At 39.8% G+C, this 288,358-nt stretch overlaps 4 protein-coding genes and 1 long non-coding RNA gene across 27 annotated transcripts in view; 3 read left to right on the top strand and 2 right to left on the bottom strand.

The window, feature by feature from the left end:
* The window catches only part of R3HDM1 (R3H domain containing 1), a 114,600-nt gene extending 14,555 nt beyond the window's left edge, over positions 1 to 100,045 (top strand). The window contains exons 1-25 of one of the 15 annotated variants that reach the window (XM_019925500.3): positions 4,413 to 4,457; positions 4,924 to 5,013; positions 5,783 to 5,858; positions 8,808 to 8,922; positions 9,988 to 10,066; positions 16,993 to 17,052; positions 17,136 to 17,276; positions 21,404 to 21,512; positions 21,602 to 21,697; positions 24,214 to 24,251; positions 24,355 to 24,405; positions 24,519 to 24,745; positions 28,531 to 28,785; positions 31,504 to 31,655; positions 35,492 to 35,593; positions 37,824 to 38,108; positions 44,365 to 44,488; positions 57,555 to 57,709; positions 61,921 to 62,072; positions 84,661 to 84,764; positions 86,832 to 87,004; positions 92,940 to 93,084; positions 97,293 to 97,375; positions 97,847 to 97,931; positions 98,667 to 100,045. In XM_019925500.3, the coding sequence (XP_019781059.1) occupies positions 8,910 to 8,922; positions 9,988 to 10,066; positions 16,993 to 17,052; positions 17,136 to 17,276; positions 21,404 to 21,512; positions 21,602 to 21,697; positions 24,214 to 24,251; positions 24,355 to 24,405; positions 24,519 to 24,745; positions 28,531 to 28,785; positions 31,504 to 31,655; positions 35,492 to 35,593; positions 37,824 to 38,108; positions 44,365 to 44,488; positions 57,555 to 57,709; positions 61,921 to 62,072; positions 84,661 to 84,764; positions 86,832 to 87,004; positions 92,940 to 93,084; positions 97,293 to 97,375; positions 97,847 to 97,931; positions 98,667 to 99,028 (2,991 nt within the window). In that variant the 5' untranslated portion in view covers positions 4,413 to 4,457; positions 4,924 to 5,013; positions 5,783 to 5,858; positions 8,808 to 8,909 and the 3' untranslated portion in view covers positions 99,029 to 100,045. Of the gene's footprint in view, positions 1 to 4,412; positions 4,458 to 4,923; positions 5,014 to 5,782; positions 5,859 to 8,807; positions 8,923 to 9,987; positions 10,067 to 16,992; positions 17,053 to 17,135; positions 17,277 to 21,403; positions 21,513 to 21,601; positions 21,698 to 24,213; positions 24,252 to 24,354; positions 24,406 to 24,518; positions 24,746 to 28,530; positions 28,786 to 31,503; positions 31,656 to 35,491; positions 35,594 to 37,823; positions 38,109 to 44,364; positions 44,489 to 57,554; positions 57,710 to 61,920; positions 62,073 to 84,660; positions 84,765 to 86,831; positions 87,005 to 92,939; positions 93,085 to 97,292; positions 97,376 to 97,846; positions 97,932 to 98,666 lie in introns of those variants that run through there. The other 14 variants (XM_073807749.1, XM_073807748.1, XM_019925496.3 and 11 more) reach the window with 14 other exon arrangements.
* Positions 100,046 to 117,833: 17,788 nt separating this feature from the next.
* Positions 117,834 to 151,991, top strand: UBXN4 (UBX domain protein 4). Of its 2 annotated transcripts, none has more exons than XM_073807752.1 (13): positions 117,834 to 118,155; positions 126,007 to 126,109; positions 128,639 to 128,667; positions 129,341 to 129,459; positions 130,105 to 130,279; positions 134,464 to 134,557; positions 137,647 to 137,701; positions 138,464 to 138,628; positions 139,666 to 139,793; positions 143,998 to 144,097; positions 146,295 to 146,426; positions 147,869 to 148,071; positions 149,761 to 151,991. In XM_073807752.1, exons 1-13 carry the CDS (start codon positions 118,074 to 118,076, stop codon positions 149,897 to 149,899), a joined length of 1,524 nt encoding a protein of 507 aa, XP_073663853.1. In that variant the 5' UTR covers positions 117,834 to 118,073; the 3' UTR covers positions 149,900 to 151,991. The 2 variants fall into 2 exon arrangements, with proteins under 2 accessions (XP_073663853.1, XP_004325950.1); XM_004325902.4 differs by having other exon boundaries at positions 117,836 to 118,155; positions 143,995 to 144,097.
* Positions 151,992 to 153,773: 1,782 nt separating this feature from the next.
* LCT (lactase) lies at positions 153,774 to 214,366 on the bottom strand. Of its 5 annotated transcripts, XM_019925503.3 has the most exons (17): positions 204,371 to 214,366; positions 196,073 to 196,152; positions 193,317 to 193,400; positions 191,507 to 191,609; positions 190,006 to 190,084; positions 185,672 to 186,398; positions 174,311 to 174,956; positions 170,496 to 172,046; positions 169,581 to 169,849; positions 166,544 to 166,834; positions 164,187 to 164,385; positions 162,538 to 162,740; positions 160,579 to 160,688; positions 157,962 to 158,096; positions 156,214 to 156,437; positions 155,113 to 155,337; positions 153,774 to 154,481 (listed from the first exon to the last, which is right to left on the bottom strand). In XM_019925503.3, the coding sequence occupies exons 1-17, from the start codon at positions 205,008 to 205,010 to the stop codon at positions 154,261 to 154,263; spliced, it is 5,787 nt and encodes a 1,928-aa protein (XP_019781062.1). In that variant the 5' UTR covers positions 205,011 to 214,366; the 3' UTR covers positions 153,774 to 154,260. The 5 variants fall into 5 exon arrangements, with proteins under 5 accessions (XP_019781062.1, XP_073663846.1, XP_073663848.1 ...); XM_073807745.1 differs by lacking the exon at positions 153,774 to 154,481 and having other exon boundaries at positions 155,231 to 155,329; XM_073807747.1 differs by lacking the exons at positions 153,774 to 154,481; positions 155,113 to 155,337; positions 156,214 to 156,437; positions 157,962 to 158,096 and adding an exon at positions 161,212 to 161,369 and having other exon boundaries at positions 160,599 to 160,688.
* A 130-nt stretch (positions 214,367 to 214,496) lies between these two features.
* On the bottom strand, positions 214,497 to 260,592 carry MCM6 (minichromosome maintenance complex component 6). The gene is made up of 17 exons (XM_019925505.3): positions 260,425 to 260,592; positions 250,321 to 250,467; positions 248,886 to 248,996; positions 247,747 to 247,996; positions 246,016 to 246,181; positions 245,584 to 245,729; positions 244,669 to 244,819; positions 240,034 to 240,175; positions 237,535 to 237,676; positions 236,712 to 236,819; positions 235,688 to 235,843; positions 233,034 to 233,162; positions 231,153 to 231,314; positions 222,444 to 222,579; positions 220,744 to 220,899; positions 218,382 to 218,521; positions 214,497 to 215,031 (listed from the first exon to the last, which is right to left on the bottom strand). The coding sequence occupies exons 1-17, from the start codon at positions 260,529 to 260,531 to the stop codon at positions 214,915 to 214,917; spliced, it is 2,466 nt and encodes an 821-aa protein (XP_019781064.1). The 5' UTR covers positions 260,532 to 260,592; the 3' UTR covers positions 214,497 to 214,914.
* A 198-nt stretch (positions 260,593 to 260,790) lies between these two features.
* On the top strand, positions 260,791 to 271,686 carry LOC109548368 (uncharacterized). Of its 4 annotated transcripts, none has more exons than XR_012333139.1 (5): positions 260,791 to 260,841; positions 262,673 to 262,759; positions 263,130 to 263,239; positions 264,486 to 264,593; positions 265,128 to 271,686. It is a non-coding gene; the product is annotated as an uncharacterized lncRNA (long non-coding RNA). The 4 variants fall into 4 exon arrangements; XR_012333137.1 differs by having other exon boundaries at positions 264,481 to 264,593; XR_012333140.1 differs by lacking the exon at positions 263,130 to 263,239 and having other exon boundaries at positions 260,799 to 260,841; positions 264,481 to 264,593.
* The last annotated feature ends 16,672 nt before the right edge of the window (positions 271,687 to 288,358 follow it).

The following is a 288,358-nucleotide window of genomic DNA, read 5'->3' as shown; positions in this document are numbered from 1 at the left end:
AACATTGAGGGAAAGCTTTATGACTTTGGTTTTGGAGATGATTTCTTAGTTAGGACACCAAAGGGGCCAGCCAAGGGAGCTTTCTCATCCCCAGCCCAACCTCCAGGACACCCCATTGCCCGGGGATGCCTGCTATGAACTGCACACCCAAGAGGGAAGGGGCCACAGAGCCAGAGATGCCAGATCCATTTAAAGTCAACACCTTTAAGGAGGCAAAGGATGAAGACTGTAAAACCACAAAAGAGATTGAAGAAGGTGTGGGGTGAGACTGCCAAGATTCTGCACCTCAGCAAGCTCCCAGGTGTTGCCTGTTGACAGGTCTGTGGGCAGAACTTTGAACAACACTGAAAACAGCTGTTAAGCTGTGGAAGCTACTCTAATCAAATGATTAGTGCCCCTTGGCATCTTCCAGGATCACAGGCCCCCAGTGATGTATACAACAGAAACATAAATCCGAGAGCAGTGACATGCTGATCTTGTCCTCGCAGACAGCGGGAAGAAAGTTACTGGAACAGTTCACTTTTTCCAGAGAGAGAATGTGGTATTTCCAAGAAAAGAGTCAATACTGAGGCCTTCCCTGGTGGCGCAGTGGTTGAGAGTCTGCCTGCCAATGCAGCGGACACGGGTTCGAGCCCTGGTCTGGGAAGATCCCACATGCCATGGAGTAACTGGGCCCGTGAGCCACAACTACTGAGCCTGCGCATCTGGAGCCTGTGCTCCGCAGCAAGAGAGACCGCGACAGTGAGAGGACCACGCACCGCGATGAAGAGTGGCCCCCGCTTGCCACAACTAGAGAAAGCCCTCGCACAGAAACGAAGACCCAACACAGCCAAAAATAAATTAATTAATTAATTTAAAAAAAATCATAGAGACAGACAGTAGCATGGTAGTTGCCAGAGCTTGGAATGAGAGGAGATGGGGAGTTAATGTTTAATGGGTACAGAGTTTCAGTTTTATGAGATGAAAAGAGTTACGGCTATGGATTGTGCTGATGGTGACACAACATTATGAATGTATTTAATACTACTGAACTGCACACTTAAAAATGGTTAAGATGGTAAATTTCCTGTGTATTTTTCCACAGTAAAAAAAAAAATTGAGAAGGAGACTTGGCTTGGGCTAGGGTAAAATCTAAATATATGTAACCTGTTTAATCTAAATATATGTAACCTGCTTAATCTAAATATATGTAACCTGCTTAATCCAGGGTCAAAAATTAAAGAAAAAAAATGGGGCTAGAAAAGTGAAAGGCATGCTTTAAATAACTAAATTCATTTAAAAAATAATTTATTCTTATTTAATGCCAAACTTGTTTTCTCTGCTTTGTTGTTGTGTGTGCATGTGTGTATGGTAGATTTTCTGGTATTTATTATGTAATTTCGGCTCTTTGCTGTTTGAAATGAAATAATAAGTGATTTTTGTTGAATAATGCCACTTTGGCAGTTTATAGTTTACTTATATAGCAGTGTATTCGTTTCCTGTTGCTGCGTCGTCGCATATTACCGCAAACTTAGAGGCTTAAAACAATGCCCATTTATCAGCTCACGGTTACGTAGACTAGAAGTTAGTTGAGCTCAGCTGAGTTCTGTTTAGGGTTTCTCAAGGCTGAAATCCAAGGGGTTGGCCAGGCTGGGCCCTTATCTGAAGACTCTGGGGAAGAATTTGTCTTTACACTCATTCCGACAACAATGGCACCTCAGTGTTTTGCAGCTGGAGGTCTGAGGTCCATGTTTCCTGGCTGACTGTCGGCCAAGGGCCACTCTGTGCCCCTGGAGGCTGCCTGTAGGCCTCTTCATCTGTCCCCTCCATCTTCAAAGCCAGCTGTGCAGTGTCAGGTCCTTCTCACCCTTTGAATCTGATCTGCCGCCCCACTCCCAACAGAAGAATGCTCTCAGCTTTTAAAGGGCTCACTTGATTGGGTCAGACCCAGCTGAATTATCTGTATGTTAAGATCAACTGATTTGGGACTTTAATTACATCTGCAGAATCCCTTCACAACATTCTTTAGATTGGAGTTCGATTAAATTACCAGAGGAGGGGCCTGTTAGGAGGCCATCTTTAGAATTCTCCCTCTCACAAGTAGTATTTGACTCACAGCAAGATTTTTTATAGGTGTGTGATATTAAGTACACAGGACTAAGATTCTAAACATCTTGGGTTCTGTTTTACTATTTAGTAACTCTGATACTGGACTATAAGGCTCTTGAGACCAACAATTGTGTCTTATTCATCTTTATAGGCCTAGTGCCTGGCACAGAGTGGCTTACAGCAGGAGCTTAGAACATATTAAGTCACAGTGAGATAATTTTACCCCTCTTCGATTTTTCTTTTCTTTTTTCTTTTTTTTTTTTTTCCTTCGGTACGTGGGCCTCTCACCGCTGTGGCCTCTCCTGTTGCGGAGCACAGGCTCCGGACACGCAGGCTCAGCGGCCATGGCTCACAGGCCCAGCCGCTCCGCGGCACGTGGGATCCTCCTGGACCGGGGTACGAACCCGCGTCCCCTGCATCAGCAGGCGGACTCCCAACCACTGCGCCACCAGGGAAGCCCGATTTTTCTTTTTTTAATCTTCCTTCATCAAAGTTTTCTTATGAATTAAAACTGAGACGGTTAATGCATGTGTAAGTCATTGAAAATTCTAAAACATTACTGTAGGGACAATATACAGCCTCCCCCAACCCCCCCTCCTTTTTTTTTTAATCTACCCTTTCCCTGAACCTTTTCAAGAACCTTGAGAATTAATACAAACAATATTAACTTTTATACCGGTAAAAGTAAACTGAAATAACTTGACCAGGGTCACCTATTCGTAAGAAGCAAAGCCAGAAATTGAAATCCAGTCCTACATGTGAATGCAGCTTTTACTTGTCAGTTAATCATCTCTCTTATTTTTAAAAAAAACTTTTAAGAGAAAGTGCTATGCCTTTGATACGTAGAATTACAAGGGATTAAAGCAGAGGACCGGAGTAAATCGTAAATTCTTTTCTGCTGCCTTAGAACTCATTTAGTCATGTGCATTTTGCTCGTATTCATCTATTGACTTTTCTCGGATTTTTTTTTCCTGTAAACCCTTACTCTATGTAACATAACTTCTTTTAATTCTGTTTTTAGTTGCGAGTAACAGAAATCCTCTTGATTAAAGAAGTGAGTAAATAGAGAAGACAGAACCAACATGTAAAAGCTCTCTTAGGCAGTAATGCCGTGTGCATTTGTTCATGCATCTGTACCATTTTCTTCTCTGTAAGAAACAGAAGATCATTTTTCTTTTTTTTTAATTTTCATTTTGTTGTTGTTACTGCTGATTTTTAATGTTGGATAATCCAGGGTCAAAATTCCCAAGAATATAGTGCTTCTTATCTCAAGAACTTTGGCCTCAAAATGGGAGACAACACCCTGGTACTGTAGATTCTCATTTCTGTTGGTCTACAAGGAAGTTTTTTTCGGATGTTAGAATGAAATGGTGGCTTTTTTTCATATGTGAAGCATACTCATCTAGGTATTAAGGACTTTGTTTTATGTTTGATACCAAACTGGCTCCCTGGCATTGAGTATAAATGATAGATACCTGGACCTTGTACTGTTTGGGGTTGGTGTTAAACAAGTAGATTAGAAGGAGGTGGAAGGAAAGAAAACCTATCTGGCTTCGGTTCACAGGGACTTCAGCTGCTTTCCCAAGCCAAAGCCTGGTATCACAGACTAGAGCTACTCACCCCAGTGAGTTCCCTATTCGCGTGATTGATGATCTGGTGGTCCAGCTGAACATACATATTAGAACCTTGCCCACTTTTCTTCATTTCTGCTTCATTGCCTTACCCTAGATTAGGCAAGTAGGATACATATTAGAACCTTGCCCACTTTTCTTCATTTCTGCTTCATTGCCTTACCCTAGATTAGGCAAGTAGGAGTCTGTGCTAGTAAACTGGGGGTGTACTATGAAGTACAGTGCTGAAAAGACTCAGTAGAGAGGTGGTTGTACTCTGACTCAATGGGCATTTGAAACATTCTCCTTAGTAAGTTTGGAACTTTGCTGAGCACAGCCACTTAAAATTCCTCAGGACTTTGTGGGGGTTTTTTCCCCCTAACCTTGGCTAAAGTGTAATATGTTATCGAATACCAAAGAAGTATATTTTATTTTGCTACTAAGAATTTACCTTATAAATTCAATTTAGCTCAATTAACACAGAAATTGTGGCTATTTGCTCACTTAAAGGACATGCCAACCCACAGAAGGATTTTAGAGAATCTTCTGCAAGTGTGCTTTTGGGAGGAATCAGTACTTCTTTACTTGAAACCAACTTTGATTTCCTCGTTTTCCATTCTTTGTGCAGTTAGTTTCTCTGTGGTTTAGGATTATGAACTAAGAAGCAATCTTTTGTTTCAGTATGAAATTTAATACAAATCTTTCTTGTGTATTCAGCGGCCACTGCAGTCATTTGGACAGACAGGAAAAAGGTCTAAGGTATAGTAAATATTTTGTGCTGGCATGCCAAGGGCCTTCATGCTTGATGAATCTTTGTTTTCATAGAGCACTGCATTCAGTTTAGTTTTGTCATATTTTCTTTGGGGCAGAAAGCTTATTTTGTTTTATTTGGGTTTTTTGTCTTGCCTAGTCGCTTTTGTGCACTGCTTTTATATCTTTAATGGTTCTTCATCTGTAGAGAAAATGGCTTTCTCATCATTCTTTGGGTTTTGAGATTGGAGTTATTCCCATTCTTGCTATTGCTATTATTTTCAAAACTGCAGTTATTGTTTTCCCTCATAACAAAAGGTTTTAATGGTATTTAATGATATATTTAATTTGCACATTTCACCTACGTCTGTACATGGCAGAAACTATTATAAAGAAACTTAAGAAACTCTAGGGGGCTTTTGGATATGCCCTAGATTTATGGAATGTAGTGTTAATTTTAAATACTTTTCTTTAGTCAAGCTCAAAGTTAAAGCTAGTTCGGAGCCTTGCAGTGTGTGAAGAATCTCCACCACCCCCTACAGCAGAGATATCACAGGAGAACCAGGTAAAAAAAAAAAAAAAGCAATAAGCAAAATAAAAAAGGAAAAAAATTAATTATTTAAAGTTGTGGAAAAACCTACTTCCTGGAGAAAATTTTTTCATAATGTTAAATAAAATTTGGATGTGCATGTACGTGTGTTATATATGTTTTTACTAAGTGAAACTACTAAGTCTAAGGCTTAGTGCAATGATTTCTCACTGGAAAAACTTAGAGATCATATAATTAACTGAGAATATGGCTTTAAGGGAAATTATAAGTTGTTATGGAAAAGTTATATTAAAGTACTACTTCCAGTTAATGTGATTGTGATGAAATTTGCCCTTGAATTTGCCCAAATTTGATTTTGGCTTTTAGAAATTTGTCAAACACCTCTTGAGTGTGAAGAGGAGACTACCTAAGACTTCTGCTTACATATGATTTTACTTAACCTGAATGCATGGTGAAGTCTGTTTTCATATTAGCATGGCTCTAATAGTTGTCTAATATTTCTAATTCCTCTTCTGTCTATGTTTGCCAAGTATAGAACTACCAAGGCTCAAGCAAATAGTTTGGTTTTTTGCTTTTTATATTCTTTTTAATTCTATGACTTTACTTTTCTGTTAATCTCAGTTATGGATTGATCTTTGTCTTATTCTACATTTGGACATTTACATATAATTATTTTTGGACTCTCTACCAGTGTTTATCAATGTGATAACTTTGGCTCTTTGTGGCTTGTTCTACTTTTTAAGAGTTTGAATAACCTAAAATCCCTCTGTATTCCAACAATTAGTTTCCAAAGAATTGAGGCAATTTTGTGGTTAAGACACATGACTGAATAAAGGAAAAGAGAAAAAAAGCCATGACAGGTTGTATGTCTTTTTTTTTTTTAATGCTAATTGTACGTTTGTTAATTCAAGCAAAGACAGTTATGCTTTGCCTTGATTTAGAAGATGATGACGTCAAAAGCCTACTATAGATACTGAAGATAGTTGTCACATATTTAGAATGTGTTCTGTTTTTAAAAGCACTACAACTGTCTCTGAATTATAACAAAAGGACTTTTTTGATAGATTATTTATTGTCAATGCACTTAATATCAGTTTCCTTTGAAATTCGTTCAAGTGTCAAGCAACATAGGGTTCAAAATTTACTTTTGATTTTTAAAAGTTCTTTTGTACATTCAGAGTAAAGAATGCACCTGTTCGGGGTGGAGCAGTTGGCAATGTAATGTTTTTTGAAAATTAATTTCTTTGTTTTGTTGACCAAAATGTTACACCATCTTAGCCTCTTGGAATAATTAGTCCAAGGAGATAGAGGAAATGAGAAGGGTCAGGCATTCATAAGACTGTTAGTCCAGAAAAGGTGCCTTTTTTGAGAAAAACTGTAACAGACATGATCTTTGGTTTTATTTGGTACATTTCACCTATCTGAAAAATTATTGTGGGAGGCAGAAGGGGGGAGAGGGTTCTTATAGTACTGCATAGATTTGTCTAGTGAAAATTTATGAGAAAAAATTAATATAAGGAGTATATGTTGTATATTAACGTATATATTGTTCAAAACAGCTGAGTTACAGCATTTGGATAATGAATAAGATGGTTATGCCAGAGTTCAGTTATTCCACGTAATATAGTCTTTCTCAATTTCTCTTGGATACAGTTAACTTTTTCTTTTGGGATAATAACCTATTATTACCCTCTCTGAACAAAAGATATTCTTTTTAATAGAAAGTCTTTTTCCCAGTCTTGAGTTAACTAAATTGCATCTGACTGGGAATTGGAAAATAAGTTATTTCTTGTAAAATGTACTAGTACCAAATCCTTGACGGCAGAGATACTTTCCAACTAATAATGCTTGCTTCAGAATGTGATTTTTGAGGAATTAATCTGGAATAAAACTCATTGTTCCAAAGGTTGAGAGGCAATTAAAAGAGAGATGTCATTTGTGTCAGATGACAGCTAATGAGAGGGAAGTGACCTCAATAAATGATGTCAATTACAAAGTGAAGAGTAAAGGAATTACAGCTACCTATGGAGATATTGCTCTCATTTGAGTTATTTATAGTCAGGAGAGTTCGTGTATAAGGACTTCGGCATTTAAAATATGTCTTGTTTATTTGCTACTGAAAACAAGGGCTCAGTACCAACTGAAGACAAGCCTCAGTACATTATGCATACTGGATTTTTAAATACAATTCATCTTGATAAATAGTTTAATATCTGTAATTAAAATATGTGACTTTAGAAAGAGAATTTGGAAATGAAATCTGATAGTCATTATAAGTGCCTTTTAGTGAAGTTGTAAATGTGAAATCTTTTCTTCCAACCTGGATTTTATGGATTATCCTTGAGTAACAGCAATAGAGAAGCTGTAAGTCAGGAGAACTTCTAAATATTCTACTTCTGAAGCATAGTTCTGGGATTCATTTTTAAATATCTATTTTACAGTTAAAAAAGAATGAGGAAAGTGGATTAGAAAATGAGTCATAATGAGAAAAATGACTGGTTGATGAACGTATGACATTGATTAACGTATGAGATTTGGTAAACAAGACAAAGGAGGGCTTAAAGCAGGTGTTCATCGTTTTAGTGGAAATTGCCAGTGCATAGCTTTTGTTCTATATCCTGAGCACAACTTTGAACTGGGATGGAATGGGAAGCAGAGTTGAAAAAAGATGAAAATAGCAGTCAGCAACACCATAGGAAAAAATATGTATGTATTTGATCTGAAATTCTTCTGCCAAATACTATTTTGAAAAAAATTATGTGGGGAGAAAATGGGTAATAGAAATCCTGGTGGCTGCAAGTTTAAGATTCCTGAAATTTATATCTTCTTCAATACTGACTTATTGCGCCTACCGTCACCACCAACCCTCATCTAGAAAAGCAAAGTAATTGATTAATATTTTTCATCTCTAAAGAACAACTGTATACAGTAATTTAGCTTGCATATAGGCTGTACCTTTATCTTTAGTAGAAATGGTCTGGAAGTTAGTCTGCCTTTCTTTATAAGTTTGCCTGAATAAACAGAGCTATGTGATTTTTATCTATTTGAGCTATATGAATTAATTTCCAGTAATTCCTTTGGGTTCTGAAATTGCATGTAATGACATTGTTTCAAAAATAAAATGTAGACGTAGTTCTCCTTTTCAGTCTTAGAGAATATGGTTACTTTACAAGTAAATATTACATATCACTAAGGAAAACAATCTTGTTTGAAATCTTTCTAAAACAACTTTGTGGTGATTGAAGGAGGAACAGTGATAGTAGGCTCAAATAGGAAATAAGCAAAGTGGGGGATTTGGTTTTGGAAAGTTTTTATTTACAGTTTTATATGGCAAGAAAATGAAGAAATATGATTATAATGGACACTCAAAGTATTTTTTGATAAGTGTTGACCTGACTCATATGTTCCTATTGTCATGATTGATGATAATTGTCATACTTTGCTTGACTGTGGCATCTCCACTGCAAAAAAAAAATAGGTTAAAAAGACCTGTTCTGTCCTCCAAGGGTTTTACAAGTAGATTCATTTAAACTATTCTTAAAAAAACATTTATTTTCTCTAAGATAATTTTCAGGATATGTTTCAATTGATAAATTCAACTCAAAGCCTTAATTTTAACATTTTTTTATCAAGAGTTGATTAAAACGGTAAAAATATTTTAAGTTGTATTCTAGTTTGAAGAATCTAATTGGATAAAATAAAAATCTTTTTCTCCATACAATTTTGTATTACTCAAAAAAATACAAATGTGAGGTATTAACTGAATCACTTTATATTTTCACTTAATAACTGATTTTACCTTCCAACAGGAGAAAATTCAGATCCAGTTAACACAATCATTTGAAAAAGAGGAGAAGCCCTCAAAAGATGAAGCAGAAAAAGAAAAAGCCAGTGATAAGTTGCCCAGAAAAATGTTATCAAGAGGTTTGCAATTTATTTCTGTGTTTTTTTAAACAAAATTTTAGTTTTACTGTCGATAATTCCATCCTTTACCCCTTGAATAATTTTACATAGTGTATTTCTATTAAAAATGATCTCGAACAGACCGAAGGGATGATACTGTTCTGTGCAAAATGGCATAAGGCAGTTCTGCTGAACATCAGTAAGATGCTTTAGCCAAAAAACTGCAACACATGCAAAAGTCACCAAGGAAGATAACTGTCATGATCACTTATTGGTCTGTCTCTTGTATTGAAATAATGGAATCACTATAATTTGAATACTGATTCCACTAAAAATATTATTTTTTTTTAATTCCTTATGATACAGAGAGCTGATGCCAAAATGTTCAGTATCCAGTAAGAATATTCTTGGAAACCTAGAATGTTTATCTTTTATAATAAATTTTAAGGGACTTCATCATATATCATTACAAGTCTATAAAAATGCTTTTTTAATTTATAGACCCAGTTATGTTGACCAGTTTTATAAACAGCATAAGGCTATTACATTTAAGGGGAAGAAATAAACATGAATGTTTGTAAAGAAACATTTTGAAAGCGAGCTTTTTGTGATAGACCCGATCAAATCTAATTAAATATTCTTTCAGAGCTACAGTTCCTGCCTATCTCCAAATTATTGCCTGCACTTATATTTGTAACTGAACTAAACAGACTCAATTTGCTTCAAACGTAGTTAATTGTCTAAATCATTCTGATTTTTTGCTTGAGACATTTTTGAATATGAGGACTGTGGTGAGTATATAAAAGGATCTTTAAGAATTCAGAACAAATTAAACTGGCACATTTGAGAGATAAATTTTTTTAAGAATGTACATAGACATACAGTTACGTAAATCCATGTCATGCTCATTATATGGGAGTAGCAAAATTGTGGTCATCTGAATTCATCATAAATTCCATTTTCCTACTTTGTCAGTTTTTTTTCAATGTGGGGCATCTCATTTTATTTTAATATACATCATGTGTAAAGGGAAAGGGATTTGTTTCAAACAACTTTATACTGGGTTTTTGTGTTGTTGTTTTTTAGATTCCAGTCAAGAATACACTGATTCAACTGGCATAGATCTACATGAATTTTTAGTAAATACATTAAAAAACAATCCCAGGTAAAAATTAAATTTATAAGGTTTACATTGCTTCTAGAGTACCATAATTTTGTTATATATGTTTTCATTACTGAGTTAGAATAAGATTAAAATATTTAAAGTACACCAGAAACATTTTAGTTTCTTAGGGCTAAGATGTTGTTGGCCTCTATATGCACATGTATAAATATCTTTTGGCATTATGTATATCACCATGATATAAAGATAATTCATACTCTTTAGGAATTTGGGAAAATACAGAATCACCAAGCTATTTTGACTCTTAATTGAGATGAAGAGTTATCATTAATCATGAAATAGGAGAGAGAGAAATATACCTCATGATAAAGCACTCAACCAGATAACTTAGTGTATTCACTTATAACAAGTTTTTGGACTTAATTGAATGCAGAATTTTTGTTTCTTCTTGCTTAGTTTATAAACCTCCAACCCAAAGATTTTTAAGGTGCTTATTTGAGTCACAAATTTAACTAATTGTGAAGTCCTTTGTTTTGCCGAGGTACTAGATAAATAGATTTAGCTTTTTGACAGGTCATCGACCCCAGTGAGACAGTCTCCCCACAGAGAGGTTTATCCACAAAATATCTGACCAACATGTTCATGGGGTAGAAGACTTGAAGGTTAAGAATGTTAGCTTCCCAGAGTGGTAGTAAAAATTTGTGAAATCTTCAGTTCATTGGATAGGTGCACATGAAAGAAAACAAACAACTCTCTTTAGTATCATTGAGCCTTATCTCATGTCTTGCTTCAAGATACACCTTTAATTTCATTCAGGATTTATTGTTTCAGTACCATCTTGATTTCCTATTTTACATTTAACATAAACCCCAAAAGGGGACCCACCAAATTGAAAAGTGGTCTCCCTGTAATATGGGCTGAAGATGTATAAGTGTGAGGTGAGGAAGAAGTCAGCCAACTCCGCAAACTTATTCCTCAGCGGTCCCAACTGAAAGGTGAATTCATTAGTCCATTGAACAGGCATTTCTTGGGTATATATCACGTGCTAAGCATTGTGCTAAACATTGTAGATATAAAGATGAACAAAACATAATCTCTGACCCTAAAATATTCACTGTCTGTGTGCTAGAAAAAAAAAACCCATGATATGTAATTAAAATAGAATAGATGTTGTAAAAGAAGTTTTTCAGTGTGCTTTAAAAGCACAGGGAGGGGATCCCAACCTCTGAAAGGATATGGGAAGGCTTCACTGAAAAGATAATGCCTGAGCTGAGTCTTGAATTCAGAGTGCTTTAAACTGGAACATGAGCGGCACAAGGGAGACAAGAGCATCGCCAGGGCACGGTCGTACGAGAGAGAGGTGGCATATCCAAGCAAAGACGAGATTGTACACTCTGGCTCTATCAGGGAGGCATGTGGCAAGTGATTGTAGAAAATGAGGCGGAGGGCGTTGTTGAGGAATGAAAGCAGGTTATGCAGTTGTCCTCAACCTAGGATAGTACCAACACACTGGGGTGGTGAATGAGTAAGGAATGCTACTGGTAAGCTAGGGATGCAATGATCGACGAAAAATAGCCTTACTTGAGATGCCAGTAGTTCATCGTTTGAGAAATACTGAGTATGGCATGCTACGTTGAGGAGTCATGACAGAATTTTCAAAAGGGTGAATTTTCAAAAGGGTGATGCTATAATGAGATTTATGTTTTAGAAAGATTACTTTGTCAGTGAGGGGCCAAGATCATAAGCAAGGACTGTGGGTTGACGAACACAGAGAAGAATAGAGAGGAAGGGACACATTCGAAAGACATCTAAGAAGTACCGTGGCAGGACTTGGTAATTATTTGGATATGGAAGAGTAGTGGCACGTTGGAGCAGAACAGAACAGCTGCTAGATTTCTGGCTGGACTGACAGCTAGTTCCATTAACAGGGGAAGTAAATAAGGGCAAGCCTGAATGGAGTAAGGTATGTTCTGTTATAAATAAGTATAGTTTGAGGTGCCTGATGGAAAGCCACAGTGAGATGAAGTGTGTCAGCAGTTAAAAGGCTCTGGTTTTCAGGTAAATGAGCCTGGCTGCTGTTATCGGCAGCCATCAGTCTTCAGTAGAAGTGACTCTTGCTTTGTTCTGTGGAAAGGCAACGTGTTAAGGGTAGATGTGAAGGAAGAGACCATGGGTGTTAAAGATTGCAAAAGAATCATGAGAACGCTTGTCTTAGAAGTCAGCCAATCAGCAACAGTATCATGAAAGGTAAAATGAAACAATCCATTAGATTGAGGAACTAGGAAGTCGTTGGCTATTTTAACAAACCATTTCATTTGCGGTAGGATGGTGGAAACTAGAACTCAATAGATTAAGGAATAGGAGCATGGTAGAAAATACATAGCTAGTTTGTGTAAAATAAGATGGGATCTTAAACAGGCAGAATTTTTCTTTCTTCTGAACCTGTAGGAGAAACATCAATAAGGACAAATATAGAAATCTATATTTATACATTACAAAATATTTTTCTTTTGTGCAATTCTCTTGTTTTCCTCTATAAATGAAAAAGTTTTAAAGTTATCTGCATATGTGGTTTTTTTTTTTTTTTTTTTTTTTTTTTTGCGGTACACGGGCCTCGCACTGCTGTGGCCTACTCCCGTTGCGGAGCACAGGCTCCGGATGCGCAGGCCCAGCGGCCATGGCCCACGGGCCCAGCCGCCCTGCGGCACATGGGATCCTCCCGGACCAGGGCACGAACCCACGTCGCCTGCATCGGCAGGCGGACTCTCAACCACTGTGCCACCAGGGAAGCCCCATATGTGTTTTTAAAGTGTACAATTTAATGGTTTTTAGTATATTCACAGATACGTGCAACCATCACTACAATCAATTTTAGGACTTTTTCATCACCCCAGAAAGAAACCCTGAACGCTTTTGCTATCACCTCTCTATGCCCTGAACCCTAATCTAGTTTGTCTCTACAGACTTCCTTGTTTTGGATATCTCATGTGAATGAAATCATATGTATGTGGTCTTTTGTGATTGGCTTCATTCACTTAGCATAATATTTTCAAGGTTCATCCATGTTGTGTAGCATGTATTACAACTTTAATCCTTCTGTGTATGCATTTTTATTTGAATAAATATATAGGTGAATCATTCATGTAATGGCTAATGAATAAGTTATTAGTAATGTCAGTGTGGATTAGAAAGTTGTAGCTAATGTTAAATTTTGTGAGAAACAAAATTTGCCTAAGTGATAGCTCAGTGTTCTCTCAATGAAACACACAATTAATTGCCAGATATACGTGGCACAAAATTAGTAATAAGTCTGGCAAATTTCCATTAGAGCTTTCAAGATTGTTCCTCAGAGATTTCTAAATGTTAAGCAGATTTACTTTTAGTGATACTAAAATTTAGCTAATGTTTTATTTCAAATTTTTTCTTCAGATCATTAATCTTTTATCTTGTTCTCATCCCGATGAATAAACTTAACCTCAGGTGTTAAATAACAGTTTATCTGGAATTCCTGTTTCAAGAAATATTATCGGAAACTATAATAATACTCATTACTAGTTTAGAACCCGGGAACCTGAAGTTGTCCAAGATAGAGTTTACACTCACTCACATGGTTTTTATACCTGTTTTTGTATTGATTTTATACCCGTTTTGTGTAAATTCCACAGTGTACTAAAGAAACATGGACAATATAGGCAACTATATTACATCGCTAATGGAGGGGAGCAGCCCCATGGATAAATCCTGAGAATGGATATTGTAAAAGTAAACTGTATTGTTCTGGGGAATATCGTACAATTGTTCTGTGTTTGAAATATTTCCTAAAATTACTTTTACTGGAGGTAATGTCTGAATCATCTTATTTCTTGCCTGTTGCAGATATTTGACCCAGGTCATGTGGAACATTGGGAAGGGTGTGGTCAGATGGAAGCATTGTTGTTTTCTTCTTTTTTATTTGCCACTTGTATACCAGCTGCACACACTTTCTCTAAAGTCAGTTCTGGTATAATGACTAGAGCACTGGTAACTAAAAGATTCTTGCCCCTTCATTTTCACTTTAGATAGTAGTTTATTGGTCAGTTTGATTGAGATCTTTGTTTTTATTATTTCTTTAATAAATAGACAGCATTTATTGGTCTATTTTTAAACGTTATATGATAAGTTCAATGCATGCCTACTTTTAGGTTCATGCGCTAATAAACCTTATGCCTTAAGAAAAGGAATTTGTGGATCTGTTAGTTTGATGTATGTAATGCTTCTATAAAGGATTATTAATTTTCAACTTATGGCCATTACCAAAATATCTAACCTTGATTACAGATTTGAAAAACTTAGACCAAGCTATAGATATATCATATACATATACATACATAGTATCATATACATACATACATGTATCATATACATACATAGCTATATGATACAGGCAGGAAGTGTAAATCTTGAGAACTTAGGAAAGCTATTTTCCTAACAAGTTCTACTTTTTACTAACTGAAAATTTCGTAAACTAAGTACGGGAACTTATTTAAATAAATGGCCCAGGTAATAATAGAAAATCCTCTGCAATCCATAGATCTACATGCGAAAGGAAAAAAAAATAAAAACCTGAATTTGTATCAATAGCTAGTAAAATCGTTAGATTTTGTTTACTTTCATGGAGACAACAGAAATTTGTTTTCAATGCCAGTTCATTCACTGAAGAACATTTCACATATCTTAGGCCTGCTGTTGAGCTCAAACAGAGGAAACAAATTTAAATGCACTGTTTCATGAATGCTGAATAAGTTGCCTGCCTCAGATTCCTTTTTTTTCCCCTGCAACAAGTATATAAAATACATTAGGAAAGTTACTGAAAATTATATCATCTCAAGACAAATTGACCCCCAAAAAATTAGAAGAAAAGAGGGTCTTATAGTTAAGTAAATAAGTCCTTTTTGGGGGGAAACCTTATGAAGTAAAAATTTCCCATCCTCCCCCAACATTTTAAGGAAAAAAATATTAAAAGACATGGATGAAATAATCTGAATAATTTATTCCACACAATTACATTTGTTGAGCTCCTCTCTATAGTCCAAATAACTATATAATGGTAATTGTGATAAACGCTATTAAAGGTATGAAAGAAACAGGTTCTAAGAAAGAATATAAGAAGCTGTCCTAGGCAAAGGAAACAGCTTGTTCAAGGAACCAGCTTGGCAATTACAGGGGTAAGCTAAAATGATAAGAGTTTTGTGAGTAAGGGGCAGGAAAAGAAGCTAAAGAGGTAGATGAAGACCAGATCATGCCCACCTTGTAGGCCACATTACAGGTGTTCAGTTATAACCTATGAGCAGTGAGAAACCTGTGATAAATATTTAACCAAGGCCATGACTTGTGTTCACATGTGTGTTTCTAAAAGATTGTTATGGATGCTCCAGGTAGAACACATTAGGAGGGAACAAGGGAGGATACAGAGAGATAATACACTACTATTACAGTAGTCAAGTCAGAGATCCTGATTGCTTGGATCCAGGGTAGTGGCAGTAGAAATAGAAGAAAAATAGATTGAAGATAGATAAATTTTGCAATAGTAATTAACTGCATAGGAGGATTTTTAAAAGCACAGTAATGGGCCAAAAATGCTTCTAGTACAATATGCCAAGTGAAAGGTAGTGCCACGCTGATAATGCAGAATACTGAAGGAGAAACAGGTTTAGGGGCAGAATTGAATGTTGCTAGAATTTGAGTTAAAATGTAATCGTGTTTTCAGCTTTGGGTTTGAAATCACCACATAGGCATGTTATTCTCTTGATTTTTTTCAACTGATATAAAAATATGTATGGTTAATATTACTCAGTTTTTTATAAGACTTCTTCCACAATATAGAGAAAAGATCAAACTCAGAGCTGATGTATAGACTTTCGGGCAACTTAAGCAAGGGCACTGTTTCCTTTTAAAATTTGAGAGGGATCTACTATATAGTGTTTATCTGGGAGGGAAACATTAACCTCTTGGCCTAGTTTTCTTGATCTATAAAATTTTAGGAACAGAACTGAATGATTTGTAAAGCTATTTCTAGCTTTAAGGTTCTTTGAGGGGTTTTTTTTGTTTCTGTTTTGTTTTGTTTTTCCCACATGCGCATGACATTTACAGTGAGCACAGGAATACTCTCTTGAGCCATGTTCTTGGTGTGTGGGCAGGGAGGTCCTTTGAAAGGGAGTGGTACCAGTAACTTATTTTGTAAGTGTGCTAAATAGGACCCTAGTGGTCTAAAGGAGCACGTGCAGGTGTTCCCTAGCGTCCCTATTTATTTTACATGTTGGAGGTCTTTGGTTCATTTTGATTCTTTGTGGGAAAAATTCCCAAAGTCTTAGAAATATATAATAGTGATTTTCAGAATGATTTGAAAAGTCCTCTCCTTCTGAATTAGAGTTAGTAATATAGTTCATACTTCTCTGCTATAGTTCCATTTATAAACTAGCATTGGATTCCCATAGGAGTATTCCTGTTGTTACTGGCATTGCATGTTCTTTAGAGTACTGTTTCTATGGAGTTCAGAATAACAAAGTCATGAGCCTGACTAAAGATGTCTGTTTTCCTGCTACCTCTTAGCTTTATTGAGTAGGGAAGTAAGGACTAATATGCTGTTATAATCCATACATTTGCAGAACAGAATCTAATATAGTAATATTTAGCAGATCAAGATATATCTGTTTTAAGAATGGCCACATGATGGTAATTGTTGAAATTGGATGATAGTCTCTCTACAATTGTGTATGTGTGAAATTTTCCATAAAATTTTTAAAAGTCATCTTTTAAAATATTACTTTTTTTTAGAAAGCATGTAAACATTCTAGCATCAAGCTTGTGATGTTCTTCAGTATACAGGTTTTACCCCCCCCCCAAAAAAATAGCCCTGTAAATTCAACATTTATGGTATGATGAGGTCAGTGTTAAATTTTATATATAAGAGTTTTCATATTTTGTTTCAGGGACAGAATGATGCTGTTGAAATTGGAACAAGAAATTTTAGATTTCATTGGTAATAATGAGTAAGTCCTAACCTTTAACAAGAAAATAAATTGTCATCACAGTTCTTTAAGATTTACTAAATTAGTTTTTCTTCTACTTTTAGGTCTCCACGTAAAAAATTCCCCCCAATGACATCTTACCATAGGATGCTATTACACAGAGTCGCTGCTTACTTTGGATTAGACCACAATGTTGATCAGAGTGGGAAGTCTGTCATAGTAAACAAAACTAGCAATACAAGAATGTAAGTATCAAGAAATGTAGTTATATATTATCTATGTGTTTGATACTACTTTATCTTTCTGTAGCACCTTTTATCTCAGGTTTTCCACATGTTTTAGCAGCCTAATTCAGCTTCGTGACAACCGTATGTGACGGGACCAAAAAGTAGATTTAACTCACAAGGTGTAAAATGCACCAGTCTGGACTGAAATAAGACAGATGAATGAGGATGGGTTTTAAAAAACCCTCAAAGGTCATAATATCAGTAATGTTTAATAATCATTCTCTTGCGGATTTTTGAATTAATATAATTTAGTTACCTGTGGCCAACCTCAGGCAAATTTTAAAAAAAGAGAGCAAACTTTAACACCCTTACATTTAATTAATTTTCTATCAGTTTACTGTCTTTTCCACCTTTGTTTTTGCTCCGTTTCTTCCACAAATCTCAGGACGGTGAGACTTACTGGTTAATCCAGTATCATCCATAATGTTTTGTACCCTTCTGGGCTATGTGTAATTGACTGAGGAAGAAATTTTAAGGAGTTAAGAGGAATCATTTGCTTTAAAAAGTGATACCTGTACAGTATGGTGAAATAGATAATCAGTGCTGATATGTGGGAGCAAAAGGCCCAATGCAGAGGCCTATTTGTGAAGCTAACGCAGTTGAGTTCAGCTAACATTATACTTCGCGGTGGTTTCCTATCAAAAGAATTTTCTATATTAATTTCATATGTGGCGGCAGTGGATCTGTGATAATGAGCAGCAGACAGCTTCAGATGCCATAAATAATGCTTTTCAGTTCATTGTTTTTCTTCCTTCCTTGAAGCTAGACTTCTCAGGGTTCTGTCTATTATGAACCCTTCAGTTTGCACGGTTTATAAATAAATGAATAAATAAATTCATTAATTTCCTTTTTGTTATAATGGCCTTTACCCTTGTAGCTGTCATATTGTTTGCTTGACTAAGTTGGTTTTCTTCCATTTCAAATAGTATTTTGTCAACTAAATAGGTATATTGGTGGAAGCTAGTATTTTTAAATGATTGTTACTACAACTAAAATTAAATTAATGAAGACAAATGTCTTTGAAAAGGATCCCATATTTTCAGGGGCATTAAATTTTACCTGCAAATGGGAATCTGATTTAATTTTCCTATGCCTGTCTTTCAGTCTTTTGAAAATATCCTCATCTTTCAGCTTTTTCCTAGTTAGTTGTATCATGGCTAAAGTTGGATAGTAACCATAACCTACGAGCTGGACTTAAGGTGAACAGAACTCTACTTCATTTAACCAGTACCTTTCAACATTACTCAGAGCTGCTGGATGCCCAAGCATGTGTACATTAGCAGGCATTTTGACTAACATTTCGACTGGTGACTCTCTAAGGTTTTCAATACAGTGTAACCTCAGTTATTTGAATGCTGCGAGTGATGTCAAGGTTCTCTTTATCCAGATCATGAAAAGTTTAGCTAAACGCAGATGTTTATGATGTACTTAAAGAAGAATGGATCAATAGCGTAATTATTACTAAACATTTCAGATCATTGACGTTACACTGTATTCTTATTTTATTTCTTCTGGAATATGAAGAAGGATGTAAATCAGAAAACCTTAGAGATCTGCTCCACAATGAATAAAAACAAACTTGCCTTTTCCTCATAGGCAGATTACCCGCTCCAGCCTTGAACCAGTGGTGTTGTGGATGTCAACAACCCGGTGTCCACTGGGCTGTCTCATTGGAGCGGGAAGTTGGCGATTGCAGGGCAGTAAATTCAGGCATCTATAAAAGACAGAGGTAAGACAGTCTTAAGGTTAGCTGAAATGCCTGCTAATGCTGTTTGGTGTGGGGATCCAGCTGCTCTTAGAAAAGTTGCCAGGCTCTTGGTTAAATCTTATAGTTCATATTGGTATAACCATCTCTTTTTTCACCCAAGTACAAATTCCTTCAATAAGAAAATGTGATTTTGAACAGCTACAGAAATAGTTGATATAAGTAAATGGGGCAATCATGGACAAATAAATAACAACATACTGCCATTGTCAGAACTAAATAGATAATCCTTCAAATTCCTAAAGAAAGCAATCTTTTTCTTATCAGTTTGGTCATGAAATCTTTTTACTCTTTTATTTTTCTCTTTAGTTCTCTGTATCGCTTTATGTGGAGATGTGCTCTGTTTCACTTATCTAAGTATATTTTAAAATAGAGATTTCTTCAGCTTACTTACATAATTCTCATTTTATTTATTTTATTTTATTTTTATTTTTTTCGGTACACGGGCCTCTCACTGTTGTGGCCTCTCCTGTTGCGGAGCACAGGCTCCGGATGCGCAGGCTCAGCAGCCATGGCTCACGGGCCCAGCCGCTCCACGACATGTGGGATCTTCCCGGACCGGGGCACGAACCCGTGTCCCCTGCATCGGCAGGCGGACTCTCAACCACTGTGCCACCTGGGAAGCCCCATAATTCTCATTTTAAAATCTTTTGCATCGGGCTTCCCTGGTGACGCGGTGGTTAAGAATCCACCTGCCGATGCAGGAGACATGAGTTCGAGCCCCGGTCCGGGAAGATCCCACATTGCCGCGGAGCAACTAAGTCCATGCGCCACAACTGGTGAGCCTGCGCTCTAGAGCCCGCGAGCCGCAACTACTGAAGCCCATTCGCCTAGAGCCCGTGCTCCACAACAAGAGAAGCCACCACACCACAGCTAAGAGTAGGCCCCGTTCACCACAACTAGAGAAAACCCGCACGCAGCAACGAAGACCCAATGCAGCCAAAAAATAAACAAAATAAATAAATTTATTTTTTTAAAAAATCTTTTGCATCATTTGACAGGAGGTAGATATAGTACTTTACTAAAAATTCACTAGGTTAAAACAAATATTCAGAAGTGTTAACTTGATTACTACATATTGAAATATCTGGTCAAGTTTGCCGAAAATGTCATTACTGAGGTTTAGTTGGTTTAGAAATTTATTTAGGGTTTTCATAATATATTATGTGACTACATAATATATATTTAAAGTATATGTAAAAAATTGCTTAGGGGTTCAGTTAGCCTTTATTTCCTCTAAATATATTTTTTGTATATCACATATTTCAGTTTTATAATAGGATGGTATTACATCTCAAGAGTGTTGAATGGATTAATTTGTTGAAGCTGAGAATACATTTCAGAAAGTGAAGTTTTATATAATTGTAATTTTCCAAGGGCAACAACCTTGTCTGTCTTCTGGATCTCAGCAGAACTTGCAACATTTCCATAGAGGAAAGACCGGCCAATCAGCCATAAAATATGTTGTTAAGAGTTCATAATCATTTCTTTAGGTTGTAACATTAACCTTCAAAAAGGAACTTCTCTTTTTAACCTATTTCAATTAATATAAAACAAAGATGTACCCTGCTGTAATTATGAATTCTTGGTAACTTGGTTGCATTTTGAAGTAGTCTCTTAAGCTTTATTAAATTCAGCCACAAAATATTTGATTAACACCAAACCAGGTACTATAGGAATGTAACATAAAATACTGTGCTATACTTTTTTCTTTGTCCCAGAATTGTTTCTTAGATTTAGAGGAGGCAATGCAAAGATGATATACAGGCTTTGAGTCTTACATACCAGGGCTCCAAGTATGGCTCAGTCATGTACTTGCCCTTTGACCTTGGACCCTTGCTTTAGCCATTTGAACCTCAGTTTTCTCAGTAATATAATAATAACAAACTTCTACTGAGTGTTTACTGTTTTAAATGCTGGTCACCTATTAATTCATTTCATCTTCACAACAGCCATATGAAGTAGGTACACTGTAATTCCTATTTACAAGTGAGGAAACTAGGGGAAATAAAGGTTAATAAGTAACTTGTGTAAGTCCTAAAGCACAACTAAGTGTTAAAGCTGAGTATCTGAACCTTAGCAGTCAAATTCCAGAGCCCACAATGTATTTCATACAGCCTTTCAGTCATGACATGGGGTAGTTAATATTTTCTCATAAGATTGTTTTGAGGAGTAATTGAGATAACGTAAGTATCTATTAATGGCACTAGTGAGTGGTAACTTATATTTATCACCTTCTATAAAGCGTTATATTTAACTTTTCTGTAAATATTTTGTATTATCTCTTTTGTTCCCTTGGTTTTTGCTTTTTTTTTTTTAGACCTGATCAGAAATTTAATGAACATATTAAGGATGATAAAGGTGAAGACTTTCAGAAACGATATATCCTCAAGAGAGATAACTCTAGCTTTGACAAAGATGATAACCAGGTAACCTAGCATGACTAGAGCATTTTTATAGGTGCTGGACTTATACCAGCAGACCATTTTCCCAAGATTAATTGTTCTCTTTTCTTCAGATGAGAATACGTTTGAAAGATGACAGAAGAAGCAAATCTATAGAAGAAAGAGAAGAAGAGTACCAGAGAGCTAGAGACCGAATATTTTCCCAAGATGTATGTTCTAACTTATATTTAGCTCTTCATGTGTAAATATATGCTAATTGCATTATAGGGGTCACTCCTCCCTCAATCTATTGATCACATATACTTCTAACTACATTTGTTACATATAAAGTCACCCCTTTAGAAATACTGCAGTCTGTCTTGTTCATGTTAATGATTTAGTAGTTTATAAAATACTACTTTGCACCAGTTGTATAAACTTTTCAAAAGTTGAAAGCAGATCGACTAAGGAGTAGTATATTAGACTGAGTATATAGTTTATGTAATATTTTTTTCTTCCAGACTTCTCACAGAGTTGAGATTTTTAGAACATTGGTCACTGTCTACAAAATCATGTACTCTAAATCCTACTTGTTAGTGGACTTTTCTTGATAAATAACTTGTTTCTTCTTTTAAAATACAGCTAATTGATTTTTCAGTTTAATATTTGTTTTCTACTTTATAAGTGATTATATGGAAGAGATCTTTGTTGTTGTTGTTGTTGTTGTTGTTGTTGTTTTTTGGCTGCTCTGTGCGGTGTGTGGGATCTTAGTTTCCTGACCCAGGATCCAACCCACACCCACCGCTTTGGGAGCTTAGAGTCTTAACCATTGGACCACCAGGGAAGTCCTGGAAGAGATCTTTTAAGTGGCTGATTACTTTACACATATATTTAAGGGAGAATCAGTTTGATTTTACCAATATCTGTTAAGCACCTGCTCTGTGCAGTACAGGGTACTAGTCAAGGATATAAGAATATATGTAGGGCTTCCCTGGTGGCGCAGTGGTTGAGAGTCCGCCTTCCAATGCAGGGGACGTGGGTTCGTGCCCCGGTCCGGGAAGATCCCACATGCCGCGGAGCAGCTGGGCCCGTGAGCCATGGCCCCGGAGCCTGTGCTCCACAACGGGAGAGGCCACAACAGTGAGAGGCCTGTGTACCACAAAAAAAAAAAAAGAATATATGTAATTTGTTTTAATACCACCAGAGATAGAAGTTAGCTCTGTATTAAAAAAAAAAAAAAACGTAAATGACATTAAAATCTAGACTGTCAGTTAAAACTTTATAATATTCAACAAATCTTATTGATCATGTATAGTAGGTGCTGTGCTGGGCACTGGAGAACATATCCATGGACATTTACATTAATTTATCTCCCAAACAACCCTATATATGGTAGATACTATCACTGTTTTTATTTTATAGATAAGTAAACTGAGGCTCCAGGAAACTAAGGAAAATAGACAAGGATCATCCAGCTAGAAAATGCCAGAGTTGGGATTTCAGCCCATGTCTTCTGAACTCAGAGCCTAACCTAGATCTATTTCCTCTCTCTAGTTTGTAAGATGGATGAGGTCTTTACCCATGATGAGTATTCAGATAATGACAACATGGTGTGTGATTTGTATAGAAACGTGAAGGTAAAATAAGGAACACAGCAGAGAAGCACCACAAACCAGAATTGAGGAGTGAGAGGGAGAGTTAGCTTCCAAGAGAAGAACTGAAGGAGTGAAGTATTCCGTGTCCAGGGTCAACATCTGCAGCGAGCCAGAGATAAAGGAGAACTTGACACATGAGGAATTGAGAGATTCAGAGTACCTGGATTGTAGCCTAGGTGACAAGAATTGAGGGACGTTTCAATTGGAGAAATAAGCAGGAAGCAGGTGACTTGCTCCTGAAAGCTAGTTAAGGAGGTTGGGGCTTTTAGCTAGAGCAGGGGTCAGCAAACTTTTTCTATAATGGGACAGATAATGAGTATTTTAGGCTTTTCAAGCTATATAGTCTTTATTGCAACAACTCAAATCTGCCATTTTAATATGAAAGCATCCATAGACAAAACACAAATGAATGGGCATGGCTGTGTTCTGATGAATGTATATTTACAAAAACAGGTAGCTGACTGTAGTTTGTGGACCCCTGTGCTAGAACGAAGGGGGCTATTAAGGAGGGAACAGGCGTGATCAGATTGATATTTTAGAGAGATAGCTATGGCTTCTGCTGTTTAAATTGGATGAAAAGAGCAAAACTGGTAGCTGGAAAACTAGAAGACTGTTGTAATAATACAAGATGCAAAACAGATGGTTGCCTGAGTTAGGTTAATAGCACTGGAGGATTTTAGCTGTAAGCTACATTGAGGCGTAGCTGCTAGTTCACTGCTACAGCTACTGCCAAAGCACAGGTGATCAAAATATTTGTTGAGTGAAGGAGGTGGAATCTACAGACAGGTGTATACTTCGAATATGTAATAGTGAAAATGGGTTCACTTGTTAGATATTTGAATTTCAAGCTACTTTGTACAACAAAAATGAATGGCTTCAAAAATGTGTATCTGTTAAAAATAAGCATAGTATCTCCAAGCCAAAATAATTTTTCATTGTCACTTATTTTGCAACTTATCACCATGTTTGATTTGAGGGGTGAGGGTAACTACTTTTTTAAAATTGTTACACGATTTTTGTTGTCATCGTTAGTTTCCAGATGGCGTTATCCGACAAATGCTCAACTTTTTATATCTGTTCTTTCTTTCTAGTCCCTGTGTTCCCAAGAGAATTATATTATTGACAAAAGGTGAGGGGCTTTTTAACATTTGTTTTGCTAAGTGTCTCACTGATGCTAATAAAAATAAAAATGTTTTAAAAAAAATAAAAATGTTTTATGAAAATGCCAACAGAATCCAAGACGAGGATGCTAGTAGCACCCAGCAGAGGCGCCAGATATTTAGGTATTGGAAGCATGTTTTCGTGCAGTACACAGTATTGAATATTTAAAGCATTTTTTAAATAATTTTCCTTTTTGTCTCTATTAGCTTCTCAAAGTTTTATTTCTAAATTACAGAGTTAATAAAGATTCTTCAGGGAGATCAACAAATAGCCATCAGAGCAGCACTGAGAACGAGTTGAAGTACTCTGAACCACGACCCTGGAGCAGCACGGATTCAGATAGCTCTCTCCGAAACTTCAAGCCCGCTGTAACCAAAGCCAGCAGCTTCAGTGGAATTTCAGTTCTGACAAGAGGTGATAGTTCTGGAAGCAGCAAAAGCATAGGCAGGCTTTCAAAAACAGGTATAAATATCTGTCTAGAACTGTGCAGTCAAAACATTAGTTTCCCTAATGCTGTCTTAGGTCTTTATTCATCATGTGGCTTCTGTAATTATCCTAAAATATAGGATTCCTACCAGCAGTACATTGAGCACCTCCAAAGTACTTAAGAGGTAACACGTTTACTGACATTAGGATTTATTCTCTGTGTGAGAGAGATTTACAGAAGGCATCTTTCCTTACCTAGGATTAGTTAACATTGATTGCATTTTCAGCTAATACTGTCATTAGCTGAAATTCAGCTAATACTATCATATTATTGAGTGCATTTCATGATAAAGTTCATTTGCCATTCTAAAAAAACATATAAAATTGCTGAGAAGTTTTTGAGGAATTTAAAAACTAAAGAAATATAATACAATGTAATTATTATGGATAAGTAGAAATTTCAATAACATTCTCATTCTACTAGCTTCTTTGCTTTTAGATTACATAACTTTTAGGCTCCTAGCATTTTTCTCTTTTCACTTTCACTGGCTTCGATACTAAAGTTCATGTCTCTTTTAGGATCCTCACGGATCTTTATTTGTATCCCAAAATAAGCATGAAAATCAGCAGAAATGGCTCTTTATCCTTTCGGGTAAAGCCTAGATATATGGTTTTACACAGATAACAATTGAAGGGAGAGGTGTAAATTTGAAGGTGACAGAGTAAATTTTTCTCATCTCTGACTGTAATTCAGTACTTTAAATTCTTAAGGTTTGTGAATTGCACTTGTCATCTTTTTAACTTATAATGTGGATATTTAAAATGTCTTAGTGTATATGATAGACTCTTGCTAAAGATAGGTAAATTTTATGAATATAAGAAATATGCATATGTACCAAATATGCATTTATTTGATAAACGGTCAGTCATCATGTCATCATAACAGGAAAAAAAACTACTCATGTGTTGTGAGGAAGTCATTTAGACACACAGCCAAATGAAAACATTTTTTTAAATTTATTTATTTATATTTTTTTGCTTCATTGAGTCTTAGTTATGGCACGTGGGATCTTTCGTTGCGGTGCGCAGGCTCCAGACTGCACAGGCTCTGCACAGGCTCAGTAGTTGCAGCGCACGGACCCAGTTGCCCAGCAGCATGTGGGATCTTAGTTCCCTGACCAGGGATCAAACCAGTGACCCTGCATTGCAAGACATATTCTCAACCACTAGACCACCAGGGAAGTCCCTAAAACATTTTTAGAACATGTACTATTTATAATCTATATTATCTTCAGAGATGAAAATAAATATTTAATTCTTTTATTAGGAAAAAACTTTTTTTCATATAGTTCTTGGAGATAGTCATTTTTGGCACAACTTAAAATAGAAGTTATCCTTCTGAGGCAGTCGCTGTAGTGTATCATATTTGTTTATGTCATTCATTAAAAATTAATTCTCCATCCCAGAGTCAATTCTGTTATTCAAAACCTAATTAACTATTTACATCATCAAAATCTTTTCTTTTCTTTCATTGTCTCATTGTCTACCTTAAGCCATTATACTGAAAGTCGGTGACTTCTTCAGTCTCTGTATAATAGAAAATTAAGTAGATTGGAGGCAGGAAAGCAGTTAAAAATAAATTATCAAATTAGCTTATTAAGTACAGTGAGAAATAAATTTTAAGCTGATGCTAATGTAAGTACTTGGAATATTTTTATTCTACCTTTGTCCCTTGCTGTGATAAAAAATTGAAAGTTGACTTTACGTTACAGGAAGATGCTATGATTACGAGCTGAAAATGAAAGTCTGCAGTGAAACCTGACAGTTGTTTCTCTTGATAGAGAGTTATCATTTTTGTTATTTCCTACACTGCTCTTAATCTTTCTGTGTTCTTATAGATAAGGGGTTTCTGATATAAGAGGTTTTGGGCATTTGGCTGTGCTAAGTTCTTTGTCCTGGGGGAAAAATTATAATCTGTATATTCCTAGGTGTTAATCTAAAAGGTAAAAATATACGTAACTTTGTCCTTTTGGGAATGTGGGTAATGTGTTTTTTGTGGCTGTCTGTGGCTGCTGTTACTGGGTTGGCCAAATAGTGCCTTCGGTTTTTAAGTAAAAATAAAAGACACATTTTTCATTTTCACCAAGAACTTTATTGAACAACATATTCACCGTTCCATTGCTTTCTGCCATTTTTCAGGCAACTTCATAATTCCATCTTCCCAAAACTTTTTATCTTTTTGAGCAAAGAACTGTTCCAGGTGCCTTTTACAGTCTTCAAGAGAATTGAAATTTTTTTCCATTAAGAGAATTTTGTAAAGACTGAAATAAATGGAAATCCAAAGGTGCAATGTCTGGTGAATAAGGCAGATGAATCAGAACTTCCCAGCCAAGCTGTAACAGTTTTTGCCTGGTCATCAAAGAAACATGCCATCTTGCGTTACCTCGATGGAAGATTATGTGTTTTCTGTTGACTAATTCTGGACGCTTTTCTTCGAGTGCTGCTTTCATTTGGTCTAACTGGGAGCAGTACTTCTTGGAGTGAATCGTTTGGTTTTCCGGAAGGAGCTTATAATAGAGGACCCCCTTCCAATCCCACCATTTACACAATCATCTTCTTTGGATGAAGAGTGGCCTTTGGTGTGGTTGGTGGTTCATGTCACTTGCCCCATGATCTCTTCCATTCCACGTTATCTTATAGTATCCACTTTTCATCGCCCGTCACAATGTGTTTTAAAAACGGAACGATTTCGGGGCTTCCTTGGTGGCGCAGTGGTTGAGAGTCCGCCTGCCAATGCAGTGGACGCAGGTTCATGCCCCGGTCCGGGAAGATCCCACATGCCGCAGAGCGGCTGGGCCCGTGAGCCATGGCCGCTGAGCCTGCGCGTCCGGAGCCTGTGCTCCGCAACGGGAGAGAGGCCACAGCAGTGAGAGGCCCCCATACCGCAAAAAAAAAAAAAAAACCCGATTTCATTACATTTCAGTAGAGAATTTCATGTAGAAATACAGTCGAGAATTTCATGTAGAAATACAGTCACTTAACTTACGTGGAACCCAAACATCAAAGCGATTCACATAACCAGGCTAGTGCAAATGATTTTCAATGCTTGATTTGGATATTTTGAGTATGTCACCTATCTCCTATGTAGTATAACATTGATTGTTCTCAATTAACGTCTCAGTTTGATCGCTGTCAACTTCAACTAGTCTACTCAGCTCTGGAGTATCGTCCAGCAGGAAATATCCATCACGAAACTTCACAAACCACTTTTGACGTATTCGATCAGTCGCAGCACCTTCTCCATACACGGCACAAATCTCTTTTTGCGTTTCAGTTGCATTTTTACCTTTTTTCAAATAATCAAGCATAATATGCCGAAAATGTTGCTATTTTCTTCCATCTTCAATATTAAAATGGCTTTACAAAAATTCACCAATTTTGGTAAGTTTTTTTTTAACTGCAGCTGTCACATAACAGTCTAACAAACTTGTTTCAAATGAAGTTAAAGAGAACTAAGTGCTACTAGAGCCATCTTACGGAAAAAAACCGAACGAATCTTTTGGCCAACCCAGTATTATAGACTTGCTTTAGTTGCATGCTTTGGCTATGACTTCTCTTGCAACTTATGTGATCAGTTTTGCTGTATTAAACATGTTCTTGGTGGAGAGGGGAAGCAAAATTGTACAGTAAGTCAAAAATAGTTCATGCTTTCATGTGGTAACTGCATGTTATGCAATGTGAATTTTATTGTTACTTATTTAAAACCTGCGTTTTTATATGAGGTTTAAAAAATTCCCTCTTTTTCATTACTCCTCCCCTAGGTTCTGAGTCTTCTGGTAGTGTAGGGTCATCTACGGGCTCTCTCTCTCACATCCAGCAGCCTCTTCCAGGTACAGCTCTCAGCCAGTCTTCTCATGGCGCACCTGTCGTCTATCCAACTGTCAGCACTCATAGTTCTCTTTCCTTTGATGGTGGCCTAAATGGGCAAGTCGCATCTCCTAGCACTAGCTTCTTTTTGCTTCCCTTGGAAGCGACAGGCATACCACCTGGCAGTATTCTGATCAACCCACAAACAGGTTGGTATCCAGAAAAAGGTTTATTTCAGTTGAGATATCAGGAGTTATCTGAAAACTAAAGAATATGTATTAAATGTATTATCTGTATATGCATTGTCAGCTTTTTATATTTCATGTGTGATTAGCATTTTCCCTAGAACTTTAATAAAAACACTTTATGCTAGAGAATGTTAAAAGACATTTATATCAGAAAGTATTTTTCTCCTTGTGACATCCATGACATCATCTTTTAGGCCAAATAATTAAGAAACAATTCATTTCCTAGAAATGGGACAACCACCTTTGAAAGAACTTTATTTGATAGAACAGTTTTACCGTGGGAAAAATAGTATGCATTTCATGAAGAAGGAGAACGTTAGCAGCTCTTACTTCTTACGTAATGCGGTGGAAAGAACCCATAAGTAATTGCTCTTCTGAATATGGTAACTGTTTTCTACTTAGGAAAAGCTAAAGAACATCTTATTAGTAGTGAAAGAAAATAGATAGTCGTTATGAATTAATATTGACAACACATTCTTTGCAATTAGATAGTACTTTGTATTTATTGAGTGTTTATCATGTGTCATGTACTGTATTATGTGCTTTAAATACATTACTTATAGCAACCCTGTTAGGTAGGTGAAATCTACATTTACAGATAAGGAAACTGAACTTCAGAGAGATTAAGAAACTGCAGTCATAATACATTTCATTATGTATATTGGCAAAAATGACTTATATTGAGAAAATAAAATTTTTTTTTAATGGCAAGAAGTTTTGGTTTCAAAATAACATAGCCCAATCATATGGTAAGATAATGAAAATCACCTTAAGTCATTCAATAACCTTAAAGATTCAGATTTAGCTAATGTGATCATATCAGCATGGCAGTAGTTGGGCAAGGTGTGTCAGAGTCTCTGAGTGTTCTGAAACCTGCCTTTTGTTTGTTGTAGAAAAAACCATGGCTGGGAACTTGTTACCTTCAGATTTCATTTGCATCTCTTTTTTAAGATAAAGTATTCAAACTTTTGTTTCTGTTGTAAAAATGGAATTAGCGTAAATAACTGACTCTTCAGAAACTCAGTTTTTGCTTTATAACCGTTATCTTCTGATCCTTCAAGTCTATTATATTACTAAACTTCTTGTTTTCCTGGGGCAGAATATAAGATGATTTAATATTTTACTATTTTCTATTATTTTTAATTCAGAATATTAGTTAACATGGTTTTGGTAACGTGGAAGCTTCATTTGAGTAGAAATGAGAAACTAAGCAACCTGAAATTAAATTGTATACTTAATTTTAAATTAGCCCAAAAGTGATCTCTTTGTTTTTGAGAACAGCATCACCACACATCCAGCTTTTTTCACACAATCCTTAAGTTACTTTTAAACATGCTTTCACTCAAGTCTTCTCTACCATTTTTTTTTTCAAAATTATTTATAACAATCAACAAATATCCAGCATGGCTTGCTTTTAGTTATCTATAACCATCACATAAATTATCAGGAAATTAACTGATGAAAATAATTTGACTTTGGAGAACTTTTTCCACTTGACAGCAATGGAACAGTGTATTCTGCTTTCCCAAATATTATTTTATTATATGTCACAAGTTTATTTTAAAAAAAGAGAGGATGTTTTGAAGGCAGTTTAAGACACATAGATATTCTTCCCATCCTAAAAGGGTATGTAGTCAATGATCTCTTTATTTCACATAGTCCTTTCATTTTTCTTTCTTTCTTTTTTTAATAATCTAGTGTGTTTTTTTAAATCATTCAGTGTATAGCAAGGAAAAATACTACTCTTTGAATCTGTTTATGTGTACATTGAAAAAGTCTGGAAGGAAGGTATCCAAATTGTTGATGATAAGATTATGGGGAATTTATTTACTTTCTGATCTGTATTTGTTAGTTATTCTGTATTTGTTAGTTATTTCTAAGAATATTACTTTGCATAATAAGAAAAACTTGTTTAGAATGTATGTGTAGAGAGTTACTTAAAAGTATTCCTCCCGTAATTGGTAACCAATAAGAATAAGCCTCAAGATCAGTACTAAAGTTCTCTCTCGTTTTATTTTTTACCTATGAGTAAAGCTCATTGGAAGTGAAAGGAAATTTTTTTAGAAAATTATTTAGAATTTTTAAATTATTTTCTACTTTTAACAAGTTAGAAGTTATAAAATAAGGACACTGCCATCAACTCCACAATTTGAAATTTGAAGTTATCAACCATTTTAATTTTCATCAGCTTTTAATCTTACTAGTTAAATATATGCAGTGTGACCTGTAAATTAGATATTTCTTACCATCTAACAGGCTAATTAATAAATTTCCAGTATCCCAAAGTCAAGTATTTTTTTTTCCCCTTGAAACTGAAATGTTACACAATCCTGTAACTCAATCCCTTGAGCAAGATGTGTTTCAGAATTGAGTTTCTTGGAAAATACTGTGTAGTATAAAACAACTCAAGTGGTTTCTGGCACGGCACCCCCATAGTAAAACACCGCAGCAAAAATTTTGAATATTTACTCTAAGTGGGAAATATAAAGACTATTAATAGGCTCGTGTAAGATCAGGCTTTGCTTTCCAAGGTAAGAAAAGCTTTTGGTTTCCAGAACCTTGACGCTTTTGGAATTATGAATCAGGACTGCAGACATGTGCTGTAAGTTGTCTGTAGAGCGACCTATATTCGGTCTCCATCGTAAATGATCTTTTGTTCTTCCTTTTTAAAATTTTCAGGTCAGCCCTTCCTAAACCCAGATGGGAGTCCAGTTGTGTGTAGCCCTCCTGTGACTCAACAGCCAGTTAGAGCCCAAGTGCCTGGACCTCCACAGCCGCCTCTGCCAGCACTGCCACCTCAGCAGCAAGCAGCCCATCACATCTTCTCACAGGTGCACACGTCCACGATTACACAATGCTAAGTTCACCTGCCTTTGCATATTTGGGACTAAAGTCACTAATTATAATCGAGAGAGCCCAAGTAAGTGTCTCTTAGAACTTTAGTATTCTCCACCAGTGATGTCCTACTCATCGCTCGTAGGAAGAGAGGTTAACTTCAAGGGCTTTTCTGCTAATGAAAACAGAATATATATTGGAAGGAAGGGAAATATTTATCTCACGACCCTGTATGGTGAGTATTTTATACCTTGCATTTCACAACAGCAGGCAAGGGACCAGAGGAATAAAAAATAAAACTAAGATAGTTCATTACCCCAGTGAGCAAAGTGAGTTGTTCTAAGATTCAACAGATCAAGCACTTAGAAGAAACTGAGTTGACTCTCCTCGCTACAAGGTACTCTCCACCCCACCTGCTCTGTGAAAGATAAAGACAGAAACATTGATATAGAATTCTCAGTAGTGCTCTTAATAATATCTTGAATTTGTATAAATGTTTAGAGTTTACACATGCATTTTCACATTCAAGCTTTTCCCCTGTAGATGTGTTACTCATTCTTGCTGAACTTGACTATACTAGTGTAAATTCTTACTTTCATTCTATCTTTTAAAGGTTGTGTAGCATATCAAAGGCAGTTTGTACAGTTATTTGCACCTCTTTTTCCCTGGAAGACGATCTAAATATTCCACTGGTGAGAACATGCAGAGTAATGTTTTGAGAAAGAAGTATAGTGATAAACTTGAACTGGAGAAATTTCATTAGTTTTATTCACAAGTTATATTTGTACTGCAGGGGTGAAAAATGTATGAGCAGTTTGATAAAGTTATCAAATATTTTTAAACTAATGCAAATAATTATTGCTCTGGCAATTAAGACTTGTAATACTGGGCAAGGCAGTTTCTCTGAAGTAGGACTTCAAGGTGTTTGATGCACTTCCAAGACCATACAAATGAATTCATATATGTAGAGGAAACTGTCTAAAACTACTTCCAAAGACTCCCATACCTACTTCCCAACCCCGTTTGATTACATACACTCAGGTACATATTAAACTACATAAAACTCCCTCCCTGGCCTTCTCTGCCTTGGTTTCATTCAACTTGGTCTTGAAGTGTTTCCCTTTCATTTGCTATTGTGTGGTCATGTTTGCAGTGCTGTGAATTTCACCAAGAGCTTTATAGGGCTGATTTTCATTTGATTTAATTCAATGGAAATAATGTTAGTCAGGCACCTTCAAAAAATCCTAAGGGTTTAATCTGTGGTTATATGTTTCAGATTATTATCTCTTAGAAATAGCTTTGCCTGATTTAGCTTTAAAAGACAGTCCTAAGTGAAGATGTAGGCAGCTTAGTTTAGAAATGCTGTCTTAGGGCTTTCCTGGTGGCGCAGTGGTTGAGAGTCCGCCTGCTGATGCAGGGGACATGGGTTCGCGCCCTGGTCCGGGAAGATCCCACACGCCGCGGAGAGGCTGGGCCCGTGAGCCGTGGCCGCTGAGCCTGCGCGTCCAGAGCCTGTGCTCCGCAACGGGAGAGGCCACAACAGTGAGAGGTCCGCATACCGCAAAAAAAAAAAGAAATGCTGTCTTAATAGACTATAACTTGAAATATTGGGGTATGCCTCAAACTCCATGGCTGTTTTTCCTGGCATTGCTTCAGGTGTTTCTGGTAATTCTTCGTCAAATACAAGAATAGAGAATTGATGAACAAATGATACTCAGTAGCGATCTCTTGCACACTGAGATAATCCATCCATGAAATTTCAAATAACCAAACACAGTAATGCTGTGATTTCCAAAGCCTTCAAATGGGCTGCGTTCTTGAAACCAGTCACTTTAAGTGGATGTTATTTTACAGCCAGTTGCAATTTAAGTAGAAAAAAGGAAGTGCTAGCGCTTTTTCTTTTCTACGTAGTGTCAGAATTTCACTTTGATCAGCCAGTCTTCTAGCCCACATTTTTCTCATTACCACTTGACACTCTAGCAGACATTAAGTCCTACCTTTAGTGCTCACAGTGTTCTTGTTTCTTTTACGCCCCAGCAGACTAAGGCTTTTGTTTCATCTGACACTGACCTAGTAGGTCACGTTTTCTGGAAGAAAGTTGTGTCTTAATGGTTGTCTGACTTAATAACACATTATATAGCTTGTACTTGGTAGTTTTAAAGCCACAACACCTCATTTAGTGTGATATGTGCTGTCATCCATTAGGAAGCTTGCTAATTTCTAGTCAAGAGGTTAGTGAGGAACCAGTGGCTACTCTGTAGATTTTCAGCTTATACTTTTTTTAGTATGTTAGCTCTAGAATTTTTTGTGGAATTCTAAACTAATCTAAGCCTTTCATTTTTTCCAGAAACTGTTGTGTTGATTTTGTGGTGGAAGGGCAAACTCATCATTATACGTCTTAGTCCTAAGAATTTCTCCTTATCTAGATTATTCCCTGTTAATTTAGTTAATTTTAGTTCCCAAAATTAACTAAATCTTATTTAGTTAATTTTGCGTTTCTAAAGTATACTGTTTGGAGTTATTGTCCAGGGAGATTCATGTATGTATATTGTAACCAAAACTAAGAGTTTTCATTAGATAAAATGACTTGGGTTCCTCCAGTGCTTGTTTAAATGGTTGTATACAGGTCACTTAATTTCCTTTAACCTGATTGCCACCTGAATGGTAGATTATGATAGTCATTAAACCAATATATATATTGTCCTTTGTAATAAACTATATAAATGTAAGACTGGGAAACTAAATGCCATTATTAGCCTATAGATGGCCAGCTGTATTCCCTAAAATTTAGAAAGGATTGAAACCTCTTTCATGTTTCAGAACACCTGTGTTTTGAGTGCCCTTGGGAAACATAAAACTTAAAATTTTTTTTCTCTGAAATGCAGGAGTATTTCGTTAGTAAAAAGAATTTCAAATAATTACAGTGGATTGTCGAACCACATGGGTTTGAACTGCGAGGGTCCACTTATACATAGATTTTTTTCACTAAATACATAACTACAGTATACATGATCTGTGATTGGTTGAATCTGTGGAGTAGAATCTGCAGGCACAGGACCAACCATAAGTTATACACAGATTTTTGACCGTGCAGAGGGTCAGTGCCCCTAATCCCTGAGTTGTTCAAAGACCAAGTGTAGTTTCTCAGCTCCTAATATTCTCTCAATAAAAATTTTTAGTTAGAAGAAAACTGTGTTTATCTTCCTTATGTAAAAAGATCTGTTTGTGTGTGTGTGCACGTGCTTATATGTATGTGTGTGTTTTCTTTAGGCTATTAATGGTACTCACAGTACATTTTTGTTTAAAAATTGCTAAAATTTAGGCAGTTTGGTCCCAAAAGAGTTATCTAATCATACCTTATCAAATAGAGAGGATACTTGGCCATAGGTATTATGTAAGATATGCTGTCTGATAATAAGAGTGAGTGAAGTTTTTCTTTTATTACTTAGTATTACATAGCTAAGTAGAACAGCCCCGTCATCAAACCAGGAAGTAAGGATAAATGGTTTTGCTTTTACTGACTTAACCCAGGGGTCTTGTTAGATAATAGGATTTGAAATGTCTAAATTACCTGTTGCAGTGAATCTAATAAATACTTTTATGAAAAAAATTATCTTTCTAATTATGTTTTAAATTTAAATGTATGTTCTCAAAATTTTTCTATGTAGAGTTTCTTCGCTTAGTATTGTTTTTGTTGTTTCCTATAATGTTGTATTTTAGGTGACTTTGTAGTTTTAAGTTATTGCCAAAAAAAGTTAACTTTCCATTTTATGCAATTCTTCTAACATTTTATTCCGACATTAACATTGTTTGCCAACCTGTTATTCCTTAGCCTATTCGTCCTCTGCAGCCCTCTTCACAGCCTGTTCAGTACTCTACAGCCCCTTACCCATCCCCGTTCCTGCCAGTCTCACCCACCCAGCAATACTCCGTGGTACTATATCTCTATTCACCTCCTGCGTTGTTTCTGTGGATGGATGTGTGATGAATCCTTGTGAATGTGATTGATGTGATATGTTCTTTTATGATTTTCTAAAGTCAGGGTTACATACATTTTGAAAAAGCATTTCTAACCTGTATTAGAAATAATTTATTCTCTTCCATAAAATATTTGTTATATTGGCTTATCACAGTGATTGTATAAAGCCTAATCTTTTCCTCCCTTTTCAAGTCCTAAGATGTTTTAGCTAATTTTCTCATTGAGGCCAGTGCAGGTCTGTGCGGTCCTGGGGTGGCAGCTTTCATCTGGGTTTAGGCTTTCTGTTCTTTCCCCAGTGCCCCAGGTCCAGTAGACTTAGTATCAGTCATTAGGGTGAATTGGAGCTTCCAATTACATAAGACATCCTCCTTAGTATATTTCCAAAGAAGATCTCTAGATATGTAATCTGTGACTAAAAGTGATGGTACTTCATTTAATCCAAAGTATGCCCCAAGTTATACATCTCAGTAAGAACTCAGATACACCATTGCCATGTGTTCTCTGTGTGACCTTCTCTAGTTACTGAGCATATGAGGGCACCATATAAAGTACCTCCTGCATAGTGCCTAACATGAAATAGATATTCAATAAGTGTTAATGTCCTTCCCTTTAAATGAATCTGCCTAACCACCAGTATACTTTTCCCAGTGATGCTCTTATTTTTCAGACTATCTGGCCATCACATTTTGAAATCACATCCAGGTTAAATTATAAGCTATATCTTAAAATCACTTGCCACTTTTTAGAAATGTTTTGTTTTGTTGGGGATGTTTTTGTTTTAAGCTTGAGGCAACCTTATTTACCAGCCTTGGCTCTGAATGATTTTCGAAAATCACTTTCAGTCTAAAAAAAATGAAATTTTGCCAGCATTGAGAAGATTGACAACATTTTTAGAAATACCATAAAAACCTCAAAAATGTTTTGGAAAAATGGCAGATCATTGGATTAAGAAAATGACTTTTTTTACCAAGATGACTCTGATGGTGGTATATAGTTATGGTATCTCTTTTTAAAATATTTGGCCATATTACGTTGTAATTACAGCTAGTAGGTATTTGTAAGTATATTTTCCTCTTCTGAAACTATTCATTGAATTCTATGAATAGTGCTAGACTCTGTCAGAGCAACCATTTGAGAAGAGTAAAGCCATATACTTTCAGTCACTAAGTCACGTTCCCTTTTTTTTCAGTCCCTTTATCATCTCCATAGCCTTGATTTACTTTGCAGAAACCAGCAGATTATAGAAATTGCAGACATGTCAACAGCTTTGATCTAACAACTCAATTACCACAATATTTTAAGTAACTTTTTTTCAAATTTTCCCTCTTAACAAAATATGGTACATATTGTCGCCAGTCTGTGGCTCCTTGGGAGCAAGGGAACGCCTTTTTAACCCCATTATCGTCATATCAGTGATATTATGTAGACTAGTCAGAATTGATCCTTATGCTGTTGAGTCAGAGAAACATTTGTCAGATGGCATATAAATCGTAACTCTTTCTTGGCTGGGCACCATTGCCGGCTCTCTTAAGTAGCAAAAGCAGTAGGAAACTGTCATTTGGATTATATTTGTCTAACATCTGACTTAAGGATAAACACTATGGAAGAGTTTATGACCAAATTATTGTTGAGAGATTAGAGTGTACATCAGGGAGGGTAGATTTTATATATTTTATTTCATTTCTGCTAGTATATTTGATTGTTGGGTATGGGAGGAGATACAGAAATGCATAGAACCTGAATCTTGCCTTCTGGGAAGAAGGGCACCGATTTAAAGTAAAGAGTAATTAGTACCATGTGCTGCTAGACTCCTGGTCTTCGAAGTCCTTTCAGAAAATGTTAATTGTATAATATAAAAGTGTGCCTTTAGTCTTCATTTAGATAGTGTCTTTTCATTTTTTTATTGTGTAATGTTACACCCTACTCTTTTCTGCATGCTATACATTTCCGTTAGATATATTTTATGAGCAGTTTGCAATGATAGCATTGTAATAGTCCTACCTTGCTGCCTTAGAGTTCTAATTTTCTTGTAGCTGTTCTTCTATTAAGTCATGTCTGTTGTAGATACATGATTTCCGTAATATATACTACTGCAACTCTTCTTAAAATATGTGAAGTATTTTTCTTTGATAAGTTTGGTCTATGTATGGAAAGCTTACTGATTTCTGACTTCTCCCTTTGTTAGCAGGACAACCTTGGGTCTCAGTTTAGCCACATGAGTCTTGCCCGCCAGCCATCTGCAGATGGTTCTGATCCTCACGCCACCATGTTCCAGTCCACTGTTGTTCTTCAGTCCCCACAGCAGTCTGGTTATATCATGACAGCAGCCCCTCCACCACCGCCGCCACCGCCTCCTCCTCCGCTACCACCTGGGCAGCCAGTCCCTACTGCTGGCTATTCTGCCTCTGGTCATCCTGTCAGCCAGCCTGTGCTCCAGCAGCAAGGATATATTCAACAGCCCTCTCCACAGGTACATTGCTTTTTCATCTTTTCTCTCCTGTGGAAGCCTCTCATTTAAGATCACTTTTAACTTTAGAGAGATTTTTTTTTTAATTTTCTTTTTTAATTAATTTATTTTTGTCTGTGTTGGGTCTTCATTTCTGCACAAGGGCTTTCTCTAGTTGCGGCGAGCGGGGGCCACTCTTCATCGCGGTGCGCGGGCCTCTCACTGTCGCGGCCTCTCTTGTTGCGGAGCACAGGCTCCAGACGCGCAGGCTCAGTAGTTGTGGCTCACGGGCCCAGTTGCTCCGAGGCATGTGGGATCTTCCCAGACCAGGGCTCAAACCCGTGTTCCCTGCATTGGCAGGCAGATTCTCAACCCCAGCGCCATCAGGGAAGCCCCTAGAGAGCTTATTTTTAATTTCGCATGGATAGGATTTGTGAGAACCTGTAAGCAAAGCTTGTAGTCATCTTCCCTTTTGGAGATTTTCAAGTGCATGCTAGACAACCACATGACATGTAGACACTTCAGTTGGAGGGTTACACTATGTGATCTTTGAGTTTCCTTCTGACTCTGAGAAGTTTTTTTTGTTCTGATTAGCTTAAGAGAAACACAGTAAAGTAAATGCACTATAAAAATAAAATGATACATTTTAAGAAGAGGTAGATCATTTTGGGGAGAATTAACATCTTAACACCATTGAATCGTCCAATGCACGAACATGGTATCTCTCTCCATTTATTTAGATCTTCCTTAATTTTTTGTCAACAGTATTTTGTAGTTTTCATCACACAAGTGTTACACGTATTTTTTTAATATATCCCTAAATATTGAATGTTTTAAGGTGACATTCTAAAGGAGATTATTTTAAAATTTTATTTTCTATTTGTTCATTGCTAGTATGTAGAAATATAATTGTTTTTTATATACTGATCTTTTATCCTGTGGACTTTCTAAATTTGATTATTCTACATACATTATCCTTTCCAATCTATACACCTTTTGATTCTTTTGCTTGCCTTATTACATTAGCTAGGAGCCCTTATGTTGAATACTTTCAACACAACAGAGGGAAGTAAAAATCTCTAGAATCCATGTATTAACTTAAATATAAGTTTTGAAAGTATATATGCTTTCCTTGTTTCCAGCCGTAAGGGTAAGCGTTCAGTCTTTCATCATTAACTGTGATACTATATGTGGGGTTTTTTGTACAATTTTCTAATATTCCTAGTTTGCTAAGAGTCTTTACCATGAATGGATATTAATCTTGTAAAAAAATTTTTTTGGCATCTATTGAGGTGATCATGTGGGGTTTTTTCCCCTTTAGTCTACTTATACAGTAAATTACTTTGACTTTTGAATGTTAAACTAACCTTTTGTTTCTGGAACATACCTCACGATATGTAGTGATATATATATCATGATATAGTTATCTTTTTTATATATCACTGCGTTCAATTTGCTAGTATTTTCTTATGGATTTTTGCATGTATGTTCATGAAGGATATCAGTCTGTAGTTTGCTTGTAATGTCTTTTTCAGGTTGTAGTACCCAGGGTGGTACTGACTTCAAAATGAGTTGGATAGTGTTCCCTCATTTATTTTCTAAAGGATTTTATGTAGAATTGGTGTTATTTCTTCTTGAATATTTGCTAGAATTGCACTAATGAATCCATCTGGACCTGGATTTCTTTTGCAGGGAAGGTTTTTAAATTATGAATTCTTATTTTTTAGTATTAGATATAGGGCCGTTACAATTTCCTTTTCATTTTGGATGGTAGTTTGTATCAATTTCATTTATGTTGTGAAACTTTTTGGCATAAAGTTGCTCATATGTAATATCCCCTTTTTATACTTTTAGTATCTTCAGTATCTAAAGATATTAGTAATTTCAGTCTTCTTTTTCCTTTATTAGTTTAACTAGAGGTTTATCAATTCTCTTGATGATGTTAAAAGAAAAACAGCTTAGAAGGGCTTCCCTGGTGGTGCAGTGGTTGGGAGTCCGCCTGTCAATGCAGGGGACACGGCTTCGTGCCCCGGTCCGGGAAGATCCCGCATGCCGCAGAGCGGCTGGGCCCGTGAGCCATGGCTGCTGTGCCTGCACGTCCGGAGCCTGTGCTCCGCAGCGGGAGAGGCCCACGTACCACAAAAAAAAAAAAAAAGAAAAGAAAAGAAAAACAACTTAGGGCTTCATTAGTTTTGTTTATTCATTTTCTATTTGAACTATTACTAATATAAGGTTTTTTTGTTTTGTTTTTTATAAATTTATTTATTTATTTATTTTTGGCTGCATTGGGTCTTCGTTGCTGCACACGGGCTTTCTTTAGTTGCAGCGTGCAGGGGCTACTCTTTGTTGCGGAGTGCGGGCTTCTCATTGCGGTGGCTTCTCTTGTTACGGAGCATGGGCTCTAGGTGCACGGGCTTCAGTTGTTGTGTCTCGCGGGCTGTAGAGTGCAGGCTCAGTAGTTGTGGCGCACAGGCTTAGTTGCTCTGCAGCATGTGGGATCTTCTTGGACCAGGGCTCAAACCTGTGTCCCCTGCACTGGCAGGTGGATTCTTAACCACTGTGCCACCAAGGAAGTCCCCCTATGACTTTTTAGACCCATGATTTACGTTAGAAGCATGTTAATTTCCAAACGTTTGGGGCTTATGGTTACCAATTTCTATTTTAGTCGCATATGGTCAGGGAATCTACTCTAAGCTTTCAGTGTTTCGGAACCTGTTGAGTCTTATTTCATGTCCCAGCATGTAGTCTCTTGGGGAATGATTTGTCTGTACTTGAAAAGAATTTGTACTCTATTATTTCAGTGTTTTGTGGGGGGTTTTTTGTTTGTTTTTTTGGTTTTTGGTTTTTTTTTGCGGTACGCGGGCCTCTCACTGTTGTGGCCTCTCCCGTTGCGGAGCACAGGCTCCGGACGCGCAGGCTCAGTGGCCATGGCCCACGGGCCCAGCCACTCCACGGCATGTGGGATCTTCCTGGACTGGGGCACGAACCCGTGTCCCCTGCATCAGCAGGCGGACTCTCAACCACTGTGCCAACAGGGAAGCCCTGTGGTTTTGTTTTTTTAGATCAAGTTCACATAACGTAAAATTAAACAGTTTGAAGTGAACAATTCAGTGGCATTTAGTACATTCACAATGTTTTGCAACCATCACCTATGTCTAGTTCCAAAACATTTTTATCACCCCAAAAGAAAAGTTCATACCCATTCCCCTCACCCCACAGCCCCTGGCAACCATCAGTCTTTATTCTCTATAAAGAATGGATTTACCATTCTGGATACTTCATATTAATGGAGTCATGCAATACGTTATATTCTGTGTCTGGCTTCTTTAGCTTAACATAATGTTTCAGGGTTAATCCATGTTGTAGCATGTATGAGTACTTCATGCCTTTTTATGGCTGCATAATATGCCATTTTATATATATACCACAATTTGTTCATCTTCAACCATTATTGAATTTGGGATGTTTCCACCTTTTGCCTATTGTACATAGTGCTCTATGAGCATGTAGGTTCATGGATTTGTTCAAGTATCTGTTTTCATTTCTTTGGGTACATACCTAGGAAAAAATTACTGGATGATATGATAATTCTATGTTTAACTTTTTGAGGAACTGCCAGGTTGTTTTCCATGGTGTCTGAACCATTTTATATTCCTACTTGCAGTGTATAAAGGTTCCAGTTTCTCCACATCCTTGCCAACATTTGTTATTTACCATTATTATTATTATTATTATTATTGCCATCCTGGCGTGAAGTGGTTATCTCATGGTTTTGACTTGCATGTCTATAATGATTAGTGATATTGATCATCTTTTCATGTGCTTGTTGGCCATTGTTGATCTTGGGAGAAATGTGTAAGTCCTTTGCCTGTCTTTAAATCAGATTGTCATTTAGTTGAGCTGTAAGAATTCCTTGTATATTCTGGATTCTAGACCCTTATCAGATGTGTGTTTTACAAATATGTTCACCCATTCTGTAGGTTGTCTTTTCACATTTTTGATAATGTCTTTAATGTATAAAAGTTTTTTTTTTATTTGGTGAAGTTCACTTTATCCATCTTTTCATTTTGTTGCTCATGCTTTTGGTGTCATATGTAAGAATCCATTTCCAGACCGAAGGTCATAAAAACATATCCCTGATTTCTGCTAAGAGTTTTATGGGTTTAGCTCCTATATTTAGGGCATGTATCTCTTTTGAGTTAATTTTTATATATGGTATGAGGTAAGGGTCCAACTTCATTCTTTTGCATGTGTATGTCTACTTATTTCAGCATCCTTTGTTGAAGATACTTTTCTTTTCCCGCTGAATAATCTTGGTACCCTTGTCGAATATCAGTTGACCATAAGTGTAAGAGTTTATTTCTCAACTCTCATTTTTACACTATTTATATCTTTAGCCAGTACTACACTGTTTTATTACTGTACCTTTCTAGTAAGGTCTAAAATCAGAAAGTGTGAGTCTTCCAAAGCAATTATACCCCAATAAAGATGTTAAAAAAAAAAAAAGTGTGAGTCCTCCAACTTCGATCTTGAAACCTGTTTTATCTGACTTTAATATTAGTGGCTTCTTTTGATTAGCACTTAAATGATATGTCTTTTTCCATCCTCTTATTTGCAGCCTTTAAAGTATGTTGTTCACATACAGTATATAGTTGGTATTTGCTGATTTATTCAGTCTGATTGGAGTGTTTAGTCCTTTTATCTTTAATATATCACCTGACATGGTTAGATGTAGGTATGCCGCATTGCTATTTGTTTTCCATTTGTCATATCTATATTTTACTCCTGTCTTCTTGCTTTCCTTCCTTTATATTATTTGAATTCTTCCAGGGTTCTGTTTTATCTCTTCTGTTGCCTTTTTGTCTACAGCCCTTTGAATCTTGTGCTTATGTGGTTTCCTTAGGGACTATGATAGGTATCTTTAGCTTATCAAAATCTACTTTGAGTTCATATAAAACTCCAAGAAAAATGTACTAGTCATGTTAAAAGTATAATTCCATTTACCCTCTCTCCATTGTTTGTGCTATTGTTGTCATATATATTGCATGTGTATACATTATAAAGAAAAATTTGATGTTATAATTTTTGCCTTAGTAGTATCTTTTTTTTTTAATTAGGAGAAAAGGAAGAATGTATTATTTATACACATCACACATACTGAAAAGTATAATAATGGATTAGATCCGAAATCAGGATATATCTATTGCTTGCTGATACCTCCAGGAAAAATTAAGGGATCACATGTATATTGTGTCTTATGTTTCAAAAACAGAAGAATATTACAGAAAATTTAGGCGGCTCTTGGCTTACAACTGATCCAGGAATTCTGTGCTTGGCTGGTTTCCAGATGAAATGGGCACTCTTTAAGATTTCCACAGATCTCTGGTCTTTTAGAAGTAACCCAGTCAGATAAGCAGAACCTAAGAGAACCCGTGAACCTAATAAAGTTAACACATACTTCCATATCACTAGATTAATTGTTTGTTCTTCATCCCAAACCAGATCAGATAACTTTTAGAGAAATTCACAGCTGATACAGATAGCTCTGGAGGGAAAACTAAATCAAGATAGCCTTATTGGCATTTTTCCAGCTTTATTAAGTATAATTGACAAATAAAATTTGTATTGGCATTTTAATTTGCATTAGAAATATGAGAAAATTAAAGAATGGAACCAGTGCAAGTGTGCATTAGTGTAGGAATGGATAAACTGGCTTATTTATGTGGTGATTGCTGTTCAGCAGTTAAATTGAATGAGCTAGCGATTTGTGCTCAAAAACAATGTTAATTGCAAAATAAGTTGCATGAAGTTATATAGAGTACCATAAATGTACACTTTTAAAATTCTCAACAATTGTATGTATGGATAACATTACACACACACTAGAAGCTTAAAAACATTTATGGGAATGATATATACCAACTTCAGGATAATGCTTTTTCTATGGGATATAGAGCAAAGGAATGTTGGAGTGAGCCTTAGCTATTTCAGTAGTACTTGGTAAAAGAGAGAAAAATCTGAAACAGATATGGCCCCAAAATTTAAATCTACTAAATCTGATCGGTGGGCAAATTGGTAGGTGTGTTTTGTTATGTATACTATGTTTGAAATTTAAAAAAATTTTTTTCAGGTAAATTTAAAGCTAAGAAAACCCGTTTTCAGATGATTACTATTTGGGAGAATTATTACTCATTACACTCCAATGTTCCTGGCAGGAAAAAAAAAATTCTGCTGCAAAAGTAAAATTGATTTTTTCTTTTTTCCTTAATGCTTATCCTAGATGCCAGCCTGTTATTGTGCTCCAGGCCACTACCACTCCAGTCAACCTCAGTATCGCCCAGTCCCTTCTGTCCATTACAGTTCACATCTAAACCAACCACTGCCACAGCCTGCACAACAGGCAGGTGAGTATGTGAGGTTAGGAATTCTTAGCGTTCGGTATTGCTGTTTTTTCATCCTGCTTTTGTTTCAGTCTTACTGTTAAGATACTGCCACACTCAGTCTGTCAAAGGTTTCAGATAGGTGTATATACCTATGAATATGCAAACCAGTGAGATGAAAAGAGTGGGCCGATCTTAGCACCCTCCAGGGAATACCACAGTGTCAGGTTTCTATACTAAAGAGTTGGAAGCCATAATGAGAAGATTGTACCAGGTGAGCAGCTTCCAGGTACTCACTGCCATTGTAGCTGAAGCCTCCTCTACAGCCTGGTAATCCACCTGTGGTAAACAGCAGAAGGCAGACAAGGCAAGTTAAGATGTCTGCTGAACAGCTAACCAAAAACAAGGACCAGAATGACCTAAGTTTGGTTGAGAACTCTAGCCTAGTGAAGATATTTTGATGTCTTAGTCTCCGCAGGAGTGCCTTGAAAGGAATGAAGTTCTTACACATCTTTTTTGTGTTTTGTTTTTGTGGTTGTATAGTGAAAGGTATTTTTAAACCAAATGCAGTCTAATCCTAAGCATATCAAACATATTAGAACTGAAAAGATAGTTTTTCTTTTGCCCCTTTCAAATTTTCTTTAAGCATTCCGTGGAAACAACTGTGATCTCAGTATAAAAGCTACCTTACTAATTTGACTGAACTCATTCCTCTCTATGCTTCCCACCTACATGTGTACTTCTGCCCCAGATGTTTAATAAGGTATTCTTTTCAGCCTTTTATAACTCTAGGTGTTGAAGGAGAATTTTTATTGGTTTCTTTGAATCCTTTTTAGCTGCTTGTCGCCGTTTGAAGGTGCTCAGACTATGTCAGCATGATTAGCTGAGGCCACATAACCCTCCACCGCTACTTACGCAGTTTCTTGCTCTTGATAATGTGTGGAACTCTTGAGGGGTTCCACAGTTTCAGGAGAAAGACATCTGCACTGGGCGGTCTGATGAGAAGTGTTCTTGCCTCTCCTCACTTGTGCAGTCTTCACTCATCATTGTGAGTCATCAACTTCCTTTACCAGATATTACTCTTATTTATATCTCCCCAGCAGGGGAACCTCCAGGTCCTCAGTCTTGCTCTCAGGAGTTGTCTTGTCCTTAATGTGTAGGTTTTTCCCTTTTTCATGTTACTGGCCTTGTATTGTATGTGTGACAAATGTTCTTCCAAAGGATGTTGAGTGTATACAGTGGTCATTTTGGCCAACTTAGAATTTGTCCTCTGTTCCTAAACTTTAATAATACATTCCACTTCAAATAACCTAAACTAGTATATTCTCTAATTTTGAAAGGCATCAGAAGCTGTCCTTTATACCTGGGCACATTGGTGATGACACTGCTCACTAACTTTAAATACATTGTTGTTTTATTCTAATAGAAATTATTTCCTAAGTTTTCCTGGGCCTCCATGACTGACTTTTCACACCATAATTGTCATGATTTTTTTCTTCCAAAATTACAATACAGATTACAGCTAATGTTATGATAATAAAAAAAAAATTTGTCTTAACTTTCCCCATTCAAATATCTTGCATGTGACTAATTAACTTATTAGTTCATTAGTACACCCTATTAATGAGGCAGGCAAAGAAACTTTGTTCCGTATTTGTGTGGGCTTCTTAGTTCTGTTCTTTTTCATGGCAAAATTTTTATTCCTCTCCATTGTCAAACTGCCTACAAAATTAAAACTTTTAATCACAGGTAGGACCAGTGTGCTCATACAATTGCCTCTCTTTCAAAAATATTCCCACTTAATGGACAGCAACTGTAAATGCTACGCCTCCTAATTCAGGGCCAAAATATCTACATGACAGATGGCATATGTTTGTCATTGGTGATGTTTCAATTGTGGGGTTTTTCCTAATGCTGGTTATGGTGAGAAGGAAGGAAACAGTAAGTCAGATTGCATCTAGACAGTACAGGCACAGAAAAGTGCGTGTGTCTGAATGACTTTTGACATTGTGTTTGACTCTTAAGAGTCAGTCATGGGCTTCCCTGGTGGCTCAGTGGTTGAGAGTCCGCCTGCCGATGCAGGGGGACATGGGTTCGTGCCCTGGTCCGGGAAGATCCCACATGCCGCGGAGCGGCTGGGCCCGTGAGCCATGGCCACTGAGCCTGCGCGTCTGGAGCCTGTGCTCCGCAACGGGAGAGGCCCGTGTACCGCAAAAAAAAAAAAGAGTCAGTCATAATATAACACTTTATAACTAGAGTTGGTTTCATGTCATTCAGTTTGAAGAATAGAAGAGAAATAAATCCTCAGAGCACCCTTACATGAAAGCGAAAGAAATGCTGTTATGCTAATAAGTAGAAGAGAAAATTTCCCTTTAAAGAAAAAGTTCAGTTGTGCCAGTGCCACGTATTGTGTTGGTAATTATACTGAACCTTTTTGTAGAATTAGTAGGAGTTGGATGATTATATAATCTAAAGATTTTTTTATTGTTAGCCAATGGTTATTTTTTATGTCAAACTTGACAGAAAAAAATGTGCGTTTATGTTTGTGTGTCTCCTAACAGAAAAGTGAAATGCACTGGGAAATGGACACAGGAACTTTTTGTTCTGATTTTCTGTACAGATTTATAGCAATTTCTCAGTAATTTACATTTTTATATGCAAACATCATACTTTTTGGATTTCATTTTTTATTTTTTTTCCTTGTAATATTTCTCTACATTCCACCATCCCCATCTGATTAAAATTAGAAATAATTTGTTACATCCCTTACTTTTCTTTTTCTTGTCAAATAACATTTAGTCAAGAAGCATATTGTTTTATTACATAAAAGGGTGAAACTAATAATTCAGCCAAATGATGAAAGCATTGATAAACTTGGAACAATTTTTTTTCACTGAGGTACATACAAAAAAATAATTCTTAAATGTTTGTATATGACTCTAAAGAAATTTCGCCCTAAATTAACGAACCCAATTGAATCAAATATTCTTAGATCAGGTAGGGTATGGGCAATAGAAATATAGGATTTTTTGTTATTTTCCCTTTTGGGGGCAGGAAGGAGGTTGGGGAAATATCTCAAGGATAAAATGCCTTTGGTCTTCCATGCAAGTGTGTACCAGAGAACTGCAGTAGTTGTTGATCTCCTTGACAATAAACCCATGTATTATGGGGACTGAATTGAAATCAGTACTAACATTACTGCTGGGGAATAAATGTACAAATCCTTTGTTATGAATGTGAAACTACTATGGTCATTAAAACAAGGTTGAGTCAGCCCCTGTCAACAGAAGCAGAAGAAATTCTGGCTACATAAGGCCTTTTGGACAATGTATTATATAACATGAAAGAAAACAAAATAGGAGTCAAATCCTGACAACCCTTATTTGTATTTAAGTGGTATTAGGTGTATCACTTAAAGCCTCCGGGTTTCCATTTACTCACTTGCAAAGTAAAGGAGTTTTACTGTATCGTCTATTGAAGCCTCTGTGTACTCTAAAATTCCATGATTCTGTGTGTCTGTCTTATGTGAGTCATTTCTAGTTCAGAAAGGTGGAACATTGGAGAACTGGTGTGCAGTAGCTTAGTGACATACTGTCAAAACTGGAGCCATACAAGCAAAGATCTCAAAAGATCTGGTTACTTGCCAGCTGCAGTAATATGGATTTGTTATCTTAACCCTTTATCATAAAATTTACAGCTTGAATACTATGAAGTATACTACATATAAGAAGCTTGGTATACTATAAAGAAACTTTTCCTGCAGGTAGTAATTGTAGCAAAGATTTTAGGTTTATGAGGCCTGGCTGTTTTCTATGCAGCTGCTTTCATTCTTATGACTCTTTTGAAAAGTTTGCAGCTTCACCATATATGTTGAATATTTTGCAATAATTGGCCTTGTTCCTGAGCTGTTGGATTCGGGGCCGTAGCACTGTCTGAGAGGTTTACATTTCTCACAGTGAACCGGTCTCTTTTTCAGCTGCTTCCTGGCTTCTTTTTACTCAGGTTTCCACTGCCCTTTTTTTTTTTTCTTTTTTCTTTTTAATGCTGTATTAAAGTATATTAACATTTGCTTATATTTTCCATTAATTGTAATGCCTTTTAATCATGCATCATACTCAGAAATAGGGATTTGAATTTAAGTGACAACCTTGGCTTAATATATTTATCTTTTAAAAATTCATGAAAGCTATTGCTTTAATTTCTTTTCCAAAGCAGATTTGAATGGCAGATTAATTTTGATTGGAGCTTTTCTTAAAAGTTTAATGTCTTAAGCATGCCAGACTCATTAGCGAAAGTCAAATACATCTCTTTCCCTGTTGCTAAATAACTTTTTAGGAATATTATTATGCATGCCATTAAATGGACCTAAGACATGTAAACGCATTTGAAGCTATTTGAAGGGATATAATTTAATTTTTTTCCAAACTGTGATATTGTATGCATGTGGGAAGCAAAATGACTTCATAGAACTAAATATCATTTTAGTTTTGCAACCTCTGTTAAATTCGAAGATTATCAATGCATTTATACCTTTAATCTTAGCTTTCCAACCAGCAGACTACAGTAGGGTCCTGATGAACCACAACCACAGGAGGAACACTTCAGGTTAAATAGTCTGTAAGGTGCACAGAATACTGGCAGCATTGCAGGGCACAAATTTAAAAGTAACCAGGGTGTAAAAGGCAAGCAAGGAAGAAAGGGCCCTATTGGATAAGTGGAGGAGGGGTGATATTGATAAGAGATTTACTTATGTCAAATAGGGACTCTATCTACACAGTCAATTTCTTTACTGACAACTTTTGACTTGAGTAATAGGAATTTTGTATTTATATTGCTGGGTAGTAGCGCTGACTATCCTTGTTTTTTCATTGTTTCTGTAAACATTTCTTAGCACTGCCTGACCAGCTCAGACTTAAACATTGTATATTACCTACAAATCCACCTATTTCCCTTTTCCCTTCTCCATTAACCTGCCGCAACTGGAGCCAAATGTATCTGGTAAGTACCCACAGATTTCCTTGAGTCGTATGCCCTCTTCCACAGGACTGTCATTTAAATAGCTGTGAGCTATAACCTCTGTGTGGCTGTTTTTATTAGATTTGTTTTTATGTTTGTATTTATGTTTATTTCCGGCACAGAAGTAGGAGAGCAGAGGGTGATAGAGGAGAAGAATAGCAAAGATGTGCTGGCAGCTGTGTGTTCTTCCACATTCACCTAACAGACTATCCCTAGTTGAACTTGCCTGCTCACTAGAATAGTGCCGCAAACATAAGACAAACCAGATTACAAACTTGAGATTTTGGTGATTTGGAAACAGTTCTCACAAACTGCCTTGTAGATACCTAGTTACAATTAAATTTAAAGTTGGCAAAATGGCTCATCCAAAAAACGAAGAATCTACCCTGACAGTGCTTCTGCTGTACAGATTCAATCTTGAAAAAATTTAATAATACTGTTAAATGAAATAACCTTAGATTTATTAAATGGCTGTTCTGACTAAGCACTTCTTCAATTTCTTTTATTATCTTTCTAATTATGTCTAATCCATATTATTAAGAATGCTTTCCTTTAACACAAATGCTATTTGAGATCACCTGTATAAAATAAAACTAGCCTGTTAAAGCCGGTGCAATACTTTTCTGCTGAGCACTGTGTTCCCTTCTTGCTCTCTTCTCTGTTGAAGTGAAAGAGAGTTAAAAATAGAATATTCTTTGGAGCCCTCCGGGGAAGAGCCTGAGCCATCAATTTATATTGTCCTAGTTCTCTCAGCTTGCAAAATTGATTGTGGTTTCCTCTGAAAGTGCTGGAAGAAACGGGATAATATTGCCACAGTGCAGTCCTTTAACAAAGGAGAATGTCAGTGTTAAATAATACCTTATATTGAGATCTGGGTGTGTATATTCTGTTGTTTGGTATCACTTAATATAGGCATTGCTTGCTTTACAAAATAGATGCTATCCCACAATACTCACAAATTTCTATAAAAGATATTCTATTTTCCTCTTACACCCAGGTTAAATCCAGATGTATCACAGGAAGGATTTTTTTTTTTTTAATTATGATGTACTGAAACACACTTTATTGAGGAAAGAATAATTTAGGTAGTAGCCAAGTTGGGGATGTATTGAGCGTCAGAATACTGGAAATACTCTTCTTGTAGCATTTTTCAAACATAGTGGTACTTTTCATTCTCTAGGAATCTACTTTACCCTTCCTAATCTTCAACCTTCTCCCTCTTTTCCAGATCATTGGATTTTTTTCTCATACTTGGCAGTCTTCAAACTATACTTTTGAAACTATCAGAGCTATGTCCCTCCCTTCCTTTGGTCTGAATACTTAGATAATGTACCTGAAGCACAGTGCCACTTCTCTAATAAGTGCCACTGTAACAGTTGATGCTCTGCAGCGTGAATGTTTAAACACAGGTTTAAAGCAACTTGAACAGTTCTTTAAGATGTAAATTTTATTAAGCAAGTGTGCATAAAGTGAGGCATGTCTGTAATTACATGGTCCTTTATGTTGCTAATAAACTATTAATGATTTTGTCTTGCATAAACAATAGTAAGGGGCTTATCTTTAATTGGATTAGTAGAATGATGTTGTGCACTTCTTGTCTTTTTTAGTGCTTTCCAAGTGAATATTTCTAGTTTTGCTTGTGATTATAGTAACTTTAATAACCAACATAGATCCCATGGTCTTACGTCATTCAAAAAAAGTCCAGTAATCTTTTTGCAGCATTTAATATCATGTTCTTTAGAGAGTATACTCTAAAATTGTATACTTTGTAACTAGTCACTGGACTGTTGTTTGTCGTTAAGTATTGGAATGAGTGATCAAACATCACGACTTCTTGAAAAACAGTTCAGGCACTTGTCCTAATGCCAGTAGAATTTCCTTCCTGGGATACCAGCCATACAATGTATCAAATGTTAAATGATGCTTTTTGCTTTTTTTTTTTTTTTTTAAGTTAGATTCCTCAGCCCCTGACAGCTTCCTGTTCAGTGTGGTTCAAACCTCAAACCTGGTGGGTTTTCCTGCCTGGAATGTAAAAATGAATGTAAAGCTTATTCAGTATGTAGAAAAGAGCCACTGCTTCACAAGAACTTGAAGGGCTCACCCCTGTTACAGGACATGCCCCTTTATATACACAGTGTCCAGGTTAAAGCTGGCATTGCCCCATTGGTAAAAGCTCACTTCCTGGCAAAGCAGTTCAACTTGATGGAGAGGAGAGCCACATTTATGAAAATTCTGCTGGAGAAATCTTCTGTATACTCATCCGGAATATGGCAGGAGAGTATACGTTTTGAGTAAAGGCAGCCTTTGAGGTAAAATAGCAAAGCTAAAAACCCAAAGAGGAACATTGGAGATTGACATGGAAATGCTCAGGCTGAGTGAGAGACCCAGACCAGGGAACATGGAACCTGAAATATGTCACCATTTGAGCATCTTCTTCCCCTTCCCAGTTGTTTTATATACATGTGAAATCTTATTATAATGAGACAAAGAAATGTAACCTTGAAATAAAGAGGTCACAAACCATGCATCTGGGGAGTAGTGGAAACCCTGTGACACCTGGTCTCGTTTTCAGCCCGGAAGTTTGTATAGCCCCAGTCTGGACTAACTGCTCAACCACCTTTCACTCTGATTCTGTTTTAGGTAACAACACTTAATACTCATAAATAATCTTCAAATGAAAAAAAAAAACTTTCCTGGTTGATTGACTATTTACAATAATTCTTTGTTTTCCTGTAATTAAATTTCTGTTAAGACTTAGACTCTCACCTTTCACTCTGATTCTGTTTTAGGTAACAACACTTAATACTCATAAATAATCTTCAAATGAAAAAAAAAAAACTTTCCTGATTGATTGACTATTTACAATAATTCTTTGTTTTCCTGTAATTAAATTTCTGTTAAGACTTAGACTCTGTTTAACTTCTGTTAAACTACAGTAAAAGTCTTCATTAACCAAAATTCTCAGAAAATGGAAGGAGGTCAGGTGTTTAAGTGTTCTGCTTATTTGAGCAGTATTACTGTAGTACTCTTTCTACTTCAGCATTTTTCCCTGAGAAAAGTAAAGTTTACAATCAGACTACTATGTGCAAATCCCAGCTACAGCACTTAACAGCTGGTAACCTTGGACAAAATGTGAACCTCTCTGTGCTTTTGTGTTTTTTTTCATCTGAAAAATAGAGATAGTAAGACTTCATGAGATTGGGAGCACTAAAAGAGTTAGCATATGAAAGTGCTTAGAACAGTACCTAAAACCTAGTGAATGTCATGTAAATGTTAGCTAATATTATTGCCTCGTCCTGCTATCGAAGAAATGATAATTATGTAGTATTCTGAATGAAAATGCTTAGGGATTTGGGCTAAATTTGTGTTTGGGCTGGGTTGCAGAATGGAAACCAGAAGCTGCCATAATTTGTCCTAAAATACTTGGTCTTTTTGTCTTGTAATCTTCTTGACACATGCCTTCCTCCTAAAAGGCCGTAGAGAGTTCAGATCAGCTGAGTTTTTTTCTCATCCTTTTATTGTTAACTTGAGGTCTAAATATGTTCTAAGAAAATTTACTTAAATGCTTCCTTCCCATAGCTTTGTACAAGCCCTATTGATTAGCTATGGAGACATTGCATGGAGAAAGGTTTTGAAACAGAATGTGTCATATGGTCCATTTCTATAAACAATGTAAGTGGGTATGTATGTTGCTATCTATGCAGGGAAAATAAGGCTAACCATATATACAAGATGTAAATAGTGATTATCTACAAGTGACTGTTATGCAAAAATGGTTTTTTCCACCCTGACTTTTCCCCTTTTTTGTATTTTCCAAATTTTCTTCCATGAAAACCTATTTTATAATCAAATAAAGCTTTTTCAAAGGTGTTTTTAATGTCCCTTTTTCCCCAGCAGTGTTCAAATTAAACCTTCATTTCAAGCTTTACATATTAGATATGAACTAAAACAGTTCTTTTCTTCCTTATCAAGTAAACACTTTGAGGTTAATTACATGAAAATTACTGTGATTCGGCTGCTGTGCATTTTTTTTTTTTTTCCTTTGGTACGTGGGCCTCTCACTGTTGTGGGCTCTCCCATTGCGTTGCGGAGCATAGGCTCTGGACGCACAGGTTCAGCGGCCATGACTCACGGGCCCAGCCGCTCCGCGGCACGTGGGATCTTCCCGGACCGGGGCACGAACCCGCGTCCCCTGCATCGGCAGGCGGACTCTCAACCACTGCGCCACCAGGGAAGCCCCATGCTATGCATTTTTTAAGGAGAGGCATAATGAGTGATCCATGATTCTAGACTGAGGTGATTTGTATTCATGGGATTAAGTTTCACTTTAATGAAAAGGCAAATATGTTTAACCTTATTATATAAACATGTTATCTTAAAACTTAAGTACTGCTTTTGCTATCAAAAGCCATTCACTAAACGTGGACAGTGAGAAACTGGCCATTCATTCTCAGTCAGCCTGGTTTTGTGTAGAAGCGTGTATTATTTTGATTCCATTCTGTTAAGAATATGTTCTTCCTCGCTGTTTATTTAGTAAGTATAAATATTAAGTGCCCACTTTTTTGGCTTATTTGCTTGATAACCGATATGGATATTTTGGGTTTTTTTTCCTTTAACGGGGTGGGTAGGGTGTTACAAGCTTCTAAGCCTGCCCTTAAAAAGCACACCATTTCTATTTGGGGGGTTTTTTAAACGTGTACACAAGCCATGAGAGAACAGTTAACAAGAACAATTTTATATTACCTGTCGAGTTTTAAGAAATATGGAATAGGGCTTCCCTGGTGGCGCAGTGGTTGAGAGTATGCCTGCCGATGCAGGGGACACGGCTTCGTGCCCCGGTCGGCGAAGATCCCACATGCCGCGGAGTGGCTGGGCCCGTGAGCCATGGCCGCTGAGCCTGCGCGTCCGGAGCCTGTGTTCCGCAACGGGAGAGGCTACAACAGTGAGAGGCCCGCGTACCGCAAAAAAAAAAAAAAAAGAAAGAAATATGGAATGAGGCAATGAACAAAAGTATGAGAAGATTAATAAGAGAGCTTCTTAGGAAGGTATTTTCTTTTAATGTGTTTGACATTCTTATTAGCTCCACTGTTATTTAAAAACATGTTCCCAGTTTATTTGTGCTACTTCTGAATGAAGTACTAATATTAGTTATTTTTTCTACTTTCACAGTCTTTAAAATCTGGAACCTCTTAATTGTTCTCACTGCTTTTCTACTTGTAAAATCTCTGGTTCTCCACCAATATTCTGCCTTCATCTTCCACTTTTTTCCCTGTTCCTCAAATATGTTTTTTACTTTGTCCAGACCTTTTCTTTACGTCCAGGCTCATATGTTACTTCCTCTGTGAATACCAGCCAGGATTAACTTCTCCCTCTTAATTTCATAATGCCCTGTTTATTCTGCTCTTCTGTTATGGTGTCTTGGCTAAGAATGCCTAATTTCAAAGATAGGGACCGTGTTTCACTCACCTTTTATCACCCTCCAGGCACATCTGGAGCTCACAGCATCTTTACATAACCGTCTATGACAAATGAGGTGCTAGAGTCAGATGTTTTAGATTTTATGTTATGTTGCACATTTTCAAAATGTGATGTTTGTGTGGAGATATATATATATACATTTGTAGGAATGGATATTAGTGGAGTTAAGGTTGCATTAAAGAATCTAAAATACCATTGGAAATTTATCGGTGTAAATTCCATGATGTAGTGTCCAGGTGATGCTGCATTAGACCACTGTGTCATGAAATCTATAGCTATGTATTGAAGTTTTCTGTGTCAGATTTCTTTTCATCAGAGGGAGTTGCAGGCAGGAGGCAAACAAGGTGAACCTCCAAATACTGGCAATGAATAAAATACAAAAATAGTTTGAAAAACACTTGAGTTTCTTAGGGGGATGTGACTATTTAAGTCAAGGTATTTAAGTCACATTATGTTACAGTGAATTCTGCTAGGTGGTCACATTTTTCTTTTTAATTTTAGTGGACTGTAATTCGGACAAGACCATTGTAAGAAGTTACTTTCCCAGTCTATAAAGAGCTGAGCCCAAATTCTGACCCTGCAATAGGTGTATGTGTGGATGAGAGGTGGTGTTTCCAACACAAAAAAAAGGTCTTCACATCCCATTTCCATTCCTGCCCTTTCTTTTCCTAGGGGTGGAAATGTGTCAGTGTACGTTTCGATGATATTTGGACTTGAGTATGAATTTGAAATACTTGTTATTTGGTAAACTGAAAATAGGGTTGGTTGTTAATTATTAGGCTAAGGAGCAAGAAAGAAGCTTCTTGGGCTTCCCTGGTGGCGCAGTGGTTGAGAGTCCGCCTGCTGTTGCAGGGAACATGGGTTCGTGCCCCGCTCCGGGAAGATCCCACATGCCGCGGAGCGGCTGGGCCCGTGAGCCATGGCCGCTGAGCCTGCATGTCCGGAGCCTGTGCTCCGCAACGGGAGAGGCCACAACAGTGAGAGGCCCGCGTACCGGAAAAAAAAAAAAAAAAGAAAGAAAGAAGCTTCTTTACCACCAGATTTGAGGACTATAGGAATTTCACAGGGAGAAATGTTTCAGAAACAGCATGTTAACAATCACTTTATTACACATAAGGACCGTAATATACAGTTTTTGGGAAAGCTAGATTGGTGAGAACTCATTTGAAACATGGCAATAAAGCACTGTTGCCATAGAAATAGCATCATTTTATAAAACCCTTCACTATTAAAGTATTCACTATAACTGGATTTGTACTTGATTTTTACTTTGTTGTTAATATGTTGCTTAGTTACTGGATATGTTTTGTATTCATATCTTTAGAGAAGGTTGATGTTAGAATTTATTCAATTATTTAGCCATTGAGTGGAATCATTGAGGCTTCCAGGCAACTTCAGTGAGTGATACCCTTGTCTACAATCAATACCTGAGATGGGATCTTTGCCATTCCTGTTGCTTTAGGAATTAATAAGGATGGAGATGAAATCTTGGTATTTATAAGGTAGCAGAATAGATTTATGGTGCTATCAGAGAAATCATTTCGCTGACCTTTAGTTGTGGAAGTTTGTATAGGCAATGCCATAGTTTGGTTTATCGTTGTAGAAGCTTTTTAGATACCCTGATTAGAAGGTCAGTTAGTTATTTTTATCTGGTTTCTTTTAAAAAAAAAACAAAGGATTTGTGGTAGTTTTTAGTAATTTACATAAGTCTTGAGCTAACTGGTTTACTTAAAGGAATCCTCTTAGGGTCAGGAGACACATATTGTACAATTCATATTCACTACTCAAAGCTTATCATTGTGGATTCTTGTTTAAATAACTGATAAATTCACTTAATAAAAGTATGTTTATACTCTTAACTTACTAGTTAAATTACCAACAGTGCCTTCAGTTTAGGAAGAACTGTCCCTTAGGTTTTTGATTTGTGAACTTTGGGCAGATTGCTTAACCTCTCTAATGATCTGTTCCTCTGTTAAGTGATCTTAATAATATAAGGAAATAACCTTAAAAATTGCTAGGTAACTACATTTTCCCTTGTGCCCTTGACACATTCCTAATATAAGGATTCGTATCTTAGTGTGGTTTTTCAAACATACAACTATTCTATAAAAGTGGTTCCCCCCTGCCATTATTTTCAGTCTCCAGAAGGACTAGTTCTACTACTACCAACTCAAAACTCTCCATTTTTTAACAAGAGGCCCTGCATTTTGCTTTTGCACTGGGTCCCACAAATTATGTAGCCAGTCCTGGCCCACAGAAACTATTTTTAATAACAGACTGTACTATACACTAACTAGTAATTGTGTATATAAACCAAGTCTGTGGCCCTAAAAATTTCCTCAACTGCAAAGGAAATCTTTGTACCCAAATTTTATTTGAGTGTTATTTTGGGAGGGCGGAGAGGGTAGCTGACTTGGGTTACCTACATAGTAAACCTTTTAAATATTAGCTCTCATAACAGAAGATTTTTGAGACTTGCTGTTTAAACAAAACTCTGTCATCTTAGAACACAAAGTACTTGCTTAAAATACAAAAACATACTGCTAGTGAAATAAATTAAATTCAAAGCAGGATTTAACTCACTGTGCCATTACAGGTTATCAAGTTATGCCCAACCAGCAGCAAAACTACCAGGGGATAGTTGGAGTTCAGCAACCCCAGAGTCAGAGCCTAGTTGGTGGCCAGCCGAACAGCATTGGAAATCAGATTCAAGGAGTGGTCATCCCCTATCCTTCAGTGCCATCATATCAGGTACGTGGTCGCTCTTACCTGCGTTGGGTAGAGGGGATTTTGAATAACTAAAATGTGTAGCTACATTCTTCTCCTTTTAATATGGGGAAAATGCTTCTGTAATACATAACTTTATAGTCTTAAGAGTTTTATTAGTCATTGCAGCTTTGTTCTGTCCTCACTTATTGCATCATTCATTCACTTCATTAACTTAGAAAAAAATATCTGAACCATATTAATTTTGAGAAGTAGATTTTTCTGGCATTGTCTGTGTTTCCAGCTATTCAATACATAAGTATCAATATATGAGCAAGTGTCTTATTCTATTCTTCAGCTCCTTAGAAAATCTCTTGAGGAGAATGGAATGGGAGGGAAAAATAAAGGTAGAGGTAGGTATATGAAATACAGTACAGATTATAAGTCAGTATTTATAGAATAGAGAAGGATGTGCAATTTCCCATGCTGGAACTGACGTTTTTCCCCCTCACTAAATCAAGAAAAGGAAGAGTATGTCATGTATTGAAAATGTCATGGATTTTAATTTATAGTTCTAAAGTAGAAATACCTACTGTTTCATGAATAAGTCAGATTTCTTTAGCCCATCTATGGCACATTTCCAGAAATTTATTTTACCTTCCTTTACCTTTCTGGAATAACCTGTGAGTGAGTTTGTTTTATTAGCCTCATGGTTTCCCATAACTGACTCGAATGTTAAGAAATCCAAAGGCCGTTGTCATTCATCTCAACAAGGTAAAAATAATCTAGCTGGGAAGATAAATTGTACATCTAAACACAGGTCAACAAATTGATGATAATATACAGACCACTAAGTGAAGGAATTGTGAAATATGGCCATGAATAGGTTAGGGACTTAATACAGAAGTCTTCTAGAAAGGTATAAACCTTTAATCAGCTCTTAAAAGAAAATTATGGGCATAAATTAGTTAAGGCATTCTGAGGATGGGGAAGGATATGAGCAAAGGAGGTAGCATATTCTTGTAATTGCAGAAAATGAAAATTGTAATTAAAATGTAAAATGTGGAATTGTTGAGGACTTCTGAGCACTAAGAATATGTCTACTTTTGAAGCCCCTTGATAATAGAAAGCAACTAAGGAAAAAAGAAGATACATCCTGAAACTAGATTTTATATCTTTCTTTTCTCTCAAATCCTCCATGCTTTTTACTCCAGTCCACCCTGCTTAAACCGAGGCCCATGAGACTGCCCATCCCCTATTTCTTCTGTAGCTAGATATTAGACAGGATCACTACCAAGCCAGGAGCTCTCCCTTCTCAAGGACCCTGGTCATGCTACCTAATCTAGTCTGCTGAGCATCTGTTAGATGCCCAGGCACTGTGTAAATAAGATCTCCCTTGAAATATAAGTTTAGGGACTTCCCTGGTGGTCCAGTGAGTAAGACTCTGTGCACCCAGTGCTGGGGGACCGGGTTCAATCCATGGTCGGGGAACTAGATCCCGCATGCATGCTGCAACTAAGAGTCCGCATGCCGCAACTAAAGATCCTGCGTGCCAAAACTAAGACCCGGTGCAGGCTAGACTAAATAAATAAATAAACAAACAAATAAATAAAAGAAAGATTAGTTTAACACTGGAAAATTAACTGGTGGATTAACTATAAAAAAAAGAAATATAAGTTTAAAATAAATTACATCCTCGTTAGTGTAGTTTTTAAAAATGGAGCTAGATACTGAAAGTGTTTCAGAGCTAAGACAATTATTATCATTTCTATAGCATACTTTTTTACAAGTTATAAATTATTTTCTCATGGTATTTCATGTAATCCTTCCACTGGGTGAATGACTGTGAGATGTATTGCTCTGATAAGCAGTGAATGACAGGCTGCTTCATGCTTCCTACTACATTTGGTTAGATAAGCTAGGTGGTAATAAACTGTCATCTAAAAAATAAGCCCGAAGGAATTACCTAGCAGTCCAGTGGTTAGGACTCGTTGCTTTCACGGCCAAGGGCCTGGGTTCAACCCCTGGTCGGAGAACTAAGATCCTGCAAGTCGTGCATCACGGCTGAAAAAATAAAAATAAAATTTTAAATTAACAAATAAATAATAAACCTGAAAAGTCATCTACTCAGTAGAGTATATTCTGCGGCTGTACATTCTCAAGTACGGTTTCCTCTCTTTTGGTACTTCAGTTTTTTCTTTACCACTAGTTACAAATTTATTCTGTAGCTTAAATCATCTAGATTGAGTTGCCATTTTTCCTAGATCTTGCACATACACTAACTTAGATAGAATCAGAAATAATCTTAGGATATTACACTGCCTCAGTAGACAAAAAGACTGAAATATATTTTGTCATAAAAAATTGGATAAATCAAACCAACAACTTTATCTTTGCTGCTGAGCCAAATTGAAAGTAGTTTAAGAGATTACTGTGTATTTTGAAAGAACTAGTTACTAGTTTAGAAACATGTTATATAGGCAAGACTTAGAAGTTAATCATCAACTTATAAATCACAGAGCCCAGGTATAGAGAATGATAAAGTGGTTAAAGAACTAAGGCTCTGGAGCCAGTGGGCATGGGTTCAAACCCCGACTTTTCTCCTTACTAGCTATACAACCTTGGGCAAGTTATTAATCTCAATTTTTAACCCCTTCTATAAAACAAGGATGATAAAAGTAACTTCTTAGGGTTGTTAGGAAGACTTGATGTAGTAATATACATAAAGTTCTTGGAACAGAACCTGAACATGGTAGTAAGTACTCGGTAATGTTAACTTTGATTGTCATCACTGTTACTACTGTTGCTGACATCATCATCAGAAGCTTTTACACAGGCTTTATTTACCAAAATCATTGTAATGCAACTAATGTGGTGCACTTGTAAATTACAAAACCATTATGCCGTTGTGGTTTCTATTTTAGAAACTGGAAACTAGAGAAATGAATCCATTATGTTCATGTGTTTTTTTGTGTTTTTTTTTTTTTAATTTATTTATTTTTGGCCACGTTGGGTCTTCATTGCTGTGCGCGGGCTTTCTGTAGTTGCGGCGAGCGGGAGCTACTCTTGGTTGTGTTGCGCGGGCTTCTCGTGGCAGTGTCTTATATTGTTGCAGAGCACGGGCTCGAGGCCTGTGGACTTCAGTAGTTGTGGCGTGAGGGCTCAGTAGTTGTGGCTCGCGGGCTTAGTTGCTCCACAGCATGTGGAATCTTCCCAGACCAGGGATCAAACCCGTATCCCCTGCATTGGCAGGCGGATTCTTAACCACTGCACCACCAGGGAAGTCCTGATTATGTTCATGTGGTTTCTATGTAGATGAATGTGGAAAACAGAGAATTGAAAGATCCACTGTTCATCAGATGCCTGCTGTGCTAGATCCTGTAAATGGAGATTATAATGGAGATGATACCCCTCCTGAGGTGGAGGTGGCATCCTCTTTTTGCAGATAATGAACTCTGGGGCCTCAGAATCTGAGTTAAGTCGTTTGCCCAGTGTCACATATATAGTAAAATTGATGGAGTCAGTATCACATCTAGATATCTTAAGCTTCAGAGCTCACACTTTCTGATCCAATGTATCTCACTAGTACCCCATCTGAGTTTTACTTCGTTCTACCTGAGGTAAATTGCATTACTCTTTCCATGTGAAAGGGTCATCCTTATTTGGAAACTGTTTCTTTTTTAAAATAACTTCTGGGACTTCCCTGGTGGCACATTGGTTCAGAATCCACCTGCCAATGCAGGGGACATGGCTTCGATCCCTGGTCCGGGAAGATCCCACATGCCGCGGAGCAACTAAGCCCGTGCACCACAACTGCTGAGCCTGTGCTGTAGAGCCCGTGAGCCACAACTACTGAACCCGCCTGCCACAACTACTGAAGCCTGCACACCACAACGAAGAGTAACCCTGGCTCCCTGCAACTAAAGAAAGCCCGCGTGCAGCAACAAAGACCCAACGCAGCCAAAAATTAAATAAATTTTTAAAATAAAAATAATAAGATAACTTCTACTTTGGGATGTGAGTCATAACTCCTAGCCTACTGTACTATTGATAAATGCTAGCCAAAAACAATAACCAGCTAAAAGGAACATTGAAATAAAGTGGTAATGCTGTAACTAACTTATCAGGACAGCCTATTGGCAGTTTTACCTTATTCCTAACTGCTCACACTTGAAAGTTTATGGAGGCTGGAGACATTAACATTTGCAAGGTTTTAAAGAACGTTTTTTGCCTTTAAATTGCCTTTCAAATTTTAGGTTTCACTGCCTCAAGGTTCTCAAGGAATTGCCCATCAGACTTATCAACAGCCTGTTATGTTCCCTAATCAGTCTAATCAAGGATCTATGCCTACAGCAGGAATGCCAGTTTACTATAGCATCATTCCACCTGGCCAACAAAATAATTTAAGGTGAGTATGAATAAAAAGCCTAATCTTATAGCTCCTCATTGTTTATCAGGATTGTGGTCCGTTGCTAATTTTAAAGTTGCCTAAGGGGCATTACCTGAGATCATTCTCTAATCTAGAATAGAAAAACTACAATACAATCTATTTATCTAGCATTTTTTTTAACAAAATCAGTATAAGCAAGGCATTCCATATGTAAACCAATGGAGAATCAAATTTTCTCTCATGTGCCTGAAAGTAGTAGGCCAGTCTCCTTTTACTCACCTAAGTGGAATCAATAGTTGGCCATAGATCTTAGAGTTAAGAGCGTTTATGTGTTAATATTTAAGGTTTTTGTAAGAGTCTGGGGAGAATGTATTTCCTGTATATAACTTCAAGAGCAAAATATCTTGCTGGAATCTTTCAGGCTCTGGGGAGCTCCTTTTTCATCAGTAAGAGGAGGGAGGCATATGAGAAGCAAATGATAGTAGGTCTATATTAAAGCAAGTCGTGAAGTATTCCATTAGCCACTTAACTTAAAAGAACAGAAGCTTCTCTGATAAGCCTAATGTGTTAAAAAAAAAAAACAGTCTTCCTTTGAGTTGGGTACTTTTAGTCTGCTGTTCAGAGTGGATTACAGTCTTTCATTTATTCTCATGACATTTCTGTAAGGTTGCCAGAGTAGCCTTGGTGCTCTTTTTTTTTTTTTTTTTTTTTTTTTTTTTTTTTTTTTTTTTTTTTTTCTTCCTTTCTCCTTTTGCGCCACGCGGGCCTCCCACTGCTGTGGCCTCCCCCGATGCGGAGCACAGGCTCCGGACGCGCAGGCCCAGCGGCATGGCTCACGGGCCCAGCCGCTCCTCGGCACGTGGGATCCTCCCGGACCGGGGCACGAACCCGCGTCCCCTGCATCGGCAGGCGGACTCTCAACCACTGCGCCACCAGGGAAGCCCTTGGTGCTCTTTTTAATAAGGAGTCTGAAGGTGGAATTGCTGATAAGAGGCTGTCACCCAGTTATGGTTACAGATGGTATTTAGAGGTGAAGAAGGGGTTGCAGTACTTGCTTCATTGAATCTGTTTGGGAAAATGGGGACTTGACTCTCATTTTATTTGTTGTCATAAACACACATACATACACACCTGAGGAACTCACATATTTCCTCCTCTCTGTGGATACCACAAACTGAAAAGGCCCAGGCTTTTTAAACAAGTTGGTTGAAATCTCACAGGCAACTTTGGAGTTTTATACAATGATGAGCCCCAGCTCTTTTGTGGTAGAGCTGCTGCACAGTGAAAATTTAAAAAAAATTTTGGGGGGGCCTCACTGTGCAGCACGCAGGATCTTATTTCCCGGACCAGGGATTGAACCTGCATCCCCTGCAATGGAAGCACAGAGTCTTAACCACTGGACTGCTAGGGAAGTCCTGAAAATAGAAATTTATACTGTGTTAAAATTTCCCATTATTTTTTAAAGCCTTCCAGGTGATTCTTCTGGCAATAAGAGTTGAGACTCACTGACCTATGCTAACCAGCCCTTTTTTTCATCTGTACACTTCAGCTATGCACAAGTCTCCATAACCAGTAATATTTTACACATTTGCAAGAAAGTCATAATATCTGTCATTGTAAAATTTCATCCAAGACCCAGTGTCCTAAGGTAAAACTGTGTCGATTACTCCATACCAGCAAGTATAATAAATCTCAGTTTGTTCACAGGGGGAAAGTATATCTTAAACTCTAAGCTATAGGGTCCTGATCCAAACACACATGTTTATACTAAAACATTACCAGATTATAAGATTTCTGTAAGAACACTAAGTGAGCCTTTGTTCTGAAAAATGTCTTCCTTAGCTTGAGTTGCTTAGCAATCCATTTTCTTGTGGCGGCTCCTTATGCAGAAAAGTGGAATTTGAATTATCTTTACTTTCAGCTCAACCAATCAGTTATCACTGAGGCAATTTTGTGTTTGGATTGGATTGTGTTGTTATGTGTACTATGAGGATTTAGCATGGCCTGATACAAATCATGTGTCTTGTCACTTTCAGCAAGCCATGTACCGGTCAGAGAAACTAGTTTTACAACAAATCATGGTATTTCTGTCTATGATGTAGAGAAAAATCTAATTTCATTCCTACAGTCTGCAAAAATGGGCAGGCTAGTTGGATAATATTTTCAAAATGCTCCCATTTGGGTTTTTTTTGTATTACCATTTATTTTCCCATTTTTATTTTGAAACTCAAAAGGAGAATATACTTTTGTCTTTGATCTGCAATCTCAAAGTGCCAGCGTACAGAGAGGGGAACTTGAAGAGACTGTAACCTTTATTTTTCAGAACTCTAAAAAAAAGGTTTCACAGAATCTTTATGAAATAATGAAAAAGAAAACCTACTTTTAAGTCTTTTTCCCTTTTCCATCTGCATAGTCTGTTTTTCCTCATTTTGTAAACTAGTATCCCTCTAGTGTCCCCTTTGTCCTACTTCTGGAACTGTTTTGGATTCCTTTAATTTCTCCCAAACTTCTAGTTTTGCATTTTGGTTTTTTGTTTGCCTCAGCCATCCTTTGAAATAATTGTCAATAACAGAGTCTCAATCTGAACCACATGTTTTAGTGAACTTTTACTTCTGTTGTTATTAAAAGGGAATTTGTTAACACTTAGCCTAGAGAAATAAAATGTAATGAGAAAGTTACTTCTGGTGCTAAAACATTGCCTTTTCAGAATGTTTATTTTCTCTTCATTGGATACAACAGCTTTTATTTATCACCAAAATTAATTAGTAAATTAAGTTATATGGACAAAAATAATTTTAAATAGGAAGGGAAGAGGATGCTTATAGCTATTCCATTTCTTGTAAACTCACCAAAAATGAGTGATAATAGTAATTTTTTAATATAAATTTATTTATTTATTTTTGGCTGCATTGGGTCTTTCTTGCTGCCCGTGGGCTTTCTCCAGTTGCAGTGAGCAGGGGCTACTCTTTGTTGAGGTGCACAAGCTTCTTATTGCGGTGGCTTCTCTTGTCACGGAGCATGGGCTCTAGGCGCACGGGCTTCAGTAGTTGTGGCATGCGGGCTCAGTAGTTGTGGCTCACGGGCTCCGGAACGCAGGCTCAGTAGTTGTGGTGCACGGGCTTAGTTGCTCCATGGCATGTGGGATCTTCCCGGACGAGGGCTCAAACCCTTGTCCCCTGCATTGGCAGGCGGATTCTTAACCACTGCACCACCAGGGAAGTCTCTATTTTATTTTATTTTTTTGGAAGTCTCTATTTTAGATTAATAATTTTTAAGTAGATATCTTTAAAGAATAAGGAGGAGAGGTGCTATTTCATGCAAAAATCTTTTCATTTTTCAGTCTCTCTCAGTGAGTTTCTATTGGGCAAAATAATTCTCCTGCATCTACATTTTGTCTGTTAAAAGAGTGTTTTCTCTATTTAACTTGTTTGGGTCTTCCTGATTATACATACAATACAGAGTCATTGTAGAAAATTTGAAAATATAAAATTTTCAAAATGTAAAAAAGGGTGAAAAAGCAAATCAGCTACAATCTCACCACTCAGATATAATCACTGTTAAATTTTGGTGTCTTCATTCAAGTTATTTTTCAGTGTACACATAATATGTGAACTTTGTTAGGAATCATATATTCTAAACATTATATTTTCTATATTTTTAATTACATTGTTCATAAGCTCTGGTTTCAAAATTAAACCAGGGACTTCCCTGGTGGCGCAGTGGTTAAGAATCCACCTGCCAAGACAGGGGACACAGGTTCAATCTCTGGTCTGGGAAGATCCCACATGCCGCGGAGCATCTGAGCCCATGCGCCACAACTACTGAGCCTGTGCTCTGGAGCCCATGAGCCACAACTACTGAGACCGCATGCCACAACTACTGAAGCCTGCATGCCTAGAGCCCGTGCTCCGCAACAAGAGAAGCCACCGCAATGAGAAGCCCGTGCACCGCAACGAAGAGTAGCCCCGCTCACCACAACTAGAGAAAGCCCACATGCAGCAACAAAGACCCAATGCAGCCAAAAATAAATAAATAAATAAATTGTAATGAATAAATAAGCCAGCCCCACAATGTGGCCAAAATAACAAATAAAGAACTCTAAAAAGGAAATTACAAGTTTTGCAGTTCATGAAGTCTTACAGATGAAAGGTCAAGAAGAATATTTATTCAAAAATAGGTAGTACTTTTTTGAAAGACAGAAGGGAAAGAACTTATGTAAGGAGAAATTCAGTTAGTTTTTTTTTAAACATAAGGAAAAAGGAGTACATCTCTTAATCTTCCCACCCACTTTTGAATTATTCGTTAGATTTTTACAGCTTTCTTCCTCAAGTAAATTTTAAGCTTTTCCAAATTGTTTCTCAAAATCCATCCTTTCTTCACAGCCCAAGAATTTGAATGGCTTGCCATTTTATTTGTTATTTCTTCAGGCCATAGGTAACCTAGATAACAAGCGATCCCCTGAGATACTCCAAGTTTAGGAAGCAGAAAAGGTTTGTGTTGGAAGTGCCCCTTTGGCATATTCTATTTATTTTATTTTGTGAATAATTTCTATTCCTTGAGAGTGTGTTTTATACTGCTGTGTAAAACAACTCTTGTGTTTCACACTCCTGTGTAAAGCAACTCCTGTGTTTTACTTATCAGTGTTGGGGACAATATCAGACATGTTGATGAAAGGATCTTAAAAACCTACATCCTCTTGATTTCCATTTCCAGCCACGATAGAGTAGTAGAAACCAAATTTATCCTCCTACCATAACTTTAAAACTAGAGACAAATACATGAAACAACAGTTTTCATTAGGCAGTGAGGGACAGTAAACCCTGAGAGAGGGAAAACAAACAAGTGAGTCTTCCGATTGCTCCAGCTTGCTGCCTGGGGAGAGTGTCCTAGCCACATCTCAGGGAGGAGGAACCCAAGCAAGACCCTCTGTCTAAGTTAAGGAGATGGAATTAGGAGTCCCAGGAAGCCAAGGTGGCTTAGAGTTTGCAGGGCAGAATACTGAAGAGAAGAGGGTTACAAAGAGGTTGCTCTGGAGATCTAAGTGGGACCCTTTTGAGTCTTAGTTGATTGCTGACTGGTGCATTTATGTGCAAAAACTCCCCAAGGCAGGGAAAAGAGCCATTCAAAAGGAACAGGCAGAACAATCCCTGAAGCTCACACAAGGACAGGAAGAGTTTAAATTCCTACCAGCCAGTATGTCAAAACCTCATAACACATGAGGCATTGAGTAGAGGACTTAAAAGAATACTGTCTCAGTAGTGGAGGACAATTAGCCTTAGATTAAAAGCTGCTCTGGTCCTGCCTTAAACAAGCAGGACCCAAAAGGATTAAATTGTCTCCAGATAACTGTGGCTCAGAACAAAGCTCAGAAATATTATTTAAAAATACAAGGGGGACTTCCCTGCTGGCGCAGTGGTTAAGAATCCGCTTGCGGGCTTCCCTGGTGGCGCAGTGGTTGAGAGTCCGCCTTCCGATGCACAGGACATGGGTTCGTGCCCCGTTCTGGGAGGATCCTAAATGCCGCGGAGCGGCTGGGCCCGTGAGCCATGGCCGCTGAGCCTACGTGTCCAGAGCCTGTGCTCCGCAACGGGAGAGGCCACAGCAAGGAGAGGCCCGCGTACCACAAAAAAAAAAAAAAAAAAAAAAATCCTCCTACCAATGCAGGGAACGCAGGTCCAATCCCTGGTCCTGGAAGATACCATGCCACAGAGCAACTAAGCCCGTGCCCCACAGCTACTGAGCCTGTGCTCTAGAGTCCACGAGCCACAACTACTGAGCCCGCACACCACGACTACTGAAGCCTGCGCACCTAGAGCCTGTGCTCTGCAATAAGAGAAGCCACCGCAGTGAGAAGCCCATGCACTGCAACAAAGAGTAGCCCCCGCTCGCCGCAACTAGAGAAAGGCTGCGCACAGCAATGAAGACCCAACACTGCCAAAACAAACAACAAAAAAAACAAGGATATCCAACAGTCCACAAGGTTAAATTCATAATGCCTGGCATCCAATCAAAAATTAGGAAGTATGCAAGGAAGTGAGAAACTAATAAGGCCAATAATGAGGAAAAATCAGTCAATTGAAACTGACTGAAACAATGCCAGTATAAAATTCAGACAGGAAGAAGAACTAGGAAATAATGAACAGAGCATCAGTGCTTTTCAGGGGGCCTAATGCATGTGCAATTGGCATCCTCCAAAGAGAGAAAAAGGGCGGACAAAAAAATATTTGAATAGTAATGGCTGAAATGTTTCAAAATTTATGAAAATCATAAACCTGCATATCCAAAAAGTTCAACAAACTCAGGCAAAAGAAATATGGAGGAAACTTTTCAAAACGTTATAAAGAGAAAATTGTAAAAGTAGCCAGAGAAAAGAAGACACATTACATATAGAGGAACAAAGATAAGACTTCGATAGACTTCTTGTTAGAAACAATACAAGCCAGAAGACAGTGGTACAACATCTGTATTTGGGGTTATGAGAGAAAAAACAGAATTCTATACCAGTAGAAATATTTTTCAGAAACAAATATGAAATAAAGACTATTTCAAACATGCAAAAACTGAAACAATTAATCACCAGCTTACCTGCACTGCAAGGAATGTTAAAGGAAGTCTTTCAGACAGTAAGAAAATTATACCAGTTGGAAACTGGCTACACAACAGAATAAAAATGAAAAGTCAAACAATATACTGACTGGGAAATCAAATATCTGAAAAAGTACTTCTGTAGAGAGGATATGAAGAATTCTCAAACCTCAGTAATTTAAAAAAAAAACACCTTCAGAAACAATTTGTTTAAAAAGTTAAACCTACGTGTGGAGCACTGCTATACAATAGTTAGAGGTACATGGTGAGGAAAGTTGTGGAAACTTAGTGATGTTCTTTTCTTAATCCAAATGGAGGTTACATAGTTCTTCATCTTATAATTCTTTAAAATGTATAATATATTTCTGGGTACTCTTGTTGTATATATATTTCAAACCCCTAAATAGGTAATAAAATCATTAACTATGGGGGAAGACTTTAAGAGATAAGGGGCAAGAGAATGGGAGGAGAGGAACTGGAGACACTAAATAGAGGCAACTTTTGAGAATTGCATCCCTAAAGGGAGCATTGAATTTCAGTAGTATATGGGAGGGGAAAATGAGGTTAAGAGAAATTGTCCTGTTCTTAATTGAAAAAAGAAGTGTTTGCATGCTAAAATGAAAGACACCAGAAAGAGGTGTGTTGCTATAGGAGAGAGGGGGTAGAGTTGTAAGGTCCTCAAGGCGGATGAGAGTAAACACTCAAATGGAAAGTCGGTTAGCCATAAATAAAATGCAGAGGATTTGCGTATGGTAAATGGAGGAAAAGCAGAGTGCATGGGCTCAGATATTAGTATGTAGATAGGTGTGGTGAAGAGTTTATGAAAATACTTTTCTGACTGCTTTATTTTTCTCACTGATTTAGGATTCAAGATATGAAGTACGTTATCAAAGAGTAGATGAATGTTTTAAAGGTTGTTTTGATATAAAGATTCAGCACAGTTACATTAAGATAGATTTCAAAAAGAAAGCATCAAGATGTGGGGAAATGTGACAGATGTCTGATAAAAGCTTATAAACATTTGTATCACTTCTGTATGTTCTAGAATGATAATATTAATGATAATTATTTGTGGAGTTCTAGAATGAACTCCACAAATAATTCATGGAAATAAGTACTTCACCCATTTGACAAGAACTAATAATAAATTATCACATGAGAAAATGTTCACTCTCCCCAACAATCTTAAGAAATGAGAACTAAGGCAACCTTAACCAAAAAAGGAGGACAAAACAGTTAACACTAAGCAGAGAGACAAACATTGCTGGGTGCTAGGTATATGAAAACTGATTCTATAAATCAGTCTGATGATATTTAACAAAACATGAAACTGCTGTACTTTTTTATTCTGTAATTCTACCTCTAAAAGGTTTACCACAAATATAATCCACCCCCAAAATTAAAATTGCTCCAAAAACAAGTTGTAAAAAATGTTGTTATTCATAGGAAAATCCAACAAAAGTGATCCAAGAGAAATATGGAGTAACCTTTGAATAGTTTACTTTCATTTTTCATTTTTATTTTTTCTGCTAGGCTGATTAAATTTGGTTTAAATTCTGGTGAAATTTGCTCAGGTTGTCACAGATGGTGAATCAGTCATTGGGACTAATGAGATTCAGAGTGCTTGTTTTTTGTTACCTGCTTCAGTCTCTTTAATTCATTATTAAAGAATTAAACGTGCGATACCCAGACTACTATAGTCCCCAAATGGATTATATCGATTACTTACAGCATCTTCAGGGAACACAGCACACGTCTACTAAGCAGTGTTATTAAGTTCAGGAAGTTTGTTTGACTATCACTGGCAGTAAGACGTCAGATGGTTTAAAATGGCAGAAAACCAAAGCACACCTTGCCAAATATTCATCAATTTTCAATGACATCATCTTTAGTAGTCACTAAAAACTAGCACATGTGAGACTTGCTTTTCAAGTGAACTAATTATTGCTTAAGAAGAATACACTGGGTCCTATTCTCCCATCAAAAATAATAATAATTTGAAATAACAGTCATTATATTTGCAAAACCATAAAGAGATGAATGATAGCAATGACATTTTTATGTAGGATTTTGAATACTATTATTTTTCCTAAATCATCAACCATTTTGTGGGTGACTTCATATAATATGACTTCTTTGTGTGTACCTTTTACATATGCACCATTTTTGTCTGTCCGTTCTACTATTTCCTTATTTATCTTTTTTGTAAACAGCATTATTGAGGTAAAATTCATATACCTTACAATTCACCCACTTAAGTGTACTGCTTAATAGTTTTTCATATATTCACAGATGTGCAGCAACCATCACCACAGTCAATTTTAGAACATTTTTCTCTCCGGAAAAACAAACAAAAACCCTGAAGTAGGGCTTCCCTGGTGGCGCGGTGGTTAAGAATCCACCTGCCAATGTAGGGGACACGGGTTTGAGCCCTGGTCCGGGAAGATCCCAGATGCCGTGGAGCAACTAAGCCCACGCGCCACAACTACTGAGCCTGCACTCTAGAGCCTATGCTCCGCAACAAGAGAAGCCACCACAACGAGAAGCCTGCGCACCACAACGAAGAGTAGCCCCCACTTGCCGCAGCTAGAGAAAGCCCGCGTGCAGCAACGAACACCCAACACAGCCAAAGATAAAATAAATAAATTTATAAAGAAAAAACAAAACCCTGAAGTAGAAGTAAACCAAGTGTCCATCAGCAGATAAATGGATAAATTAAATGTGGTGTACACATACAGTGGAATATTATTCAGTCTTTAAAAGGAAGGAAATTCTGTCACATGCTACAGCATGGATGAATCTTGAAGACATTATACTGTGTGAAGTAAGCCAGTCAGAAAAGGACCAATACTGTATAATTCTACTTATTTGAGTTACCTAGAGTCATCAAATGAATAGAATCAGAAAGTAGAATGGTGGTTGCCAGGGGCTGAGGAAAGGAGGAATGGGGAGTTGCCATTTAATGGGCTTATTTTCAGTTATGCAAGATGAAGAGTTCTGGAGATGGATGGTGGTAATGATTGTGAAACGATGTGAATGTGTTTAATGGCAGTGAGCTATATGCTTAAAACGATTAAGTTGATAAATTGTATGCTATGTGTATTTCATCACAGTTTTTAAAATTTTAATGTGAATATACTGATGAAGGGGGAAAAAAAGGAAACTCCGTACTCTTTAGCTATCACCCTCCAACCCCTCCACCACCACCATCATCTCCTAGCCACTAATCTACTTTCGGTCTCTGTAGAGTTCCCTGATACGGACATTTCATATCAATGGAATTATGTGTAGTCATTTGTGACTGGCTGCTTTCACTCAGCGTAATGTTTTTAAGGTTCATCCATGTTGTAGCATATTACCAGTAGGTTACTCCTTTTTATAGCTGAATAATACTCCATGGTAGGGATATATCACATTGTGTTTATCCATTTGTCGGTTGATGGACATTTGGGTTGTTTCCACCTTTGACTACTGCTGTAAACGTTAGTTTGTACATTTTTGTGTAGACATCTGTTTTCATTTCTCTTAGGTATATACTTGGGAGTGGAATCACTGGGTCATGTGGTAACTGTATGTTTAATCATTTGAGGATGATGTTTTCCAAAGCAGCTGCAACGTTTTACATTTCCATAAGCAGTGCATGAGTGATCTAATTTCTCCACATGCTTCTTTCTTAATATAAATTATTTATTTTGTTTATTTTTGGTTGCGTTGGGTCTTTGTTGCTGCACGCGGGCTTTCTCTAGTTGCAGCAAGCGAGGGCTACTCTTCATTGCGGTGCACGTGCTTCTCATTGCAGTGGCTTCTCTTGTTGCAGAGCACGGGCTCTAGGTGTGCAGGCTTCAGTAGTTGTGGTGTGCGGGCTCAGTAGTTGTGGCGCTCGGGTTCTAAAATGCAGGCTCATTAGTTGTGGTGCGTGGGCTTAGTTACTCCGCGGCATGTGGGATCTTCCCCGGGCCAGGGGTCAAACCCGTGTCCCCTGCATTGGCAGGTGGATTCTTAACCACTGTGCCACCAGGGAAGTCCTCTGCACATCCTTTAATACTTGTTAATTATCTGACTTTTTTATTATAACCATTCTAGTAGGTGTGAAGTAATATCTCGTGATTTTGATTTTGATTTTCCTGATGACTAATAATACTGAATGTCTTTTCATGTGCTTTTTAAGCCATTTGTATATTTTCCTTGGAGAAATGTATATTCAGATCCTTTGCTCAATTTAATTGGGTTGTGTGTCTTTTTATTGTTGAATTGTAAGAGTTCTTCATATATTCTGGTACAGGTCCTTTAACAGATATATAATTTGTAAATATTTTCTCTCTTTCTGTGGGTTGTCTTTTCACTTTCTTGATGCAGTCCTTTCAAGTACAAAAGTTTTTCACTTTGATGAAGTCCATTTTATCTTTTTTTCTTTTGTTGCTCATGCTTTTGGTATCATATCAAAGAATTTATTACCAGGTCTGTGATCACCAAGATCTATGTCTATATCTTCTAAGAATTTTATAGTTTTAGGTCTGACATTTAAATCTTTTTTTTGGGGGGGGGGGCGGTGGTGGTTTGCGGTACGCGGGCCTCTCACCGCTGTGGCCTCTCCCGTTGCAGAGCACAGGCTCCGGATGCGCAGGCTCAGCAGCTATGGCTCACGGGCCCAGCTGCTCCGTGGCACGTGGCATCCTCCCGGACCGGGGCACGAACCCATGTCCCCTGCATCGGCAGGCGGACTCCCAACCACTGCGCCACCAGGGAAGCCCCTAGGTCTGACATTTAAATCTTTGATCCATTTTTAGTTAATTTTTTATATGGTATGAGACAAGCATCCAACTTCATTGTTTTGCACATAACTATTTAGTTTTCCCAGTGCTATTTGTTGAAAAGACTGTTCTTTCCCCATTGAATGGTCTTGGTACCCTTATTGAAAATCAGATGATCATAGATGTCTGGGTTTATTTCTGGACTGTCAGTGCTCTTCTACTAATCTGTTTATCCTGTGCCAGTGCCACACTGTATTGATGAAGTTTTGAAATCAGGATGTGTGAGTCCTCCAGTTTGGTTCTCTTATCAAGATTGTTTTGGCTATTCTGGGTCCCTTGCAGTTCCATATGAATTTTGTAATCAGTTTATCCATTTCTACAAAGAAGTCAACTGGGATTCTGATGGAGATTGTGTCAGATCTGTAGATTAATTTGGAGAATTGGCATCTTAACTATGTTAATTCTTCCATTCCATGAACATGGGATGTTTTTCAATTATTTAGATCTTTAATTTCTTTCAACAATGCTTCTGAAGTTTTTAGAGTTGATTTTTCACTTGTTTTATTAAACTTATTCCTAAGTGTTTTATTCTTCATGATGATACTATGAATGGAATTGTTTTAATTTCATTTTGATTGTTCATTGGAAGTGTATAGAAATGCAGATTATTTTTTGTGTACTGATCCTGTACCCTACAACTTTGTTGAACTCATTTACTAGTTATAATACTTCTTAAATAGATTTCTTGGGATTTTCCATATACATGATCTTGTCATCTGTGAAGAAATTGTTTCATTTCTTCCTTTTCAATTTGGGTACCTTTTATTTCATTTTCTTGCCTTATTGCTCTGGCTGGAACGCTTAGTACACTGTTCCATACAAGTAGTGAGAGCTGACATCCTTGTCTCCTTCGTGACTGGACAGCATTCAGTCTTCCACCTTAATAAAGATGTTAGTTGTGGATTTTTCATAGGTACTCTGTATCATGTTGAGAAAATATAATGTATTACATTAATTGGTTTTCAGATATTATAAGACCCTGGCATTCCTGGGATAAATCACACTTGGTCAGATTTTAGCATTTATATTCATAAGAGATATTGGTCTGTGGTCTTGTGGTGCCTTTGTCTGGTTTTAGTATTAGGGTAATATAGAATGAGTTGGGAAGTGTTCTCTTCTATGTTTTTTGGAAGAGTTTATGAAGAATTATTGTTAATTTTTCTTTAAATTTTTGATAGAATTCAGTGGTGAAACCTTCTATGCAGGGGCTTGTGTGTGTGTGTGTGTGTGTGTGTGTGTGTGTGTGTAAGTTGTTTTATGATTACTACTTCAATCTCTTCATTTGTTATAGATCCATTCTGATTATCTGTTTCTACTTGAGTTCATTTTGGCAGTTGGTATATTTCTGGGAATTTGATCTATTTTCTTGGTATACAATTTTGCATACTATTTTATTATCCTTTTTATTTCTGTAGTCTAGTAATCGCCCCTCTTCATTTCTGACTCTGATAATTTGAGTTTTCTCTCTTTTTTTCTTGGTCAATTTAACAAAAAGTTGTTAATTTTGTTGATCTTTTCAGTGAACCAGCTTTTGGGTTTTACTGATTTTCATCTTGTTTTTCTGTTCTCTATTTTGTTTATTCCCATTGTAATCTTTCTTATTTACTTCCTTTGGCTTGCTTTTGGTTTGGTGATCTGTCCCCCAGCCCTCCACCCAATGTCTTAAGATGGAAGTGTAGGTTATTGATCTGAGATCTTTCTTCTTTTTTAATATTGGCATTTACAGCTATAAGTTTTCCTCTAAGCACTGCTTTAGTGGCATTCCATAAGATTTGGCATGTTGTATCTTCATCTTCGTTCATCCCAAAGTATTTTCTGGTTTCTATTTTGATTTCTTCTTTGACCTGTTGGTAACATAGTATTGTGGTGTTTAATTTCTACTTACTTGTGTGTGTCCCAAGTTTTTTCCTGCTGTTTATTTCTAATTTCATTCCATTGTGGTTGGAGAACATACTTTGTATTATTTCTATCCTTTTAAATTTACTGAGGTTCATTTTATGGCCCAGCATATGGTCTATCGGGAGAATATTCCACGTACACTTGAAAAGATTGTATATTCTGTTATTGTTGGATGGAGTGTTCTGTAGATGTCTCTTAGGTCTAATTAGTTTATAGTATTGTCCAGGTTTTCTGTTCCTTGTTGATCTGCTGTATTGTTGTTCTATTCATTATTGAAAGCGGAGTGTTGGGAATTCCCTGGCAGTCCAGTGGTTAGGACTCCCTGCTTTTACTGCCGTGGGCCTGGGTTCAATCGCTGGTCTGGGAACTAAGATCCCACGAGCCACATGGTGCGGCCAAAAAAAAGGCAAGTGGAGTGTTGAAATCTCCAGCTACTATCATTGAATTGTATATTTCTCCTTACATTCTTTTCAGTGTGTGTTTCATGTATTTTGGTGCTCCTTTACTAGGAGCTGATACGTTTACAACTATTATATTTCCCTGACCCTTTTTCATTATGAATTGCTTTCTTTATCTCATACAGTTTTTGTTTTAAAGTCTGTTTTGTCGGATATTAATATAGACATACCAGGTTTCTTGTGGTTACTGTTTGTGTGATATATCTTTTACCATCCTGTTATTTTCAGCCTTTGTGTCTCCTGTAGACAGCATATAGTTGGATCATTTTTTATCCTGACAATCTCTGTCTTTTGATGGAATCATTTAATCCATTCACATTTAATGTTATTATTAATGTACTTGGCTTATGTCTGCCATTTTGCTTTTTGTTTTCTATCTCCTGTGTTTGTTTTTTTATTCTTCCTTTTCCTGCTTTCTCTTGCATTAAATGAATATTTCCTAATGTAGCATTTTAATTTCTTTCTTTCTATTTTACTTTTCTAGAGGATTTTTGTTAGTGGTTTTTCTAGGGTTTACGATATATATCTTAACTTATCCAAGTCAGCTTCTCATTTACACTAGTTTAATTCTAGTGATATAAAGAAAAGTTACTGCTACACTGCTCTATTCTCTTTCCCCCCTTTTTTCTGGTATTCTTGTTACACATATTATATTAATATTACAAACACAATACATTGTTATAACTATTACCTTACCATCAGTAGGCATTTCCTTAGCCCATACAGCTTTGTTCCCACCCACATTCTTCATGCTATTATTGGCAAATATGTTTCATTTGTATATGTTATAGGCCCAACATTATATTATATACATATTATTTTATACACTTGCCTCTAAAATCAGAAGAAAGGAGGGAAAATATGCATTTCTACAGTCTTTCCAATTACATAATTACCTGTTCTTGGTTGTATTAGTCTGCTCAGGCTTCCATAACGACTGGGTGGCATAAACAACAGAAATTTATTTTCTTACTGTTCTGGAGACTGGAAATCCAAGATCAAGGTACCAGCAGGGTTGATATCTGGTGAGGCTTCTCCCCTTGGTTTGCAGATGGCCACCTTCTCATTGTGGGCTCATTTGGCCTTTCTTCAGCCTGTGCAAGCAGAGGAAGAGCAAGTTCTCTGATGTCTTTTCTTATAAGAGCACTAATCTCATTGGACCAGGGCTCCACCCACATGACGTCATCTAACCTAGTTACCTCTTCATGGCCCCATCTTCAAATACCATTACATTGAGGTTAGGGTTTCAACATATGAATTTGGGAGGGATGCAAGCATTCAGTCCATAATACTGTACTCTTTATCTTTTTGTGTTTGTTCTAATTAATGCCTATTGTAAAGTGCCTATTGCCGTCAACAAATTCACAGTTTGTATTTACTAAGGAAAGTCTTAGTTTTGCCATCATTTTGAAAAATAGCTTTGCTGGATATAGGAATCTTTGTTAACAGGTTTTTCCCTTGACCATTTTGAATATGTTTTCCCACTGCCTTCTGACCTTCATCTTGTCTGCTGGGAAGTTAGCTGTTAATCTTACTGGGGTTACATTATAAGTAACTAGTCATTTTTCTCTTGCTGCGTGTCTTTGACTTTCAGCATTTTTACTATGGTATCTCTTTGGATCTCTGCATTTATTCTGCTTAGAGTTTGTTGAGGTTTCTGGATGAGTAGGTTATTGTTTTTCAATAAATTTGGGGTGTTTTTAGCCATTATTTCTTGGAATGTCATTTCTGCTGCTTTCTCTCCTCTCTGATAATCCCATTATACATGTGTAGGTTTATTTAACAACACCCCACATTTCTCTGAAGCTCTTTTTTCTGTGTTCCTTTTTCTCTCTGTTCTTTAACTTATATAATCTCTTTTAATCTGTCTTCCTCCACCAGGGCTCGAACCCGTGTCCCCTGCATTGGCAGGCGGATTCTTAACCACTGTGCCGCCAGGGAAGTCCCAATATTCTCTATTTGTTAATGCAACCTTGTCACCATTCCTTCTTTACTTCCCTATGCATGGTTTCCTTCAGTTTTGTGAACATGTCTGTAATGGCTACTTTACGCCTTTCTGATAAATGTGAAAAATCTGTTCTTTCTCACAGGCAGTTTCTGTTCCCTGCTTGCATCCAAAGTATGGATTACACCTTACTGTTTATTTTCATGCCTTGTAATTTTTTTTTTAATTAGACATCTTAGATAATGTATTGTAGCAGGTCTGGTTATTGTTGTTCACTTGTTAATTTGTTTAGTGACTGACTGGATTATTTTAATGAAGTCTATTTAAACCTCCCACCACCAGCAAATGTTCAGCCTCTGATTTTTTTCCTCAAGCAGGGAAAACTATTTTGGGTATTCTCACAGTCATCCTGGAATCACAGTGGTTTCGGTTGGACTCTTGTTTCTCTTTTTCCTTGACAGCATCCACTAACTGCTAGCTGATTACCCTGTTGTTTTCAATAATGAACTGACTCATAAATTGCTCTACAAAGTAATTCAATCAATATCTGTCTCCTTTGAAGAAAAAGTTTCTGTAGTCAATATTTGATTTTTATTCTGACATAAGGAAGGCTCATTCCTGCTGTCTTTTTACCTGTTTCCCTCTTGCAAACTAGCAAGCCTACAGTTTAGCCTGAATCTTGAATCTCCTCCCAGTTGTCTTTACCACAATCATCACTGTTCCTGAAAGCACCTGTAGGCTTGAACTTCGTCCCACTCTGTTGCAATTAAAGACAGTTCTTTTGGGGCTTCCATGGTGGTGCAGTGGTTAAGAATCCACCTTTAATCCAGTAGTTCTATTTCTAGAAATTTATCTGGTTGAAATACCAGCACAAAGGTGCAAAGATAATGCTAAAGGTGTTCACTGCAGTATTATTTGTAATTAATAAAAGCTGGAGGGCTTCCCGGGTGGCGCAGTGGTTGGGAGTCCGCCTGCCGATGCAACGGACGTGGGTTCATGCCCCAGTCCGGGAGGATCCCACATGCCACGAAGCGGCTGGGCCCATGAGCCATGGCCGCTGAGCCTGCGCGTCCGGAGCCTGTGCTCCGCAGCGGGGGAGGCCACGGCAGTGAGAGGCCCGCCTACCGCAAAAACAAACAAACGAACAAACAAACAAAAGCTGGAGGGCTTCCCTGGTAGCGCAATGGTTAAGAATCCGCCTGCCAATGCAGGGGACACGGGTTCCAGCCCTGGTCCAGGAAGATCCCACATGCTGCAGAGCAACTAAGCCCGTGCACACAACTACTGAGGCTGCACTCTAGAGCCCACAAGCCACAACTACTGAGCCCGCATACCACAACTACTGAAGCCTGTGCGCCTAGAGCCTGTGCTCCGCAACAAGAAAAGCCACCTCAATGAGAAGCCCATGCACCACAACGAAGAGTAGCCCCCGCTCGCCACAACTAGAGAAAGCCCATGCACAGCAATGAAGACCCAACGCAGCCAAAAATAATAAATGAATAAATAAATTTTTAAAAAGACAGTTCTTTGGAGAATACATTAGGTGCTGCTTTATAGCCTCTTTTCTCCCCAGAAAAATCTCTGAGCCAGGGCTCAGAAGCTGGGGGTTTGGACAGTGATTAGCTTCTCTAAAAGTGACACCCTATCCTATGAGCTGAGCACTTGGTAGAGGGTGGGGAGACCACAGCCTAGGATCACTGGCTTACCTCTCCTAGTGTGAAAAATCACCACTTCAGGAGCTGGGGCAAGGGTGATCAGGCCAGGGCCCCAGTATTCTCTGCATATCACACCCACAGTAGACCCTCTGTTGTACAAGTGGAGGTTGGGTGGAAAGGAGTTCCCGCCTCTCATGTTCATTCACCCCAGATTTAGCTTCAGCAACAGGTACCTGAGGGCAGGATGAGAAAGCTGACATACCACTCCTCCTAGGAAGAAATCCTCCCTCTGGCGCTGTGGGGAGAGGGAGCTCTGTGTTCTTGGCTACAGCTGTCTGGAGTAGAGTCTGTACTTCACTAAACTGGGAGGGGCAGGAAGGAGTAGTATTGGTTCAGATATCAAACTCACTTTTCGTGTTTGTTTCTGGTTTTTTTTTTTTCGGTATGCGGGCCTCTCACTGTTGTGGCCTCTCCCGTTGCGGAGCGCAGGCTCCGGACGCGCAGGCTTAGCGGCCATGGCTCACGGGCCCAGCCGCTCCGCGGCATGTGGGATCTTCCCGGACCGGGTCACGAACCCGTGTTCCCTGCATCGGCAGGCGGACTCCCAACCACTGCGCCACCAGGAAAGCCCCAAACTCACTTTTCTTACTGAGTTTTCATACATGTTCTTGAATAGATGTTTCTAGTTTGCTCTTCATCCTTAGGATCATTTCCATAGGGTTTCAATGGTTGCTTTTTTATAGCTTTCACCACTTTCAGTGGGGAGAGCAGACCGGTAAACTCATGCTGTCATGCCAGAAGTCAGTCTCTAATTGGTGAAATTTGATTCAAAAAAGAAGAAATTATATTGTTCTGGCATCCTGTCTTTTGAAATTATATTTAAAAGATTTTATGAAGCTGTTTGAGGAATGGGATACCTGTTCTTCAGCTGTATCACACAGGCATACAAGCATCGTCCTCAGTGCCAGTGACAATTTCACGGTCTCACAGACTTAATAAGCAGCTAAGTAATTGTTAAAAAGAGCACCTTAGGATCAGCTATACTAAAGCTAAAATTACTGTTTGGTGAATGTTTGTAACCACTTCAGTGAGCTACTAAAGTGATACATCCGTTAGCTCTGCACTGACAGAGCTGCTTGATAATAACCAGTTTATACTAGTGGGGTGGTTAGAGTATGGCCCTTCTCAAACTCAGTCATTCTCCCAGGAGCACCACAGATATCTTTGTGGTTGATTGTGTTTGATAATAGCTACCCTTATATTTCTCAAGCCAAAGGCATCTTTTATGTGAACTGTGCAGTGCAGACCCTTGGGTCTCATTCAAGTACTTGAAAACTACAAAGTTCATTTTAAGGAAAATGTTAGCCCTTACTGCAAGTAATTCTACATCCTACCTATTTTTTAACAGGAAGTAATCCTCTCTTCAGGCAAGATTTCCCCGTCAGCTTCTCAGTTTGCTGGTAAAATTATGAACTGCGTTTCATGTCTTCTATCAAAGGACTAAATTCCTCTATAATTAACTACGTGCTTTAAATTCAACATAGAATACAATTATGATATGCCTGTAACCCAGCGTCTGCCAGAGGCTTAAATGTTTGCTTCCTTTGTCTTCCTGGCAGAGTCTTAGTATCCTCTGGGTTCACCAACTTGTCTTAGCTGCCGGGAAACACAAAGTAGATTCGGTTCTCAGTGAACACAACAATCTTATCCCAGATGTCCCTACACCATTTCTGTTTTGCTTTTAAGTGTTTTCTCTTCTCTGTTTTTTAGTGTACTCAGTTTTTTTTTAATCTTTCACATTGGAAATAGGTGAGCTATAAATGAATACTTCTAGGAATATAAACATTTAACCAGAAAGCCTAGAAAAATTGGCCATTTGCATGTAAGGAAAACTCCAAATATTGTACAATAAAAGTTTTATTTGGCATTTATTTTCGTTAATTGAGCATATAGTTTGGTCAAATTCTAATTGGTTGAGGGTTTGTTTATATTGTCCTAGCTAGATATCCTCATCACAAAAATACATAAGGTAGAAGTCACCTTGAATTGCAAAGAGCTTATAAGGCAGAAAGCTAATATTTTCTTCCAGAGACAGCAAACCTGACTGAAGTTTACCCCTCAAATGAATTGAAGGTGACTTATATTTCAGAAGATCAGTGTAATTGTCTTCACAGGGCATACTGTGACTTCTGAAGGAGATTCAGATTATTAGTTGATATTAAATCCCTGATGCAGCATTTAAAAGTTGAACTTTTCGGGCAGTTTTCATAGGGTATTTTTAGTGATTAGAATTGTTAAATGCCTGTGTGCATTTTTGGAAAAGTTAACTGCTACTGTCATGTTCATATTATTCTCTCAATCTTTTTTCTTTTCGTATGTAGTTTTTTTGGTTTTTTAAAATAAATTTATTTATGTATTTATTTTTGGCTGTGTTGGGTCTTTGTTGCTGCGCGCAGGCTTTCTCTAGTTGCGGCAAGCGGGTCTACTCTTTGTTGCAGTGCACGGGCTTCTCATTGTGGTAGCTTCTGTTGTTGCAGAGCATGGGCTCTAGGCACACGGGCTTCAGTAGCTGTGGCACGCGGGCTCCGTAGTTGTGGCACACGGGCTTAGTTGCTGCGCAGCATGTGGGATCTTCCCGGATCAGGGCTCAAACCCATGTCCCCTGCATTGGCAGGCGGATTCTTAACCACTGCGCCACCAAGGAAGTCTTTGTATGTAGTTTTAACATAGTTGTGATACTATTGGATATTTTTTGTTCGTGTGGTGTAGAGTTTTTCACGTCATTAAAAATTTCTTTGTAAATATAATTTTTAATGTTTGATTTTATGAATATACAATAATTTATTAACCCTGGTGAGCAACTTGAATTTCTTCATTTTTATAGGGTCTTTAGAGTGGGATTAATAGATCATAAGATATGACTGTTTTTAAGTTCCTTGGTACATTTTTTTAATGTTTTTGTTTGTTTGGGTTTTTTCGTTTTTGTTTTTCTTCGGTACGCGGGCCCCTCACCGTTGTGGCCTCTCCCGTTTCGGAGCACAGGCTCCGGATGCGCAGGCCCAACGTCCATGGCTCACGGGCCCAGCCGCTCCACGGGCATGTGGGATCCTCCCGGACTGGGGCACGAACCCGTGTCCCCTGCATTGGCAGGTGGACCCTCAACCACTGCGCCACCAGGGAAGCCCTGTTTGTTTGTTTTTAATAAATTTATTTATTTCTGGCTGCGTTGGGTCTTCGTTGCTGTGTGCGGGTTTTCTCTAGTTGCAGCAAGCGAAGGCTGCTCTTCGTTGCGGTGTGCAGGCTTCTCACTGCAGTGGTTTCTCTTGTTGTGGAGCATGGGGTCTAGGCGTGCGGACTTCAGTAGTTGTGGCTTGCGGGCTCCAGAGTGTAGGCTCAGTAGTTGTGGCGCTTGGGTTTAGTTGCTCTGAGGCATGTGGGATCCTCCCATACCAGGGATCGAACCCGTGTCCCCTGCATTGGCAGGCAGATTCTTCACCACTGTGCTACCAGGGAAGTCCCTTTTTTTTTTTTTTCCTTTGGCTACTTCGGGTCTTTGTTGTGGTGTGCAGGATCTTTTTTTCTTTCTTTCTTTTTTTTTTTTTTTTTTTGGTTGTGGTGCACAGGCTCATTTTTGCAGCATGTGGACTTCTCTCTAGCTGTGGCACCTGGGCTTCTCTCCAGTTGTGGTGTGCGGTTTTCTCTCTCTAGTTGTGGCATGCAGACTCTAGGGCACGTGGGCTCTGTAGTTGTGGCGTAAGGGCTCCAGAGCACGTGGGTTCTGTAGTTTGCAGCACTTGGGCTCTCTCGTTGAGGCACGCGGGCTTAGTTGCCCCACAGCATGTGGGATCTTAGTTCCCGGACCAGGGATCAAACCCACGCACCCTACATTGGAAGGCAGATTCTTTACCACTGGACCACCAGGGAAGTCCCTACAGACATTTTTAAATACACATAATTGTAAACAGAAGTGTACTGAACCCCCATGTACCCATCACTTAGCTTGTACATTTATCAACTAATGACTAATCTGTTTTCATTTAAACTTCTATTTCATCCTCCTCCCATATTATTTTGAAATAAACCCAGGTATCATATTATTTTCATTCACGAGTATTTCAGTATAGGTATCCCTAAAAGGTTTTTTTAAACCTACCTAACTTAATAGTACTGTTTCACATTCTAAAAAATTTAACAGTTAATTTCTTAATTATATCCAATATCCAGTTGGTCTTTGTATTACCAGCTACCTCACAAGTACTGCTTATGTTTTCACACATTTGTCTTGTAGAGTGTCCCAGAGTCTGGATTTGACTGATTGTGTCATCATGGTGTTGTTTAACATGTCTCCCTGTATTTTCTGTAATTCAGTACTTGGATCTAATGTAGTATTTTTGATGCAGTTATGTGAGATGTAAATGCAAAAAGTTGTTAAAGCTAGATTAAGAAATAAAATACCATGTAAAGAAAGTTGATTTAAATGATTAAAAAAGGGTGGTAACAGGGTTTTATAATAAATTAAGATTTCTGATTCCTTGAGAATTCTCAGAAAGAATTCACGGTATTGCTCTATGATTTTCACTATTTTCTTGAAATTGCTAAATGGAGAAAACTTTAAAGACATATTACGACAAATCCCATATTAGTTTGATTCTCAAAGACTAACCATTGAAAAATACAGTAATAGCTTAATGGTTTTACAATAACAGCCTTCTATTTTTGTCAGTATTTCTATTAGAATATGTCAGAATCATGTTCTATTGTTTATTTTATTCCTTAGATAGTACCTTATGTCCTTAGATAGCACATTTTTTAGAGAATAACGTATTTTTTTCTGAGTCTCATCATTGTCTAACTGCATATTCTCTCTTCTAAAGTATAGCTTAGTGAGATCCAAATAAAGTACCTTTTTATTCTGTAAAATTAGTGAGTTATTTTTCTTCTTTTTAAAATAATTATTTGAACAGTACAAAAATCATATTTAGAATAAGTCGTAAAAGAATAAGAGCAATGAAATCAGGAGTTATTTTTAAAAATCTGTGTTATTGTCAAAAACAAGGTGATTTTTATCCAAAAAGTAATTATTTATAACTCTCAGTTTAGAAAAGAGTTAGTTTTGACTTTTACTAAGCTGACCTACTTGAAAAATAATTTTATTTAAATAAATTTATAGGACTGTTCATTCAAAGAATCTTTACAGTCATCTCCATCTCATTGTGCTGTGTTTTTTTGTATGTTTGATTTTTTTCCCCATAGCTCCTCAGTGGGTTACTTGCAACCTCCAGGATCAGAACAAGTACAGTTGCCTCGAACTACTTCACCATGCAATTCCCAGCAGCTTCAAGGCCACCAGTGTGCAGGTATGAATAGACAATTGGAAAAAAAGAAGGCAGTGGTTTGTCCATTTGAGAAATAAGTTCCTTGGACATTTCTAGATAAAGGTTTTCAACTTGTTAGGTGCTGAGATGTACCCAGAGTATGCAGGGTGCCATGAGAAATCAGAGCTAACAGGTTCCGCCCACTTCTTCCTTTTCCCCTGCTACCACTGCCGCTGCTCTCCGATTCTCCTCCTCAGGCTCTCCTTCCTGCCTGCCTCATAAGTAGTGATGTTCTCTGGGATACCATCTCTCATTACTCTTCAGCTTCTTCCTCGGAAGTCCAGCCACTTCCTCGGTTTCAACAACGGCTTTTTGCCAGTGTCTCCCAAATTTTATTTCTGTCGAGACAAGACCACATAGCCAACTGCCTGCTGGACATTCCTACTCAGGGATGTGTCCGGGGCACTAGATTTAATATTTCTCCCTCTTCCTGCCTCCCTTTCCTCACCTTCTATCTAGAGTCCAATACAAATGGCAAAATTATAACTCTCTTCCGTTCTCCCCTTTCACACTCAGGCTTCACCATTTCCTCAAAGCTGGTACCATCTTTCCTTCCTCACTGCCTCTACTTTTGGTCAGTTCTTTTCATGTCTTCACAGTAATTTCTTATGTGTTTTGCTTATTTCATGTTGCCCCATGTCCAGCTTTCCTCCTCCACAACACATGCACACATATATACACAGTTCAAGAATCACTGTCCTGAAACAGATGTCTCTTCATGTCATTCCTCTGAATTAAAAATTTGCATAGATTCTCCATCTACACTCCCTAGCAGTTAAGCCTTCTATTTATACATATATGCTCAAGTGATACAGAACTCTATTTGTAGACTATACTATGCTCTTTCATGCCAAAGATACTTGTGTACCTGTTCTTCCCTCCACCTGGAATGCCTGTCCGCCATCCAGTTTGCCAAAATCCTGCTTATCCTTGAAGTTTGACTCAGAAATCACCTCTTCTGCAAAGCCTTCCTCAGTCCTTAAAACAGAGTTTGTTGCTTCATTTTCTCTGCTTCCATAGTGTCTTAAACAATCCTTTATCATATTTTATTGTAATGATCTGCTGACATATGTAATCTCAAAGAAGCAGAGAAACAATAAATGATTATCAAATACATGACTAATAGTGGCTGCATCAGCATGGGCTGCTGGGCCAATGAGAACCTTGAGATGTTCCTAAGCAGTCAGCCCTTCTGTGGTGTGCCTAGACAGGTCAGTGTGGTGCTATTTCTGGGGAATTGGAAACTACCATTACGATTACTGCAATGCAAACAGTGGCCCGGGAGGTGGGGCACAGGGCACCTTACCTTACACTGAAGTGGTGAGTAGCAGAGTTACATTCCGAATACTAGTAGTGCTGCAGTACCAGTGCCATGGCAGGAATAAATCAGATAAGAACGTAGATATTGTAGTCCACAGGTACTGTACAGCTAGCAGTGTTTGTACATGCATATGATTATTATAACTCTTTAAAGTCAGCCAAGGAGGTCTTCCTAGCCTTTTTCAGATGAGAAAATACAATAAAAGAGGAAAAATAATTTCCCCAGAGTTATAGGACATTTCAGGGCACTGAAATTGTGCTTTCTGATTCCTGTATCCCAAACTTTTTCCCACCGCATGAGACTGATTCACTCAAAAGACGACTTTTCTCTGTATGTCAAAATTTCTATAGGATACTGATTTTTCCCAGGGTGTTCCTTTATGTATTTAGAATAATGCTCGTTTGAAAATGAATTTATTTTAAAAATTAAGCACTTTTGTAGATCATATCGCAATTGTCCTACTCTATACTAGGTCTTGTTGTAGATAATTGGACTTTCCTGACTTACTATGTTGAGGATAAGTGAGATGTTTAGGTCTACAGAGTCAATTTCAATGTCTTTTTAAAGACAGCACTTGTAGTATAAGCATTAGAGTTTAAATCTGGCTTGCATAAATAGCAGTAAAATTTTTTTCAGAGATGTAAAATTATTGCCATTATCTTGGTGTTTAAAGATACCAGCTATTTGCTAAAGTTTGCTAATTGCAGTGTCCTGATTCTGATTTTCAGCTGTGCCACCTCCACCAGCTGGTGGCGGAATGGTGATGATGCAGCTCAGTGTACCAAACAATCCACAGTCTCGTGCCCATTCACCCCCACTGTGGAAGCAAAACAAATACTACTGTGATCACCAAAGAGGACAGAAGTGTGTGGAATTTAGCAGTATAGACAATATTGTTCAGGTAAGATGCTTCTTTTATTATAATTTTAAAACTTTCAATATTTAGTTACATAAGGTTGACCAACCTATAAGGCTTGATGCCGAATTTGAAATCTTCTCAAACAGATTAGTAAAGAAGTTTGAACATTCTCTATATCCAGACACTTTATTTCAATATTTAAATATGTTTCCCAACGTTTGCATAATTTAAATCCTTTTAATTTAAAAATTCAGAAGATAAACTAGATCTGAAATTTGGTAAAGAAAATGAATTAAGCTGTTATCCTACCTTTCCCGTCTGAATTGTATTTTACTGTAGCCAGAAAGTTGATGAGGGAATGCTCTTCATCATAGAAGAAATACAACTAATAAATTTAAAAGCAATGATAGAACTTAAAAATCACTATTTTGGAATCCTGTTAAAGTAATGAACAGGGAAACATCATCAGCAAATGCCAGAAACATTAGGAAACGATTTATGGGGAACTTTAAAATGGGTAGATTAGGCAGACAGCACTTGAAGCAACTGTTCAATTGTAGCATCAATTAAATTGGGCCAACCAAACATTATTTGCTTCCTAATGTGGTTTAGAAGCATCACCTATGATATACTCTTGTCAAAAATATTGAACCTGGGAATTTTCTGGCAGTCTAGTGGTTAGGACTCTGAGCTTCCATTGCTGGGGGCATGGGTTTGATCCCTGGTCGGGGAACTAAGATCCCATAAGCCGTGCAGTGCAGCCAAAAAAATATATATATATTGAACCTGAGTCTAATCAAGCCTCTCTAAGTCTTGCTGTTAATTTACAGAAAATAAAGGAAGAAAATATAAAGCAATTTATATGTACAGTGGAATATTTTATTGGATAAATTGGCCTATTTCTTTAGCAAATAAATGGCATTTTTAAATGAAGAATGAGTCTGTTGTAGATTAAAAGAGACTTAAGGGCTTCCCTGGTGGCGCAGTGGTTGAGAGTCCGCCTGCCGATGCAGGGGACACGTGTTCATGCCCCGGTCCGGGAAGATCCCACATGCCGCAGAGTGGCTGGGCCCGTGAGCCATGGCCACTGAGCCTGCGCGTCTGGAGCCTGTGCTCCGCAACGGGAGAGGCCACAACAGTGAGAGGCCCGCGTACGGCAAATAAATAAATAAATAAATAAATAAATAAATAAAAGAGACTTAAGAGTTATAAAAATCAGATGCAATATATGGCGATCTTCCTTGGATACTGAACAGCCAAAAGACATTTTGGGGCAAAAAGTGGACAGTTAAATATGTTAAATTTGTTAGTATGATAAAGGTGGGGTTTTTTGTAATAGTTCTTATCTGTTAGATAGAAATATTTATATACTGAAATATTTACAAGTGAAATGCTGTGATAATCTGAGAATTCCTTTAAATTGTCTAGTAAGAAAAAAAGCAGGGGATATCACAATCAAAGCTGGATGATGAGTATATGGAAGTTTGTTATACTCATCTGTCTATGATGAGTATATACTTTTATATACTTGAAAGTTTGTCTACAACATTGAAAGGTTTTTAATTTTTTTTTTAAAGACAAACTAAAAAAATTTGTCAATGCACATGACAAAATCATATCAAAATAAAAAAGGCAACGGTCACTTATAGGCTAGCTCACAAACTATAAATGGCCAGTGGCCATTAAAGAGATAAAAATATAAAAATAGTTTTTTTATCTGTATAACTGGGATATTTAGGAAGACTATTAATTTGCAGTGTTGGCAAATATATCCAGTTGTAAACTCTCTTGTGACTCTTGGTAAATTGATTGATACAACTCTTTTTGGAGTGCAGTTTAGTGACATTTTTCAAAATGTGGAAGGCCTCTGATTCACAAATTCACTTCTAGAACTTTGTCTAGTAAAAATTGTGGAAGAAACATGCAAGAATATGTTTGCAAGGATATTTCTTTCTTCTCTGTTGTAACACTGAAAATCTGAAAATAGTCTGATATTCAGTAGTGGGTAAATTATTAAATAAATTTCTGTGCCATTTAGGAAAAATTCTAGAGCTGAAAATACAATGACTAAAATGAAAAAATACACTAAAGGAATTCATTGGTAAATTTGAGCAGGCAAAAGAAGGAATCAGAGAACTTGAAGATAGGACAATGTAAATGATTCGAGTCTGAGGAACAGACAAAAAAGAATGAAGAAAAGTGAACAGAGCCTAAGGAACCTATGGAACACCATCAAGTGGACCAACATAAACACTGTGGGTATCTCAGAAGGAGAAGAGAGAAGGGGACAGAGAGAATATTTGAAGAAATAATGACTGAAAACTTCTCAAATTTGATAAAAGACATGAATGTAAACATCAAGCAGCTCAACAAACTCCAAGTAAGGTGAACTCAGAGATGCACACTGAGACATACTGTAATCAATTTTTAGAAAGACAAAGAATATTAAAAGCAGCAAGAAAGAAACAACTCATCACAAGATTATCAGCAGATCTCTCATCAGAAACTTTGGAGACTGGAGGCAACAGGCCGATATATTCAAAGTGCTACAAGAAGAAAAACCGTCAACCAAGAATCCTATATCTAGCAAAACTGTCCTTCAGGGCCTTCCCTGGTGGCGCAGTGGTTAAGAATCCACCTGCCAATGCAGAAGACCCGTGTTCAATCCCTGGTCCGGGAAGATCCCACCTGCCGCAGAGCAACTAAGCCCATGCACCACAACTGCTGAGCCTCTGCTCTAGAGCCCGTGAGCCACAGCTACTGAGCCTGCAAGCCACAACTACTGAAGCCCGCGCACCCTGCGCACCACAACAAAGAGTAGCCCCCACTCACTGGCATTAGAGAAAGCCCATGTGCAGCAATGAAGACCCAATGCAGCCAAAAATAAATAAATTAATTAATTAAAAAAAAAAAAACTGCCCTTCAAAAGTGAGGGAGAAATTAAGAATTCCTAGATAACAAAATTTGAGACCTGCCCTGCCAGAAGTTCTCAAGAGTCCCGTAGAGTGAAATGAAAATATGCTAAACAGTAACATGAAGCCATATGGGGGAAAAAGCTCTCAGTTAAGTACATGGGCAATTATAAAAGCTAGTAGTATTGTTCCAATGGTTTATAATTCCACTTTTTGCTTTCTACATGAATTAAGAGATTAATATTTTTTAAACAATTATTATCTCAAAGACAGTGTTATTATAACTTTGATTTCTAACTCCCCATTTTGTTTTCTACATAATTTAAGAGACTAATGCACTTAAAAGAATTATAAGTTTGGGACTTTGCTGGCAGTCCAGTGGTTAAGACTCTGCGCCTCCACTGCAAGGGGCACAGGTTCGATCCCTGGTCAGAGAACTAAGATCCTGCCTGCCATGCAGTGCGGCCAAAAAAAAGAATGAATTATAAGTTTGTTTGGGGGCACATAGAGTATAAAAATGTAATTTTGTGACATCAGCAACCAAAGGGGGTAGAGACAGAGGAGCACAGTTTTTGTATGTTATTGAAGTTAAGCTAGTATAAATTCAAATTTGAGCATTATATTTAACTTTTGGATGTTAGGTGTAATCCCCAAGGTAAGCACGAAGGAAAAAAGCTATGGGATGTATACAAAAGGAAATGAGAAAGGAATTTTAACATTTCAGTACAAAAAAAATCAAGCAAACACAAAAGAAGACAGTAGTGCAGGAAATGAGGGACAAAAAGCAATAAGACATACAGAAAACAAATAGCAAAATGATAAAATTAAATCCCCCTTGATTGGTAATCGCTTTAAATGGAAATGGATTAAAATCTTCATTCAAAAGACAGATTGGTTGAATGGATAAAAACACATGATCTAACTATATGCTGTCTACAAGAGATTCACTTTAGATCCAAAGACACAAATAGATTGAAAGTGAAAGGATGAAAAAAGATACTTCATGCAAATCATAACCAAAAGAGAGCAGAGGTGGTTATGCTAATGTCAGATCCAAAAACTTTACAAGATATAAAGAATATTATATATTAATAAAAGGTTCAATACAGCAAGAAGATATAACAATTCTAAACTCTTACACACCTAATTACAGACCATCAAAATATATGAAGCAAAAACTGACACGACTGAAGGGAGAAATAGACAGTTCTACATTGATAGTTGGAGACATAATACCCTACTCTCAATAATGGATGGAACAACCAGACAGAAGATAAGTAAAAAATTGGCTTAAACACAGTGAACCAACTAGATCTAACAAACATACACAGACTACCTGACAACAACAGCATATACATTCCTCTTAGGTGCACACTGCACATCTTCTTCGATAGACTTTATTGTTAGGCCACATGTAAAGCCTTAACAGATTTTATTTATCTATTTTAATTTATTTATTTATTTATTTACGGCTGCATTGGGTCTTTGTTGCTCTGTGCAGGCTTTCTCTGGTTGCAGCGAGCAGTGGCTCCTCTTCATTGCAGTATGCAGGCTTCTCACTACTATGGCTTCTCTTGTTGTGGAGCATGGGCTCTTGACATGCGGGCTTCAGTAGTTGTGGCACACAGAATCAGTAGTTATGGCTCACAGGCTTTAGAGCACAGGCTCCGTAGTTGTGGCGCACAGGCTTAGTTGCTTCGCAGCATGTAGGATCTTCCTGGACCAGGGCTGGAACCCGTGTCCCCCGCATTGGCAGGCAGATTCTTAACCACTGCGCCACCAGGGAAGTCCCCAAGCCTTAACAGATTTTAAAAGGTAAATATCATACGAAGTATCTTCACCAACCAAGATTGTACTGGAGGTTCTAGGCAATGCAATGAGGTAAGAAAAAGAAATAAAATGTGTCCCAGTTGGAAATGAAGAAGTAAAATTGTCTCTGTTCAGAGATATTATGATCTCCCCACAAGACATTTATAACTAGAAAGGAAAAAATAGTAACTTGACAATGGAGAAACCTGGCAGACACCACCTTAACCAAGCAGTCAAAAGAAACATCACCAGTACTGTGGTGACAAGTGGATGGCATGTACCTTCTCACAGGATGCATTGAGAAGGACACAACATCACTTCTCTGGAATTCCCTTCCCCAAATGTATATCATAAGCTTTTTGATGAGGAAACAGTAGGCAAACCCAAGTTGAGAGCCATTCTACAAAATAACTGGTCTTCAGAGTGACCTTCAGAAACTGATCTTCAAAATGTCAAAATCATGAGAGAGAAGAAAGACAGACTCTTCTAGGTGAAGAAGGTTAAAGAGACAAGACAATTAAATGCAGCAGTTGATTCTACAGTGGATTCTGTAGTAGAAGGAGGAAGGTTTTCTTTCTTTTTTTCTTCTGCTATAAAGTACCTTAGTGGGACAGTTGGCAAAATTTGAATAAATTATATAAATGATGTGATATTATGTCGTTAGTCACCTGATTTTGATAATTCACTGTGGTTATTTAAGAAAATGTCCTTGTTTTTAGGAAATAGACACTAATTATGTTGGAAATAGAGTGGTATTGTGAGCAACTCATTCTCTAATAGTTCAGAAAAGAAGTAACTATATATAGAGAGAGAAAGCAAATATAATAAAATATTAACATTTGGGAAATCTGAAATTTTTTGGACTATTTTTGCAACTGTTTTAAGGATGAAGTTGAAAATAAACAGTTAATATGAAAAAAAGAATGAAGTAGATGTGTATATTCTCTGATGGAAAAGTATCTACGATATTATTGTAAAGGTACAAAAGCAAGATTCAGAAATAGGATGTATAATCTGTTTCCATTTTTGTAAAACAGATGTATGGATGCATGTGCATGGAAACAGTTTACCAGTGTTTATCCTTGGGAATTGGAAATTATAAATTTCTATACTGTTTTAACTTTTTTAATAACAAAGTAGCTATTGCAGTGGTGTAACAAGTACATATCTGTAATCAGAAAGAGTAAAAATTTCTGTCCAAAGGGAAATTTGCAAAAAGCCTAAAATGCTGACCTTTTTTCTTGATATAATTGCAGCACAGTCCTCAACTCAGTAGTCCCATTATTTCACCAGCTCAGTCGCCAGCACCAGCTCAGCTGTCTACCCTGAAAACTGTCCGTCCCTCTGGACCACCACTTTCCATCATACCCCAGTTTTCTAGACCCTTTGTCCCTGGGCAAGGTAAGTGTGCACAAAGCTAGTCACAGCCTCAGAGAATTTTAGGACATCCATTCCCAGGCACTTTGTGATTTACTTGGTACCACTACCTTTCATTATTCCACAGGACTGCATTTTCACCTCACTCAGGCATCTTTATTTATTACCATTCACTCTCCTAACCTTAAGGTTTCATCACAATTAATAATCAATTACTGGGACTTCCCTGGCAGTCCAGTGGTTAAGACTCCACGCTTCCACTGCATAGGGCACGGGTTCAATCCCTGGTCAGGGAAATAAGATCCAGCATGCCGCACAGCCTGGCCCCCCCAAAAAAATTAATTAATTAATTCCTAATTTATTAATTACTTATAATAATTGCATGATGAATTAAAATGACTGACTTATTCTTCAGCTCCATTCCTCTGTAGTAGTAATAGGCTATGTGGTATCTGTTTTGTATTTCTAATTTCTATATTAGACGAATAATATCAAGAGTTTATTCAAAAATTTATTCAACAAATATTGAGGACTTACTGTGCCCCAGATGTACAAAGATGAATAAGGCCAAGACCTCATCGTCATCAACCCTCAGTCTAGTTGGAGGAACAGAAACTCAAGCAGATGATTATAAAATAACATGGAAACCATTAATTTTATTTCCTGGAATTTATCCTAAGGATAATGCACACAATGGTTTATGCACAGAAGAGTTTATTCTATGCCAGAAAAGTTCAAAAACAATCTAAATGTCCATTAGTAAGGAGATTGATTAGATTATGGATGTATATATCTCCATATAAGTAATTCTATACAGTAATCTAAAAATAATGTCTTAAAGAATCATTAAGAGGGGAAGTAGTCATAGTACAGTGAGTAATTTTTAAAGAACAAGTTATTTACAATGGCCAGGACATGGAAGCAACCTAAGTGTCCATTGACAGATGAATGGATAAAGAAGATGTGGCACATGTATACAATGGAATATTTACTCAGCCATGAAAAGAAACGAAATTGAGTTATTTGTAATAAGGTGGATGGACCTAGAGTCTGTCATACAGAGTGAAGTAAGTCAGAAAGAGAAAAACAAATACTGTACGCTAACACATATATATGGAATCTAAAACAAATGGTTCTGAAGAACCTAGGGGCAGGACAGGAATAAAGACACAGACATAGAGAATGGACTTGAGGACACGGGGAGGGGGAAGGGTAAGCTGGGATGAAGTGAAAGAGTAGCATTGACTTATATACACTACCAAATGTAAAATAGATAGCTAGTGGGAAGCAGCCGCATAGCACAGCGAGATCAGCTCGGTGCTTTGTGACCACGTAGAGTGGTGGGATAGGGAGGGTGGGAGGGAGGGAGACGTAAAAGGGAAGGGATATGGCGAGATATATATATATATATAGCTGATTCACTTTGTTATACAGCAAAAACTAACACAACAATGTAAAGCAATTGTACTCCGATAAAGATGTTAAAAAAAAAAAAAGGAACAAGTTACATGGACATTTCAAAAAAGAAGATAAACAGATGTCTAATAAGCTCTTGAAAAGGTGCTCAGCATCATTCATTAGGGAAAGGAACATTAAAATCTCAGTGAAATACCGCTCACCCCCACTAGAACGGCTGTAGTCAAAGAGACTAACAAAACCAAATGTTGGTGAAGATACAGAGCAACCAACATTTTCACACATTCGTGTGGGAGTGTAAAATGATATGACCACTTTGGAAAAAGATGTGGCAGTTTCTTACAAAGTTAATGACTTACCTAACAGTGCAGCGGTTCCACTCCTAGGTATTTACCCAAGAGAAATGAAGACATGTCTGTGCAGACTTGTACAAGTACATTTATAACAACCTTATTTTCTTATAACAGCCCCAACTGGATAGTGACCCAAATGTCCACCATCAGGAGGTTGGATAAAAAAACTGTAGTATTCCTTACAGCTCAGCAATAAAAATGAACAAAGCAAACCACTGGCATGCAACAGCATGGATGAATCTCCAAGTCGTGTTAAGCAAAAAGCAATCCAGACACAAAAAGAAGACAGGATTCTAATTTTATGAAATCCAACTATAGGCTACTAAGCTACGATGTTAGCACTCAGATTGTGGTGTGAATGAGATATGGAATTGACTGAAAGGAGCTTGAGGGAACTTCCAAGGAGATGGAAATACTCTTCTCTCTGGGTCATGGTTACATGAACTTTTGCAATAGTTAGATTTCATCAGACCCAACACTAAAGATGTGTATTTTATTTTACGTTAATTATATCTCAGGTTTTTCAAAGAATTACAGAATGCACACATATATACATGTGTAAGCACACGTACATAAAACCAAGACTGGAAAGATACACACCAAAATGTTAGAAGTAATGGAATTACCAGGGTGGTCTCTAACTTCTCCTTTATAATTCTCTTATTTCCACGTTTTTTACAAAGCCAAATAACTTTAATAAACTAGAAAAATAAAGCACATTATAAAAAAATAAATTGAAACGGTGTGTGGATTGAAACAGTATGTGGCAGTAATAGCCTACCAGGAGGGGTCTATGGCTGTTGCTGACTACAGTCTCATCTCTGTATTTGCAAAGAATACTGCTCCATAGGCCTGAACTTAACTCTGACTTTTTTTTTTTTGCGGTATGCGGGCTTCTCACTGTTGTGGCCTCTCCCGTTGCGGAGCACAGGCTCCGGACGCGCAGGCTCAGCTGCCACGGCTCACGGGCCCAGGCGCTCCGTGGCATGTGGGATCCTCCCGGACCGGGGCACGACCCCGTGTCCCCTGCATCGGCAGGCGTACTCTCAACCACTGCGCCACCAGGGAAACCCAACTCTGACTTCTTTGCAACTGTTTTTATACATCTTCATGCTTAAAATTGCATCTCTGATCTCAGTGCTAAACCTCCATGTCATATCTTCCCTTCAACTATTGTTTGGGATGGAGCAAGTATGTCCTGGGTGTATTCTGCCAGGGAGCTGCCCAAGCACCCCAAAAGTGTTCATCAGAAAAGAGCCCCACAGGGCTTCCCTGGTGGCGCAGTGGTTGAGAGTCCGCCTGCCGATGCAGGGGACACGGGTTCGTGCCCCGGTCCGGGAAGATCCCACATGCCGCGGAGCGGCTGGGCCCGTGAGCCATGGCCGCTGAGCCTGCGCGTCCGGAGCCTGTGCTCCGCAACGGGAGAGGCCACAACAGTGAGAGGCCCGCGTACCGCAAAAAAAAATAAAAGAAAGAAAAGAGCCCCACAGAGTGGCAGGAGGTTCATGCCTTGGTTCTCTCTGTTAGGAAAGTGTCAGGAGAAGCACTGTATGATTTCCTGAAGATGCTGTCCTAGTGGCTACGCATAACCCTTCTCCAGACACTGAACGTGCTACATTGGGGGATTTACAGTTAAAATAAAATGAGAATATAACAAATGAGAACATTATTCTCCAGGACAAGGCTTTTGCAGTCAGCATTTATGAAGCCCTTTCCACGGGATGACTTATAGGCACTCATGCGTGAAAGAAAATAATTGGAGTATCTCCATCCTGACTAGCCCTCACTTGTTGATTTAGGAAGGGGTTGCTTGCTCATGAGTAACACTGAGGAACTGTGCCAGTCTTTCTAAGCAAGTTTACGTTATAAATATTGTTACAGACTTTCATTTAAAGAGAGCTTAAGAGCAGACCCAAGACCTAGAATGTAAATATACCCATTGATTAAGCCTAGAAAAATGTTTGCATGAGGATATGTATATGTATAAATGCATATGTTTATAGTAAGTAATAATGAATTTGGAGAGATAGAGAGCTTCATGTTTTTCCAAGGTTTTTTTCCATCCCCTGAAATGTAATTTCTGTTAATTTTTAAGCATCAGAGAAAAATGCGGATTTTAGCATCTCAAGTGGGCGTAATGAGCTATTACAGTTACTTTGGTGGATTTCGCATAGAATGTTAAGGTTTACAGAGCTGTTCTCTCCGTGCTAACCTGTCTCCCCAGCTCGTACCACTTAACCTCCCTCATAACCATTGTTATTAGTCCTTAGTCCTTTCAGAAGTTTACCCCAGCTCTTTAAAGGCTAGATGGAGGCTTTTAATTCTTTTAAAAAAATATGTCAATACCTACACTATTTTATTATACTAAACATGTTTCCCCGTCTCATCCCGAGACAGCTGAGAAAACTGAGAAGTACTTCATACCCGAGGAAAACGTAAAAATCATTTTTTATCAACTTCCAGGAGATGCCAGATACCCGTTACTTGGCCAGCCCCTGCAGTACAACCCTCCTGCTGTTCTGCACGGACACATACCAGCCCAACAGGTGTGAGAGCCAGCTGTCTTGACCTCCTGGGCTTTGTTGGCGAGCATCATGCTTCTGTTGCTGAGAGTGTGGAGTGCCCTGGCCCCCGAGTTGGCACCGCACTAAGGAGAACTGTGTGCCTGGGCCAGTGGATGTATCGGTGTTGCCCTGGCCTGTCCGAGAGCAGAGAGAGGGAGAAGGTGGTGGGCCGCTTGGTGGAGCAGGGGTCCCTGATTGCAGTCCACATATTGGGGGGCGGTGGAGGCCATTGGGCGCTCTCACTTACAAAGACTGTTCAGCAAGTGACTGGTGATAGTGACAGGCCAAAGTACCCCTGCCGCCGAGGCAGAATTCAGAAGGCCTAGAACTGGGTTTTTTTTCGGCTGAAGTAGAAAACCCAGAGTGAGTATGGTTATGCGTTAAGCGGTCGAACAATCGCAATCACGTTTTGCGGCATCATTAACCTTATTATTCATGTTTGTGGATTTTCAGGGTCAGTCTGGCAGCAGGCATGGAAACCGAGGAAGGAAACAAGCTAAAAAAGCTGCATCCACCGACCTTGGTGCAGGAGAAGCAGGTGTGTCCCCAAGAGGCATCCGGATGTGGTTCTACAAACTGTTGGCCTGACAGTCTGTAAAACTGCCACACCACAGAAACGGGTTTTCCTCTTCTAGAGTCCTGCACAAAGTCTTAGAAAATTATGCCATCTATAATGTAGGGTTCTTGAACGTGTTCTTTTGATTCCGTCTCTTTTCAGAATTTGAGAGTACTGAGGTACAGGTGGGTTTAGGAGGGGTGAAGGGACCAAAAGGATTCAAAAGAGATGTGAGAGAGGAACAGGTAGGATGAAACGCGTTGCCTCTGTATTCTTTGAGAAAGGAAATAGTCCTTACACCCTTTAGGTGACAGGCTGAACGAAAAAATACATTGCCTTTCTATGGCAGGGTGTTTTCAAGTCGGTACCTTAACTTGCTTTTCAACAGCCTTGGGGGCGTTAGGGCAGGTGCTCTTTTAAAGATCCTGTGCAGGTTTACAATGGGAATTCGAAGTTCAGGAACCTGTGTGCCCAGGATCACACACCTAGTTTGGAGACGCCACTGCACAGGCTGCGTTTTGTATGTGAGGCTGCCAGTGTGACCGCCTGAGGAGTAGGTAGGAAATGTTTAGAAGACAGCCATAACACGTATAACTCTGTGGATTTGAGTGGTTTCAGAAAGTTATGTTCGTTTCCTGTGTCATATTTGTGTCTGCAGTACTTTTTGCCCACCTGTGGGTAACAGGGGTTATTAATTGCTCACCTTTTCCATTCTAGTTGTTGGGAAGGTCTTGGAAATTACTGAACTACCAGATGGAATAACTCGCATGGAAGCCGAGAAGCTTTTTGGGGAACTCTTTAAAATTGGCGCCAAGATCCGGTGGCTCCGGGACCCCCAGTCCCAGCCCCAGCTGCGTCGTCACCCCCTCTGCTGTGGCAGCGGGGACAGCACTGTCAACCCCGAACGCTCTAAACCCAGTGACTTGGCCTCCACGTACACTGTCTTAGCCACATTCCCCTCCATCTCCGCCGCGCAGAATGCTCTGAAGAAACAGATTAACTCGGTTAACAAGTTTAAGCTGAGAACGAGCAAGAAGCACTATGACTTTCACATTTTGGAAAGGGCAAGTTCTCAGTAACAGCCACCTTGTACCCATGGCCTTTGTGATTCCCCCGTCCTCTCCCATCTTTAACTGGCTTGGTATTTGGAGCTTCTGTTAACATGATAGAGACTCCTAGGATGTGTGGTCGTGGCGTTAACAACTTCTGAAGACAGGCCAGTGATCCAGCCAAGGGGGGAAAGTTCACCCCAAATGACTGTAGGAATCCACATCGGAATGATACAGAGTTAGCAGCTTTTTCTGAGGAAATGCTGTTCAACTGCCTCCTAACTTTTATAGTTATTTTGTTTTATATTTCTGAATTCTTGTATCAGATCCAAAGCTCTATTGTACAGCAAATTATTCTTCAGAATGATTACAAACAGTTGCAACCTGTATTTCTTTTTTTGCAGCCAGCACAGTGTGACCCAACATAGAATTTGGGGGAAAAAGAATGCAGGAGTGTAATAACCCAGTCACAACCATGCACTGTCTTTGGGGGGCTGGAGGGTGACTAAGGAGAGCCCACGAATAGAAAATTACTCTTCCCCTGTATCTCTAAACACAGAAACAATTTCCAGAAAATATAGAACTCCCTCGTAGGGTCTTTTCCTTATTCACTTAGGTCGTATGAATATTAAGGGTAAATTAAATTATGTTCTTAATGCCTCTTAATCAAACCACTTAGGTTCAAAGGGGGATAGGAATCATTCTAGGCAGGAAAATACTTCCACTTTTTTTTTTTACATCTCCCTCCAATAATTAAATGCCACTTATTTTCATTCCCTTCCTTGTGGATTTTTTTTGTCACCTGAGGAAATGCATTTGATGAATGCTGGAAACTTCTTCAAGTGGTTTAGAATGTGTTTTCATTGTTTGCAGCGGATCACTGGACATCAAAGATTCATTGCACTTATGAACAAGGAACCTTTTTTTCAATTCGCAAGGCTGTACAATGTGTGCTGATGCAAGCCTTTTTCAGTTCAAGAGAATAAATGTTTACAAATGTATACCCACTTTGTCTTTTGTAAATTAAAATCATGTTTTTCAATGAGAGTCAGTGTTGAAGACTTAACCTGTCTTGAAGATTTCAATTTCAGACTTAAGGAAGATGAAAGACAGTAAACTGCCTCGTTTTACAAATATTCTACAAAGCATCACTTTCTCTGTCAGAGTGTTTCTTGTGGGTATGACTCATGTCATTTCGTTCTCTCATAAGTTAATTCCAGTCAATTGTAGACAATTTTGAGTATGAACAAACTTATAGTCAGAAAATAGAACATGAAAATAGGAACAAATACAACATTTCATCTACAATGAAAATAGAACATTATGTTCGGTTCGGTAAAGAATTTGTGTTTTTAGCTGGTATTTTGAGCACCCAGTTGTCCCGTTTAACTCAAATACTTTATAGAAAGCTTTCACCATTTGTTAGCCCAGCAAAGTCAAACCGCTGAGAAACCCAGAGTAGGGGTCGGAGGCAGGGCAGTCAGCCATCAGCCTGACTGGCTTCCAGCCCAGGCTAGGGGTTTACTTTGCAACTCAAGAGCAGTAGGTGCGAACCAGGCTCTGGTGCAGATGTTCACTCCTTCTAGAGCATTCGCAAAGCCCTACTTCGTCCCGGGGAATCCCGGACTTCCCCACAGGCTGGTGCATTCCAATTATGAATGTTGTGCTCCTGGGAGAAGTGGGAGCTGCCTTTAAACCATGTCAGATTAAGGAGCCATACACAGAGAAAGAAGAATGAGGACTGTGAGAATCGCTCACTTTCGAGGACTGGTGAATTTAATTTTTGACTGTAGAGAGTCAGAGATGGAGAGGACATGTAATTAGGGCCAACATTGCAGCAAGAATTATTATTTAATCATGGGGGTGGAAACAAAACTACAATCCTATGGTCTATTTCAATTCTCTGAATATTCTCTTTAACTTTTGCAGTAGTAAGCCTGGTAAACCTATGTAAGGTTTTTTTTTTTTGGACTTTTTAAAGATCTATTAGCAACTTTCAAATGTACAACACAGTATTAATGACGAGTCATCGTGCTGTACGTTACACCTAAAGTTTTGTTCTAGACCCTTGGTTTACCCTGGAGGAGCTGAAGACTGTCCAGAGGAAAGCGGAGCAAGGCTACTCCACCCCTGTCCCCTGACAGTCACATGGGAATACTGTTGTCATCGCCCCACCACCACACACGTTACAAAACTATGCACGCATTCCCTACAGTATATTCTCCTGTTTCGATCTAAAATCTGATTTCACCTATAGAAAAACGATGGGAGGAAGAAGCACACACAGGAGGCATTTAAAGGTGTGATTTGGCCCATACCCTAAACCTTCCTACAGGCAGCTTCAGATGTCCCACAGTCCTGGCTGTGGGTTTTCCTAGAGCACTGACCATATTTAGGGGAAGGTAGTACTTCTATCAGTAAGATGAGTTATTCTTACCCGTGCCAATATTAGCAGCTCCAGCAGCCCCTTGGGGGATGATAGAGGGTATTTAATAACTTTGTGGGCATTTCTGCTACCTTACGTATTAGAAAACTGAGAATATGGCTTACGGGTTTTTGTTGGGTTTTTTTTGGCTGTGCTGGGTCTTCGTTGCTGTGTATGGGCTTTCTCTAGTTGCGGCGAACGGGGTCTACTCTTTGTTGCGGTGCTTGGGCTTCTCATTGCGGTGGCTTCTCTTGTGGAGCACAGGCTCTGGGTGCACAGGCTTCAGTAGGTGCAGCACGTGGGCTCAGTAGTTGTGGCTTGCGGGCTCTAGAGTGCGGGCTGCGTAGTTGTGGTGCACAGGCTTAATTGCTCTGCAGCATGTGGGACCTTCCCAGCCCAGGGCTCGAACCGGTGAAGTCCTGGCTTACGGGTTTTTAAGCCTTTGGTCCACAAAGAACATGGATATATTGGGTATGTTTTTGTGAATCTGGAGTACAAAGTGTGTTTGCCAACAGTAATTTAAAAGAATTAGCTTGTCATCTGAGCTGACAACAAAGTAGGGATCTGAACCCTCCCACAAGCTAAGAAATTGGTTTGTTTTTTTTTTTATTCCACCAGGGAGGGACCTGTGACCTGTGAATAGTGTGGAAACCTACAGGTCTCAATAGAGCCCACAGTGCCAGAGTGGCTTGGGAAGAGTCAAGCCAGCACATCCACAGCTACCTCGGGAAGCAGAGAGAGTTGGGTTCTCCACATCATCAGCAGCAGAAAAAATGCGAGTGTAAAACCAGCAGAGGCCAGCCACAGGGCCTGTGTGAAGGCGGCTAGATCCCCACATTCCCAGTCTCCTGCCTGCCCAGCAGATAATGACATGTGGTATGTATTGTCTTTAAAGGCAATGAGCACAGATTCTATCTTCTACTAGTGACCAGTGTTGCGCTAGCGTGAAGGTGGCAGGGTTCAAAGCAGGCCCTGTGTTGCTTGGAATTCTCACAGCCTTTATGAGCTGATGCTAAAAGAGAACCAGAGACTTAGGTGCACTCATTCAGCCTATAGTCCTCAACAGCCTGAGAAACAGGCAGACACAGCAGCCCTTTTTAATCTACCCCCATGGCCACATGTGCTCCAGCTGCATTTTGCATATGTGTAAGTCATTTTCCCCTTGGCCACATGTGCTCCGGCTGCATTTTGCATATGTGTAAGTCATTTTCCCCTTTAGTGTCTACACTTGGATTCATTTTGGTTTGATTTCACCAGCATAAAAGTATTGGAGGAGTGTAAGGAAAAGACTGTAGGACCTAATCAGAAAACTGAAGATGTTGGTTCTTTGCAGGGGGAAGCATTGAAATAGATAAATCATCAGCTACATTAGCCCCCCCCAAAAAAACAAACAAACAAAAAACACAGCATTGTTTCAGTTCTCTCTTGCTGCTTAACAAATCACCCAAATTTAGTGGTTTAAAGCACCAATCCTATGGGTCAGGCTCAACGAGGACAGCTTGGCCCTTCTCCACCTGCTATCAGCTGAGCTAGGCTGGAAGTTCCAAAGTGGACTCACATGTCTGGGCTCCATGCCTCAGTTCTCCATGTGGACGCTCTCTTCTCGAGGTATCTCATCCTCCAAGGCATCTCTGTCCACATAGCTTTCTCCAGCGTCATGGCCTGGACTTTATAAATAAGTCACCATGCTGTACATTGACTCCCCAGAACTTACTCACCTTACAACTGGAAGTTTGTACCCTGTGACTTCCTTCCCCCATTCCTCCCAACCCCATTCCTGGCAACCACCAATCTATTCTCCATTTCTATAAATTCAGGGTTTTTTTAGATTCTACATGTAAGTGAGATCAGACAGTATTTGTCTTTCTCTGACCTACTTCACTTAGCATAACTTCCTTAAGGTTCATTCATGTTGTTGCAGATGGCAGGATTTCTTTCTTTTTCTGTGACGGCATAATTAAAGGCCTCTTAAAACCTGGTCTTGTAAGCAGACAGGGTAGGGGGTCCCTGGAGAAAGACAACCAGCATGGCTTTCTTGACAAAAGAGAAGCCATTTTGGCCTAAGCCATTTTTGATGTAAACCTGGCCACAATGCTTGCCCTTGAACAGGTCTCAGTAATAACGATCTTAAGGAAACAAAAGAACAAACTGTTAACAGGCAAGAGAAGTGACAGTAGCAAAGATAATAAATCAGTAAAGACTCCCAGTTCTATTTCAATGGTAAAGATAGCCTGAGCACTTTATTGAGCTGTCTTGCAGAATTTCAACCCCCCTGTCCAGCACTCAACCACTAGATCAACTGGAACCCAAGAGATGATGCATAAACAAAGGAAAAGCAGTCAAGAAACAATAGTTCAGGGGCTTCCCTGGTGGCACAGTGGATGAGAATCCACCTGCCAGTGCAAGGGACACAGGTTCGATCCCTGGTCCAGGAAGATCCCACATCCCACGGAGCAACTAAGCCCGTGCACCACAACTACCGAGCCTGCACTCTACAGCCCACAAGCCACAGCTCCTGAGCCCGCGAGCCACAACTACTGAAGCCCGCACGCCTAGAGCCCGTGCTCCGCAACAAGAGAAGCCACAGCAAGGAGAAGCCCGCGCACCGCAACGAAGAGTAGCCCCCCCCTCACCACAGCTAGAGAAAGCCCGCTCACGTCTGCTCGCAGCAAGAAAGACCCAACGTAGCCAAAAATAAAATTAAATCTTTAAAAAAAAAAGAGAAAAAGAATAGTTCAGTGATAAAATAGAGTCCTAGTTCCTCTTCAAGGGATGTACCTAGCAATCTGAAACATATCTTTGAGTTCTGCAGGAAGTAAGGCTCCCACCCAGGTGGAGGATGGAATGATGATGTTGACCTTTCCTGACCTTCATGACTTCAGTCAACCTTTGCCCCAGTTCTGTCTGTGCTGAATTCTTCTCTGCACAAGCCCTTTCACGAATATGTATGTACCCTTAGCTTAAAACGTACCCAATTTTACTGTTTGGGGAGACACTGCTTTGGGAAAGATCCCTGGTGTTCTCTTTATTTGCTGCAATAATAAATCCTTCCTTCTCCCAGTCTTTGTCTTGGTTGTGTCTTTTGGCTGGACACGCACCAAGAGGCAAACCCAGTTTTGGGGTAACAGTCTGGGAGTCCCAGATGTCGTTTTAAAAAGTCATAGGGTTGGGACTTCCCTGGTGGTGCAGTGGTTAAGACTGTGCTCCCAACGCAAGGGGCCTGGGTTCGATCCCTGGTCAGAGAACTAGATCCCACGTGCATGCTGCAACTAAGAGTTCGCATGCCACAACTAAGGAGCCAGCGAGCCGCAACTAAGACCTGGCACAACCAAATAAAGTCATAGGGTCAACTCACAGCAGAGGAAATAAACCCTACCTCTTGATGAGAGAAGTGACAAAAAGGCATGTAGGATGGAAGATAATGGTTGCAGTCATCTTTGGAAACAATTTACCACAAGCACAAATACCCAATAAAAATCCCCATTGAGGGACTTCCCTGGCCATCCAGAGGTTAAGGTTTCATGCTTCCACTGCATGGGGCATGGGTTCCATCCGTGGTCGGGGAACTAAGATCCCGCAAGCCACACAGCGCAGACAAAAAAAAAAAAGTTAAAAAAAAGTCCCCACTGACTTTGCCTCCAAACCAAATCCTGAAGTTTCCCTCAGGATACTGAGGATTCTCTTCATCTTCATTACCACCACCCTGGTCCAAGCTGTCATCATCCTGTGTTGAGCTGAAATGGCCTTCCTAACTGGTCTCGCAGCTTCCACTCTTGTTCCCATATCTTCACAGAGCCAGAATGATCTAAAAGATAATCAACTTACGTCATTTCCCATGCCCCAAATCCCTCAGTGACCTCCTATTATTAAAATATCTTGGTTTACAAAACGCAATCTGGCCCTGCCTACATCTCTGATCTTATGTCACCCCAGGACATTTGTGCTTGTTCTTTCCCTCTTTTTTGGAATGCTCTGTTCTTGACCAGCACCTTTATCTTTCATATAAATGTCACTTCAGCAGAAAAGCCTTTATAAGCCACCCAGTCTAATGTAGCCACCCAAACACAATCACTTTATCTCAAATTTTCTGCTTATCATCACTATCAGATCTTTTGTTTATTTTGTCTGTACTACTAGAATACAAATTCCATGAGATCAAAGATCTTACCTTGCTTGTGGCTGTATTCCCAAGTACCCATTAGTTGTTCAACAAATATTTGTTGACTGTTTGAGAGAGAGAATCAGGAGAATCCTGGTTATTAATCTGGTCTGGACCTCTTCCCCTAAGTGCTGTCAGGAGATGGGAGGGAACTGGAACAGAAACATGATTCACATGCCCTGCTCTGGCTATCTTGGCACTTAGCTTAGTTCCTTAATGGCTGGGGCTGGGGCGAGGTAGGGGCTGGTCTTCAGAGATGGGCTGGTTGGTCACATGAGGAAGTGGAATAAAATGTGCATATGAGTCCCCTGGGAAATCTGGTTAAAGTGCAGATCTTGATTCAGTAGGTCTGGGGTGGGGCTTGAGATTGCAAAAGTCGATGATGCTGCTGGTACTTTGACCACACTTTAAGTAGCAAAGCACTAAGGCATTCCTATTTTCAGATCAATAACTCAAACCACATGGCTAGAGCTGGGACTTGCATTGATCTCCTGGGAGAAGGAGGTTATTATTAATCTTGTTTATGAGAAAACTCACAAGTAGTTGGGAATCATACATACATCTGGGGCGTATCACTAGCTTTATTAACCCCACATGAAAAAACGGAAAAAGCTTATTCAAATAACTCGACAAAAGCCAACAAAACACTCAATTTGGGCCCCTGCAATGTCACATCAATACAATATATCCTTGAGCTATTCGTCTTCAATTGTTGTCTACATTATCCTACATTCCACTTTCACCAAGACATCATCATCCTTTGTGGTCATCTGTCAGATTTAGACCTTTTAAATACCCTTCCTATATTTGGGCAAATCCCACATTACAAGTCTTTCTACCCCCAAAGAGCAGCTGGGATGACTCAATTCTCAAGTTCACTTTTGCTCAGAAAAGCTGTGATCCGGAGGTGCAATCTGGGGCTCCACCAGCCACCCTCACATCCGGAAGAATCTGATTAGGAAGAGAACGGGGGAGGAAGCAGGCTCTACACAGAATTCCTCGTTGTATCCATAGTTGGATTGTTCTTGTGTGCAATCCCAGGAGATTTCAAAACTGCTCAGTCTCATCTTCCTGAGGGTCTGTGAGCAGGTAACCTTGAATTAATTACTTTTCTGTTTAAACTGGCTGGAGTGGATTCTGCTGTTTGCGCTATTATCTTCTACCTGTCAGGACTCCATTTGGGATTTTACCTGGTTACTCAAGTCTACTGAGATAAAAATAACATCTGGGGGCTTCCCTGGTGGCGCAGTGGTTGAGAGTCCGCCTGCCAATGCAGGGGACACGGGTTCGTGCCCCAGTCCGGGAAGATCCCACATGCCCTGGAGTGGCTGGGCCCGTGAGCCATGGCCGCTGAGCCTGCACGTCCGGAGCCTGTGCTCCGCAACGGGAGAGGCCACGGCAGTGAGAGGCCCGCGTACCACAAAAAAAATAAATAACATCTGATGCTTCTTGAACGCTTACATGTAGACACTGTACTGTTTATAGTGCTTAAAGTTATAAAAACCCAACTCAAAGGGGTTCAAGTAACCAAGGGAATTTATTGGCTCACTGTAATTGAAAAGATGAGGGATAGATGCTTCGGGTATGGCTGGATGCAGGGACTCTCAATATCAGGATAAACTGTCTTCATCTGCAATCTCTTCTATCCTGCAGTATACCATAGTGTATACTGTACTATGTGACTTATTTTGTTTTGATCCTATACTGTCAAGTGAAGTGTTGTTGGTTATCTTCCCACGTAAACATTTTATTCCAATTCCTGAAGCTGTGCTATCCAAAATGGTAGCTACAAGCCACATGTAGCTAGTAAATTTATTAAATTTATTAATTAAAATTAAATAAAATAGCAATTCAGTTCCTCGGTTGCACTAGCCACATGACTTTTCACTGTCCAAAATCTTTATCACTTCCCGGGTCTTGCATGCTCTGACCCTTGCCTACCTACGTCTCCAGGCTTACTTGGCACTTGCCTTCTCCCTGCCTAGGTTCTAGTCACACTGGACTTCCCTAAGTTCCTCGAACATGCCATGCTGTCTTGTCTCTGGGTTCTGTAAAGTGGTGATCTTCTGCCAGACACTGGGATTCTCCCCATCTGTGGCAGAGGTTGGTTAGTGTTTCAGCAAACTGTGGTAGGAGGTGGACGTCTCTCTTCCTTGGCACGTTGTCAGACTAGGTTTTCCAGCCCCTGCACCTAGATGCGCCATGTGTCTGAGTTTTGGCCAGTGAAATTTAAGTAGAAATGATGCATGCCCCTCTGTGCTTGGCCCCAACACCTTCTAAGAGATTCTCCCTGCTCTTGCTAATCAGAGTGGGGGGGCTAGAAACCAGGCAGTGGTCAGTATCACCAGACAGCTTGATACACATGCAGAATCTCATATCCACCCCCAGACCAACTTGAATCAGAATCTGTGTGTTTTTTTTTGGTGGTGGTGGTGGTTGCTTTTTTTTTTTTTTAATTTATTTATTTATGGCTGTGTTGGGTCTTCGTTGCTGTGCGTGGGTTCTCATTGCGGTGGCTTCTGTTGTTGTGGAGCACGGGCTCTAGGCGCACGGGCTTCAGTAGCTGTGGCTTGAAGGCTCTAGGGCACAGGCTTAGTAGTTGTGGCGCACGGGCTCTATAGTGCAGGCTCAGTAGTTGTGGCTCGTGGGCTCTAGGGCGCAGGCTCAGTAGCTGTGGTGCACGGGCTCTAGAGTGCAGGCTCAGTAGTTGTGGCTCGTGGGCTCTAGGGTGCAGTCTCAGTAGTTGTGGCGCACGGGCTTAGTTGCTCCACGGCACATGGGATCTTCCCCGACCAGGGCTCAAACCCATGTCTCCTGCATTGGCAGGCGGATCCTTAACCACTGCGCCACCAGGGAAGCCCAGAATCTGTGTTTTTAACCTGATCTCCAGGTGATATGTAGACATTGAAATTTGCTTGTTGGCTGCACGTATAGGATGTCAGGGAGATCTCCGGGATGCCAGGAAAAGGAAGAACCACTAATGGGAGGATTCAAGAGTTCTTAACGACTGGATGGGGCAAAACCCCTCGCACAACCACCCCCTTATGCCTCTGACTGACATTCGTACGTGAAGTGAATGAGAAATAAACCTTTCTTGGGTTTAGCCACTGAAATATGAGGATTGTTTTTTTCCCACGTGTAATTTACCCTCTGCCTGGAACATTTATTCTTCCCCCGCTACCCTCCAATTTCTGTTCATTTGTACTCACACTTCACATCCCACCTCAAGTATTTCTTCCTTCAGATAGCCTTCTCTTCCTCCAGAGCTCCTTAATTCAGTCCTCCAGACTAAGTCACTTCTGCCAGTAATAACTCTAATAATATCCTGTACTTTCTCTTCAAAGCATTAATCACAATGGTAATTATATGAGTAATTGGCCAGTTAGTTCCTTAATATTTTTCTACCCATCAGTATGTAATCTTCAGGGCAGGAAAAACATCTATGGCTTTTGTTTACTAATACATCCCCAGCTCCCACCAGTGCCTTTCTCAGTAAATATTTGTCTCGTGATTAAATGAAGAAATGATCTGGCTGAGTCAAAAGCTTTGAATCCTGAAAGGCACATGTATATTTTTCTCAAGCACAGTTTTGGCAGGCAGGGAGAAATAATAGCTAACATTTGTAAAGCAGTTAATTATCACATGCCAAGCACTTGCTAAACACTTACAAGGGTTCCTATTTAATCATCACAGTAGCCCTGAAAGGTAAATTCTATTATTATCTCAGTTTACAGCGAGGCAACTGAAGTATCAGAGAGGTGAGGAAATTTGCCCAGGGTCACACAGCTAGTGAGTGTTGGCTGTATACCTGAAACAGGCAGCTGACTCCAGGGTTCATGGGCTTAACTGCTTACGTTACTGCTTTAAGCCTTGCCAAAGTAATGACTGCCATTTTTTAAAAAAAATTATTTTATTGAAGTATAGTTGATTTACAATGTTGTGTTAATTTCTGCTGTACAGCAAAATGATTCAGTTATACATATATATGTATATATATATATACATTCTTTTTCATATTCTTTTCCATTATGGTTTATCACAGGATGGCTCCCTGTGCTATACAGTAGGACCTTGTTGCATCTTATCCATTGCATCTTATCCAGATGTTGCATCTTATCCATTCTCTATATAATAGTTTGCATCTGCTGATCCCAAACTCCCAGTCCATCCCTCCCCCACCCCCTCCCCTTTAGAAACCACAAATCTACTCTCTATGTCTGTGTTGATTGCCATTTTTTTTGTTTTGTTTTGTTTTTTGGCCGCACCATGTGGCATGTGGGATCTTAGTTCCCTGACCAGGGATCGAACCCGCTCCCCCACCACAGTGGAAGCTTGGAGTCTTAAGTGCTGGACCACCAGGGAAGTCCCTTGACTGCCATTTTTTATTTGTCTTATTCACCTGGATCTATAGGAGAAGCGAGAGAGGAGTGCCACCCTGTCTTTACTTATGAAAATTTGATTGTTGTGAGTGAAGCTTACAACATATTCAAATATTTCTTCTTCCCTTTTTTTTATATTTATTTGTTTTTTAATTTTTGTCTGTGTCGGGTCTTAGTCGCAGCACGTGGGATCACGGGATCTTTCTTTGTAGCGCACAGGTTCTTTGTTGTGGCGCGCAGGCTTCTCTCTAGTTGTGGGGTTCTGTAGGGTGCAGCACACGGGCTCTCTAGTTGAGGGCTTAGTTGCTCCACGGCATGTGGGATATTAGTGCCCCAACCAGGGATCAAACCCACGTCCCCTGCATTGGAAGGCAGATTCTTAACCACTGGACCACCAGGGAAGTCCCTCTTCTTTCCTTTTTAAATTTCATGTGCATCTATAAGCCTCGTACAGTAACTAAATTATCTTCTTCTTGGTCTATAGGTGAGTGAGTATGCCTTCCATAAGCAACTTACTTTTTTTACGCTTCCCCTTTTTCACTCATGAAAAAGCAAGAACAGAGACTATTTTTTTCCTTTACATGTTTTTTATATAAGTAGCTTTGCAATATGTAAGTCATACAGCCTCCTCTGGTGGTAAACAGGTGCAAGTTTCTACGGAACAAAAAAATGTCTTTTTTTTTTTTTTAAAGCGTGGTGTGGGATTTACATGTCAAGCTTCAGTAAGAAATACAGTTTGCTTTCCTTTTCAAGCAATGGTAAAGTCTGGCACTGAACCTTCCACCTTCCTATGAATATTGGAATACATTTGAGTGACCAGAGTTAAGAATTCAGTTTGTGATGGGTTTTTATCTGTGCAAATTGAAATAAAACCTTTGTAGTGGGGAACCTTTAACCTCATGAAATAAATCTGTGCAAATTGAAATAAAACCTTTGTAGTGGGGAACCTTTAACCTCATGACCCTAAAAACTCATTCAGTCTGCAAAGGACGCAAGGCATTGTGGGGAAAAGAAAACTAAGTAGAGCTGCTGCTTTTCATCTTTTGGAGGAAAAAAAGCATAAACCCAGGAATTTAAATATATATATAAAATAAAATATTCACAGGATAGAACGGCCATGAGAAACTGTACTCCAGATGTGCCACTTTCCCTGACCAGCTGTCTTCCAGGCTCTTAGACGGAAGCTGGCACTGAGCAGCTTGGTGACACAGCAGCCACCATGGTTTGCCCCCGTGCTGGGTAAAGGGCCACAGGAACTCCGTCGGCAAACCTGAAGCAGCACATAAGAATGGGTCACAGAGGAGAACTGACAGATTGGAGAGGTAGAAAGCCAGAGAATTCATGGTCAGCCAACTGGGAGGGTTCCCCATCTCAGCCCAGAACGACTGTGAACCACCTGTCTGTCTGTGGTGACAAGAAGCTGGACTTTGAGAACTCACACTGGAGCCAAGCAGGTGGGTCAGGCTGTTGGGCTGGGGTTCTCCCAATGGTCAGAGACACACCAACCGAAACCTGGTCTTCATCTTCACTGCCTCCGGACCTGGGAACAGGCCCGGCATCTACCGTCCCTCAGAGAAGAGCTCATGGCAGTGAGGCCCATCTTTCTGCACCGAAGAAGCCCATAAATCCTTGGAACCCAGCTCATGGGAAGCCTTTTATCTCTAGAACGAGGTGGAGTGGTGGGCTTGGAAAAGAACAGAAAAGAACGGGACATAACTCATTTCACAGGTTGCCAGCTGCACACCAATAAACGAGCTTCTGCTCAGCAGGTCTGACTGTAAAATTGAGCTATAATTTCCATCAGTGATTCAGGTCCATTTGAAAAACAGGGCTGATGCCACTTCCTCCAAAAGGCCATCCCTGTCCCTCCCTCCCTCTCTCTAATACCCTATACATGGTTCTTTCATTTTACCCAAACCGACGTATTATGGTCACCTATTTACGGATCGGTTTCTCCCAGTGGCTAGACTGTAAGCTTTTTGAGGGCAAAGATAATATCTTTCAGTCAACCAATATTTCTCTTCCAAGCTCCTGGCCTACAGCCTGTCCCCTGTGGGCACTCAAATATGTGTTGACTGAGAGAAAGGAGAGAGTTCCATGCAAGAGGAACCAATGAACAAAAGCAGAGATGGCAAGGAACATGGCCTGGATAGACAGCGGATAGAATAGTCTGGTTGGCCCAGAGAGGTCAGGTGGGGAAGTAGAAGAACGAATGTTGGAAAAGCAGTGTTGGAGCCAAGTTGTAGAGGATTTTGAACGTTGAGCTACAGAATTTGTACTTTAGAGGTACTACAGAGCTAGTAAGGATTTTTAAGCTGAACAAAAATGCTGAAAATAATATGGGGGCGGGGAGGGCAGGGAAGTTGGCTGTGACATCATTTTGTGGGATGCCCTGGAAAGAAAGCAGAAAGAGCAGTGAGGAAAGCTGAATGAGTCTTTCAGGCGACTGGGGTTCTGCCTCATTTGGGTTCCGTGACTGAGAGAAGATCTGCTTGCGGGGAGTTTGTCAGTGAGTAAATTACATCCGTAACAACCCTGGTAAAATGCAGAGGTAACAGAGGCTTAGGGTAATCCCAGGGGGACGGCTGGAGACTGGAGGCTCTCCAGAAGCCTAATGAGGCAAGCGTCCCAGGCCTTTGTGCCCTCAGCTGAGCGCAACTCTCAGAGAAGGATGCGGTTTAGAGCCTTCAGCAGCCGACGTCCCAGCAGCTGGCGGAGCGAGCACCATGGCTGTGAAGTGGGGCTTTGGGCGGGGCAGCATAGCATCCACTACATTGATTTTTTTGTTTGTTTGTTTGGGTTTTTTTGTGGTACGCGGGCCTCTCACTGTTGTGGCCTCTCCCGTTGCGGAGCACAGGCTCCGGACGCGCAGGCTCAGCGGCCACGGCTCACGGGCCCAGGCGCTCCGTGGCATGTGGGATCCTCCCGGACCGGGGCACGAACCCGTGTCCCCTGCATCGGCAGGCGGACTCTCAGCCACCAGGGAAGCCCACTTTTTTTGTTTTGTTTTGTTTTTTCACTACATTGAAATGGAAAGGATTTCAGATAACATAAAGGAACTGACAGATTGCTGTGGCTGGTTGCACACAGAGTAAAGGGAGGACGCTCTAGTTTCACTCTCTGTGACGGAAGAAAGAAGGGCATGTTGATTCAGTAAGGGATACTTCTCATTGAATTCGACAATATTGGACTTCTAAGCTCAAGAATGGCAAAGAAATCAGGAATTTCTATAATTCCTGACTAGGTTTGTTTTTCCCCCGCACCCAGAAGATTGACCATTTTAAAATCCCATATTGCTGGGGACTTCCCTGGCGGTCCAGTGGTTAGGACTCTGCGCTTCCACTGCTGGGAGCACTGGTCAGGGATCTAAGATCCCGCAAGCCGCGCGGCGTGGCCAAAAAATAAATGAATAGAATTAAAATAAAATCCCATATTGCTGACGAGTCTCTTGCCTACTCCTTGCCCTCCAGGCCATTGCCTGCCCCCAACCTGACTTATTTTTGGTATCCATGGTCTCCTTTCTGCACTCACTTGCCTTCGTACTCAGCTTAGATTCCCTGGTCCATCACATCACTCACTCTTGCTAATCTCCTCAATTCCCTTGTTCCTTTGTCCTTTCTCGTGCTGTCTAGGCCCTATGTAAATTCAAGTCTCCACATCCTCAGCGCTTGTACCCCAGGAACTGAGTGATCACGGAAGAAAATCACACAACTGGGAAAAGTTGGGGCCACCAATCTCACTGGGCCCTCAGCACTGCCTGGCACACTGTTTCCCTCGGCCCTTGCCTTTCAACACTCCTCAATATTATTTCAGACGTTGCTCCGAACTTCAAGGCGCCAATTTCCTTACCTTCCCCATCACTCTCAGCAAATGACCTCTCCTTCATAGGGTCCAGCATTTGGATGAAAACTTCCTCAACTTACTGTCCTGAAACTTATAAGCTTCTTTATGTCCAAAGTTATTTTTCCACTCTTCTTCCTGTTAATATGGAAAGGGTATCTCTTCTGTCTGCCTGTGCTCTGGATCCCATCCCAGTTTGTTTAGAATGGTGGTGATTACAAGAAGCAATATCCAACTTACAGAATAGCCTAACCTATGAGGACAGTTGTTCTCCCACAAGACAGGACTTGAGTCATCACAGACACGGGTGCTTTCCATGTTCCATTCTACCATTCTCAGAGAGTTGGCAATGTCGTTCCTCTAGCCATAGCAGTACCAGGTAGCATAGGCACACGGAGAAGGGTTGTGCTTTCTTCCATGTGTCTCTTTTTTAAGGAAAACTTCTCCTAGAACTGCCTCCACCCCAATCCCCACTTCCCACGAAGTCCTACTGGCTCTAAGAGGAGGTTGAAAAAAACAGGTATCTAGGGGCTTCCCTGGTGGCGCAGTGGTTGAGAGTCCGCCTGCCGATGCAGGGGACACGGGTTCATGCCCTAGTCCGGGAGGATCCCACATGCCGCGGAGCGGCTGGGCCCGTGAGCCATGGCCGCTGAGCCTGCGTGTCCGGGGCCTGTGCTCTGCAACGGGAGAGGCCACAACAGTGACAGGACTGCATACCACAAAAAAAAAACAAAAAAAAAAAACCAGGTATCTAGCAGTTTCCCTCTCAGTGGGGAAACTCTGCCAGCAAAGAAAAATGGGGGGCGTGGTAGAAGCATGATTGTTGGGTGGGCTATTAGCAGAATTTGCCATATATCACATATTCCCTCTCATCTTCCTAGGGGCCTCCCTGTTTCCTGTGTATTCAATCTCTCCAAGACTAGCTCCTTTCCATCAATACTTGATAGGGTACAAGTTTCTCCAATCTTTAAAAAAGCTGTTTTTCTCAGTCCAAATCCCTGTCCAGCTAATGTCCTTTCTTCCTCCTTCTCTTCACAATTACTGACACCCCCTCCCTATCTCCCTTTACTCTTCAACCCATTGCCATCTGGCTTCCACACAGAAGAACCCATCAAAACCCCTCTTGCTAAGTTGATAATCACCTTCATATTGCTAAAAACAATGGACATTCAAAAATCTTATTTAACTTGACCTGAGAGCAGCATTCAACACAGCGGCTTCCCACTCCCTTCTCAAAAATCTTTCTACCCTTGGCTTCTTTGGTATCACAAGCTCCCATTCTCCCCCTCCCCCCTCAACATACCCCCATACCTTTCCTAAGTCTCTGTTACTGGTTTGTACTTTCCTACACAACGCTATAGATGTCGGAGGTCTTAAGACCTCCGTCATAACTCTGTCTTACCTCATTTTGCACACACCGTAAGTGAGAACATCCTCCAGAGCTTCAATTATCCCCTGTATGTAGAGAAATCTCACATTCCTATCTCGCGGTAAGAACAGTTTTCTGAGCTCCCAACCTGACATCTATCTGCCTACTTAACATCTCCTCCTGCTGTCTCTCCAGCACTCCAAACACATGGCTAATAATATTGAACTCACATCTTCATGCCCACGTCCCCACCTACCTGCTCTTCCTTCAGTGGTCCCTATCACACTACCATCTTCTATACAGTTTCTCAAAACAGAAACCCAAGATCTCTTCTTGACTCCTCCTTCCTTAAATTCCATAGCTAATTGATCAACAAAACCTATTGGGTCTGCTTCCAGAATTCTCAAAAGCACCCACTTCTGGGTTCTTAACCAGTCTCTTCACTTTCACCCTTTCCACTTCCAATACAATCCACTAAAACTGCAGCATAGCTGCATATTAAAAACACACATCTTATGTGTAACTCCTCAGTTTAAAATTCTTCAATGGTTTTCTACAATTCTTAGAAAAATGTCTGCAATCCTTAACATGACTTCCAAGGCCCTGGATGAGCTAACCTTGCTATCTTTCCAGCCTCATTTACACCATACAACTCTTTGTATGTTCTAGTCACACTGGACATTTTTCAGTTCTTCAAGGGTACTTTCTCATTTGCTTCGTTCGGAGCCTTCACACTGCTGTTTCCTCTATCTCGAATGGTCTTCTCCTTCACCTAGCTAGATTTCCCCTCACAATCCATCTCCTCAGAAACGTCTTTTCTAACCCTGCTATCCATGTCGGGTCACATCATCACATTTCTGAAGCACTCAGAATTTCCCCTCTTGTGGCATGCATCATCACTTGTCTTCCTCTTTAGACTGTGCAGTCACAAAGGCAGGGCCTTTGTCTGACTGCCTCACCTTCTTATCAATGCCAGGTACAATGCCTAGTTCGTAGCAGATGAGCAATAAATAGTTGATGAATGAGTGAAAGGCTATGAATGATTCTTCTAATATTAATTCTAACGTTAGAAATAAAGACATTGCTCTACCAAAAGGATATATATGTTGATGGAATCACAAGGAATCCATTTAAAGTTGACGTTGAAGATTAACTCTAATTCTTCCTGAGGCATGGTGTCCTATGTAAGCAGCAACTGTCTGTAATCAGCATTATATTTCGGTTTATAATAACACTGTATGAGAGGCCTGGTTGGAAAAGTGTAAATAAAAATCAGAAAGAGGGACTTCCCTGGTGGCACAGTGGTTAAGAATCCGCCTGCCAATGCAGGGAACAAGAGTTCGATCCCTGATCCGGGAAGATCCCACAGGCCGCGGAGCAACTAAGTCCATGCGCCACAACTACTGAGCCTGCGTGCCACAACTACTGAAGCCTGCACATCTAGAGCCCGAGTGCTGCAACTACTGAACCTGTGTGCTGCAACTACTGAAGCCCGGCGTGCCTAGAGCTCGTGCTCCGCAACGAGAGAAACCACTACAGTGAGAAGCCCGCGCAGTGCAACGAAGAGTAGCCCCCGTTCACCGCAACTAGAGAAAGCCCGTGCGGAGCAACGAAGACCCAGTGCAGCCAAAAAAAAAAAAAAAAAAAAAAAATCGGAAAGAATGTTAGCTATTTTTAGGTTAAATATTTGTAGGAAAGGTGTATTTTCAGATGTAGCTCCTCCTTAACCCTGCAAGGATTGTTAAATGACTGTACTGCTGTAAGAGAAATTTAATGATGTAGGATGTCTAATATAATAGCGTATGCAACTTTAAATAAACCATACAAGGCTTTAGCCAATAGTTAATAGAGACCATGTAATTTCAAGAAAGTATTAAGTATGAACAGTTTTCATTTTAATGGCAACCAACCACAAAGTGCCCTATCTTGATCACAGTACTCTGTCATCGTAAACAAACTTATCTATTCTTCTCTTTTGTATTACCTTGAAAAGTAGCTGGAAAATACATCATTATCTATTCTCTGCTTTTGACTTTTGAAAGCAGCTGTGGCAACAGCGTAGCTAAGCGTTTTGCGATTTGGAATGATCTCTAACCAACCACAATGAAATTACTCAAGGTCTGCGTTCAACCAATACCTCCCCTCAGGTACACGGGCTGTACGGTATTACAGAAGGTGACTACTGTGGTTCTTTTCTTCAAGGTTGAGCTGATAAATTAAGTCCAATAGAAATCAAAGCCTTGCAGTAAATCCCTACAAAGCCCGTTTAGTTCTATACCGAGAGACACCCACCCTATCGCACAATGACCACTAATCATAATACACAATTACATGGTCCCACTACGCAGGGTTCCACCCGAGGCGGGGATGATTTCCTCCACATTTAAGGTCTCAGTAATGCCGAGAATGGCATCTCCCGGTGACTAGCGCCACTTCTCCTCTTTATAGATTGTGAAGTGGTTCTCACTGCTGCCCCCTTAGCCGTGCCCGGGAAACCACAGTGACATTTCCCACATTAAAGGAGCCAAGCCTAAGAAGACTACAATTCCCGTCATGCCTCAGGAAGGCGCCGCCGCCGCCGCCACTTAGCGATTAGTCATCCTTTCCGCTGCCTCCTTCCACTTCCGCGACTGCAGGGCCTGCGGCCTCGCGGGCGCCCGCACGCACCGACTTGCCAACGAGACAAGGCACGGGGGCGCGGTGCCGACGGCGACGCGTGGCGTCATGTGTCGCGGGGCGCGCCTCGGCTTGCGCGCTTGCGCGCGTCCTGGGGGCCGCTGACGGGCTTGCGCGCCGGTGCGGAGCCGGAGGCGGGCCGCAGGGCCCAACGACGGAGAGGGCGGGGCCAGCTCCGGGACCGAGGCGACTACACACCGAGCGAGCGCCTGTGCCCGAGGGCAGCGATGCTGTGGTTCCAGGGCGCCATTCCGGCTGCCATCGCGTCGGCCAAGAGGAGCGGCGCGGTCTTCGTGGTGTTCGTGGCAGGTGAAGGAGGCGAGGGCGCGAGACGTGGCCGGGACACCCCCTCCGGCCTACCTCTAATCCCAGGGGCCCCCAGCCTTTCCTCCGGACGCCGAGAGGCCCGGGCTGCCCGTCTCCCTGGCGTCTCAGCTCCTCCCCCGTCCGTTTGGAGCGCACCGGGCTTGGTCCCCCCACCGCCCGCTTCTCCCGGCCCCTGGCGGGAGGCACGGCCCCGGCCTCGCTCCCAAAGCGCGCCGAGCCCCACGGTCACCTCACTGCGCGGGGCGAGGGGACGGGTGGAGCAGGCCCTCGCCGCTCAGCCCGCAGCGCCCCGCCGAGCCTGACCCCGCGCGTACACTGACGCCACCGCCGCCTCCCGGGCCCCCCTGGTAGGGCGCTCTGACCCCGAGAATCCACTTGGGGAGGCTTTAACGCCCGTGTAGTTAGTGTGTAGGTGGGAAGAGAGCCGGGCCATTAGGCAGGCAGTTTTACTTGTAATTAGTTGTGGGCTGTCAGGAAGAAAGCTGTGTCATCGGTAATCAACAAAGAGAAAGCACCTGATGTTAACGGTTACTGGCTTTCGTATGTTCCTGAAACGCAAACTTTTGAGGTCTATATAGGTTTGATTTTTTTTTTTACAGTGATATGGGAGTGGTGAATCTAATGTGGAATAATTACTTTCTTGCAAGTTGATTTTTTTTAAAAAACCATTTGTTTAGAAGAAGTAGACATACCAGCCTTGGTTCTTTTTGTTGTCTTCCTAGTCTCATAGCTACAGTTTCAGAAGCTGTACTAACTCATTTACGCCGTGTTGCTCTGGGTTATTTTGCTCCGTATTTTATTACTGAAATCTTCTAGATTTACCGTAAACCTTTGCTTCTGTGAGGTTTTGCTGGTCCTCATTACATGAACCAAATCAGTGTTTGTGACTACGTTAATTTGAGGTGTATTATTTCAACTATTTGTGTTTAGTAACGGTTTATTCATCATTAACTCATGACTTGGAAGGCTAGGTAATAATAGCCCTATAACTTTATGCATTGCGGTGAAGAGCAAGTTGCTGGAATATGAGTTTCATTTAACATTAAATTTGGAATTTTGAATTGTTTTAAATTATGCTAAAATGTAAGATGTAAGCCCAGTGTTGTTAATTAGAAGAGCTGGAGTAGTTTACATTCTCTTACGCTTTTTTAGAGTTATATGTCACATAAATAAGTAACTGCGGTAAACTTGTAAGGAAATAAGTGGATTAAAAGGGAAAGGAGGGCTTCCCTGGTGGCACAGTCGTTAGGAATCTGCCTGCCAGTGCAGGGGACACAGGCTCCATCCCTGGTCTGGGAAGATGTCACATGCCGCGGAGCAGCTAAGTCCGTGTGCCACAACTACTGAGCCTGTGCTCTAGAGCCCGCAAGCCACAACTACTGAAGCCCACACGCCTAGGGCCTATGGTATGCAACGAGAAGCCACCGCAATGAGAAGCCCTTGCACCGCAAAGAAGAGTAGTCCCCGCTCTTTGTAACTGGAGAAAGCCCGCGCGCAGCAATGAAGATGAAGCGCAGCCAAAAATAAATAAATACATTTATTTAAAAAAAGTAGTCCTGATTTATTTTAAAAAAAAGGGAAAGGAAAATTAATGATACTTAGTATGCTTATTAAGAGTACAGTAATAGTTTTAATGACATTTTAAGTTGTGTTTTTCATATATAATCTCAGTTGATCCTGGCAGTTGGTAGAACAGGGCTTATTATGCCCATTTTATAGACGAGGGAACTTACATCCACGGTGGTTAAATGACATACACCAGTGTCACAAAAAGGATTTATATCTTGTCTTGACAGATTTTTTTTTTAGCAGCTTCCAAAAAAAAGAGTGTCTTCTTTATTTCTCAAGAAAAAAGCTGAACAGTAGTAGAATTTAGGTAGTTATTGAAATTGGTGTAGAAATCAGGAAATCTAGGATTATGGTAGTCATATTTGTAAACAGAAAACACATTTTTTTTTTTTTTTTTTTTTTTTTTTTTTTTTTGCGGTACGCGGGCCTCTCACTGTTGTGGCCTCTCCCATTGCGGAGCACAGCCTCCGGACGCGCAGGCTCAGCGGCCATGGCTCACGGGCCCAGCCGCTCCGCGGCATGTGAGATCTTCCCAGACCGGGGCACGAACCCGTGTCCCCTGCATTGGCAGGCGGACTCTCAACCACTGCGCCACCAGGGAAGCCCCATTTTTTTTTTTTGAAAACACATTTGATAGTGTCCAAAGGTTCCTAGAAGGCACTCCTGGGCTAACCAGTTTATTTGAAAGAAGAAATGCTAGATTTAATTAACACATATTTGGAAACCCATTTGGAAACAGTAGTGCTAATTATTACAATAGAAAAATAAAGTTATAGATTTTTGGGGCTTTGTGTGTATATATAATACATACATTCTTCAATTAACTTTTTACTGATGAGCATGTATCTTATGCTTTTATTTATTTTTTTCTTTTATACATTTATTTATTTTATTTATCTTTGGCTGCATTGGGTCTTCGTTGCTGTGCTCAGGCCTTCTCTAGTTGTGGTGAGCTGGGACTACTCTTCGTTGTGGTGCACGGGCTTCTCATTGTGGTGGCTTCTCTTGTTGTGGAGCATGGGCTCTAGGCACAGGAGCTTCAGTAGTTGTGGCTTGAGGGCTCTAGAGTGCAGGCTGAGTAGTTGTGGCGCACGGGCTTAGTTGCTCCGCGGCATGTGGCATCTTCCCCGACCACGGCTTGAACCCGTGTCCCCTGCATTGGCAGGCGGATTCTTAACCACTGCTCCACCAGGGAAGCCCTGTCGTATGCTTTTAGGGTATCAGTGACTGTTGAGTGTTTGCAGGAGGACTGTTAGCAATCTGCCGAAGGAGTCAGTCCTTTGACTCATTGAAAATACTGTTGGTTTTTCTAGAGTTTTAGGAAGTTAATCTCCAAGATTAGGTAGGATTAGTGTCCCTCCAGGAGTATGTAGACAGTGGAGTCATGAAACTGCAACACTTATAGATTGCTTAGACCTCTGTTCTTGACTTTGAAGAATACAGCCAGAACTCATGATTTTCTTAGGTCTGAGACCTCGATAGTAATGTACCAACTCACTGAAAATTAAAAAGATATAATAGTTGGAAGGAGTCTTTATAGTTGGAAGGAGTGGTCTTAAGGGTAATCTTTGCTTCATATAACCACTCAAGTGGGAAGCATTTTAGGTAGATTGTTTATATTTTACTGAAATTTTCATGGATGAATTAAAGAATATGTAGGATTGATGTTAAGAGATTAGAGAGATTACTACTAGTTAAGTCAACGAGTTAACAAGGATTTTCAAAGTATTATAGCTGTGTAAGTTGAAAGAAATCAAACTGAAGATTTTGATTCTATTCTTGGGAAGACAGAATAATCTGACAAGGATTCTGAAGTAGAGGTGTGGGTTCACTGACTAGTGTTGCTAGTTGGCTAAAATCTCCGTGACTGACAGACACTATTTCATGCCTCTTTTTTTGGTTAAAATAGACTAAAAAACCCTTTAGGTTTTGACCAGTTGAGTTTTTCTAGGTTGGAGTTACTGATTGTCGGGTCTGCAGCTCTTTGCTTCAGAGTTTGTACTATTCTTTTTTTTTTTTTTTTTTTTTTTTTTTTTCGGTACGCGGGCCTCTCACTGCTGTGGCCTCTCCTGTTGCGGAGCACAGGCTCTGGACACGCAGGCTCAGCGGCCATGGCTCACGGGCCCAGCCGCTCCGCGGCATGTGGGATCTTCCCGGACCGGGGCATGAACCCTTGTCCCCTGCATCGGCAGGTGGACTCTCAACCACTGCGCCACCAGGGAAGCCCTGTACTATTCTTTTAAGTGGCTTTTCTTTTGGATACTGCTCATACCACCAAGGATGTAATGTTTTCTCCTAAAATCTTTGGCCCACCTAACTCCACAGCATAGTTCATAATTTGATTAAAAATAAGAAACTAAAGGTACTGAAGTTGGCGATTAATAATCCCACCCAGCAGTGTTAAGATAACTCTTGCTGAGTTAATGTAATTCCATTCAGTCTTCCATCACTTTTGGTCAAGCAGCTGCTGCTGCAGTAGCCTGACTCATGGACAGATATTGCTAGTGGGGTTGGAACACTTGAGACCCTATCTACGTCGTACAGCATGGGTGAGGGAGTGAAGGACATGGGCCTGAGAAGTGGCAGATCCATCCTTCCAGGCACCAACTTGACATCCCCACTTGGATGCCTCACAGGATTCTCAAGACTAAAAGTATTACTGCTTGAACCTGTTTTGTTTTCCCCCAGTGTTCTAAGTAAATGGCACCACTTTACATCCAGTTGGAGAAACCTAAGTGTGGGCGTCATCTCTGGACCCTTAACTCTTCAGTCTCGTCTTGTCTCCTGCGCCCTGTTTTTCACAAGACTCCTAATTACACAGACCTTTCCCTACACGGAAATTCCTTCTGTGTAGTGAACTCTTCTGGCTTGTGGCATGGCTCAGCTCTTGCATCCTTTAGGTCTTACCTTAAATATCACCTCAGAGAGGGTGACCAAACAAGTACTTTGTTTTGTATCTTTAGATTTTAAGCTCCACTGAGGGCATACAGTATCTCACTTGTTTTATATTTAGTTTGTAGCTCAGTGCCTAGCACAACGTAAATGTGGAATAAAATAGTGAACGTATGAAAGAAAGAATGAATGAAAAAGATCCCTATCACCTCACAGCCTTCTCTAAGTTTAGTAAAAATGTTCCTATATAGCTATTTTCTAGGTTGAAAGTCCTGTCATTTACTTGGAATTTTACATCTCTCCTCACCCCATAGTGTCTGAAGATGTGCTCAGAATGATCTCACTGTAAATAAAAGTTTTCCCGTTTGCTGCTTCAACATCTAGGGGTCTGCTAATGGGCATTCTTTTGGTCTTGGTCTGTGGGTGCATTCTAGTCCCTGTCTACTTTTCCGTGGCCAGATTTCTCAAGCCCCTTATTACTGAATATTCCTGTATCTCATTTCACAAAAAATGTTTTTAACTGTGCAGCATTAGTCAAGTTTTTGTAGGCATGCCAAGATACTATACCAGAAATTTAGCTGTTCATTCCACAAAATACTTATTGAGAGCCTGCTATATTCCAGGTATTTTACTGTAGGCCAGGTTCTGTTGTAGGCATTTGAGTTATATCAGTAAATAAAAAGGAAAACAATCCTTGCTCTCATGGAACATGCATTCTAGTGCAGGGAGACAGACAATAAACAGTAAACATAGTAAGTAAAACGCATAGTCTATTAGAAGGTGATAAGCATTACAGAAAAAAAAAGCAGGAAATGAGGGAGCTTTGGGAATATCTGAAGTGTGTAATTTTATTTTATTTTATTTTTTTGCCATGCTGTGCGACTTGTGGGATTGTAGTTCCCCCACCAGGGATTGAACCTGGGTCCCCTCAGTGAAAGCATCAAGTCCTAACCACTGGACCACCAGGGAACTCCCTGAAGTGTTTAATTTTAAAGTAGTGATTAGGGAAAGTTTGTATTGAGAAGATAATATTTGAGCAAGGACTTACGGGAGTTGAGAGTTAACCATGTAGGTATCTGGGGGAAGAATATTGCAGGCTGAGGAAACAGCTAGTACACAGACCTATGGAAAGAATGTCTTTAATATTTGAGGAATAGAAAGGAAAGGGATAGGAAGGAAAGGGACAGCAAAAAAATAAAAGGAAATGAGGTCAGAGAGGTAACTGAAGGCCTGAGGTCATTTGTAAGGACTTTTTGCTTTTACTCTGAGGGAAATAGGGAGCTATTGTAGAATTTTGATCAGAGGGTTGACGTAATCTGACTTTTAATTTTATTTTATTTTTGGCTGTGCCGTACAGTTTGTGGTGGGATCTCAGCTCCCCCACCAGGGATTGAAATTGAACCCTGGCCCTCGGCAGTGAGAGTGTGGAGTCCTAACCACTGGACCGCCAGGGAAGTCCCTGATCTGACTTTTTAAAGAAAGGTGCTTTAAAAAATATATATATATATATATATATATTTATTATTATTATTATTATTAAATTTTTTGGCCGTGCCACACAGCATGCGGGATATTAGTTCCCCTACCAGGGATCGAACCCACACTCGTTGCACTGGAAGTGCAGAGTCTTAACCACTGGACTGCCGGGGAAGTCCCTGGATATATTTTGGAGATACCGTCAGCTGAAGGCAAGAATAACTAAACTTTTTGGCCTGGGAACTGAAAGGATGGTGTTACCCATTAACAGATAACTGAAATGGGGAAGGCTAAGGGTGGATTAAATTGGGGAAGGCAGGAAGACACATGGGAAGAAAGCGGCCTACAAAAGAGTAGGTATAGAAAGATCTCATTTTTGTAAAGCAAAAAATGTGACCTGAAGCCTTTTTAAGCATAAATTGGCAAAGGTTGCTCACCTTTGAAAAAGCACTTAGCTCTGCTAACCTCAGAAATATTTTTCAGTGACTTAACTCAGGTAAGTTTCCCTTTGCCCACCAATAAGTGGTTATGCCAAAATCTGGATATTACAAGTCTAAAATGGAAATAATCTCTTGATAGGTATAACTTTTGAAACATTTTGTCCCTGAGGTATGGCATACAGTATATTAAATGAAATATATTCAGTGAACAACTAGATGAATTTTTGTAGATGAATACACTTGTGTAACTATCAGATAAGATATAAACATTTCCTATCATACGATATTACTTATATGTGGAATCTGAAAACAAATGATGCAAATGAACTTATTTACAAAATAGAAACAGATTCACAGAGAATGAATTTATGGTTACCAGGGGGAACTGGGGGTAGGGATAGATTGGGAGTTTGGGATTGACATGTACACACTACTGTATTTAAAATAGATAATCAACAAGGACCTATGGTATAGCACAGGGAACTCTGCTCAATATTCTGTAATAACCTAAATGAGGAAAGAATTTGAAAAAGAATAGATCCATGTATATGTATAACTGAATCACTTTGCTGTAGACCTGAAACTAACACAACATTGTTAATCAACTATGCTCTAATATAAAATAAAAATTTTTAAAAAAAGATATAAATATTTCCAAGACCCCAGAGCCTCCTTCATCCTCCTTCCCGGTCAATAGTAGCTCTACCAAAGTAGCCACCGTGCTGAATTCTGTCAGCATAATTAGTTTTGGATCAGTGTAACTTTTATAATTAGTATGCCTATAACAAAAGACAGGTCCAAAACTGCAGACAGGATTGCACCTGCTTCTGTCTACCTTGGAGGAATTCTGGAAAATAAGTGGGGTGTGTGTGGAGGACACTGAACTCAACAGAAAGATGCTGCATAAAGGAAAAGTATTGTACATTTATTTTCTAAAATCATATGTAGAAAAGCCAAAGTAGTCACATTTCTGCCCATGACTTCTAATTATTGTGATAATATTTGCAGCATAATTCGGATGTCTTCATTTAGAAAACACTTCGTATAATCTAAATAGCAGTATTTTGTTTTTCATTACTTTTTTTTTTTTTTTTGTGGTACGCGGGCCTCTCACTGTTGGGGCCTCTCCCATTACGGAGCACAGGCTCCGGACGTGCAGGCTCAGCAGCCATGGCGCATGGGCCCAGCCGCTCTGCGGCATGTAGGATCTTCCCGGACCGGGGCACGAACCCGCGTCCCCTGCATCAGCAGGCGGACTCTCAACCACTGCGCCACCAGGGAAGCCCTCATTAATGTTAACAATGCATATAAGTCACACTTTTCATTTATGGAAAATTCAGATTTGGTAGAAAATATTATTTGTGAGATTACATTTTATTTGAAGTTCCAGATTTCCAGGGAAAAGAATCAGCAGATACTGGCCTTATGTTTTAAGAATGCTTGAAATGTTTTACAGGTGATGATGAGCAGTCTACACAGATGGCTGCAAGTTGGGAAGATGAGAAAGTGACAGAAGCATCTTCAAACAGTTTTGTTGCTATTAAAATCGATACCAAAAGGTTTGCTTATGTTTTAATCTTGTAATTAAAAATTTTTTTAACCATTGTCTTTGGTTGTGATTTATGGTGATAGTCTTAGACTATAAGAATGTTAATTTTTGTCTAAGACATTTTAGGGACTTAAATTCTGATTGCCATTTTTCAAGTTCATCATTATATCATACTGAAAAACTTATGAATTCTTGGTCTACCAAGTAGCTATGTGACATGCACCAGTAATGCAAAGGAACTGTGGTCCTGAAATATCTCTGAAAGGTTGACCACTCTTTTGGATCCTATTTTTGAAAATGGAACCATTTTATTCAATAAGAATAAGGACATTTACAGGTCCATTGTAGGACCTGATAACCACAAGTCTGTTTTATTTTGTTAATACATCCCTCTGCCCCTCGTTAAATTTTTTTTTTGTGTGGGGGGATAGAGAATTTCAGACACACACAAAAGTGCTTGAGTAGTGTAATGAACCCCCTTGTACTGTCAACTACTTTGACAGTTATCAACTCATGGTCAGTCTTGTTCATCTATTCCCTCACCCACTTCAACTCATCCCATATAATTTTGAAATAAATCTCAGTCATCAAATCACTTCATCTATAAATATTTTGGTATGTCTCTGAAAGATAAGGATTCTTAATTTTTTTTAACATAACTGTAATACTTCAAAAATGAATCTAATTTCTTAACTTGAAATATCTACTCAGTGTTCAAATTTTCAGTTCTCTCATCAGTCATGGTTTTATTATTTAATTTATTACAGTTTGGTTCAGGATCCATCAAGGTCCACGCGTTGTGATGCATTGATCTCTCTCAAGTCTCTTTTACTCTGTAGACTTCGCTTCTGTGTCTCTCTGTCTTTTTCTTTGCAGTTTATTTTCTTGGGAAACCAGGTCATTCGTTATGTAGTTTCCTACAGTACTACTACAGTATTGCAGCTGTGTTAGTGTCATTTAGTTTATTACTCTGTCCTCTATTTTCTGTAAATTGACAGTTGGATTCAGGTTAGGTTTTTTTCCCCCTTGACTACTTCATAGATGGTGGTAAGTCTTCCATTCTCCCATTAGAGGGTACATAATGCTCTGTTGTTTCTCTTTATGAGAATGATAATGCCATCAATGATAAATGCCTGGAAACATTAATTCATTAGCAGTTTTAAAGTGGTAGTTCTGTCCTTTTGATATCGGTAATATCAAAATGAAAATTACTGTCAAGATTAAAATATTCAGAAATTTACCTATAAGTTTGTAAACTTTTTATTTAAAAATTTTCTTTATTAACAAAACATCACAAAGCAAATCATAGTATAGTCTGCCTCACAACAGCAGCAGTTACTGAACTATACATTTGAGCTGTAATCGTTTTTTAAGAGTCTACTGTGTCATTGATACTGTTCATTTTCTTCCAGAAGCACCTTTTAGAGTCAGTAATGGCAGGAGGAATGTAGAGGTTTATTGGGAATGTGGAAGAAATGAGAATTGCAGAATTGTTGAGATTTATATACAGACTGATATATCCAGTATTTTTTAAAACAAATTTCTATTAGCAGATGCAGGGATACCTGTGTATAGTGATGGTTGATAATTGTTTCATTTTGGACAGTCTACTAATAGAATCTAGTGTGTCTTTTAAATTATGAAAAGTAAATTTTATTTATTATATAATAGTAACAAAGCTACCTAATGTTCTAGGAACATGTTAGTTTATGTTATGTCCTGCATTGAAAATAGATTGGAAATGCATCAAAAGTTTACAGTGGTTATTTCTGAAAAGGTAGGATTCTTGGTAATTTTTTTCTTTATACTTTTGTATTTTTAGATGTTTTTATGATAATCATGCCTTATATTCAGAGAAAATGAAGCAAATTTCTGGTTCTTAGAAGCATTAATTTGATTCTTGGTATTACTCCTCTACATTGATCAGTGTCTTTTATTTGTATTATAGTGTAAAGTCTCTCTCCCATCCCTGTCCCTGACCACCCAGTTCTCTTCTCTGGAGGCAACCAAATCAAGAAAATATATTTGTTTTCCTCCCCTTTCTTACAAAAATGGTAGTAGTTTGACATACCTTTTTATACCTTTATCCTTTTTGCAATTGCATGATTCATTAGTTTTTATTGGTGGATATTTAGGTTTTTTTGAATCCTTTGTTATTATAAAAGTATTATCACTTGCACAAGTAAGTCACAGGTATTAATATCTTCTTATTACAAGTTAAGATACTGTATTCAGAAATACTTGCTGCTGAGGAAGCCACATGGGGCAGATGCTAAGTTGATTTTTAGGTGCCAGATCTGGCCACCAGTGTGTGGGTTGCAAGAACAAGTGCTCTTTAATCTGAAAATTATAAAACAAACCAAAAAAGGTCTGTGAGATAAGGATTATGTTTTTCCCCTTTCAGTTGATGGCTATGAAAGGAACTAATAGTTTAAGAAAAATACTTGTAATTGCTACAGTAAATTTTTATAAAAACAACTCAATATTTGGGAAATACTTGTATTCATCTAGTGATTTTCTGTTTGATTTTGTTTTACAGTGAAGCCTGCCTACAATTTTCACAGATCTGTATCCTTTTCATGAAGAATTGGTTTTATATATATTTTGCTTGAGGAGTTTCCTTTCTTTTGGTTGATTTATGACAATTAGAAATTATTCGTTTTTATTTAGGAACTCATGCATTCTTGTTTATGGAAACTTTATATTACTAAGTGTCCTTTGAGACAGTAAGTACCTTGTAGCAAATGGAATCGTGGGGAGTTTGCTGGTTTTTTTTTTTTTTTTTTTTGGCTGCACCGTGCAGCATGCAGGATCCTAGTTCCACGACCAGGGATGGAACCCCTGCTTCCTGCAGTGGGAGTGCAGAGTCTTAACCAGTGGACTGCCAGGGAAGTCCCCTTGGGGAGTTTTTGTAAATTGTGAATAGCTGGAGACCAATATGATGCAGTTTGGTTGGAATGTTAGAAGTAGCTAGCAAGAGGTAAGATAGATGTAAAAGTTATGATAGAGGGGAATGTAGTGGATGTTTTTCACTTATATATGTGATATAGATAAATCATAATTCACATATCACATGCACTACAGGCATAGTGACAGGGTAGTTGAAATTATTTTGTGAACATGTTAGCTGATTATATTGTGAAATTCACAAAGATGATTTCTTTTGCTTTGTTACCAATAGTGTTTCATAAAATTATTGTCTTGTTTCGCATGAATTGTTAGACTTAATTAAACTGTACAGATCCTGTAGTGTGTGTTCCATCCAGTTTCTTTATTGGAGACAGTGGAATTCCCTTGGAAGTAATAGCAGGAAGTGTTCCTGCAGATGAACTTGTTACCAGAATCCACAAAGTCCGGCAGGTGAGAAGAAACAGAATGTTCTTTGTATAAACATGGGTAAATGGTTTGTCAGGAACTTGACATTGGAATATTTTTGGAGCCACTGTGAATATTCAGGAACTAACCATGCTATTAAAAGGTAGTAAATACTGTCTTTCTGGACTGGTTTTGAAAATAACATTATGCAGTTCGAGGTGCCTATACCTAATACACGAGTGACTTCTTATTCTCCTTTCCCTTTTTCTCCCTCAGCCAGCCACATAATGCAGTCACTATTATTTTGTTGCAAAAGGGAGTTGCTGTCACATTAAAGTCCCTAACAGTATATTGCTTGACTTGTTTTAAGGACCTTACTCAATTACTCACTTGCATCCACTTTGGGCAGATGACTAATATAGCTTGTAACTTTTTTCCTTGAATTCTAATTGTAAGAAAAGTCAACAGTGTGCTTTAAATATCTTTTTGTGCTCTTGCCACCTTGCAGTTGAATTCTATAATGTGATTATGTCATATTTAGGATTATACATTTTAGATTGATTTACTTGGAAAGTTTAGTACTTCTCCCTTCTGTGGAGTAAAAATTGACTTGCTCATGTTTTGGTCTCATATACCATGGTAAACTTAGATTCTTATCTGTAATTAAATTCCAATGTTTTTTCTCCCTAGATGCACTCGTTAAAAGGTGAAATATCAGTGGCAGATAGAGGCCAGTCAGAAAGTTCAGTCTCTACTCCATCCACCTCATTTGAACATAACAACACTTCTGAAAACTGTCAGTCCAGAAATGTAGAGCTCTGTGAGACACCACCCACTTCTGATACAAAGTCAGATTCTGCAACAGGTAATTTTTAATGTACCCTTTTGGGTACACTAAACATTCCACTATAAAGGCCGTGGATTAATATCCTTAAAAATAAGAATACTGTATTTTCCCTCTGCACGTTCATTTAACTTTAAATTTAATGTTTGTCATTTAGTGGCAGAAGGGGATCAAGTCAGTGACTCTGTCCTTCAAACCCAAATAGGCAACAGTCCAGAACAGCTGATAGTAGTAATTTCTGCTACTGTGCTATGGTTCAGGGACTGTCATTATGATACTCATGAGTTTTGTAAATCTCTTCTCAGCCAGAGGATATTGAAAGGACCAAGTGAACTGATGTGTTTGAAATTGTTTTTATAACATAAAATACTATTTACTTTTAAGAGAATAGTATTTGCACTTTTAAAATTAGAATTAAAAGTTAATTGTAAAATAGAGCTTGTAGCAGTAGGAGGTGTGACTGCAGAGGGGTTGATAGAAAAGGCAGAGGAGAAATTTTATACTGTATATTAGGGATCATGCACAGTCAGAGTTGTTCTGTGTAATATAGCTTTGTATTAGGCAATGTAGGGTTAGATAAGTTAAGAAGTTAGAATATTAGTATCCTAAAAGGTGATCGTGCTCCAGCATCCTGGATAGATAATCATCAAGCCTCTATTTGAATACATTTAATGACAGGAAGCTCAGTGCCTTGCTAGGAAGCCTATTCTATTGTCAAAGCCCTAGTTTTTAGAAAAGTTCTTCCTTTATTGAACTGAAATTTGATGCTCTGTAATTTCCCATTAACTTGAGTGCTTTAGTGCTACTTAAAGAGTTACACATAACACTCTGGATTCTGTTATATTCCCACAAAGAGTGTTGATGTTTTTGTTTTAGTAGGCAGTTAATTTGGTTAGACTCAAACTGTTAGACTCTGTCTTATCCGAGGTGAGTAGCAACTCTAATCTTAGTTCTTTGTAGCTTTTTTTTTTTTAGCTTCATTATGGAAAATTTCAAACATATACAGAAGTAGAGAAAATAGTATAAGAAATCCCATCCCATGAACCCATTGCCTATCTTCCAACTTTTTTTTTTTTTTTTTTTGGCTGCACCCCGTGCCTTGTAGGATCTTAGTTCCCTGACCAGGGATCAAACTGCGCCCACTACAGTGGAAGTGCGGAGTCTTAACCACTGGACCGCCAGACAAGTCCCCCAACTATTTTTGATTCATGGCCCATATTGTTTCATCTATGCCCCCTTTCCTCGTCTCCTTGCCATTTATTATTTAGAACACACTTAGGCATTATATCATTTTATCTTTAAAAATGTTGGTACTGGGAATTTCCTGGTGGTCCAGTGGTTAGGAGTCCGCGCTGTCACTGCCTAGGGCCCGAGTTCAGTCCCTGGTCAGGGAACTAAAAATCCCATAAGCCACATGGCACAGCAAAAACAAAACAAAACAAAAAATGTTGGTATGTAAAAGATAAGCACTTTAAAAAAATAACCACAATACCATTATCCCTTATGAAACCTAGAAAGTTTAACAGTAATTCCTTTTTATCATTAATTATCTAGGCAATATTTACATTACACTAAGTTTTTCAGTTTGTTTGAGTTGGAGTCCAATATATCATTTTTTTTAAATTAATTTATCTTTTTAATTTTGGCTGTGTTGGATCTTCGTTGCTGGGCGTGGGCTTTCTCTAGTTGCAGTGAGCGGGGGCTACTCTTTGTTGCGGTGCGCGGGCTTCTCATTGCGGTGGCTTCTCTTGTTGTAGAGCACGTGCTCTAGGCACGTGGGCTTCTGTAGTTGTGGCGTGCAGGCTCAGTAGGTGTGGCTCCCAGGGTCTAGAGCACAGGCTCAGTAGTTGTGTCGCACGGACTTAGTTGCTCCACGGCATGTGGGATCTTCCTGGATCAGGGCTTGAAGCCCCATCCCCTGCATTGGCAGGCAGATTCTTAACCACTGCACCACCAGGAAAGCCCTCCAGTTGTCTTCTTAAACCTAAAGACAGAACCTCCTCTAGTAAATTTTTATTGTTTTTGGATTTTTTAAAAAAAAATACATTTATTTATTTATTTACTTTTGGCTGCATTGGGTCTTTGTTGCTGCGCGCGGGCTTTTCTCTAGCTGTGGTGAGCGGGCGCTACTCTTCGTTGTGGTGCGCGGGCTTCTCATTGCATTTCGGTGGCGCCTCTTGTTGCAGAGCACAGGCTCTAGGCACGCGGGCTTTCAGTAGTTGTGGCTCGCGGGCGCTAGAGCACAGGTTCAGTAGTTGTGGTGCACGGGCTTAGTTGCTCTGTGGCATGTGGGATCTTCTTGGACCAGGTATTGAACCTGTGTCCCCTGCATTGGCAGGCAGATTCCTAACCATTGTGCCACCAGGGAAGTCCCTGTGTTTGGATTTTTATCCGTTGTTTTAGCTTATTGCCATCCATTTTTCTTTTTTTATGAGTCATAGATCCACCTAAGTTACACACAGCACTTTTCTTTTCAGCTTGTCCACAAATTATCTTCAGAAGTTTTCTTAAATTTTTTTTCTGATATCAAGATATAAATGTCGGGCTTCCCTGGTGGCGCAGTGGTTGAGAGTCTGCCTGCCGATGCAGGGGACACGGGTTCGTGCCCCGGTCCGGGAGGATCCCACATGCCGCGGAGCGGCTGGGCCCGTGAGCCATGGCCGCTGAGCCTGTGCGTCCGGAGCCTGTGCTCTGCAACAGGAGAGGCCACAACAGTGAGAGGCCTGCGTACCGCAAAAAAAATAAAAAATAAAAAAGATACAAATGTCCTTGGCATTCATTTTATTTACTAAAGAAAAGTGATTAATTTCCTACTGAACACACACTGGCTGCCAGAGGTTACCACTTCTTATCCAAGGGTTTCATTCAGTGGTATGCTGGTAAATATTTAACAAAATGTTATTTTTTGGGGGGAGATAAAAAGCCCTTATTTGTAGTGTTTGCTAATTTCCAAAGTGTAAATATTCCTACTGTGGCTGATTTCAAGTTACATAGGTGATGCACTGAATGCAGAGGTAAGAAGAGATGTGTACCTTTGGTTCTGCTTAATAATTCTAATATTTCTACTACTGCTGTGATAACTGAAGCACTTACTATGTGCTAGTCCTAGTAGAAGTCTCAGCGTTTTACTTCTATTAACACATACTTCTCATGACATTTCTATGAGGTTACTATCCCCATTTTACGGAAGAGGTACAGTGAGAGTAAGTAACTTACTAAAGTGACAGAACAGGATTCAGCCCAGACTCTGTTGCTCCGCAGTCCATGCTCTTCCAGGGATCAAAAAGGTAAAGAAGAATTAAGTTGATGGTGAGTGGTAAGGAAGGAAATAGCAGAGGTTCTGAGAGGGAGTACCAGACCATAGCTATCCTCTACAGCAGGCCAGGACAAAATTCTGTCCTTCAGGAGATCCTTAAAAGAATACTAGTGTAGATGTAAAAAGCTTTTCTAAGGAATCATTGTGGTGTGCAGAAGCAGATCCCTTGGGTCATCATAAGTCTAGAGTGATACTCAGTATCAAACTTGGCCTCTAGAATTCCCCCCCCACCTTTTTTTTTTTTGACTGTGATGCACAGCATGCCGGATCTTAGTTCGCCAACCAGGTATCAAACCCGTGCCACCTGCAGTGGAAGTGCAGGGTCCTAACCACTGGACAGCCGGGGAAGTCCCTAGAGTTCCACTATTGGATACCATAACCACAGCCACAAATTAAATTAAATTAAATTAAATTAAAATTAAATACAATTAAAAATTTAGTCTCTCACCTGCACTGGCCTTATTACTAGTGCTGAGTAGCCATTTGTCCCTGACTAGTGGCTACCCTATGGGGTACCAAAGATATTGCACCATGCTTCTTTAGAGTAGAGCCTACCCCTGGCCAGGCATGCTTAGTCTACTTTTGTTATATCTGTCACTGCCAGATTAATATTTCATGTTTTAGCTCAGTGGCTTTCAGCTGGGTAGCTGCCTTATTTCCCATTTATATGCTTTTGTATCCAGATCCAGTCGTAAGAATTATCACTAGTAATAGCTCATTTCTTATCTCCTACTCCATTCTTAGGGAAAAAATGTATTGTTTAAGAAACAAGATTGTTAACAGACGTTGTAACCCAAAAGATATATACCTTTTTAAAAATTGGCATTGAATGCAATATTCTTCTTATTTCTTTTCTTTCTTTTTTTTTTTTTTTTTTTAAATAATTAAGGAGGAGAAATTTCAGGCCAGGCCACTGTGTCTCAAGAGCCTGGTGGATGTTCAAATCAGAGACCTACAGAGGAGCTCACCATCAGAGTGGAAAGGTTTGGTTTTGTTTTTGGAAATAGTATTTTGTTAGAAAGACAGTGGTTTTCAGTTATTTCATTGATTTGAATAAGAGCTAAAATTACACAAATGAAATTTCAGAATTCTAGGTTGAAGTTTTTTTATTACCTGACCAACTTATTTGTATCCATAAAAACTACATTCTAGAAGTAAAAACTTCTGTATCTCTGAAGTCGTCAGTCAGCTTTAGGTCTGATAATTTTAAGAATCCCTTTTTCACTAGTATTTTGGTATATGTGTTTCCATCTGTTACTTCTGCTTTTATCTCTCTGTGTCATAGGATAAGTTCCAGATGGGCAAGAACTTCAGCTAATTTTATGACTATGTACTGAGCCTGGGTTCTGCATAAGTGGGTGTCTATTAAGTGTCATGTGTTATTAGTTCGTCTCATAATCAAATTTCTGACTTCTTGTGGTTTCTAGTTTAGTATTTTTAATTTTGTAGTGATTATCAAATCATAGTCTTATACTATGATTCTTAAAAGATAACTGAGTTAATGGTGAATGGATAAGCAGGAATATTTTAAAATCTTGACTTAAAAATCATTCAGTGTAATATGGAAGTTAAGAAAAATTACTTAGACTTGATATTTTCTTGTTCACATAGATGTTATGGGGAACCAGAGTTCAAAATGATTGCTGACATTGGGTATTTGGGTTAGCTCATGATTCAGTAAAAATGCGCTTCATTTTAGCAAAACCTAGATTGTGATTGTTCTTTATGGGAGTTGGGGCAGGGCCAGAATCTGGAGGTGCAAAGCAGGGTAGATCTCTCACAGCAATGAGAAATGGTGTGTGTCTGGAAGAAAAGCAGTAGGGAACCAGAGTCCCAGGGGCTCATCCTCTTCTGTTTCTTTCTGCTTTGCTAACACCAAGCCCACCACTGTGCACCCTTACTTGCATCACCCTGGGATCCTGGGGTGAAGTGAAAATGAAAAATCAGGAAAAGATTTCGAGAGTTGCGGGGGGGGGATGTGAAGAAACATGGCAGGTAGCCCTTTATTGTGGGGTGAGATCAAGTGCTATTTAATTCCTGTGGGAAAGGGGAGTTTCTGTTATTACTTAATAGTCCTTTTTTTTTTTTTTTGGCCACGCTGCATGGCTTGTGGGATCTTAGTTCCCCAACTAGGGATCGAACCCGGGCCCTTGGCAATGAGAGCTCAGAGTCCTAACCACTGGACAGCCAGAGAATTCCCCCCAATAGTTTCCATTCTTATGTAAAGGGGTGTCTGCTTGTGTCTGCCTGACGGTTCTGTAAATAGAATATAATATGACATTTTTAATTAAAAAATATGTACACATATTGGTGTATATGTGTTATATAGTATAATGAGTCCAAAAAAGTTATGTTAAGATATGCACCAAAGTGTTTATACTGGTATCTATGAAATTGGAATTCGAGATTTTTTTCTTTGCTTTGTTCTGGGGTTGACAAGTTTTCTTCATTGAGCATTGTTACTTTTATAGTTAGCCTGTCAGGACAGAGTGGGTCTACAGCTGTTTGAGATTTCTTAAATTGAAAAAAACTATAAAGCACTCTTAGAAGATACATATACACAAAATTTGTTAAGCTTTTAAAAAGGGATACTAATGTTGAGATTAGATAAAATGTTGACAAGCTCTTAATAACAAAACAGTTTTTATTGGGAAGTAACTATTAGCTGCTTAGACAGCATTTCAAAAATCCGGGTCATATGATCATATAATTAAAATTGTGTAAGCACTTCAAATTGTTGCTTGTTACTGTATAGCTATATTGACTGTGTATTGACTGTACCACAATTTATTTATCCATTCTACTGTTGAATTATTTTCAGTTTGGGTCAGTTAAGAAAGAATTGCTATGAACATTCTTTTATTACATGTCTTGGTGAACATATTTTTTGGGTGTATTTTCAGGAGTCTGAATTTCTGGGTCATAGATACTGGCTGAACAGTTTTCCAGAGTGGTTATACCAATTCATAACTTCCGTCAGCAGTAAGATATTTCATGGGTCCTTTTTTTAACCCTAATGTGTTACAGTTAATTTCTCTTACAATTTTTTTTTGATGCACAGATTGCTTCACATTTGGTTAGTGGAACCTCTTCATCCTGGGCCTTATGTCCTTTTGACATCCTTTTCGTAAAAAAGAAATCGGTAGACATTTTGCTAAATTTTTCCTCTGGTGTTGCTGTGTTCTAGCGCATCATTCATTTTTCTCACTGTGTGCACCTAAACTTCATCATCTCTTTGGGGTTCTAAACCATCGTTCTTTGAGCGTCCCTTGATTTCTGGCACAAGTTGTTCAACTGAGTTTTAACAAATGCATATACCTGTGTAACCTAAATCCCTCTGAGAGAAAGTGCCATTAGTTTTTTAAAATTGAGATATAATTCACATACCATAAAATTCAAAGTATGCAATTCAGTGGGTTTTTATATATTCACAAGGTTGTGCAGCCATTACCACTGTCTGCTTTCAGAATCATTAGTTTTTAATTGCTGAGTTTCTCACAGTTCAGAATTGATTTCGGAATTACTGGTTTTTATAAATGTTAGCCTTCAGCTTTTTGCTTTTATTTTTTAACAGTTTTGTGCCATAATACTGTTTATGTCTTTGTAAGAAGTAAAGCATTTGTAAGTCATTGATTTATACATACGTATTTGAAGATGCATATTTTCAAATAAATGTTCAGGGAATTCCCTGGCAGTCCAGTGGTTGGGACTCTGAGCTCTCACTGCCAAGGCCCCAGGTTCAATTCCTGGTCGGGGAACTAAGATCCCACAAGCCACATGGCGCAGCCAAAACAAAAAAAATCAAGATCTGATAAATTGGGAGGAATGGGAACTAATGTTAAGTAGGAGGTAAGGCACTTAGAGCTGGAGTGAGGCTTCTGATGGTCCCACTGACTCCTCATGGATTTCCCTAGGGGCAGGGACCAGGTAGGTAAGTTGTTGCTTTGCCTTCAGGAGGTTTTTTGTCTGTCTCCACATTTCCCCAGTTTTTAGCTAAAGAAATCTTCTAAATGTAATTTATATTAATATGATGTATCTCAGTTAATGTATTTTTTAAACTTTTAAAATACAGACTAACCAAAAAACTTGAAGAAAGGAGAGAAGAGAAAAGGAAAGAGGAAGAACAGGTAAAGTGCATGTGCCTGGCATTGTTTTCCTCTTCCCTTAAGTGAGGGAGCATTTGATTCCCTATTCAGTTTGGCAAACCTGGAATGGCTTCCTGGTTATATAGTTCAGTGTTGCAGCACAGTGAGGGGAATTATCTGTCTTCTGTAGTAAGGTCATAGTGTACACTTTTTTGTGTTCTTTTTATAAATTGCTAGGAATAGGTTGGACCATCTTTTCTTCCTCTGCAATAAATCCTTTATGCTAAGAATAAAGGGACTTGAACTAAAATTGGTTTGATGCAGTTCAGAGTTTTAGTTCCTTTTTGTGAAAAAGAAATGCGTAGATATTTTGCTGAATTTTTCCTTTGGTGTTGCTGCATTCTAGTGCACCATTCTTTTCTCTCACCTTGTGCACCTGAACTCCGTCATCTCTTTGGGGCTCTAATACACGAAGGTTATCAGGTCTTCAAGCTAAATAAATGACTACCATGTTGTCCTTAGAGGGCACCTCAGAAGCCAAAGACCTGTAATGTTTTTTTTCTCAAATGACACTGACCACATCATAATCTTAACAGAACCACTGGCAAAGACTTATAAATTGATAGACATTTGACCATTAACCCATGCTGTTAATATATTCTACTAGACCCCTAGATTTTGTGAAGTTGTTCTGTTCCTTTAGCTGTACCCTACAACTGGCTTTCCCTGCATACAAAATAATATTAAGGGAAGATTATTAAATTTTGTTTTTGACTCATAAAACTTACTTTTTCTTTAATTCAGAGAGAGATTAAGAAGGAAATTGAGAGGAGGAAAACTGGAAAAGAAATGTTGGATTATAAAAGAAAGCAAGAAGAAGAATTAACAAAAAGAATGTTAGAGGAAAGAAACAGAGAAAAGGCAGAAGATAGGGCAGCTCGAGAGCGTATAAAACAGCAGATTGCACTGGTGAGTATTAAGTTTATTTTTAATGCTTGACTCTAGAACATTAGTGAAATTGTTTTTTCATGCACAATGGTTTTGGCTTACTACCAGACAGGGCACACGAAAATAGTAGATTTTAGGGACTCAGAGCATACCAATTCTGTTTTCTTTTCCTAGAAATTGTGTATTGAATTAAAATACAGTTAAGATTAAACTTGAGATGATTTTTTGTAAGTAGTTTTTCTCAGTGTTATATTAATGAATTTTATCAGTAGTGAAAAGGTAGTTTTCAAAGATTCCCCAGGAAAGAAGCTAAGAATTTGCAACGTCACAGGCTCCGCTAGTCATAAGCATCTTTTTTAGGACATTCAAAGGATTTAGACACATCAAGCTTTAGGATAGTTTTGCAACAATTGCTTTTATTTATTTATTTTTTAAAAATTAATTTATTTTTGGCTGCATTGGGTCTTTGTTGCTGTGCGCAGGCTTTCTCTAGTTGTGGAGAGTGGGAGTTACTCTTTGTTGCAGCGTGCATGCTTCTCATTGCAGCGGCTTCTCTTGTTGTGCAGCACAGGCTCTAGGCGCACAGGCTTTAGTAGTTGTGCGCACGGGCTCAGTTGCTCCGTGGCATGTGGGATCTTCCCGGACCGGGGATCGAACCCATGTCCCCTGAATTGGCAGGCGGATTCTTAACCACTGCGCCACCAGGGAAGTCCCAACAATTGCTTTTAGAATTAAGCAGTTGTAATACATATTACACCCTACTTAATATTGTACGTTTATTTATTCATTCAGTAAATATTTATTGATTATCTGTTATTTGCCAGACCTTGTTCCGGACTTTAGAGAGAGAATAGTGACCAAAATCAAGTCCTTGTTTGTTTACTAATAACTCTGGTCCCTGAAAGTTGATAAAACTAAAAAATACCAGAATCAGAGTGATGAAGTTCATGTATGACCTTAAGGAATTTCATGCATATTTATGTTCCTTATGTTTGGAAATGTGTAACTAGATCTTTCTGGCAGTGAAATATAATTAGTATCTAACAACTGTTTTAAAGGACCGTGCAGAGAGAGCTGCTCGTTTTGCAAAGACAAAGGAAGAAGTAGAAGCTGCTAAAGCTGCTGCCCTGCTAGCCAAACAGGCAGAAATGGAAGTCAAGAGAGACTCTTCCACAAAAGAAAGAAGGTACTTTATTTCCTGCTACAATGTATGTGTGTACATGGCAGCTGAGGAGAAAAGCAGTTGTGGGCTGCTTTTTAACACTGATGTGTTCTGTGGATTAATAAATCGTTCTGCAAGAACATATTGATCAGTTTGGCAGCTGCCAGTGGTATTTGTCATTGAATGTGAATGTACAGCGTAATGGTACTAAATACATGATGTTTAAAAGAAGGCTGAAGAAATCTCTTTTTAAAAGACAGAAAGCACATACATCAAAATGATTATAGTGATTATCTCATGTGTACTGGAATTCTTCACTTGTTAGAGTATCAAGTCAAACAGGATTAAGCAAAAGAGGGAATCTGTTGGCTCTGCAGCTGGGAGTTACAGTGATAGAATTGGTTAGGCATCACCAGATCCAGGGATCTGAAGGATATTATTAGGATTTTTTCTCTCTCCTTTTAATCTCTTGGTTTCTGTCTTAGCTTTATTCTCAGAGAAATTCTTTAGATAGTGTCAGGAGAGCCTAGGGCCTCCTGGCACCTTCCAGGATCTTGAGCTTCTGATCCTAGAGAGGAAAGACTAATCCTTTTTCTCATTCACTGAGAATTCTGATTGGCCCTGCTTGGGTCATGTGGCCATCTTAGTACCAATCACTATGTCCACTTGTATAGGCCAGCTGGTTGGGGTAGTAGACATGCCCACCCCTGTGCTGAAGGAGATAAGGAAATATTACTGATAATCATACCCGAATGAATGAATGAATTGGAGGGATAAGGCAGTTCCCCAAACAAAAATGTGTTGCAAAGACAAAAATTCAGATTTCCAGTACATACTGCTAGTAGGATTACGGTTAACGTTTGTTTTGTTCTTTGTACTTTTCTGTATTTTCTATATTAGAAGATTAACAAGTGGGATTTCCCTGGTGGCGCAGTGGTTAAGAATCCGCCTGCCAATACAGGGGACATGGGTTCGAGCCCTGGTCTGGGAAGATCCCACATGCTGCGGAGCAGCTAAGCCTGTGTGCCACAACTACTGAGCCTGTGCTCTAGAACCTGCAAGCCACAACTACTGAGCCCGCGCACCACAACTACTGAAGCCTGTGCACCTAGAGCCCGTGCTCTGTAACAAGAGAAGCCAGTGCAATGAGAAGCACGCAAACTGCAATGAAGAGTAGCCCCCACTTACTGCAACTAGAGAAAGCCCGTGCGCAGCAATGAAGACCCAGTGCAGCCAAAAATAAATAAATAAAATAAATAAAAACTATTTTCCGAAAGTCATAAAATACTTAAGAATATATTTAACAGAAGTGTAAAGTTTGTACACTGAAAACTAGAAAACATTATTGAAATAATTAAAGAAGACCTAACTAAATACATGGAAAGATATTTTGTTTTCATAGATCAGAAGACTATATTGTTAAGATGGCAGTAATCCTCAAGCTGGTTTACAGATGCAACATAATCCCTATCAAAATTCTAGCTGTTTTTTTTTTGCCAAAATTTATGCAGGAATCTGATTCTAAAATTTATATGGAAGTGCAAGGGACCCAGAATAGTCAAAACAATCTGGAAAAAGAACAAAGTTGGAGGACTCAAACTTTCTGATTTTAAAACTTAACTATGAAACTACGGTAACCAAGACAGTGTGGTATTGGCATAAGGATGGACATATGGGTTGATGTATAGGCATACCTCGTTTATTGTGGTAATGCTTTATTGCAGTTTTTTACAGATTGAAGTTTTGTGGCAACTCTGTGTTGTCAGTTGATAGTTAGCATTTTTAGCAATAAAATATTTTTTAATTAAGGCATGTACATGGTTTTTCTAGACATACGCTACTGCACACTTATTAGACTGGAGTATAGTATAAACATAACTTACATGCACTGGGAAACCAAAAATTTCATGTGACTCGCTTTACTGTGATAATTGTGGTGGTGTGGAACCAAACCCACAATATCTCTGAGGTATGCCTGTAGTAGGAATTGAGTCTCTAGAAATAAACCTATGCGTTTATGATCAACTGATTTTTGAAAAGTTTACTGAGACTATTCAATGGGGGAGAAAATGGTGTCTTCAACAGATGCTGCTTGGACAAGTGGATATCCATGTGCAAAATAATAAATTTGGACCATTATCTCACACCATATGGATCATCTACCTAAGTGTGAAAGCTAGAAGTATAAACTCTTGGGAGGAAAAGAAATGAGGAAATCTTGTGATCTTGGAATAGGCAGTGGATTCTTAGACATGACACCAAAAGCACAAGTGACAAAAGAAAGCAACAGATAAGTTGGACTTCATCGAAATTAAAAACTTTTATGCTTCAAAGGATATCATATATCATCAGGATAGTGAAAAGACAACCCACAAAATTGGAGGGACTTCCCTGGCGGTCCAGTGGTTAAGACTCCGCGCTTCCACTGCAGGGGGCACGGGTTTGATCCCTGGTCAGGGAACTAAGATCCTGCATGCCACACAGTGCGGCCAAAAAAAAAACATTGGAGAAAATATTTGCAAACCATATATCTGATAACGGACTTGTAACTGGAATATAAAAAGTCAACAACAAAGAAGCAAACAAGCCAATTTAAATATGGGGAAAGAATTTGAATAGATATTTTTTCAGAGAAGATATACAAGTGATTAATAAGCACATGAAAAGATGCTCCACATTATTAGTCATTAGGAAAATCAAATCAAAACCACACCTTCTAGGAAGGCTAAATTTAAAGTGACCACCAGGACTTCCCTGGCGGTTCAGTGATTGGGATTCCACGCTCCCAATGTAGGGGGCACAGGTTCGATCCCTGGTCAGGGAACTAAGACCCTGAATGCCTCATGGCCGAAAAAAAATAAGTAAGTAAGTAATGTAAGTAAGTAACCGCCAGGTCTTGGCAAGGATGTGGAGAATTTGGAACCTTCCTACATTGCTGATGGGGTTATAAAATGGTACAACCGCTTTGGAAAAACAACTTGGCAGTTCCTCAAAATGCTAAGCAATTCTACTCTTAAGTATATATCCAAGAGAGTTGAAAACAATGTCCACACAGAAACCTGTACATGAATATTCATAGCAGTGTTCTTCATAATAGCCAAAATGTGCTAATAACCAAAATGTCCATCAACTGAAGAGGGGATAAACAAAATATAGTATATAGCATACGATGGAATATTTTTCAGCAATAAAAAGGAAGGAAGTACTGACCCTTGTTACAACTTGGATGAACCTGGAACACATAATGCTACATGAAAAAAGCCAGTTACCAACAAGTCACACATCTTATGATTCCGTTATAGGAAGTGCCAGAAACAGACAAATTCACAAAGACAGAAAGTAGATGAGTGGTTGCCAGGGAAAGGGAGAGGGAGGGATGGGGACTGACTGCTAAAGCGCTTGGTTTCTTTTTGGGGTGATGAGAATGTTCTGGAATTAGATAGTAGTGATGGTTGCACAGCTCTGACTGTATTAAAAACCACTGAATTGTACATTTTAAAGGTGAATTTTATCTCAAAAAAGCTGTTGTTAAAAATAATAAATGAGATTTGACTGTGAAAAAAGCCAATTTTCTTTTTATTTTCTCTAATTGGAGAAATATTTGACATACATTTCTCTATAAGTTTAAGGAATACAGCCTGATGGTTTGATTTACATATATTTTGAAATGATTACCACGGCGCGTTCAGCTAACATCCATCTTCTCATACACATTTGGCCCTTGGACAGTGCGGGGTTGCAGTTGGCGTGCCACCCCCGCGTAGTCAAAATTCCATGTATGACTCCGTGTCCACGGTTCTGCATCCATGGATTCAGTCAGCCGTGGATAGTGCAGTGCTGTAGTATGTGTTTATTGCAAAAAATCCACCTCTACGTGGACCTGTGCAGCTCAGACCCCTGTTGTTCATGGGCTAAATGGAGATACAATTAAAAAACCTCTTTTCTTACGATGAGAATTCTTAGGATTTACTCTCAACAGCTTTCCTATATATCATAACAGCAGTGTTAGCTATAGTCGTCTTGTACGTTACATCCCTAGTACTTATTTACCTTAAATTAGAATTTTATACCTTTTGACCACCTTCCTCCAATCCTCCCTCCCCAACTCTCCATAAAAACCTGTTTTCATTACACATTACCACTTCCATTTTCTCTTAGTTTTAATGATGTCGTTTGAGAATGTGTATAAGTAAAGATGCTGACTTAAATTTTCATTTTCTCGTAGCAGTGTTGCGAGAATTCAATTCCGTCTTCCTGATGGTTCTTCCTTTACAAATCAGTTCCCTTCTGATGCTCCTCTAGAAGAAGCAAGGCAGTTTGCTGCACAGGTAAATTTATGTCTTGAGTTGTAATGAAGGTAGGTGAATGGGTTATTAGAATGTAGGAGGGGAAGTTTTCCAGGCAGGATTTGAAGAGTATGAATAAGTTATGACTTATCCCCAGGAGCGAGGCACAAGATGCCTCTGGGATGTTGTGGAGCTTCCGTCATGTATGAGTGCCATATGGGAACAGCATATCTGCTTGTTCTGTAAAAAGATGAATTTGCTGCTATTGTAAAATAGACTCTGGAAACTTTTCTCAGTGCTTAGTACATTCAGTTGGAGGAATGAAAAGCGAGTGATTTTCCAAAAGTCTAATCTGAAGGAGTTGTCCTCTGTAAAAGATGCATTTTTTCTTAGTCCTCTCTCTGAATTTTCTGCAAGTTGCTTAGAATGCTTTAGGGCTGGCAGTTTTCCCACCATCTGCCAGTTGATCAAACCTAAAGATCAATAATCTTTATTTGGCAACAAGTATCTTCTTCAGGAATTTACTTCCAGAACATGGCCTTATTCAAGATCTGAATGGTGGTGAAATTGACATCTTAGAAGAGAAGATATGAGTACTTTCCAGTTAGTTTTTATTCTCTGATTGATTACTTTTTCAAAATGAGGCATCAGATGTCCTTTAGGATCTAGGCTTATTACACGCACCGGTATTTGTTTTACATATCACTTCAAGATTAAAATTAGGATTCAGACTTTTCTGCTAGACCTCTTCTGCATTTAGTCTGCCATCTCACTTACAGGTCCCAAGAAAAGGATGCTTAAAAAGTTATATGCCTTCTTCCACTGGTGAGCTTGGCTGGACAGTATAAAAAGTTATTTTAATAACCCCTTTCCCCAAGCTTTATAGTAGAATCAACTCCAGATAGCCTCTTTCATCCTTCTTTTGCCTTGGAGCCCCACTTAGGGCCTCCCCAAATGGGGTGCTTCTGCCACAGGTAAGTGAAGAGGGAATCACATGAGTAAAAAAGAAAGATCTTTAATTGCATCAGTCCTATTAGAACTTCATCTCAGTACAGTGACCTAATTTTGTGACCTTATGTTGAGTGAGAACAGTGAGAGAGGTAGTATGACCTAGAGTAAAAAATTACAAAAAACAGGGCTTCCCTGGTGGCGCAGTGGTTGAGAGTCTGCCTGCCAATGCAGGGGACACGGGTTCGAGCCCTGGTCTGGGAATATCCCACATGCCGCGGAGCAACTAGGCCTGTGAGCCACAACTGCTGAGCCTGCGCATCTGGAGCCTATGCTGCGCAACAAGAGAGGCCGTGATAGTGAGAGGCCCACGCACTGTGATGAAGAGTGGACCCCGCTCGCCGCAACTAGAGAAAGCCCTCGCACAGAAACGAAGACACAACACAGCCATAAATAAATAAATAAAAATTTTAAAAAATTACAAAAAACAGAAATTAGACTCTTCCTTTGGAAGATTTTATAAGTATAGGTGATTTAACATTGTGAAAGTGACTGTGATGCTTGCCCACTGTAAATTCCTGGACCTGGGATTATGTGTGTGATATGGGTTGATTATGGACCATTTACTGAGACGAGGAGGCAAAAACTCCTGTCATATGTATAATATGAGGGAAATTCTGGTCTATTCCAGATTTTTAATACAAAATACCTACAATCCAAATGGGTATTTGTGAGATATTAATGTAAGTTTGCCAAAGGACAGTGAAAACTCTAATTGCAAACTGCAGTCATACTTAAGATATCTAATTGTTCATTTTTATTCAGTATATTTATATAGTCTTGGGAAACATATTCTTGCTATTTCGTGGTCTTTTTTTTTGCAGTACGCAGGCTTCTCACTGTTGTGGCCTCTCCCGTTGCGGAGCACAGGCTCCGGACGCGCAGGCTCAGTGGCCATGGCTCACGGGCCCAGACACTCAGCGGCATGCGGGATCCTCCCAGACCGGGACACGAACCCACGTCCCCTGCATCGGCAGGCGGACTCTCAACCACTGCGCCACCAGGGAAACCCTCATGGTCATTTTTGAGTTTTAAAAGCTTTTAAGTACTCTTTGGATTTGATAGCCTTCAGCTATTTTTTGAAGCACAAAGTTTTTATAAATGTTTTTTGATTTTACATTTAAGTGAACTTTTAAAATTAAAGCAGTCATTTTGGATGCATATGAGTTTGTAATATCTTACTTTAATAAGGCTCCACTGTAAGGTTTTAAAACTTATTGTTATGTTACAGACCGTTGGCAACACTTACGGTAATTTTTCATTAGCAACAATGTTTCCCAGGAGGGAATTTACCAAAGAAGATTATAAAAAGAAATTACTGGATTTGGAACTTGCCCCAAGTGCTTCAGTGGTACTGTTGCCAGTATGTATATGCATATATATTTTTTCTATTCTTATAGTCCTGTTTGTTCTGCTCTTGATCTTTTCTTATAATTAGAGGAAGGGAAGGTGAAAAGTGTACTGTGGGTAATTAAAGTCCAAAGTATCAAAAAATGTTAGATCAGTTTATTGTTCCATTATCCTGGGCTTTATATTTGTATTGCTAGTGAGACACAATATAAATTTTCAGCTTTTTCCCTCATCTATTTTCATGTACAAAAAACGACCAGTAGGAGAGGAAAAGAAATGTAGAATATCTGCCTAATCTACTGACTTGGTGTCATTTATTTATGTATGAGTATATGAGTACTGTTTACCAATTTTTAAAAAAATATTTTAATCTAAAAATAACATTCATTTTTAAACATATTAATCCCATCTGATCCTAACAATATTTTAATCTCTGATTAAAAAAAAGGCTCAGAACCTTAAATAATTTTGCCAAGGTGCCACCTTAAGTGCCAGAGCTGGGATGAGAGCTTGGTTCTTCCATATCTTGGTTAGTATATGGTAGTGCCCCCTAACCTGCAGTTTCTCCTTCCGTGGTTTCAGTTACTCGTGGCCAACCGCACTTTGAAAACATTACATGGAAAATTCCAGAAATAAACAATTCATAAGCTTTAAATTGCGGGCCGTTGTGAGTAGTGTGATGAAATGGTGTGTTGTCCCATCTGGAACATGAATTATCCCTTTGTTCAGCGTATCCATGCTCTGTATGTTACCTGCTCATTAGTCGCTTTCTGGCCCTCTTGGTTATTAGATAGACTGTCGAAATATTGCAGTGCTTGTGTTCAAGGAACCCTAATTTTATTTAATAATGGCTCCAAAGCTCAAGACTGATGATGCTGGCAATTTTGCTAGTCCCTTATTGTGCCTAATTTATAAATTAAACTTTATCACAGGTATGTATGCATAGGGAAAAACATAGTATCTTTAGTGTTTGGTACTATCCATGGTTTCAGGCATCCACTGGGGGTCTTGGAAAGTATCCCCTGCAGGTAAGCAGGGGGACTACTGTAGCTTACCCAGATCTGAGCTTTAGCCCCACACCTAAAACAGTAATCAGGATTAGTTGTATTCATTGAGATCTGAACCTTTCCCTTTTTAAAAATCATTAAGAAAGACTTTTAAAATCAAACTTGTTAATTTCATTACAAAAGTTTAGTTCTCTTCAAAATAATTGGTTCATTTCACTGAGAAACTACTTTCCAGTTTCTGTGTTGTAATTACTCCTTTAAAGAAAAAGAGCTCCAGGAGTTCCTAGAAGTTTACACACTTGAAAAACAGCAAAAGATGGCAATTTTACCTTCTTGCAGTAAACTAAAATCCACAGGACTTTTCCAGGTAAAAAAGTTTATCTGGAACCTTGAGTGTGATGTGGTTGGGCCGATGTTGTCTTTATCTAGGTTCTTTCTTAATTTTTAGGCAGGAAGACCAACTACATCCATGGTACATTCTTCCAGTGGCGACTTTTGGACATTCTTGGGGACAGTACTTTACCCATTCCTTGCCATCTGGAGATTGATTAGCAACTTCTTATTCAGTAATCCTCCTCCTGCACAGACCTCGGTGAGAGCAGCATCATTGGAATCCTCAAACCTTGCATCGTCTGGCAACTCAGAAAAAAGGTATTTGTTTGTATTTTCCCCATTTGCAAAATATGTTAGTAATGCCCAATGCCTTATTCAAAATGAAAAATTTTGTTATGGATACTTTGCCTTTTCTCTGTATAAGGGGGAAAACCCAACATGTTCTGGGAAGCTCAATACCTGAGTTTTCTCAGCCATCTTTCTAAAACCTATTCCATGGAAAGCAACTTTCACTGCTACTGATTTTATTATTTCATTTATTGAATTCTCTTTATCCCATAACAAAAGGCATATTTTTTTCAGGTCTAAACAGTAATATCTTTTCTTGTTACCCATGTTTTGTCTGACAAGATACTTCATTAATTTCTTAGTCATCTTGTATGATTACTTTAGAGGGATCATTGTGCTGTAGATAATTTAACTGCCTCCTCTGGGTCATTCAGAGAAGGACCAAACTGGATGTTCACTTGAAAATGAAGTAACTCTTCAGAGAGTTATTTTGGACTAGTTCCTTAACCAAGAGGCCTTACTTTTGTTGGAGATGGCCAAGGTTTGAATGGTAATACTGATAGACAACACTAATGATCTTAGCTCATACCTCTGTTAAAATTCTACATATTTGGAAGAGGTTTACAGGAAGTATTTTCTTAGAATTCGAGATTATACCCCCTTCTAATAATTAATAGCACAGTTTATTACAATATATACCTAGTATTGTTCAATACTTTATTGGGCCATTAATAGCAAATCCTCACACCAATCATATGTGTTAAGTAATGAAAATCCTTGCCTTTGTCTGCTGTAAGGAGATCCCTAATCTTGTGTCCTGTTGACTCTCTAGATGACAGTTTGTGTTAACATTGTGACTGGGCTGATGCAGCCTTTATTTCTTTCTTAACTATTAAGCAGGAAGACAAGTACATTACTCAAGTGGGGACAGAGAAATTGTTCTCTATCTAGTTTTAGAACAACATTCAAACTAGGTCTTGTTAGGTCTGAATTTCAGAGCTCTTACTGAGCAATGAATGGAAGCATTTCATCCTGAATTACTGTCATATAGAAGAGCTTGCTGTGTGGGTTTCAAAAATTTATTTCAGGTAAGGGAAAAGGTCTTGGGTTGGGGCAAAGGATGGGATGAATGTATATCCGAGCAGGTGAAGCTTCGTGTTCCACCACTGGTTTTTGTTTTTCTCTCTCCCTTCCCCTCCAGTGTTGGAGAATGTATTAGCGTAAATTTCACCTGTTTCCTTTCCATTTTCAGATGAAGAACTGTTTGTTCTAAATTGTCCATGCAGAAATAAATCACTCTTAAAGATTCTGACAGGATTGAAAATTGCTAACTGACCATTTCTGTATATTAAGCTATGATTGGAGTTTGGGATAGCCTCTAGGGTGTTGTGTAAGTTATAAATAAATATTTTAGTAGATACATCAGCTTGCATAAATAATAAAGGAAAGATTTAGTTGGCAAGTGGTCCCAGTCTTCTAAAACTTAGTGAGTCACCAAGAAATACATGGACAACATGATGTGACTAGTTTGGCTTAGAGAACAGATGAAGTTACACCACCAAAAATGTATAAAGTCTAGTACTGCATTAGTAGATATAATGATCTCTGTGGACGTTTCTTAAACTATACTAATGGCAGTTTAAAAGAAATGGCTTTGTGTTTTACTGCTGTTTTCATTTTATATCATCATCTTCTTTCCTCCCTCTTTTGTTATTTCAGGGAACCAGTCAGAAAAAGAGTGCTGGAGAAACGGGGGGAAGACTTTAAAAAGGAGGGCAAGATATACAGATTGAGGACTCAAGACGATGGTGAAGATGAAAACAACACTTGGAATGGAAATTCTACTCAACAGATGTAGTGTGACAAGTACAATATGTGCAGTAATCATTGTTTCTCTTACGATTTAATTCAACTAAAATTCTGCTGGAGAAGTGGGACTGCTTTATGTTTTCCAACTCATCTACAAAATGTCTCTTTATTCCTGCTTAGTGGGTTAAAGTTGTTTAACCTCAGACAAGTCAAGAGATAAAATAACTGGCTGCTAGGTCCTTGTATATGGTAACCAACTGCTAGAAGCCTAAAATAACAAAAGGTCTGCAACGGCCTCCCTTTATCAGCTTTCTTGTTTAGTATTTCATATGCCCATTAGCCCTGTGCTCTCAGATGATATGTTTTGTTTAGGGCTGTTTTGCTCCAGAACTCCTCAGCCCACACAAAGTAACTGGTATGTCACTGAATAATTTGATTTTGAGTCAGAGCGTTTTAACTAGCCAATCAGATGATAATTTGGGTTTAACTTTTCTCTTCTTGCTCATCAGCTGCAAGCAAAATCTTGTAGTTTTTAATCTTAAACACTGAATAAAAAAATCTTTTCCAAAAATCAGAATGATCTTATCTTTCCTTTAAGTTTTGTTATCCTAGCATCTTTTTGTTGCACAGGGCTGTGTGGAGGTCATGTGTCTCTGATACCCCCCTACCCCACTGTACTGCCCTGGAACTATCCCAGAAAAGGAGGTGACCACCTTATCTTAAATATCACTGCAGGAAGAAATTTTCTGACACACACCGATGCTATGTTACTGTCTCTCCTAATTCAGGGAGGCATCGCTTTGTTTGCATAATGTTACGGTCTTTGTTCTCATCGGACAAAACAACTGCTGGTCTACAACTAGTTCTCTGTCACCTTTATACTGAAGTTTTGCTCTCAATAATGATAATCACTCTTCAAAGAATTGAAGTACCTGTACTGTAGGACAAGAAGTAGGGAATTAAGATCTGCCTCTTGCTCATTTGGTTATTCTTAAGAATTTTAGGTTCTTAATCTGACTAATGTGCTACTATATGTTTATGGTGGTGGAGACACTAAGAATGTTTGAAAGAGGGAGTAAGTTTGACTGTTCCTCTTCTAATCTTTTGTGTTTAGATTGGAATAGAAGGACTCTGACTTTATTTTGTAATGGGAGGAAGAAATTTTCCCAGAGCAAACTTCGTTTTTCACCAATGAAGTAACAGTGACTTTAAAAAATGGTAATAGTGTTGGCAAGGAAACAGACCAGGTACGTTGTTAGTAGGAATGAAAACTGGGATAATCTTTCTGAAAAACATTGTCAGAAACCTTAAATATTTCATGCTCTTTGATCTAATAAGTTTTTTGAAGGAATGACCATAAATGCAGGCAAAAGTTAGGTATAAACATGTTAAGTTTTATTTATTTTACTTCAGAATTAGAAACCAGCTAAATGCCTTCTGCAGAATTAACTTTTGCTGAGGAGAAATGGCACAATACTGATTCAACAATTCAGTTTAACGTATTTATTGAGTACCTGTTATGCGTTCCGGGAAAAAAGCAGGATACAGAGCTGTAGGTACAGTATGATCTCAGCTTTATAAACACATTTTATATAGAGGTAGTACTATGTATTAACATAATGTAAAGAAAACGCACCAAACGTTAATGGTGGTAAGAGTGATTATATATAATTTTAGTTCTTTTTTGCATCCTTATATGTTTCTCAATTTTCTGTAATGAAATTACTTCCATAATTTAAAAAGTAAGCTTGAAAAAGAAACATCTCCAGCAAGCATCCCATTTCAGTAAAGGTTTGTCGTCTTTAAAAACATAGCAATATGTGAATAAAAAACCAAGTTTGCCTTGAAAAAAAATCAAACAGAGATTCTTAGAGAAACGTACATAAAAGAATGATTCAGTCTTTGAGTAAGAGGATCCTTCATCAATTTTATATTTTAAAAAGTGTGCATGGTAAATTCAAAACCGTATGGAAGGCTATAAAATGACATCTTCCTCTTTGTATCCTATCCCCAGTTCTAGTCCCCAGAAGTAACCTCTATTAACAGTTTCTTTTGTAGTTTTCAGAAAAATTTTATGCATACATAAGCAAATATGTAATCTTTATTTTTTAAATAAATGGGATCATATTATATATATACTACTCTGCATCTTGCTTTTTTACGTACACAGTCTTGAAGATCTTTCCCCATCAACACATAGCTACCTCGTTCTCATTAATGGCCGCAAAGCATTTCACTTGATAAACTTACCCATTCTCTGGTTGCGTTCATTGGTTATTACAGTTTTTGTGCTTGTGTTTGTTTTTCTATTACAAACATTGCTACAGTGAACATCTTTGGGAAGGTGTCTTCTTAGCTGTGGAAGTATACTTGAACGTCACTGAGTCAAAGGGTGTTTGCAGTTTGGATTATAAAAAATGCTGGGGAATTGCCTCCTGTAAAGGCTCTGTGAATTTACAGCAGCTAACAGGTAGGAGGATGTTGATTTCCCCACATCCTTGGCAGCACTGTATTATACTTTTGCATCTTTGTCAACATGATAAATGAAAAACTGTATGCATTTTATATGCATTGTGTTGATTATGAATGAAGGTGAGCATCTTTTAATATTATTGGTTATTTTGATTTATTTTCTGAGAACTGCCTGTGTTTTCTTTCATTTTGTGTTTATCATCTTTTTCTTATTGATTTATAACAATTTCACATATATTAAGAAAGTTAGCCCTTTGTCTAGCATATGCTATAAATATCTTCTCCATGTTCATCTTTTGATGAGTATGTTGATGGTAATTTCTTGCCAGAATTTTTATGTGGTCCTGTATCAGCGTTTTTCTTTATGGCCCCTGGGTCTTAAGTCTTGATTATAAAATACATTTCCCATTTCAGAAAGTAATTTAAAAAAAATTTACCCATCTATTCTAGCATTCTCGTGGTTTCATTTTTTTACATTTACATCTTGTATCCGAGTAAGGGATGTGGCTCCCTTTCCCCGCCTGTGGCTAACATCCTCAAGAGCTAACCTGTGAGCCACCTCCATGTATGGAGTGGTCCATCATCCACCTGCCCCCCGCCCCTGATTTGGCAGGCCGCCTCTGTCATGCACCCTGTTCCCATGCGTGGCTGGTTTGTCTCGGCTCTCTTTTCCTTTGTTGATCTTTCTATTCTCTCTGTTTCAAAACTACTTTTTATAACTAGTTTTATAATATATTTTATATTCTTTTTCCCCCCAGATTTATCCTGGATCTTTTCTCAAGTTTGTTTCATGTGAAACTTTATATTATTCTTTTTCATGTCCTGGCCCCCCCCAAAAAAAAAGTTATATTGACTTTAGGTATAATTGAAAGCTTATACGAATGTCTCATATCACTTTTAGAACCATCTTCACCCCATCTGATAAACTTTTTCTGTCTATTGGTAGGAGAAAAATGCTTGTGCCCTGCAATTCTGACTCTCAGGTTGGGGCCCACGGCAGTGGAACATTTTGATAGGAATTTTCTATAGATACAATTCAGGTAAGGAACACTTATAAGAAGCAAAATTTTGAGTGTGATTGGCCTTTTAAAACCAATTGAAAACTGCTCTATTTTAAAAAAAAACTTTCTCCCAGATATCTAGGAAGAATATATAGACTAAACAAGTTCGAGTGTTCCATACTGTGACTGTCTGATTAGCACCTCCAAGGGGCATTGATAAAGACTCGCTGCTACTCAGCATATGTTTTGTGAATGAGCACACAAATGCAGCGGGTGTGTTTCCTCTGCCCTGTCTCCAAAATGTGCCTGCCAGGGACACTGAGACGTGGCCCTCTGGCCTCCAAAAGCTAACAGCAGAGGATTACTGCGGTGAAGCTATACAAGCGGACAGTCATAACTTCTGTGGAACCTGCCTTCTCAAGGAGAAGCACCCATAGAAGATAGATAGGACACAGTTAATAGCACCTTTTTTAGTTTCTGAGGAACACAAGGTAAGCGTCTGGGAGGGAGCCTGAAGAGAGAGGGCAGGAGATGACATTGTAGTTGATTTTTTATGAAAAGGATTGATATGGTTCTTACTAATGTTTTTGCCTTTAAAATCTCTGAAAATTAAAACAGCCCAGTTCAGTGGCTCACAGAACCAGTAGACGCATTCAGTATCTACTTATTTCCACAAGAGCCACTCGCAGGGTCATCTAATGCCCACGTGAATTCCTGATACTGGGGCACGGTGGAGATATTTCCATTTTAATCAGGGACTTGAAATCCTTCAAGTTTAATTAGTATCTAATAGTGCAGAGACTTTTACAAACTCTGTTATGGGTAAATTATAAGATCCTCAGTGGTCCTGGAGGTGGCAAAGGCTTCAAAGAAACTAGGCCTATTTTGCAGAATAGGTGTTTCATAAGCTTGAACTGGAGGAGGTGGTAACTTGAGGTCAGAGTGAAGAACTATGGCTCAATTCCTGTTCACCTGGTTGTGTTTGCTTTTGCTTGGAGCGCTTACAGTACTTGTAGGACAGAAATGCCACACCAGAGACTCCAAGAAGCATTAGAGCAAAGAGTACATACAGTGCTGTCTGGGCCTCTGTTGTACCCAGCCTGAGCCCCAGGAACTGAACGTCCTCTTCTCTCATGGGGCTGGCGGTGGGCTCAGCATCTAGGAGAGGACAACAGAGGCAGTGTGTGCATTGGTACAGACGGAGTTATCAGATGTACATTAACCTAGATTAAGCCCGAGCCAGATCCTTGCAGTAGAGAAGCTACAGGGTGAGCACGTTGCGGAGGTGACAATACGAATCCTTCACACTGAGTTATGAGCCTCTGAAGGAAGTCACGTCATTTTAGTTTTGAAGCATCCCTCTGAGTGATTAGAGTATAATCTATACTGGATAATTGTCTCTTAATTTGTATAGTACTTTATACTTTTTCAGTCACTCAGCAAACACTGGCCACCTTACATTGTGCCAGGCACGGTGTTTGATCCTTGCATCGGCCCAGCGTTTGCCTAGTTTCTTGCCTAAGGCTGCACAGCAAGTTAGTGGTAGGGCTGGGACAAGAATCTAGACCTGCTGTTCCCAGACCAGGGCTTAGTTTCTCGATGTAACTTTAACCCTAATTCCTTTGTTCCATCCTAAGAATGTCTGGAGCATTCAAAGAACAGAAATGTTGGTTGAATGAATGAAGGGGATGGAGAGGCAGAGAGGAGGGTAGTAAACTAGAAGAAAATAGAAACAGGCCCCCTCGCCCCTCACCCTCTGGCTTTTGTCCCTCCCAGAGCCACGTCTCACCTTGCTGCAGACAAGGGTGTGGCCCTGCAGCGGGGTCAGGGAAGCCGTTGCACCGGACTATGGAGGCGTAGAACTTGGCGGACGCTTTGGGGATCCTTGGCAGAGAAGTGTCAGTATAGTTCACGAAATGCACACCGAACTTCTCTGCGAAGCCTGTGGCCCACTCAAAGTTGTCCATCAGAGTCCAAACCGTGTATCCTCGAAGGTCCACCTTATCCTGCACAGCTGCCCAAAGACAGGCCCCAGCTTGAGCTTCCCTGGTCTTCCCAAGACACCTTTCCACCAGGCCTACTGAGGCCGTGCCTGCCCACAGCTTCCCTACAGTCCCTGCATGCAGGTCAAGGTGAGCTTTTTTCAGCTCTTTAAGAGAGCTGCCCACCCTTTGCATGCAGGAATCGTTAGCTGGTCCTCCATGGGTGCTCCTGCATTTTCTAGAAAGGCTCAGCCCTGAATGGGAGTCAGGAACATGGGTAGAGACTAAATTAATCCTCCTGGGTCATGTGTAATCCTCCTTGTCTTCACATCATGGGTTATTGGTCTTGGACAGAGCCTTAGAGTGTTAATGCTCTTCCCTATAGAAAAGTGGCCCTCGGAAAATATTTTGTCTGGAATAAGATTTTCTAATCGTTTCTTTTTGCTGCTGCATTGCTCATTTTCTTTTACTCAGCATTACTTACCGTTTCCATGTCATAGTCCCATCCCAGGTTGTTCTGCTGAGCTAAGGGCCTCAAACTTTTGCTTGGGGAACAAAAGATCATACAGACAACCCCTCCAGCCCATTCCATGTGGCCCCCGCCCAGACTGTCCTCAGGAGGGCACTGCTGTTCAGGGACACTGACACCAGAGGATCAAGCAGAGCAAATGACAGGCCAAGAACTCGGGTCTTAGCTGTATCAGGCAACAGGGTTTGCTTGCTGAGCTTATATCTAGGAAGGAAGACTCTTAGTGTGCAGCCCCAAAGGCTTTAAACCCAAAACGAGCTAGAAACCTCATCTTTCTCATCTCGGGCTTGTGGATGCAGTACTGCCCTGACTGCAGACGTTAGCATATGTTTCCAGCAGTGAAAGGTGCACTTGGAGGAAGGGCAGGGGCCTGGCATACCTTTGAGCGCCTCGTTGATGTAACTGCGGAGGTAGTAGATCCTAGCAGTGTCGTTGAGGTCTGATTCTTCCCGCTGGGACACTCCATTTTCTGTTACGTAGATCGGGGGGTTGTTGTACTCCTCCTTTAACCAGTTCAGGATCCTCCTGAAGCCGAAAGGTGTCATCTTCAGCCAGAAGGAGCCAGAGTCTGGCCAAGAGCGATCTGTGACGGAGGCAACTCCCCTACGAGTTCAAACGCTAAGGTTTAGGTCTCGATTTGTAAATCCCAAGAGGCCCTCTGCACAAAACAGGATTTACACTGGAAGAAAACCTAAATTTTTGCCTAGACTCGAGAGTCGTAGCTACACCTAGAAGAGTCAAAAGGCCTCGGATTCTCTTTTCACTAGTTGTAGTGGCATCAGTCAGTGCTGGTGTAACTTTGGACAGGCCACCTAAGCTCTCTGTTCTGCTTTCTACCTGTACAGAGGAATGGTCTTACTCATGGATCTAACCCTCCACGGCTCTGTTAACAGGCCACACCTCACACTAGATGTGAAAGGGCTCTGAGCTTCCCTTACCATAATCTCCCATGGGATGCGAGTGCTGTCTTCAGAGAAGAGGCGCCCTTGAGTCACCTACGTCTGGTCGACGCCACCCGCAGGCCACAGGCACAGCCACAGGCACCAGTATTTGGGCCTCCATTCATGTGATGATGGGGTAGATATGCTGGGACCTGCCTCAAGTGCCCAAGACCCTTCCTCTCTCTCCAGCGATGGGCAAGGAGAGGGCATCAGGTTGTGCCAGAGGGAGCTCTGCGGGGGTGCACAGAAGCTCATGCATTTCATTAGGAGGAACAGCCATTTAGATATTTCTTAACATCCAAATCCTTCAGGAAAAAAAACCGTTGCGTTTTATCAGGAGCTGGATTTATTGTTCACCTGAACTGCATGTGGGGTGTTTCATAAGCTTGAGCACAGGTGCCTGGGGAGACAGTCCCAGGACCCATGAGGCAGCAAGAGTCGAGTGGGTGCGTGAACGGGGACCAGCAGGGAGGCCTCTCAGCCCTGCTCAGCAAGCCTGACTCTGGTGGTTGCAGGATGCAGTGGGGATGTCAGCGCTTGTTTCCAAAGAAAGAACCCGGACAGAGTCACAGCTACTGATGGGGAAAGATGCTTTGTCAGAAGAGGGACAAAACAGTGTGCACACATAATAATCCTGATTTTTTGTAATAAACATTTCTGTATAACTATATACTATATAAACTGTATATAATATAAATATATAGAGAGGTAGTACACCCATACACACACACACACATACTTCTGAAATGACACAAGAATTTCCTGTTCTTGCTTTCCAGTGTTTCTACTGTGAACATATATTATTTGTAATACAGAAATAATAGTTTAACCTTTACCCTCAAAAGGAAAAAAGAAGCTTGTTATTTTGACTGAAATAACATCTGGTAAGTGAAACAAATCTGATGAAAAAAGAAAACCGAAAGAAAAAAAACCTTTTTTTCATGTTTTTAAAAACTCTTAAGCCTGTCTGCTTTTTAAATGGAAAGCATCTTGGAAACCCTAGCCTGAATTACTATCTGACTGATAGAGGTTTTTTTAGGTATCTCAGGAGATGGGGCTCATCTTGCAAAAACCCCAGGATATACAGCATGAGGAGGCAGTTTCAGAGGCTGTACAGGCCTCTAAGTGAGAGAAGAGGAGCACTTCGCTGTCTTTTCCAAAGATTGTTCCAGGCACCCTTCCTTACCTGTCTGCATCGAAGGAAGAGATCCAAGAGGCATAGTTGAGATCGTAGGCCAGGACAGTGGTGTAGTGATTGAACCCAAAAAAGTCATAGGTGCCGTTGATCCTCCTCTTCTCACTCTCTGTGAACTCAGGGAGCCTGGAAGGAAAGGGCCCTTAAGGACGTGGGGTTTGGGAAGAGAACGTGCTGTGGGGTGTTGGTGGAGGGCTCTAAACTCAGGTACCTGGAGGTGACTACGGGCCTCTGGCCGGGAGCAAGGAGAGGCCCTCCCAGCTGCTGCTGAAGGCACCTGAGCCTCCTTCTACCAGACCACAGACCTCGCCTCCCTCTGGCGTTGCAAGACCCTCTCTCTCTTCCTGTTGCAAGTTTTTACTGTGGTTTGTTTAGGCGTGCTATTTTTCTCCAAAGTCATCCTCATTAGTAGGGGAAATACTTTTACAAATTGAATTGACTGAACTTTTGAGATTTGGACTTTTCTGCTCACATGATTTCACTGCACTTTTTAAAAAATTAGTTAACTTATTTTTGACTGTGTTGGGTCTTCGTTAATGCAAGCGGGCTTTCTCTGGTTGCGGTGCGCGGGCTTCTCATTGCGGTGGCTTCTCTTGTTGCGGAGCACGGACTCTGGGTGCACGGGCTTCAGTAGTTGTGGTTCGCGGGCTCAGTAGTTGTGGCACACGGGCCTAGTTGCTCCGCGGCATGTGGGATCTTTCCGGACCAAGGCTCGAACCCGTGTCCCCTGCATTGGCAGGCGGATTCTTAACAACTGCACCACCAGGGAAGCCCTGCACTTTCTTTTTAAACATCTGGTGGAACATTTTCCTTGTATTCTTTTCTTTTTAATTGAAGTATAGTTGATGTACAGTGTAGTGCCAATTTCTGCCGTACTGCAAAGTGACTCAGTTATACACATGTAGACATTCTTTCCATGTATTCTTAGTGAGACTTTTCTATACAATTCAATCAACATGCACTTGTGTGCAACACTTAGAGGTTCATCTCAGCCAAATCCTGACTACATGCTGCAGGTTTAGGGTTGCCTAGAGAACGCCCTGCTTAGGTGCCTGACACCTCACCTTGACCTTTCTGCTACCATTAACCTGGGGAAGAACCTTCCCTCCCTGGGGTTTCTGAAATACTGGGGCAAAACTAAGCCCCTGTGCCCACGCCTTTACTTCCCCGCTCAGGAGCCAGCAGGGGTTCCTCAGGTCCCGTGGCGTCAAGGCTGATCCCCTGTGCTCGGCCTCCAGGCCCGCCACCATGTGGCCTTGGCCCTCCCACCGCTACTGGGCCAAGTCTCCCGAATTCCAGCTGCAGGTGTCCCACTCATTCCGACCTCTAGGCCGGTGCTCACACGCCTCCCCATTGGATGGAAGGGCCTCTGCTCTCCCAAATGCTGTTCCTTCTCAAGGCCCAGGCTCAGCTGATGTCCTGTCTTGTCCATGAAGTCTCCTGGGTCTACCCAGCCTGCCCTGATCTCCTCTGAGTTTTCCTTGCATGAAGAAATTGGGGAATAGAATTCCTTGGAGTGATGAAGGTCACTGTCTTCCCAGCCAGTGTGTCAGCACTTGAGGAACCATATTTGGAACCCCCTCTTTGTGTGGACCTTGCCAGTCCTGGCCCTGGCCTGGGTACACAGTAGGTGCTCAGCAAGGTTGTGTTAATGGACTGGAGCACTCAGTTGCTTGTTGGAGACCAGGGTTGACAGATCAGACCTTTTGGCTCAGCAGGACTTAACCCTAACCAGGCCAGCACACACGTGCGTTTTAAGGGCCAGGATGGATTATTTCATCCTCACAGGTATAAGACTCAAAGGCTGTGTTAGGAATGCTTGCCTTTTGAAGTTTTACCCTAGCCTCCCCTTCTTATGGTCACATGAGCTACCTTAGAGCTTGTGGGTGTGTTCCCAGAAGGCCAGGGCACTGCATCCCCTTCCCCACACCACACCTCTAATCCCCAGCCGGACGACTCTTAAACCGAGCACAGGCCCTGCAGTCAGCCTGCTTTCAAATCCCAGCTCCATCACTGAACAGCTGGGCAGTCTTGCCATAATCTCTGTGCTTCAGCTTACTCATCTTTAAATAGGAGTGAAAGTGCCCACAGAAGATGGATCAATGTTAGCTGTTGCTGACGTTGCTGTTACTTCCTTGACGGAAGTAGGACTGCCTCGGTGCAAACCATTGCCACCCACTGGCCAAAGGACAAAAAGCACTCGGCTAAGAGTCACCCACTGCTACCCACATTCACTCCTAAGGTGCTGAAATAGGATAAGATGAGCTGGGGAATTTGTCCTCGGAGTGAGATGGTGGGTCGCTAAGAAGTAGGTGCCCTGGGGACGGATTTCCTGGCTATTCTGAAGAATAATAATAAGGGCAACTGCCTTTTGTCTCAACTGCCTGTCACAGCCATGCCAGGTCCTGGGCTAAGCAATTCACATACACACTCGCGTGTAATCTTCCCGGCAAGCAAGGAAGCTCAGACACGCCTAAGACACGCCTCTCTGACCCCAACAGCCATGCTCTCATCACTGTGCCGTACACCCAGGAGCCTCAGTTGGGCACCACAGAGCAGACTTCCTCCCAGCTCTCATGGCTGAGTGCGTGGCGGCGCCAGGACCTACCGAGACTTGTTGAGGCCTGCCGCCAAGCTCCTGTCACGGACCCGTGTCTTCATCACCTCGGGGTAATCCCCATTCTTGAAAATCGGATGTGCGAACCAGCCTCCCATGAACTGCGGGTGGGGTAAGGGGGAACAGTCAGTGCCGGCATTAACAGGCGGGCCCACAGGAGACCGGAGCTCCCGGCTCAGGCGTCGCTGACCCCAGGGCCCCTTCTCCCCAACCCAGTATGAAGCGTGCCTCTCTTCTGCGGCTGTTCCCATATTGCAGCTCAAATGCCCACAGGTCTTGTCACCCTGCTGGGAGCTCACTGTGGGAAGGGCAATGTTCTCACCCACTGTAGCTTGAGGGATGTGAACCGATTTGGCCCTGGACTTGACAAATGCAGCTGGCTGCCCTTAGGAGGGTCCTGCAGAAGAGGGGGAGAGACCCCAAGCCTCCAGGCCCTGATTTCCTCTCTTACCACAGAGCAGGTCCTTCCCCGTCCTCATGCCTAAGGACCCACCAGAACCTTCTGGGAGGAACCAGGTGCAAGGCTGGTTGCCCAGGCAAAGGATGATTCTTCATGGGTTTTGGACTCACAAAGTGAGGAACTTTTCAGTCTGTTTTCTTGAATGAGGTCCAGGCCATCCTTACCCTTAGGGGATATATGTGGCAACCAAGTGCTATGACGCTGTGGGTCCTGAGAGGCTTCTTCTGTCTCGACATCCTCCCCTCACCTGCTGGCTACTTCCTGAAATGTGGGGTGAGGACAGCCTTCCATTCCCAGTCAGAGATGAGGCTTGGAACATACTCTGGTAAAAGAAGCTTCAATTCACTCTGAGGTGAGAAATTGTTTCTGTGGAAGCTGATTTTATTAGGGGACATACGTATCATAGTCCTGAGCTGCAGGATCACAGTTCACGGATGAGCTGTGATAATGAGACTACAGCCTAACATTTCCTGAGGTTTGTTTTGATTTCAGAAAACAAATTATTGCTCAAACTCACCAGTTCTGTGAGTCTGAAATGAGGTAATGAATTAATTTTGTTCCAAGGCCTTCCCCCCAGCTGGCTAGCAAATGGGACATTAAGTTCTTGTTTGCACTTTTTAATTTGACCACCTTTGTCAAGTTCGTTTGTGAAGAATTTGGCAAACCAAGGCCATTGGTGTCCTTTCAGAAATGCCACTGTCTGCGGACTCCTCCTCAGAGCCTTTAAAAGTGGGGAGCAATCTGGAGAGAGAGAGAAGCTTGCTTTTTTTTCCTGATGCTGAAACATGGTAGAGGGTGCCTTCAGACCTCTTCAGAGACAGTAGCAGGAGCCAGGGAAAAGCTATGGCATGAAGAGCACCGTTCTCTCTCTCGTCTTGCAGGGGCCCAGGCTGAAATAAGGGTGGGCCGTGTTGTTGGGACCTGCTTACTTATGCCTCCACTTCCCAGGAGCAAAATTCCATGACCAAAAGATGCATATCCTTATGTGAAGCTCATGGAAAATTCGGGGCGCTAATGAGTTTCACACAACCTAAAGCCCCCAACTTAAGGTAATTCTTAGGCAGAGTAAGTAAAATCAGATGGTGACACCTAGAGGCGAAATGTGACATTGCAGCCCAGTTCTATTAGCTCCTATAGTCAAACCACAGATTGAAAAGGCAGAATTTCTTTCTGTTATTTAGCTTCAAGCCAGTGTTGCATCCAGTAAGAGCTATATGTATAAATTATTTTTTTAAGACTTGAAAGAAAACAACCCCAAAGAACTTTCATCACAGCAAACCTATGAGGTAGTTAGGTCACCTCCATTTCAAAGATGAGAAGACTACAGTACAAAAAGTTTAGATGATTTTCCCAAGGGCACAGAATAAGGTAATAGCAACGCAGGGCCTAGTTCCTAAATCTTTGTTTCGCAGTCTAATTCTGTTTCCATTAGATTGTGACAGGAGGGGAAAAGAGCAAGAGTAAGAACAATGCCCAGAGGAAGAACAGACCTGAACGTATCTCCTGGCGGCCTCCACCTCCTCCTGGTTGGAGGGGTCTCTAGGCTCAGCCCAGTCGCTGCTGATGGTGATGGAAATCATGCCACCTTGACGGGCGCGGTACACATCGTTGTACAGATGCCAGGCCTCAGCGTGAGCCTTTATTAGGTTGTGGCCAGCAATGTAGGGACCAGTGCCAGGCCTGGAGGAGATTCCTGGAAATATACACAGAGATGTCAGTGAAGAATAAATGTGGCCAAGAATATCACTTTCTGCCTATAGATGGCCTCTTCGTGTTTGGGAGAAAGGCTGAAGATTTTGGCTTGAGGAAGAATGGAATTCAAATCCTGTCTCCACTTTTTAAAGCTGGCCAGGTAACTTTGGGTTGAGTAATTCAGTCTTTCAGTTCCTTCCTCTGCAAAATGAGCAATAGAGAGTTCTTATGAGAAGGAAATGAAACAGTGTGTGTGCAAAGCACCCAGAAGTACTGTGTCTGGCAAAGAGAAGGCACTTGATTGACAGGTGTTGGTTTCTGTACCCCTCGCCCAAAGAGTGGCTCATACGTAACAGGCAAAGTACCCAGAAGAGTGTGTGCCTCAGGAGGTGACATCCTGGCACTCTGCGGGGACCCACAGTGAAAGTAAGAGTTGGAGAGTATAGCTGATGGAAGCATCTGACACAGAGATTCCTTGAGAGCAAATGTTATGAGAGAGGCTGCCTCTCATATGTTGAAGGAATGATAAACCAAAGTGTCAACCAAGGACCAATGGGAGATACATCTGGTAATGGGTCAAAGCAGATCTCCCTGTGGCTCTTTCCAGCTTTTACATGTAATCCCAAGGAATCACATAAATGAACACGAATTTACTCTCTAAGGCTCAGAACTCAAGAAAAGGAAAATTGGAGGGTTCTCAAGGGACAAGGAGAGGTCCACAATTCCTTATTAAAAACTCTTAGGAACACAGCACTGTAAATCAACTATATACTTCAATTAAAAAAAAACAAAAAACCCAGGGTTTGATGTATTTTGGGATTAAAAGGTTTCTGTGTCTTGGAAAAGTAATAAGTTGCATATAACATAGTTACATATGACCCCAGCAGGGCCCAGGACAGCTCTCCACGATTAAGGACATTAATACGTCTGCTGCTGAACTTTTCCAATTTTAGCATATGTGCTGCCGAAACGAGCACTGCTCGTGCAGAACTTCTGAATGTTCACTCTAAGTGGGATGTCACCTCACATTGGTTCAAGTCAGGTTAAGCCCAGGTCAGCCAAATCATATATTGGAAACTTTTGCATTTTTGGAGTTGCAAAAACCACTGTGGATCTCTACAGTCTGATGTATTGTCCTTTCCTATATTGATTAGTCCACACCCTTGATCTCAGGCAGCTTCCTATCTGAGGCAGATCAGAGGTAGAGAGAGAGCAATGAAGCCATTTGGATGTATTGAGACGTGAAGTTCATGTTCAGCAAAAGTGGTGTCAGAAGGGGGAAGCTCTGCTGCCTGCCAGGCAGCCCTGAGCAGAAGGCAGGGATTATGAAGCACTGCCTTCGGGCTTTCGTAGCCTCCTCCTCCAGGGCCACCTGGATTTCATGTCTTTGTGGTGCTGAGAATGCCACACTCCAAAGAGCTGACAAGGGGGGGTCTGGGACCTTTACCTGGAGCTGCTGTCCCATAGCCATAGCCCTGGTTAGCAATGACAAAGGGCTCGTTCAGTGTGATCCAGAACTTCACCTTGTCCCCCAGCCTCTGGAAGAGCACATCTGCATACTCCTTAAACCGCTGTACAACCGTCTCATTCTCCCAGCCTCCGATGTCCTGGAGTGCCTGCGGCAGGTCCCAGTGGTAAATGGTCACCTGTGAAAAAGCAAGATCAGCATTTCCATCAACCTCCTTTTCATGGGAAGCCAGCGATGCTGTATGCACCAGCGTAAATGTCTACTGCTAAAGCTGAGGATGAATGATGTGACAAATAAGCCTCAGGGTTCTCTGGCCGGAAGGGTAGGACAGCAGTGTTGAAGTGTGAGAAATTCATACCTCTGGATCAGAGAAGCCTGGGTTTGAGTCTCAGCTCTGCCACCTACCAGCTATCTGACCCCAGGCTCAGGCCCTGAGACCTCCATGTCCCGGAATCGTTGTGAGGCCGAAATCACATGGCAGAGGACACAAAAAGTGGCTGACATCCTGCCATCTCTTCAGCAAATGTTAGCTATGGTTGTAGTCAAGGATCAGAAATGCTAGAGCTTCAGAACCGCCGGGATAGACTGCACTGAGAGTCTGAGGCTCTGAGGCATTTTGCTTGTAAAGGGGCATCCCCATGGACATCTGTCTGGAGGTTCTTTCTGAGGACCTGGGAACCCTTTGCTGGAGAGGGGCCCCTATGGCCATGTCCGTGTGGTAGCCTTTCCTCTCTCCGGGTCTTCCCTTGATGCTCCTGACACACCCCCTCTTGGCCACGCCGGGGGTCTCCACTGTCCGCAGTCTCCACTGGGCTGCCAACCATCTTCAGCTCAGGCCCAGTCTCCCCCTTTGCCTGAAATGCCCTTCCCCTGCCCACCCACCCACCCAGACTGTCCTCTTTCTTCAAGACCCACACCTCCTTGAAGCTTTTTCCGGCCACAGCACTTTTCTTTTCTGTGGTGTCTCAATGCCCTTAAGAACTACAGGGAATTCCCTGGAGGTCCAGTGGTTAGGACTCCATGCTCTCGCTGCCAAGACCCTGGGTTCGATCCCTGGTCGGGAAACTAAGATCCTGCATGACACGTGGCACAGCCAAAAATAAATAAATATTTTTAAATCTATTTAAAAAAATAAGAACTACAAAATCATTAAGCCCTGAGTTCTGTTCTTTCTGATGTTGTGAATTGTTATGTGTAATGGAGCTCGTTTCCCCCCAGATCTTGGGCTCCTGCAGGGCAGCCACTGGCCATCCCCTCTCCATCACAGCTAGTGGTCACACACACTGTAATAAACGCCGCATGGATGATTTGTTCCTGCAGTGTTAGCAGTGTGAGAAGTCCAGGTAGCACTTTTATTTGTAAAAATCTCTGCTTTTGGGGTGGGGGGTGGGGGGGAGGGGTTAATGCGGAGATTATGCTCTGGCTGCAGTGCATAATCTCCAATCAATACAGCAGAGGAAACACACAGTATCATAGAACTAGTGCCCTCCAGCTGTTTATCATAAATGGCCCAGGGGAAAAGGAGAAGTATTCTTATGCTCCCAAGTAAAATGTAAAAGATTTGGTGACAGTAAAGAAGCCCACAAGTGAGCTTCTGTATTATTATTCATAATAACTCATGGCTTAAAAACACGTGCACTTTTGCCTCAGCAGTTCTGCTCCTAGAACCATATCCTACAGATAAACTTCCACCCTAGTGTAATTATGCATCTATGGTTACTCATTGTAGTGCTGGTTATAATGGCAAAAGAGTGGAAACATCACAGGGAAGAGTGTCCATTAATAGGGAAGTGATTAGAGAAGTAAGGTACAAACGATTACCACATAACTAAAACAAAGCAAAAAAGCAACAAATGAGGAAACTATGTATGGATATGGAAATATCTGTAAGAGCCCGCCAGCCACAACTAAGGAGCCCACGTGCCACAACTAAATAGCCTGTGAGCTGCAACTAAGAAGCCCACATACCACAACTAAGGAGCCCGCCTGCCACAACTAAGACCTGGCACAACCAAATAAATAATAAATAAAAAATTTTTTAAAAAGCAAGTATCAAACTGTATGTATCATACCATTAGGAAAAAAGAGGGGAAAAGGCATATACATACACATATACACATGCCTACTGGTCACATACACAAAAGGACATGAGAACCCAGCAAACTTGGTCACCTATGAGGGAAACATGGCTAGAGGTCAGCGGCAAAAGGAAAATCTTTACTGATCATTCAAAAATTAAATTTGAAAACAGCATTTTTTTCACACAAGAAATGTTCTCGCCAGCCCAACTGGCTCCCAGGGGACTTGGCCAAGGCCAGGTCAGGGCCCCATCTCACCTGGGGCTGGATGCTGGCAGCCTGCAGCGCGTCGATGAGCCGCATGTAGTAGTTCAGGCCCGCTTCATTGATGTATTTGGTAGTTCCGTCAGGGAGGATGCGAGTCCAAGAGATGGAAAAGCGATAGTGGGTCACACCCAGGTTCTGCAGGGCGACCACATCCTCGGCAATCTTGTGATAACTGTCACAGGCCACGTCTCCAGTGTCATCATTCCCAACTCTCAGTGGTGTGTGAGAAAACGTGTCCCAAATACTGAGCCCTTTGCCATCTGCTCTCCACGCACCTTCGATCTCAAGATGACAAGACATGGTCTAAGCAAGTCATGTAGTCAAGCCCTTCCCAGTCAGTGGGTGAGTCCTGACATAAGTCGGCATCACCTTCTCTGCCACCCCCCGATTTCTGAACTCCTACAGCTTCCTGTACATACTTTCTGAACATCACAGCACTGTCATGCTGCACTGCACAATTATCCGCTTGCTGACTGGCTTTCTTCCTACAAGACTGAGGTCTAGGCATTGCGTCTTTCATCTTGGTGGCCCAGCAGTCAATGCAGCAGTGTCTGGAGTATGGTGGGTGCTCACTAAAAGTTTGAATGAACAATTCCACATGCCTCAACCCCAATCACAGCCAAACAAATCCCAATGATGCCAGATGTAGAGGCAGAGTTTCTAATCAGGATGTGTATCACTGTTTCTGTGCCTCCTTTTCCTCCTCCCACCTAACCTATAAACTGATCACAAGCCACTGGGCAAATGCCTACCTATGGGCTTAGGTAGTCTGAGAGGTGTAATTTCCATAATTTACTTTAAAACACTTAAGCGTATATAGTGTGATACTGTGTGATTGGCTGCAGCTAAGGTAGTGCTGGCATTCTCAGCAAGAAGACATGTCCAGGCTTGGCCTGCACAGCCCCTCTGAGAGTGGCAGGCCCTAGGTCAGCGGGAGTGCACCCCGTGTGGCCCATCTGGGTGCAGGAGATGGCTTGGTGGTTGGGAGACTAGTTAATGCAGGGGGACTAAGAAAATAAGTGACTATGTTGAAGATATTAGGAACTAGATTTCTCATCACTGGAGAAAAGAGATACAAATATGAAAAGTGGGAAGGCCAGCATTAACCCTGTAGAGTTGGATTGCAATGGAGGTATCTGTGTTTTTTAACATAAAGATTTGGGTGGATGTAGAACTAGATATATATGCACGTGTATGTGTGTGTGTGTGTGTGTATGTGTGGTGTGTACACACACATGCATTTCCTAGCTCTGTCCACTGAGCGGGCCTAGAAGTAATGACACCCCAGTAGCAGTGAGCACACCTAGCACCCAGGTCTTGGTTTCTAAATGCCCTTATCCAATAAAAGGAACCAGGGCTCATTAGAGAAATGGCTGATTACAGGGCCGGGGCAGAAAAGATACAAGATGAGCCTGGAACATCTTGTTGCACCAGAAAGAATTAACAGAGTGCTCAAAGAATGATGGGCCATGTCAAAAGGACACAGGATCCAGCTAAAGGACAATCCACCAGGCAAAAAGTGGACGATTTAAGCATCTGCATACATAATAATAGCAAAAGTATAACCCATTGGAAAAAAAATAGGACTTCACAAGGCCATACTGATGATATATATCAATATATATTTACATATAAGTAAAATGTAAATAAGTAGGAGAAAAGACAAAGCTTGACCTTTCTTTTGAATGCCACCTAATAAATATAAAAGCAATGATGAACTCAGAAAATCACCATTTGTCAACTCTCATAGTAATAAATGATTCAGGCCTGCAACCTGTGCCCTAGAATAAGTCCCTAACCCTAGCCCTAGAATAAGTAAGTCCAGCTATAAACCTGTGGGGCAGTGGTTCTCACCCAGGGACTATTTTGTCTCTGAGGAGACACTTAGCAATGTCTGCAGACATTTTTTTAGTTGTTACAGCTGGGGGAGGAGTCTACTGGCATCTAGTGGGTAAAGGCCAGGTTTGCTGCTAAACATCCTACATGTGCACAGGACGGGCCCACAACAAAGAACTATCCAGCCCCAAATGTCAATCAGACCCAGCTGGAGAAACCCTGCTACAGAAGATTCTGTCTCCCTGGAGCAACAGGATCCTGTCTCTGAAATCTTGGCATTTCCTCAAGTGCACCTTTCATGTACAGTGTTGACCAGAGCACCAAAGAGGACCAAGAGCTGAGGTTTTCTCCAGGCCATGGAATAGGATACATGAATAGTTCCTGTATTAGTGTGCTTAGTTAACATATGTCTGGATATGGCAGAATTTGGTCTGAGACTTCATTATACCTTGGTAGTCTGGTCGTCTGGGGGTAGCTACCCTCACCTTCCTCAGAAACATTTTCAGCAGCTATGGTCACCTAGAAAAAATCCAAGGGCTGAGCAACCCAGAGTCAAGTCAGCTCAGACCACTGACCCCACCCAGGTTCCACACTGAGAATACAAACCCCTACTCCTGTATCAAAGAAAATAAATGGAGGAAGAAGATGTAAGGCAGGGTCACACTCCTAACTGCCTGGGCAAGTCACTCTTCGTTTTTTATCTTTCTTTTTTTTCTGAGGAAAAGTAAATCCTCATATTTTCTGTATTAGTGAGCTTCATTTAGCATGAATAAAGTAGAGGTATGATGTTATTAGGACATCAGAAAACGCCCAGGCCCATGTGATAGCCATTTTGATCGAACTGTCTGCTGGGAAGAGACTAGGTGAGAAATAAAGGCATCCAGCTGAGAATCTTCATATTTGCATGTCTTTGCCTAAGTATTTCTTCCAGGCTCCACCTGCTCCATCTGGCCTGCTAACACCCATCTCAGCACAGCCCTTGTAACTGTGATGGCCCACCTGAATTTGGGGATGTGAAGAAGCCAAGCTGTCTGGGAAAAGGGCTTCCCAGACTCCCCCCGCAAGGTAGCCGTACTTCCCTCCCACAGGTCTATAAAAATCCACTGCTCCCACCTGCCCTCTCCAGCCCTGACCCCAGAGCCTGGCACATAGTAGGTTTGCTGTAGATGGTGAATTGTCCTGAACTCCTCACCTGATATGAAGCGGTAGCCACACTCCAGCTGAAGCCCTTGGGAAACTGTCCATAGAGAAACTCGTCTTCCTTGGGCAGCGGCATGCCGTTACTGATGATGACCTCTGTGTAGTACCTGGCAGAGGCTCTTGCTGTGCGAGGCCTGTTCACGTTATTGAAATCAACATGGTACAGTCCGAACTTGACCGTGTAGCCATTTAGCCACTCAAAACTGTCCATCAGGGACCATGCAGCATATCCTCGAAGGTCGACACCGTCGAGCCTGTAGGCTGGGAACGTTCCACAGACAGCAGAGGAGAGCTTTACACCAGGAGGGCTCCTCACTGCAGGTAGTCCTAAACCACCAACTTGTGCACACAAGTAATGTGTGCCCTGATAGATCATCTTGTCTCTTTCTTTTTGTCAACACTGATGCCCCCATAGCAAGTATTAATGACTGATCTTTGCAAAATCAAATTCTTTTGTTGGGGTAAAGGGACATGTCTGAAATTCAAGAGTCTCAGCCTACTTTAGAAGTTAAATACAGAAATGTGAATTAGAGAAGAGTTTATTGCTCTAGGGTGCATGGAACCCACCAGAATATAAGCTCCGTGTCAGCAGAAAGTTGTTTATTTTGTTCACTGCTGTGTCCCCAGCACTTAGAATAGAACTTGTCACATAGTAGTTGCTCAATAATGAATGAATGGACCCATGAGAATACTCCTGTGGGACCCTGTGTGTACATTTGGGGAGATGGCCATTGCTTTTTTCAGATTCCCAAAGGGATATGTAACCCCAGACCGGGAAAGAATTATGGAATTAGGGTATAAAAGGGAGACCTGTTGATGGTGTGTAATCCACTCTGCCAAACCATTTCAGGCACATGACATGTGGACGTTGGGAGATTTTGTAAGGGGGACATGAACACTCACGTACCTTTCAAAGCTTCATTGATATAGGTTTTGTGGTAAAATATCCTATTGGTATCTTCCACTTTCGGATCTGTCAGCCCTGCTCCGTTTTCAGTGATGTAAATGGGGACGTCCCCATACTCTTCCTTGATCCAGTTGAGCAGTCTTCGCATCCCCCAGGATGCAGCTCTGTTCACTGCCGTGGAGGGCCAGGAAGAGTCTTCCCTCTCGGTCAGCTCCCGATCATCTTCATAGGAGGGCGGGTTTAACCTGGGTGTTGCATGCTGCACGATTCTGGAGGAGTAGGTGTTGAGGCAGAACACGTCGGCCGTAGCTGAGATGTACCTCTTCTCTTCCTCAGTGAAGCTGGGCAGGCGGGAGGTGGCTAAGTGCTGTAGTTCACTCCTGTTCCCCACTTTCCACTTCATGGCATCGGGATAGTCTCCGTTTCGGAAGATGGGGTGGGCGAACCAGCCCAGTGAGAACTGCAGCATTCGGTCAGCTGCCTCCACATCCCTGGGGACCCCCGGCGACTGGGGCTCTGCCCAGTGTGCACCGAGGCTCAAAGAGATGACCCCCTTCTGCTCTTGCCTGTACTTCTCATCGTAAGTGTGATAGACTCTGGCATGAGCTTTGATGATTGCATGGCCAATTCTGTAAGGTCCCCAGCCTGGGTCGTTCACATTTGGGGGAAATTTCCCTGAGCCATACCCCAACCATGCCTGGGATGTGGGGTCGTTAAAAGTCATCCAGAACTTGACTCTGTCACCAAAGGTCTGGAAACAAAAGTCTGCATAGCTGTTAAACAACTCAATCAAGGAAGGATTCTCCCAGCCTCCAATATCCTGGAGGGCCTGGGGCAGGTCCCAGTGGAACAGTGTCACCATGGGAGAGATGCTGCTTGCCACCAAGCCATCAATCAGCCTGTTGTAATAATCAACACCACGTATGTTGACAGAAGTGTTTCTTCCAGTCGGGAAAATCCGAGACCAGGAGATGGAGAAGCGATAGGCCTTCACCTTCAAAGCTCGAAGCATGTTCAGATCAGCATCCAGATGGTTATAGCTGTCACAGGCTATGTCTCCAGTAGCACTGTTTTTCACGTTGCTCCCTGGTGTGTGGGTAAAATTATCCCAGATGCTGGGGCCTTTGCCGTCAGCATCCCAAGCTCCTTCAATCTGATAGGCTGACGAGGACACGCCCCACAGGAAGTCATCCCGGAACGTGCCGTGGTAGAACAAATCTCTTTCAAACTTGGGTTGGTTGGAGAACTTTTCCCAGACTACTTTAGCCTTGGAGGGTACCTCGGATGGAAACGTGAAGGCTCTGATTTGCTGGGGGACGTTTGCTTTACTGGATGGTGGCAGTCTTTTTACTACCTTGGTGAGGAAACCGTTCTTTTCAATCATGCTGGTGAAAAAGTAGGCAGATTTCCTGGGAGTCCTTGGCCTGCTGCTGTCGTTGAAGTTGACATGGTACAGCCCAAACCTCTGGCTGTACCCAGAGGGGCCTTCGAAGCCGTCGATGAGGGAACGAGCAATGTAAGATTGAACATCCACTGAGTCCTCCTTGACAGCTGTGGAGAAAATCAAAATTGGGATTGTTTTAAAGTCTGTTACTGATGTTGCCTTTTATTTTTATTATTTTTAAAATAGAGGTGTCTATTTTGGGGTTTGTTAGCACTGCAGCCCGGGAGACACAGAGTCAGGAAGCACTTGAATTGTGTTCCACTACAAAATGGGGGACGCTTATAAAGGCAAAAACTGCAAGGTTACATAAATTGTTTGTCGAGAATTAGGATTGGAGCTGGCAAGAAGTAAGGGTGTGTGTTAAGCAAGGATTGGTTGGGGTCTGAAATGATGACAGAGTTGCAAAGGGCTGATGTTACTTTTAAAAGGTTTTCCTTTTAACATGAAAGTTCGGGAGGTGACTTGGGTTACCCCCAAGATATTAACCCTTTTTCCTCCTCATAACAAGTAAAAGGAAAATCCGTAAGACCCACACAAAACATCAGGCCACATCTGTGGCCATAAGTCTCAATCGAAAGGTGTGTCCCTACCTTAAAATGAATAATAAAGAAAAAGTGCCCCATCTGCTAGTGTCAGGACTCCTTGGTTTAATACAGAATACATAAATCATTTAATCTTTAAAAAATATGCTTTTGTTTTTTCTTCTTTATGTTTAGTAATATTGACATGAAATAATCACGCATTCCGTTTTTAAAAGGAGAAATAAAGCCTAAAAAAATGTATTCTCTGATTCAGTGGCTTGAATTGTGGTCCCCAAAAAGGTATATCCAAGTGCTGACCCCTGGTACTACCGATGTAACCTTATTTGGCAAAAGGGGTTTTGCAAATATAATTCACTAAGTTAAGGATCTCAAAACGAGACCATCCTGGATTAATCAAGGTGGGTCCTAAATTCAGTGAAGCATCATCATAAGTGACATAGGGGAGAAGGCCATGTGAAGGTGAAGGCAGAGATTGGAGTCATGCAGCCACAGCCAAGGAAGGCCTAGATCCCCCAGAAGCTGGAAGAGGAAAGGAAGGATTCTCCCTCAGAGGCTTTGGATGGAAAGTGCTCCTAGTGACGTCTTGATTTTGGACTTCTGGCCTCCAGAACTGTGAAAGAATTAAAAATGTTCTAGTGAGTCAACCAGGAGTCAGAGCAATAGCTGTGGATGACTGTGTAAGAGGTAGGTAACGTCGCTCATTCACTCAATAAATAATTTAGTAGGCACCTACTTTATCCCACGCTGTGCTAGGCTCTGGGAACATAAAGATGAATAAAAGCCTCATAGGTTAGTGGGCAGAAGGAATTGCTGAGCCAGAAACAGAAGGGCCTATGGCTCCACTCACTGGATGTCTGGGCATATCATTTAATCTCTCAGAGCATAGGTTTTCACAGTTGTCCCATGAAGATAATATCTGCCCCCATTTACTGAACAAGGCCGTTTCAAGGATCACTTGAGATAATGTCTTAAAGGGATTCCTTGATACTGAGGAGAGTACAGGTGAAGTCTGACCTCACAAACAGTGGGATGTAGGTCTCCATTCCTTACTGCAGTGCCCAGGGCAGGGGTCCCTTTTTAACTCTTTCTCTTTGATTCTAGACAAGGCCTCGAAATCTTCTCAACACAGCCCTCTAGGCAGACAGCTAGCCACTATCAGTTGATTAGGACTGACGTACTGAGATGAAACCTATTTGCCGCTCCTTTTTACTTGAAATAAAAAGACATATAAGGTAAAAATGAGACTGTAGATATAGGTTAAGTGGACCAAAGTGAATGATGTGGAATGTAGATTTCATACCCCGTTAAAGGAAATGAAGATCAGGCCAGGCTGGAGCGATGGGGGAAGATTTAATGGGCTGGAGTCCCACCCTGAGTGTCCTCATGCCACCCTGTAATGCCATCATCACCATATATTGCACTTTTCTGTCTGTGTCCCTCTGTAGACTCTGAGTCCCCTCTGGGAAAAGAAGGTGTTGGTTCAATATGATACCCCTACTGTCTTGCACAATGTCTGGCATGTAATGGGCACTCAATAAATATTTGTTAACTAAATGTGTTAAAAGATGATGAGGCTTGATGGACAGATAGGACTCAGATAGGCAGAGTGTAGAAGGGAGCGCTGTAGGCACTAGCAATATAAAAGTAAAGGCTTGAGGCCTTTGAGGGAGAGAGTTAGGAGGCTGATATGAAGGACTCACACTATTACTACAAATACTACTTTTTGGCTTCATTTTCTTGGGAGACTGTCTTTGTCCCTCAAAACAAAACTCTGAAGACTTGATGAAGTACCACCCACGTTCCAATCACCAGCATATCCACATTCTTACCCTTGAGCACCTCGTTGATATATTGATTGAAGTAGTCAATTCTCAAGGAATCATTGATGAGATCTTCACTTTCCCCTATGGGCATGCCATTCCCAGCCAGGTAGATTGGAACTTTGCCTCTTGTGTATTCCAAGGATACAAACTGCAACAGCCTCCTTATACCCCAGGGTACCACACGAATCCAAGGGGATTCGGTCTGGGGCCACGCAGGGTCCACGTGTTGGGAGAAGCCTCCAATGGTATCATAGCTGGGGACGCAGGTATCTCCTTGGGCCTTGCTGATGAGGCGGGAAGTGTAATGGGACAGACCCAGAAAGTCAGCGGAGCCCTTCAGGAGCTGCTTCTCTGCCTCGGTGAACTTAGGGAGCTGGGCCACAGGACTGGGGCACTGTTTGTTTGTCTGTTGGATCTGGGCTCTCAGGGCAGCCGGGTAGTCTCCATCCACAAAGATGGGGTGTGCAAACCAGCCCAGCATGAAGTGCAGGAAGCGTTCAGAGGCTCTCCGGTCCTCAGGCCTCCCTGGGGACAGGGGCTCTGCCCAGTCTGAGTTCAGTACAATGCCTACCCGCCCCTGCTGCTGTGGGCGATGTTGGCTGTTGTAGTGGTGCCAAGCCCTGGCATGAGCCTTGAGGACCACATGAGCCACCTTGTGAGGAAGAAAGAAGGAAATACAGGTCTTAGTGACAACAACAGCACCCACAAGCCAATAACAAGTCAACAACAACAATGTCAGCAAGTTGACACCAAAGTCAGTAACGGTAGCAAGTTAATAAAGTCAACAGCAGCAATGTCAGCAACATCCACAACTGTGTCAACAAGTCAATACCACCATCACCAGGTCGATAGCGACAGCACCACAACCACATTAACAATAACAGGTGTCAATGGCTTATCTTGTGTGATCCTCACTTATGTGGCAAGTACAAATACTATTACTATGATACAGGTGAGGAACACAGGATCCAGAGAAGGGGAGAGCACAGGCAGTCTGACCCCAGGCCTGGATCATCACCCAGTTCCTCTGCCTCTGTCCTCAGTAAGTGCTTTTTTTTTTTTTTTTTTTTAAATTTTTGGTTGCATTGGGTCTTCATTACTGTGTGTGGATTTTCTCTAGTTGTGTTGAGCGGGAGCTACTCTTTGTTGCGGTGTGTGGGCTTCTCATTGCGGTGGCTTCTCTTGTTTCAGAGTACGGGTTCTAGGCATGCGGGCTTCAGTAGTTGTGGCACGCGGGCTTAGTTGCTCCACGGCATGTGGGATCTTCCCGGACCAGGGCTCGAACCCGTGTCCCCTGCATTGGCAGGCGGACTCTTAACCACTGCGCCACCAGGGAAGTCCCAGTAAGGACTTATTGACTAGTCCACAACTAATTGGCAGGGGCAATCACTTTAGTTAACACACAAAAGAGGGGGAAATTATTTCTAGCCTTCCTGTTCTCCTTTCTACTTAATGAAGTCTAGGAAGAGAAACCACAACCAGGATCTGCTGTAGACTTAACTCATGGTCTTACAAATGTCAACATCTTTCCTTGGTGGAGCACCAGGAGAAACGGCAAAGGTGGGGTATCTGGAGTATAACAAGCCTACATCTGAATATTGACTCTATCACTAACATGCTCAGTAAACTCAAACCATCTTCTCCCTCGACTTCAGCTTCCTTGTCTGCAGGAAGTGGGTAATTATGGATCCATCCAGGAGGATTCAATGCAACTCTGTACATACAGCACAGAGCAGAAACTTGGAGTGCAGGAGGAGGTTTGCTACCGCTTAGCACCTTTTTCTTTTCCTTTTTATCATGTGAAGATGATGACACCTATGTTTGAAGAATTTTACACCCAAAACGTGCTCTAGGAAGAGAAGCTCCTGACTGCTTCTAATGTCCCAAATGTTAGTTCTTAACTGGGTGGGTCCTAATCTCCAACAGCAAAGTGTGCTCCTTTCCAAAAGGCAGGAAGGCTTCCCTTCTAAGCTTGCTGGTGTTGGGGCAGGGTGCTCAGTGGAATACTAGGCAACCATCAGAAACAATCACTGTGATCATGTAATGACATGGAAAAGGTTTAATGACATTTCAAGTAAAAAATGGGCACTAGAATGATAATGTGTCGGTGTATAGATCATTGTATATGTCTTTGATTGTAACAAATCTGCCGTGCAGGTGGGGGATGTCGATAACGGGGGACGCTATACATGTGTGGGGGCAGGGAGTAAATGGGAAGTCTCTGTGTCTTCCACTCAGTTTTGCTGTGAACCTGAAACTACTCTAAAAAATAAAAAGACACATGCACCCCTATGTTCACAGCAGCACTATTCACAATAGCCAAGAGATGGAAGCAACCTAAATGCCCATCAACAGACGAATGGATAATGAAGATGTGGTACATATATACAATGGAATACTACTCAGCCATAAAAAAGAACAAAATAATGCCATTTGCAGCAGCATGGATGCAACTAGAGATTATCATACTAAGTGAAATAAGTCAGAAAGAGAAAGACAAATACCATGTGATATTATATGTGGAATCTAAAATATGGCTCAAAAGAACCTATCTACAAAACAGAAACAGACCCACAGACATAGAGATCAGACTTGCGGTTGCCAAGGGGGAGGCGGGGAGGGAGAGGAATGGACAGGGAGCTTGGGGTTGGTAGATGCAAACTATTACATTTAGAATGGATAAACAACAAGGTCCTACTGTATAGCACAGGGAACTATATCCAATCTCTTGGGATAAATCATAATGAAAAAAGAATACTTAAAAAAGAATGTCTAGGGAGCCTGAACCAAGATGGCGGAGCAGAAGGACATGCTCTCACTCCCTCTTTTGAGAACACCAGAATCACAACTAGCTGCTGGACAGTCATCAACAGGAAGACACTGGAACTCACCAAAAAAGATACCCTACATGCAAAGACAAAGGAGAAGCCACAATGAGATGGTAGGAGGAGTGCTATCACAATAAAATCAAATCCCATAACTGCTGGGTGGGTGACTCACAAACTGTAGAACACTTATACCACAGAAGTCCACCCACTGGAGTGAAGGTTCTGAGCCCCACATCAGGCTTCCCAACCTGGGGGTCCGGCAACGGGAGGAGGAACTCGTAGAGAATCAGACTTTGAAGGCTAGTGGGATTTGATTGCAGGACTTCGACAGGGCTGGGGGAAACAGAGACTCCACTCTTGGAGGGCACACACAAAGTAGTGTGCACATCAGGACCCAGGGGAAGGAGCAGTGACCCCATAGGAGACTGAACCAGACCTACCTGCTAGTGTTGGAGGGTCTCCTGCAGAGGCGGGGGTGGGGGGGCTGTGGCTCACCATGGGGACAAGGACACTGGCAACAGAAGTTCTGGGAAGTACTCCTTGGCGTGAGCCCTCCCAGAGTCTGCCATTAGCCCCACCGAAGAGCCCAGGTAGGCTCCAGTGCTGGGTCGCCTCAGGCCAAACAACCAACAGGGAGGGAACCCAGCCCCACCCATCAGCAGTCAAGCGGATTACAGTTTTACTGAGCTCTGCCCACCAGAGCAACAGTCAGCTCTACCCACCACCAGTCCCTCCCATCAGGAAACTTGCACAAGCCTCTTAGATAGCCTCATCCACCAGAGGGCAGACAGCAGAAGCAAGAAGAACTACAATCCTGCAGCCTGTGGAACAAAAACCACTTTCACAGAAAGACAAGATGAAAAGGCAGAGGGCTATGTACCAGATGAAGGAACAAGATAAAACCCCAGAAAAACAACTAAATGAAGTGGAGATAGGCAACCTTCCAGAAAAAGAATTCAGAATAATGATAGTGAAGATGATCCAGGACCTCAGAAAAAGAATGGAGGCAAAGATCGAGAAGATGCAAGAAATGTTTAACAAAGACCTAGAAGAATTAAAGAACAAACAATCAGAGATGAACAATACAATAACTGAAATGAAAACTACACTAGAAGGAATCAATAGCAGAATAACTGAGGCAGAAGAACGGATAAGTTACCTGGAAGACAGAATGGTGGAATTCACTGCTGTGGAACAGAATAAGGAAAAAAATAATGAAAAGAAATGAAGATAGCCTAAGAGACCTCTGGGACAGCATTAAACACAACAACATTCGCATTATAGGGGTCCCAGAAGGAGAAGAGAGAGAGAAAGGATCAGAGAAAATATTTGAAGAGATTATAGTCGAAAACTTCCCTAACATGGGAACGGAAACAGTCACCCAAGTCCAGGAAGCGCAGAGAGTCCCATACAGGATAAACCCAAGGAGAAACATGCCGAGACACATAGTAATCAAATTGGCAAAAATTAAAGACAAAGAAAAATTATTGAAAGCAGCAAGGGAAAAATGACAAATAACATACAAGGGAACTCCCATAAGATTAACAGCTGATTTCTCAGCAGAAACTCTACAAGCCAGAAGGGAGTGGCATGATATACTTAAAGTGATGAAAGGGAAGAACCTACAACCAAGATGACTCTACCCGGCAAGGATCTCATTCAGATTCGATGAAGAAATCAAAAGCTTTACAGACAAGCAAAAGCTAAGAGAATTCAGCACCACCAAACCAGCTCTACAACAAATGCTAAAGGAACTTCTCTAAGTGGAAAGCACAAGAGAAGAAAAGGACCTACATAAACAAACCCAAAACAATTAAGAAAATGGTCATAGGAACATACATATCGATAATTACCTTAAATGTGAATGGATTAAATGCTCCAACCAAAAGAAACAGCCTTGCTGAATGGATACAAAAACAAGACCCATACATATGCTGTCTACAAGAGACCCACTTCAGACCTAGGGACACATACAGACTGAAAGTGAGGGGATGGAAAAAGTTATTCCGTGCAAATGGAAATCAATAGAAAGCTGGAGTAGCAATACTCATACCAGATAAAATAGACTTTAAAATAAAGAATGTTACAAGAGACAAGGAAGGACACTACACAATGATCAAGGGATGAATCCAAGAAGAAGATATAACAATAAGAATTATAAATATATATGCACCCAACATAGGAGCACCTCAATACATAAGGCAACTGCTAACAGCTATAAAAGAGGAAATCGACAGTAACACAATAATAGTGGGGGACTTTAACACCTCACTTACACCAATGGACAGATCATCCAAAATGAAAATAAGGAAACAGAAGCTTTAAATGACACAATAGACCAGATAGATTTAATTGATATTTATAGGACATTCCATCCAAAAACAGCAGATTACACTTTCTTCTCAAGTGCGCATGGAACATTCTCCAGGATCCTGGGTCACAAATCAAGCCTCAGTAAATTTAAGAAAACTGAAATCATATCAAGCATCTTTTCTGACCACAATGCTATGAGATTAAAAATGAATTACAGGGAAAAAAACATAAAAAACACAAACACATGGAGGCTAAACAATACATTACTAAATAACCAAGAGATCACTAAAGAAATCAAAGAGGAGATCAAATAATACCTAGAGACAAATGACAATGAAAACACGATGATCCAAAACCTATGGGATGTAGCAAAAGCACTTCTAAGAGGGAAGTTTATAGCTATACAAGCCTACCTCAAGAAACAAAAAAAATCTCAAATAAACAATCTAAACTTACACCTAAAGGAACCAGAGAAAGAAGAACAAACAAAACCCAAAGTTAGCAGAAGGAAAGAAATCATAAAGATCAGAGCAGAAATAAATGAAATAGAAACAAAGAAAACAATAGCAAAGATCAATAAAACTAAAAGTTGGTTCTTTGAGAAGATAAACAAAATTGATAAACCATTTGCCAGACTCATCAAGAAAAAGAGAGAGGCCTTCCCTCGTGGCGTGGTGGTTGAGAGTCCACCTGCCGATGCAGGGACACAGGTTCGTGCCCCAGTCCGGGAGGATCCCACATGCCAAGGAGTGGCTGGGCCCGTGAGCCATGGCCGCTGAGCCTGTGTGCCCGGAGCCTGGGCTCCGCAGCGGGAGAGGCCACAACAGTGAGAGGCCCGCGTACCGCAAAAAAAAAAAAAAGAAAAAAAAAAGAAAAAGAGGGAGAGGACTCAAATCAATAAAATTAGAAATAAAAAGGGAGAAGTTACAACAGACACCACAGAAATACAAAGCATCCTAAGAGACTACTACAAGGAACTCTATGCCAATAAAAGGGACAACCTGGAAGAAATGGACAAATTCTTAGAAAACTATAACCTTCCAAGACTGAACCAGGAAGAAATATAAAATATGAACAGACCAATCACAAGTAATGAAATTCAAACCGTGATTAAAAATCTTCCAACCGGGCTTCCCTGGTGGCGCAGTGCTTGAGAGTCCGCCTGCCGATGCAGGGAATGCGGGTTCATGCCCTGGTCCGGGAAGATCCCACATGCCGTGGAGTGGCTGGGCCCGTGAGCCATGGCTGCTGAGCCTGCACGTCCGAAGCCTGTGCTCCACAACAGGAGAGGCTACAACAGTGAGAGGCCTGCGTACCGCCAAAAAAAAAAAAAAAAAAAAAAGTCCAGGACCAGATGGCTTCACAGGTGAATTCTATCAAACAGAGAAGAGCTAACACCCATCCTTCTCAAACTCTTCCAAAAAACTGCAGAGGAAGGAACACTCCCAAACTCATTCTATGAGGCCACCATCACCCTGATACCAAAACCAGACAAAGATACTACAAAAAAAGAAAATTACAGACCAATATCACTGATGAATATAGATGAAAAAATCCTCAACAAAATACTAGCAAACAGAATCCAACAACACATTAAAAGGATCATACACCATAATCAAGTGGAGTTTACCCTAGGAATGCAAGGATTCTTCAATATATGCAAACCAATCAATGTGATACACCATATTATCAAATTGAAAGTAAAAACCATATGATCATCTCAATAGATGCTGAAAGAGCTTTTGACAAAATTCAACACCCATTTATGATAAAAACTCTCCAGAAAGTGGGCATAGAGGGAAACTACCTCAACATAATAAAGCCCATATATGACAAACCCACAGCAAACATTATTCTCAATGGTGGAAAACTGAAAGCATTTCCTCTAAGATCAGGAACAAGACAAGGATGTCCACTCTCAGCACTATTATTCAACATAGTTTTGGAAGTCCTGGCCACGGCAATCAGAGAAGAAGAAAAATAAAAGGGATACAAATTGGAAAAGAAGAAGTAAAACTGTCACTGTTTGCAGATGACATGATACTATACATAGGGAATCCTAAAGATGCCACCAGAAAACTACTAGAGTTGATCAATGAATTCTGTAAAGTTGCAGGATACAAAATTAATGCACAGAAGTCTCTTGCATTCCTATACACTAATGATGAAAAATCTGAAAGAGAAATTAAGGAAACACTCCCATTTGCCACTGCAACAAAAAGAATAAAATACCAAGGAATAAACCTACCTAGGGGGACAAAAGACCTGTATGCAGAAAATTATAAGACACTGATAAAAGAAATTAAAGATGATACCAACAGATGGGGAGATATATCATGTTCCTGGATTAGAAGAATCAATATTGTGAAAATGACTATACTACCCAAAGCAATCTACAGATTCAGTGCAATCCCTATCAAATTACCAATTGCATTTTTTACAGAACTAGAACAAAAAATCTTAAAATTTGTATGGAGACACAAAAGACCCCAAATAGCCAAAGCAGTCTTGAGGGAAAAAAACGGAGCTGGAGGAATCAGACTCCCTGACTTCAGACTATACTACAAAGCTACAGTAATCAAGACAATATGGTACTGGCACAAAAACAGAAATATAGATCCATGGAACAAGACAGAAAGCCCAGAGATAAACCCACGCACCTATAGTCAACTAATCTCTGACAAAGTAGGCAAGGATATACAATGGAGAAAAGACAGTCTCTTCAATAAGTGGTGCTGGGAAAACTGGACAGCTATATGTAAAAGACTGCAATTAGAACACTCCCTAACACCATACACAAAAATAAACTCAAAATGGATTAGAGACATAAATGTAAGACCAGACACTATAAAACTCTTAGAGGAAAACATAGGAAGAACACTCTTTGACATAAATCACAGGAAGGTCTTTTTTGATCCACCCCCTAGAGTAATGTTAATAAAAACAAAAATAAACAAATGGGACCTAATGAAACTTCTAAGCTTTTGCACAGCAAAGGAAACCATAAACAAGACCAAAAGAAAACCCTCAGAATGGGAGAAAATATTTGCAAACGAATGAACGGACAAAGGATTACTCTCCAAAATATATAAACAGCTCATGCAGCTCAATATTAAAAATACAAACAACCCAATCCAAAAATGGGCAGAAGACCTAAATAGACATTTCTCCAAAGAAGACATACAGATGGCCAAGAAGCACATGAAAAGCTGCTCAACATCACTAATTATTAGAGAAATGCAAATCAAAACTACAATGAGGTATCACCTCACACCAGTTAGAATAGGCATCATCAGAAAGTCTACAGACAACAAATGCTGGAGAGGGTGTGGAGATAAGGGAATCCTCTTGCACTGTTGGTGGGAATGTAAATTGATACAGCCACTATGGAGGACAGTATGGAGGTTCCTTATAAAAACTAAAAATAGGGCTTCCCTGGTGGCACAGTGGTTGAGAGTCCGCCTGCCGATGCAGGGGACACGGGTTCATGCCCCAGTCCGGGAAGATCCCACATGCCGCGGAGCGGCTGGGCCCGTGAGCCATGGCCACTGAGCTTGCATCCTGCAACGGGAGAGGCCACAACAGTGAGAGGCCCGGGTACCACACACACACACACAAAAACTAAAAATAGAAATACCATATGATCCCGCAATCCCACTCCTGGGCAAATACCCAGAGAAAACTATAATTCAAAAAGACACATGTACCCCAATGTTCATTGCAGCACTATTTACAATAGCCAGGTCATGGAAGCAACCTAAATGTCCATCGACAGATGAATGGATAAAGAATATGTGGTATATATATATACAATGGAATACAATTCCTTTTCATAAAAATGAATGAAATTGGGTCATTTGTTGAGATGTGGATGGATCTAGAGACAGTCACACAGAGTGAAGTCAGAAAGGGAAAAACAAATATCGTATATTAATGCATATATGTGGAACCTAGAAAAATGGTACAGATGAACCGGTTTGCAGGGCAGAAAATGAGAAACAGAGGTAGAGAACAAACATATGGACACCAAGGGGGGAAAGCAGTGGGGGTGGTGGTGGTGGTGTGATGAATTGGGAGATTGGGATTGACATGTATACACTGATGTGTATAAAATTGATGACTAATAAGAACCTGCTGTATAAAAAAATAAATTAAATGAAATTTAAAAATTAAAAAAATAACTGTTGTCTATCAGATTCAGAATAAAGACTAAATACCTAAAAAAAAAAGTCTGTATGTGTATAACTGAGTCACTTTGCTGTACAGCAGAGATTGACACAACGTTGTAAATCAACTATACTTCAATAAAAACAACAACAACAAAAAGAAAACAAGGGCACTAAGCTGAGTGCACACTGTGACTACACTATGAATGTAAGGAAGCCATGACTGGAAGGAAATACTAGTAGAACTATGAAAAAGATCTTTTCTTGGAAGTTTTTCCTTAATGGTGTCATAATGTTTTATAAATAAAAGGAAGAATTGAAAGAGAAAAGTGAGGTGGGGCTTCCCTGGTGGTGCAGTGGTTAAGAATCCGCCTGCCAATGCAGGGGACACGGGTTAGTGCCCTGGCCCGGGAAGATCCCTCATGCCGCGGAGCAACAAAGCCCGTGTGTCACAACTACTGAGCCTGTGCTCTAGAGCCCGCGAGCCACAACTACTGAGCCTGCGTGCCACAACTACTGAAGCCCGCGCGCCTAGAGCTCGTGCTCCGCAAAAAGAGAAGCCACCGCAATGAGAAGCTCACGCACCACAACGAGGAGTAGCCCCCACTCGCTGCAAGTAGAGAAAGCCCGCACGCAGCAACGAAGACTCAACGCAGCCACAAAAAAAAAAAAAAAAAAAAAAAAATGAGGTGGACTTTCTCATAAAAGTCTCTGTAGAAAAGTCTCAGGAGCCACGGCTGTAGGGATAAGAAGCCTAAGGTGTAAAGGCTGGGATGAGTTTTACAACAAAGAGACAAACAGAAAGGTTCAAGCTTTCCCCTTTCAGAAGTGTTCTCTGTCTCCGTGGGTACAGTCACTTGCTGAACAAGAGCAGAATGGAAGCCTTGACTTAAGTGTTATATTTTGGCATTTCACTGAGTCATTTATTCACAGTATTCCAGCTCACTGTCGTTGTGGGTATTTTGAATTGTTCTCTAATTTTCTAATGGACAGTTAAGTGTCTTGATGGCACTTTACATCTAGCCTGGGGCCCAGTGAATGCTCCTCTTTCAGAAGAGAAGAGAACCCAAAAGGTGCTGGGGGAAAGCTAGACTAATTGTCCTGAAGAATGCAGCCAGGGAAGCTGGTAGGTTTCCTGGGAGCTTTTGAAGAAAAAGGGAAATGATGGATGGGACTCATGTTAAGCCATTTTAAATTTTGTCTCAAGGATACACATCACCTTCTTGTTGAAATGATACCGATTGCCCTCTGGAAAGACCACCCTCCCCCACCACCACTTCCCTGTCTCTCAGCCAGTGTGTTGAGGGGTAGAGCTGGGACCTGGGTCAAAACCAATCAATGCCACACAGTCCCCTAGCCTAGACCCAGTGACTGGTTCAGGGATGGGCACGCAACCCATGCAGAGACCATGAGCACGGGGAGAACTTTCCTGGGAACGCCAGAACAGAGGCAAGCTGTCTTTTCTGTTTTCTGCTGATCTTGAAATATGAGAGAAGGATTGTGGCCATCTGGCTACCAGCCAGCCCAAGAATAAAGCCAGTGAAGGGAGCAAGAGAAGAAGAAAAATCGAGTCCTGGTAACATCATCTGTGGTCTAATCAAGCTCCACTCTGATCAGCTAAAACTAAGACTCTTCAGTTTCCAGAACTCAGAAATTCCCTCCTTGTTTAAGTCAGTTTGGGTTGGGTTTTCTGTCACTTGCAATTAAGAGTCCTGGCTGACATGGAAAACTTGCTTTGGAGTCAAGGGACTTGGGCTCAAATGTTGGCTTCACACTGCTAACCCACTAGCAATGTCATCACGACCAATTGCTTCTCCTAAGCCCCGATTCCCTCATCCATCAGAGCCGTTCTGAGGAGGTGGCAACAATTTTTAAAGTGCCAGAATAGTGTTTGGACAAATAAGGTGATTAAGAATTTATGGTTTCTTCCCTCCCTCCCTCTGATTTCCTTTAAAGGAAAAAGAAAGGAAAGACTTGCTGATGGGAAGGTAAAATAAACATTTTTCCAACCCAATGTCCTTTCTCTTCCAACAAGTAGGCATTGCAAGGACGGGAAGTACCTTAAAAGAGGCCACCCCTGGGTCGGAGATGCCTGGTGCGTGTTGGCCGGTGCCGTAGCCCGCGTAGCTCATCACCCACGGCTCGTGGAAGGTCACCCACAGCTTCACACGGTCCCCAAATGTGGAGAAGCAGAAGGCCGCATAATCCAGGAAGATATCCACCATGCTCTCATTCTGCCACCCGCCGCGATCCTGCAGGGCCTGAGGCAGGTCCCAGTGGGACAGCGTGGCCATGGGCTCAATATGCGAGTCCAGCAGCCTGTCGATCAGCATGTTGTAGTAGGCGACGCCCCGGAGGTTGGGGCTCTGCCCCTGCCCGGTGGGGAAGATGCGGGACCAGGAGATGGAGAACTTGTAGACCTGGGCCCGGAGGCCACGAAGCAGGGCGACGTCAGTGCCCACCTTGTGGTAACTGTCACTGGCCACCTCTGGCGTTGCTTGGCCCTTGCCGGTGTTCTGGTGCCCGACTCTGTCCCAGATGCTCGCCCCTCTTCCGTCCTCGGCCCAGCCTCCTTCCACATTAAAAGCCCCTGTGGAGACGCCCCAGAGGAAACCCTCAGGAAAAACATCCTGCAGGAAAGCATCCCTTTCTGCCCTGGACTGGTTGGCAAACATTTCCCAGACTCTCTGATAGGCTGAGTGGGGCAGAGAGGAGTCTACTACTGTCTCCGGGTCCAGCTGCAGGAGAGTCTGGAGGGTCAGGTTGTCAGTCAGAGAACAAGACCAGCTGTAGGAGTGAAGTAACATAAAGGGACATAGTATAAGTAATGACTCTGTAAGTTACAAATGCCCCCAGACCGATGAACAGTGACAATGTGTTTAATCAGTAAAGATTCCAGAAACACCGACCCAAAGTCATGGGCAGCAAGTAGATGGGAAAATTACTATTATTGTCTCTTCTTAGGTGAGTTATCATTGCTCCTGCATGAGTGAAAATACTGTACCAATGCTACTGTTTGCTATATTAGATCACCCTTGAATACAGTCTTCAGTTCTGATGAAAGTTTTTCTTCTTATAATGTATATTTATAAAACATAGCTAATAATAATGACTTCAATTTACTGAGACTTTTGATTCTATGGTGACCACTATGATAAAAATGTATGTACATTATCTCATTTAATTTTCAAAATAAGTGTACAAGATAAGTACTACATTATTTATCTTCTTCCTACAGAGGAGGAAACTGAGACTTAAAGAAATGAGTAACTTTGGGCATCAGGGGGCCAGCAGCTACTTACCAGCTGGTACAGAAATATTTCAATAATTGAATGACTGGTACATCTCTACTGATGTGTACCACTCAAATGTCAACCCTGACTATCACCTCCTTTCTTCTTCATGCTGCCTGGATTATGGTCATAATGGCAGGAGCTCAAGCATCCATCCTGCACCATGAGGTAGAAGTTTTGTTAAGAATAACAAAGCAACAAGATAGGAGCCTGGATTCCTTATGATTTTTACCCACTCTAGACTGTCCATCTTCAGGCTTTATTTATATCAATAAACTTACATCTTGTTTTTTTTAAAAAATGAGAACTCCTCCTAGATTACACAGCTTGCAAATGGTACAGCACAGAATCTGTGCTTTTAACCACATATCACTATGTATGTGTGTAGATGTGTAGACATTTATGTGCATGTTATGTTTTATTTCAGAAATAAATGTATCTGAAATAAACATCAGAAATAAACATAGCTGAAATAAAGCATAACATAAAAATGCTATTCTCAAACACAATGAAGTCTGATATATTCTATTTACTTCTAATCTGTTTTCCTTCTCTCTCCTTCCTTCCTCCTTCCCTCCGTCCCTTCTTTCTTTATTGTTTTCTCTGAGTCCTGTCCTGCAGGCTGGAAAGCAGTGCGTGATAACATGCAGCAGTTACACCAGCAGAGGGCAACCTTGAGGAAGGATTGGTGGAGGTGGGTGTGTTTGGCCTGGAGAAGAGAACACACATGAAGAGAGGAAGTGGAGTACAAGAGCATCTCCCTGTCCTTGGGCCATCGAGGGGCTGACCACTTATACAAGGTTGGCCCAGAGCACAGAACCGGTAGAAGTGACGGAGACACTGCAGAAAGACCTCCCTCCCGTGGAGTGGAGCCTGGACCTTCCAAACTTAAGCTCCTCCTATTTTATTAAGCATCAACTCATCCGCATTTGGTAGAAAAGTGGTGAGGGGAAATGATAGCCTATAGTTGTGGATTACCCAAAACAGATGCATGACTCTGGAGCACACCAGGGGCATGGAGGGGTGCCCACTCAGCTGTTCTGACCCAACCCTTCTGACTATGACCGTCCTTCTGGCTTGGGTAAGAAGAGGTCTTGAAGAAACAAACTGCCCCTGCATAACACAGAACTTGCCATACAGGCCTTGGAGCTGGGAGTCCTGGGTTTGCCTAACTTGGGAAGAGATTTAGCACAGAAAGTCTCTATGCCCAGCCCTCCAGGTGCCCCTCCTTCAGCCACCCCTCACCCCCCACTCTAAGGCACCTCAGAGCATCCCAGGTAATGCTCTTTTTCCCTCCTCTGGGGAGCAGTGCTGTATCTCCTGCCATACTCTGTGCTAGAATCACTGGCGGGCCTCTCTGTCTCACTTCTGAGGCCTAAAACACTCCGACAAGAAAATGATGCCCATCCTCTCAGGACGCGCTTCCACCTGCCCCTGCAGGTTCTCCTTCAACATTCACCTGAGTGAGAACCCCCCGCCCCCACTCTCGGTTTAACGTTAGCTAATGTTGGATCTTCCCTGCATACAAGGTACTGAGAGATCAAGGTGTTAGAGAATCCTGGAGCCGGTGTCTCATGTCATCTTGTGGTTTTGCAATCATTGTGATCTCAGGGTGCCCCCTTTCTTTTTCTTTTGCCATGTCATGCGTGACATGTGGGATCTTAGTTCCCCAAGCCGAGATGGAACCCGTGGCCCCTGCAGTGGAAGCATAGAGTCCTAACCACTGGTCCGCCAGGGAAGTCCCCAGGGTACCACGTTTATTATGACCTCTTGAGTTTTATTTTCTGAAAAGATAGCCCAGCACTCCTCAGCTGACTCCACGTGTGAACAGAGAGCAGTTCTGATCTACTTGCTCATCATACTGTTCATACTCCTGGCACAAAGCTTGACATGTGCAGCTGCTTAGGGTCTGGTGATCTGAACTGCTGATTTGAAGTGAGTTGAGAGGACTGAACAATGGAAGGAGACACAGCTGAGGACAGCCAAATGCTGCAAGAGAAAAAGTGCAAAGAGGTGGTGGCAACTGAAGTTTATGATCTTGGACAGAGCTGTGCTAGAAATGTCTGAGGTGAGCTCTAGCTGAAGGTCTGGGAAGCTAGTGATTGCCTCCGGGCCTTGGTCCTTCCTTGACACACGGTATATGATGCTCAGGTGTGTAACATACCCCCACGGAGAGCTGAGGGTTCTGGGAAGTTCCCTGCACTGGCTTCCACACCAAACTTTTCTCGAGAAGCGCATTGGAATATAAGTGCATGAGAATGATATAATTATGGAGATCACCTCAAATCTACTCTAATTTTTTTTCAGTATGTCACTTACAAATTTTGGTACTTTAGTCATGGGCAAAGAAATTATTTGCAATCCCACAATAATTTAAAACCTTGGGCTTCCCTGGTGGCGCAGTGGTTGAGAGTCTGCCTGCCGATGCAGGGGACACGGGTTCATGCCCTGGTCTGGGAAGATCCCACATGCCGCGGAGCAGCTGGGCCAGTGAGCCATGGCTGCTGAGCCTGCGCGTCCGGAGCCTGTGCTCCGCAACGGGAGAGGCCACAACAGTGAGAGGCCCGCATACTGCAAAAAAAAAAAAAAAAAAAAAAAAAAGGAGAAAAAAAAAAAACCTTTGTCCTGAGAAACTGCTGATTTAGGCTTCTGCCCTGCTGCACAGCTGGCTTTCCTATCTATGCCATCTCCTCACGGGTAAGATGTTTCACATTTTGTGTGAGGAAATGGTGCAGAGAACTCACCTTACTTACTCAGATCACATAACTTCAGGGATGGGCAGATCTATCATTAACCCAGCCTGCTCGTCCACAACCTCACAATGCCTCCAACAAGATCTAAACTAGAAGGCAGGGGTTTAAACACCAGCTCTGCTAGCTGTGTGCACTTGGATGAACTAGAGGAGAACCGTGTGGTGGCCAGAGACACTGCTCCCTGCTTTCCCCTCTGAGCCTTCATCTCTTGTCTCTAGAATGGCCACGAAGGACTCACTGGTCCAAGAGGCAGATGACAACAGTCCCCTGTGTTTACACATGTGAAAGAACAACAGAGTATTCTGCAAATATCAGTTATTGGTAGTCCCACAGGAAATCTAACATTACCTTTTCTTGGAACTTGATGAACAGCTCAGGAATGTACTAAGATCAAACCCAATGGTGAGCACTTGTTCTTCCCTTATGGCTGTAAGAGAAGACATTTAATTCACTCTACCTGAAGCCCAACCAACAATACGCATGACTGCTATCAACAGTTTTCCTCACTTATACACCACACCCAAACCCCAAGCAATGGCTCCAAACCCCTCTGGAAAATTCCACAGGCTAAAGATTTATAGAAGTCAAAAGTGATAGAACAGTGGTTCTCAAACTTCTATGTGCATCAGCATCACCTGCAGAGCTTGTTCAACACAGATTGCTGGGCCCACTCCAAAGTTTCTGATCACAGTTTCTGATCTGAGGTGGGCTCTAGAATGTGAATGTCTAACAAGTTCCCAAGTGATGCTAATGCTGCTTGTCTGGAGACCAAACAAGAAGAACAACTGACTCAAAACTCAAATATCTGAAGGGGGCGGAATTTTATTTTTTTTGTAAGAAACTATACACAAACATAAAATTGACCATTTTAACCATTTAGAAAGTGATGGGATTTAAGAACGGAAATCATTATACCATCAAAGATGAGTTAGGGCAAGAGTTATTAAGTGGTATCCATGGATGCAGTTCAAGAGGTCTGTGAAGCCAGCTCAGCACTGGTTACAGGTAGTAGAAAGGGCACTACCAACTTCTCCCATATTCTGACCTTACAGGGAGACTGAACTGGATATCCAGGCATGCAGGAGTGTGCCCCTTGGCCCTTCCTGCAGAGTGTCTAGTGGTCCTCAGCCCCTGAGGCCTTAGTGGACCTCCTACTTTCCCTTGGCCGGATTGGACCAGGAGCAACCTTCTTCTTCTCCTTCTTTTAATAGCCACACCATGTGGCATGTGGGATCTTAGTTCCCCAACCAGGGATGGAACCCGTGCCCCCTGCAGTGGTAGCACAGAGACTTAACCACTTGACCACCAGGGAAGTCCCAGGAGCAATCTTCTGATTACATGGCCCACCCATCAGATTCACTCTCAAGAATTTGAACTAAGAGACACCAAGGAGATGCTCCATGAGCTGTGGGTCCTATACCTGAAGATTTTGATTAGGTAATGGGGAAATGAACAAAAGTAAGGTGGCTGAGGGGAGAGAGGCAGCCCTGCCAAGGGGGGCAGAGATGAGAGACCTTAGAGGGAGGGGTAATGGAAGTGGACAGATGGACACAGGGCAGTTGCCATGCTTTCACCTGACATCTGAGGCCTGATGGTCTTTATTTCCATGAGACCAAGGCATCCTTACCATCCTCGTACAGAACCTCTCTCCTTTCTTGGGTCAGTGGGAGCTAAGGGATCAAGACCAACAACAAGAAGACAAGGGACACTAAACTCATCTGGGATGGGCTCTCAGACCACCCCTCCTCTGGTCGCTCCTCCCATTGGAACCCCAGACTTTTAAAATAGCTACCCCACAAGCCAGTGCACCAAATATCACTCCAAACCTCTCCAGTGATGGTCCACTCACCTGTGAGAAGGCTGAAGAACTGATCAGCTGGGTTCTTCCTCATGGAGAGGCAGTCCTGGAGTTTCAGATTGAAGATGAAAACTTCCACTTTTGGCTCAATAGTCTGAAATGATATAGGCCAGCAAGTGAACTGAAGCTGCCTAGAGTAAGTTTTTTGTTAACAGGGACAGATTTTAAAGATGAGAAGTCACGACACTCAATTTGGTTTTGGAAATGACCGCTAGCCATCTCAGTCAATAAAGAGAGCCGACTCTAGACTTGAGGGAGAAAAATCTACACTTTTCAATAACATAGACCATTCTCTACACTGACCCCCACCAAAGAGACAGGCTAATTTCTGCCATCACCTCAGGCTACAAGGTACCTCCTAGAACCAGTCACTGTGTTAGGACCAGGAACAAGGCAGTCTGCTCATGTCAGGGGCCTGTGCTGCTACAAGAAGCTCAATCAGGTGCCACTGTCAAGATGTTTATGGATGTCTAGGGTTTGCTTCAAAACAATCTGGTTTGAGAGGGGGAAGGTAGGGTATAGATGAAACAAGATCAGCCACGAGTTGATAGCTTTTGAAGCTGGGGATGGCTTCAGTTTACTTTTCCTTCTACCTTTGGATATATCTGACATACTCCATAAAGAAATTTAAAAGAAGCTATCTTCATTAGAATTGGAGCAGGTATAATTTCTCTCCCATTTCTAGCCATTTCAGTGTCAAAAGAAACATCTTTAGGCTGACATGTTGTTTGACCTCACTTTAGGTTACCTTTTTTGGGGGAGGTTGGGTTTTGTCATTTTTCCCACACTGAGTTTTCCTCCTCTAGTCGTTAACAGCCACTGAGAAATACCAATAGCAACTACTTAAAAAGAAGCCAGGCGGGTTCTTTATTTTCTCAGAGCAGCCAGTAACAATGAGCCTCAAGCCTTAATCTCCGAGAAACCAAGTAAGTCGCTCAGAACCAGTGAGTGGAGCTGTGACCCACGTAGTCTTGTTCTTTCCCTGGGCCAGGTCAGTGTGCAAAGCCAAACTCCTAAGGGAACCGAGGATTTTCCCCTCCCTGGAAGATCCATATGCAGTGAGGCAGCCTGTGGTATCACAGGACTGGAGAGCTGCAGGAGCCCTCTGCTGAGTGGGGAAGCCTCTGGTGAGCAAAGCCTCTTCTGAGAAGGGAACGTGGGACTCCTACATGTACCTCCTGAAGAATTCAGAACCTGTGGATGTGCTGTGGGTCCTCAGGCCCTAAGACACCTGTGTGCCAGTGGGGAGCAGCAGCTGAGGCTCAGAGAGGGGGTACAGGTGCTCTGAGGAGAGTGGAGGGATAGTGAGGGTTGGCTTGTCAGGATAAATATCTACATGACCACATCCATGAAATGTCTGTTTTAATCTCAGAATGAACACTGGAATTTGGATTCTCAGTAGTTTTCTACACAAGAGAGCAGAGGATCCATGTAAATATTTACCTTAACAAGCCAACCCTCATTATCCTTTCCAGGGAAGACTATCTAACCTCCAGATGTTCTCTATAGGAATCTCTCCAGATGCAACTCTGCAAGTATGTGGACTCTTTTATTTGTTTACTTATTTTTGGCTGCACCGAGAAGCTTGTGGGATCTTAGTTCCCTGACCAGGGATTGAACTCGGGCCCTTGGCAGTGATGAAAGCACAGAGTCCCAACCACTGGACCGCTGGGGAATTCCCTGCAAGTATATGGACTCTTGGAGGAAGTTCAGTTTACACATCAGCTGAAGCATTAAATGTCTAATATGCTCTCAGGAAACTTTGCCATTCATCATCAATATGGAAAACAGCTCAAATTACCTGCAATTGACTCAGCTTCTGCCGGAAACCTGCCTCACTTTGGCATCCATAAGATAAATCTAGAGAGAGGAAGTCAACTGCGTCCTGGAAATAAGTAAATAGGATCATCAGAGCACAAGGAATTTCAAGACAAAGAACTGCTCAGAAGTATTCTTTTTTTGTTTCTCCCCTTATTACTAAATGGAATACTCCAAAGTGGGATTTTCCAAGGGAAAAGCAGGATGAGGAAAAGCTGGGGACACAGTGAGAATGTGTGTGGGGTGTGCCTACGTGCTGTGGGGAATACATCACGTGTGCACTCAGCAAAGTGCCTGGCACACAGGAAGCTCTCAATAAATGCGCACAATTGAATGAGTGAGTGAATGAAAGAAGCACCATATGCCAGAAAGGGTGGGTTTCCACCAAGTGGATGAGCACGAAGGAAGGGAGTCAGAGGCCAGAGCTGCCCTGAGCAGCACCCTCCTCATGGCCTTCCACTTTGCAGGACGGAGGCAGTGCAGCCCTCACCCACCCACAGGCCCCTTAGTAATTTCGGCAGACCCTACTGGGGTTTGGGGTTTTGTTTTAATTGTAGGCTATAGTCACTGGCTACATTCAGGCCACAGTTTAAAGTCCATCCCAGTTGGCCTTAGCCTGGTCCACATTATTACTGGAGAACAGAACTCTCATGGTCCATGGACACCCCCGTCTGTGCTCCAGTTAAGGACATACCCCTCTGCCCTGTCTCTGGCCTGCATATACTTTAAGAACTACAGATTCAGAGTCTAAACATATGCAGATACCACGGTGATCCCCTCCCTACCCTTTTCAGCGAGCCATTTCTATCCTGGCCATGACCAGATCATTGCCTGTCTTCTCCCCTTCTCTTCCCTTGGGACAAAGACCGTCAATAATGGCATCTGCTGACAACCCAGTGCACTGTGACATTTGATAACTGACTCTCCTCTGGTTCCCTATGGCTTTCCCAGTCAAGTTATCACTGGTGTTTACTCAACATTCCACAGGCTTGCTCGCCGCTGGTGAGCTCCACTCGAACCTTCCCCTCTGCCCTATCAGCGCTTGCTTTGTTTGTCAATTCCATACAGCACATGATCATTGAGTTCATACCCTTGAAAGTCACTGTGCTGGGTTTAAAGATGAGTGAGATCCACAGAAGCTTCCAACTTGATACAGAGTGTTAACAGATGCACTGACTATATGAAGAACAGGCAGAAAGTTCTAAGTGCTATATGAAAAATCCACATCAGTGGTCCTCAAATCTTGGTGGGGATTAGACTCACCTGGGAACTTGGGAAGCCTATGAAGGCCCACGGCAACCCTCCACATTAAGCCTTGGCCTCTGTGTTCTTTACTAGCTCTCCAGGTGATTCTGGTACATACCAAAGCTTGGGAACCGCTGATCTAAACAAGTGGCTAAGGGTTCCAAGCTGGGAGAGATCACATCAGGTTGAGTGAGGGAGTATTATTAACAGAGGCCTCCTGATGGAGGGCACATCCACACAGATGTTAAAAATAGATAGAATTTTGTTGGAAGAGATTTGAGGAAGGCCAGGAGGATAGGACTTGAGGTAGGGAATGCAGGAGAGTCGGCAGGAAAAATAGCATACACGCTGGGACAAAAAGGTGAGGCCAGAGAGCAAGAAGGCCTGAGTGAGCCATATTCTGGAAGGCCCTGAGGAATTTCACCAATTCAGGGGAGTGTAGCTTCTCAGTAGGGAAATGAACAAAACTGTGCTTTCGGAAGGTGGCCCAGATGCGTGGCAGGAGTGGGGGCAGAGAGACCAGTTCAAAGACTGCTGCTTGACAAACACTTTTCAATCAGCACTTTGGTCTCCTGAGCTCATAACTGATAGCAATTATCGCCCCTCGTAAAAGAATTTAGATGGTAATATGGCCATACAATCAGTCTTGGACCTGGCCATTTCAGAACCTTATCATGTCTGGTTTTTAAATCCCTGAGCTGGTAAATCTGAAATTGGACCTTGGCATATGGGGCCTCCATCATAACACAGACACCAGTGCTGCACAACTACAGAAATCAGTTGTTTTCTCTGAGGGCGTTCCATACCGCCCAGCAGCCAACATTACAAGGGCCAAAGCTGTTAAATTCTCAGATGTTTTAACTTTTCTTATTAAAATTATATTTAAAAGGTGTATTTAGACGAGGTCAAAACCAGGATGGGCACTCTAGGGGGACATTACTTTTTTAAAAAAAAAAAAACCTTTACCCTAGTATCTGTTTTGCTAAAAACACTGACCTCTCTTCTAAGAAGCTCTTTTAATAAAAAGTCAGAGCAAGAGCAGAGGCATTTGACTTCTTTGTGCAGGCAAAATCTGACACTTGACCAAGTGAGAGCTGGGGCTACAACAAATAGGATTTTGTTTTAAAGTAATTATGAATCTAGAGAATGCATAACACTCATAAGAGGCATTTGTAAGAATGTCAAGCAAACTATTATACAGAGGATGGATAAACAACAAGGTCCTACTGTATAGCACAGGGAACTATATTCAATACCCTGTGATAAACCATAATGGAAAAGAATATGAAAAAGAATACATATATATATGTATAACTGAATCACTTTGCTGTACAGCAGAAATTAACACAACATTGTAAGTCAACTATACTTCAATAAAATAGATTAAAAAAAAGAATGTCAAGCCAACAGACAAAAATTTCTCTTGGTTTTTTAAAATTAAAATAGCAACTTTCCTGAGAAGTTACAGATACTATTTCTTTGGGCTGTCATTACCTTGGCAAGTGCAGACGTAGACGGTTCTAGCAGGAGCTCGGAGACCACCTGGGCTCGCAGGACGACAGAGAGCTTTTGGCCTGAAACCAACCAGAGGAAGGGCTGAAGGTGAGAGAGGAAGGAGCCTGTGACCCCAGAAGCCCCTGGCGAACTCATTTCCTCTTGACCTTTCTATTCCATGTTCACTGACTTTAAAAAGGATTTCTTAAGAAATCACTCACATGATTTTACCCTAGCTGAAAGATTTTAGAAAACAAGGTAGCTTTTTAAAAAATGTCCTGGGCTTCCCTGGTGGCGCAGTGGTTGAGAGTCCGCCTGCCGATGCAGGGGATACGGGTTCATGCCCCGGTCCGGGAGGATCCCACATGCCGCGGAGCGGCTGGGCCCGTGGGCCATGGCCGCTGAGCCTGCGCGTCCGGAGCCTGTGCTCCGCAACGGGAGAGGCCACAACAGTGAGAGGCCCGCGTAACGCAAAAACAATAAATAAAATAAATTTAAAAAAAAAATTAAAAATGTCCTTTTAAAGAGTGTTTCATGTAAATCAGGATGGTGAAGTGCAGGACACTTGTAAAGTCTTTTGTAAGAATAAAAGCAGTTCCTTCCCTCAACCCTGAGCAATGTAAAAGGCGGAAAGGAGAGAACTGCGTCCTAAGTTCCTAATAAACCTTGGTCTCTGCGTGCTTTACAAGCTCTCCAGGTGATTCTGATACACAGTAAAGCTTGGGAACCATTGGTTCCAAACAGCTAACAGTTCCAAGTGGGGAGGGACTTTTGAAAGGCAGGGCGTTCTCAGGGGACTGCTGTTACCTGTCCTTTTTTGCTGTGCAAATTGTCCATTCGACACTTACTGCGCATGAAGGAAATATAAATCTGTGCAGCTTGTACCCACTTGCTTTGACATTTGATCACCTAACAGTGGTGCTTAAGCTTATGTGCATCAGAATCACCTGTCCTTCTCGTCAGCCCACTGGGGTGGGCCCAGGAGCAAGTGCCTTTTAACAAGCTTCCTGGGTGCTTCTGAGGCAGTGATGCTCAGACCACAACTCGAAACACGCTGCTGTGGACTTGGGATTCCTCAGTTGTTAGCAATGCCATCTAACTCTTTGATGTGCATAAGTCTTTATCTCCTGCTGGATTGTGTGCTCCTTGAGGGGCAAACTTAAACATTTCTCTAGGCCCTCCAAACAGCAAGCTTAGGACTGGGTGCATAGGCAGGTGCTCAGACCTGTGCTTTGGAAACAGTAAACAAAAATTGAATGAAACCAGAGTTTGAGACTTAAACTATAAGACTGTATGTCTGACTTCTCTCCTGCATCCAAATTCTATACAGGAGAACGATCTCCCCAGTCAATGAAACCACTATTAACAACCGCTGCCAACTATCAAAGTTCTTATTTTGATAAACATAATGGAACTTTGAAATCCCCTGAGAAGGGAATATCACTCAGAGACATTTAGTCCTCATTCTGATAAGATAACAATATTTGCCAGTTATTCAGTGATTGTGCCCGATGGAGCCATTTCATATTCCACAGATTTCCATGCTTCAGTCTATCGTCACATCAGCTCACATAGAACACATGTTCTCAGACTGTGCTGAACACTTTAAAATGTACAATTTAGTATTATCTCTGGATCAATGACACGACACAAGAGTACAGTTAATCCCTAAGCACAATTGACCCACAAATCACTTCTATTTGACTTTACAAGCTGTTTTTAGAATCAGAGTGAACTAATGTACCTGAAGTCCCAGAAATTCTCATATCATACAAAATAAACTTCCCGATATGGTTCCCAACCTGTTCCCAGTGCAAGCACAAACTATACTTCTTAAAATAATGTAAAATGCAGATTACTGAAAACTAGATTCTCATTCTAAGCTTGCAGTTTCATGTTTTCTTGGGAATGAAATGGGGGGTAATTGCTCTGGCTTAAGATAATTCATCTTGGAATTTTTGCTGGAGATGGTTAAAAGTCGGTATTCTTGTCTACAGAACTCAAAGTCAGTATTTGCTGTGGGTTGAGAATTAACTGTTTCAAGGCCATGTAGAAAAATCACTGCACAGCACTGTGTAAGTTCATGTCCCTCACAGGCATTAGTAGATTTCACTAAGGATAAGCTCAATTCTGTTTCCACCACAAAGGGAAGTTCTTCCTCCAAAAACCATTGCCGTTGTCCATTAAAAAATAGTCCCTTTCCGTTTGCTCCTTTCTCTTTTGCCTTAAATGCTTCAATAAAAGTAATACGGACAGTATTGAACTGCCAGTATCAATGCTTCAAGAGGTGGGTGGGGACTCAAGTGTTGCTGTAGATTGTGTCCCAGTGTTGTACAAGAGGTGGGTGCTGTGTGCAACTCTACTCTTATGTGAGAGGGATGTTCACTCTCCTGCTCTCCCTCTGACTCTCTGCTAAGAACCTTCTTTTGTATCCTTCCCATGGTGCACATTAAAAACATCAATAGGAGGTTTATAATAACACATATAGAAAGATTAGAAAAGAACTTTTCAGAATTGTGGTAAAAATACATAACATAAAATTTACCATTAAAATTTTTTTAAGTGGCTTTAAATACATCCACATTGCTGTGCAACTGTCACCACCATCTACCTCCCAAACTTTTCCATCATCTCAAGCTGAAACTCTGTGTCCATGATCAGTATCTCCCCCATTTCCCCCTCCTCCCAGCCTCTGGTAATCATTATTCTACTTTCTGTCTCTGTGAATTTGATCATTCTAGGTCCCTCACATAGGTGGAACCACACAATATTTGTCCTTTTGTGTCTGGCTTATTTCACTTAGCATAATGTCTTCAAGGTTCATCCATGCTGTAGCATGTGTCAGAATTTCATTTCTTTTTAACGCTGAATAATATTCAATTGTATGTATCTAGCATATTTTCTTTATCCATTCATCCTTGTCTGGGCATTTGGATTATTTCCATCTTTTGGCTATTGTGAATAATGCTGCTATGAAAATGGGTGTGCAAATATCTGTTCAAGTCCCTGCTTTCAATTCTTTTGGGTATATACCCACAAGTGCTAGATCATATGGTAATTTTATGTTTAATTCCTTGAGGAACTGCCACAGAGTTTTCCATAGTGGCTACACCGTTTACATACTGGCCAGCAATGCACAGGGTTATAATTTCTCTCTATCCTCACCAACACTTGGGATCTTCTGCTTTTTAAAAATAGTAACCATTCTGGTGGCTGATGCACATAAGCAGGAGAATTAATCAATAAAATGTGGCTTAGTCCCACAATGGAATATCAGATAGCAGTGAAAAGAAGATACTATAGCTATATTCAACAATATGAATAAGTTTTTGAAACAGTTTTGTTGGAGAAAAAAGAAGTCCTAGAGGACTACAAAAAGTGTAATACTCTTTCATGATGCTCAAAACCAAACCAATCAAAATTGAAAACTATATTGTTTAAGCACACATGCAGTTGGGATAGAAACTATATTTTTAAAAAAGTAATGGAATCTCAATGAGATACCATCAGAATGGCTAAAATAGAAAGGATGAAAATGCCAAACGTTGGTGAGGATGTGAGGCCACTGAAATTCTCACACACGGCTAGTGGGAGTATAAAATGGAACAATTGCTTTGGGAAACTGGCAGTTTCTTAGAAAGTCAAATACATCTCTCCCCTGAAATCCAGCAATTCCACTCCTAGGTATTTATCCAAGAGAAATGAAAACATATGTCCATGCAAAAACTTGTACAAGAACGTTCATAGCAACTTATTTATAGGAGATAAAAACTGGAAATTGCACCAATGCCCCTCAATTGTGATACATCCATGATAGAACACCACTTAGAAGAAACAAGGAGCAAATTACTAATACAGCAACAAAATAATCTCACAAACATGCCAAATGAAAAAAGACAAACAAAAAAGTACATACTTATGATACCATTCGTAACTATGCTGATAGAAGTCAGATCAGTGGTTGTTCCTTGGGTAGGGATTGATTAGGAAGGGATAAAATTGATCAGGAATGGGATTTTTGGAGGTGTTGGTTAATGTCTTATATCTTGATAAAGGTATGGGTTACATGGATGTATGGGTTTGTCAAAACTAATCAAAGTGTAAAATTAAGATCTATGCACTTCACTGTGTGTAACTCATACCCTGATAAAAAAATTCTTAGGAAAAAATCAGAACTGCATTTCACCTTGTTTATTTTCTAATCAGCAGTAAATGGGAGTTTAATTTTTTTTTTTTTTTTTTTTTTGTGGTACGCGGGCCTCTCACTGCTGTGGCCTCTCCCATCGCGGCGCACAGGCTCCGGGCACACAGGCCCAGCGTCCATGGCTCACGGGCCCAGCCGCTCCGCGGCATGTGGGATCCTCCCGGACCGGGGCACGAACCCGTGTCCCCTGCATCAGCAGGCGGACTCTCAACCACTGCGCCACCAGGGAAGCTCGGGAATTTAATTTTTAAACATATTTTTAAAACATGGTGAATTTTGGGGGGCTACAATATATTTAGTAAAATCCCAATTTTTCTGTAATTAAATATTTTTATTCAAAACGTTTGACCTTGTACCTCCATTACGGACACCAAATGGGGAAGAGGGGAAAGCCATAGACTAATAAAAATGGATGGAATATTTAGCACAGTGGTAACCTGGGATGGGGTGGGAGAGAATGGGAGATGAGATAGGGAAGAATATACAAGTAGACATAAGTTGTGGTATGGTTTGTTTTGTTTTATAAACTCTCAACCTTCCAATTAATTTTTTAACATTAAAAAACTGAGATATAATTCATATACCATAAAATTCATCGCTTTAAAGTATACAATTCAGTGGTCTTTAGTACATTTACAAAGCTGTGCAACCATCTCCACTAATTCCAGAACATTTTAGTAACCCAGGAAGAAATTATATAACCATTAGCAGTCACTTCCCATTCTCTCTTCTAGCCCCAGATATAGCTACTCTACTTTAGTGTCTCTATAGATTTGTCTACTCTGGATATTTAATATAAATGAAATCATATAATATGTGGTCTGAGACTGGCTGCTTTCACTTGGCATAATGTCTTCAAGGATTATCATGTTGTAGTACGAATCAGTACATCATTCCTCTCAAGGGCTGAGTAATACTCCATTGTACTGATATGCCACTTTTTGTTTATCCATCAATTGATGGACATTAGGGTTGTTTCCACTTTTGGTTATTACGAATAATACTGCCATGAACATTTGTGATGCGTTTTTGTCTGGACATTTGCTTTTATTTCTCTTGGATATATACCTAGGAGAGGAATTGTTGAGTCATATGGTAACTCTAAAATTTAACTTGAGGAACTGCCAAACTGATTTCCAAAGTGGCTGCACCATAATTCATTCCCACCAGCAAAGTATGAGTGTTCCAATTTCTCAGCATCATTGCCAACACTTGTTATTGTGTCTTTTTTTAAAAAAATAAATTTATTTACTTATTTATTTTTGGCTGCATTGGGTCTTCATTGCTGTGCGCGGGCTTTCTCTGGTTGCAGCAAGTGGGGGCTACTCTTCGTTGCGGTGCGCAGGCTTCTCATTGTGGTGGCTTCTCTTGGTGTGGAGCACGGGCTCTAGGTGCATGGGTTTCAGTAGTTGTGGCACGTAGGCTCAGTACTTGTGGCTCTTGAGCTCTAGAGCACAGGCTCAGTAGTTGTGGCACACAGGCTTAGTTGCTCTCCAGCATGTGAGATCTTCCTGGGCCAGGGCTGGAACTTGTGTCCCCTGCATTGGCAGGCAGATTCTGAACCACTGCGCCACCAGGGAAGTCCCTGTCTGTCTTTTTTATTACAGCCATCCTAATTGATGTGAAGTGGTGTAATATATATATTATATATATGTATTATATATTATATATAATTTTTTGCTGTTTTCTTACTCTTTAAAAAATTGAAGCATAATTGACCTACAACACTATGTTAGTTCCATGTGTACAACATAGTGATTCAATAATTCCGTGTTACAAAATCACCACAGTATTCTGTTATATTTTAATTGCTGGACTGAGTGGTCACTCCATGGGTGTTAGTTATTGTGTGGCTGAACCACACTGACTCTATTTTGTCAGCTCCATCTTCGGCCCACAGTCCTAACCCCTCCCCTTCCTGTGTGACTGAGCTTTAGCCTACTCACAAGTAATGCACCCAAGCCAGATAAGTTTCCTATCAACTTTTACCCTTGTCTTCATCAGATACAAGAACTGGAAGAATGCTCTTTAGCTGACACAGATGGTTAATGGTCCTCAAGGAATAATGGTCATGAGACCCCCAAGGGGATGGAAAAACTTCCAGTCCCACTGGTGCAGATGTGCTTCTCCCTTAATAATCAGACTGCATTTTTAGCTTTGGCCCCTTTAAATTCCCTTGTGCCCCTTTTGGCAGTAAGGAATGCAGCTGCAAATGCTTCCAGATCGCTGTTCACCCTATCTTACCCATATGTAAATTACCCACAATAAACTCCATAATTGCATTTTATGAAGTTGCCTGCTTCACTTTTTGGTCTCAAAGTTCCTTTTCAGTTTGGGGGATATTATTCAATATCCCCACCTTCAAAAAGTTATTTTGCTTTTAACCAACATATGTTGGTTAAAAGCGGCCATGGCTCACGGGCCCAGCCGCTCGGCGGCATGCGGGATCTTCCCGGAGCAGGGCACGAACCCGTGTCCCCTGCATCGGCAGGTGGACTCTCAACCACTGCGCCACCAGGGAAGCCCAACATAATTTTTAATAGTGAAAATTAAATAAACTTATATACAAAAATGAAAGAATATTTTAAACTCTATGATCCATTAATATAATGGGAACCTGTAACAACACTGAAAATCATGCTTTCAAAGAGTTTTTAATAAAATGAGAATATATTCATTAAATATGTTAAGTTTCAAAGGCAGAGTATACAAGTATGCAGATGTATTATATACTATGCATAAAAATATACATACAGTATATAATAAAAACCAGGAAGCATATATAATCCAAAATTGGTTCTCAAAATTGGTGTACCAATTTTTTGGTGTACCTAGCCTAGATTCACCTAGGGAATTTATTAAAATCAATGTCCTGATTCCATCCGGGCCTACTGAATTGGAACCTTAAACTAGCCATGAAGCAGGAATACGGACAATTGTAAGCATGCTCTTCTCACTATCTGTCAGCATATTATTATTTTATCTTTGTATTTGTCTCCCCTGCTGGAATATAGGCTTCAACTAGAACATGTAACTCGCTTTGCATAAGAAAAAGGGGAGGCTCAGGAATTCCCTGGAGGTCCAATGGTTAGGACTCTGGGCTTCCACTGCAGGGGGCATGGGTTTGATCCCTGGTCGGGGAACTGAGATCCCCCAAGCTGAGGGGCATGACCGAAACACACACACACACACACACACACACACACACACACACACAAAATAAAAATAAATAAATAAATAAAAGAAAACGGGGTGGATGAGAGGATGGGCAATCTTGAAATGGTAGGAAGAGTCAGGGATGCAGGACTGGAGAAAGGAGGACAGAAAGATAATCGGTGATAGTGCAGACTCAAGATTGGGCAAGGGGACTTCCCTGGCGGCACAGTGGTTAAGAATCTGCCTGCCAATGCAAGGGACATGGGTTCGGGCCCTGGCCTGGGAAGATCCCACATGCCGCAGAGCAACTCAGCCCATGCGCTACAACTACTGAGCCTGCGCTCTAGAGCCCACAAGCCACAACTACTGAGCCCACGTGCCACAACTACTGAAGCCTGCGCACCTAGAGCCCGTGCTCCACAATGAGAAGCCACGACAATGAGAAGCCCGCGCACCACAACGAAGAGCAGCCCCCACTCACCACAACTAAAGAAAGCTTGTGCACAGCAACAAAGACCCAACACAGCCAAAAATAAATAAATAAATTTATTAAAAAAAAAAAAAAGATTGGGCAAGGGGGCTCAAAAGATATTTTTCAAAGGGAATGCTGGGCACTGTACAATGTAAACCACCCCTACCTACCTCCACTGGGAAATCTTCAGTACGGTATTAATTTCTCACTAATAAATAGATATGGGGGACTTTTTTTAGGCTGTGCTTTGTGGCATGCGGAATCTTACTTCCCCGACCAGGGATGCTTGAACCCATACCCCCTGCGGTGGAAGCTCGGAGTCTTAACCACTGGACTGCCAGGGAAGTCCCAAAGGGACTATTGGAGGTAAGTGGAAAGAAATGCTGAGTCCTGCTTTAAGGAGGGTGGAGGAAGGTGGGTAATGAAGGCTGCCGGTGGGTCAGCCACCTGGGTCATGTGTACTCACCTTGAGAAGCATATTTTTCATGGAAAATCTCATAGGCTTTTCTGTGGGCATCAGTGAGGATCTGGAGACGTGAAGATCTTGATTCCTGGTGGGGAAGCTCCATTATCACTTCCTCCAAGTCACTAAAAGTGAACCAGATCTCAACTAGGTCCCCAAAGGAGTGGAAGATGAAGGAGGCATAGTCAGCAAAGAGATCAGCAAAGGCCTCAGTTCTCTGGACGGTGCTGGCAGGAAGGGTCTGGTGGTGCAGGACCACCAGGGGCTGAAGCTGAGCACTCTTGAGGGCCTCAAGGAGTTGCCGGTAGCACTGCACTGTTTCCTTGTCTGGGTTCTTGGAGGTTCCTTCTGGGAGTAGCTGTGCCCACGGCAGAAATACTTTGTAATGAGTGATCATAATGGCACGAACACTGCTAAAGTACTCTGGCAGGAAAGAGGGCAATGGCTGGTGACAAACATAAATTTCTTTGTCTCCTGTTACAAAGGGAGCATCCTGGTTTCCCAGTGGACCCCTCAGGTTGTGTAGCAAGTCGCTGGTTAGAGGACCAGCAGCTGAAATGAAGTTTCTATCAGATTCCCAGTCTAACCCCCAACAAGAAAAACTTAGGAGGACAATAAGGACTAAATGCCAGACTAGCTCCATCTTCAAGGAACTGTTAGGAGGTATGTGGAATACTTACTTTATAACTACAGTTGAGGTTGTAAAATATTAAGTGACTGTAAACATTTACTATGTAACTGGGTTATCTACGATAATAAAATCAGTATGTGATTCACCTATGTAACATCAAAAAAATTTAAAACTATAAGAGATAACACAAAAACCTCAAACTTCTCACACAATTTATGCCAAGGAACCTGGGAAGTGTCTGCAGAAAAAAAGTTCTCCACATTTTTTCTTACTTACAAATTATTTTAAAACTTATTTACATAGCAGAACAAAAGTGAGTTCCTCGCCAAACTTTTTTTCTCCTTTAAAAACATGTAGCGGGGGGGGGCTTCCCTGGTGGCGCAGTGGTTGAGAGTCCGCCTGCCAATACAGGGGACACGGGTTCGTGCCCTGGTCCGGGAAGATCCCACATGCCGCGGAGCGGCTGGGCCCATGCGCCATGGCCGCTGAGCCTGCGCATCTGGAATCTCTGCTCTGCAACGGGAGAGGCCACAACAGTGAGAGGCCCACATACCGAAAAAAAACCACACAAAAAAAAAACATGTAGAGGGACTTCCCTGGTGGCGCAGTGGTTAAGAATCCGCCTGCCAATGCAGGGGACATGGGTGCGAGCCCTGGTCCGGGAAGATCCCACACACAATGGAGCAACTGAGCCCGTGCGCCACAACTACTGAGCCTGTCCTCTAGAGCCCGTGAGCCACAACTACTGAGCCTGCGTGACACAACTACTGGAGTCCGCGCCTGGAGCCCTTGCTCCACAAAAGAGAAGCCACCACAATAAGAAGCCTGCACACCACAATGAACAGTAGCCCCCACTCGCTGCAAGTAGAGAAAGCCTGCGCACAGCAACAAAGACCCAACGCAGCCAATAAAAAAAAAAAAAAAAAAAAAAGTAGGGACTTCCTGGTGGTTCAGTGGTAAAGAATCCACTTTACAAGGCAGGGGACACGGGTTCGATCCCTTGTCAGGGAACTATGATCCCACATGCCACAGGGCAACTAAGCCTGCACGCCACAACTACTGAGCTCTTGCGCCCCGTCTAGAGCCCGTGTGCCACAAACTACAGAGCCCACGTGCCGTGGAGCCTGTGCACCACAACTAGAGAAGAGAAAAAACCTGCATGCCACAACTAGAGAGAAGCCTGGGAGCCGCAATGAAGACACCACGTGCCACAACAGAAGATCCCGCATGCCTCAGTGAAGATCCCAAGTGCCGCAACTAAGACCCCATGCAGCCAAAAATAAATAAATAAAAAATCTTAAAAATAAATAAAATAAAATAAAAATATGTAAGTAAATGATGAACACATTTTGTAAAAGATTCAAACAATACAGAAATATATATGAAAACTTACTAATTCCCCTCTTCCCTTCCCTTCATAGGGTAATCACTTTCAACACTGTGCTTACTTCCAGTTTCCTTTCTCTGTACATATTAATGGCTGTTCAGGAGTTGGAATGCCAGTGTTTAAATCTCATCTGGCGAAAGTTACTAAATTTCTCTGTGCCTGCTTCCTCATCTGTATAATGGTGACAGATAGGTTGTGAGATTTAGATGAGGTCATTCATTAGCATATTAAGAACAATGCAACTGAATGATAGCTATTATTACATATATATAATGCAAACATACATGTGTATAACATTTAAAATATATAATTTAACATATATGGAATTATGTCTTATGTAGCATTCCTCAGTTGTTTTTTATTTTCCTTCACTTAATAGTGCTTGGAGCTCTGTTTATACCAGAATATGTAGACCCACTTCTTTGTAACAGATGCATAGCATTCCACAGTAAGGTTGTACCATAGTTTAACCTCTTGCGTATTGAACACTGGTTGGTTCTTAATTTTAATATGTTGCAAATTAATATCTGTATCTTTAGTTATACATCTTTGTCCACATATCTTTTATTTAAGATAGATTCTTAGAAATTAAGTTGCTGACTCAATGGCATGCCCATTTGGAATTTTTATTGTAATCCAAAGTCTTCTAAAACAGGCTTCTTCAAATTTAAATCCTACCTACACTTAGAAGTGTGTCTAAATCTCTCTGGTTTGCTCACACCTGTTATAAAACTTCATATTTTGGACACTTGTTTCTGTTTAGAGGGGTAGCTTTTCAGGTTAATTGGCTACTTGTTTTTCTTCTTTATATCCTTTGTACATTTTTATTAACTTATTATTGATATAAGAACTCTTAATAGAGTTTGGATATCATGTATTAAAATGTGATAGAAAAAAAATTTCTCTCTAGTGTTAGTTTTAAAATTTGGTTTATAGTGTCCTTCAAAATACATTACTTGGTACCATATTTTTGAAAGCTTGTGTGAAATGTATTATTTAATATTCTTGTTTCTAATCTTTAGATCTTTAGCCCATCTTGAATTTTAACTTTGTTTGTGCTGTGTGGTAGGTTTATCAATTTCTAATGGGTTACTGAATAGGCCATTCTCTCCCCACTATTTGAAATGCCAACTATCAGAAATGAAATATCTATCTAGACATATGTGTTTCTAGACTTTCTACTCCTTGTCTATCTATTCCTGTGCCAGTACCACAGTATTTCAATTTTTATACCTGTGTAGCGTAGTACTTTTCACTTTATGATAGGACATGGCCTCTTCTATCATTCTTTTTCCTAGAATTGTCTTGTTAATGTATATATATATTCATTTTAATAGAAAGTTTTATTTCACTTAGTGGAATTTTCAAGGTGGCCCTGACAGCTTCATATAAATGTATCATTTTTCAGATTCCTGTGTTTATAATCATTATCTCTCTAAAAGCATATTATATTAATTATAGAAATATTAAATAAATGCATTCTCATAAATATCCCCAAAATTTAGATAATAGTTCCATTTGCCTTATACCTAATCCCAGCTACTTCCTAAAAAGTATTCACCATTTATTACATGTGTATGTACATAAAGAATATACTTTTACCTAACAAGTTTACAAAATAAGAGGTACTATAATGTGAGTATTGATCTACAACTGGTATTTTTACCATATAGCACAACTTGGAGATCTTCACATTGTGCAAATATTGATATATCTTATTCTTTTTGAAAGCTGCACTTTGTGACCTTGCATAATCATTAATTTGTTGATTAGGTTTTAGGTTATTTTCCATTTTCAGTGTCACAATGTCACAATGAATGTCATTGTATATACCTTTTTCTATACATATATAGGTTATTTCTTCAGGGAAAATATTGAAGAGTACAATTGCTGGGTAATAGGGTAGTCAGTTATATTTTAACTTCTAATGGTACTGACAAATTTTTCCCTAAAAGGAGTGTCCCGATTTATACTCCTACCAGTAGTGCATTACATCAAATTCCAGACAAACCCACCAATGCTATTACAATATTATCAAATTATTAGTGTGTTTATAATTTTGAATGATTTTTAAAATTGATTTGTATCAGCTCTGTATCCATTTTGGGAAATAATCTTTTTCCCATTATAAACTGAGAAAATACATAGCTATTGAAACATATATATAGTATATTCTTCTCATCTGCAGTTTATTTTTCCTGGACATTAATCCTTTCTCTCGTATATAGGTTGAGAAAACATTTTCCCAATCTGTAGCTCTGGTTTTTAATTTTTAAACTTTGGTGTAGTCAAATTTATTAATTTTTTTCCTTATGGCATCTCTGCTTACACATAGTTTTAAAAAGCCTCTTCTACAAAGTTATAAGAAAAGCTTGTATTTTTCCTTTTTAAAATTAATTTTTAAAAATTGATACAATTGACATATAACATTATATTTGTTCCAGGTGTACAACATGATTGTATACACTGCGCACATATCACCACAATAAATCTAGTTAACATATCCATCACCACACATAGATACAAATTTTTTTCTTGTGTGTGGTGAGAACGTTTAAGATCTACTCTCTTAGCAACTTTCAAATAGAGTGTTATTAACTATAGTCACCATGGTGTACATTACATCCCCATGACATTTATTTTGTAACTGTAAGTTTGTACCTTTTGACCACTTTCACCCATTTCACCCACCTACCACCTCCACCTCTGGCAACCACCAATCTAGCCTTTGTACCTATGAGTTCATTTTTATTTTATTAAAAATATTTTTTTAGGGACTTCCCTGGTAGTCCAGTGGTAAAGAATACACCTTCCAATGAAGGGACACGGGTTTGATCCCTGGTCGGGGAACTAAGATCTCACATGCTGCAGGGGAACTAAGCCCACATGCCACAACTACTAAGCTCACGCACCTCAACATGAGAGCCTGCATGCCGCAAACTACACAGCCCATACACCCTGGAGCCTTCGCGCCACAATTAGACAGAGAAAACCCGCACACCACAACTAGAGAGAAGCCTGTGCACTACAACTAGAGAAGCCCATGTGTCACAACGAAAAGATCCCGCATGCTGCAGCTAAGACCCAACATAGCCAAAAAAATAAAATGAATAAATTAAAAAGTTACTCTAAAAATGTTTTAGATTCCACACAGATTATACACTATTTGTCTTTCTGTCTTATTTCATTTAGCATAATGCCCTCCAGTTTCATCCATGTTGTCACAAATGACAAGATTTCCTTCTTTTTAGGGCTGAATAATACTTGATTGTACATATATATACATTTTATGCATTCTTCCATCAGTGAACACTTAGGTTGCTTCCATGTCTTGGCTATTGTAAATAATGTGGCAATGAACATGAGGGTGCATCAATCTTTTTGAGTTAGCTTTTTCATTTTCTTCAGATAAATACCTAGAAGTGGAATTGCTGGATTTATATGGTAGTTCTATTTTTAGTTTTTTGGGAAACCTCTATGTTTTCCATAGAGGCTCTCACCAATATTACACAAGAGTTCTCTTTTCTCCACATCCTTGCCAACGCTTGTTATTTTTTGCCTTTTTCATAATAGCCTTTCTCATGGGTGTAATGTAATAGCTCATTGTGGTTTTGACTTTCATTTCCCTGATGATTAGTTATGTTGAGCACCTTTTCATGTATGTTGGCAATCTGAATATCTTCTTTGGAAAAATGCCTATTCAGATTATCTGCCCATTTTAGATGGTTATCTTGTATAAATTCTTTACATACTTTGGATATTAAGCCCTTATCAGATACAGTATTTGCAAATATCTTCTCCCATTCTTTCATTTGACTGATGGTTTTCTTTGCTGTGCAGAAGCTTTTTAGTTTGTTGTAGCCCTATTTATTTATTTTTGCTTTTGTTGCCTTTGCTTTAGCGTCAAATCCAAAAAATCATTGCCAAGATTGATATCAAGGAACCTACCACCTGTGTTTTCTTCTAGGAAGTTTATGATTTCAGGTTTAATCTCCAACTCTTTAATCCATATTAACTTTTGTGTATGGTGTAAGGTAGTGATCTAGTTTTCCCAACATCATTTATTTAAGAGACCGTCTTTCCCTATCGTATATTTTTGGTTCCTTTGTTGTAAATTAACTGACTATATATACATGGGTTTATTTCTAGGTTCTCTATTCTGTCCTACTGATCTATACGTATGTTTTAATGTCAATACCATAATGTTTTAATTACTATACCTTTGTAATACAGCTTGAAATCAGGAAGCATGATACCTCTAGCTTTATTCTTTCTCAACACTGCTTTGGCTATTCTGGGTCTTTTGTGGTTCCATACAAGTCTTAGGATTGTCTGTTCTATTTCTGTGAAAAATGCCATGGAAATTTTGATAGAGATTGCACTGAATGTGTAGATTCCTCTGGATAGTATGGGCGTTTTAACAATATTAATTCTTCCAATCTGTAAGCACGGAATATCTTTCCATTTATCTGTGTCTTCTTCAATTTCTTTCACCACGCTTATAGTTTTCAGTGTACAGGTCTTTTACCTCCTTGGTTAAATTTATCCCTAGGTATGTTTTTTCTTACTATGCAACTGTAAATGGGATTATTTCCTTAATTTCTTTTTCTGGTAGTTTTTATTAGTGTATAGGAATGCAGATTTTTGCATATTGATTTAGTATGCTGCAATTTTGCTGAATTCATTGATCAATTCTAAGTTTTTTGGTGGAGTCTTTAGGGTTTTCTATATGCAACATCATGTCATCTGCAAATAGTGACAATTTTACTTCTCCTTAATTTGGATGACTTTCTTTCCTAGCTCTGGCTAGGATTCCAATACTATATTGAATAAGAGGTGAGAGCAGGCACCCTTGTCTCATCCCCAAGAGTATGATTAGCTGTGGGCTTGCCATTTATGGCCTTTATTTTTAATATTTGGCCATGCTGGGTCTTAGTTGTGGCACATGGAATCTTTGTTGCCGTGTGCAGGATCCGTTTTTAGTTGTGGCATGCAGGATCTAGTTCCCCGACCAGGGATCGAACCCGGGCCCCCTGCAATGGGAGCACAGAGTCTTAACCAGGGGACCACCAGGAAAGTCTCTATGGCCTTTATTATGTTGAGGTACTTTCTCTCTATATTCAATTTGTTGACAGTTTTTTAAAATCATAAATGGATGTTGAATTTTACCAAATGCTTTTTTCCCCATCTACGGAGAGGACCATGATTTTTATCCTTTTTTGTTAAACTGGTGTAATACACTGATTGATTTTCAGATGTTGAATCATCCTTGCATCCTGGAATAATCCCACTTGATCATGTTGTATGGTCATTTTAACATACTGTTGAAGTTTTGTTAAGGATTTTTGCATCTATTTTGTACATCAGGGATATTGGCCTATAATTTTCTTTTCTTTAGGTGTCCTTGTCTGGCTTTGGTATCAGGGTAATGCTGGTTTCATAAAATGAATTTGGAAGTGGTTCCTCCTCTTTGATTTTTTGGAAGTGTGTGAGAAGGACTGGTATTAATTCTTTAAATGTTTGGTAGAAGTCATCAGTGAAGCCATATGGTCCTGGACTTTTGTTGGGAGGTTTTTGATTATTGATTCAATCTCCTCACTACTAACCAGACTACTCACATTTCACATTTCATCATGATTCAATCTTGGTAGGTATGTTTCTAGCAGTCCACTTCTAGGCTATCCAATTTGTTGGCCAACAATCATTCACAGTAACATCTGATTCTTTGTATTTCCATGGTACAACTTGTAACACCTCCTCTTTCCTTTCTGATTTTGAGGGCTTTTTTGTGAGTCTAGCTAAAGTTTTATCAATTTTATCTTAAAAAGAAAAAAACCAGCTCTTAAGTTTCATTGCTCTTTCCTTTCTTCTACTAACTTTGGGCTTCATTTTTTTCCCCCCAAGATAGCAAGTTAGGTTGCGATCTTTGTTTCTTGATGTAGGCTTTTATCCCTATATACTTCCCTCTTAGACTGTTTTTGCTGTATCCCGTAAGTTTTGGTATGTTGTTTCCATTTTCATTTCTCATTATTTTTAAATTTCTTCTTTGACCCATTGGTTGTTCAGTAGGTTGCTTAATTTCCACATATTTGTGAAATTTTTAGGCTTCTTGTAGTTGATTTCTAGTTTTATACCATTATGGTCAGAAAAGATGCCTGATACTGATTTCAGTCTTCTTAAACGTATTGACTTGTTTTGTGTCCTAACATATGATCTGTCCTGAAGAATTTTCCATGTGTGCTTGAAAAGAGTCTATATTCTGTTGCTTTTGGATGGAATGTTCTGCATGTCTGTTACATCCATCTGGTCTAAACATGTTATTTAAGGTCAGTGCTTCCTTATTGATAATCTGACTGGATGATCTATCCTTTTGATGAAAGTGGGGTACTAAAGTTCCCTGCTATTATTGTTTTGCTGTCTATCCTGTTAATATTTGCTGTCTATGTCTGTTAATACTTGCTTTATATATTTAGGTGCTCCACAGCTTTATTTGCACATTTTCTTTTCCATGTGTCCTAGAGATATTTCCATTTCAAACATCTTCATTTCCCTCATTTTAGTTTGCATAACTCAGAGCATTGCTATATCACAATTTATGTAGTCATTTGCTTATTGATGGACATCTGTCGGCATTTGGTTGAAAATACATTAAATTTATGGATCAGTTGACAACTTACAATATTTAAGACGTCCTATTCAGAAAGAAGTTACATCTGCTTACTAAATACTCATCTAATTTTCTTCATAAAGATCTTATACATGCTCCATCATCCATTAGCCACTTCGTTTCCCTGACAAGTAACATGTAGAGAAAGGGGGTGTGTGAAAAAGTAAGCACACTTATTCAGATGGGTAAAAACTGATTTTAGTTGTATTAATGGCCTCACTTTGCTTAGAGCCCCTACTTTCACTAACGACAGAATTGGGGAGGAGAAGACAGATTCACCATTAAGGAACTCATCTTCCCTGGGCTTCACACTTTGCTTTGGGGTTCAGTATTTGATCAAATTGAAGTTCAAATTTCTGTCAGGCTGTTTCTCTTTTCGGAACCTCCTCACCCCATTTTCTTTATCAAGTTGGGAATCAGTGCATGGAAGGAACTCTTTCTTGCTGTCTTCTGAGTTTTTACTCGTTGTTCTTCCTATCACCTGTTACTGAACGTCCCTGCCTTAGTCCATGCCTTATCCTAGACTCTCCTGTCTCAACAGGAAGTCTGAGATCCTGTACACTGAAGTTTCCTTATTCCAACAGGCTCTCCTACCTCCATTAATTAGGAACATAGTTTTCACAGGAGCTTATACCCTGCAGCTGCTAACTGCAACTTCTCTATCCATTTCCAGTCTCCCTTACCCTATTGTACACAAACCAGTGGAGAGAGGTTTGTATTAGTGAACTCAAATACCACATATAAACATTCCCCAACTGGCCCCGCAGGCCCCAGAATCATCTGTTGTCAAAAGCTGCAGCAAAAGGAAATGCTACATCATGTACATACTGATCAAAGCTAAGCCTCAGGGACTATTAATATCATAAACAGCAATAACTCATTTCCTGGAAAAATGCCATAAAATTTAAGAGTGGTCTGTAATATAGAAAATGACATATTGGGGACTCCCCTGGCGGCCCAGTGGTTAAGACTTCACCTTCCAATGCAGGGGGTGTGGGTTTGATCCCTGGTTGGGGAGCTAGGACCCCACATACCTCATGGCCAAAAAACCAAAGGAAAAAACAGAAGCAATACTGTAACAAATTCAATAAAGACTTTAAAAGTCGTCCACATCAAAAAAAATCTTAAAAAAAAATGTATTTCCCTTAAAAAAGCAGTTAGAAAATAATTCTGAGACCTTACTCTTAGGATATATAAGTTAAAAAAGTTATTAAAGAGTAATGCAAAAAGTATAATAAACTTTTTATTTTCATAAACTGTCTTTAAAAAAAACCAAAGAGAACTGGAATTAACCTTGGAAAGTCATCTCCAAGGCCTCTTAGCTTTCACACTAACAAATTCTTATAAGGACTCTCCTCACAGGAACCTACACCTAAATGTTTACCATAATGCCGTATTTCCACCCCTTTGCCCCAGGAATCAAGCAAAAAGGGAAAGACTCATATTCATGAATAAATGGAAGCAATAATTTATAATAGAAATAAAGCCAATAGACAACTGCAGAAAAAGTTATTTTGGTGAAAAAAAGTAGTTGGCAATTGAAAAATGTTATTTCTCCAATAAGACACCACATAACAAAAACAACAGACCTTTTCCTACACATGAAAACAAAGGTCTCAGTTATAGAAATGACACACTATTGCAATCCAACTTTTTTTAGGCAAGAAGCACACTAAACAAAGGGATAAAACCTGCGTTGGTATAAAAGGAATGTGACATATGAGGCAATCAACTTGGTTCTTCTTCCTCAGAGTAAATCTTCCTGAATCATCACTCCCAGAAGCACTTCTCTGGCTAGTAGAGCTCCACCCAGACTCCACGCCAGAGGTGGAAGGCCAGTTTCTCTGGTTACTTTCAATAGCTCAATCTTCAAGCAAGTAGTTAGGGTTAACTACTAAGTAGGGATCTTCTTCATAGCTCTCACTTCCTTCTGTGGAGCCTTTCAATCCAGCTTGGGTGAGCTCAATTAGAACATGATCCTATGAAACACAAACGTTTGTCCTCAGTTCTCCAGCAGTATTATAAGAATGCTAAGATACACAGGACTTGGACTTGACCCTTCTTCTGAATATTTGTGACTAACATTTTCTTTCATTTCCCCCCAGAAACTCTCTCAGAAAAAGGACTATATCTTAAAGTCAATATCAAGCTTCTGCTAAGTCACCTTCCCATTAGGATATAGACTTTTTCATATCATAAACTTCTTTTGAAAAATTAAGAAATACATCAGTAAGACTGACGTTGTGATTTTAATCAGGTTCCCTAGCATATATATCAACTACTTATAAATATAACTTCAAAAAAGAACATATGAATTTTATAATCATGCAATTGTATAAAATCCTCTGATAAGTATGTTTATGATTCTGTTTATCACTCTGATAAGTGTTTAATTTCACTTAATATTATGTTAATTTTTAATTATTGGCCACTGAACTCTTTTATATACCATCCATTCATAATTTAGTTAGAAGTAGAATCTAAAGATAATTAACATGAAACAATTTTCCCTCTGACCTATTAACTAATTAAAAAAAGCAGAACATGCCATGTGGCTTAATAAACTTGATGACAGATTTGAAGCCATGATGTAACTATAAGTCTAATACGTCCACAAATGAGAAAGGCTCCTACCGAAGGCTCATACAGAGGAACTCAGGAAATAGTGATGTGATCCTAAGAAGGTGGAAAAGGCCCACAGTATAAGCACTAATTCCACTAAGAGGGATTGGACACTTTCAAGCACTCACTCTATGTACTAACACACCTTCACAGGAAGCATATTTGATTAGCACAGTACAAGTTCCTTAGTCTTCTGTATTGAGTTGGCTCAGGCGGTGAGTCAAACTTAAAAAGGTAAGCCCAATTTAGATCAGTTAATTTCACAACGTGTCCAAATGTGGATTTCTTGCATGGACCATCTTATCTTACACTGATCCCAGGGCCACAAGGGAGGGAAGGGCTGGCCTGATGCAAACATATTGCCCACCACTAACTAGATAGACAACTCTGAGCACAACGCCACCCCAGTTCAGCTTTATTTTTATACATATTATTCATTAAATTTTGAATGGAATAGTTCTTCCCACACCCCCACACCTGTAACCATAGACTCATCTAGTTCTATAGGGAAATAATTTTTCAGATGACAAACGCTGATATGTGACAACTATAATATTTATATAGTGAGCATTGTGAAGTCAACTGCAATCTCTGCCATTTGAACAGAAAAATTCAATCATTTAACAAGTATTTGAGCCCTCTATGACTTAGGCACCACTGTAGATTCTGGGGACACAGTGGCTAAAGAAACAAAGTCCCTGTCCTCATGGTGCTTGCATGTTAACAAGAGAGACAAAATAAACACCTAAATAAAGACTATACTGCCAGGCAATGATAAGCACTATGAAGAAACAAAGCAGGGTAAAGGGGTGACAGCAAGGAAGAGGCTATTTTGACTGGCCAGGCAAGAATAACTTCTCCGAGAAGGTAACATTTGAGCAGACCTCAGAATGGAGGATGGAATATGGGCAAAGAAACAAAGGGCATGTACAAAGGCCTTCATGCTTGGTGTGTCTAAGGAACAGTGACAAGGCTAGTGTCACTAAGCAGAATGGGCAAGGGGAAGAGGCTATGAAAAGAGGTGAATGAGGTGGGCAGGGGCTTGCTTGTGTAGGGTTCTGCAGGCCACGGTACGGAGACTGGATTTTATTCTAAATGTGAGAGAAGGACTAGAAGGAAGGGCACTAAAACAATTTGATTTGTTAAAAGATCTGTCTGGCTGCTGGGCAGAGAGCCACTGCAAGGGAGGACAGTTAGGAGGCACCCATGGAGGTCCAGGCACGGTGGCTTGGGTAGATGTGACGGTGGTGAGAAGAAAACAGAGAATACTGATACTGAAGGCAAGGCTCACAGGATTTGCTTATAAAAGGAGAGAAGTTGTGAGGGGAAAGAGAAGTCAAGGAATCAAGGATAATTCTAAGGTGCCTGGCTTAAAGCAAATGAGTAAGTGAAACATTGCAAGGAAAAACTGTTTTGAACACATTAAGCGTGAGACGCCTATTAATTTGCAAGTAGGCAGCTAGCTACATACATTAGCAATTTAGAGGACAGGTGAGAGCTGGAGATATAAATATGGGAGTCATCACAAATGGTTTTTAATTCATAGAACCAAATGAGATCACTTAGGCAATGAATATAAATAGAAAAGAGGTCTGAGAACTAAGCATAATACTTCATTTAAAAAGTGACAAGAGAAAGACTCAGGAAAAGAGAATAAGAGGAAATAACCAGTGAGAAGGAGAAGACCCAGGAGAACATGGTGACTCAGAAGCCAAGTGAACAAAGTATTTCTAGAAGGAGTGATCAATTTTTTTTTTTTTTTTTTTTTTTTTTGCGGTACACGGGCCTCTCACTGCTGTGGCCTCTCCCATTGCAGAGCACAGGCTCTGGACACACAGTCTCAGTGGCCATGGCTCACGGGCCCAGCCGCTCCATGGCATGTGGGATCTTCCCGGCCCGGGGCACGAACCCATGTCCCCTGCATCGGCAGGCGGACTCTCAACCACTGCGCCACCAGGGAAGACCAGGAGTGATCAACTTTGACAGATGCTGCTGACAAGCTGAATACTGAAAATAATCAACTGATTGGAGTAGTGAGAAGGTATGTATGTAATGGTCCTTTAAGAGAGTAGGAGAATGAACTGCCTAGGGAAAAGTAATAGCATCGGGCAGTGCTACTGTGAGGTCAGTACTACTGTGACGTTGATAAGACAGAAGTAAAGAATTGTCCATTTGAGATTTGTGGTCATGAATTTAAAATAAAAGTGGGCACATGGTTGTATGCTTTTCTCCAGATACTTTTAACTGCATAGATATAGGTATAGAAAACGAATTAGATTGAACCAAATCTGGAATTTTGTCAAGCAAGTAATATAAAAGAGAATGAATGAAGTTGAAAGTATAAGAAAAAAGTGATCATGGGATAGATTTTAAGCTGGGTAATGGGGGAGATAACATGAGGAAGGATAAAATGCAGAAAATAGGTGACAGTGGTCAGGACGCTCAAAGGTTTATGGTAGAGTGGAAAACAAAGGTTAAAAACACACAAATAATAAGACCCTAAATTCACTTTACCAGCTTTAAGTTCTGCTTATTTTAGCAGAAGAAATAAGTCAATTAACTGTTAATAATTCTCTCTTGTTTTACACAACTCCTAATTCTGACTAGATCCTAATGATTCAAAATAAATGAACATCTAATGAACCTACAAAGATTTGAGGCATGAACTCCTTCTGTAATACCTCAGCAAGCTTAATTATATACGTACATAGTGGGTGAGTCGATAAATGACTTTCTCTATGATTCTCTTTTTATTTATCAGCTCCTCTTCAGAATCTATTTCTGATTCGATTTCCTTCAAGTACCAATTAACAAGCTCACTCCTCTTTAATGCCGACTCATCCTCTTCTGTAACAACAAAAAATACATTTAAAAAGGATTAAATTATCCTTGTAGCAAACTGTATTGCCAATTCTTGGAGTCTGCATGCACAAGATAATGTACAGATTAGATAACCTTCAATCTGTCAGAAAACATATCTGCTGAAATAAGATTTGCAATCTTCCAGCATAAGCCTGAAAAATATTACTTGAATTAAAGTATGCCTTACTTTATCCTGAAAAGAAAAATCTAAACAAATAGAGATTATAAGAAACAAGTTTCTTAAAGCTATAACGACTTCAAAGTATGAAGGTGTTTCCTTCACCTTCTCATGCTTCACCACCTATGATAATCTGTCAACAGCAGTTGAAAGCGTAAATTAGGAATGAAGTCACAGCAAGCAAAACTGCTTAAATACAACTATTCCTCTTTGGAAAGGGGAACACTTTATGGAATTGAGGTCAACCAAGGAGTGAAATCCATAGGTGTTCACTCAAAAATAAAAAATTACCAATTTATTCCAGCAAGGTCTATCCTTATTGACTGAACTACCTGCCCTTTAGAGTCCAGAACTCTAAATTCACAAGAGAAGTTGGAACCTGGCAATATTTTAAACTATCACAGATATAAAGTATACTAAAAGAAAACTTCATTTGTCTTGATTTTAGAAATTGCTAATAAAATACAAAATCAAAATAGGAAAATTTTAGCTTTACTGATGATGCCTCTGAAAAGTTTTATTATGGTTGTACTGAAATTTCAGTGGTTTGTCCAAATGCTTTTGAGTAAGTAATCTCTTTGGTTTACAGTTTAAAGTTTTGCCAGGGGACTTCCCTGGTGGTCCAATGGTTAAGACTCTGCACTCCCAATGCAGGGGGACTGGGTTCCATCCCTGGTTGGGGAACAAAGATCCCACATACCGCAATGAACCCACGTGCCCTAGAGCCCATGTGCTGCAACCAGAGAAGCCTGAGAGTGGCAACGAAGACCCAGAGTAGCCTAAATAAATAAATGAACTTTAAAAAAAATAAAGTTTTGTTAGAAAACAGCTGTCTATCTGAAGACTGAGAATTAATAACTTACCTGGCTGGGTGAATAGCGTCTTTTTTCTTTTTTTAGGGAAAGGAGGAAGACCTAGAATTTATCTGTGGAATGCACTGTGTGGGTGCTAATCGTATCTTTGCTCCATTGATGGTTGGCCATGTTTAAAACTTAGTTGCATGAGAGAGAGAAAGAATAAGTACAACATGAACACAGGAATGTTTGCTCCCAAATCTTTTTATGTGAGAAGGGACTGGAACTAAAACCTCTCTGTCCTAGTGGCCTCTTTACTGCCTTCTTTCCTCCTTCCCACTGGTCCACAGTTCCCAGGGGACTGAGGGCAGAAACTAAAGGGCTTAAATCTTTTAGTAAGCTAAGACAATCTCTGGTGTTCTCTTCCTCCATCGCAGTTAGGACACTCTGATGAGAATATGTCTGGAAGCCAGCATACTGACAGTCAAATAAGAATTTTTTGATGGTTAATCACCAACCGAAGTTTAAGTTCAACCCCTTGATTTAATCACTTTTCCTTCTGCCTTGTGGCTAATTACAGGTTGAGAAAACCTGGATAGCATGGTAAAGCAGTTAAGAACAGGAAGGGTAGTAATGTTCAGGTATCACACTTTACCTACAGAGAAATGAGGATTTTACTTCATTTCTAGTCTGGAATGTACTTGTGCTAATAGCCTTTTGAGTTTCAATTACTTGTCTATGATATATAAACACTCTAGGAGTCCATCCATTTTAAACAAACCCATTGTAAGGAAAAGTGACTTTGCATCTGTAAAAACATTTGTTAAGTGCGTCTTTATATATTATCAGATCCCAAATTCAGCTTCACAAATATTAAAATAGGCCAAGGACATTAATAAGAATGAGTCATAAACCTTTGACAATGAACTTGTGGGGAAATGTCTGGGCTGGTAGATATGCTGACATTCCCTAGTAGATTTTGTTTGCCAAAGTGAGCTTGTCTAACAGTTTCTCATCTCTTCTGACAAAATAACACAATCTTTAGCAATCAGAAGTTGTTAGCTGATTCACTTTGTCATAAAGCAGAAACTAACACACCATTGTAAAGCAATTATACTCCAATGAAGATGTTAAAGAAAAAAAAGATGTTAGACAAAAAAAAAAAGTTGTTTATGTGAATACAGCTTATGTAAGTGACTCAGCATGTGAGCAGCACTAAGTATGTATGGCCTCACCTTCTTCCATCTTTCTGAGATGAAGCACAATAAGGTTAGAGATTCGGCAGTATTCGGAGAAGCCCAGCCTTAAGGAGGCTTTTGGAACAGCATCTTGGTTCATGTCTTCACTGTGGCCATTAATTCCATTCACAGGAGCAGGGATATCAGCATGACCTAAGTGAAATATTAACTGTTTGAATCTTCTTTCTGTGCCTCCAATACTCCCTTATTAAATGTTTATAAATATACTACTTATATTTTAATACTACTATTAATAATATTAATATAGTTATATAATTATAACTATATTATATATAGTTATATATATATATAACTATATATAAATTTAGTTATATATATATATTTATAAATATAACTATATATATTTATAAATATACTACTTATATTTTAATACTACTATTAATATTAATATAGTTATATAATTATAACTATATTATATATAGTTATATATATATAACTATATTATATAGTTATAATTATATAACTATATATATATTATATATATTTATATATATTATATATATTATATATATATAAATATATAATATAAATATTTATGAATATTTTTATAAATATAAATATTATATAAAATTTTTATATTTATAAAATATATATATAAATATTATAAAAATATTTATATTTAATATATATATTATATATATATTTTAGATATAAATATATAAAATATATATATAAATATTATAAAAATATTTATAAATATAAATATTATGTAAAAATATATAATTTTTTTATATTTATATATAATATATATTTTTATATATATTATATATAAATATAAATATTATATAAAAATATAGTTATATAATTATATATATAATATAGTTATATAAATATTATATAAATATATATATTTATAAATATATATTTATATATATTTATATATATTATATATATTTATATTTATATATATATAATAATATTTAAATATTATATATATAATTATATTTATATATATATAAATATATAAAATATATATTTATATATATAAATATATATAACTATATATAAATATATATATAACTATATTTTTATATAATATATAAAAATATATATATTTATATAATATATATATTATATAAAAATATAGTTATATAATTATAGCTATATTATAGTTATAATTATATAACTATATATATAAATATATATATTATATATATAATATATATTATATAACTATATATATAATATAAATAATAATATAGTATTAAATTAAATAATTAATTTAATACTAATATTAATAATAATATAAATATATTTATACTTATATACATAAGTATAAATACTTATATTTTAATACTATAACCATATAGTTATACTCAGTATTTAGTAATTGTATAAATAAATTAGAAAATTTATAAATGCTACCAGTGAATACAAAAACCCATTTGGAAGGGATGGGAAGATTGGGAGATAAAAGGATTTCATAATCTGAAAGTGCATTTGCAATATTAAGTCCACTGTCTCCATTTTGGTGTTTTTTCTCTCAGTCTTTCAAGCATATATATTTTATATCAAGTAATTATATTTTAACTTAGAAACAGTTAATAAAATTCAATATCCATTTTTTCCCCTTTTGCTAATAGACTTCACAACCATCAGTAAGTGCATTTTTACCATGACATCTCAGAGAACATTTTGGTCCCTAACTCTAGAACAGTCATGAACAGACACCTCACCATGGATGCCATCTGGGCCCTCATCTACCTCCATCTGGGCATCTTCGTCTTGATCTAGATTGACATCAGGTGTTTCTACACGGATGATTGATTTATTCAGTAACCTGAAAGCTTCCTTCACATGTTTAGGCTGGACCTAAGCCAATCAAGATGAAGTAAATCAGTAAGCCAGTCTTTTTGATATAACAAACAGACTTTCTCCATATGAAATTACAGTGGCATTTTGGTTTTCTCACTTTCTCCCTCTACACAACATAAAATATGAGAGAACACCATAAATTCACCAGAATGGTTAAAAGGACCAACAATATTGAGAATGTAGACAACTTTCATTCACTGCTGCTGGGAATATAAATTGTTACAACCATTATGGAAAACTGATTTTCAGGCTTTACTAAACTGCACACACCTACAATCTATGACCCAATGATTCCACTCCTAGATACACACCAAACAGAAATGTACGTATAAATACATCAGATGAACTAAAAGACCTGCACATCCCATAAGAACCCAAATTGGAACTATCCAAATGTCCATTAATAGAAGAATGAGCCAATCACTGTGATAACATTCACTGATAGTTACGTGTATTTAACCACAACTGGGAGGGGAAAAAAGGTTGAAAACAACCTAACTAACCATCAGGAAAAGTATGGTTAGAATACTATATAACCATAAAGAAAAAAAAGAAAGGTTATCCTCAGAGAACAGTAGCAGTGACTGTAAACAAACTGAAAGGGTAGCTCTTAGAGATGCTAGTAAGGAATGTTCAACTTCCTGATCTGGGTATAGATTACATAGATACGTTCATTGAAAGTTAACAGAACTGTACACTTGTGATTTGTGCACTCTCTGTACGTATGTTTTGCCTCAAAAAAAAAAGCCTACTTAGAAGAAAAATTACAAGTCTATTTGGGGGCAGGGGGAGACTGCTTTAAGTCTTTGTATGAATAATCAACAGTCTCTCTAAATCTACTCCCTTCCTAATGAGCTGAGCCCTATAACAATAGATAAACCCAGCAGAGCAGCCTTTTTTTTTTTCCTTTAAATACATTACCACCTGCAATGAAACTTTAAGCCATTTGAGAACAGTCAATATCAAGACATATCCTAGTAAACTTACTGGTCTACAAAAATAAGATACTTTGGAAAGAGAAAATACTTTGGAAAGAGAAAAATATCAAACTACTTATGGAGGAAAAATTAATAATCAAGGGCTGGCCTCAGATTTTCGCAAAGAACAACTGATGTCAGGATACAGTAGAAAAATTTCTAAGAAAAGAAAATATGAGCCAGAGGTTGGATGTCATTCAGGTAAAGACTACAAATAACCCTGCTGAACATAACACTCAGGGAATATTATTCCCATGAACTCATCTTTTTCATCAAACCCTTGAAAAAAGGCCAATTTTCAATCAGTGAAGTGATAAGTTAGAAATCGTAACAAATTTATCTCCAATGATCATGCCTTGCACACATTTAGCTACAAAACTAAGACTTAAACAAACGTGGGAATCAAGAGTGACAGAAGAAAATGTAAATGGTATATGTCCTGAAGATAGAGGGGTACAGGGAGACCCAAGAGATGGGAGTAAATTTGCTGATAGCCCCCAAAATGAGCGGAAGACGTAAATAAACATTTCTCCAAAGACATATAGATGGCCAAGACGCATATGAAAAGATGCTCAACATCACTAACTACTAGAGAAATGCAAATCAAAACTACAATGAGGTTATCACCTCACACCAGTCAGAATGGCCATCACCAAAAAATCTACAAACAATTAGTGCTGGAGAGGGTGTGGAGAAAAGGGAACCCTCTTGCACTGTTGGTAGGAATGTAAATTGATACAGCCACTGTGGAGAACGGTATGGAGGTTCATTAAAAAAACTAAAAATAGAATTACCATATGACCCAGCAATTCCACTACTGGGCATATACCCAGAGAAAACCATTAATTCAAAAAGACATATGCACCCCAATATTCATTGCAGCACTATTTACAATAGCCAGGTCATGGAAGTAACCTAAATGCCTATCAACAGATGAATGGTTAAAGAAGATGTGGTATATATATATACAATGGAATATTACTCAGCCATAAAAAGGACAGAAATTGGGTCATTTGTAGCGGCGTGGATGGACCTAGAGACTGTCATACAAAATGAAGTAAGTCAGAAAGAGAAAAACAAATGTCATATATGAACACATATACATGGAATCTAGAAAAATTGTACAGATCAAACTTTTTGCAAGGCAGAAAGACAGAGAACAAACGTATGGACACCAAGGAGGGAAAGGGGAGGTGGGATGAATTGGGAGATTGCAATTGACATATACATACACTAATATGTATAAAATAGATAACTAATGAGAATCTGCTGTATAGCACAGGGAACTCCACTTTGCTGTACAGTAGAAACTAACACAACATTGTAAGACAACTATATCCCAATTAAAAAAAAATTTTGCTGATTGCCTCTCACCTGTAACAGATGATAAATCAAGCCATGGATAAGCATATCTGACTGTGCAAAGGTAAACAGTAAAATATTATTTACTAAAATCAGGTGGTTGGGAGGGAAGGGAAGAAGAAAGAAGATGAAACATGCTAATTTTATCACTTCATAGTAGAGAACCAATAGAGAACTAAGGGTACAATATAAAGTTATAATAATAAAAGTAACCACTAAAATAACTTTCTGAATCTCAGAACTACACATACAAGCAAAAGCAAAGTGACCACAAAATGAAAAATCATGTCAACTATAAAAAGAAAACAAAAACGAAAACCCAAATAAACCTATCTCTCATACCAATAAATGTAAATGGGTTTAACTTACATGCTAAATAAATTTTCTTTGCATCACAAAACAAAATCCGACTCTATGCTGTATATGTATATAAGACACACTTAAACTTACTCAGAAATGCCGAAAAATAGTAAAAAGTTAGGCAAAGGTATACCTGTATACCTAACAAAGAAAGCAAGGTGGAGTTCAGGCCAAAAGGCATAAATGAGACAAAGTTAGAGGGTACAAATCTCAATGAAAATATATGTATCAGTTAAGAGAACAACAATATCAGTAAAATAGAATTTATAGGAGAAAAAAGGATAAATACAAAGAGACAATAACTATGTTGGTAGAGAAATAAAACCTATTCATAGGAGACTTTTCTTTTAATTAATTAATTAATTTTTGGCTGCACTGGGTCTTCATTGCTATGTGCAGGCTCTAGTTGCAGCGAGTGGGGGCTACTCTTCATTGCGGCGCCCAGGCTTCTCCCTGCGGTGGCTTCTCTTGTTGCGGAGCACGGCCTCTAGGCACGTGGGCTTCAGTAGTTGTGGCTCACGGGCTCTAGAGCGCAGGCTCAGTCGCTGTAGCTCACGGGCTTAGTTGTTCCACAGCATGTGGGATCTTCCCAGACCAGGGCTTGAACCCTTGTCCCATGCGCATTGGCAGGCGGATTCTCAACCTCTGCACCACCAGTGAAGTCCCCATAGGAGACTTTTAACTTTCAATCTAGAGAAGATACAGTAGACCAAAACACCCGACAAAAAAATAGAAGACCTATGTAACATAATAAGGTAACCTCCCCCTTCACAGATATATAAAATTATATACACTGTAAACAGAGACTAGGCCTTCCATTGAAGTGCTCATGGAACACCTATGGAAATGGGCTCTGGGCTACAAAGCATCCAAAAAACCAAATTCCAAAAAACCAAAAAACTAAATGAGAAACATAGACATCATTTTCTAATCACAATGCAGTAAAATTAAAACAAGCAACCAAAAAAACATTCTAACTGGATATTATTCTAACTGGATATTATTAAACTCTGAAACAACTCTTGGTAGTGGATACTTTTCTAGGAAAATGTAGCTTACCAAAACTGACCCAAGAAGAGATAGAAAATCTAAACAAGACTGACTTCCATGGCAGAAATTAAGAACCATGCACCCAAATTGTATACACTAGACCCAGAGAGTTTTACTTGAGAATTCATATCAGTAAAATAGCAGATAATTTTAATGCAATAGAAAACCATTCTAGAATAGAGAAAAAAGGGGAAAACTTTCAAAAATGTAAATGAAATAACCACGATAATAAAACAGACTGCAAAAACAAATGGAATCAATGTTTTTTATGAGTACTGCTTTAAAAATTCTAAATAACAGCAAACAAGCCAAATGCATTAAAAAAAAGTGGGATTTATTCCAGGAAGGCTTGACATTAGAAAGTCTATTAATTTATTTTTCATTTTAATAGATCCAGGAGAAAAAAAAATCACGATTAACTCTATACACACTAAAAAGACAACTGGCCAAAAAAAAAAATCTTCTTGATAAAAATATTCAAGACATAATAATAAATGTATAGTTCCTATTGATAAAAACACATCGTATCTCAGCCACAGAGCCAATTAGGAACAAGAAAAAAATGTCCAATGTCATAATTATTAGACATTGTATTACAACAGCAAAGGTAAATTAGTGGAAAATATGGGAAAAGATTAAGTTTCTTTTTCAATAAGAATAGAAAGAAAAACATATGCCATTTATCATTTGCAAATAAGAACAAAAATCTGGAAAATCAACAGACTCAACTGAAAAACTACTACAAACAAAAGGCATCAGTATAGTACATAACTAGCATACAGATATCAATAGTTCATATATACACGCAACAACCAGTTAAAATATAAAATGAAAAAAGTCTACCTTCAATACCCACAAAAATAACAAAATATCAAGAAATAAATTCAACAAGAAACATGCAAAAATCATATGAACTTTAAAACCTATTGAGTGAAACAAAAGACATATGTGGAAAAATCTAGAAACAATAAATGCTGGAGAGGGTGTGAAGAAAAGGGAACACTCCTACACTGCTGCTGGTAATGTGAATTGGTACAGCCACTATGGAGAACGGTATGGAGGTTCCTTAAAAAACTACAAATAGAACTACCATATGACCCAGCAATCCCACTACTGGGCATATACCCTGAGAAAACCATAATTAAAAAAGAGTCACATACCAAAATTTTCATTGCAGCTCTATTTGCAATAGCCCGGAGATGGAAACAAACTAAGTGCCCATCATCGGATGAATGGATAAAGATGTGGCACATATATATAATGGAATATTACTCAGCCATAAAAAGAAACGAAACTGAGCTATTTGTAATGAGGTGGATAGTCCTAGAGTCTGTCATACAGAGTGAAGTCAGAAAGAGAAAGACAAATACCGTATGCTAACACATATATATGGAATTTAAGGGAAAAAAATGTCATGAAGAACCTAGGGGTAAGACAGGAATAAAGACACAGACCTACTGGAGAACGGACTTGAGGATATGGGGAGGGGGAAGAGTGAGCTGTGACAAAGCGAGAGAGAGGCATGGACATATATCACTACCAAACATAAGGTAGATAGCTAGTGGGAAGCAGCCGCATAGCACAGGGACATCAGCTCGGTGCTTTGTGACCGCCTGGAGGGGTGGGATAGGGAGGGTGGGAGGGAGGGGGACGCAGGAGGGAAGAGATATGGGAACATGTGTATATGTATGGCTGATTCACTTTGTTGTGAAGCGGAAACTAACACACCATTGTGAAGCAATTGTACCCCAATAAAGATGTTAAAAAAAAAAAAAAGACATAAGTGGAAAGATAATGAGGTCTCTGGTACTCAGAACTGTTAACGAATGTTTGCATTTGTCATTCTAGACACCTGAAAGGAAGGCACTGCTTTAACCTCTTGAACTTAGGCATGGCCATGTTAATTCCTCTGACCAATGAAATGTGACCAGCAGTGTCATGTCATTTCTAGATAGAAGGTTAAGAAATGGCATATGATTCACCTTGTCTTTTCTGTCTTCTGTGATCATGGAAGTGTATGTCAAGAAAGAACCTTTACATCAGCCTGAATTTCTGAGCGATGTGAAGCGCAGAGCCTCTGGCTAACATAAATGAACATGAAGCATGAGCAAAAAAATGTAATTGTTTCTGTTTTAAACAGCTGAGATTTTTATAGTGGCATAATCTAGATTCTAACCGCTATTATGCTTTCTTAGGAAAAATCATCATAAAGAAGTCAATTCTCCATATTAACATATAAATTTAACATGTTCTCAATATCAATAATTTTTTGGGGGGTATACTATTTTTATTTTATTCATATTTAAATTTCACCTCAAATACTGAGCTCAAGTATATGCTGGCCCTATGTTCAGATTTTTGAAATAAAGATAAATGGACAGATAGCTTTAAGGGTGAATGTATTTCATATTTCACAATATATTCAACAATTAGGGAAAATCTAGGGGGTGGTATAATTATATACCTTTATACATTTAGTAGCACAAGTACAGGGAAAAGCCATGCAACTGGAGGAAAAACCCATTTCAGGGCTGAACAGAGAGGTCCTTGAATGCCAACAGAATCTCCCCTTGACTTCAGACAAACCAAGGAGTCTGTCAGTATACAAAAAACACTGAATTCAGGAGCAATAGGACAGGTATTAAGGAATTGGTTCTTGCCAATCAGGATTATGTGGGCCAGTCTGAAGTGAGCAGAGGTGGCTGGAGGCTGGAAATGTTGTAGCTCAAGTTCAGAATCTATAGATTAGAAAAGCAGTCTAGAGACAGAATGGTTAGTGCTTTGTTCAAAAATTCCTGGGTTTTCCAAACAAGTTCCTAGGATGCTTTCCTCAAACAGTGAATATCACTCATCAATAAAAACCAAAACAAAACAAAGCCAGCTGGCTATTAAGTTCACAACAGCCAAAAGAGAACAATGCAGTGGAACATGCATTGGAACAAAAGTGCAACAATGCAGTGGAACAAAAGAGAACATTTAAAATATTGTGGTACTAATGCAAGAGGAGGCTAAGACAGCATAGGAACAGAATTCAGGAAAGAGATCCTAACAAACACAAGAATATATAATAAAAGCATACCAAACCAGTGTGGAAAAGACGGATTGTTCAGTAAGTGGTGTTGGAACAACTAGGAAACTAGCTGAAAAAGAATCAACTGATTTACACCTCACATCTTACAGAAGGATAAATACCAAATGTTTGAATGATTTAAATACAAACAATGAAACCATCTAAATGCTTGAGGAAATCCTGAGAAAATTCTTTTATAATCTTAGAGTGGGGGAGGCCTTCTAATAAAACAAAGTAAAAAGTGAACAAAGAATATGATCATAAAAGGAAGTAGAAATGGCTCTTAAATATATGCAAAAACACTCAATTTTATTCAGGAACTGCATCTGTGTATATATATATGCATATATGTATATTTATTTTATATCATATGCATTTACTACCTATTGAAAAACCAAAAAAAGGAAAGAAAAATCTGTTAGAAATTCTCCAAGACACATCAGTTCTATGAAATTCATTTTAAGAAACATTACAATGAAGAAAAAAAAAAGGTACAAATGTTAGTATGGTTTTTAAGAATTCCCCTCCATCATGGCCTATTCTTTCTCTACAGATTCCACTATATTCCTCCCAATACCCTTCACTCTAAACTTTCCACCTTCACTCTAAAAATTCCTACCAAAATTCTATACACCCTTCAGTGATCCAGTTTAAATGTTGGCATCTCCCCAAACCCTCCACCTTTGTTATGAAATAATTCATTGATCTCTGTACTCTTTGCTGATGACACTCCATCTAATATCGTCTCTCATATTTCACATGCTTAATTAAACATATGTCTTGCTCCCACCAAACTATCAGCAATGGAAGACAGGGGCTCTTTTATTCATCTCCTAACTTACAAAGATGTCCACTAAATGTCAGGAGAATCAAAGAATAACAAGTAAGACAGTGTGAAAGTATTTTGTAAACAGTAAAGTACCACATCAGAGAATTTGAAAAATTAGACAAAAGGAAAAAAGCCAAAAAATGAAATCTATGAGATAGAAATGGTGAATGAAGTAAGAACAGTGGTTACTTCTGGGGAAGGAAGGGTGCAAGGGAACTTTTTAGGATGATGTAAACCTTCTTTGTTATAAGCTGAGTGGCCACAAGGGTGTACGTAAAAAGTCAAAGCTGTACATTTTTCTCTATGTGAATTATACCTCAATCATACTATTAAGAAAAACAGCCAAACTCCTTCCTCAAACAAAATCTTACACTGTCTAAAATATAAAGCTAGATAAAAGCAGAGCTTGTTTGCTTGAAGCAGAGATGAGGGCATCCTTCCACTCTGCCCCCCATTTACTCCCTAAATACCCACTGACATGTACCTGTAGAACCCAGGGCTCAAAGAACAATTTAATATACACATGTTATACAAAGGAGAATTCCCTTATTAGGAGACTGGAGGCTACATTATCATATCTGCATCCCCTCCCACAGGCCTAGCACATTGTAGGATTTAAACAAATTTTCCTTGAATGAATGGCATTAATCTTGAACTCACCTCTATATGTATGTACTCTATAATCTATGTCATGATTATCTCATTATCATTAATCTAACTACTACATTCAAAAAATGGTTGACAGCAACATTCTTCAAGGGGAAAACCCCAGGGTCAGGGGTCATGTATCCTATGAGCACTCAATAGTCATATAAAAATAAATCTGCAACTAATGCTAGTATGTCTTATACCAAACATAAAAACAGCTTGTAAGCCAACAAATCAATTTCTCTTTCCCATTATGTTAGAGTGACTTTGATACCTCATCACAGCAGTGCATCCGAGCCATTGCTTCAGAGAGACGGATCATGCTCTCAAGCTGTCGCACTGTAATCCTCCATGAAGACTTGGTTACTCCAGAACCATCCCTCTGGCGGAGGCGTTTATACTGTTCCACAATGAAGTCCTCCGACTCTTTAGAAATCTGTTCCAGAGTATCAGTGAAGTCAGAGCATTTCTACTTAATGGGAGCAGCTTTAAACATTAAGTTTAAGAGCCTTCCAGGTGAAGATACTCTGGGGAAACTAAGAAGGTCAAAACTTTGAAACCAATGACAAGAAATTAATACTGAAATGCCTTTCAAAAGAAACTAATACAAAGGAGGACTATGAATTCCATGTACTAATTTTATGAATAGGAAGACAGTAGAGTTAGTATTTAAGCAAATGACCATTTCTAAACAATGTATACTTTTATACCCAACATGCGAAAGCTCATTAAACAGATTACTGCTCAGGCTATTCTTGAGGCTCAGTTAATTAACTTATGCAGTCTTTGGGAAAAAGAAAAGTCAATATATATAATACTGCCCCCTATCAGTGGCTTCACGTTCTGTGGTTTCAGTTACCTGTGGTCACCTGAAGTCTGAAAATATTAAACAGAAAATCCCAGAGATAATTTATAAGTTTTAAATTGTGCACCATTCTGAGAAGTGTGATGAAATTTTATGCTGTCCAATGTCCCATCTGGGACAAGAATCATCCCTTTATCCAGTGTATCCACACTGTATATGTTACCTGCTTATTAGTCACTTAGTAGCCATTTTGGTTATCAGATCAACTGTTAGGGTAACATAGTGCTTGTGTTCAAGTAACCCTTATTTTACTTAATAATGGCCTCAAAGTGCAAGAGTAGTAATGCTGGCAATTCAGATATTCTCTTATTGTGCCTAACTTATAAACTGAACTTTATCACAGGTATGTACGTATAGGAAAAAACATCGTACATATAGGGCTTGGTACTATCTGTGGTTTCTGGCATCCACTGGGGGTCTTGGAACATATCCCCTACTGTATATATACCTTATTATTAGTTAAATAATAACAACAAAATGAGGCATTCTAAAGAATACTGTTTTTCAGAGCAAGGAACTAAGCATATTAAGGAAGCATGCCAAAGTCAAGAGGGACCAGCGTAGTCATGGAGAATAAATGCCTCTGCAAACAAAAGTGCTTTACCCTTCCCTTGGGACAGTGAGAGTCAATCCCAATATTAAGTGAAGGTGATAGATAATTAAAATCTAAGCATAACTCCCAAAAGTCAAGCCAGAAAGAGTGTAAAAACCTCAACCAGAATCAAACAATTTTTTTTTTGTACTCTACTTTAGGAAAATGTCAAAAAAAATGCATTATGGAGGTTTATCTTAAAAATAAATGTCCAAGTGAGCACCCTGGATCCTGTATTGTAAAAGTTACTCATGTTCATTACAATAACCTAGAGGAATACAAGCTTCCCTCAGAGACAGATTTGAGAGCATTCAGTAGACTACTGATTTAAACACATGCAGTTTTAAGATTCTTAGGAATAATGGTTGAAATAAAAGGATATCCTACATTATTTGGTTATTCAAAACTGTTCACCCATAAAAATCTTTTTATTATACCTAAAAAGTTAAAGAAATTGAACTTTTCAGACTTTTAAAAAATTCCCTTTCTCAAGTCTCTCTGAGGAAACAAACTGTTCTCAAAAAAAACCAAAAACAAACCAGAAAACCCAAACCAAAATCAAACCAACCAACTAACCAACCAAATGACCTTAAACACCCAAACAAGTCAGGTTCAGTTAATTTCCATACAACGCTTTTGTTTAAATGCCACTTTCATATACTTATTATGCCCAATTACAGTACAAAAGGGCAGGTTACCTTGGGCTTAAACTGTCTTGCAAAAAGAAGATACCTCCTGATATCATCAAGGGAATACACACGATCAATTGATTCTTCAATTCTTGAATGCAAGTCTACTATTCGCCTGGCGATAGCATAGTCTGTAACCTAATTCAAAATAAGAAAGTCATTTTAATCAGTTATAGTAATATCCACTCCAGACTATCCCAGGCATTAAGAAATTTTTTATAGCTAACAACAAGCTCTAATATGCCACCATAAGATGTATTAATGGGTTCAAGTTTCTGATGAAAATTTAGTACCACATCCAAAATCAAAAGTTTAAATGTATACCTTTGCCCTACTCTAAGACTATTCCTGAAGGAATTTACTGACTTTAATATGGCAGAAATAAGATTTCTAGGGCCCTAAGTGTGTCTAGAAGCATTAATTCATGCAACCCTCACAAAAAATTTACTAGGTAGATAATTATTACCCCCATTTTACAGATGAATAAATTGAGGCCTGGAAAGATTAAGTAACTTGTCCACACAGTTAGTAATAGAGCAAGGATTTGAAGAGTCTAATTTCAGAGTCCATCCTCCTAGCCACTACATTACGTTGCCGCTTATGAACATACGAATGATGATCATCACAGAACCGTTATTAACATTGAAAACAATAAAATCACACTAAAAATATGCAATACTCTCAAATAGTACAGAAAAAAAAAGTAGAGATACACAGCAAATGGTAAAGCAAACAGGGCAAAAAGTTAATGTGAACTGAATAAAGGGTATATGAGTATTATATGCACTATTATATTTCCTGCAACTTTTCTGTAAGTTTGAAATTATTTCTAATTAAAAAGCTAAAAAACTAATTTAGTAAATTATATATAGACAGAAATATATGAAAATCAGACAATGCCCAACAATGGGGAGGAGGGGACTGGGTTAAACATTTATATAGATTTGTGAAGGAAAAGAACCAAACCCAAACATAAAAAACGAAAACCCTCTAAACATTCACATTAATGGGAGGCAAATTTTATCTAGATGAATTTAAAATTTTGCCGTAAGCAAGAGGTATGCATTGTACTTAATGTACTGTAGGACCTCCATGCTCAGCAATTAAAAGTACAGTACAACATGACCTTCTACAGAAGGTCATTTTGTACTTCTGTGCACATCTGAGATGTGCAATGTTGTTAAATATTTAAGTCTAAGTATAAATAACTCTAATACTGACATGTTAGAATGTAAGTAAATCTGCAGTTTTTTAAAAAAATTTTCTTTTATTTATTTATTTATTTATTTATGGCTGCATTGGGTCTTTTTTGCTGCGCGCAGGTTTTCTCTAGTTGCAGCGAGAGGGGGCTACTCTTCATTGAGGTGGCTTCTCTTGTTGTGGACCATGGGCTCTAGGTGTGCGGGCCTCACTAGTTGTGGCTCACGGGCTCTAGAGCAGAGGCTCAGTAGTTACGGCGCACGGGCTTAGTTGCTCCACAGCATGTGGGATCTTCCCAGACCAGGGCTCAAACCCGTGTCCCCTGCATTGGCAGGCAGATTCTTAACAACTGTGCCACCAAGGAAGTCCCTAAATCTGCAATTTTATATTCAATCTTAACACTCTTACACAATTAGGAAAAAAAATGTGACACATGCAATAATTTGATAGGAAGACAGAGGAAGACAAATGACTCAATTTGAAAAAAAAAGAAAAAGAAAAATTTGTTTGGAACCCCAATTCTTTTCAACCTTAATGAAAGAACAAAAACAAAAATCTAATAAAAATCATGGGCTTCCCTGGTGGCGCAGTGGCTGAGAATCCGCCTGCCGAAGCAAGGGACACGGGTTCGTGTCCCGGTCTGGGAGGATCCCACATGCCATGGAGTGGCTGGGCCCGTGAGCCATGGCCACTGAGCCTGCGCGTCCAGAGCCTGTGCTCCGCAACGGGAGAGGCCACAATAGTGAGAGGTCCGTGTACCGCCAAAAAAAAAAAAAAAAAAAAAAAAACCTCTTAAAGAGTATGGTTGGGAATTAACTGAAATACTGTTTTTTTGAGAATTAAAAAACAGTAACAAGGGGACTTCCCTGGTGGTCCAGTGGTTAAGAATCTGCCTTCCAATGCAGGGGACGCGGGTTTGATCCCTGGTCAGGGAACTAAGATCCCACATGCCGTGGAGCAACTCAGCCTGCGCGCCACAACTACTGAGCTCGCATGCCACCACTACTGAGCTTGTGTGCCTCCATTAGAGATCCTGAGTGCCACAAACTACAGAGCCCACATGCCCTGGAGCCTGTGCACCAAAACTAGAGAAGAGAAAACCTGCATGCCACACTAGAGAGAAGCCTGTGCAACACAACAAAAGATCCCACGTGCCGCAACTAAGACCCAGTGCAGCCATAAATAAATAAGTAAATAAGTAATAAATCTTTAAAAAAAACAAAACAAAAACAGCAACAAAACCAAAAAACTTGATATTCAACACAATTAAGCAGAACAAGCAATTCAAGTGATTTTCAGTTGCTTAATAAACCCCTGTCCAATCCTGTGCCACTCTGAGAGAAATGAAAGGTCAGTGACAACACATGCACCAGTTCTTCAGGAGTACATCCTCCAGGCTTGTCTCACTCAATTACTCAAACTGGAAATAATAAAGGAAGCTCAGAGCGATAGCTCATAGTTACCTCATTACATTCATCCACAAGTATAAAGAAGAGATCAAATCGGGACATGATAGGAGCTGACAAGTTTATATTCTGTTTCAATGATTTTGATCTGTCATAGTGTCCACTGATTGGGTTTGCTGCTGCCAAAATGGATGTCCTGGCATTTAGAGTAGCCTGACCACAAAAGGAAAAATCGTGACAGGTTTAAAAAGACAACTGTAATGGCATATGACAAAATGCTCAACCTCATTCATAATGAACTAAATGCAAACCAAAAGAATAAGATATCATCTTTCACCCAGTGAATCATCAAAATTAAAGTCTGATAATATATAGCAACAGGTACTCCCATATGATGTTGATGGTATGATGTGCACACCCTTTAAGCCAGCAATTTCTTACTAAGAATTTATCTTGCAGCTAGGTACAGGAAGATATGTACAAGGATGTTTACAATATTGTTTGTAATACTAAAGGCTGGAAATGACCTGAATGTCACTCTTCTTTATAAGAGTCTAATGAGCCAAACTGGGGTATGTACAATTGAAAATCATGGAGTAATAAAAAGACAAGTGGATCTAATATATACTGGTATAGAAAGATTACCAAAATAAAATTATGAAGTTAAATGAACAAGGAACAAAACTGTATGTGTATTATGCTTATTTATGATAAAATATTCCTAAAAGGGACATAAACTCAGCAGATACTTCTGAGAATCTATTGGTGCTAGGAGTTGGAGGGGAAGATTTTTTTTTTAACTTACGGTTTAAAGTATTGCTTACATTTTTCTTAACTATTTGAATGTATTACTTTTATTTTTAAAGTTTGATTTCTCTCTAATGCTAGTTACAATATTGTACTTATTATTTTCATTTAAATAATCCATCGACTTGATTAATAATCCTCAAGGCTGTGTTTTCCGTTTCAGTAAACTGCATTTCATGTTGAAGTAATGCATTTTATCCAAGTGATCGTCTAGAGCTACATTAATCTACAAGGCTAAGGCAAGATGCAATGGAACAGAAGTGGACACACGTACCTTCACTCCTGCTTTAGTGATGGAGATGGTCTGCTGTTCCATAGCTTCGTGAATAGCAACTTGATCCCGCACCTCCATCTTATCAAATTCATCAATACAACACACACCCTGTAACCAAACAAACCTAGCATAAGAAACTGCCTTTCAGATGTCAAACGGCAAGGAAACTCAAAGTTTGCTACCACAGAGACCTTTCAGTTCTTTTAAACAACTAAGATAGGTAAGTAAGCAATCCTAACTCCCTCTACTAGAATAAGATAGTACAATAGTTCCCAGAGCTCGAGGGAACCATACTCTTTTGACTCATTTTAAACCAAGAGTGAAACTAAAAACATGCAGTTACTTATTGCACTTTTATTCAACATCAAAACCTTGTATAAATCTCAGGGTCAAAATATTCTGGGTTACTACCTCAGTGTTGACTTTAGTCTGGGAAAGTGAAGGATGGAGTTGGAACATAATGTTTATAAGTATATATAGCTACAATTTACACGCATTCACAGAGCTAACTGATCTATGACAAATACATGCAAAATGCAATAGATATACTCATAGATGTGTCACAGTCTAGAAAGGAAAACTGCTGAGAAGTACTAGTCACAGCAAACACACAAGCTCAGGGCAAGTAATACGTTCTAGAGAAGTTCAGAAAGTGCTAATTAATGATGACAATCCCAATTTCTAGATTAATAAAACCATGAATTATTTACTAAAAGTACTTATTAAAAAGAGGACATCTCCTTAATAGGAACGTATAGGCCTTTATTGATAGGGATGGGGATATTCTGATTTCTTTATATCCAAGAGGGTAAAACGTTCTTACATTATCAGCCAGCATCAAAGCTCCAGCCTCAATGACAAACTCATGAGATTCTTCATCTCTCACAACAGCTGCTGTTAAGCCAGCAGCACTGGATGCTTTGCCACTGGTATAGACAGCTCTGGGACTGAATTCCTCCACGTGCCTGTTCAAGGTTATCATATTCATTAATATATGACTACAAAGCAACCTTTTCAGGATTATCAGCTGGTTATGGCTTATGTCAAGTAAGAATTTAAATTTCTAAAAGAACATTTGAAAGAGGCATTAAGAAAAAAAGCAATTCATAAAGACACATGCCATAGACCAAAGAGAAAGCCTTTTCTCCTTTGGTCTTTTAAATAGGTCAAATCCATTCCTGTTAAAGGAAGATGAAGTTCATACATGGCAAAAACAATAATAAACAGTTCAGCAAAAATGATCTATTAGAAGGCCTTGCACTTAAAATGAAAACAAACAAAAAACAAAACAAAACAAACAACTACAACGAAAAAAAGAAAAGAAAACAAAACAAGATGGGACATTTATTCCAAAAAGGCAAGGCTGGTTTAACATCTAAGAATCAATAACATGCCATATTAAAAAATGATAAGAACCACCTTAACAGATGCAGAAAAAGCATGTCAAAAAATCTAATGGCCATCATGATAAAAACTCAACTAACTAGAAGAGAATTTCCCTCAATCTGGTAAAGGGCATCTATGAAAACCCACAGCTAACATCATACATAATGGTAAAAGGCTGAATGCTTTCCCCCTAAGAGCAGGAACAAGATTTAGGGGTCTGCTCTTGCCACTTCTATTCAACATTATACTGAAAGGTTCAGCCAGGGCAACTAGGCAAGAAAAAGTCACCCAGATTTGAAAGAAACAACAACTATCACCATTTGCAGTTAACATGATCTTGTCGACAGAAAATCCTATGAAATCCACTATAAGAGTTAGAACTAATAAGTCAGTTCTTGCGATGCTGCAAGATAAAAGATCAGTAATTGTATTTCTACACACTTGCATTAAACAACCCAAAAATTTAACTAAGAAAACAGTTCCATTTACAATAGCATCAAAAAGAATAAAATACTTAGAAATAAGTTTAATAAAAGAAGAGCAAGCTTATACCCTGAAAACTACAAAACATTATTGAAAAATTAAAGAAGACCACGATATCCCATGTTAATGGATCAAAAAACTTAATATTGTTAAAAAGCAAACATAATCGTGTACAATACTGTTCAGAGGCAACACTGCAGTACATCTTTCTGTGGTGGTGGTGGGAGAGGTGGGAGGCAGGGGCAGAGGAAATGAGAAAAAAAGAGAATTCTCTTAACATAGGACTATTACCTTCAAATCTAGAACTCAGTCCCTGATATACTTGAAGGAAATAGTATTTAATTATAAAACTTCAACTAAAAATGTTTCAGCTTCTAGAACATTTCCATGTTAAAAATTTCCCAGACAAATAAAGGAAAGGCAGCTTGATATAGTATGAAGACCACATGCTTGGCAGTCAAAATGCTAAGTTCTAATATTCATGGCTTAGAGGCACTTGTCAGCTCTATGCAGTTAGGCAAATTACTGAGGCTCAGAGAAGTTTTGATTGCCTCCCTAAAAGAAGAGAATAATATTACATGCCTGTCTGGATGCTGGTAGGATAAGACATAACACACACACACACACACACACACACACACACACACAGACACAGACACAGACACACACACACATACACACACACACACACACACACAGCACCAAGAACACAGCAAGTGCTCAAAAACTGGTTGCTCTTATCTTGACCTCTAAGTTTCTTAAAAGTTTGAAAGTAAGCAAGTGTTTTATTATAGCTTTTAAAAATAAGCAAAAATTGCTAAAGTAGTACTCATACTGATAGGTTTAGCATAAAATGTCTCATCTTTATCACACTGTTTTTGGAAAGAGTGTCCTCTTTAAGAACCTTAAGGATGTTTGTATTCTTAATCTCAGCAATCCTATGCCTAGGAATTTATCCAAAGGAAAATAATAAAATAAAAACTTATACACATTATGATGTTCACTGTATTTGACTATTAAAATAAATTACTGTTAAATTGTCTAATATCAGGCTAGGGGAATGATTTTGTAAGTTATACCAACAAAAAACAACAATCATGAAAATAAAGAAATATGGAAAAATATTTAGGGTAAATTAAAATTATGTATGCTGTGACTTACAACCATGAGAATATATATTCATATATTCAAAGACTTTTACACAAAGATTAAAAAAATTCTATGTGGGACTGGAATTACAGACAATTTTTCCCTATTCCCCAAAATTGTAAAATGTTCTTACATTCTACTTAACAAATTAAGGTGTACTTAACCTAAGAGAGTTATATATTCAACAGTCATAATTTATACTCCTGCTCCGGTAAGGGCACACTGACTGCATTCTTGGTAGCACAGAAAGCCTGGAACTACGCATATTGTTTTCTCTGCTGTACTATCTCAGGCAAACACTTACTTGAGAAACTGGCTCTTAGCTGTACTTGGGTCACCAACAATGCAAACATTTATGTCCCCTCGAAGAGAGGTTCCTTCCCCTGTTGTCTTTGGAACACCACCAAAGAGCATCAGCAAGATACCCCGTTTTACTTCGTCATTGCCTGAAATGAAAATCCAAGGTATTTTTCAACATGAGGTTAAACAATTTCACAGGAAACTACAAAGGCATATTTACCAACCAAAAGAGCAGAGACCGCTGAAGAAAAGCTAAGACTAGAGTAAAAATATATGGTTCTTGTCCTGTGAATGTAAAGTCACCCAGTCACTGTCCTAATGTCTTCACCTAATCACAGATGGCAATGCTCACCATTCTAAGAGCCTCTCCTTGTCCGTAAGTCCTACTTCGTAAACAAAGCCTTTCCCCATGTCACAGTCCTCAAATATCTCTCCCCATAAATAAACTATGTCCACTACAGCCTACCACATTTGCTAGTTCTTTCTACAGGCAAGTCTTACAGCTCTACCAAGAGTTTGAGGAAATGGTCCATGACTTACTTCTTTTGTATCAGGTACAGTGACCCATGCTGAATATAAATACAAGCTAATTGAACTGATATGGATTAGATAAGATGCTGAATGTGATTTACAGCTACTTCTGAGAACTGTTTATAAATGCAATATAAGAAGGAAATGCACAATTAAAAAAAAAAAGACAACACCAGATTTTTAGAAATGTGATACCAGAAGAAACATTTTTCCATTTTAGTTATTATGACTTTCTGTGAATTCCATCAACAAAGTGCTAGGTACATTTATACAAAACACTCCTTAAAAGCAAAAAATTAAAAATCCAATCCAAAAACAAAATTTCTCTGACTCATAACCTATATGAAACAAATGTGTTGGAGGTGTGGTAGTTTTAAAATGGCCCACAAATTATTTGATAATCCGCTTTTCTAGATGGAGCTTAATTCTTCTCTCCTTAAGTGTGGCTGGGCTTAGCAACTTGCTTCCCACAAATAGCCTATGGTAGAAGTGAAGGTGTCTTAACTTCTGACACTAGGTCCTGAGAAGCACTTTGCTTCCTCCTTGCTCTGCTCTCTTGGATTGCAGGCTCTGGGGGAAGCCAGCTGCTGTGTTGTGAGGACACTGAACCAGCTCAATGGAAGAGACCCATGTGGCAAGGAACTGAGGCTTCCAGCTGACAACTAGCACTAACATAAGCAGTGAGTAAGCTCCCTCGTCAGTGGATTCTCCAGCCCAAGTCAAGCCTTCAGATGACTGCAGCCCCAGATGACGTCTTGGCTACAAACTCATCAAAGACTGAGCCGGAACCACCTAGCTAAGTCTCTCTCAAATTTCTGACCTATAGACTTTATGAGATAATGTTTGTTGTTTCAAGCCATGAAGTTTTGGTATAATTTGTTATGTAGCAACAGTTTAGTTTACAGGGGAATGGAGCAACATAAAATTTGACACCTACTCATTATAAGGGAGGACACTCTAAAATCCACAAAAGATTATTAACATAAAAGAATTTCAGTTCAATTTCATTGACCAAATATTTAAGTAGAAAAAAAGGTTAATTTTCAATGATTAAAAATATATACCTAGGGACTTCCCTGGTGGTCCAATGCTTAAGAATCTGCCATCCAATGCAGGGGACGCGGGTTCAATCCCTGGTCAGGGAACTAAGATCCCACGTGCCACAGTGCAACTAAGCCCGTGCACCACAACTAGAGAGCCTGGATACCACAACTACTGAGCCTGCATGCTCTAGAGCCCGTGTGCCACAACTAGAGAACCCACACACACCACAACTAGAGAGAAGCCCGTGCACTGCAATGAAGAGCCCACACAACACAATGAAAGATCCCGCGTGCCGCAACTAAGACCCAATACAGGCAAATAAATAAACAAATAAATATTTGTAAAAATCCCAATAGCTTAAAAATATATGTATATACCTAAGAGAAATACCCATAATCTTTTTTTTTTTAAAAAGATGTTGGGGGTAGGAGTTTATTAATTAATTTATTTATTTTTGCTGTGTTGCATCTTTGTTTCTGTGCGAGGGCTTTCTCTAGTTGTGGCAAGCGGGGGCCACTCTTCATCGCGGTGCGCGGGCCTCTCACTATGGCGGCCTCTCTTGTTGCAGAGCACAGGCTCCAGACGCGCAGGCTCAGTAGTTGTGGCTCACGGGCCTAATTGCTCCGCGGCATGTGGGATCCTCCCAGACCAGGGCTCGAACCCGTGTCCCCTGCATTAGCAGGCAGATTCTCAACCACTGCGCCACCAGGGAAGCCCCAAGTACCCATAATCTTATGAATTCTTGCCATAACTCCAACTGAATGCGGAAGATAAGGATGGAAAAAACAAGGGTAAAGCATGAGGCCTGAAAATTTAGTCAAATCCTCAACACACAAGGGGATTTAATGAAGTGAGCAGCTAGTAACCAAGAGCTAAGAAAATATGAAAGAAGAAACCACAAGCTATAGGAATAGTAATATAGCCAAAAAACATCAAGAAATCTCTCTCCACCATGAAAACTAAAAAGAAAAATGAGATCAGGATATTAATCTGGCATATTAGAGTATACTTAAGTGCAGTTCTATCCTAAAGCCAGAAAAAAAGACTAAATGACCTTTTTTTTTTAAAAAAAAAAAAAAACTATGGTAGAGGGCTTCCCTGGTGGTGCAGTGGTTAAGAATCCGCCTGCCAATGCAGGGGACACGGGTTTGAGCCCTGATCCAGGAAGATCCCACATGCTGTGGAGCAACCAAGACTGTGTGCCACAACTGCTGAGCCTGCACTCTGGAGCCCGCAAGCCACAACTACTGAGCCTGTGTGCCACAACTACTGAAGCACGTGTGCCTAGAGCCCGTGCTCTGCAACAAGAGAAGCCACCGCAATGAGAAGCCTGCATGCCACAACTAGAGAAAGCCTGCGCATAGCAATGAAGACCCAATGCAGCGAAAAATAAATAAATAATAAAAATTTAAAAAAACTGGTAGAGTGACGAGGGCTTGGCGATGGCCGCCCTGCAGGCGCACAAACGGCTGTCGGGAGGCTGCTGTGTGGCGGCCGCTGAGACCTTCTCTGTCTGAGCCACAGTTCCTGAGTCCGGGGTCCCGTTTCCCGGAACCTTCAGATTTAAAGTACTACATGAAAATGAAAAGAAAGGTGGTGTATGCTGCCAGCAGGCTGAGATTGGGTGCTAATGAGGAAGTCTTCATTTTAAAGGAAGATTATGAAAGAAGATGAAAACTAAGATTGCTACAGGTTTGAGAACAAGAAAGAGATATTGCTTTACAAATAAGAGAAGATATAAAACAGAGAAGAAATCAGCAACTCACTCGTTTGGCAGAAGAACTAAGGACAGAATGGGAGGAATCACAAACTCAGAAAATAAAGAACTTGGAAAAACTGTATTTGGCAAGTTTAAGAAATATGGGAGAGGGGCATCAACAAGCCAAAGAAAATGTAAGTGAGCACTTATTTGACTACCTGCCTGTGGTAGTGATACTTGTTAAAAGTAGATTACAGTTGTTAGACACTTATAAAAATGTTTTCATGGGCTTCCCTGGTGGCGCAGTGGTTGAGAGTCCGCCTCCCAATGCAGGGGACACAGGTTCATGCCCCGGTCGGGGAAGATCCCACATGCCGCGGAGTGGCTGGGCCTATAAGCCATGGCCGCTGAGCCTGCGCTTCCAGAGCCTGTGCTCCAAAACGGGAGAGGCCACAGCAGTGAGAGGCCCGCGTACCACAAAAAAAAGAAAAAAAAAAAAATGTTTTCATGTATAGAATTTGCTGCGGGCAGTCCGAACTTTTCTGTAAATTTAATATAATTTAAGAATTCTGCTAGGTTCATTTCCTAGTAAGAGTCATGTCAAGAATAATCTATTTCCAATGATGTTTAAGTTAACATTATTCTCTAACAAATTTATGGTTACCAAAGGGGGAAGGTGGGGGGGATAAATTAGGAAGTTGGGATTAATATATACACAGTACTATATATAAAATAGATAACCAACAATGACCTAGTGGATAGCACGGGAAACTATACTCAATATTTTGTAATAACCTATAAAGGAAAACAATCTGAACAAGAATATATATATGTATATAACTGAATCACTGTGCTGTATACCTGAAACTAACACAACATTGTAAATCAACTATACTTCAATTAAAAAAACCAAACATTATTCTCTTCCAGTCCTTAACTATCTGTGTAAATAAAATAGTAACCTTCAGGAAAAAAAAAATTGTGGTAAAATATACACAACTTTTAAGTGGTCCAGTGGAATTAAGTACATTCATTATCTTTTATAACCATCACCCCTATCCATTTCTAGAACTTTTCATCATCCCAAACAGAAACTCTATCCATTAAACAACAATTCCCTATTTCCCTCCTCACCAGGTAACCTCTTTCTACTTTCTTTCTCTGTGAATTTACCTGTTTTAAGTACCTCATTTTAAGTGGAATTGTATAATATCTGTCCTTTTATAAATGACTTTTTAAAACCCCTTCTAAACCCACTAAAAAACTTTCATAACCTGACTTTTGTGTTTTAAGAAGTCACATGTTGCTGTTTTATAATCATTATTTTGATTTCAAGTTTATGCCACAAATGGATAGAACTCTTACCATGTATAGTAGGGAACAGGCTTGTACAAAGATTGTGGTATAGATTTTTATCTTGACTCATTTCAAACACTTTCTCCCACTCCTTCACAGTCATTTGGTTCTTAATGCTCTCAGCTGTCTGTTCCTCATCTCGGAGCTCTTTTCCTCCGAACTGAGGGGTGGAGAAGAAAGGAAAAAAATAGTAGTATAGAAACAGTCAAAATAATGTGAAAGAGAAGAAACATCACCACAAACGAAATATAGCCTGGGAGGTCAACTTCAGAATCTGCTGACTGTAAAGGTTTTTAAAAAAAATCTCCTAACCAGTATGGCCTAAGTTAAGATACTGAAGAGCTTGTCATTTGTCCAGTGATTTAAAAAAAACAAAAAAAGCTACCACTATTGTTTTGTATTGCTATCTAAATGAATCTAGATGCTCATGAGATGAGCCATAATAAAATGTTAATCACTGATATGAAGATGAAAATGAAGAAACAGTACATTATGTTCACCACTCATTTTCCAAACTTTTCCTCACTGCTTTCCCCTCCTGGAACAAAATCAAGCTCTGAAGAACTACAATACCTGGGGTCGATCACTCTCAGAAAGAGCAGTATACTATACTTCCCAGATACTAAATTTTTCTACTTGTACTTTCTCGAGGAACGTGACAGAGGAACTTTAACAATTAAAAACAGAAAAACAAAAACAGAAAAACCACTATGAATAATAATAGTACCAATGCTCTTAAAGCATTGAGCTCTTATGTACAAAAATAAATAAGACTTTTCCTTAAGATCGGGAAGACAGACATGAAAAAATCTGGTTTTAAAACTAAAGAACAAATCTCAACCCAACCCTGTTTTTAACACTGAGTTTGCGGCAGCCTCAGGGGATGCCTTTCTTAAGCTCTGCCATTCTACTAAGAAGACTCACCCTCGGGTTGGTTGGTGCAACACAACAGGCAAGAAAGACCAGCCTGTATGAAAGATCCCTAACACCAAGTGCCCGGAGCCCTCGAATGCCTTCTGTCTCATATCCATCAACACCACTGACACGGTAATTAGTTTCTGCACGTGCTCCTGAAACAATGAATGATAGACTGTTTCACAGCTCAAATACTGAAGGTGCTGAGAATCAAAACTGCTCAGATAAATGAAACCTATAAATGCAAATATTTCAGTTAGGCTTTGAAATTTTTCAGAACAGTAGCTTTTATAGCAAACCAATTTGTTTTTACTCTCATCATAGTTCCTTGCTCACCCTCTGATTGGTAGCCAAAAATAAGACAAGGAAGACGCAAGAAGCTAGATACTCTGCAGTTCGGGTAACTGAGAATTTGTTAAATTTGAGCCACAGATTACTGACCTGGTATGCTAAGCTTAGACACGTCAGGCACAACAATCAGCGTCCCTGTAAAGTCACACTTGTCACCAGCTTGAGCTGACTCCACAGCTTCAGCCCTCAAGATCACTTCTAAACTGCGAGGGATACTCCCTCGAGGAAGCTCAGCTTGAGTCTCTTGAATACGAACCTGTAACAAAGACAAATAAATTGCCAAGGATGAGAAGAGATCTATTTCAAATGCCATGCAATCTAAATTAAATGCCACAAATATCGACATATACTAAATTATCTTACTAGTTTGCAGACTTCTGACATGTGCCAACATTCATCTTAAAAATTCTCTACCATAAAACTTTCAATTTGGTAAGAGATTACATCTACTTAAAAACTTCAAGTTCACTTTTACTGTCATTAAACAACATGTATTTTTTTCTTTGTTCAAACTGACTTTAAATAATTGTTCTGTGTTCCATCTTCCTCTAAATTGTCAGGGAAATTTTATGAAAAATTTCACATCTTTTATACCCTCCACCTCAACACAACTGTTAACATTACTTAAGACACACATATTTTTACTGTATTATTTGAAAGAAGTTGCAAAAATCAAGATACTTCACCCCTAAATATTTTAGCACTCACCTCTTAAGAATAAAGACAGTCTCCTATGTAACCACAATACCATCAATCACACCAAGAGATTTAAATATTTAATTCCATAATGACTTCTTTATCTAGTCCATCTTCAAATTTCCCCAGTTGTCAAGAATGTCCTTTATTACAGCTGTTTTTTCCCCCCCAAACCAAGACCCAACCTAAATTCATATTTTGTATTTGGTTGTTATATCATGTTCTTTATCAAATATAAAGCATCTTTTACCCAAAGTTGTTGGTAAGAACACATGTTTCCTATAAACCAAGTATCAGAATAAAACAAGAAAACTAAGTAAGGACTAAAAACTGAATTTAATATAAATTATTTATTTTAGTCTGGTACTCATTCTCCAGTGCTTGAGCTGCTGCAGCTTTTCTCTTTGCATATATCAGAGTTACTAAGCCCTGAAGAGCTTTAGCCCCTTCATTCTTACTGCTACCATCCAACTCTTGCCCAGTTACTACAACTGCCTATTAGTCTCTTGTTAAATACCACACACAGTTGTCTCATTAATCTTCCTTTAAAATTCACATCATCTGAAAACTTATCCCCTTGCTTATCAAGATAGGTCCAACCTTCTCAATCTGAGATTTAAGGCTCCAAGTACTTCCATGCTTCATACCAAATCATCTCTCAGATGATCTCCAATTTGGTTCCTCTACTTTAATCATGATAATCCTCATTGCTATTGACAAGCATGTCCATTTTCACCTGTCCTTTTATTTATGCCTTCCTCCCTCCTAACCACCAACTCCAAGTCTTACACCAACAAGTCTCTACTTCTGCAAAAATTTTCCTATCTCTAGCTTGCAATAATAACAGTAATAATAATGGTTACTGTTTATTCTTTGACAAATACATTTTATTTGCCTGAAGGAGCTTCCAATCCAAGTTATTAATGGTTAGAACACATTTATATACTGATAATTGAAATTTGCATTACAAATTTTTAGCTTAAATCTGTAGTCACACTTGATGAACCTTGACTTACATAAAAACTGAGTTTAACATTGCCTAAGTAAGCTTATAATAATTACAAGTGCCTAGAAGTGAATTATTAGCATAGGCTGAATCTGATCTAAAAAGAAATTAATAAGCACCTTTTGAAAATCAACAAATCTCGATTTATTTGTATCCAGCAGGAATCTCCTTCTGTTGGCACAAACTGGATTTCGGCAGATGTTTGGCTGTGTGTATCTGAATTGTTGTTCTACATCCTTGATCACTGTCTGACAGTCCAAGCACAGGAAAGTTCCGCTCACAAGCTCTGGATGAACTGGGTGAGTCCGTACCACCTGCCCACTGATGCGAGTGAGCAAACCAATTCTGGATGAGTTGAGTTCTCGAATTCTGTTTAAAGACAGATATTGTATTACTAAATATTCATTTTCAAACTAAAAATTTTCACTTTTAATGAGAGGATATTCAATGATAATTTATGCTTAAAATAACAACAACAAAATAAGAGACAAGGTATTCTTTGGACTCTCCTACAAGAATAATTTAGTCAACATGCCCATTCCTGAAGTATAATGTACATGCATCCACAACAAAATACATAAATGAATAAATAAGAAAAACTAAGGACATGAAAGAAATGCAATTACAATTATAAAACACAATGATCCCATTTTTGTTTTATATGCAAATACATTTTTTTCTTACCTACATTTCTAAATAAGCATTTTCACAGTAAAGTTATCCTTGGGAAAAATTATCATAGGAAAATTTTTTTTTCTGAACTTGAAGGTTTAGAAAACACTGTATTTCACAAACCCATTTTATATTAAATAACTTGGTAATTTTATAAGTAATTTTAGTAGTTTAAGTTTTCAAAATATCACTTCAATTTCCTCCAACAAATTTATTCTTTAAATAACTGCTAAAGAGGAAAACAGTTTAAAAGCTATGCTATTTAAGCTCTTGACAATTCATTAATTTTTGTGACTGTTCTCAGTTTTCATATTTTCTCACTAATTTTTCACCTCAACATCCCTTAAAAGGTCTCCTAAAATACTATAATCCCCAGAAATTGCTTCACTTAACATACTTCCCATCCCATTTTCCTGGAAATACATATTTTCCAAAACTAAATCTTCTGGATAACTGGATATAACTCTTTATAGACCTGGATATAACTCTTTATAGACCTAAGACTACAACCTTCTGAGCTTTCTGACAATTAAGTGATGCCTATACTATTTGGGGAATTTTTTTTTTTCAAAGAAGGGTTTCTTACTTGTGTCTGGTAGGAAGATCTTGGAATGCAACATAAAAATCCTTGGCAAGAGGGATCTCTTTACGGTCTTTGACAAAGGTTTTCAAGGCCCGACACAGGTAAGGGTAAACTCTGAAAAACAAACAAAAAGTAAATCAACTGACAACTTCAAGAGGCTTACCAAGGGCTCCTTCCCCTTATGCTTCCCAACAGCTGAAAGTAAGGAATTTCATCTGGTTACAACCAAGCTTTAGAATTTAACTCTGTGGGACACTTCTATCATCTGATCCAGGTTTAGAGCATCTTCAATCCTCTCCTATTCCACCATAAATATATCTAAGACAATAGAAACACCAAAGATAAAATGCTGTTCCTGAAAACCTATTATTTTTAAATAATCATTTAGCATGCACACAGCTGGTCACTCCTCTGTCCAAGATGACTCTACTTGAACCACCTGGGCAGTATACTACCTAGCAAGGCAGCCTCCCACTTGTCAAGGCCTACTATTTTCTTCCAGGTTTTATTCTTGATTGATAGGAAGTGGATAAGGGCAGGGAAGGAATTTGTGTACTGATTTGAGAGCAAGTTGGCAGAAACGTTTCACTTGACTGGTTAGATGGAAGTGTGCATGTTCTCTTAACTTTTAAATAGCTGAGGCAGCTTGGTTTAAGTGGTAGGATCTGGAAGTCCTCTGAAAAATCAGCTACTTTCAGGAGACAGAACTGCCGCACGGTCTGTGCATGAGGTACAGGCACAGGTGTTTCCACCATCAGCCCTGATTTTCTATTTCCCTCTCACTTGTCAGTACAACTTTTCCTGCTACATACTATCACAATAAACTCTGCTGCTTATCCCTCTAACCGTTCTTGATAGCCATATATGACTAGAAACACCGAGACAAATTCTCCATCTCCCAGTACACTAGGTAAAAGAACAGGGCTGTGACTCCTTACTCCTGGGTCTTCATTTCTCTTTCATAACAGTCCACAGTGTTTATTTTAACCTGATTTTATTTAAACTAAGTTTTGTGTAGAAAGATATTTCTGGCTTTATATAGCAATTGAAAGCAAAACAAAAGCCTAATGTCTAATTTCTGCCAAAAAAAATACCATTCAGCTTTTAAAATGTTTCAAGGGATTTTATATGATATGGGGAGGGAGAGTGGATTAAATGAATGACATAGCAATAGCACTGAAGCCTGAAACAAAGCAATCCTCTTAACACCTGGAAAAACTACATAGAAAACAAAGGTTTTCAACATTCGTATGTGAAAAACAGTCAACTCCACAAAGGCTTAAATTAGTTCAGAGCAGCACTAAAATGACCACTGGCTGTGTATCGAAGGGCCTCTGTGACAGCTGCCCTTTTGCCTCACAAATGAACACTTCCATTCTAAGAATAGCTGGCTTCCCAGGCTACATGTCTATTTAAAGTGAAGATTAATACACCAAACCTATAGAACTCCTCTTGAATGGTGGTGGAAAGTTGCTGGTTAAATTGCTCCAGGTCCAAAAAACTCACAACCAATGTGTTTCTCTCGGGACGAATTAACTCCTCAGCTAACTGCAAGTACTTAATTTCTCCATCGCTGTTCTGGAACCTGTAGATACATGCAAGTCAGATTAAACCTAAGAATTAGGCAGCAAAAAGAAGAATGTGAATGCCTGATAATTCAGCATATTGGTTAAAGACCATCAGTTTTAGGGTCAGACAGGCCCATTTTAGTAGTTGTATAACTTGGGGCAAGTTACTTACCTATTCTAAACCTGTCCCTCTTCTGTTTGAAAAAAAAATAATAAAAAAGATTAGAACATCATCTTATCTCTTAAGATCACTGTGAAGATTAAATGAGAAAATGCCTTTAAAATGTTTTGTACAAAGCTGGGAACATAGCAAAACTACGTCTTCAGATTTAAATCTGAATTTCTTGATTTAACACTTTCCAATCTTAACTGTACACACCAACAATAAAGGAATAGTTAGTATTTGTTGATTAGAAAATATTAAATCAAGATATCCAGGTTAGGAGATTGGTTCAAGATGGCGGAGTAGAAGGACGTGTGCTCACTCCCTCTTGTGAGAGCACCGGAATCACAACTAGCTGCTGGACAATCATCAACAGGAAGACACTGGAACTCACCAAAAAAGATATCCCACATCCAAAGACAAAGGAGAAGCTGCAATGAGGCAGTAGGAGGTGCGCAATCACAATAAAATCAAATCCCATAACCGCTGGGTGGGTGACTCACAAACTGGAGAACAATTTTACCACGGAAATCCACCCACTGGAGTGAAGGTTCTGAGCCCCCCGTCAGTCTTCCCAACCTGGGGGTCCGGCAACGGGAGGAGGAATTCCCAGAGAATCAGACTTTAAAGGCTAGCGGGATTTGACTGCAGGACTTCGACAGGACTGGGGGAAACAGAGACTCCACTCCTGGAGGGCACACACAAAGTAGTGTGCACATCGGGACCCAGGGGAAGGAGCAGCGACCCCATAGGAGACTGAACCAGACCTACCTGCTAGTGTTGGAGGGTCTCTGGCAGAGGCAGGGGGTGGCTATGGTTCACTGCGAGGACAAGGACACTGGCAGCAGAAGTTCTGGGAAGTAGACACCTCCTGGTGTCGCCCACCAAAGAGCCTGTAGGCTCCAGTGCTGGGTCGCCTCAGGCCAAACAACCAACAGGGAGGACACTCAGCCTCACCCATCAGCAGACAAGTGGATTAAAGTGTTACTAAGCTCTGCCCACCAGAGCAACAGCCAGCTCTACCCACCCCATCAGGAAGCTTGCACAAGCCTCTTAGATAGCCTCAACCACCAGAGGGCAGACAGCAGAAGCAAGAAGAGCTACCATCCTGCAGCCTATGGAACAAAAACCACATTCACAGAGAGACAGACAAAATAAAAAGGCAGAGGACTACACCAGGTGAAGGAACAAGATAAGACCGCAGAAAAACAATTAAATGAAGGGGAGATAGGTAACCTTCCAGAAAAAGAATTCAGAATAATGATAGTGAAGACGATCCAGGACCTCGGAAAAAGAATGGAGGCAAAGATTGAGAAAATGCAAGAAATGTTTAACAAAGACCTAGAAGAAGTAAAAAACAAACAGAGATGAATAATACAATAACTGAAATGAAAAATACACTAGAAGCAATCAGTAGAATAACTGAGACAGAAGAATGGATAAGTGACCTGGAAGACAGACTGGTGGAATTCACTGCTGAGGAACAGAATAAAGAAAAAAGAATGAAAAGAAATGAAGACAGCCTAAGAGACCTCTGGGACAACATTAAATGCACCAACATTTGCATTATAGGGGTCCCAGAAGGAGAAGAGAGAGAGAATCGACCTGAGAAAATATCTGAAGAGATTATAGTCGAAAACTTCCCTAACATGGGAAAGGAAATAGTCACCCAAGTCCAGGAAGCACAGAGAGTCCTAGGCAGGATAAACCCAAAGAGAAACACGCCAAGACACACAGTAATCAAACTGACAAAAATTAAAGACAAAGAAAAATTATTAAAGGCAACAAGGGAAAAACGACAAATAACATACAAGGGAACTCCCATAAGGTTAACAACTGATTTCTCAGCAGAAACTCCACAAGCCAGAAGGGAGTGGCATGATATATTTAAAGTGATGAAAGGGAAGAACCTACAACCAAGATTACTCTACCCAGCAAGGATCTCATTCAGATTCGATGGAGAAATCAAAAGCTTTATAGACACACAAAAGCTAAGAGAATTCCACACCACCAAACCAGCTCTACAACAAATGCTAAAGGAACTTCTCTAAGTGGGAAACCCAAAAGAAAAGAACCTACAAAAACAAACGTAAAACAATTAAGAAAATGGTAATAGGAAAATACATATCGATAATTACCTTGAATGTGATTGAATTAAATGCTCCAACCAAAAGACACAGGCTTGCTGAATGGATACAAAAACAAGACCCGTATATATGCTGTCTGTAAGAGATACATACAGACTGAAAGTGAGGGGATGGAAAAAGTTATTCCATGCAAATGGACATCAAAAGAAAGCTGGAGTAGCAATACTTATATCAGGTAAAATAGACTTTAAAATAAAGAATAGGGCTTCCCTGGTGGCGCAGTGGTACAGAGTCCGCCTGCCGATGCAGGGGACACGGGTTCGTGCCCCGATCCGGGAAGATCCCACATGCCGCGGAGCAGCTAGGCCCGTGAGCCATGGCCACTGAGCCTGCGCATCCGGAGCCTGTGCTCCGCAATGGAAGAGGCCACAACAGTGAGAGGCCCGTGTACCGCAAAACAAACAAACAAACAAAATAAAGAATATTACAAGAGACAAGGACACTACATAATGATCAAGGGATCAATCCAAGAAGAAGATAAAACAATTATAAACTTATAGGCACCCAAAATAGGAACACCTCAATACACAAGGCAAATGCTAACAGCTATTAAAGAGGATATCAATAGTAACACAATAATAGTGGGGGACTTTATAACGCCTCACCTACACCAATAGACAAATCATCCAGACAGAAAATTAATAAGGAAACACAAGCTTTAAATGACACAATAGACCAGATAGATTTAATTGATATTTATAGGACATTCCATCCGAAAACAGCAGATTACACTTTCTTCTCAAGTGCACACAGAACATTCTCCAGGATAGATCACATCTTGGGTCACAAATCAAACCTTGGTAAATTTAAGGAAACTGAAATCATATCAAGCATCTTTTCCAACCACAACGCTATGAGATTAGAAATCAATTACAGGGGAAAAAAAAAACGTAAAAAACACAAACACATGGAGGCTAAACAATATGTTACTAAATAACCAACAGATCACTGAAGAAATCAAAGAGGACATCAAAAAATACATAGAGACAAATAACAATGAAAACATGACAATCCAAAACCTATGGGATGCAGCAAAAGCAGTTCTAAGAGGGAAGTTTATAACAATACAATCCTACCTCAAGAAACAAGAAAAATCTCAAATAAACAATCTAACCTCACACCTAAAGGAACTAGAGAAACAACAAACAAAACCCAAAGTTAGTACAAGGATAGAAATCATACAGCTCAGAGCAAAAATAAATGAAATAGAAACAAAGAAAACAACAGCAAAGATCAACTCTATGCCAATAAAATGGACAACTTGGAAGAAATGGACAAATTCTTAGAAAGGTATAACCTTCCAAGACTGAACTGGGAAGAGGCAGAAAATATGAACAGACCAATCACAAGTAATGAAATTGAAACTGTGATTAAAAATCTTCCAACAAACAAAAGTCCAGGACCAGACAGCTTCACAGGTGAATTCTACCAAAGGTTTAGAGAAGGCTAACACTCTTCCAAAAAATTACAGACAAAGGAACACTCCCAAACTCATTTTATGAGGACATCACCCTGATATCAAAACCAGACAAAGATACTACAAAAAAAAAAAAATTACAGACCAATATCACTGATGAATATAGATGCAAAAATCGTCAACAAAATACTAGCAAACAGGGGGCTTCCCTGGTGGCGCAGTGGTTGAGAGTCCGCCTGCCAATGCAGGGGACATGGGTTCGTGCCCCAGTCCGGGAAGATCCCACATGCTACGGAGCAGCTGGGCCCGTGAGCCATGGCCACTGAGCCTGCCTGTCCGGAGCCTGTGCTCCGCAACAGGAGAGGTCACAACAGAGAGAGGCCCATGTACCGCAAAAAAAAAAAAAAAAAAAAAAAAATACTAGCAAACAGAATCCAACAACACATTAAAAGGATCATATACCATGATGAAGTGGGATTTATCCCAGGGATGCAAGGATTCAACATATGCAAATCAACCAATGTGATACACCATATTAACAAATTGAAGGATAAAAACCATATGATAATCTCAAAAGATGCATAAAAAGCTTCTGACAATATGCAACTCTCAAAAGATGCATAAAAAGCTTTTGACAAATTTCAACACCCATTTATGATAAAAACTCTCCAGAAAGTGGGCATAGAGGGATCCTACCTCAACATAATAACGGCCATATATGACAAACCCACAGCAAACATCATTCTCAATGGTGAAAAACTGAAACCATTCCCTGTAAGATCAGGAACAAGACAAGGATGTCCACTTTCGCCACTCTTATTCAACAGTTTTGCAAGTCCTAGCCATGGCAATTACAGAAGAAAAATAAAAGGAATCCGAATTGGAAAAGAAGAAGTAAAACTGTCACCATCTGCAGATGATACTGTACATAGATAATCCTAAAGATGCCAGCAGAAAACTACTAGAGCTAATCAATGAATTTGGTAAACTTGCAGAATACAAAATTAATGCATAGAAATCTCTTGCATTCCTATACACTAACAATGAAGGATCAGAAAGAGAAATTAAGGACACAGTCCCATTCACCACTGCAACAAAAAGAATACCTAGGAATAAACCTAAGGAGACAGAAAACCTGTACTCAGAAAACCATAAGACACTGATGAAAGAAATCAAAGATGACACAAGCAGATAGAGATATATCATGTTCTTGTATTGGAAGAATCAATATTGTGAAAATGACTATACCACCCAAAGCAATCTATAGATTCAATGCAATCCCTATCAAATTACCAATGGCATTTTTTCCAGAACTAGAACAAAAAATCTTAAAATTTGTATAGAGACACAAAAGACCCCGAATAGCCAAAGCAATCTTGAGGGGAAAAAACGAATAGCCAAAGCAATCTTGAGGGGAAAAAACGGAGCTGGAGGAACCACAGCTGGAAGTCCCTGACTTCAGACTATACTACAAAGCTACAGTAACGAAGGCACCATGGTACTGGCATAAAAACAGAAATATAGATCAATGGAACAGGATAGAAAGCCCAGAGATAAACCCACGCACCTATGGTCAACTAATCTATGACAAAGGAAGCAAGGATATACAACAGAGAAAAGACAATCTCTTCAATAAATGGTGCTGGGAAAACTGGACAGCTACATGTAAAAGAATGAAATTAGCACATTCCCTAACACCATACACAAAAATAAACTCAAAATGGATTAGAGACATAAATGTAAGACCAGACACTATAAAACTCTTAGAGGAAAACATAGTCAGAACACTCTATGACATACATCACAGCAAGATCCTTTTTGACCCACCTCCTGAAGTAATGAAAATAAAAACAAAAATAAACAAGTGGGACCTAATGAAACTTAAAAACTTCTGCACAGCAAAGGAAAGTATAAACAAGATGAAAAGACAACCCTCAGAATGGGAGAAAATATTTGCAAATGAATCAACGGACAAAGGATTACTCTCCAAAATATATAAACAGCTCATGCAGCTCAATATTAAAAAAACAAACAAGCCAATCAAAAAATGGGCAGAAGACCTAAATAGACATTTCTCCAAAGAAGACATACAGATGGCCAAGAGGCACATGAAAAGATGCTCAACATCACTAATTATTAGAGAAATACAAATCAAAACTATAATGAGGTTTCACACACTGGTCAGAATGGGCATCATCAGAAAATCTACAAATAACAAATACTGGAGAGGGTGTGGAGATAAGGGAACCCTCTTGCACTGTTGGTGGGAATGTAAACTGATACAGCCACTATGGAGGTTCCTTAAAAAACTAAAAATAGAATTACCATAGGACCCAACAATCCCACCACTGGGCATATACCCAGAGAAAACCATAATTCAAAAAGACACATGCGTCGCAATGTTCACTGCAGCACTATTTGCAACAGCCAGGTCATGGAAGCAACCTAAATGCCCATTGACAGACAAATGGATAAAGAAGATGTGGTACATATATACAATGGACTATTACTCAGCCATAAAAAGGAATGAAACTGGGTCATTTGTAGAGACGTGGATGGACCTAGAGACTGCCATACAGAGTGAAGTTAAGTTGGAAAGAGAAAAACAAATATCGTATATTAACATATATATGTGGAATCTAGAAAAATGGTACAGATGAACCATTTGCAAGGCAGAAATAGAGACACAGATGTAGAGAACAAATGTATGGACACCAAGGGGGGAAAGCGGGGGGCTGTTGGTGGTAGTGGTGATGGTGAGATGAATTGGGAGATTAGGACTGACATATATACACTAATATGTATAAAATAGATAACTAATAAGAATGTGCCATATATTAAAAAAAGTGATAAGTAATAAAAAAACTCAAAAAAACCCAACTCTATTAATGATATAAAAAAAAAGAAAGAAATACAGGTTAAAATCCAAAGATTTAATTTCTAAAGAGAAAACTGACAGATTAGCTGTTGATTTATGAACCAGAATACAAATAAATACACAGAAATGAGGTGCTTCAGCGCCTAAGACCTTCAGGAAAAAGGAAACATACACACACACAAAGTAAAGCTGGTGTGTTTTTTCCAAAAGCGTATCATACGAACATATTTGATTTTTGTTCTTCTAACATAACCATGCAGATTAGTTTTGAGAAAAAATCAATTCCTCCTTCAAATACAGCATGTTCTAACTGTTAAATACCTAAATATCTATCTGCAAAGCACTATGCCAGAGGTACCACAGGCTGGAAATGACAGCATCGTCCCTCTGCTGGGGTTGACACTCTCATAGGAGACATTTCTACTAAAAAGAGGGACAAGACATCTAAATGTTCATGACAAATGAACGAACAAAATGTAGTATACACATACAACAGAATATTATTCAACCTTAAAACAGGATATTCTGCAATGTCTCAATATGGATGAATCTTGAGGACATGGTGCTAAGTGAAATAAGCCAATTACAGAAAGACAAATATTGCATGATTCTACTAATATGAGGTATCTAAAAGTCAAATTCAGGAATTCCCTGGTGATGCAGTGGTTAGGACTCCACGCTTTCACTGCCGTGGGCCCGGGGTTCGATCCCTGGCCAGGGAACTAAGATCTCACAAGCCATTGGGAGAGGCCAAAAAAAACCCCCAAAAGTCAAATTCATAGAATCAAAGAGTGGTATGGTGGTAGGAGGAAGAGGAGAATGTGGAGGTACTACAGGCATAAAGTTTCAGTCAAGCAAGATGAATAAGCTCTAACAGATCTACTGTACAACAATAACACAGTAGTTAAAATTTTGTTAAGAAGGTAGATTTCATGTTAAGTGTTCTTTCCACAATAAAATAAAAAGGAAAAAGAAAAAGGAGGAGGTAAAAGAATGTAACAGGGGAATATAAACTAATTTTGCCTAACAGGAACATCTACAAAGGCTTCATGCATATAAAAGGTAACACTGCAATTCGGCGTTGAAAGACTTTCAAAATTTAAAAGAAAAAAAAAAATGAGTGGTGGATAGATTGGCTACAGATGTTTGCAAGTATGTAGCAAAGTCAGGAAGGGTATGGGAGGAGTGTGGATAATGACAGAATGGCTGTGGAAGATCAAACTGGAAAAGGCAGCTGTGAAGAATTTGGATCTTATTCCATAAGCAATGGCAATCAAAGTTGGTATTTTGAGAGGGCGTTAACATTTTTTCCCCAACAAATACAGGGATTATTTGTCTTGTTCATCATTGTGCCCAGGAGTCAGCTGCATGGCAAACTTCAAGGAAGCAAAGGTAATTACATTATTTGTTAAAATCAAACATAACTGAGGACCTGTGTAATGTGGTGTGGTGGCTAGGGGGGATTAAGGATGGGATTTACATTCAGATGAAACGGCTGACAGGTAAATATATTACCAGAGATGACAGAAAATGGCAGCTTGGGAACATAAGGGAAGAAAGGATTGGTGCTGCCTGAAAGGTTTCTAGGGTTTAACAAATGAGGTATGATTCTTTAGCTAGGCTTTGAAGGATGAAGAGCTGTCAGGCAGGGAGTAACATTGCCAAAAGTAGGGTAATATAAGTTAAACTATGGTTTTAACTCTATCAGAATTTCACAAGACAGCAGAATTATTCACAGTGGTAAAAGTGTGGAAACAACCTACACATCCACGGATGGATGAAGAGACAAACGAAATGTGGTATAGACATACAATGATATACCATTCACCCTTCAAAAGGAAATTCTGGCGCATGCTACAGCATGGAAAACCTCAAAGACACTATGCTAAGTGAAGTAAGCTGGTCACAAAAGGACAAATATTGTATGACTCCAAGTCTGAGGTACCTAGAGTAGTCAAGTTCATAGACAGAAAATAGAATGGTGGTTGTCAGGGGCAGGAGGGTCGGGGGGGGAATGGTGAATCATTGTTTAGTGGGTGCAGAGTTTCAGTTTGGGAAGAAGAAAAGTGGTCTGGAGATGGATGTTGGTGATGGCTGTATAACAAGGTAAATGTACTTAACGCCAGTGAACTCTGTGTTTAAAAAAGGTTAAAATGGGGACTTCCCTGGTGGTCCCGTGGTTGAGACTCTCTTCCCAAAACAGGGGGCATGGGTTCGATCCCTGGTTGGGGAACTAAGATCCCATGTACCACAGGGCACGGCCAAGAAAAAAAAAAAAAAGGTTAAAATGGTAAAGGTTTTACCACAATAAAAAAAAAAAAAAAAAAAGAATTTCCTGCCATGTTATGAGCCTTAAAGACGTGGAAGTCATTAAGGCCCTTGAGAATAGCTAAAAGAAATTTTGAGGATGGGAAGCATTTTCGTAAGACATGTGCTAATTTTTAAAAGCTTCACTATAACTAGCGCTAACAACTTAGTGGAGTTTCTAAATATTAGTAAAACCGCATGACTTTTTTTTTTTTAGGACTATGGCAAAGAGTCTCAGGCCAAGATGTCATCGAGGAGAACTTCAAATGCAAGAAATGATCAAATTAAAAAACTGAGCTCTTAAAAAAAAAAAGAGAATTTCCTAAGACATTCCGCAGTGCTTCCACTTCTTCCTGGAGGCGGTAGAGTCCCACTCAGGGAAAGCAGAGCTATATCTGCACAATCTAAGAAAAGTAACTGGTGGCAGTGGCTGAAAGCCAGGGAGAGGGGGTTTGAGATGCCTGGAGCCTAAAAAAAGGCAACAGAAAAAAAAGAAAAGTGGGGTTTGGAGGGTTGGAAGGAAAGGAAGAGACGGAGGAAGTGCGTTCAGCGCCATAAGCAGGTCGGGCCCTCGCCCGAGCATCTGTCAACCACGGGGTTCACTCCGGCCCTTTCAACTCCACGGGCTCCAGGGCTGCCAGGCCCTCGGTGGACCCCAGTCAGGCCCCCGCCAGGATTCATACGCCAGTTCGGCCTCCCCCGCGACCCTGAGGACGCGCGGCCTAACTGGACGAGTTACTCATCCCCACCCAGCCTCAGGGTCCGAACAAGGAACCGGGGGCTACGCGACCACCAGCCTTACAGGCTGTGAGGACTGAACGACGGGCCTAAAGCGCTCGGCCCAGGGCACTGCGCACGGCAGGAGTTTGCGGGAGAGCTCCAGATGGATTTCACCCCCGGAAGCCAGCCCAGCCGGCCCAGCCTCCTCTCCGCGGCCCGCTCTCCGAGGCGCGCGACCCCTCAGTTCCCGAACACGCGCGGGGCCCACGGCGCCCCCGGGCTCCGGAAGCCGCGAGGGGCGGGAGGGGAAGTTCCGCGGGTAAGGGGCGCCCTCCGACTTACTCCTCCAAGAAGTCAACGAATAGTTTCTGGCACTTCTCGGCCACCTCGTCGCGGACTTCCAGGTGCTGGCTGCCGGCGCCAGGCTCCGCTGCCGCCGCGAGGTCCATCGCTGCTTAATGCTGAGGGGCCGCCGGCGCCTCACTGGACCGCAGAGAGTTGCTTCTCCCCGGACGCTGCCGCTCGGCGCGCACCTCCTCTGCCCCGCCCCTTCGCCGGAAGGCCGGAGCCAATCGTGGCGCAGGAGCTCGGGGATTTCGCGCCAAACCTGTCCAATGAGCGCGGCGTCTCTCTCAGCCCCTCCCACGAAACGGAGATTTCGCGCCAAATGCAAAGACCAGAGAAAGCCGGGTGATCGGCCTCTGCGCCTGCGCAGTTGTTCGTGTCCGGGGGAATTTGGCTGCTGGAGCGAGTTAAAACGTAAGATCTTTGCCCGGGGGTGGTTTTTCAAATGTTCTTCAAATAGTTTCACTTATATTAATTGAGCAAGAGGCGTAATGCCTTATGGAAGAGGAAAATGAGTAAGATTCCGACTTCCTGCTTGAGCCATCAAATTGGAGGATATAAACTGTAAACCACCGGCTGAAACCCTGTAAGAGTCAAAAGTGACGTAGTAACAGTACCAGGGGGAGGGGAGAGAGGGGAGTTGGCAGAATTACTCTGGTTGGTGCTGACCGGGAAAAATCAGCGAATATTTGACGCTGTTGATTACTTCCCCTCTCAAACGCACTCTTGGTTTGTGTCCTCTTGACTTCCCCTCTCTTTTGCCATATTTTCCCGACTTCGTTTCACTTGATTTTTCTCTTATCTCTTTGGCCATTCCTGGTTAGCCTCCTTTGTAGGCGCCTCTTTAGGGAGTGCCTTAAATGTTCTCGTCCCAGAGCCTTCTTTTTCCATAAAGGAGCTCTCTTGGGCGAGCCCCTTCACTCACTTGTTTTCAATTTACCAAGGCCTTGGTGCTGATGACTTCTGAATCTGTATCACCAACCAGTTCTGTTTCCTGGGGCTCCAAGAAATTACAAGAAGCCTGGATCAATTCCATTTTTTGAGGCTTCCAAGCACATTAAAAAAATATATTTTTTTAAATGCCGAACAGGATGACCTGAAGCTACAGTAATTCTTTTAACACACACACATAGAGAAAGACACTATTCACAAGATATTTACAAGGTTTAACCAAAAACTCATTACTTGTGTGCTGTAGTGTATTAGTGTGTATATTGCTTCATTTGAAGGGGATGGGAGCCCTTGCAGGCCTGTACCCTTCAGCCCTTCACCAGCTCCAGATCTGCCTGCCTACAAGACATCACCACTTGTATATACTTTAAGAACCTCAAACTCACCTGTTTCATGATATTCACAGCCCTTCTGCACTGGCACAAGAATGGATCCAGGAGCTATCTAGGAGCAGATTGCTGACCAGATTCTGTCTCATTCTCTCAAAAGTCCTCCTTCTTTTCTTTCCCATTTTTCTTTTTCCCCCTTCTCTTCCTCTTCTGTCCTCAAGGTAGATTTCCCAGAACTAAAGCACCGTGTACAGAAGGAAAAAATCAAAGAACAGGAGTGCAGAGTTCCAGGCTAATTTACAGCTGTGCCCACTGAGAAACTTGGAACTTGCTCTTCTCAACTCTCTACACCTCACAGGCCCTCCCTTTCCCCTTCAGACATGCACCTCTGGACCAGAATAGGAGATGAGGTCTCCTAGTGAGGGTAGTGGAGCTACCTTCCATAGAAGAGGAGGATGTGAGTTATGAAACATATCTGAGCTGTATCCCAGAGAGTAGTATGCCTCTGTGTGTGTGTAAGCCTGAGACTGCTATCCTTAGAAAGGCCTGCTTGCAAGGTTGGCCTTTGGCTGGCACTTGGGAACTTGACTGGTAAACAGTTCCCTACACTGATATTACACTTTCCCTAAATGGTAAGGATGGCTCACTGTGCCTGAAATGCTTTTTACAAACAACGTGGTTGATACTGAATATCTTCTGACAGTTTGGAATCTTGACATGTGCTCGGTAGACGGTGCTTATGTGACCAGCCCCCAGTAACAACACAGGCTTCTCAAATGAGCTTCCCTGGTAGACATGTGTGTGTTATTACAGTTTGATGCTGGGAAGGAATTAAGTGCATTCTGTATGACTCCAGAGGGGAAGGACTCTAGGAAGCTTGTGCTTGGTCTCCTCAGGATTTTGCCTCCTGTGCCTTTTCCCTTTGCTGATTTTACTTTCTATCCTTTCACTGTAATAAATCATAGCCATGAGTATGATTATATGCTGAGTCCTGGAGTCCTCCTAGCAAATCATTGAACCTGAGGATGGCTTTGAGGAACCCCCAACACAATGTATGTATTTTTTAACCTTATAATAGAGAATTTCAAACACACATAAATGTAGACAGAATAGTATAATGAACTTTCATTATGTAACCCCGATAAGCACTAACATGTGGCCAATCCTGTCCCAACCACACACCCCATCTGCTTTTCCCTCTCCATAGTGATTATCTTAAACTTTTTATTTTAGAATCGTCTTTTAAAATAGTCTTGCAAAAGGTAGTCATATACTCTATGCCCATTTTTCCCTATTGTTAACATCTTACATTACCACAGTACATATGTCACAATTAAAGAAGGAACTTCAGTATTATTAACTAAACTCCATACTTTATTTCGATTTCAGTAGTTTTCCCCTATTGTCCCTTTTCTCTTCCAGGATCCCACCCAGGATACCACATTACATTGAGTTGTCCTATCTCTTTAGTCTCCTCTGGTCTTGCAGTTTCTCAGAATTTTCTTGGTTTTGATGACATTGACAGTTTTCAGGTATACAGCTCGGGTATTTTGCAACATATTCCTCAGTTGGGATTTGTCTGATATTTTTTCTCATGTTTAGACTGTAGTTAGGGGGTTTGGGAGGAAGACCATAGAGGTAAAGTACAGTTTTCATCATTCCCTTATGATTTTGAAGCACATCCTAGATATCATATCATTTCATCTGTAGATATGTCAGAAGGCATCTCTATAAGATAAGGGCTCTTTTTCCTGAGACATATCTTTGGCCGGGCTGTAGCAGTACAGGTTGATGATGCTGATTCTTTTAAAGCTAATTGTAATATTTTCCTTGATTACCAACACTTCAATATATTTTGAATAAAACCAGCAGATTAAATTTTTACATGGTTTAGGTGGTGTACAATATTCAATAATATATTTATCAAATCATATGATGAAATATTTTCTTCCAAATAAAGTCAATCCTCATCTTATAAAATATGTAATATATATTACCTCTTATTAACTAAACAAGAGAATTAGATGTTAGCTGCTGATCAATTCGTTTTTAGCAGTACATGATTAAATGCCTTTTTAGTCATTTGCCTTCCACTTTAGTTACTTACATATGAGAAGTTTGGTCATAATGTGTAGCAAAAGTAGTGGTGAGGGCAGTGGTAATGATGGCAGTTTCTACCTGTATTTATATAATACTTATTTAATTTTTTCCAAAGGTGAGTGCCATAATTACACACACACACAGTTACTACAAAAATATTTAAAACTTTCATTATATTTCTCAATTTATTATAACATCATTTTGACCATACTTATATTACATTATTATACTTCAAGAAAAGAGGAGCAGCATATAAATTTATTCTTGTTTTTATAGCTATTATGAAAATGGGTAATTTATATTGGTATTATTTTAATATCAATTTGACTGCTTTTAGTCATTAGTTTTACAAAATGTTTTCCAGATTTTCTCTCCCAGTGTTTTTTAGGACTATTTCTTGAAACAATATTAACATTTTTGTTTGCATTGAAAAACGAAGTTGGATTTTTTTCTAACAGAACAGTAAGTGTGATTTAGCCGATTCATTTACAATGAGGACAGGCTTCGCTAAGTGTTATGGGGTGGATATTTCTGGACATTGAATGACCTAAATCTTGAGCTCTGAGGTTTTGGCCAACATTTATCTAAAGAACATTATAAAATGAAAGAAGTTTATTTTCAAAAATTGTATAAGCAAAGGTTTGTTGAAATTAACTTTTTTTTTCTTCTCAAGTTTAGGAAAGATTTGGACAGCAGAAACAGAGTGAGGAATCCTCAGAAGAGATGGTAGGGCAGCCTTAGGAATAGATGTGATCACCCAGAGAGCATCTGAAGAAAGAGAAGAAGGTAGGTCCAAGCATGAGACCCTGGGGAATACCAGCATTTAAAAGGAGGCTGAGGGGCATCCTAGGACTTCCCTGGTGGTCCAGTGGTTAAGACTTCACGCTTCCAATGCAGGTGGCCTGGGTTCAATCCGTGGTCAGGGAACTAGGATCCCACATGCTGCAGGGCGTGGCCAAAAAAAAAAAAAAAGGAGGTTGAAGAGGAAAATGCCATGGGAGAGACTGGGAAAGAACAGCCAAAGAAATAGGAGGAGAATCTGAAAAGCCAAAAGAGAAGACTCTGGAACTAATCATTGTCAGTGGTAAAGGCTGCAGAGTGGTCAAGGAGGACAGAGACTAAACATGGCGGAAGGAGTTTCAGTGATGTGGAGGGGTGGAAGTTAGATTGCAGGGGAGTGAAGAGAGCAGAGGAAGCAGAATGAGTGGCGACCACTCCTTACTAAGTTGGGCTACAAAGACAGAGTGGATTGTAAGGGACGTGCTCTGCTCTGTCTGGGTTGAGAGGCCCTTGACACAGGCTTTGGTTCTTTTGAAACAGTTGGCTGTTGGAGCACAGGTGCAGGGAGAGAGAGCCAGTCAGCAGTTACTCTCTCCCTCTGGCAACTGAGGAGAAGAGGGGAGACTACATGACCCCCACCATTTGCGATGGAAGGGGTTATCTCACTCCACAGAGGCCTCCTGTTACACCCTCTTCCACTCGTACGGCCAGGGTTACCACCTATGGTAGCAAGGCTGCTGAAACCCAGTCAAACTCTACCAGCCCAGCCAATCGCCCTGGTAGAGAGCTTTGTTCCAGATTGCACAGAGTTACTAGATGGGCTAGCAGTTTCCCTGCACATAGCCCTTCTCCAAGAAAATTGGCCTTAGCTAATCCTACTTGTCATCCCCAAAAGGCAAATATGGGGAAGTCTTTTACTCTACAAAAGTATGTACAATAAAGGAGTACTCACTCAGAACCTTGCACCAGAATCCAGTTGTACCTGGAAGGACGTTTTGTATGCGGAGTAATTGGCATAGCTTCAACAGTTAAGCACATGGGCTCTGGATGTGAGTCCTGGCTCCAATACTTAAGTGATCTTGGGTAAGTTACTTAACCTCTCTGTGCAATAGGTTTGCTATCTGTGGGACAATAATAGAAACCATTAGCAGCACTATCGTTATAAAGAGTAAATAAGATAATATGTATAATGAGTTTTTATCTGAGGGGTAATAATAGAACCTGCTAATAGGGCTGTCATTGTAAGGATTAAAAGAGATAATATGTATAAAGTGCTTCATAATATGTGCAAATATGCCTGGCACATATTAGATATCATACTCATATTCTATTTAGCCCTCCTCAGTACTGATTCATTATAACGCTATTTATCTCTAAAATATTTTCCATAAAAATATATTTGTAGGGGAATTCCCTGGTGGTCCAGTGGTTAAGATTCCGTGCTTGCACTGCAGGGGGCATGGGTTCGATCCCTAGTTGGGGAACTAAGATCCCTCATGCCACGTGGTGTGGCCAGACCAAAAAATATATATATATATATATATGTGTATATATATATGCATACTTGGTGACATATATATATATATATACATATACTTGATGACATAAATACACTACGGTATAGCATGTGTGTGCTGTGTGTGTGTGTGTGTGGTGTGTGTAACCTTCCTTTGAGTGCTCCTATGAGTGCTCAGCCAAAGAGAACCACTGTAGCCTGCTGTACTGTGTACTCTGTACCAGTAAAGGTTGGTTAGCCCACCACACCGCAGAACTGCACATCTCCATCTGCCGAAGTGAGTGTGTTCTGCAACTCACCGTATTAGGACTACCAGCTGGAGATGGGTGGAAGATGGATGTTATGAAGGGCTTCATAAACATCACTGCCACTTGGGAGGAAAGACCAAGAATGATATGACATGTGCCTGGGAGAAACTTTGGCCCAAGGCATGTCTTAACTTCAGAGTTATTGAGGAGATCTAAGAGCAAATGCCAGTGTTCCAGGAATGCATTTCCCTAAGGACTGTGCTATGAGGACCCAAGTAGGGCTGATATGGCTGGCATTCCCATTTGCAGGGACCCAGAGACCCCTTGGCAACATGGGATATGTGTCCATTATGATTAGACCTGTCTCCTTACTGTCTCACCTCCACCGTGAGACTTTCTGACCTCCCAGCCTACAGTTCTCTCTCCTTTCTCTGAACTCTGGAAACATTCCATCTCCCAGTTGGCACACGTAGTTTTCTGCGTGATTAGGTTGGTTTTCTTTTCAGGCTGTTATCTTTTGGCTTGATATCAAACATTTTTATTGACTGATTAAAACTGGGAACTTGGGAAGACTTAACATCTCTAAGAAACCAAAGGGCACGTTTTCTTAAGAAAAATTTTTATTATAGAAAATTTCAAATATATTAAAAAGTAGAATAGAATTATGCACCCCTATGTATCTATCACCTAGTTCAATCTTATTGGATCTATAACCCCACCATCTTCTCCTGACATTAAATTATTTGGGAAATTTCTGACGTTGTATAATTTCTTTTGTAAACAATCCAGTATGAATCTGTAAAAGACAAGCATTCCTGTAAAAAAACATACAGCCACTATATCAGATGCTCTTATGTACCCCTTCAGGTCCTCACGTGTCTCTTGTTCCAGTTCCATGAGCGCTCTGAGCCACTTGATGGTATCTCCTGCCCTCTGTGCCTCTCAGGTTTCCCTGTTGTCACCACAGAGGAACTGGCTCATGCCTCTTAGAAGCACCCTGGAGGAGAGAGGGAGTCAAGGTCACACAGAATCTTTGATCAATGGGAGAGGAGAGTCAGTGGTTAAATTGCTTTCCCCTAACCAATCCCTTACATGTGGGTATGTAGGTTAGGTTAGGGTTTTTCCCCCTCCCTTCTTCCCCTTGCCCCCCATTAGAAACAACAGTGCAATAAACCTCTTTGTATGTGCGTATTTCTGGAGGATAAATTTCTGGAAGGGCTGGCCCTAGGTGAAAGGGAATTAATATTTTCGATTTGCCTAAACTGCCAAATTGGTTTTCAATAAGGTTGTACCAATTTATTCTCTTACCAATGCACAGGGCATTTTCATTTTAAGTGAAATAAGAACCTTAAGCCAAATGGGTTAAATTCTGAGCTTAGAATTACAGGTGGCGGTCTGTCCGTGAGAAATGATTATTTGGGTAATAGAAGCTACCTGGTACCCCAAAGTCTCAGCAATCCCCAAACTTTGCTCCATTCATTCATTTATTCAATCATGCAACAAATATTTAATGAGTACCTACTATGCATCAGTACCAAGGTACTACTGATACTGCAGTGCCTGTCTGTTGTGTAGCTTATATTCTAGGGGGCCAGGCTGAAGTGGAGCACACTGAAAACTTGGATAGAATTCATTCCTTCTTGCTGTTGAGCCTCAACCAGGTAAATTGTTTCTGTTACAGTTAGCCCAATAATGACCCAGTGTTTTATAAAGAGATAAAACCCATCTTCTTGGCTTGAAATTGAAAAAGGAAATTTTACAACCCATTCTTCAAGACAAAAAGAGATGCATACTTTTCACGTGCAGTTGTGGCAGGCTGTGCCGGCATCAGGGGCTAATCATCCATCTTTTATCAGCCCCAGGAGACTCATTCTGGGCCTATAAGACTGGTGGGTTGACAGGCAGCTCAGAAAAAGAGGCACTTACAAGCAGCTCACATACAACCAAACGAAACATTTTTCTGATCTGAATGCAAGTCCACCAGGTTATTGTGAATAATTAAGTGAAAGGAAACAAAAAAGAAACACAAAACCAAAAAGAACCCGTGCTCCTTTCCGCGGTTATAGAGGATTGTATGACTGATAGCGATGTTTAGAAAGCATTGCATTGCACAGTTATATGGGAGGCAATAAGGACAGCTAGTCTGATTCCTAGCATGGCTTCAACTAGAATATCTGAGAGTGTGTGGCATGTGTGGGTTTTGTTGTTATATTTTTAATTAACAGGAACAAAGGGCTGTAGTGCTTCGTGCTGCTACTGGTTCTTTCTGTGCTACAGCTCAGTGTATGAATCCTGTCCTTCAGTCATCAGTGTGTTGGGGTATCCTTCAATGGGCAGACATTTCTGTAGATAGGGCTCTTAGAAACTTACAACCTAATGATGGAGGCAGGATATGAATACAACTAAAAATTGCAGAAAAATGCAAGTATACCAAAATACATAAAATATAAAGTGATATGAAAGTAGAAAGTTGAAATGGAGGATTCTAATTAGGATATTTTCTGTAAATTGAGATAACCTATGGGAAGGCAAAAAAAAATCTTTCATTCCTTATTTTATAATAAATTATAATTTTAACAATTGCAAGTAATACATATTCGGAGGGGTACAGGTAAATAAAGGCAGAGAGATACAGATAAAAGACAATAAAAGCCACCCCAAATTGTATCACACAGAAATATTATTGGTTAATATTTTGATAAATATTGGGTGGGCCAAAAGGTTCATTCGTTTTTTTCTGTGAGATGGCTCTAGTAGCACTTAGGTGTCTTTAACTTCATTCGAAACAATTTTGTTAGATTGTATGTGACAGCTGTCATATCAGCGTGCATTTAAAAAAAGACTTATCAGAATTGGTGAATTTTTTTTTTTTTTTGGCTACGTTGGGTCTTCGTTGCTGCGCACGGGCTTTCTCTAGTTGCAGCGAGCTGGGGCTACTCTTCATTGCGGTGCGTGGGCTTCTCATTGCGGTGGCTTCTCTTGTTGCGGAGCACGGGCTCTAGAGCACAGGCTCAGTAGTTGTGGTGCATGGGCTTAGTTGCTCCGCGGCATGTGGGATCTTCCTGGACCAGGGCTCAAACCTGTGTCCCCTGCATTGGCAGGTGGATTCTTAACCACTGCGCTACCAGAGAAGTCCTCACAATTGGTGAATTTTTGTGTAGCCATTTTAATATTGAAGATGGAAGAAAAAAAGCAACATTTTTGGCATATTATGCTTTATTATTTCAAGAAAGGTAAAAACGCAACTGAAACGCAAAAAAAAGATTTGTACAGTATATGGAGAAGGTGTTGTGACTGATCGAACATGTCAAAAGTGGTTTGCGAAGTTTCTTGCTGGAGATTTCTCGCTGGACGATGCGCCACGGTTGGGTAGACCAGTTGAAGTTGATAGCACTCAAATCGAGACATTAATTGAGAACAATTTATGTTATACCACTCGGGAGATAGCTGACATACTCAGAATATGCAAATCAAGTGTTGAAAATCATTTGCACCAGCTTGGTTATGTGAATTGCTTTGATGTTTGGGTTCCATTCAAGTTAAGCGAAAAAAACCTTCTTGTCTGTATTTCTGCATGCGATTCTCTACTTAAATGTAATGAAAAATTTCCATTTTTAAAACAAATTGTGACAAGCTATGAAAAGTGGATATTGTACAACAATGTGGAATGGAAGAGATCGTGGGGCAAGTGTAATGAACCACCACCAACCACGCCAAAGGCCGGTCTTCATCCAAAGAAGGAGATGTTGTGTATATGATGGGATTGGAAGGGAGTCCTCTATTATGAGCTCCTTCTGGAAAACCAAACGATTAATTCCAACAAGTTCTGCTCCCAATTAGACCAACTGAAAGCAGCACTTGACTAAAAGCATCCAGAATTAGTTAACAGAAAACACATAATCTTCCATCAGGATAATGCAAGACCGCATGTTTCTTTGATGACCAGGCAAAAACTGTTACAGCTTAGCTGGGAAATTCTGCTTCATCCACCGTATTCACCAGACATTGCACCTTCGGATTTCCATTTATTTAGGTCTTTACAAAATTCTATTAATGGAAAAAATTTCAATTCTGTAGAAGACTGTAAAAGGCACCTGGAACAGTTCTTTGCTCAAAAAGATAAAAAGTTTTGGGAAGATGGAATTATGAAGTTGCCTGAAAAATGGCAGAAGGTAGTGGAACAAAAGGGTGAATACATTATTCAATAAAGTTCTTGGTGAAAATGAAAAATGTGTCTTTTATTTTTACTTAAAAACCGAAGGCACTTTTTGGCCAACCCAATATATTTCAGTATTATTTTAATGGCTATCTAGATTACTATAAAGTCCACCCATGTAGTATATTTTTACAAATTTAATTTAAATCTTTAGATGTTTTTGAGGAATTAATGAGTCAAAGGGGAAAGCATTTTAATACTCTTGATATGTGTTTTCAAACTGTCCTCCAGAAAAATGATACACTCTCCAGCATTGTGGTAGTACCATTGCCATTTTTTCCCTCCTTGCCAATTTAAGAAGAAAAAATGAGACCACATTTAGTTTTTACATGTATTCTAACGATTTTCTGGGGAACCTCACCAGCTTTCAATAAATACAGTTCAATGGACTGCACTAAATCTGGATTTCTTTGATTGTTCCATTGTGGCTTACACAAGGGTATGCTCTCCTGTTGCATTTCACACAGAGGGTGAAACTCTGAGACTACATCTTCCTCATTGTCTTAGTCCTTAGAAATGGATTCTGAGACAGAGATTTCTGTGCAGGAGATTTATGGGGGAGTGCTCTTGGGATCAATACCTAGTGGAGTTAGGGAAAGCACAACCGGGTAGAGGGAGAAATTGAACTGCGATGCAGTTGCAACAGAGACCTCAGCTGATCCCACAGATAGCCCTGGAGGTCAGATGGCCCCTCAGAGCTGTCCCACATAGAGGCAGGGGACTGGGCCTTTGACCCCAGCATCAAGCAGTCATTGGATGCAGGCTGCCCTTGGGGAGGAAGTGTAACTTTAGGTGGAGCACCTTCCTTCGGTCAAGGGCAATTCCTAGAAAGGGATATGGCTGTGAGTTTTCAACAGCCAGCACTCCTGTGGCTGGTGGTGAATGAGGTCCTGAAGAGGGTGTCTGGGTGGCACATCACAGAATCCACTACAGCCCACGCTTGCACCTCTCAGATCCACTTGCTTCATATGGTAAGTAACTCTGCATCTGGGAACAGCATCTCCAGGATCCTGGTTGGCTCTTTTCCTGGAGAAACTTACAAGAGGAAGGTTAGTAGGATGAAAGACGGCCCTTGCAGCTGAAGCTGATCTTGAGGCTACAACTGGTACTCATCATGACTCCTCCTCTACCACTCATTCTTATCTTTTTTTTTTTTTTTTTTGCGGTACGCGGGCCTCTCACTGTTGTGGCCTCTCCCGTTGCGGAGCACAGGCTCCGGACGCGCAGGCTCAGCAGCCATGGCTCTCGGGCCCAGCCGCTCGGCGGCATGTGGGATCTTCCCGGACCAGGGCACGAACCCGTGTACCCTGCATCGGCAGGCGGACTCTCAACCACTGCGCCACCAGGGAAGCCCTACCACTCATTCTTGATTCCCCTCACTCTCAGCCAGCACCTTTGCTGTAGGTGGCTTACCTGGTGCAGTGACAGAGAACTTTGTACTTGAGGGACCTAAGCTTTTGGTCACCATACCTTTCTCAGGTCATGGCTAAAACTGGTTAGCAGATGTACGAGGAGAAGCCCTACTGGATTATCTGATGTCAAACGTTTTCTTCTGTCCCAGCTGCCCTTCCTCCTGCCAATCAGATCAAATAAACCTGCCAATATCGTGTCTCTTCCTTGTCTCCTGCTTTCTGGCATGAGGAACCTGAAATGGCCAAACAGCAGTTACAGTTTCTAGTTTATGGGGCTCTATTGTGTCTCCTGGTGGAAGTGCTAACTCTCTAGAATCCAGGACCTCTAGATCCACACAGTCTCATTCTGTGGGGAAGAGAGCACTAATTTCCCAGGTGGACCACTGGAAGAGATGGTGAGCAGGGCCACTCCTTTCACCTCTTGTATCCTGGACCCTTGTATTCTACCTAATGGGCACTGTGCATCTTGCAGTGGTTGTTGACTTAAGGTGTATAACATGTGCTGGAGGTGGTACCCCCTCCTTGTACAATATCTCCACACTGGCACCTTGGTCGAGCATTCAAAAGGTCCCTCTGTCCTTCTGTAAGACTTGAAGCTTCTGGGCGCGTGCAGTATGTAATAGATCAGTGTTGGGAGCTCAGCTGAGTTGGGAAAGAGCTAAACTGTCAAGTGTCTGAGTAGCTGAATAATGAAATAAGCCAAAAATGAAAGAGCTAAACTTTTAAGCGCTTATTGTAATGGTGTAAGCAAGAGGCTAAACCCAGAGAAAGCAGATTCCTCTGTTCCTTTTCCCCCACGGAATGATGAGTGGTGGATCCGTGCAGATGTGGGGGTCATCTCATTGTTGAGGAAGCCTTGAACAAAAGGCTATGATAGTTTTAGGATCCTGAGGTGGAGGGTGGGGTCAGAGGGAAGGGCTCGGAGGGAAAAAGTCCTGGGTACTGAGTTGGAATGGGAAAAGACATCTTCAAGGTCCACCCTCCCTACCCCCAGCCTGCCACTTCCCCCTCAACCCATCTTCTATTAGGAGGTCTCAGCAAAGCTGCCTAAAGAAGACTTCTGCCCAAGGCCTCAGATAAAGAGACTTAGGAATGAAGGTGCCTGGGCTAGGGATGTAAATATGTGGAGTATGACCAGCCAAAGGGGTCTGCATCCTTGACTGCATCTCCCTTCAGAGACTGCAGTGCATTCACCGTGCACCAACTCTGGTGCGGGGAGGGCAGCTTTCTCTGTCAGGTAGAGCTTTTGTAACTGGGTCTGAAAAATCACCCATAGGTTTTTAACCAGAAGCCAGACTCCTCAATCAGTAAATCCCATGGTATGGTGCCTAATGCTTTGTTATAAAGTGGGACTCAGTCTGAGTTTTAGTGTGGGATTCCATGTTGGTGGATCAAATTTGGTAAGCCCCTGGACTGCTACTAGATGCCATGTGGGCAGGAAAGGAAAACTCATAACCTGATGTATGCATTGAGTCACCTTAAGGTGAATTGCTGTTCTCTCCAGGGTGGAAAGTTCCAAATGTATTCAACTTACTAAAAGTAAAAGGTTGGTTTCCTCAAGATATGGTGCCGTACTGTGGCTCAGCATTGATTTCTGTGCTGGCCTAAAGGACATTTAGCAGTGGGAGTAATTAGCTCAGCCTTGGTGAGTGGAAACTAATGCTGGGCTCAAAGCCTCTCTCTGCCACCTGGTTACTCTTTCACGAGGCTATTGTGCCAGGCTTGCAATGGCTGACAACAGAGGCTGGCTGACATCAACTGGCCAAGACATTCTGTCTACTAGTGCCTCTTGTGTGGTGGATATTCTCTAGTGGGCATTAACATGTGTTACTAAGATCTTTACATTTTGTGCCTATGCCCATAGATCTATCCATATGCTTTTTCTATAAGCCTCCTTATTGTCAAATTTCCAGTCTTTTTCCTGGCCTCTGACTAATCAGCCTAGCCATTCACTGATGCCCACAAAGGTTATGTATGGTCTTACATTGGACCACTTCTCTTTCCATACAAAACAGACAGCCAGAGGCACTGTACTGGGCAGGTTTCAAGCCTTTCAAGGCCACCCTTGAGTGGTAGTAGTGCAGCAGCAGCAGCTACTTGCCGAGTCAGCCCAGCCATGAGCCAAACATGGCCCCTTTCCTCCTCTGCCAGCTGGTCTTAAGGAAGTCTCCTTGTCCCCCATGCACGGCCATAAGTTTCAGCAAGGAGAAGCACTGAAGCAACAGTGGTGATGACAAGGGACTCTGGGAGTCCTGCCTATCCGGCTTACTTGGGCCCTTTTCTATTCATGCCCAGTCTCAGACATACCAACCACTATCTTATGATGGATTGCCTTGACCCTTATAATTTGGTGGATCTGATAGAACACATAATGGGAAGGTCCGGCTGCATGATCACTTGATGTCCTATAGTCACATGCTCTATCTCCACCAGGGCCCTGTAGCAAGCCAGGGGCTGTTTACTGAATGGTGTATAGTTCTCTGCTGAAGACGACATAGCCTTGCTTCAAAAGCTAACGGGTCTATGTTGTGATTCTCCTATTCAGTCCTCCTATAAACTCCACATGGTACCTTTTCTCACCACTGATACTATTAAAACTGCAGGTTCTACTACTTGAACCACAGCCTGGACCTGCTTAAGAGCCCTCTCCTGTTCTAGGCACCACTCAAACCTGATAGCATTCCATATAGATGGGTCAGAGCGAAGTGTGAAGTATTCTGTTCAACAGTTATTAGTTCCATGTATACTAGACTTAGAAAGTAAAAATAAATTAGGATATTATTGTTATTATTACACTTTTTGAATGTCTTATAAAAAATGGGGCAAACATAAAAATGTTATGGAGGAAATATCTCTTTAATCCACAATCACAAAACCAGCACGGTGCATTCTGCAAGTACTGCTGTGTAAACTGTCAGGGCAAAGGGAAGGAATTCCAGGGAACAGATCTTCTTTTAGGATGCTCTTCTATGATAGGTTTCTTTCTTTCTCTTTTTTTTTTTTGCTGCACTGGGTCTTTGTTGCTGCGCGTGGACTTTCTCTAGTTGTGGTGAGCAGGGGCTACTCTCTGTTGCGGTGCAGGGGCTTCTCATTGTGGTGGCTTCTCTTGTTGCGTGAGCGCGGGCTCTAGGCGTGTGGGCTTCAGTAGTTGTGGCATGTGGGCTCAGTAGTTGTGGCTCACAGGCTTAGTTGCTCCATGGCATGTGGGATCTTCCTGGATCAGGGATCGAACCTGTGTCCCTTGCACTGGCAGGCAGGTTCTTAACCGCTGGACCACCAGGGAAGTCCCTATGATAGGTTTCTTTAAAAACATTCAAGAAATGTTTTACTTTCTCATCGCCTAAAATAAAAATTAAAAAAAGACCCAAACACACAGAACCTTCAGCATTTCGAATGATAAAGTCACACAGGCATTTTCAAAATCCATTTTGTGTATATGTTTAGCCCCAGCATGTCTGCTTTGCCTTTTTAAATATTCGAGTGAGTAATAAGAAAACAAAAGAACTTTGGAATTAGCATTTTAATGCTTCTCACAGGTGGAAAATACAATTACGTCTGGTTCTGAAGGAAATATTAAGTTGGATATATGGAGGCTGTGGCTAATAACCAGTCAGAGCAGCAATAAATCTATGTGTGCATGTCTACGGTTTTCCTGCAAATTGGAACATGTTAGCTATCCCAAATTAGATCCAGTCACAGCCCAGGTGCAGGAGTCTGTAAGGGCATAAAGCATGTTCTGAGTTACCCTATTTAAGAAAACCGACAACTAATCTCATTTAATTCCTAAAACTTGTCTCTGTTCAGCAATTTCTTAATATGAATTGCTGCACGATCAGCTCTTCTTTGTTAGAACAGCTTTAAAGAACACTCATACAAAGATATGTCTGGCTGAGTATGTTAGAAAAGTAGAGTGGTTAATTTGGAAACTTGTATAAAGATTTGACTAAATTAGAGAAATGAATAACTATTTTGAAGATCAAATAATCCATTAATACATGTAATCCACTTATTTTTAAAAGCAGACAGGAAAAAGGCAAAGGGCTAAAAACAATGTTATGTTTATATCCTTTCAGACCTCTCTTGGAGTGCATATACATATTTGGATATGTACATATAGTTTTCCATAAACAGTGTGACGTGGTATCTAGGATAGGGTCCTGGTGGGAAACATGGCACACTCAGGAGGAGTATGCTTGAAGAGCGTTTTGTGAAGAGGCCATAAACAAAGGTTTGGGAAGCTTTAAAGGAAACCAGGAAGGGATAGTGAAGCATCCAAGAGCCAGCAACCATAGGAAGCTATTACCCACTTTAGGCCTGAAGGGGCAAAGAGAGGGAGCAGCAATGGGACCTGAGAAGAAGCTGTGGTTGTAGGGAGGAAGCTGTGACCTTCTGCTCCATGGAAGCTGTAGCCTTCAGGAGAGGAGAACAGCCAAGGCCAAAATGTAGCCCAGCAGAGAAGAAAAATAAATATCCTGATCTTTCTCTTCTCCCTCCACCTGATCTCCTGTTGGTGGCTTCCAATGACCAAACCCAATTAGAAGACATTGGGAAGGTTACCTGGTTGATGTAGTCCATAGAAGTTGGCTTCCCTGGGCACACAGCAGAGAGGAGAAGGGGCAAATAATGTCCAGCTCACAAGAAGAGTTTTCAATGACAATGAATACACATATATGTAGTCCTAGTTTTGCATGTTTCTGATAAGTACGATTTTCAGTTTCAACCGTCTTGTTAAATCACACCAGTCCCCTAACAACATGGTTCAAATTTCAGTTACCTTAAAATACAAACATGATTACTAGCTCTTTAGTCCACATATCACTCCGTAAATAACAGATGTTTGTCATGATCTGTGACCAATCATGTCACTTCTTTCAAAGCTTGTCAGTGACTGATCACTGCACGTTATTCAGTTCATACAGAGAGCAAAGCATGGTAGTTATGTTGTCTCCTACTGATGAACCCATGTGATATTTTGCAAAAATAGATAATTGAAAGTGGGAATTGTCTAACAAAAATAAAAGTGTAGCAAAGAAACAGAGTAAAATTTGAATCAAACATAAATGGCTTTATAGAGGAAATGAGAACATGGGAGTGTTGACACTGCCACCATTTGAGAAACTCCAGATATGAAGCTAGATGAACTTCTTGACATAAACAAAGAAAGTGGCTGTGTTGGAGAGGATGAAGATACTTCACATGAAGTGATAACAGCAAAAAACTTCACAGTAAAACAACTCTTGGAGATATTTCATGACATTGAAAGTACAAAGGGCAAAGTGTCAGAAGCTTATCTGAATTTAAGAAGTAGTATGAAAATTCACCAAAACATAGGAGAGGTGGCCACTCCATACTAAACAAGAAGACGGGAAACACTGTCCAAATTACTCTTAATAGATTTTTTTACAAAGGACTAAAATTATAATTCTTAATGTTTCTAATATTTTAAATTATAATGTACAATTAAGTAAATATTAATTTTACTATTTTTAAATTTCCCTATACACTTGTAACTAACACTAAGAGAATTTTTAATACTTGACAGATTTTTAAGGTCACAGAACAATCATATTTTCCCCCTTTGATTTTTGACATTGCTTTGCACAGTTTGGGTTTGTATGTTCATTTTTAGGGTCCTGCACAACTATGCAAAGCAAGGACTGCCTGTATTGTGCTTTTCAATGACTGATTAACATTCTATAATACGAATAAAACATTATTTAATGACCTATTAATGGAAATTTAGGTTGATAACAATTTTTTTCCCACTGGTATAAACAATGCTGCAGTAAGTATTCTTATAACATCTTTTTTGAGTCCCTGTACTCTTAGGATAAATTCTAAGAGTGAATGTTTACAGGGTCAAAGGCAGTGCACATTCACATTTTGATACATACGGCTGAACTGCCTTCCGGAAAGGCAGGCTGAGGGCCAGTTTACACTCCACCAACAATGCCTCTAAGTTCCCAATTCTCCATCCTGTTGCAAACAATAAGCATGTCTTATCATCACTGCCAGTTTGATATCTCACTGGTGTTTCAATTTGATTGCCAGGGAAGTTGAACATCTTTAAGAGATAAGGTTTTAAAAAGTTATCTGGAAAAAGAGTTCCCTAAAGACTACATTGAAAATAGAGCATTTACTTCCTCTAGGGACATAATGACATCTTTTTTTAAAAAAATTTATTTATTTTTTAACATCTTTATTGGCTTATAATTGCTTTACAGTGGTGTGTTAGTTTCTGTTTTATAACAAAGTGAATCAGTTATACATATACATATGTTCCCATATCTCTTCCTTCCATAATGACATCTTAATCTATGAAAAACAGCGGCAGCCACTAGTCCAACCTTCTGGGCAGCAATTAAGAGTCTGGCTCATTTTAATTAAGCAAGGTACATACAAACAATGATTTGAAGAGAGAGTATATTAAAAAAATGGCAAGACTTCACAAACTGGTGGCTACCACTCTTACCTAGATGGCTTGTTTTAATTTTTTTTAATTTATTTTTTATTAAAATTTTTTTTTCTTAGAAAAGGTTTCCTTTTATTTGCTTAAGTAATACTACCCATTCCAGTTCTTATGAACGCTGGCCTGAACCTCAGATGCGTTTTGAAATTCAGTAGTCTTTAGGCAACAGAAATTTTTTAAATTAAGCCATTACAAACTGGAAGAAAATAAAGGCAATTTAACTGGTCTCTAGGTGGAAAAATGCATTCTAGCTATAAAGTAATAGGAGATTGTATAATATATGTGTACATATGTATACCTATTCCTTACACACATATATAAATAAGAAAATATATATCTATATATTAGACTACCTAAAAATTTAAAACTCATGTCAAAATATAAACAAAATTAAATAAATACATTTGTGATATTAACTCTTCGGTGTTTTTGTTGCAATATGATAGACAACAAATATGACAAAACGCTATTCTTATCATATAACAAACCCATAAAAATCATGAAGAAAAATACTAAAATTTGAATTTAAAATATGCAAAAGACACACAAAGAAACATCAAGAAGGAACTATAAATGTCTGTGGTGTATTTTCCAAGAAATCTTTCCCAATATGATGTGGCGTCTGGTTTGTAAGGATCCACGTGAGGACTCTCTCCCAGGTCTCTGCTTTTTCTGAGCAAATTTCTCTGTGAATTGTATACTGTCCTTGTGTCCTTGCTTTCAGTGATTACTGGGAAGGTCAAAAACCATCCTTAGCATGGGTAAAAGATCTTAATACCACACAGTTTGTATATCCCTGGTTTTCCTTTCTTTTCTTTTCACCAATTTTCTTACTTATTATTATTTTGATATATGGCTTTATTTTGTAAACTACCTCAAATACATTTGGAATGACATAGGTTTTAAGTAAATCATTACATTTTATAACTTCTGCACATATTGCATAGCATCTCTCTGCAGTTTACCTTTGTAATTCTCTTGATTCTGTACACCTGAGTTGTAAACAGTCATAGGTATAAAGAGCCAGCCTCACTCCCATTGTCCCACTGCTTCCCTTTCCTAGTCCAGCTTGGCGTTCAGAATGAAAACTCAGCTGTTCCTGTTTGGCACCACCTGGTGGCCAGTTTGGGGGACTCTTTCGGCTATTCTGATTCTTCCTCACAAGTAGCAGGTGTCAGCTTCTAGGTGCCAGCACGAGTGCAGCTAATCCAGTCCTCCCACCAACTTTCTGGGCTGTGCGTTATTATCTCCATTTACAGATGGGAAAACAAAGAGATAAAGTAACTTGTCCACAATCACAAATTGAAGAAAGGACAAAGCTAAGATTTGAATCCAAGTCAGCTAGTGTATTAGTTTTCTTCTATTACATAACAAATTATGACAAATTTAGGGACTTAAAACAACATCCACTTGTTAGCTCACCATTCTGTAGATCATAAATCTGGGGGGCTTGGATGGATGCTCTGCTTAGTGTCTCATAAGGCTGAAATCAAGATACCAACCAAGCTGGCCTCTTCTCTGAAAACCCTTGGAGAGGCATCTACCTTGAAGCTTCCCCAGGTTTCTGGAAGAAATCACTTCCTTGTGGTTATAGGAGTAAGGTCCCCATTTTCTTGCTCCCTGTTATAGATGGCTTATTTTTAAAGAAGGCCTTTGGGTCACACTTTGGTGTTTTAAATAAATATATTATACATTTTCACATTTAAATGAATACAATACACTGTCAGAGGTGAATATAAAAGTAAAATTTCTGTGTAAAACTCCTCTTTATCCTGGGTTAATTATTAACATCTTCTTTCCTGAACTGTCAAAATTAACCAGCCAATTTATAACTAATATCAGGCACATGTCATTTTGGGGGGCAGGGGTAGGGCAAGGAATAGTGACTTTATTTGGAAAGTCTTCTCAGCAGACTGAGAAGATGGTGGACTAGTGTCTCAAAGAACCATCTTCCCTGAGTTAGAATTCAGGCTTTTTTTATACTAAAAGGGGAGGTGGTAAAGTCCTGGAGGGGATATGCTAATTTCTTCCTTCCTGCAGCCATTCACAGGCGAGCCTGGTGAGTATGTTTCCTGTGAGCCCAGCTAACGTGACAGATGAGTGCATGGTAAGTAACATTATGTGTCCCTCTTTCAGTCAGCTGAAGTTCAGGCCCTTGTTCTCTCCTGGTTTTAAGGAGGACTTGGTCTCTGGGTTGGAAAGGATGTAAGGCTACTTCAATTGGATATAGGCAGACCATACTGTAATAAGCCTGTTGGTCTATTCCTTGCTCCAACTACTAAACACTGGGGCTACTGGTGTCACTTCGGGGAATTTTGAAGGAAAGATCCTCAGGACAAGTGGTCCTGGCAGCTGCTAGCACTTTACCCCCAAAGTTCCCCAGCCAGGGCTGGCTGGCAATGAGCAGCCAGCCTCCTGGCTGACCTGGGAGCTGAGTCCAAGCTTGCACTGCTCACTGCATGACAGGCCAATAAATTGAGAGACAAGTTGTTCTAGCAAGAAATAGCGATTTTATTTGGAAAGCCAGCAGACGGAGAAGATGGTGGACTAGTGTCCCAAAGAACCAAGCTCTGAATATGGGGCTACAGAAAGGTTAAGACCAGGTGCCTGCCCTTAGCATTAACAATACCTGTTTAGTGAATACAATTTATGTCTTGGACCTGTAAAAGAACTTTTACCTATGTGTCTCATTTAATCCTCACAATTCTGCAAGGTAGGCATTAACTCCACTGTTCAGATGAGGAGATCTGAGACTGAGAATTATTTTCCAGCCATTTTTTGACTCCACATTGCTACACCAAATTGTTTAAAAAATCCAGTTGAAGAAACAGCAGGAATGAAGAGTAACAGGAATTTTAGAGAAAAATTAAGTGCAAATCCATGTGGTCTTGATAGTAAGAAAATATAGTTTTCTTTGGGTTGAATACCCTGCAGTATAGTCAATTGCCTAGATCAATATTTATTTATTTATCTACCTACCTATTTATTTATTTATTGGCCGAAACATCTATCTATCTATCTATCTATCTATCTATCTATCTATCTATTTATTGGCCGAACCACACAGCATGCTGGATCTTAGTTCCCTGACCAGGGATTGAACCTGTGACCCCTGCAGTGGAAGAGTAGAGTCCTAACCACTGGACCACCAGGGAATTCCTGATAGATCAATGTTTATTATTATTATTATTTTTTATTGGGGTATAGTTGCTTTGCCATGTTGTATTAGCTTCTGCTGTACAATGTAGTGAATCAGCTACATGTATACATATATCCCTTCTTTTTTTGGATTTCCTTCCTATTTAGGTCACCACAGAGCATTGAGTAAAGTTCTCTGTGCTATACAGCAGATTCTCATTAGTTATCTATTTTATACACAGTAGTGTATATATGTCAATCCCAATCTCCCAATTCATCCCACCCCCCTTTCCCCCCTTGGTGTCCATATGTTTGTTCTCTATGTCTGTCTCTATTTCTGCTTTGCAAATAGGTTCATCTGTACCATTTTTCTGCATTCCACATATGTGTGTTAATATATATTTGTTTTTCTCTTTCTGACTTACTTCACTCTGTATGACAGTCTCTAGGTCCATCCACGTCTCTACAAATGACCTAATTTCGTTCCTTTTTATGGCTGAGTAATATTCCATTGTGTATATGTACCACACCTTCTTTATCCATTCATCTGTTGATGGACATTTAGGTTGTTGCTATTTCCTGGCTATGGCAAATACTGCTGCAATGAAAATTGGGGTACAGGTCTTTTTGAATTATGGTTTTCTCAGGGTATATGCCCAGTAGTGGGATTGCTGGGTCATATGGTAGTTCTATTTTTAGTTTTTTAAGGAACTTCCATACTGTTCTCCATAGTGGCTGTATCAATTTACGTTCCCACCAACAGTGCAAGAGGGTTCCCTTTTCTCCACACCCTCTCCAGCATTTATTTTTTGTAGATTTTTTGGTGATGGTCACTCTGACCCGTGTGAGGTGATACCTCATTGTAGTTTTGATTTGCATTTGCTAATAATTAGTGATGTTGAGCATCTTTTCATGTGCCTCTTGGCCATCTGTATGTCTTCTTTGGAAAAATGTCTACTTAGGTCTTCTGCCCATTTTTTGATTGGGTGGTTAGCTTTTTGATATTGAGCTACATGAGATATTTGTATATTTTGGAGATTAATCCTTTGTCAGTTGCTTCATTTGCAAATATTTTCTCCCATTCTGAGGGTTGTCTTTTCCTGTTGTTTATGGTTTCCTTTGCTGTGCAGAAGCTTTTAAGTTTAATTAGGTCCCATTTGTTTATTTTTGGTTTTATTTTCATTACTCTAGGAGGTGGATCAAAAAAGAACTTGCTGTGATTTATGTCAAAGAGTGTTCTGCCTATGTTTTCCTCTAAGAGTTTTATAGTGTCTGGTCTTACATTTAGGTCTTTCATCCATTTTGAGTTTATTTCTGTGTATGTGGTTAGGGAGTGTTCTAATTTCATTCTTTTACATGTTGCTGTCCAGTTTTTCCAGTACCATTTATCGAAGAGGCTGTCTTTTCTCCATTGTATATTCTTGCCTCCTTTGTCATAGATTAGGTGACCATAGGTGCATGGGTTTATCTCTGGGCTTTCTGTCCTGTACCATTGATCTATATTTCTGTCTTTGTGCCAGTACCATACTGTCTTGATTACTGTAGCTTTGTAGTATAATCTGAAGTCAGGGAGCCTGATTCCTCCAGCTCCATTTTTCTTTCTCAAGTTTGCTTTGGCTATTCGGAGTCTTTTGTGTTTCCATACAAATTGTAAAACTTTTTGTTCTAATTCTGTGAAAAATGCCATTGGTAATTTGACAGGGATTGCATTGAATCTGTAGATTGCTTTGGGTAGTATAGTCATTTTCACAATATTCTTCCAATCCAAAAACATGGTATATCTCTCCATCTGTTTGTGTCATCTTTGATTTCTTTCATCAGTATCTTATAGTTTTCTGAGTACAGGTCTTTTGCCTCCTTAGGTAGGTTTGTTCCTAGGTATTTTATTCATTTTGTTGGAATGGTAATTGGGATTGTTTCCTTAATTTCTCTTTCTGATCTTTTGTTATTAGTATATAGAAATGCAAGAGATTTCTGTGCATTAATTTTGTATCCTGCAAGTTTACCAAATTCATTGATTAGTTCCAGTAATTTTCTGGTGGCATCTTTAGGATTTTCTATATATAGTATCATGTCATCTGCAAACAGTGACAGTTTTACTTCTTCTTTTCCAATTTGTATTCCTTTTATTTCTTTTTCTTCTCTGATTGCCATGGCTAGGACTTCCAAAACTATGTTAAATAAGAGTGGTGAAAGTGGACATCCTTGTCTTATTCCTGATCTTAGAGGAAATGCTTTCAGTTTTTCACTACTGAGAATGATGTTAGCTGTGGGTCTGTTGTATATGGCCTTTATTATGTTGAGGTAGTTTCCCTCTATGCCCAATTTCTGGAGTTTTTTAATCATAAATGGGTGTTGAATTTTTTCAAAAGATTTTTCTGCCTCTATTGAGGTGATCATGTGGCTTATTCTTCATCTTGTTAATATGGTGTATCACATTGATTGATTTGCATATATTGAAGAATCCTTGCATCCCTGGGGTAAATCCCACTTGATCATGGTGTGTGATCCTTTTAATGTGCTGTTGGGTACTGTTTGCTAGTATTTTATAGAGGATTTTTGCATCTATGTTCATCAGTGATATTGGGCTGTAATTTTCTTTTTTGTGTGATATCTTTGCCAGGTTTTGGTATCAGGGTGATGGTGTTCTTGTAGAGCAAGTTTGGGAGAGTTCCTCTGTCTGCAATTTTTTGGAAGAGTTTCAGAAAGATAGGTGTTAGCTCTTCTCTAAATGTTTGATAGAATTCACCTGTGAAGCCATCTGGTCCTGGACATTTGTTGGAAGGTTTTTAATTACAGTTTCAATTTCATTACTTGTGATCGATTTGTTTACATTTTGTATTTCCTTCCTGGTTCAGTCTTGGAAGTTTGTACCTTTCCAAGAATTTGTTCTTCCAGGTTGTCCATTTTATTGGCATATAGTTGCTTGTAGTAGTCTCTCATCATCCTCTGTAATTCTGTGGTGTCAGTTGTAATTTCTCCTTTTTCATTTCTAATTGTATTGATTTGAGTTCTTTCCCTTTTTTTCTTATGAGTCTGGCTAATGGTTTATCAATTTTGTCTATGTTCTCAAAGAACCAACTTTTAGTTTTATTGATCTTTGCTATTGTTTCTTTCATTTCTTTTTCATTTATTTCTGCTCTGATATTTATGATTTCTTTCCTTCTACTAAATTTGGGTTTTCTTTGTTCTTCTTTATCTAGTTGCTTTAGGTGTAAGGTTAGATTGTTTATTTGAGATTTTTCTTTTTTCTTGAGGTGAGACTGAATTGCTATAAACTTCCCTCTTAGAACTGCTTTTGCTGTGTCCCATAGGTTTTGGGTCGTCATGATTTCATTGTCACTTGTTTCTATGTATTTTTTAATTTCCTCTTTGATTTCTTCAGTGATCTCTTGGTTATTTAGCAGTGCACTGTTTACCCTCCATCTATTTGTGTTTTTTACAGTTTTTTTCCTGTAACTGATTTCTAATCTCATAGCATTGTGGTCAGAAAAGATGCTTGATGAGATTTCAATTTTCTTAAATTTACTGAGGCTTGATTTGTGACACAAGATGTGATCTATCTTGGAGAATGTTCCGTGTGCACTTGAGAAGAAAGTGTATTCTTCTGCTTTCGGATGGAATGTCCTGTAATTATCAATTAAGTCTATCTGGTCTATTGTGTCATTTAAAGCTTGTGTTTCCTTATTAATTTTCTGTCTAGATGATCTGTCCTTTGGTGTAAGTGGGGTGTTAAAAGTCCCCTACTATTAGTGTGTTACTGTTGGTTTCCCCTTTTATGGCTGTTAGCATTTGCCTTATATATTGAAGTGTTCCTATGTTGGATGCATAAATATTTACAATTGTTATATCTTCTTGGATTGATCCCTTGATCATTATGTATTGTCCTTCCTTGTCTATTATAACAGTCTTTATTTTAAAGTCTATTTCATTTGATAATGAGTATTGCTACTCAAGATTTCTTTTGATTTCCATTTGCATGGAATATCTTTTTCCATCCCCTCACTTTCAGTCTGTATGTGTCCCTAGGTCTGAAGTGGGTCTCTTATAGACAGCATATATATGGGTCTTGTTTTTGTATCCATTCAGCCAGTCTGTGTCTTTTTGGTTGGAGCATTTAATCCATTCACATTTAAGGTAATTATTGATATGCATGTTCCTATTACCATTTTCTTAATTGTTTTAGGTTTGTTTCTGTAGGTCTGAAGTTGGTCTCTTATAGACAGCATATATACAGGTCTTGTTTTTGTATCCATTCAGCCAGTCTGTGTATTTTTGGTTGGTGTTTTTTTGGTTGGAGCATTTAATCCATTCACACTTAAGGTAATTATTGATATGCATGTTCCTGTTACCATTTTCTTAATTGTTTTGGGCTTGTTGTTGTAGGTCTTTTTCTTCTCTTGCGTTTCCCGCCTAGAGAAGTTCCTTAACATTTATTGTAAAGCTGGTTTGGTGGTGCTGAATTCTCTTAACTTTTGCTTGTCAGTAAAGCTTTTGATTTCTCCATCGAATCTGAATGAGATCCTTGCTGGGTAGATTAATCTTGGTTATAGGTTTTTCCCTTTCAACACTTTAAATATATCCTTCCACTCCCTTCTGGCCTGCAGAGTTTCTGCTGAAAAATCAGCTGATAATCTCATGTGGATTCCCTTGTATGTTGTTTTTTTGCTTTTCCCTTGCTGCTTTTAATATTTTTCTTTGAATTTAATTTTTGTTACTTTAATTAATATGTCTTGGCATGTTCCTTCTTGGGTTTATCCTGTATGGGACTCTGTGCTTCCTGGACTTGGGTGGCTATTTCCTTTCCCATGTTAGGGAAGTTTTGACTATAATCTCTTCAAATATTTTCTCAGACCCTTTCTCTTTCTCTTTTTCTTCTGGGATCCTATCATTTGAGTGTTGGTGTGTTTAATGTTGTCCCAGAAGTCTCTGAGACTGTTTCTTTCTTTTTTTCTTTATTCTGCTCCTTGGCAGTTATTTCTACCATTCTATCTTCCAGCTCACTTATTCTTTCTTCTCTCAGTTATTCTGCTATTGATTCCTTCTAGTGTATTTTTCATTTCAGATATTGTGTTGGTCATCACTATTTGTTTGTTCTTTAGTTCTTCTAGGTCCTTGTTAAACATTTCTTGTATTTTCTTGATCCATGCCTCCATTCTATTTCTGAGATGTTGGATCATCTTTACTCTCATTACTCTGAATTCTGTTTCAGGTAGGTTGCCTATTTCCTCTTCATTTATTTGGTCTTGTAGGTTTTTACCTTGCTCTGTCATCTGTAACATATTTTTTTGTTGTCTCATTTTTTTTTGATGGGTGGGGCTGGGCTCCTGTCTCGCTGGTTGTTTGGCCTGAGATGTCCAGCACTGGAATTAGCATGCAGTTGGGTGGAACCAGGTCTTGGTGCTGAGAAGAGGACCTCTGGGAGAACTCACTCCTATTAATATTCCCTGGGGCCTGAAGTTCTCTGAGTCCAGTGGCTTGGACTTGGCACTCCCACCATAGGAGCCCAGGCCTGACTCCTGGCCTGGGAGTGAATATCCTGCAAGCCATGTGGCGTGGAAAGAAAAGGGGGGGGGGGGCGTGCAGAACAATAACTAAGAATAAAAAATAAAATAAAATTAGAGAAATTTTAAAGATTTAGTAGAAAAAATAAAAAATATGAATGAAACAACAACATGGTAAAACAGGACTACAACAGCAGGAAAAAAAAAAAAAGCTTTTGACAAAATCCAACATCCATTTATGATAAAAACACTTAATGAAGTGGGTAGAGGGAATATATCTCAACATAATGCTATATATGACAAACTTACAGCCAACATTATATTCAATGGTGAAAAAAGCATTTCCTCTAAGATCAGGAACAAGCCAAGGTTGCCCACTTTCACCAATTTTATTCAACATAGTACTGGAAGCCCTAGCCATAGCAATCAGATAAGAAAAAGAAATAAAAGGAATTCAAATTAGAAGGACAGAAGTAAAACTGTCACTGTGTGCAGATGACACGATATTATATACAGAAAATCCTAAAGACACCACCAAAAAAAACTATTAGAATTGAATTCAGTAAAGCTGCGGAATACAAAATTAATATACCGATATCTGTTGTATTTTTACATGCTAACAATTAACTATAAGAAAGAGAAATTAAGAAAACAATTCTACCTATAATTGCATAAAAAAAGAATAGAATACCCAGGAATAAATCTAACCAAGGAGGTAAAAGACCTGTACTCAGAACACTATAAGAAACTGATGATAGAAACTGAAGATTACACAAACGGAAAAATATACTGTGCTCATGGATTGGAAGAATTAATATTGTTAAAATGACCATACTTCTCAAGGAAATCCACAGAATCAATGCAATCCCTAGCAAAAGACCAATGGCATTTTTCACAGAACTAGAACAAATAATTCTAAAAATGTGTATAGAAACACAAAAGACCTGAATAGCCAAAAGAATCTTAAGAGGTGGAGTTATCATGCATCCTGATTTCAAACTACTACAAAGCTACATCATCAAAACAGTATGGCAGTGGCACAAAAACAGATACGTAGATCAATGGAATGAACAGAGAATTCAGAAATAAATCCACACTTACATGGTCAATTAATTTATAACAAAGGAGGCCAGAATATACAATGGGGAAAAGACAGCCTCTTCAATAAATGGTGGTCGGAAAACTAGACAGCTACATCCAGAAGAATCAAACTGGACTACTTTCTCACACCATATGCAAAAATAAACTCAAAATGGATTAAAGACTTA

This window comes from Tursiops truncatus, chromosome 7 (genome assembly GCF_011762595.2).
Source record: "Tursiops truncatus isolate mTurTru1 chromosome 7, mTurTru1.mat.Y, whole genome shotgun sequence".
Taxonomy (NCBI): Eukaryota; Metazoa; Chordata; class Mammalia; order Artiodactyla; family Delphinidae; genus Tursiops; species Tursiops truncatus.
Note: the sequence above shows the minus strand (reverse complement) of the source record. Positions and strands in the feature narration are given on the sequence as shown.

Excerpts from the sequence above, each read along its gene's own strand:
- UBXN4 (XM_004325902.4), top strand. The coding sequence starts at position 118,074 with ATGCTGTGGTTCCAGGGCGCCATTCCGGCTGCCATCGCGTCGGCCAAG. Across the intron at positions 118,156-126,006 it reads CTTCGTGGTGTTCGTGGCAG|GTGATGATGAGCAGTCTACA; the intron begins GTGAAGGAGGCG and ends AATGTTTTACAG. Across the intron at positions 128,668-129,340 it reads CCTACAATTTTCACAGATCT|ATCCTGTAGTGTGTGTTCCA; the intron begins GTATCCTTTTCA and ends TAAACTGTACAG.
- LCT (XM_019925503.3), bottom strand. The coding sequence starts at position 205,010 with ATGGAGCTAGTCTGGCATTTAGTCCTTATTGTCCTCCTAAGTTTTTCT. Across the intron at positions 172,047-174,310 it reads TATCAACGAGGTGCTCAAGG|CTGTCAAGGAGGACTCAGTG; the intron begins GTAAGAATGTGG and ends TTTTCTCCACAG. Across the intron at positions 164,386-166,543 it reads CTGCCAGCATCCAGCCCCAG|GTGACCATTTACCACTGGGA; the intron begins GTGAGATGGGGC and ends GCTTTTTCACAG.
- MCM6 (XM_019925505.3), bottom strand. The coding sequence starts at position 260,531 with ATGGACCTCGCGGCGGCAGCGGAGCCTGGCGCCGGCAGCCAGCACCTG. Across the intron at positions 248,997-250,320 it reads ATTCAAGAGGAGTTCTATAG|AGTTTACCCTTACCTGTGTC; the intron begins GTTTGGTGTATT and ends TTTGTTTTTCAG. Across the intron at positions 235,844-236,711 it reads TCACTAAAGCAGGAGTGAAG|GCTACTCTAAATGCCAGGAC; the intron begins GTACGTGTGTCC and ends TTTTGTGGTCAG.